General features: G+C 45.4%; 3 protein-coding genes across 4 annotated transcripts in view; all 3 read left to right on the top strand.

Moving 5' to 3' along the window:
- The window catches only part of HAUS1 (HAUS augmin like complex subunit 1), a 15,839-nt gene extending 3,319 nt beyond the window's left edge, over positions 1-12,520 (top strand). The window contains exons 3-9 of the mRNA XM_065889942.1: positions 6,903-7,038; positions 8,431-8,565; positions 9,405-9,528; positions 9,921-9,986; positions 10,771-10,842; positions 11,294-11,341; positions 12,344-12,520. Of these exons, the coding sequence (XP_065746014.1) occupies positions 6,903-7,038; positions 8,431-8,565; positions 9,405-9,528; positions 9,921-9,986; positions 10,771-10,842; positions 11,294-11,341; positions 12,344-12,394 (632 nt within the window). The 3' untranslated portion in view covers positions 12,395-12,520. The remainder of the gene's footprint in view (positions 1-6,902; positions 7,039-8,430; positions 8,566-9,404; positions 9,529-9,920; positions 9,987-10,770; positions 10,843-11,293; positions 11,342-12,343) is intronic.
- A 33,056-nt stretch (positions 12,521-45,576) lies between these two features.
- ARK2N (arkadia (RNF111) N-terminal like PKA signaling regulator 2N) lies at positions 45,577-119,398 on the top strand. Of its 2 annotated transcripts, none has more exons than XM_065890169.1 (4): positions 45,577-45,884; positions 77,735-78,519; positions 109,787-109,913; positions 119,020-119,398. In XM_065890169.1, the coding sequence occupies exons 2-4, from the start codon at positions 77,805-77,807 to the stop codon at positions 119,207-119,209; spliced, it is 1,032 nt and encodes a 343-aa protein (XP_065746241.1). In that variant the 5' UTR covers positions 45,577-45,884; positions 77,735-77,804; the 3' UTR covers positions 119,210-119,398. The 2 variants fall into 2 exon arrangements, with proteins under 2 accessions (XP_065746241.1, XP_065746240.1); XM_065890168.1 differs by lacking the exon at positions 45,577-45,884 and adding an exon at positions 98,372-98,554 and having other exon boundaries at positions 77,805-78,519; positions 119,020-119,209.
- Positions 119,399-181,951: 62,553 nt separating this feature from the next.
- Positions 181,952-284,708, top strand: ARK2C (arkadia (RNF111) C-terminal like ring finger ubiquitin ligase 2C). The gene is made up of 8 exons (XM_065890354.1): positions 181,952-182,055; positions 269,014-269,329; positions 270,967-271,077; positions 276,061-276,190; positions 277,836-277,940; positions 278,250-278,345; positions 283,349-283,455; positions 283,964-284,708. Exons 1-8 carry the CDS (start codon positions 181,995-181,997, stop codon positions 284,079-284,081), a joined length of 1,044 nt encoding a protein of 347 aa, XP_065746426.1. The 5' UTR covers positions 181,952-181,994; the 3' UTR covers positions 284,082-284,708.
- Positions 284,709-288,358: the final 3,650 nt, after the last annotated feature.

The raw sequence follows: 288,358 nt of genomic DNA, 5'->3' as shown, positions 1-288,358 counted from the left end.
TTTCTTTGATTTAGTTTTTATTTCTGCACAGTACAGTTCTTTGCAGCACGTAAGATTGGAACATTTTGGAAGTATTTTCAGGAATTGGGAAAGGATGTAAAAGTTTTGTATGAAGACTTTTTTTTTTTTTTTCCCGTTACGCGGGCCTCTCACTGTTGTGGCCTCTCCCGTTGCGGAGCACAGGCTCCGGACGCACAGGCTCAGCGGCCATGGCTCACGGGCCCAGCCGCTCCGCGGCATGTGGGATCTTCCCGGACCGGGTCACAAACCCGTGTCCCCTGCATCGGCAGGCGGACTCTCAACCACTGCGCCACCAGGGAAGCCCTATATGAAGACTTTTTAATCGTGACAAATACAGATGAAACTATTGAAAACATTCATTCTTTATACTGCCAATTCTTCAGTTGAGGAGGAAAATTAAAAGAAATTTCCCTAGCTAGAACCTCCAATAAAATGTTGAATAGATGTACACATCTATTAGAGTAGACATCCTTATCTTGTTCCTCATCTTAGAGGGAAAGCATCTAGTCTTTACTGTTGAGCGCAATGTGAGTTGTGGGTTTTTTGTAGATGCCCTTTTTACGGTTGAGGAAGTTTCTTTCTATTCCTACTTTGTTGAGTGTCCATATCATGAAAGGGTGCTGGATTTTGTCAGATGCTTTTTCTGTCTATTGAGATGATCATATGACTTTAGTTTTTTATTCTGTCGATATGATGTGTTACATGAATTGGCTTTCAGACATTAGTCCAACATTTATCCATAAGATAAATCCACGTCCTCATGGTGTATAATTTTTTAATAGGTTGCTGGATTCAATTGCTAGTATTTTGTTGAGAATTTTTGCATCCATATTTATAAGAGATAGTGGTCTGTAGTTTTCTTTCCTTTTAATATGTCTTTTTCTGGTTTTAGTGTCAGGATAATATTGGCCTCACAGAAACAGTTGAGAAGTATTCCCTCCTTCCTAGTTTTTGGAATAGTTGATGAAGAATTGGTATTAATTCTTTATGTAATCTATAGAACTCAATGGTAAAACCATCTGGACCTGAGCTTTTCTTTGTGGGTAAATTTTGATTACTAATTCAGTCTCTTTGCTTACTGTAGGTCTATTAGATTATCTACTTGTTCTTGAATTAGATTCAGTAGTTAGTGTCCTTTTTGGAATTTGTCCATTTCATCTAAGTTATCTAAATTTCTGGGTACAATTGTTCATAGTATTCCTTTATAATCCTTTTTATTAAGTAGGTAGATCAGTGGAATGTACTGTCTTCTGATGCTAGTAATTTGAGTCTTTTTTCTTCTTAGTCAATCTAGGTGAAGGTTATAGCACAGGAAAGTCTGCTCAATATATATATATATATTTAAGGAAATGACAGTCACCTGATATTCATAGTGGTGTGCTTTATAGTTTATTTTATTGCCATTGTTTTATTTTTTTTTAATATTTATTTATTTATTTGGTCATGTTGAGTCTTAGTTGCAGCAGGCAGGCTCCTTAGTTGCAGCTTGTGGGCTCCTTAGTTGCGACTTGCCGGCTCCTTAGTTGTGGCATGCAAACTCTTAGTTGCAGCATGCATGTAGGATGTAGTTCCCCAGTCAGGGATCGAACCCCGGCCCCCTCATTGGGAGCGTGGAGTCTTAACCACTGTGCCATCAGGGAAGTCCCTCTGCTCAATATTCTGTAATAACCTAAATGGGAAAAGAATTTGAAAAAGAATAGGTACTCTACATATATAACTGAATCACTTTGCTGTACATCTGAAACTAACACAACATTGTTAATCAACTATATTCCAATACAAAAAACAATTTTGTTTTTAAATCTAGGTGAAGGTTTTTCAATTATGTTGAGCTTTTTAAAGAACTAGCCTTTGGTTTTAATGATTTTTTTCTTCTTTTTTAATCTATATTATTAACTTTCACTCTGTTCTTTATTATTTCTTTCATTTGGCTTGCTTTAGGTTTAGTCTGCTCTTCTTTTTTAAATGTTTTAAGCTTAGGCTATTGATTTGAAATCTTTCTTCTTTTTTAACATAGGAATTTACAAGTATAAATTTCCCTCTAAGCACTGGTTTAGGTGCATCCCCTAAGTTTTGGTATGTTATGTCTTCATTTTCATTCACCTCAAAGGAGTTGATTTCTTTTTGACCCATTGGTTATTGGGAGTATGTTGTTTAATTCCACATATTTATGAGTTTCCCAAATTTCTTTCTAATTTCTAATTTCATTCCATTGTAATGGGGGAATACTTTGTATTATATGACGGTATTATCATTATAAAATGTCCCTGTTTATCTCTAGTAACATTTTTTGTTAAAAAGTCTATTTTATCTGATATTAGTATAGCCACTTCAGCTTTCTTGTGGTTGCTGTTCGCATTATATATCTTTTTCCATCCTTTATTTTCATTGCACGTTGCTCTATTGCACTTCACAGATATTGAGGGGTCTTTTTTTACAAATTGAAGTTTTGTGGCAGCCCTGTGTTGAGCAAATCTATCATTTTTCCAATAGCATTTGCTCACTTCATATCTCTTACATTTTGGTAATTCTCACAATATTTCAGACTTTTTCATTACTCTCTCCCTCTCCTTGGGCCTCCATATTCCCTGAAACATAACAAATTGAAAATATTCCTATTAATAACGCTACAGTGGCCTCTAAGTGTTCAGGTGAAAGGAAGTCACATGCCTCTCACTTTAAATCAAAAGCTAGAAATGATGAAGCTTAGTGAGGAAGGCATGTTGGAAACTAAGACAAGGCTGAAAGCTAGGGCTCTTATGCCAGACAGTTAGCCAAGTTGTGAATGCAAAAGAAAAGTTCTTGAAGGATATTAAAAGTGCTACTCCAGTGAGTCATTTCCACTTTCAAGTCATTCTTTAATAAATACATTTCATAAGGCTATAGCTGGCATAGATAGTGATTCCTCTAATGGATCTGGGCAAAGTAAATTGAAAACCTCTGGAAAGAATTCACCATTCTAGATGCCACTGAAAACATTCGTGATTCGTGAGAAGAGGTGAAAATATCAGCATTAGCAGGAGTTTGGAAGAAGTTGATTCCAGCCCTCGTGGATGACTTTGAGGGGTTCAAGACTCCAGTGGAGGAAGTAACTGCAGGTGTGGTGGAAATAGCAAGAGAACTAGACTTAGAAGTGCAGCCTAAAGATGTGACTGAGTTGCTGCCATCTCATGATAAGACTTTCATGGGTGAGGAGTTGCTTCTGATGGATGAGCTAAGAAAGTGGTTTCTTGAGAAGGAATCTACTCTGGTGAAGATGCTGTGACGATCGTTGAAATGACAACAAAGGATTTAGTATATTACATAACTTACTTGATTAAAGCAGTGGCAGGGTTTCAGAGGATTGAGTCCAGTTTTGAAAGAAGTTCTTGGGTAGAATGCTGTCAAACAGCATTGCATGCTACAGGGAAATCATCTGTGAAAGGAAAAGTCAAATCAATGTGGCAAACTCTGTTGTCCTATTTTAAGAAATTGCCACAGAATTGCCCAGCCTTCAGCAACCATCACCTTGATCAGTCAGCAGCCATCAACATCGAGGCAAGACCCTCCACCAGCAAAAAGATTATGACTCACTGAAGATTCAGATGTGGTTATCATTTTTTAGCAATAAGGTATTTTTAAATTAAGGTATGTGCATTGTTTTTTTAGGCATAATGCTATTGCACACTTAATAGACTACAGTATAATATGAACATAACTTCTATATGTTCTGGGAAACCAAAAAATTCACATGACCCTCTTTATTGCAATATTTGCTTTATTGCAGTGTTCTGGAACCCCAGTATCTCTGAGTTATGCCTGAATTTGTATCTTTGAATGTGAAGTGTGTCTCCTATAGACAGCATGTAGTGGGATCCTGTTGTTTTTTTCAGTCTTATAATCTCTGCCTTTGGGTTGGATTGTTTAATGCATTCCCATTTAATGTTATTATTGATATAGTTGTATTTATATCTGCCAATTTACTTTTCATTTTCTATATATTACATCTTTTTTTGTTTCGCTGTTTTTCCCTTATCGCTTTCTTTTGCATTAAGTTAATATTTTCTAATGTAACATTTAAATTTCTAAAGTGATTTTTTAGTTCTTTCTTTTCAGTTCTTTTTAGTGTTGTTCTGAGGTTTGCAAATAAATCTTACCAGCTCAGCTTCATATTTGTACTAGCTTAATTCCAGTGAGATAGAGAAATGTTGCTCCTATGTAGCTCTGTTCCTCTTTTCCCCACTTTTGTGGTATTATTGTTACACATATTACATCTAATAATATTATGGACTTAACAGTGTGCTGTTATATTATTACTTAACCATCTGTAGTCATTTCCTTAGCCCTTTACACCTTTACTACCACCACATCCTTTGTGCTGATACATTTCTATAACCCAACAATACCTTATATAAATATTATTTTATCCAATTGCTTTTTAAGTCAGTTAAGAGAAAAACGAAGAAAAAAATGCATTTATGCTCTTTATAATTCTGCATTTACCTTTACTGATAATTCATTGATTTTTGTGCGCATTTGAATTACTGTTTGGGGTCACTTGCTTTAAGCCTGCAGAACTTCCTTTAATATTTCTTATAAGTTGGGTCCAGTGACAATGAAATTCTCTCAGTTTTTGTCTATCTGGGAGTCTTCATTTTACATTTATTTTTGAAAGAAAGCTTTGCTACCTGTAGGATTCTTGCTTGACAGTTTGCTCTTTGAGCACTTTGAATATGTTATCCTGTTGCCGTTTAGTCTCCGTTGTTTCTGTCAAGAAGTTGACTGTTAATCTTACTGAAGTTTCCTAGTATGTCATTTTTCTTTTGCTGTTTTCAAGATTTTCTCCTTGTCTTTTTTTTAATAAATTTATTTATTTATTTATTTTTGGCTGTGTTGGGTCTTTGTTGCTGCTCACGGACTTTCTCTAGTTGCGGTGAGCAGGGGCTAGTCTTCGTTGCAGTGCACGGGCTTCTCATTGCGGTGGCTTCTCTTGTTGCGGAGCATGGGCACTACGCGTGCAGGCTTCAGTAGTTGTGGCACACGGGCTCAGTAGTTGTGGCTCGCAGGCTCTAGAGTGCAGGCTCAGTAGTTGTGGCACACGAGCTTAGTTGCTCCGTGGCATGTGGGATCTTCCTGGACCAGGGCTCGAACCTGTGTCCCCTGCATTTGCAGGCAAATTCTTAACCACTATGCCACCAGGGAAGCCCCCTCACTGAATTTTAATAGATTTTCTTGAACAGATGTGTCTTCATTTGCTGTTTGTCCTTAGGAGCATTTCCAGAAGCTTTAAATGGTTGTGTTTTGTTTTGGGGGGCATCTTTGTTTTGCTTTTTGGGTTTTTGTTTACAATTTTCACCAGTTTCACTGGAGGGTAGGTGAGCAGACCTCCTCACACTGTTATGTTGGAAGTCAGACTCCTGGTGGATTGATTTTTGGCAAAGATGACAAGACAATTTAATGGAGGAAAGAATAGCCTTTTCAGTGAACAGTGCTGGGATAGGTGGATATCCACATGTACAAGAATGAAATTGGACCCTGCCTCATAACATATATAAGAATTAACTCAAAATAATGAAAAACCTAAAAGTAAGAGCTGAATCTAAAACTCAGAAGACAGCATATGTGTATATCTTCATAACTTTGGATTTGGCAATGGTTTCTTAGCTATGATACCAAAAACACAAGCAACAAAAGAAAAGTAGGTAAATTGGACATCATCAGAATTAAAAACTTTTGTCCTCAAAGGATACCGTCAAGTAGATGAAAAGACAGCCCACAGAGTGGGCTGCAAATATTTGCAAATTGTATATCTGATAAGGGACTTATATCTACAATAAATGAAGAATTCTTACAACTGAATAATAAAGAACCAACCCAGTTAAAAATGGATAAGGGAGGGAATTCCCTGACAGTCCAGTGGTTAGGACCCCACGCTTCCACTGCAGGGGCCCAGGTTCTATCCCTGGTCAAGGAACTAGGATCCCATAAGCTGCGGCCAAAAAGAAAGGTTAAGGGATATGAATATACATTTCTCCCAAGAAGATATACAAATGGCCAGAAAGCACAGCATCATTAGCCATCAGGGAAATGCAAATCAAAACCACATTCCACTTCACACCTACAAGGATGGCTATAATCAAAAAGACAAGGTCTTGGATTATCATTTTATCAATCATTATTCAGTTCTATGAATGATCACTGTGCAAAAAAAATAAATAATACAGCTGTTGAAGAAGACATTGTGGAGAAATTGGAACCTTCATACATTTCTGGCAGGAATGTAAAAATCAGTAGCTTTGGAAAACAGTCTAGTAGTTCTTCAAATAGTTAAACATAGAGTTACCATATGACCAGCAGTTCCACTTCTAGTTATATACCCAAGAGAAATGGAAACATATGTTTATGTAAAAACCCGTACGTGAGTGTTTATAGCAGCATTATTCATAATAGCCAAAATGTGGGAGCAATCCAAATGTTCATCAATGGATGAATGGATAAATAAAACATGGTAAATCTATACAATGGAATATTATTCTTCCATAAAAAGGGATGAAGTACTGACTGATACCTGATACAGAACGGATGAACCTTGAAGCCGTTATGCTAAGTGAGAGAAACCAGTCACAGAGGATCACATATTATATGATACCATTTATATGAAATGTCCAAATTAGGCAAATGAATAGAGACAGAATGTAGGTTAGTGGTTGCTAGGGCTTCATGGGTTGGGTAGCTGGAAAATAATGACTGAGGATTGTGGGATTTCTTTTTGGGGTGATGAAAATGTTCTAAAATACTTTAGGTGAGTGGATTGTATGTTATGTGAAAGATTACAATAAAGCTGTTAAAAATTAAAGCAAAACAAAGATCTTAGTCACCATAAAACTCTTATATCTTTTCAGCTAAGCATCTTCAAGACCTTCTCCTGGAGAGTGTGAATTTTTCCCCTGCCAGTCTCTCTAGCACTGGTTCCAGGTATCTGAATGCTTTGGTTGACAGTGCTGTGGCCCTTGAAACAAAGGATACCTCACTAGCTAGGTAACTCTTGTGACAATTTTAATTTCTGCAGTCATATACACTGTAAGGTCTTGACCTAAGGAGCTTTTGTTTCTCAGGGTAATTCTGTATAGGAAATTAGCAGTGTATGCAGAAATAACTGAATTTAGTTAACTCCTTATCATTGCTAGTGAGTATGTATAATTACTTCAGATAAACTTGGTATTGGTTAAATTTTAGTGTTTTCTTCTTTCAGGATTAGGTTTGTGAAGGCTGGTTCTCTTGTATATTTGAAAAGGGATTAGGTATCACATCATTCCCTATAAACAGTACAAAGAGCAGTAGGCTACATCATCTGTTGAGCATAGAGTAGTGATTTTTGGTTATGTCCCTACCCTATTGGATAGAGTAGGTTAAAGACCTTCAGTTCTTTGTGACAGGCATTTCACCTATATAATGACATTATCCTTCTAACAACCTTAAGAGGAAACTGAAGCTCAGGAGAGGTGAGTTAAATAATTTCTCTGAGCTAGTAAATGGCAGGGTTGGGATTCAAACCTGGTCTGACTCAAAAGTCCATAGGACTATCACTGTTGGCTGCCTCTTAGCTAGGACTACTACTACAACTTATAATCAGAGAATTGTATGGCCATTCTGCTTAACTGCTAATATAAGAGCTTGGAATATATACAAATAAATATATATATAAATAGATATAAATATATAAATAAATATATATATACACACACTTAAATAGTAGAGTTTTAGATATAAGATCATGTGGGCCGTATGGCAGCAGAAATCTAGACTTGAATTAAGTCAATTCAGCAGTCAATTAAGTCAATTCACCAAATACTAATTATATCCTAGGCATATAATCTATGTAACTCTTTATGTAACTACCTGTCTCCCTCTCCCTTCCTCCCTCCCTATATATGTGTGTGTGTGTGTGTGTGTGTGTGTGTGTGTGTGTATATATGTTTGTGTGTGTGTGTGTGTGTGTGTATATATATATATATATATGTATAGCTATACATATAGGCACTGGGGAAGCAGAAATGAATAGAAAAATGAGTGCCAGCAAGTACAGTCTCTGCTCATGGTAAATTAACGGAGATGGACATGTAAAATTATAACAGAGTATGACAGCTGCAATACTACAGTAATGTAAAGCTGTAGCTAGGAAGCACAGAGGAAGGAGTAGTGAATTCCAGAATGGCAGTAAATCTTATTTGAGTTTTGAAGGACAAATGGAAATTTGCCAGCTGAAGAAGGTTATTCCAGACAGTGAGAACAGCGTGTAAAATAGTATAGAGGTATGAAACAGCATGGTTAAAGAAGAATCCACATAGAAATAAAATCAGTTTTAGAAATGAGGAATAATTGTAATTATTGTCCTTAATGTCCATTTACGTGACTAGATTCTTCTTTTAGTTTTATCCCTGCAGTGAATGATTTGACCTCTGATCTTTTTTGCACCAAATCCAAAAACGAAGAAATCAAGCTTGAATTGGCAAAACTTGAGAAAAATCTAACTGCAACTTTAGTATTAGAAAAATGTCTACAAGAGTAAGTAATTGAGTTGGAAGTGGTGACAATTTTTATTATAAAGGCAGTAACAGGACATTAGTTTGGGCCATAGATATGATTTAAAACAACACATTAGGAAATGGGAAGATAAAATGTTTTTTTAAGTAGAAAATGACTTGGGTGAAGGTAGGAGTGGTTGAGTACATATTTTTACCTTTTACTTTATATAGTTTCTTTTTTCTCTCTGTTTTACAAATAACCTGTTAATAATTTTCAAAATGTATGTGAATTTTTTTTTTTACTTATAAACTATGGTGCAACTTAAAGTCATGTTATATTTTGTTGCCCTTTCTTAATAGAGCTCTGGTATCCCTCTTGATGCTTTGGACCTTCTTTAGGTCCCTGTAGCCCCAGAGATTAGATGCTGGGGATCAGGAGTATGTGTATGCACAAGTAATTTACTGGTGTGTAAATTTATCCAACAAATATTGACTATGTATATGCAAAGCACTGTGTCATGTCACATTTAGGAGAGAGGCCTTTGGGACCTCCATAATTCAAATTAACTTTAGGATCTGTTAAGTCACTTTTTTGAGCAGCAGATCTACTTTCTCCAAGAATAATTGGCATAAATTAATCTTAAAATTATTTAGTATTCCTTGAGGAAAATCCCAGATGGCAACATGGAGGGAAAGATGACCTAGAAGGGTGCTTGGTAGCCAGTCTGGGATATAAAATTTATGGTAGAAAATCCAGCAAGTTTGTTATCTCCTCTTGATACTCTTGACTAATCCAGAGTTGAATCGAAAAAGTGGTAGAGCTTCCTTTTTATAATAATTTCACTGAGAAGAAAATGTTCTCAACTTCATTTTTTAAAGGGATCTTAAGAAGGCAGAGTTGCATCTGTCTACGGAAAGGGCCAAAGTTGACAGTCGTCTTCAGAACATGGACTTCCTAAAAGCCAAGTCAGAGGAGTTCAGGTCTGGAATTAGAGCTGCAGAGGTTTGTATGAAGGACTGAATATATTTAGCTCGCTTCAGACTTATTTTCAACTTTCATCCTCAGAAATAGGCAGTATTGTTATTCCCTTTTTACGACCAGGGAACTGCGTTGAAGGCGGGTAACTTACCCAAGGTTACACAGCTACTTAACAGCAGATCCAATTCAGATGCAGGCTGCCAGGCCCAGAAGCTCAGGCTCTTAAGCACTGCCCCCATCTCGTCACAAATCTGTCTGAAATGCCTCTCATGCAACATAAAAGTGCTTAGGAGCAGGTGTAGTCCTTCATCTATGATTTATAACTTCTCTTTACTGTGTTATATATTGAAAATATTTCATGAGGGTCACTTGCAAAATAATTTTTTAAACTGAACTCCCTTTTTTTGTAATTGTAGGAGCAACTTTCAGCCAGAGGAATGGATGCTTCTCTGTCTCATCAGTCACTGGTAGCACTTTCAGAGGTACGCTTACTTTAACCCAACTTAACTTTCTTTAAAATGTTAGTGCACAATCTACTTTTCCATTTGTTTCTTTTTATAGAGCTTTATTCACTATTGACCTGATTTATTTTCCTTTACCGCTGTACTTTATGTTCACCAGTATTTATATCTTTATTACTTGTTTATATATCTTCTTCCATTTGTTTGGTTTCCTTTATTTATTACTATATGCTAGAAACTCTTTGCTGGAGTCAGTTATATGTTATTGATTTATTTATTGAATGAATGTATCGAGGGACTATGTGCTAACCACCTAGGTCCTCCTCTTTATTCTCTTTCAGTAAAACACAGGTCCCATACTCCTGTAGAATGCAATTCTGGGGTTTTAGATTGTATAAGGGTTTTATCTTTCATGGGAAGAGGGAGAAATGAAAGGTTTTGTTTTACTTTTTTTTCTTAAGACTTTTTTGTAGTTTGATTTTTGGAATTTAAAATTGGCAATTCATAAGTATGTATTTGAGACTCTTAATTATTCCCTGATGTTCTGATTCCTCTTAATTACATTGTTTTGTATTCCTAGGCAGCATACTTAAATCTTATTCTTAATAAATGGGAGTATAACTTTCCTATTATAGCATCTTCTAAGGATTGTTTCCATTTGTTATCCATTTGTCTTTGAAGCTCTTTATTTGATACATTATTTAAACTATGCTAATGTTAATGCTTTGTCATGTTTTATTTCAGAAATAGACAGTGGTTAGTTGCATTGTGAATATCTCTTACTCTGTGTTTTTTTCACCCCCAGAAATTGGCAGAACTAAAACGACAGACTATACCTTTGAAGAAAAAATTGGAGTCCTATTTAGATTTAATGCCGGTAATTATTTTTATGAAACAAACAAAAAAAAAATGTTCCTCTTCTCTACCTTTCCCCAAGGGCACTAAATGATCATGAAAATACTGGGTCCATGTTTAAGGATTTAAAATCTATGCTGAGGGACTTCCCTGGTGGTCCAGTGGCTAAGACTCCATGCTCCCAATGCAGGGGGCCCGGGTTCGATCCCTGGTCAGAGAACTAGATCCCACAAGCCTCAACTAAGAGTTCGCATTCTGCAACTAAAGATCCCACATGCCACAACTAAGACCCGGTGCAGCCAAATAAATATTTAAAAAATAAATAAAGTCTGTGCTGAATTTTAGTATTGTATGTACATTGGATATACTTTCTACAACATTTTTTGCCTTTAGAAAAGGATTGTTACATTCTTTTTCCCCTTGCATCCTAGCTGAGGCAACATAACCTCCCTTATTTTATTTTCCTTTAAAAGAATCCATCTCTTGCTCAGGTGAAAATTGAAGAAGCAAAGCGAGAATTAGTAAGTAGTTCCATTTTTTCCTTCCGATTTTTAAAAAATAAATGCTGACATAGCTAAAGCTCCCTTTCTCCTCCTTCTTTCCTTTCTACTCAGAGGTGAGCCACAGTCCCAGACTTGCTGTGTATCATTACCATGCATCTTTTAATACTTTTTTGGCATATACGTATCTTTTTTCTTCATAAAAAATACATAGTGGTCTTTTAAAATTTTGTATAGATTTTCCTGTATGGAAAAGGAGGGTTGAGAGACATAGAATATTCTAGGCAGAAGGAATTAACAAAAGCATAAGAGCTGAAAAATGGAGGACTTTTTCAAGCTTTGGCAAGTGAAGCAGTCCAGCTGCTTAGGAGTATGCAGTGGAAGATAGGGCTGAAGAAGGTCAATTGGTTTATGAGATGAAGGACCTTAAATATAAAGAAGGTTGTTCTTGGAGGCTGTAGGGGACCACTGAAAGTTGTTCTGTGTTACCTTGTTTTTTAAGCTAAAGAAAATGTGATAAAGGTTATGCTTTTTGATCAGGCCAGTTGTTTAAGAAGATTTTTCTGGAATCAGTGTATAGGGTGGATTGGAGGAGGGAAAAAGAAAATTGCAGAAACTAGTTGGCCTGCTTAGGCCAGATGAGAAGTAATGAGAACAGTGGCAATGAGATTGGAAAAGAGTGATGTGAGAGACATTGCAGAAGTATGTTGCTTAAGGAGTAAAAGTCAGAAAAATCTATTCAAGTATCACTGCAGTCATTCACCTCTCTAAAGGTCCCCCCCCCCACCTTTTAATGTTTAATAGCATCAGGAGTCTGAAAACTTTTGGGGTGTGGGAAGTGGGGAGATATAAAAGCAAGGGGAATATCTCAAAGAATATTTAATATTTTGTAATGGTATTTTTTAAAATTTCTGTTTCAGTGTTTTCCCTTTTTGCTTCCCCTATTTTAAATAACATTAGAAGTTAGAGCACCTTCTTTATGTCCTTATTTATAATATTTATGCTGTTTCTTTCTTCCTTTAGGATACTGTTGAAGCTGAACTTACAAAGAAAGTAAACATGATGGAACTGTGACCAGAGCCAAATAAATTTCATCTTAACACAGTAAACTGAATAGGACTTTAAAGAATTATTTGCTCATGGCATTCCTTACACCTTAATTTCTGTGTTCTTAGATGAGGTAATAATGTCATTATTGATAGAATAGTGGTTTCTGATTGTGTATTAAATTTTTATGCTCAAATACAGTTTTCATATGAAAAAACATTGGTTTTCTATGCTGTTGGTGGTTAAATGTCCTTCAGTAGTTCTCTTAGGTGAACTGTGACTGTTGTCCTGCAGTCGCTTACTAGGTCAGCTAAGTGAAAGGGAAAGGTTCTGCAACTTCAGTTATGTTTCTCCCACACCCCCGATCAGCTTACCTGCCTACCTCCAAATGTTCATATATGCAGGAATTTGGTTTATGAAAAAGATGACCTTTTAAATCAGTAGTAGAGAGATAGGTAATTCAACACATGGTGCTAGATCTGTACTTCACCCCTTATATCAGGGTAATTTCAAGGGATCAAAGATTTAAATATTTTTTTAAAAACTTAGTAAAAGAAATCATGGAGGAGTTTTAATGTTTTGATTTTTAAATAATCACAGAGTCAGAAACTTATGACAAATCCAGGAGCCATAAAAAAACGATTGAAATGTTTGAAAATTTTGAAATACCAAAACTTCCTGTATGGCAAAGTCTTTCATAAATAAAATCAAACCATGACAAATGTAGTGTAGAGAAGAAGAGAGATTTTTCACTATGTAGCTTTTTGGACTTCAAAAAATTTTGTACCATGGAATCAAGAAGCAATTAGTTTTTTAAAGATTATCTAATTGACCTTAAAAATTTCCCTCCTCTCCTTTTCCACAAATATATGGCTAAAGACATTTGTATTTCCTTTTTTGGAGACTGTCCATTTCCTTTAGCCATTTAGGTATGGTGGTTTGATCTTTTTCTTAACAGTTTAAGACAGCTCCTGATGTGTTAGCTATATTTGAATTGTAAATATTTTCCAAGTTTGTCGTTTGTCTTTTAACTTAATTGCAGTGCTTTTGGTAAGGTAACTTGGTAGGTTGACTGTGGAAATAACCACCATAATTCTTCCCATGCCTGTGCACTCACCCTTTGTATTGTGACCTTGCTACTTCTCCCGTTGAGAGGTGGAGTCTATATCTAGCAAATATTAGAAAAACAGAGGATTAAAAACTGGTTGTGTGGGACTTCCCTGGTAGTCCAGTGTTTAAGAACCACCTTCCAAATTAGGGGATGCGGATTTGGACCCTGGTCGGGCAACTAAGATCCCACATGCCATAGGGCAATTAAGCCTGTGCACCACAACTAGAGAGGAGCCCACACACCACAGCAAAGAGCCTGTGCACCACAACTAAGACCCGATGCAGCCAAATAAATAAAATAAAAAACAAAACAAAACTGGTTTTGCATTGGATCTTGCCCTCTCTTACTGCTCTAGAATTCTGAGACTATCATGTGAAGAAGCCTGGACTATTGGAGGATGAGCTGAGACAAGTAATTCCAGCTGAGCCCTGTTCCCACCCCAAGACCAAACAGGCTGCCAACTGCCAAATATGTGAATGAGTCCTTCTTATACTGTCCAGCCCCACTTGAGCCACTAGCAGACTGCAGAGATCAACCACACTGACGCAGGCTAGAAGCCAACAGAGTCAACCCTTAGAATCATGAGAAATACATGATTGTTGTTTGAAGCTTATTTTAAGTTTGGGGCTGGTTGTTAGCTGCAGTAGCTAGTTGATAAAATAGCTTTTGAAACTTATGTTCAAAGAAAAAGGAGAGCAAAAAATGTACAATATAAGAATCAAAAAAGAGGGACTTCTCTGGTGGTCCAATAGGTAAGGCTCCATGCCAGTGCAGGGGGTCTGGGTTTGATCCCTGGTTGGCGAACTAGATCCTGCATGCGTGCCGCAACTAAGAGTCTGCTTGCCACAAGTAAGAAGTCTACATGCTGCAACTAAGACCCGGCACAGCTTAAATAAATAAATAATCAAAGACAGAGGCAAGCCAGATTTGGCTCACAGACTGTATTTGTCAACTCCTGCCCTACAACAATAGCTATAAAATGAAAACAAAGAGGTATAGCTAATACATCAATTGTGGAGTTAGCATGGAATCATAAAAAATGCTCAGTCCAAAAGAAGTCAGGAAATGAAAAAAAAGGAAAAGATGAGACAAATAGAAAACAAGATGGTAGATTTACACACAACCATATCAATAATCGCATTAACTGCAAATGATTTAAATACTCCATTTAAGAAGCAGAGATTGTCAGCTTGAATAAAAAAATCAAGACAGTTAAATGCTGTCCCCAAGCAACCCACTTTAAAGATACAGGTAGACTGGGCTTCCCTGGTAGCGCAGTGGTTGAGAGTATGCCTGCCGATGCAGGGGACACGGTTTCGTGCCCCGGTCCGGGAAGATCCCATATGCCACGGAGCGGCTGGCCCTGTGAGTCATGGCAGCTGAGCCTGCGCGTCCAGAGCCTGTGCTCCGCAACGGGAGAGGCCACAACAGTGAGAGGCCCGTGTACCACAAAAAAAAAAAAAAAAAAAAATACAGGTAGATTAAAAGTAAAATCGTGGAAAATATATACAGTGTAAATAGTAACTAAAAGTTTACAGTAATGTCAAAATAGATGTTAGAACAGGAAATAAAGTTGTACATTTCATAGTGATAAAGAAGCCAAAATCATCCAATGGGGAAAGAATAGTCTTATGGTGCTGGGACAATTAGATGTCCAAATGCAAAAAATAAAGTTGGACCCTTAGCTCCCAGTGTATATAGAAACTAAAAATGAGTCAAAACCTTCAGTATGAGCTAAAACTATAAAACTCTTAGAAGAAAAGTTAGAGACAAGTCACGATCTTGGATATGACAAAGGATTCTTAGATATGAAGCCAAAAGCGCAAGCAACAAAAGGAAAAAATAGTTAAATTGGACTTTATGAAAATTGAAAACATTTGTGTTTCAAAGGACACCATTAAGAAAGTGAGTAGGCAATCTACAGAATGTGGGGAAATATTTGCAAATCATATGTCTGATAAGGGACTGGTACCAGAATCTATAAAAACTCACAACTCAATAATAAAAGACAAATAACCCCATTAAAAATGGGTAAGGGATTTGAATAGACATTTCTCCAGTCTAGATATATATGAATGCTTAATTAGCACATGAAAAGATGCTTGACATTAATTATCAGGGAAATAAAAATCAAAACCTCAGTGAGACACCATTTCATACCCACTAAGATGGATAGAATAAAAGAGACATAATGACAAGTGTTGGTGAGGATGTGGACAAATTGGAACCCTCATACACTATTTGTAGGATGGTAATATGGTACAGTCATTTTGGAAAACAGTTTGGAAGGGTCTCAAATTACTAAATATCGAGTTACTTTCTGACCCAGCAACTCAACTCCCAGCTGTATACCCAAGAGAAGTGAAAACACATGTGCATACAAAAATTTATGCATGAATGTTTGCAGCAACATTATTCATAACAATGCGAATGCCCATCAATGGGCAAACAATGTGGTATAGCCATACAATGGAATATTATTTAGTCATAAAAAGGAATGAAGTACCCAGACATGATACAACATGGATGAAACTTGAAACCATATGCTAAGGGAAAGAAGCCAGTCACAAAAAAATCACATATTGTAGGATTCCATTCATATGAAATGTCCTGAAATATATAGAGATAGAAAGCAAATTGATGACTGAAGGATGAGGGATAGGGGGTAATAGCTAAAGGGTACAGAGTTCCTTTTGAAGTAATGGTTGCAAATGTCTGTGAATACATTGAAAACCATTGAATTATATACACTTAATTTTTTTAAAGATAGCTATTATTATTGGCTGCATTTGGTCTTTGTTGCTGTGTGGGGACTTTCTCTAGTTGCAGCAAGCAAGGGCTACTGTTCGTTGCAGTGCACGGGTTTCTTATTGCAGTGGCTTCTCTTGTGGAGCATGGGCTCTAGGCACGTGGGCTTCAGTAGTTGCAGCACACGGGCTCAGTAGTTGTGGCTCACAGGCTCTAGGGTGCATGGGCTTCAGTAGTTGTGGCACGCAGCCTCTAGGGTACGCAGGCTTCAGTAGTTGTGGCATACAGGCTTAGTTGCTCCGTGGCATGTGGGATCTTCCCAGACCAGGGCTCGAACCCGTGTTCCCTGCATTGGCAGGTGGATTCTTAACCACTGTGCCACCAGGGAAGTTCTATATACACTTTAAGTGGGTGACTTGTAGGGTAAGTGAATTATATCTCAATAAAGCTGCTGAAGAGAAGGTATACAGATTAAAAAGGAAGAAGTAAAACCATTTTTATTCACAAATGGAGTTAGTAAAGTGAGCATCCATGCCAGAAAGGTAGGAAAATAAGAGCAAAATAAACCCAAAGAAACTAGCAGGAAATAATGAAGATATGAGCAAAAATTAATAAAACAAAAGAAATACAATAGAGAGGATCAACAAAGCGAAGAGTTCTGTAAAAAAAATAAATAAGCTAGAAATCTGCCGCGTCATCTACATTTTTTTTTTTTTTTTTTTTTTTTTTTTGGCGGCACCACGCAGAATGTGGGATCTTAGTTCCCGACCAGGGATCAAACCCGCATCCCCTGCATTGGAAGCATGGAGTCTTAACCACTGGACCACTAGGGAAGTCACTCATCTAAATTTTTAAGTGTACAGATATAGCATTGTTTATATCCTCTATTTCCATTATCTGAAGTGAATCCCCTTTGGTTACTTGTTCCAGTAGGATTGGGGGTTTTAAAAAAGAGCTGGTCTAGGAAGCCAGGAAACCTGGATACAGAGGGCAAAGAGAAATAGACTAGGTCATGGAGGAGTCAGGGGCATGGCTCAGGCTGACAGTCTGCCCATTTGTAGATGTGCCAGGAGGGATGTGAGGTGTGGGCAAGCAAGCATCTAAAGCAGCCCCTAATTAAACTTTCTTGCTCTAATTCCATTTCTAGGTTTCTAACCTGCATATTTCTTGGAAATATCAAATATACCCATATGTATGGGTGTGTGTGTGTGAAAGGGACCTCTGTTCTTTTGTCTCTAGTTCTGACTGCATGTCTTGTCTATGAGAACCACACCCCTACCCCTACATACTTCTGCATTTATCTCTAATGAACAAAGACACTCTTGGATAATCACAGCAAAATGATAAAATTTAGGAAATTTAACATTGATAAAATTTTATTATCTAATATATAGTCCATACTCAAATTCCTCTAATTGTCTCAATGTGCTTCATAACAATTGTTTTTCCAATCCAAGATCATACATTGTATGTAGTTGTGTCTGTCTTAATCCAGTTTTTCATATCTGATTCTGACCATTTTGCCTTTACTGTTTCATTAGACCCGCATTTCTAGGTCTATGAAACTCCCCCCACTCCAATTCTGCTGTCTGAGCGAGTCCAGTCAGGGTGGCACATACCTAGAGACCATTGCATATATAGGTCCAAGCCCTGCAGAGTCACTATCCTTTGCCCAAAGTTCTGCCCTGTGGGCGAGGGAGGGGGAGGTGCTGTACTGTCAATAGATTTGCCTTTATCTATACTAAATTAAGAACTCATTGGGCTTCCCTGGTGGCGCAGTGGTTGAGAGTCCACCTGCCGATGGAGGGGACACAGGTTCGTGCCCCGATCCGGGAAGATCCCACATGCAGAGGAGCGACTGGGCCCGTGAGCCATGGCCCGCAGAGCCTGCACGTCCAGAGCCTGTGCTCCGCAACGGGAGAGGCCACAACAGTGAGAGACCTGCGTACAGCAAAAAAAAAGAAAAAAAAAAAAAGAACTCATGACCTTGGCAGGGGCTTGAGTTACCAGCAGAATGGGATTAGCTATTACAGCTTCTGCTCCTTGGGAAGCATGTGAAACTGAATATTGAGTAAGAAGTGCAGCTTGAATGAAAAGATGCTCCTCATCAAATGTGTCTGAAGCTATTTTAAGAGAAGACTGAGGATTGTGTGTGGATGTCCTTGGAGCCTGTTTGGTTGCCAGGGGAACTTTTTCTTGTGAGTTATCACAGGGATACGTGACAGCTGGCTCACCATAGTCTGGCTCTGACCCTGTTCCAGGACAGCTGATGCCCGGGCTTTGATGACACACCACTCAAAAAGGCTGCTCTGCCAGCTTTATTTAGTACTATGATGCATGGATGTCCTCTTATTAGAACAGCTTCCTCTCACACTGTGCAGGTTTATGTTTTCAGGTTTATCTTACAGTGCTCAGATCTCATATTTACAGTTTTCTTTCAGTTCTGCAGCAACAGTTGTGGGCTGACAGCCTGCCTCCACTGCGTTGGGAGGGAGAATTGCTGTATTTTCCACAGCATGTTCAGACACTGAGCATAAAACCTGGCTCTTATACTACCTAGCAATGTGACCTTAAAGACATCGTGTAAACTTAGGTATCGAATGGATATAATAGTAGCCCTACCTGCCCTGCTACTTTTTCTTTCACTTATTTATTAACAAATTTTATTAAATACTGTGTGTTGGGTACTGAGGCCACAAAGATAAATAAGAATTTCCCCTCAATCTCAGAGAGACAGCTTATACATTTACAGAATATCAGACTGGAAGTGATTGTTCAGTCCAAATTTTAGTCTTATAGACAAGGATATTGAGGCCCAAAGAAATAAAATGACTGCCCAGTTGTCACACCCAGTCACTGACCAAGTTGGGATGGGAACCCAGATTGCTTATTTCCCAACCCAAAGATCTTTCCTCTGTATCACCTACTTTTGGCTAAACTGTAATAAGTCTCAATATCCTTGCTTAGCTTTTTTTAAAAAATAAATTTATTTATTTATTCATTGCTCCACGCAGATTTTCTTTAGTTGCATCAAGTGGGGGCTATTCTTCATTGGGTACATGGGTTTCAGTAGTTGTGGCACGCAGGCTCAGTAGTTGTGGTGCACGGGCTTAGTTGCTCCACAGCATGTGGGATATTCCCGGACCAGGGCTCGAACCCATCTTGCATTGGCATTGGCAATGGCAGGCAGATTCTTAACCACTGCGCCACCAGCGAAGCCCTCCCTGCTTAGCTTTTAACTACTTTAGAAATGTAGACTGGGGATGCCCAAGCTCCTCAAATGTTAGAAAAAAAAATTTCCTTAAGAAAATAACAAAAAACTCCAAACTACTTGTAACCACAAAAGTAATATCTGTTTATTACAAATAATTCCAACAATTCAAAAGTATATAAAATTTGAAGTCTAAGCTCTTTCCTACTCCTAGCCCCAATTCGACTTCCCAAGAGTAACTGACCACTTATTCTCTACTATCATTAGAGTGAATCATTCTAGACTTATCTATGCAAATCCAACATGTACACATATATATTTTTAAAATATTTATTTATTTATTTGGCTGCGTCGGGTCTTAGTTGGGGCATGTGGGATATTTATTTGTGGCATGCAAACTCTTAGTTGCAGCATGGGGGATCTAGTTCCCTGGCCAGGGATTGAACCCGGGCCCCCAGCATTGGGAGCACAGAGTCTTAGCCACTGGACCACGAGGGAAGTCCCCACATATTTTTATATTCTTCGTAACACTGTAGTATTTCAACGTACAGATATATTATACTTTATGACTTTCAGATAGCTCCAATTCAAAATACTTTATAAACATCAAAAATTATCAGATATTCCCTCCCCCTTTAGTGTTGTAAAATTAGTAACCAATGATTGAGAAAGTATACAATAACAAAAAGCTAATATTATTCAGAAATTAAGACTTTTTATATCAATTTGAACTTATTCATCAAACAGCAGCTCTAGATATTTGAAAAATAGTTGTCATATATGTGTGTGAGATATGGTATATATTCAGCCTGAAGGTTTTTCTGTGTGTATGTATAGATTCTGGGTCCTTTTGATAACTTTGTTGCCCCTGTCCCATCCCCTGTTCCTTTGTTAGGGGCCACTGCTCTAATGCTGCCAAGGATCATTAGCACAAGTTTATACTGTAGTACCAAATGCTCTCTATTGGCCAGCAGGTCCCTCTGAGCCATTGTGTCGGTTTTGAATTGCATTTAGCTGCATATAACAAAAAGTGCAAAGAAATGGCTTGTCTCTTTCTTGTAAAATGCCAGAAGCAGGCAGTTCAAGGTAGAGATGGGGACTTCTGTAGTCATCAGGGAAATCGGCTCCTTCTTTGTGGTTCACATGGTTTTAGCACTGGTTTCTATCCTCAAGGTCACCTCACAGTCATATGATGGCTGCTGTAGCACCAACTTTCATGTCTACATCACTTTGGACAATCCTACCTGCAAAGGGTAGGGGGCTGAAAAATGTAGTATTTTTATGGGCACATTGTTGCACAGAATAAATTTGGGTTTCTATTAGTTAAGAAAGAGTGAGAATGAGGATTAACAAGTAGGGACTTCTAGTTACCCACCCTAATTACAGACAAAATTCTTTTACCTACCAGTCCTGGGTTGAATTTTCTTTTAGCTCCCATTCTCTTTTTTGTGGAAATAAGATTTCCTTTCTTTTTATTCAGCTTTGTCACTTCTCTTTCTGACATTTTTTGTTCTAACAAAGCTCAATTATTCTTTCTCTTCCAATTTGAGACATTGAGCTCCCTTCTGTTTGTATGTATGTATGTATGTATTTATTTATGGCTGCATTGGGTCTTCGTTGCGGTGCATGGGTTTCTCATTGCTGTGCGTGGGTTTCTCATTGCTGTGGCTTCTCTTGTTGTGGAGCACGGGCTCTAGGCATGTGGGCTTCAGTATTTGTGGGCTCAGTAGTTGTGGCACGCAGGCTCAGTATTCGTGGCTTGCAGGCTCTAGAGTACAGGCTCAGTAGTTGTGGTGCACGGGCTTAGTTGCTCTACAGCATGTGGGATCTTCCCGGACCAGGACTCAAACCCATGTCCCTTGTATTGGCGGGTGGATTCTTAACCACTGTGCCACCAGGGAAGCCCCTGTTTGTATTTTTAAAGTAAATCTTTTAGAGATAAATGTGAAATGGATGAGTAAGCAAGTCACAGAACTGTGGATGATTAGTAATGATGAAATTATTAGAGGGGAGATTACAAGAAAAAAAGCGCGTAAGTTTGGAATTTTGTAAATGTGAAAACATCATTAATGAAAGGTATAGACCATAGATAATAGTAGATACAAACTCATGTAAATTTAATTCAAAGTTTTTGGTGCAATATAATCTAGAATACTGGGTGAACAATAAATTAGGGCATTACATGTGACCTAAAAATAAATAAGTAAGTAAGTAAAGTAACTCTTTTAAAGAATAATTTCTCTCTTCAACTCTAGGTTTACAAATATGTATTATTCTTAAGTAACTTGTTTTTAGAGTTAATTAATTTATTTATTTTTGGCTGAGTTGGGTCTTTGTTGCTGTGCGCAGGCTTTCTCTAGTTTCAGCAAGTGGGGGCTACTCTTCATTGCAGTGCACGGGCTTCTCATTGCGGTGGCTTCTCTTGTTGTGGAGTACGGGCTCTAGGCGTGCAGGCTTCAGTAGTTGAGGCTCACGGGCTCTAGATCGCAGGCTCAGTAGTTGTGACGCAAGGGTTTAGTTGATCCGTGGCATGCGGGATCTTCCCGGACCAGGGCTCGAACCCGTGTTCCCTGCATCGGCAGGCAGATTCTTAACCTCTGCGCCACCAGGGAAACCCTAAGTAACTTTTTTTGAAGCAGAGTACATATAGCAAAATCATAAGGGTATATAGCTTGATGAATTTTCACAAGGTGAACACACCCATGTGCACATCACCCAGATTAGGTTGTGTATAGAATATCACCAAGGGGCCACTTCCATATGCCCCGTCCCAGTCATTACTCTCACAAAGGTAATGAAAATCCCAACTTCTGTCAGGCAGATTAATTCACTCTGTCTTAGAACTTTAAGTGAAATCATACCGCACGTACTCTTGTGTCTAGCTGTTTTCACACATTATATATTTGACCTTTGTCTACAATGTCGCATATTGCAGAAGTTTGCCTATTTTGATTGCTTTAGAGCAGTGATTCTCAATCGGGGGGGTGGTAATAATCCCCCCAGGAGACATTTGGCAATAGTTGTAGACATTTTTGGTTGTCACAACTAGGAGAGTGCTACTGTCATCTAGTGGGCAAAGGCCAGGGGTGCTGTTAAATATACTACAGTCTTCACAACAAAGAATTATCTGGTCCAAAAGAATTATCCGTGCCCTACTTTAGAATACTTCATTGTTTTATTTATCCATTCTACTGTGGATGGACGTTTGTGTTGCTTCCATTTGGGGTTATTATGAATAAAGTTGCTATGTATGTTCTCATACATGTCTTTTGGTGCACATATGTTTGCATGTATGTGAAGAATACACCTTGAACATGTGAAGAATATGTTCAAATTTAGAAAATACCGCGAAAACAATCCCAAAATGAGTGTATTAATTTGCATTCTCACCAGCTGTGTGTGAGTTCCAGTTGTTCCACATCTTCATAAATCCTTGGTATTATCATTAAAAAAATTTAAACCATTTTTTGGGTGGTATTATCCCCCTTGTAGTGTTAATTTGCAATTTCTTGGTGACTAATGAGGGTGGAACGTTTTCACATGCTTGTTGGCTATTTGGGTACTTTATTTTGTGAATTGCCTGTTTAGTCTTTTGCCCATTTTTCTGTTAGGCTGTTTGCCTTTTTCTTATTGGTATGTAAGAGTTATGTATATCTTCTGGATATGAGTTTTTTAATCAGCTATAAGTATTGCAAATATCTCCTCTCATTCTGGGACTTGTCGCTTTACTCGTTTAATAGCAGCTTTTGATGAACAGAATTAATGTTAATATCCAATTTATCAATCTTTCTCTTTTCATTAGTGCTTTTCACCTTCATTTTAAAACCTGTTTTCACTGGGTTTATAGTTATAGGTTGGCAGTTATTTTCTTTTAACACTTTATTTTTTGTTTGTTTTTTTAAAAATATTTATTTATTTTTGGCTGCATCGAGGGATCTTTCGTTGCGGTGCATGGGCTCTTTGTTGTGGCACACGGGTTTCTTTTTCTCTCTAGCTGTAGCGCACAGGCTCCAGGGCGCGTGGGCTCTGTAGCTAGCTCACTAAGCCGCTTCGTTGCCCCAGGCATGTGGGATCTTAGTTCCCCAACCAGAGATCGAACCCGCATCCCCTGCATTGGAAGGCAGATTCTTAACCACTGGACCACCAGGGAAGTCCCTTAACTCTTTAAATATATAATTCAAGTATTTCCTTACTTCCATCATGTATTAGTTTTCTATTGCTGTGTAACAATATTACAGCTAACTTGGCATCTTAAAACAAAACACATTTATTATCTCACAGTTTCTGGGGGTCAGGCATCTGGACACAGCTTATTCGGGTCCTCGACAGTGCTACAATTAAGATGTTGGTCAGGACTGGTTCTCTTCTGGGGCTTGACTAGGAAAAGGATCCACTTCTCTGTTCATTTAGTCTGTTAGCCGAATTCAGCTCTTGAGGTTGTAGGCATACAGGCAGCAGTTTCTTGCTAGCTACTAGCTGAGGCCACCCGAAGTCCCTTGCCAAATGAGATTCTCCAGCATGGCCACTTACTTCTCAAAGCCAGCAAGGGTGATAAGACCTCAGTAAGAGGGGCACCATGATCTAATGTAATATAATCATGCAACCTCATAATTAACATAATGTACTCACACACGTAATCATGTATATCTTGTCACCTTTGCCTTATTCTGTTGGTTAGAAGCAAGTCACAGGCCCTGCCCATGCTCAAGGGTGGATGAGACAAGGATGTGAACACCAGGAGGCAAGGATCACGGGGGACCCCCTGAGTCTATACACACATTTCTGCTAAGAAGTCACCTGTGTTAACATGGTTCATTTGAAAGTAATGTGTGTATTTTTTCTGTGACTGCTTTTGGTTCTCAGCAATCCTATGATGTTCTAAGTGTGTTTTTCTTTGAACTTCTCTTAATTAAGAATCATAGAACTTCTTGTACTAGTGGCTTAATGTTTTTCATCTATTTGGGAAAATTCAGCCCTTGTGTCTTCAAGTACTGCTTCTGCTTCATTTTCTCTCCCCTTTCTGGTACTCCCAATTACCTAGATGTTAGACTGTCTCACTGTAGCTCATATATCTTACATGCTTTTCTGTATTTTCCATTCTTTTTTTTCTTTCAATTTTTTTCCATCTTTTTTCTCTCCTTCAGTATGGATATTTTTACTAACCAATCTTACATACTACTAATCTTGTTCTTAATCTGCTGTTAGACACATATATTTCATTAAGTTCAGTTATTGTATTTTTCAGTTTATAATTTCCATTTTGTTCTTTTTAAAAAACATGTAACTTCCAGTTCTCTGGTGAAGTTCTCCATCTTGTCTTTTCTTGAACACATCAGTCACATTTACCACCTCAGTTCAAATCCTTTTATAGGAAGCAAACATCATCTCACAATCCTGATATCAATTGGGCTGTGAGGTAATACATCCATCAGTACATATATTTATAACTTACAGACCTCAGCAACACTTTGAACATATAAAGTGCAAACACTGTAATTCATCTTTCATCTTCCATTTTATTATTCACATAGGACGCCAGTGATAACACACCCATTCACTTCAACACTGGCTAGATGAAAACCTAGTGGGAAAACCTCTAAGCCCTTGGTTCATCTAATAAAATCATTGCCCAGGGAAGAAATTCTGGAGGGGAGGTACCCAGGCTTGCTCTCTGAGCAACAGTGTCTATTTGGAATAAAATGGATTTCTCAGGAAAATTTATGAATGAGAGTATGACAGCGGCCTCTGGATGGCCCCAACGACCCCTGCCTTCTGGGATCCTCTGTGTTGTCTACACCCCTCCCTTTGAGTGTGGGCTGAGCTTAATGACTTCATTCTAACAAATAGGACTCATGAGGCACAGTTATGCTAAAACTTTCTTTGTTGTTTAGCTGATATTCAAAGTTAACGGGGTGTCTTGTATTTTGTTTTATTTGCTAAACTGGCAACCAGTGTGTATTCTCCACTGATAATGTCTCTAAATTAGAATTCCAATTGTGAGTAGCCAATGGAAGTAGCCAATTCCAATTGTGAGTAGCCAACTTTGGTCATTGATGCAAGTAAAAGTAGAAAGAAATTAGGTTTTGGACTTCCCTGGTTGTCCAGTGGTTAAGACTCCACGCTTCCACTGCAGGGGGCATGGGTTCAGTGCCTGGCTGGGGAAGTTCTGCATGTCATGTGGTGAGGCCAAAAAAAAAAAAAAAAGAAAGCAAGTTTTGAACCTAGTCCCTTATTGAATTCTCTCATTGTTCTAATACTTTTTCAGTTGAATCTCTTGGCTTTTCCAGATATGTAATTATTTCACATGCAAATAATGATAAATTTACTTCCTCCTTATCAATTTTGGTTCTTCTTATTTTTTTCTCAGGTAGTACTATCATACCAACGTGGTAACGGTAGTAACAGCAAAAGTTTTAGTAATTGTTAATGTGTAATGAACTATCCCAAATGGCATAAAACAATCATGGATTCTGTGGGTGAGAAATCTGGGCGAGGCACCGTGAGCATTTTTCATCTTTGCTCCTTACTATGTGGAGCCTCAAGTTGGGCAGATTTAAAGGCTGGGGATGGTTAAAGAGCTGAGGGGCAGAATCACCAGAGGTGTCTTCAGTCACTGGCCTGGCAGTTTTTGCTGACTTTGGGCTGGGTCTCAAGCTGTCAGCCTCTGGCTAAAACACTTACACATGACCTCTCTGTGTGGTCTCTTCATGATGGCTGGTTTGGGCTTCTTTCTAATATGATAGCTGGCTTTTAAGAGAACATTTTGGGCTTCCCTTGTGGTGCAGTGGTTGGGAATCCGCCTGCCAATGCAGGGGACACGGGTTCGATCCCTGGTCTGGGAAGATCCCACATGCTGTGGAGCAACTAAGCCTGAGCTCTAGAGCCTGCGAGCCACAACCACTGAAGCCCGCGTGCCTACAGCCTGTGCTCCGCAGCAAGAGAAGCCACCGCAATGAGAAGCCCGCGCACCGCAACGAAGAGTAGCCCCCGCTACCGCAGCTAGAGAAAGCCCATGTGCAGCAATGAAGACCCAATGCAGCCAAAAAAAAAAAAAAGAGTGAACATTTTAACAGAGCAAGCAGAAGTGTAATAGCATTCTTATGATCAACTTTGAATGTCACAAAGCCTCACTTCCATCATTACTGTATCAAAGTCCACCCACAGAGTCAAGAGAAAGGGACATAGACTCCCTAGCCAGTGGGTGGATTGTCAAGATTACATTCTAAGAGGAGCATGTGGGATGGAAGATATCACTGTGGTTGTCTTTGGAAAATACAACCTGCTAAAAGGAACAGCTTTGCTGTGTTGCTGAGTTGAGTGGAGATTCTTCTACTAAAGGGGCTTTACCTTTAAGCCTGGGTTCAGATTTATTTATTAACATGTCAAGGAAGTCCCTCTATTCTGAAATTATTGAGTTTTTAAAAAATAAATAATAGATGGTGAATTTTTTCAAATGCTTTTTCAGCATCTATGAAGAGGCAGTGAAATAAGGTAAAAATGAGTGAGGTTGTGGTTGCTCCGTTTGAGGCAGGTCTGCAGTTCATCCATTCATTCAGTATGTTCCTGAGCACTTACTGTGTGCCAGACACTTTGCTAGACTCTAGGATGAAACACTGAACTCAGAGGTGGTTCCCAGCCCTCATGAAGTTTATAGCCGAAACGATCCAGATCCAATTAACTGCCTGATCTGGTTTTTGTGCCAGCAAGCACAGAAAAAGTTGTCCCCTTCTGCTCTCCTACCCTAATCCCAAACAAACTCAGTAACTGGATCAGCAATTCTCTCATTCCTGTGACAGGAATCTCTTGTCTGGATTGTGTTCGAAGGACATTGGGTATTTACATATATAATTTTGGCCACCAGGGGGCAGTCATATTTTAAAAATACGTTCAAAGGCGAAGAAAACGGACAAACCCATTCCTTGAAAGGCTAGCCCTGGGGTTCTGGGGCCAGAGTCAAAAATCACGTGGTGGGATTCACTCCAATGGGGACACAGCACAGCACTATCCCACTTCAGGCCTGCAGATTGCACCAATTTGTCATGAGGCCCTGGCGCCTTGAGTGGAGGATGATGTAATGAAACCTGACCCAGGTTGTAATGAAGTAGATCAGAGGGTCTCCCAAACCAAACACTTCAGAGGAAGTTAACTGCACAGGAACTCCTGGAGGGAGAGGCCTAGAGCACCTCCCACCCCCATCACCTTTCAAGTCCTCCCTGAAGAGTGAGCATTTACTAAGCATTATCTATTCAGCTGCCTGGTCTGTATCGGGCGGGAGAAAAGCAGACGTTCTGGCTACAAAGCAAGGCCTCGCTTGCACAACATTATGAGAGAGCAGTAAGGACAGCCGGAGCCAAACAGAGTCCAGTCAGGAGTCCCCCACCACGCCCCCCGGAGAAGCACACAGAGCAACCAGGCCCCCAGCTTCTCCAGGGGCAGCATGAGCCCTTACCCTTGGGGTCCTGCCAGCATAGCTGTGCTTCCAGGAGCTCCAACGCTTCTCTGTTCTCTCTGTAGCCTAGGGTGAGGCATCTATTTCCAGTGTATTGATTTGTCTTATTTTGGTTTTTGCTTGTGTCCAAAGTGGTTTATCAAAGCCCCACATCCCCTCCCCATCTGGGGCTGGAGCAGCTTTGGGAACAGAGAAGCAGGAGAGACTCTCAGGCTGCTTCCCCACCCAGCCTCCCCCTGTTAGCAAGGGTGTTGTCCCAGAATCATAGCCCTGCCCCTCCCTCGAATAGAAACCAATTGCCCTTACCGAAGTTTTAGGAAAAAGCTTTGAAGAGAAAAAAACAGTTCGAACAAACTAGGCCCAAAATGGCGGAATAACTATAGCTCTTCGTAATGCGTTAGCAACTAAATGACACACCCACAGGCGCCATGACAATTGACAGTTGCCATGACAACTACTGGAAAAGCCCATACCAGGGCTGAAAAGGAGAGTTGTATCAGTACCAGGTCCAAATCACACCCTTATTCTCAGATAATTCATTAATACTCCTCCCACTCTTTCCAAATCCCTCCCTTTTACTTGATCCTGCTATACTGTATATTTGGTGTCTCTGTCCTAACTGGGTTGAGAAGTTGATTTCTGAACTAGGTTCCTGCCTCTCCATTCTTTGGCCATTGAATAAAGCTTGCGCTATTCCAGTCTTAGCGTCAGTTTTGTTATCGGCTGCACAAATTCGATTGGAAAAAGAACCTCCCTGGTTGAGACAAGGGGTCTCAGCCTGGGCTGGGACCCCAGAGCAGGTCCAGTCAACCAATTTGGTAACACCCCCACCCCCAAGTCAATGAGTGCAGAGCCCACTTGAATGAGAAGAAGGAAAAAGGAGGAAAATAGTTAATATCTTAAAAATATTCTCCATCCACAGGGTTGTGAGAATGCACAAATCTTAGCCCAAATCTGGTGTGAGCAGGAACTCAATGAGTATTAGTTATTAGATGTCTACAATCCCTTACTGGAATTTCCGAAGCCCCAAAGCTCTAAAAACCTAAAACTCTTTCATAATTCATTTGGCAAAACCCAATCTGACCTGTACTTATTTTGTGGCAAAACTGCACCTGAAGCACCATGCAGCTAATTTTGGTCTACATGTACCACTTGGTGTGAGTAATCATGTTTCACTGCAGAAATCTACAGTGCTTGATTGGAGTCCTGTCCCAGACTGCACCGTGGGTGTTGTGAGTCTAAGGTGTGGCTGATTGTCTTTTTAAAATCTGGAACAATCTGAATCCTGAAACATAACTGGTCCCTGAAACCTGTTTCTGTATGAAACCTAGGTTCTATATCTTATTTCTGCTTTTATCTAGCTATGTGACATGTCATGTAGTGAACCTAAGCTCCACATCTCCTGCATTTATTCCTGCCCTGTAAGATCCATGCCCTTTGAGTGTGGGCTGGACCTGTGACTTGCTTCTAACTAATAGAATATGACAAAGGTGAAGATTTTGAGGATGTAATTAAGATCCCAAATCAGTTGGTTTTTATTTAATCAAAGAGGAAATGATCCTAAGTGGGCCTGACTTAATCAGGTAAAAGCTTTAAAAGAGGGACTGGGCCCTCCCTGGGGCCAAGACTCTCTCACGTGTTGGCTTTGAAGAACTTTCCATGCTGTGAAAGGGCCTATGGAGAGGCCATTGGCGAAGAACTGTGGGCAGATTTTAGTTGCTGAGAGCACTTGGCTGACTACCAGCAAGAAAAAAAAAGACCTCAGTTCTGCAGCAGCAGGCAGAGGAAGTCTGTCAATAGCCTGAGGGAGCTTGGAAACATCTTTCCCCGCTTGAGACTCTGATGAGATGGCAGCCCAGTTGATACCTTGATTGCAACATATCAAAACTCTGAAGCAGAGGACCCAGCTAAGTCAAGCTCAGACTCCTGACCTATGGAAACTGAGCTAGTAAGTGTGTGTTGTCTTCATCCACCAGATCGTGGTCGTTGGTTATGCAACACAGAGAACTAGCACATTAGAGACAGTCCTTAACCTCCATGAGCCCCAGCTGCTCATCTGCAAACTGGGGAAATGGGTAGACTAAGGTCACATCTAGTAGTCTTTCTGGCTGTAGCTCTTGGAGACTCTCTGAGATGCTGGGTGCTTTGGTTTGGGCAGAAGAGATAATGGTCCTTTAGTGGGTGAGCAGATGTGAGGTAGGGGGCTGTGGGTTCCAAAACAATGCACAGGCAGAGAAAATGCAGACAGCTGAGGACTCCCCCTGAGTCCCTGGTGACCCACCTCCTAGGCTGGACACTGCCCACAGCTGGCACCACTCCCGGCTGCAGAGGCAATAGTCTTTCAAAAGCAGGAAAAACAAACATCCTCTTTTCCCTGCTCTGTAAGGGAAGCTCCAACACACTGGACACTGCCCCATCTCTATCAGTTTAGTAAGGGCAAAAGTCCATTCCCAGCATTCCTAAAGCTCTTGAGCTGGTGGTCTCAGGATGGGGAACTCGCAGGGAGCTGAGTCAGGGAGGGCATCAGGCTTCCTGTGAGTTCTTGGCAAACCTCTGAAGAGGGTAAGCTTTTACTTCTGTGTTTTCCCACTGAGCCCACTGGCCATGTGTCCCTGCTTTCTACACTCCTGCCTCCTGTCACAGGGGCCCCAGACTACCAATGTGCCCCAGAGGTAGAGCAGCCTTCCCTCCTGCAAAGACTCACTCAGACACAGCTGACAATCTCATTTCACTGGCTGAAGCGATGGTCCCTTATTAAATTCCTTGGGGGATGACCTCATTAAGCCTTGTTATGGGTCACTTCTATTTTAGGGAGAATAAATTTCCTGGAATCTTTCTATGGACATCTAGTTAATTGAAACCTGAAGTAGGGGTTGGGGGAAGGGTGGGCACGAGTGAGGAGGTGGAGGAAGCCTGAAAGGGTGAGGAGTGGGGAGCTGGTTGGAAGGAGGACGCAGGGGGTACATATGAGGGGAAACGATAAGGAGGAAGACACAGGCCGAGGAGAGGGAGGGAACACAAAACAAGCGTCCACTGCAGCCTGATCTGCTGAGATAGCCTCCTAGCTGCCTCGCAGGCCTCCGCGCTCAACCCTGCCCAGACACGTGAGTCCAGACCAGCGTGATACGATAAGGGCCTAGGCCAGGATATGGCAACAGAGATGGAAAAGAAGGAGATATGAGAGAACTTGGAAACAAATTTGATATAGGGCTGGAGGAGAGGAAAGAACCCAAGATGACCTTGAAAGATCCTTGCAGAATGGGGAGAGGTGCCAGAGTACAAGCCCAGTAGAGACCTCAGGTCAATGCCAAGTCCAGGGCTCTATTGTTTGAAGAATCCCTCTTCACGCACTTCTGAAAAAGAGACATTTCCTGTCTCCAGTCTTCTGGCTCTTCAGCCATTCACATATGCACGCAGCTAACGTGAATTCAGTACTTACCAGATTGGACCCAGGCTGAGGACTGGGCAATGCAAATGTAAACACACTTCTTAGGCCAAGTGACTTGAGTCCATTCAGAGCAGTTAGCGACTCAGAATCTCTTTTACTTCAATTCCCTCTTCAAACAGTTGTGCTGATCCTTAGGATAGGTGCCACAGAGAAGCGGATATAAAGAGGGAAGAAAGTTTTGTGTTGGGGACCTTAAAGTCAAGTGAACTTGTGGCATGTGACAGTGCTGGAAGACAGGTGACCACGAATTAATTGTGTGGCTCTTGGCTGGACTCCAACCAGGCCTGGGTTCTTTCATCTGTAAAAGGAGGGAGTATGGTTAGATGATTTCTGAAAACTCTCCTACCTTTGTTTCATGCTTTGTTTTTGATGTGAAAGTGTTATGAAAAGTTTGGTTTCTACATAGATGTGATGTAGTCCTTTATTTCAGAAAACAATAATAATGTGAGCGCCCACAGAGGGATGTGGGGTGTGACCTGGAACTCTGTTCCTCACTCTGATGTGTCCATATGGAGGGGGCTTCATTTGAGCCACAGTCCCGGTGTCGCTCTTCGGAAGAAAGACATCTGACAGCAAAGTTTGAGGGAAGGACCAGAGCATGCTCTGCTAAAACCAGCTGTGAATCTGTGATGGGCTGAATTGTGTTCCCCCCAAATCCATATGTTGAAGCTCTAACTCCCAGGACTTCAGAATGTGACTGTTTTTGGAAATAGGACCTTTAAAGAGATAATTAAGTTAAAACGGGGTTGTTGGGTTGGGCCCTAATGTACTTTGATTGGTGTCCTTGTAAGAGGAGATTAGGACACAGACAATACTGACTGAGGGGTGACCATGTGAAGACACAGCAGGGAGGACGCCAACTGTAAGCCTCAGAAGAAACTGAACCAACTGACACCTTGATCGTGGAATTCTAGACTCTAGACTCTAGAACTATGAGGAAATACATTTCTGTTAAGTCACCAATCTATGGCACTTCATTATGGCAGTCCCAGTGAATTAACATATCACTCTAGGGCCTGCCCCACTGCAGAGAGGGTATATTCTGGGCTGCTCACCAAGCAGTAAATCCACTACTTGGGAGAAGGGCTGAGGTTGTCCAGTCTGTCGACAGGGGCCGTGACATATCATGAAGTCTGTGGGGCCTGCACATTTAAACCGTGTCCTCCAATCTAGCTTTTATTTATCATAAAGTTGACACTTAAATGTTCACCTGTTGCCTGTGTCTTATTTCTCAACTGGTTCCAAACTTTTATGGTTTTTTTGGTTCCAAACTTGAGGAGAGGGAGAGAGAGGGTTATTTATTGCACCTCCATCCCCGAACCTAGCAAGAAAAAAGGAAAGAAAAAAACCATCTCAGACCATGTTACAGATAAGTCTTCCCTGGGGATTTTGTTCTTTTTTCTAAACTCCTTGTTCACTGTTGCCCTTATCACTCCTAAATGAGCATTCTGACTCCGGCCGGGCCCACACATTCCCAGAATGGCTTGGCTCCTTTTTTTTTTTTTGCGGTACACGGGCCTCTCACTGTTGCAGCCTCTCCCGTTGCAGAGCACAGGCTCCAGACGTGCAGGCTCAGCGGCCATGGCTCACGGGCCCAGCCGCTCTGCAGCATGTGGGATCCTCCCGGACCGGGGCACGAACCCGTGTCCCCTGCATCGGCAGGCGGACTCTCAACCACAGCGCCACCAGGGAAACCCTTAGCTTTTTTGATTCCATTGTGACATCTGCCTAGAAGCCTTTCCTCCTCTTTTCTATGCTGCAAATTCTCTTCATTCTCAGAGTCTTGGTTCAGAGTTCTCCTCCCAGGTGTGTCCTTCCTGGGCACAGGCCAAGTTTGCAGCTTCCTGGTCTCCTATTATGACTCTGTGTGCACATTCCCATTATGTTGTCCCATGCTCCTAATGTTAGGTGACATTGGAAGGGCTGTACCTGGAAGGGCTTTTGTGTCTTGTGTCCTCAGTGCTAGCACGGTGCTTGGCTGCAAAGCATGTGTGCATAAAGTGCTGGAGAATGAATGAGTGGCAGGATTTTTTTTTTTAAATAAATTTATTTATTTATTTTTGGCTTTGCTGGGTCTTCACTGCTACGTGCGGGCTTTCTCTAGTTGCAGTGAGCGGGGGCTACTCTTCGTTGCAGTGCACGTGCTTCTTATTGCAGTGGCTTCTCTTGTTGCAGAGTACGGGCTCTAGGCTCACGGGCTTCAGTAGTTGTGGCACGTGGGCTCAGTCTTTGTGGCTCACGGGCTCTAGAGTGCAGGCTCAGTAGTTGTGGCACACGGGGTTAGTTGCTCCACGGCATGTGGGATCTTCCCAGACCAGGGGTCAAACCTGTGTCCCCTGCATTGGCAGACGGATTCTTAACCACTGCATCACCAGGGAAGTCCCAGGATGCTGGGTTTTTGGTTTTGTTTTGCGGTACGTGGGCCTCTCACTGCCGCGGCCTCTCCCGTTGTGGAGCACAGGCTCCGGACGCGCAGCCCCAGCGGCCACGGCTCACGGGCCCAGCCGCCCCGCGGCACACGGGATCCTCCCGGACCGGGGCACGAAACTGTGCCCCCCGCATCGGCAGGCGGACTCTCAACCCCTGCGCTACCAGGGAAGCCCCCAGGATGCTGTTTTGACATACTAATTTGTGTGTTTCTTATAGTATTCTGCCTGCCCCTTCCATTTCAAGTAGACAGCAAGGTTGGTAATTTCTTGTTTCTGTGATTCAGGTTGGGTGCAAAGCAGGAGGTTGAGGTCAGTGACTCTTGTCCTCTGAAAAAAATCTAAGCTCACTGGGTTTCATGTGTTTTGTAGGGGGATGGGAGACGGCCTTTGAGAGAGAAGAAATCATGGGGGCCTGGAAGGTAAGAGAGGTGTGGGTGATCTCATCCCTGCACAGCCGTCCATGATGGAGGTGGCCCATCCTCCTTCGTGGAGTGGGAGGCCTTTGAGGATCCAGCCTTGGCAAAGATTTCTCCCCATGCATAACATGGAAAGAGACCCCAGCTACTGCCCACCACTGGGCTTTGGCAAATGACAGATCTGTGTGGATGGGAGACTAGACCCTATCCTAACTTTACAGGCACTTGTGGGTCCTGAGTGGGGAAGGGAAATGAAGCTTCAGCAATGACTGACATGGTCTTTCCTGCCAGGAGGGGGACTTAGAGTAGAAATTAAATTGGTTTATAGGACATAAAGAAAGTGAGCTGGGGGCTTCCCTGGTGGCACAGTGGTTGAGAGTCTGCCTGCCGATGCAGGGGACACGGGTTCGTGCCCCGGTCCGGGAGGATCCCACATGCTGCGGAGCGGCTAGGCCCGTGAGCCATGGCCGCTGAACCTGTGCGTCTGGAGCCTGTGCTCCACAATGGGAGAGGCCACAACAGTCAGAGGCCCGCATACCGCAAAAAAAGAAAAAAAAAAAGAAAGTGAGCTGGCTTCAGATGGCCAACAGGCCCATGAAAAGATGCTCAACATTGCTAATTATTAGAGAAATACAAATCAAAACTGCAATGAGGTATCACCTCATACTGGTCAGAACTGCTGTCATTAAAAAGGCTACAAATAATAAATGCTGGAGAGAGTGTGGAGAAAGGGAACCCTCCCTCACTGTTGGTGGGAATGTAAGTTTATGCAGCCAATATGGAAAACAGTATGGAGATTCCTCAAAAAACTAAAAATAGAGTTGCCATATGATCCAGCAATCCTACTCCTGTGCATATATCTGGACAAAGCTATAATTCAAAAAGATACATGCACCCCTATGTTCATAGCAGCACTATTCATAATAGCCAAGACATGGAAACAACCTAAATGTCCATCAACAGATGAATGGATAAAGAAAATGTGGTACATATATACAGTGGAATACTACTCAGCCATAAAAATGAAATAATGCCACTTGCAGCAACATGGATGGACTTAGAGATTATCATTCTAAGTGAAGTAAGTCAGAAAGAGAAAGACAAATACCATATGATATCACTTATATGTAGAATTTAAAATATGGTACAAATGAACCTATCCAGGAAATAGAAACAGACTCACAGACATAGAGAACAGACTTGTGGTTGCCTAGGGGGAGAGGGGTGGGGGAGGGATGGAGTGGGAGTTTGGGGTTAGCAGATGCAAACAATTATATAGAGAATGAATAAACAACAAGGTCCTACTGTATAGCACAGGGAACTATGTTCAATAACCTGTGATAAACCATAATGGAAAAGAATATAAAAAGAATGTATATATATATATGTATACCTAAATCACTGCTGTACAGCAGAAATTAACACAACATTGTAAATCAACTATACTTCAATTAAAAAAAAATGACTCAAAAAAGAAAAGAAAAGGAAAGAAATTGAGTTGGAGGACTAGATTATCATCCACTAGAGGGAGTTCCCTGGTGGTCCAGCAGTTAAGACTCCATGCTCCCAATGCAGGGGGCCCAGTTTCAATCCATGGTCAGGGAACTAGATCCCGCATACATGCCACAACTAAAGATCCCGTGTGCTGCAACTAAGACCTGGAGCAGCCAAAATAAATAAATAAATAAGTAAATAAACATTTTTTAAAAAAAGAAAAAGAAAGAAATGAATTCTGGATCCTTTGTTTAGGTCCTGATATGTTGCTTCCCCTTCCCCATCTTCTGCTCCAGAATTTTTTTTTCTTTCGGCCTAACCGCATGCTTGCGGGATCTCAGTTCTCTGACCAGGGATTGAACCCTGGCCACGGCAACGAAAGCCCAGGGTCCTAACCATTAGGCCACCGGGGAACTCCCAGGAAATTTTGCTAAGGGCTGAACTGGCCCATAATTTACTTCATCGTCACCTTACCTGTTGCCTGGAATGTGGCAGTTTGGGGAGTGTGTTATCATTCTTGAGACTGTACAAGTGCCCTCACAGTAGCCTGGGGCAGCCCCAGAAGGAGAATCCTTCAGCCAATGGATGTTTCCTGCCGGAGACTAAAGGCCCCAGTGGGGAAGGTTCTTCTATTTTCCCCTCAATGAGGTGGAGAGTGGAGCAGCTGGAGGAGAAGCTCCCCCCGGGGTGTGTGGGGGGACTGAGGCCGGTGGGGTGGGGGGTGAGGGGGAGGCTGTGCAGGATGGGAAGATCCCTCCAGGGCGCACGGTGCTGGGGACCATGAGACACACAGATCTCTCTCCATGCTGAGCCACCTCCAGCCCAGTTAAGACTCCTTAGAAACAGCCAGCACCTCTCTTCTCTCTTTAGCCCCACCTTGTCCCCTCTGCTCTCCCCTCCCTCCATGCAGCGAGCAGGCTCCCCAGGAACAGTGTGGTGAGGGAATCTCTACCTGCTCCCTGGTGGTCAGCCTTGGGGACATACCGTCTGGTGGTGGGGAGGGGAGGGTAGTACAAACAGGAACAGTCCCTGTTTCGGGGAGAGATAGGAGCTGGGCAGAGGCAGCGCAAGAGCAGCTGAACAGGCGCTGGCTGGGGCGAGCCCTCTATGTCAGTCTCTTCTGCCCCTATATTCTGGCAGGCCCTCTGGCAGGAACAGGGTCACCTTGGCAGTGACTGTGCATCCCACACCCTTGTAGACAGGGGCAATGTCTTTTGGGCCTCCCAGGAAGATAAGCTCTCTCCTAGCTGTTCCTGGCTTTTGCGGTTCAACAACGTCAGTTTAGGGTTTTGGCTGAGAACACATGTCTCCAAAGGGGCAGTTGAAGGCACATGATCATCCAGAAGGATGTGGCCAGCTGCCTGGAAGCAAGCTTCCTGCAGTCCTTGTGGCGATGGGAAATCCAGTTTGCATGATATGAGGAGAGAGGCTCTTGAAACTTCTGAAGTTTAAAAAGCCTGGAACATTCCATATTTGTATTCTACCTACACTTTAGACCCAGTCTCATCCCACCATAGAGTGGGACTCTTCCCACACAACATCAATCTTTTCCTTCTCTGAGTTATTTGAGCACTAATAACCAATAACACAGACTTAGTTCTCAGCTCTCCTCCTATTGTTCTTTCTCTTTGAGTTATTTTTGACCTTTTGGATTGTAAATTCTAGAGCTTCTTGGTATTTCCCAGGTTCCCGGTATAACGGGAATGCAGAAACAGTTGGCTTTGGGGCTCAGTGAGAACGCACAGATGACTGTTGGATTGGCTCTCCCAGGTCATCAGCATGTTGTGATTTGAGAATGTTGAAAAACCTGGTGAACCAAAAATATCCTCCTCTCCCCAACTCACCTGCCTTCCTTTTATGTCACTTCCTGACAGCTTCTAGAGAAGTGCTTATTTTATTTTTATTTTTTTTAAACATTCACCTTTTTCTAATAAATTTATTTATTTATTTTTGGCTGCATTGGGTCTTCATTGCCGTGCGTGGACTTTCTCTAGTTGCGGTGAGCAGGGGCTACTCTTCTTTGCAGTGCGCGGCCTTCTCATTGCGGTGGCTTCTCTTGTTGCAGAGCACGGGCTCTAGGTGCACAGGCTTCAGTAGTTGTGGCAGGTGGGCTCAGTAGCTGTGGCTCGCGGGCTCTAGAGCGCAGGCTCAGTAGTTGTGGCGAACGGACTTAGTTGCTCTGTGGCACATGGGATCTTCCCGGACCAGGGCTTGAAGCTGTGTCCCCTGAATTGGCAGGCAGATTCTTAACCACTGCGCCACCAGGGAAGCCCAAGAAGTGTTTATTTTATTTGGACAAAGTATTCTGTCACCTGGGAGGGGTAATATGTTAGTCAGCTACCACTCTAGCAAGAATTAGGTTCCTTAATTAATTGTTTTTAAGACAAAAAAAGTAGAAGCCTTAGAGACTGAGTCCTAGACCAGGAAGTTTTGGGTGTCAGAAGGTGGGGGAGAGAGGCAAGGAGGGCTAAAGTCCTAAGGCCTTGAGTGGTGGGAGGTAAAGGCACTGACTGGGTCAGGGAGGGTCCTGGACACGAGTAAACACACACCAAAGACAAACTGATTTTATTGTTTCGCCTTCTGTAAGACTGCCTGTATAGCAGAGGTAACTCATTCAGGAGACACTGTCTTATCCATTAGTTCTCTGAGGGCAGGGATGGCCAGTATACATGCCTCAGTCTGATCCACAGTACATGAGTGCATGTTCTCTTGGGTGACAAGAATGGAGCCAGCTTTGCACTTGCTCTCCAACTTTGTAAACATACTGGACTTGTGGTGGGCCTGGCTTCATTCAGTGAGGCCTCCCCATTGCCCCAGAAAGGGATCTTGAGATGCCTCCCTGCAGAGCTGGACTCGTACCCTTCTAGTGACTCTGAAGTACTCGTGGCAGAAACCACAAGCAGAATTAAAAAGCCAGAACAGCTCTACTAAGTGCTTTAAGGAACACATTTTTTCAAAAAAGTATAATTAGTAAAAATATACTAGTTTTCTGCAAAACAAGAGGATGATCTCTAAGCCTCCTTCTTAGGCCTGGTGGTTACTCGTGGTTCCCATTGAATCACAGTTGCTCAAGACGGGGGAGGCCTTTGGAAGCTGTCTGGTGTCCTGTGCTCCCGGGAACTTGTACGCCTGGCTGGTGGGGCTCTCCCAGACTGCTGACACCCCTGTAATTTCTGTAAATCTCTGCTTTGTCTTTCTCCTCGGGGACCCTATCCTGTTTTCCCAAAGCCTGGTTCCTTTGCACTGACTCCTCAAGAGAGGAGTCACATGAGATACTCTGCTTCATTTAATTTTAGGTTATTGTTGCTGCTGTCAGTCTATTGAAGTCCTGTAATGAATGCCTGTATTGTTCTCAGTCCCCAAGCCTTTTTCAAATGATCAGCACATTATAAAACACAATAATGAGTCTAATTCCCCACCCCCCAATACACACACGTACACACACACACACACATACACAAAATGACACTGCTAAGTCCTCCAGACATGAACGGTAGTGGAAAGAGTCTGGGATTTGGAGGCAACAGAGCAAGGTCACCAGCACTAAATGGTCATCCATTTAGTGCTGGTGACCTTGGGCAAGTCGTTCATTCATTCATTCATTCATTCAGAATAAGCATTTATTCAGAATCTCCTTGTGTCAGTCTGCTATATAATCTCTGCAAAATGTTAACAACACCCGCCCCACTACCTTCCAGGACAGTTTGGAGGAGCTAATGAACTCATACTTATGAAGCGGTCAAGGTAAACACTAAACAAGAGTACGTTGACGGTATTAATCAGCAAAAAGATAAAAACAAAATTGGAGCGTGGGGGACAAGGGCCCAAACCACAACACCTGATATATCACTTGTGTGAGAAATACACCTATTTTGCTGTCCGGTGGTACTTGCGCTTTTGGAGCCCAGCCTTTCCTCAAGCTGGACCTGCTTTGCCCGGGATACCTTTCTCTACATTTCTGTCTTTGGAAGCCCTGCTCTTTCTCCAAGGCCCTGGTCAAAACTTCCTCTTCGAAGAGGAATTAATTTCTCCCTCCCTCATGCCCCTCCTCTGCGTCTGCGATTTGTTTCTAGATGGAGCCCTGTTACCACACTGACCAATGGTCTTGAGGGAGGTGACATGTTCTTCTCCAGGAATCCTGGCTCTGCCCTTTAGCTCATGTGACCCTGGTCAGGTGCATTGTCTTCTCTGGGCCTCTGTGTCCTCTTCTGTAAAACCTCCCTCCCCTTGCTGACTGTGTGCCTTGTGCTTAGTGGGCAGGCCTCTGATGGATGTCTTCTGAACGAGACTGAATGGCACGCATACTTTGCTGTTCTAAGAATGTAGAGGAGGTTCCACTTAACTGTGTGCAAGTGCAAATGAGGACCGCTAGGATCATACCCACCCAGCATTTGCTTCCTGCACTGTCACCAGGAACGAGGAATTCCTCTTCAGAGGCACTCCTTTATGTTTCCATACCCCTGTGCGAGGTAAGCATTAAATTACTCAGCCTTTCAGAGGCTTGGGTGTGGGCAGCACTGACTGCCAGCAAAGAGTTGGACGTGGTCACAGGGAAAGGAGGTGAGGAGTCTGAAGAGAGATTTGGCCTAGGACTGGTCTTGCTTAATGTCACATGTTTATTTGAAGCCAAATGTAACGTACTTATTTAAAGTCAAAGTTTAGGATCCTGTGTGGTTTCTTCTCTGACACCAATTCAACAACTGGGTGTGCAACCATTCAGTTCAGTTGTGACACTAACTGCCCAGAATTAGTGCAGATCCCACAGGTTCAGGGCTCAGTCCCATGAGACTGTCCCACTTCAGACGCCAGCCACAAGCAGGGGCCCTGGGCTACCCACACTTATATTACGCAGACTATAAATTCAGGGGTTCCCATGGCTCCTCCTTAAGTTTGATAACTTGCTAGAATGACTCACAGAACTCAGGAAAGCACTTTCCTTACTATTGCTCGTTTATTATAAAGGAAACAAGCCAGGAACAGCCTGTGGAAGAGGAATGTGGGAGTGGGACTGCCAACCTGGCAGCTCTCTCAACTCCATCACGTAGGGGTTATTATCCAGGTTTTATTATGTAGGCATTGTTAATTAAATCATTAGCCATTGGTGATTGAAGTCAATCTCCTTCCCGGAGGTGGGGGAGGGGCTGAAAGTTCCAACCCTTTCTCTCTTCAAAGGTTAGTTCCTCTGAGAAGCTGCCCCCCTCCTGAAGCTACCCCAGGGGCCAATCAAGAATCACCTCCTTAGCAAATCAACTATACTTCAATTAAAAAAAAAAAAAGAATCACCTCCTTAGCATAAACTCAGGTCTCTTGCATATAACAAAAGGCACTCCTATCACCCAGGAAATTCCAAGCATTTTAAATGAGCTCTGTGCCAGAGACCTGGGACAAAGACCAGATACGTGTTTTTAATTATACACAGATCCCCTGATGTTGTTCTTAAATACTGCAGTGTTTGGAGCTGCAGGGTAGGTGCAGGACTGGAGATGTTCTCCTCAAAGCTGATGTTGATCAGAAGCTTTTACAAGTCCTTTCTTCCAGATCATTCTGTGTCTTTGGAAGGCATCCTACCTGCCACCCACAGGGAAGGTCCCTAGGGCTACAGGCCCTTCCCTTCTTAACTAACACCTTCTTTCACACTTGCAGACTGCAGTTCTTGGCAGTTCTCGCTTCTCCCCTCCCTCCCCTCCCGGAGGTCCACATGTCCCCTGCGGTGGTCAGCCTGGGGTCAGTGCTCTCCTTCCTCTCCAAGTTGTTAGTGGGCCACGACAATATGCTTTCTGCTGGCTTTGACCGGAACATTCCCTAGAAGTCTGGTGAGAACTTCGGACCCTGCTTGCCCCATTAGTGCTTAAAAATGAAGCCCCTAACCACTCACATTAAGCCCCAGACATGCCTGCTAGCCGTCTCCCGCTTCATCCCTCGCTGTCCAGTCACAGGCAGCCGGGCCCTTGGATTGTTGTCCTTCAAACATCCCAGGGACTTTTCCATCTCTTGTTCCTTTTCCCTGTTGACTTAAAAAAAACGCACAACATAGGGAGTGGCTGCAGTCTGATGGCTGCTAGATGGCAGGTATTCTTTTCCTTCCTGAGTTCCCTCAGGACTCACCAGCTCATCAGTTGGCAGTGGCTGTAATTGCGGATGACTGTGACATCCTTTGTTTACAGGAAAGATTCTATTTCTCCTCCCCCAAATGTCAGCTTCTCTGCACAGCTGTCCTTCAGTCACAGACATTTATTTCCATGCTCTGTCTGCCATTCCCTGTGCTGGACACCAAGGGAGCTGTGAGGGAGGACTGCCTAAGCTTTGCCCTTGAGGCACTGACTCTTCTTCCTTTTCAACAACCGTCTGTCAGGCCTTCTACCCTCCTCACAGCCTCTCACCCACTTGGCATCTGGTGCCACTTCCTTGTTTTGACATCTTTTCAGTTTCCTGTGTCTCCCCAGCTAGATGCTTAGATGGATTTCCTCCATCCACACCTGTGCTGAGTGTGTCCACTACAGAGCAGGACAACATGACCCGGCTCCCTTGCTACTCTTTGGTGTGTCAGATGGATGAGAAAGAATATGCATGACAGGTGCAAAGGAGGGTAAATGTTATGAGGGGAACAAGCAGGTGTGGTGACGGGTGGTGGGTGCTAGTTTAGATGGGGTGTCAGAGGAACTCCTCACCCCTCCCACCCCAGAGGTCCCACAAAGCTATTCTTTTATTAAAAAAGAGGCCAATACATACTTGTTGAAGAATTTAATACTGTCCTTTGCATTTATTTCCATTTTTTAATAGACTTACAGACTTTCCATATAGAAGGGGTGTCACCTGATTGGAAAGAGGAACTTGGAGCCCAAGACAGAGGCACCTCCACCATCCACCCCAGAGAACTGTATGGGGGCTGCGGGTGGTGCCGCTCCCAGACACCCCTGGCCACTGCGTGACTCCACCTTCATGGCATCCCTCTGCCCTCTTTCATTCTGGTTCCACGTGAACTCGTTGCTCTGGAAATATGAGTCCCTAGACACCGTACTTGACCAGTGTGAGTCTGTGCTTGTAGGAGGTGCTGGCCTGGAGTGTTGCCATCAGAACAACGGCCTTGTTGAGAGTGTTCTCTCTGAGCCAAGAGTTCTGCTGAGAGCTTTACACAAGCTCATTTCGCCCTCACCCCTCGCAAGAACCTGCAAAGTAGTATCAGGTTTCGCTGTGTTTGACAGGTGAGGACGCTGAGGCACAGCGAGGTTGCAGAAGTGCCCAGAGGTCACTCTGCTGAGGGAGGCAGAACCCGGTCCAAATCCAAATCTGTCAGGCTCCAGAGCTCTCGGTCCTGGAGACCATGTCACCTTCCACTACTTGGAATTCTCAGGCTGCTTCCGGATGGCCTTCCATATGGAGGGCATAATTTAATTCTGTGGAATAATGCTGTGGGGCAGAACAGGTGATGCTAACTCTGGACATGGTGACTTGTCCGCAATTATGTGGCCACCAGGGTCAAGAGGTTCAACATCACCCCTCCTCCCCATTCAACTGTTCAACTGTCTTATAGCAGGTGCTGGGGGATTGTAGTGGATGCCGGTTTTGCGGGTGGGAGGGGGGAGGTAATGGTGGTTACACTGAGGGAGGGGTAGCCTAGAGCTGAGGTGAGGGTTCCATCCCTTGGATCCCCCGTTTTCCTTATCTAACAAGTGGTTCTAAAAACAGCATCCACCTTACAGGGGCAAATTTTGGAAGCTGCCTGCTCAGTCAGAGAGAACAGACTATAGTCAAAGCAAGGCCAGCCACATTGTGATGCTACTGCTTAGGCTACGGTTCCTAATAGGCACCTGCTGCAAGCCCAGCCCCAGTCCCAGTGGTACATCAGGTGCAAGCAATGAAGCTGAAGGGTGATTCAGATGGGCTTGGCCTTGGCCTCCAGGGTTTATAAAAGAAATTGAGCATAGAACCACTGATATGATCCAGTAGTAATACTACAGATAGGCCAAGGGGTGGACATGTTGGTAGGACAGTGTCTGTGAGCAGAGGAATCTTGAGAGAAATTTCCATAGAGGCAACAGGATGGAGGGTGGGTGATGGTGTGATTTGGACTGGGCTGGTTTTATGGGGATGGGATTTCAGGGGCTGGGAGAGCTGAGTATGTAGTGCAAAGGAGATTCTAGGAGACAATTCCAAGGCAGAAGTAGGATCAACTGCCCAGCCCTTCCTGCTCCTACAGAAGGGGAAGAAGAAAGCAAGTGCCCTATTTAGCAATCTAAATATGGCAGTAATAGGGATGTTAGTAATTAGTATATCAAACATCCCAGACTCTGAAAAAAAGCAGTCCGTTCACTGTAGGGAATTGACTTGTTGGTATCAAACAGAAGGAGCCAAGATGGTACCTCAGTAGTCAGGGGCCTACCTCAGCATCTCTACAGCATTGAAGAGATAAGACCATTGAGGGGCCATTTTAAAACTGAATGTATTTGTCCATATTCATTCATTCATTTCCAGACTGACAGCTGTGATTTTAATAGTTAGTTCTTTTCTTTTCTCTTTTTCTCCTGAAAGAGACTGGGCTCTTGTCATTACCCCACAAACTCTCAAATTCCTTGAGGACTAAGGAAGCAGGGAAATAAATAAATGAGTGAAATAACATACAGAGACAAAATGTTTATCTGGCACACAGTATGTTCTCAGTGAATTTCAAGGAGGCAGTGGGTAGTGGTGGTTGAGAATGCAGGCTCCTGACACTTACTGATGTGTGACCTTGGACAGGTCACTTTATCACTGTCTGGTTCCACTTTTGTCATCTGGGGCCAGGAATACCACCAAACCCACAGACTTGTGAGGATTAAATGAATGAATCCACTTAGATGCATAGTATAGTGCCTTGCACATAATAGGCATTCAGAGAAGTTAGCTATTAATTGTAAAACTATTTTATCAATTTACTCATTGAGGGATGGAAAATTCCCATGCTTGTGGGCAGTTAGCATAAATGAGAGAAATGGGGGAGCTGGGGGGCCTGATCTAAACGGGAGACTGATGTTAAGGGGAGCGTGGAGCCGGCGCTGTGATTTTCAGAATCTCCTCTAGCGGAGTGTCACCCCAGGTCCCAGCATGGCTCCTGAAAAGGTAAATGCCTTTTACATGTTCTCTTCAAGCCCTTATGTATTCATTTATTTCTCAAAACCCTGCTTTTAGCGAGCGCAAAGCCTTGGCCAAATCTTGAGTTGTGAGGTTTGTTAGCCCACCTTACCTTTCTTCCGGGTAAGCGTCCAGCACGTTTCCTTCACGATCTCAGACCTCAACGAAGGGCGTCGAAAACTCAGGGCTCGCTGGTGCAAATCAGGAGTGACTGCAGAGGTGGAATTTGGGGCGTCTGCATCGCGCGTAGGGGCGGAGCGGGGTCTCCCTGCGGGACCCTGACTCACCAGCAGGTGGCGATCTGTCTGCGAGGCGTGCAAGGTTCATCCAGAAACTTGAACGGGATGTTGATGCCACTGCATGAGAGGAGCACAGCCAAATCTCGCCGAGCCGAGCTGTCGGCATCGCGAAAAGGTGGGGAGAGAGCGGAGCGCACTCCCTCCTGGAGTGACACCACAAGTTTCATTCGGGAAGGCTTCAGGAGGGGTGAGTACTGAGCCGCGAACGGAAAATGGAGCGACGTCCTTTTCTTAGGGCATTGTCCGTGGCTTGTATTGACTGGCTTTCCGACCCTTTGGGAAATTTCTGGAAGGGAGCTGCCTGAGCAGATGAAGGGAGAGCGGGAAAGAAGCCCAGGAAGCCTGTGCTCCCACGCCGGGCGCTCTGCAGCTGTAGGAGCGCGGGTCAGCCCAGCCAGATGGCGCTGTCTGGCTTTCCCTGGGCCTCCCGTTCGAGTCCCTAGAGGTCCCAGCCGCAGCGGCCCCTCTAGCCGACCGGCTCAGGCTCTGTGGTTCCGGGCGGAAGTGAGGCGCCGAGCGGAACGGCCTCTGGTGACATTTTCTCCGGGCGGCTCGGACGAGTGAAGGGACTTGGCGGTGGAGGCTGCGGAGGCGGGGAGACTCGCTTTGGCCCTGGTGGGGCTCTGACCGCGACCCCCTGCTTGCCGCCGGGGCTTGTGCCGAGAAAGAGAAGGCGGCGGTGGCCGTGACGTTCAGAGTCGCCGCGGCCCGGAGAGACCTGGCCCGGGGGGGGGGGGGGTCGGTGTGTGCCCCGACGGGGCGCGCGGAGCGAGCGAGGAGGTGCGGGGCCGCCGCGGAGCGCAGGTGAGGTAGGAAGGGGCGCAGGGCCGCGGCCGGCTACCGGTCGAGCCGCGGGACCCGGACTACTTCCCGGGAAGGGTCGGGTTGAGTCGGAGGGGTGCGGGCCGCGGGCCGCGGGCGAGGCTCTGCGGCGTCTGGGCGTCCGGGTCGTGACGGGCAGGGCTGTCGGACGCCGGGTATTTGAGCCCGGGCGTGGCGGGAGGCGCGGCCCGGGTGGGGGCCAGCGAGAGGGGCGGAACAGCCCGACCCTTGGCTTGCTCGCTCGCTGGTAACCCTCGCGCCCTCCGGTCGCGGCCGAGTTGGCGGGCCGAGCCCCCCTCCTCTTCCCTGGCCCGGCGGGTTCCTTTACCAGGCGGCGGAGAGGAGGCTGGAGGTGCCGCAGCCCGTGGGCCGCGCGGGGGAGCGGCTTCGCCGCACTGGAGTTGTCTTCACGCAACTTTCTGGGGCCCCAGGTCGCTGGGGGAGCGGCGGCGGCGGCTTTGCCAGCTGTGCTGGCCCCGCGAGCCGGGATCTGGCGCCGACACCTGCCCCGACTCTCGAGAGCCCGGGCGGCCGCCCCAGCACCGCGGCTGCCGAGGCCTAGGAGGAGGGAGGAAGGCTTTCTCCGGCGTGGCGCCGCCTGCGTTTCGGCAGTGCTTCCACTACCTTCGGCCTCCGGTCAATGGGAGGGATGTGTCAGTCTCCAAAATTGATCTCTTCTGGCCAGTTTGTCAACTTTATTTAGAAACCTGGCGAGGATGTAAACTGACGAGCCTCAGCTTAAAGATCATCGTCTTCTCTGACTCTTTTCAGAGAGAATTATCCTCTTTTCCGCAATAGTACTTCGTACTTTGTACTTTATTAATTGTAGCACCGGTCTCAGTGGATTGTTGGGGCAGCAACCCCCAACAGAACTTCACGTCATTCATTCTCCCTTTTAAATCGTCCTCTCCGCTGTCACAGAATAGATGCTCACAGGTTGAAGGAATGAACGTCTGTACTTGTTCCAGATTGAACCGCTTGAACAGTTTGTGCTGGATGTGCTTTTCGTTTCTCGCCTGAGCTTCTGCTTTCTGAATCCTTCCACCCAGTAGGATGAAAAACCCACTGATGATGATGCTTTGTCAAGGTTGGACCTTTTAATTACAAATACATCTGGCAGTTTTGCTTAGGCTGTTATTGTGTAGTGTCGTTGGGCACAAGTTAACAGTTTGAATTACTCCTTTTCTTCTCCTGGGATAGTTTAAGGATGGAGGCTATTAACTTTATAATGCGGTGTTGCTGATTCTAGCAATCAAGATTCCTTCAGTAAGAGCATTGCCTTTTGATTTAACAAGCATTTTTAGAGGCCTACAATTATTACCTGATGTCCTGAGGAGTCACAATGCTGATCTTTTTTAGTAGGAAGTGTAATATTTTGGCCAAATAATCTGGCTAATAAAATGCCTAATTGAGTGCTTTATGCATAGTAGGTGCTGAATAAATAAAATTAAGAATTAAATTTGAAATCAGGAAACTAAGATGGTATTTACTGTGATGACCTGTATGCTACTTTATGAAGAACCTTAATGAAATTTCATGCAGTTCCATAAAATGAGAAATAAAAATATTTTTAGATATTTCTAAATCAGATTCTTTCAGAGTGCTTTTCAGTAATCTTAAAACTTCAAACCATATCTTTTTCATAATGTTAACAAAGTTTCCAAATAGGTGATAAAATATGAAAGGAAGGGAGAAACTTCAAGGTAATTATACTTGAGGTATCAGCTAAATATGATTTTCTAATGGAAAATTTTTTTTTCTGAATCATTTTGTGAAAAATGAGATGGACTAAACTGGAAACTTTCCCTACTGTTAGCTTCATATTAAGTTCACAGTGTAGTTGTTACATTGCTCACTAATTCAGTTTATATTACTCTTAATTGCATTTATGAAAGTGTCATAAATGCTTTTTGTTTTATAGTCTTCATGATTAAAGATAGGTTTAGCTTTAGATTCTAATTTAATGCAGTTCTGAGAGAACTGAGTGCTCAATGTTTGTCCTTCAAAGATTTCTGTTTCATATATGACATTGGTACCTTAAGTGTCCTTAGTGTATGACTAGTAATTTCTGGGAGGTGGTGTAGTTACTCATTCGAGGGATTGTTTTGCCGGGATCTTCAGTCTTATGGGGTTTTTTTTTATGGTTTTATTTTAATGTGTGCATGAATAAAGCTGATATATGGGCGATTAGAATGTTTTTGTTTTTTCTTTTTAAAGCTTGGAACTGGTGTGTGTGTGTATGTGTCACACACACACACAGTAGAAACCGAGACCGTATGTTTATAACTTCGGTAAATCATCTTAATTTTCCTCCAGGTAACTAGCAACATGAAAACAGGGTATATTCTTGTCTACTGAATTGACAATACTTAAGAAAATCTGTAAAAGGTGGAAAATGTTGTACTATTAATGTGTTTTCTTTTGAACCACACTGATTTCGGTATTCTGTATTATTTTAGAAAAGAATTTAGGGCCAAATAAAGTTTCTTGTGTAATTGAGAAGTAAAAATGAAATAGATGTATTGATAACTGGGTAAAAAGCTATGAGACTATAGAAGAGGGGAAGAGCTATTGAGGAAACAACAAAACATTCAGGTGGAACTTCTTTATTCTCACAACACTAGTTTATTGATTGCTTACTGTGTGCCAGTAGTGCTCTAGTTACTGGTACTCTAGTGGTGAATATGACTGTCAGGTCTTGATGCTAAAGAAACTTACACTTTTTTTAAAATTTTAGGTTTACATTACTGTTTATGCTTTGTGTTGGACATTCTGTAGGTTTGGATAAATGTGTAATGACATGTATCCATCATTATGGCATCATACAGAGTATCTTCACTGCCCTAAAAATGCTCTGCCTGTCCTTCGCTCCTCCACCCCACCCTACCCCCAACAGCCTCTGGCAACCACTGATCTTTTCATTGTTGCCACTGTTTTGCCTTTTCTGTGATGTCATATAGTTGGAATCATACAGTATGTAGCCTTTTCAGATTGGCTTCTTTCACTTAGTAATGCATATCTAAGCTGCTTCTGTGTTTTTTCATGGCCTGGTAGATCATTTCTTTATAGTGTCGAATAATATTCCATTGTCCGGATCTACCACTGTTTATTTATTTATTCACCTCCTGAAGCATATCTTGGTTGAAGGAACTTACACATTTAAACCTGGAGTTTGAGATGGATTTACACGTGGGCATTCCAGGCTAGGGAACAGCCTAAGCAAAGTTGTGAGTATCAGTGATCTTGGATGGTGTGGCCAGTGCCTTGAGTTTACAGAGGGATAGATGTAAACTCTGTGGGGTAGAGGAAGGTAGGGCCAGGATTATAAAAGTACCTTAGTCTGCTAGTGGGTTATTAATTTTTTTCTTTAAGGGGAATATGAAGGGTGAGGTAGACATTCATTGAAAGATTTTTCTGTATCCTTAAGTTCACTGAGTAGAAGTTTTGTTGGTATTATTTCTTTATTATGGGTTGATTCTTGACAGCCAGACTAAAGTAATTTGATAGTTATTTTTCTTTAGTTGTCAAATTCCAGTCTTAAGTTTAAATTTGATTGGTGTCATGAAACTTTTCTCAATCCTGTTTTAGCCTTTATCTTTATTTATTTTTCTTTAAATATTTATTTATTTAGGCTGCTCTGGGTCTCAGTTGCGGCGTGCAGACTTCTTAGTTGCAGCATGTGAACTCTTAGTTGCGGCATGCATGTGGGATCTAGTTCCTTGACCAGGGATCGAACCTGGGTCCCCTGCATTGGAAGCTCAGAGTCTTACCCATTGAACCATCAGGGAAGTCCGAGCCTTTATCTTTAACTGAAACTAACTTACCTTACTCTTTCAGAACTAATGATTGAACTTAGGGAAGTATATGTTTTCTGCTTCTGTGTGGACACCTTCTCTTAGCAGAAGTGGGACTGATGTTCAGTCAGTTTTCACACATAGCCTACCGGCCCTTGTGATGAAAGGAAGGAGCAGGGTGAAACTAAAATTATCTTGCTTGTTTTACTCTCTTATATTCCTAAACTGCTAGGAGAGAAAATGTGTATTATATATATTGTACATATTTATCATAACATATTAGTAGAAGCCAATAATAGTAACTGTGATTTAAAAATACTGTGAAGTGACCAGTATGACTCAGGTTTGGTGGTTGTCTTATTTAAAATTTGTGGCGTTAATTTACAGTGAGTGTTTTTTATTGAAGTATAGTTGATTTACAATGTTGTGTTAATGTCTGCTGTACAGCAAAGTGATTCAGCTGTACATGTATATACATTCTTTTTTACGTTCTTTTCCACTGTGGCTTATCACAGGTTATTGAATGTAGTTCCCTGTGCTATACAGCAGGACCCCATTGTCCGTCCATTCCACATAATACTAGCAGGCATCTGATAACCCCAATCTCACTCCATCCCCATCTCCCACCTTGCCCTGGCAACCATAAGTCTGTTTTCTATGTTACAGTGTTTGTTTTAAGTTTTGTTTCTATTCTCTTTTATGTCTTTATTCCAGATAGATACCTCATACCTCTTTGCTCAGATTCTGTCACTTAAAATGGCCAATAGATGGTGTAAGTCTTAAGTTACTAATTTGACTTTAATTTAAAAACTACCTGAATGAGTATTTTCTAGTTAAGATTAATCAAAAGTAGAAATTGGGGCTTCCCTGGTGGCACAGTGGTGGGGAGTCTGCCTACCGATACAGGCCGGTCCGGGAAGATCCCACATGCCGCGGAGTGGCTGGGCCCATGAGCCATGGCCACTGGGCCTGCGCATCCGGAGCCTGTGCTCTGCAGCAGGAGAGGCCACAACAGTGAGAGGCCCGCGTACCGCAAAAAAAAAAAAAAAAAAAGTAGAAGTATATTCGAAGAACTTAATTTGTATGTGGGGGCAGTTATACCTGGTTAAATTAAAAACCCATTTACTGAGCACTCAGGTGCCCAGGTGGAGACGGGTACAAAGATAAAAGAAATTTCTGCTCAAGGAGCTCAAATCTAGGGAACCAGATGATTTCTAAGTTTCTTTCTGGCTCTGAAATGTGGAGAAGAAAAGTAGGCTGTAGGACAAAAAGTACTGTACAAAATAACTAGAGTATGGAGTTAGTTTTTTTCTTTATAAAATAATTTAAAATTAGGTATTGGAAAATAGCATTTTTTTCTTAAATGGGTCTCTAAGATTAAAAGAAAATGATTGGAGACTTGAATGTTCATTTTTGTACTGCCAGTTCATGTACAAAATAACTTTTTCCTATGCCTGGAATACAAGTCCATGTATTAGTAAATTAGTTCTGATTGTTGTCCAAAGAGCAACAAAATTAAATGTTAGAACTTATTATAGCAGACATTCCCAAGAATGTGGATAAACTAGGATTGTGTTTAGATAATCTAGAAATTCAAGTTTTCATCAGCATGGTTAACATTAGGGAAACCAGATACTGACGAAAGGGATCAGTAGAAGTTATTTTTTACTGAGTTGTCTGGCTTAAAAAAAATTAACTTCTGTGATGTTCAGAGTCAGCATTTTGTTAGGTGCCTTATAATTAGAGAAAGGTATTTTTGGGGATAGGGAAGTTGGGTATGGACTAAAACTCTAGGAAAACAGGACTGTTTTCCTTTCTGTACTAAGAACAAAAACCTCATGTGGTTAGAATTTTAAGCAGTACCTTGTCTGCCTTAGTTTTGACCTAACATAGAAGCATAGTTTAGTCTTAAATCAGCATTATATCATCAAGGGTTTCCCATTATTTATGTCCACTGCGATCCACTAAACAATTTGCTCTGAGCCTGAGGGCATGTATAGTAGATAGGATTTTGGCAGTATTTATTTTGGGGACCTCAGATCCCAGCATATGGTGACCCCTCTTTATTTGTACTGTCTTCTGAGGGAGATAGAAAATGGCCAGAGGGAAATCTAGAAACCTGTGTTTTAAATTATTCTTGATTTTCGCTGATGGTGCTTTTGAGTCTCTCATTAGCAACGGTGCATTCTTTGCATTTGGTAACTTCCTTGGCTTCTTACTTGATGCTAGTTTATTCACAGCCCTGGTGCTAGGCCAGATACTCGTCAGTCGTAACTCGTCAGTCGTAGAATCCGCAACATGAAGTGATTTGAGCAGCCATTATCACTTGTGGCCTATTTATAGAGCTTATATCAGTGGAGAAAAGGTTGGCTGGCAAGCAAGCAAAGCTGCTCCCTTCCCGTGGTTGCAGTCTTGCAATTTATATTTCAGTTCCAGGTAGGCCACATCTATTCATCTGCATTAAGTTTTAGTGTTCCCTTTCTGTACTCCAAACCTTTTGCACTCCAATTTCTTTCTTTTTTTTAAAAAATTATTTATTTATTTATTTTATTTTTGGCTGCGTTGGGTCTTCGTTGATGCGCGCAGTCTTTCTCTAGTTGCGGCGAGCGGGAGCTACTCTTAATTGGGGTGCGTGGGCTTCTCATTGCTGTGGCTTCTCTTGCTGGGGACACAGGCTCTAGGCCCGCGGGCTCAGTAATTGTGGCCCACGGGCTTAGTTGCTCCGCACGGGCTTAGTTACTCTGTGGCATGTGGGATCTTCCCGGACCAGGGCTTGAACCCGTGTCCCCTGCATTGGCAGGCTGATTCTTAACCATTGCGCCACCAGAGAAGCCCTGTAGATGTTTTTATTTCAGTTTCAATTTTTGATTCCTGTACTGTCCACATTATCCATGCTACAACTTCTCAGTGGGAAAACTTACCCTGAATCCTGACAAATAATTGAAAGAAGACCTTCGAAAGCAGAATTTGTTTTGAGATGGTGCTTATTTAAGATAAGAATACTGTTGTCATTAAAGTATCTTAGTATTTATGTATACAAATTAGAAAAGAGGTTAATTTTTCTATTTCAAACAGTTTGAGAGCATCACTGTTAAAGATGCATAGAATCTCTTCCTAAAACTGAATATCTGGGGAGAGGGGGCTTCATTTTGAGTTTTGATACAATACTGCTTTTTACATTATTTGTGTTATGTGGCTTAAGATAGTTTCTGGTTTTGCATCTTTATAAATATGCAATCACTTTATATAATGTTCTCAATGTAAGGAGGCAGCTTTACTAGGCTGTTAGCAGTTGTCTGTTTTGTCTTATGTTTTTTTTTAAAATAAATTTATTTATTTAATTAATTTATTTTTGGCTGTGTTGAGTCTTCGTTGCTGCGTACGGGCTTTCTCTAATTGTGGCAAGCTAGGGCTACTCTTTGTTGCAGTGTGCAGGCTTCTCATTGTGGTGGCTTCTCTTGCTGTGGAGCACGGGCTCTAGGCACGTAGGCTTCAGTAGTTGCAGCACGTGGGCTCAGTAGTTGTGGCTTGCGGGCTCTAGAGTACAGGCTCAGTAGTTGTGACACATGGGCTTAGTTGCTTCGTGGCATGTGGGATCTTCCCAGACCAGGGCTCGAACCCATGTCCCCTGCATTGACAGGTGAATTCTCACCCACTGTGCCACCAGGGAAGCCCTTGTCTTATGTTTTTATCTGGAAAGATAAAATAAAAGGGGAGTTACTATATCAGAAATCATGCTGATTCTATGTAATGGAATATATATATATTTTAAACTTCCCTATTTTAATTAATTAATGTATTTATTTATTGGCTGCCATGTAGCATGCAGGATCTTTAGTTCCCTGACCAGGGATCGAACCCATGCCCCCTGCAGTGGAAGCACGGAGTCTTAACCATTGGACCACCAGAGAAGTCTCTGTAATATCTATTTTTATATACAAGTCACTAGTACTATTAAGCAAACAAGGTATGTATTTCATTAGTGGTCTTGGTGATATTTAGAAATGATTCGGTTCATCAACCAATATTTGTTAAATATTATGTGTTAGGAACTGAGAGCGAACGGAAGATGATTAACATAATCTCTGTTTTCAAAGAAGATTGTGATATAATGGGGCTGAGGAGGGTGAGTAAAACATTTATACCAATAAGTTGTATCTTTTTTTGTTGTTGTTGTTTTTTGTTTTTGTTTTTTTTTTGCGTTACGTGGGTCTCTCACTGTTGTGGCCTCTCCCGTTGTGGAGCACAGGCTCGGAACGCGCAGGCTCAGCGGCCATGGCTCACGAGCCCAGCCGCTCCATGGCATGTGGGATCTTCCCGGACCGGGGCACGAACCCGTGTCCCCTGCCTCGGCAGGCGGACTCTCAACCGTTGCGCCACCAGGGAAGCCCTTTGTTTTTTTTTTTCTTTCTCGGTACGCGGGCCTCTCACTGTTGAGGCGTCTCCCGTTGCAGTGCACAGGCTCCGGGATGCGCAGGCTCAGCGGCCATGGCTCACGGGCCCAGCCACTCCGCGGCATGTGGGATCCTCCCAGACCGGGGCACGAACCCGTGTCCCCTGCATCGGCAGGCGAACTCTCAACCACTGCACCACCAGAGAAGCCCCAGTTGTATCTTTTTAATTGCTTTCCTCATGGTGTGTTATTTCCCTTCTCCCTCATGTATAAGGTTAGCTCTTAATTTCTTGGGGTTAAATGTTCTCAGTGCTTTGTGTGTGTGTGTGGTTTGCTTTAAAAATCACCCTCTTACAGCAGTGTATTTGTGTGCCACAAGTAGAAAATTCAGGTAATAATTGTTAGGTGCTAATTTTTTTGATGATTACTGGTATTGTGATTCTCTCCCACCATTAGAATTAGATTGTCACAATATCTATTTTGATATTGAACTTGTCTAACACTGTAGAATCATATTATAATCTTTCTGTGACAGTTGCCCACACCAGCAGGGAGTAGGCACACAATACTTTTTGAAAGCCCTGCTTCATTCTAGTTTTATCTTCACGGGTTGCAGTTTGTCTCTGGTGCTGGTCTCCTGTTCTTGTTTATATTTGAAAAACAAAACCAAGCAAAACTTCAGAACTCTTTAGGCCTTTTTTAAAATTTTCTGGGTGTAGAGTAGGCAAATTTTGACAAAAACCTAAGAGAGTGGTTTTAAAAACCCATGACTGATTGTCATGGATTTTTTTTTTTTAAACCTTGGTCCCAATTACATATTAGGGAAGTTACTACTGCTTAAAAAAATGAGTTAGCAGTAGACGCAAGCTATAATCTATTTCATATCATAACTGTCACGAAAGCAGAAACTTCTGTTATCTTAGAGTTAGCTACATTCTTATTGGTGGTCTCATGACTTTTTTTTTTTAAGTCTCATCCATGTAAGAAGTAAATATTTTAACAAAAGTATAGAAACAGTCCAATTGATTTGATTTTTACTGCTGGGAGAGTGCATCATTTTTGAATCATAAGTTCAGTGATAAACACGCATAGTTGAATATTTGAACTGTAAGGCAGCTAACAATTTTTATATTTTGAAGCTAAGCCTATTTAAAAAAGAAAAAAATAGAAAACTTGTTTAGGGACTTCCCCTGGCGATTCAGTGGTTAGGACTTGGTGATTTCACTGCTGTGACCCTGGGTTCAGTCCCTGGTAGGAGACCTAAGGTCCCGCAAGCTGTGTGGTGTGGCCAAATAAAAAGTAAAAAATAAAAGTAGGGACTTCCCTGGTGACGCAGTGGTTAAGAATCCGCCTGCCAATGCAGGGGACACGGGTTCGATCCCTGGTCCAGGAAGATCCCACATACTGTGGAGCAGCTAAGCCCGTGCCCCACAACAACTGAAGCCCGCGTGCCTAAAGCCGGTGCTCCGCAAGAAGGGAAGCCACCGCAATGAGTAGCCTGTGCACCGCAATGAAGAGTAGCCCCCCCTCTCCGCAACGAGAGGAAGCCAGCGCTCAGCAATGAAGATGCAACGCAGCCAAAAATAAATAAATAGAAAATAAGTAAATTTTAAAAATAAATAAATAAAAAATTCGTTTAGACTAGATTGCTGTGAGGCTATTTAAACTGCAGCTCCTTTGCTTAATAATTCCTCTTTTTCCTCCTTACATGGCATAGTTTTTACTTTCATTGATTAACCATTTCACATCATTGGGCATAACGTTAAGTCAATGCGTATGGAAAACTATACCATTTTCTTCAAATATAAAGATACTGAAGAAATGGTGGTTTTGTGGTTTCTATAAGATGAATTAAAACAAAGGATGTTTTGTTTTTAGGGAGAACTATCAAAGGAGCAGTCTTGTGTACCTTCTTGAGTGTAAAATGTAGATATACCTTGATTTACACAAAAGATGTGTATTTGTGGGCAAAGCCAAATTATGAAGTGGCTTGGGTTTTTTAGTTTTTGGCTACGCCGCAGGGCATGTGGGATCCTAGTTCCCTGACCAGGGATGGAACTTGTGCTCCCTGCAGTGGAAGTTCCTCAGAGTCCTAACCACTGGACTGCCAGGGAATTCCTGGTATTTGTTATTTAAATATTACTAGCTTGTACTAATTGAGCCATAGATCTAAGCAAAGATATGGCATGCATTTGCATATCTGGTAGCTGCTGTTTTGAAAAAATAAATAAATCATTTCTAAAGCCTTGTATCATTATTATGCATATCTGAAAGGACTCATGCTATGCTAATGATGCATTTGTAGTTAAAATCAGTGCTGAAGTAACTGCACTGTAGCAGAGTTTGTACTTAAAATTTTTAAATGGTTTGGACGTTATTAACAAATATGTGAGATTTTAAAATGTCCACTTAAAAAAAAAATCAAGATGTCCTTAAGATTCTATTTTAGTAAAACATTTAATTTTTAAGTGATATGGGCCTTATCCACAGGGCCTAGCAAAATGTCTTTTGCTTAATAAATTCTGACTGTAAGTATATGTTCAAGAACGGGACTGCACTGGTGGTCCAGTGCTTAAGACTCTGCGCATCCACCCCACGGGGCACAGGTTTGATCCCTGGTTAGGGAACTAAGATCCTGCATGCTGTGTGGCGCAGCCCAAAAAAAAAAAAGTATATGTTCAAGAAATATTAAGTGTCTCCTGTGTGTTGAGTATTTTTCTAGTGGTGCTGGTATAGTAATCAAGGAGACAAAATCCTTGCCCTCTTGTGTCTTACGTTCTATGAAGCAGATAGGCAATAACCTAGACACATAAATAAGCAAGATAATTTTAGACACTTTAAAAAAAGAGAATAATGGGGTATGGGTGAGAGGATGCATTTAATGCATTCAGGGAAGGCCTTTGTAATGTAAATTTGAATTGATGCCTGAAATATGAGAGCCAGCCTGAAAAAGAGCTAGGGGAGTGCTTTCCTGGCAGTGTGAACAGCAAGTGCAAAATGCCCTGAATCAGAAAAATTGAAGATTTTGGAGCCTAAAGAGACAAAATGATGCTGAAATGAGGATTGAGCAAGACATACCTTGTAAGCCTCAAAAAAAAATTCAAATTTTATTCTAATCGTCAGGAAATATATATAAAGAAACTGTGGGTCTAAGCAAGGAGCAGTCTTATTTACCCTCTCCAGGGTAAAATGTAGATGTGCCTTGATTTACACAGGAGATATATTCTTGTATATTTGTGGGCAAAACCAAATTTTAGCACCAGGTTCCCCACAAATGTGTGTGTGTGATGGGTGGCCTTTCTGGCTGCCCAGGGACAGGTTATCTGTAAATGGTTTAGCAACAAAAAATGAATTTTAAATATCAGACTTCAAATATATTACAGACACTTGTTTTAAAGGAATCTGTATTAAAACCTTATCTTTTAAATATATAACCTACTTTATCTTTTGTAAAGATCTATGTGTTCAGAACTTTTATTTTGGTTACAGGAGGCTACTTTTGTAGCATGATCTAGTCTTAGGTTAAGAAGCAGGTTGGAAATTTGGAAACAGTTCTAAATATATCTGTCTAAATATATCTAAATATAACTTGGCCATTGACCTACATATTCTTTTCTTAGAAATGAGGATTATACATTTCAGGTTAACTATGAGCAATAATTAATAAAAATAATTAAAATGCTCTGAAAACCTAAATAGAATTGTTTAGATATGTTGTCAGTGTGGGTAGACCACTTTATTCTGTGTATCTTTTTAAATTACAGCTTTTATAAAGGCCTACAAATAAGCAATAAAACATTTATTAATTTCTTTTTAAAAATTGTTAGTGACTGAAAGAAACATTCTTTTAGTGGGTTTTAAAAATGTAATTGACTCTATCTTTTTAAAATAATCCTTGAAACTTTTTGAAAACATTGAGGTCTTGGCTAATTCATGGTTGAGTATTTTATGCTGTGGCTAAAATTGACCAGCAGCACCCGTAGTGCCACTTGGAGGCACTAGTTTTCTGATGCTGAGAAGTAAAGGCCAGGGTAATGCAGATTGCGCTCATGTTACCTTTTCCATGAAGTCTACAAGGAGAGCCGCTAACTACAGGGTTTTCTATATGCTGTGACCCTAGTTCCTATGAAGCTGTTTATTCAGGAGATGACTAAAACGTGTGTGTGATCATACACATTTTTTAAAAAGCAAAAATGAGATTTAATAGGTTAATTTAACTGTGGTAACTCCAGTGTGCATCTGGCCTAGCTGAATCTAGGAGTTCATTTGATATAATCTGAGCACTATTTTTCTCTCTTGTATACTGGCTCTTTATTGCTTTTACTTCTGGGCTTAATTTCTAGCCAGGCTTTCCTCATGAGGACAGAGTTGGCCCCCCCAGCAGCTCCAAGCCAACAAGTTTCCTCAGCATTAAAATAAACCTAATAGACTTTATTTTTTAGATCAGTTTTAGGTTTGCAGAAAAATTTAACAAAGTACAGAGAGTTACTTTAACCCCCCTCCCCAGTTTCTCCTGTTATTAACATCTTGCATTAGTTTGGTACATTTGTTACAATTGATGAGCTAATATTGATACATTATTAAAGTTCAAGTTTATATTAGGGGTCACTCTTTGTGTTGAAAAAGAGATACTCTGTTGAATAGCGTGAAATAACAGTTCTGTGGGTTTTGACCAATGCCTATCCATCATTATAGTATCTAACAATAGTTTCACTTCCCTGAAGATCTCATCTTATTAATTCCTCCCTCTTCTCCACCACCCTCTGGCAACTTCTGATTTTTTTTTAACAGACTATTTAGTTATTTATTTTAATTGACTTAATTTTTTAAGAGCAGTTTTAGGTTCACAGCAAAATTGAATGTAAATTCAGAGATCTCCCATGTACTCCTTGCCCCATACATGCATAGTCTCCTCTATTATCAACGGTCTCCCCCCCCACGCCCCCCCAGTGGTACATTTGTTACAACTGAGGAACCTACATTAACACGTTATCACCCAGAGTCCATAGTTGACTTTAGGGATCACTCTTGGTGGTGTTTATGGATTTGGATAAATTTATAATGACATGTTTCCACAATTACAGTTTCACTGCCCTGAAAATCTTCTGTGCTCTGCCTATCCATCTCTCCCTACCCCAAATCCCTGGCAACCACTGGTGGTTTTACTATCTCTCCATAGTTTTGCCCTTTCCAGAATGTCATACAGTTGGAATTATACACTATGTAGCCTTTTCAGGTGGGCTTCTTTCACTTAGTAATATGCATTTAAGTTTCTCCAGTGTCTTTTCATGGCTTGAGAGGTCATTTATTTTTAGTGCTGAATAATATTCCATTGCCCCGATGTAACAGTTTATTCATTCACCTACTAAAGCAGCCGTCTCCAACCTTTTTGGCACCAGGGACTGGTTGGTGGAAGACAGTTTTTCCATTGATGGGGTTGGGGGGAGATGGTTCAGTAATGTGAGCGATGGGGAGCGGCAGATGAAGCTTTGCTCGCTTACCTGCCGCTCACCGCTTGCTGTGTGGCCCAGTTCCTAACAGGCCATGGACCAGTACTGGGGGTTGGGGACCCCTGTACTAAAGGATGTCTTCTTGGTTGCTTCCAGTTTTTGGCAGTATATTCTTAAGCATTTTTGGCTGAAAATCAGTGTTAAAAGTAGAATTATAGCAGAAGCACACTTTCTTTTTGATTATTACTATCACCAATAGTAAATATTTATTGAACACATTATTTTAAGGTATGGTGCTAGGTGGGTTATACTTTGGAGTGATGAGTAGGGAAGAACTTGGACTCTGGAGTTGCTTTAGTTAAAATTCTGACTCCAGTATTGGCTCTGTGAGTTTGTGCAAATTGCCTAACTTTGTACCTATCTTTAAAATGGGTTAATAGTACAGTTGATCCTTGAACAACATGAGTTTGGACTGTGTGGGTCCACTTATGGGTATTTTTTGTTCCAGTAGTAAATATTACAGTACTACATGAGCCAAGGATACGGAGATCCCGAGGATATGGAAGAAAGGAGTATAGGGAAGGCTGACTATATTATACTGGATTTTTGACTGTGAGTAGGGTTGGGGTTGGGGGTGGGTTATGCATTTAAATGCTTAGCTGATTTTCTAGAGAGTAGAGAGTGCTTGATTTTAATAGTTACTGAGCATATATGCACACATCCACCCCCCACCCCCCACAGATAGATTGTATCCTTGGCCATCAAACAATCGATCCAGTCATGCCAAAGGCTGAATTATTTGCAGTTATTTTTACAAGAATGTAAGATTAGTACTAAAATACTACTTAAACAACTGTTCTGCTTTCCTACATCCATACAGGGTATATATATTGAGAGGTGTCTGAGCTGTGTAGTGCTTTAGACATTTTAAAGCATTCTGTAAACATTGTCATGTGTACATGTTTGTTGCCCTTAATAACCATTAGAGCCTGTATCCTTACTCCCTACTTCTTCTTATCTTTTTTTTTCTTTTAAGGCTTGTATATTAGGAACTAAAGAAAAAAGATACTCATCCTTATTTATATAGTTAATGGTAGACCTAAGATTAGAATTCAAATTTCTTAAATTATTTTTTTTCTCTACTTTGCTGCCTTTATTTTTCATCTGTCATTACTTTTAAGTATGATGAGAGTCAGCTGCAGAGAAATAGAAGAAAATGGTACTGATTCTCAAAGATTTGAATTTTTCCAGTTCATGATTTTATTTCATGTTTTCTTAGGAATGCCAAGGATATTTTAGTATTATTGGCAGGAGAATCCATCCTCACCTCTCCCAAGCATTAGATCTAAATATTAAATATCTTAGTGCTTCCTCAACATTTCTTTACATGTCTCAAAGGTACTTTTTTAAAAAATTGAAGTATAGTTGATTACAATGTCTTGTTAGTTTCAGGTGTACAGCACAGTGATTCAGTTATATATATATGTGTGTGTATATATATATATACACACACACACACACACACACATATCTATTCTTTTTCAGATTCTTTTCCCTTATATGTTATTACAAAATATTGAGTATAGTTCCCTGTGCTCTACAGCAGGTTCTTGTTGGTTATCTACTTTATATATAGTAGTGTGTATATGTTAATCCCATCCTCCTAATTTATCCCTTCCCTCACCTTCCCTGTTGGACCATAAGTTTGTTTTCTGTGTCTGTGGCTCTATTTCTGTTTAGTAAATAAGTTTATTTGTATCTTTTTTTTTCAGATTTCACATATAAGTGATACCGTATGATATTTATCTTTGTCTGGTTTACTTCACTTAGTATGATAATCTCTAGGTCCATCCATGTTGCTGCAAATGGCATTATTTCATTCTTTTTTATGGCTGAGTAATATTCCATTGTGTGTGTGTGTGTGTGTGTGCGCGCGCGTGTGTGCGTGTGTGTGCATGTGTACCATGTTTTCTTTATCCATTCATCTGTCGATGGACATTTAGGTTTCTTTCATGTCTTGGCTATTGTAAATAGTGCTGCAGTGAACATTGGGGTGCATGTATCTTTTCGAATTAGTTTTCTCCAGATATATGCCCAGGAGTGGGATTACTGGATCATATGGTAACTCTCTTTTTAGTTTTTTAAAGAACCTCCATATCAAAGGAACTTTAAACTCCCTATGCCTGATACTAAAGTCTTGATGTCCCTTTCCCCTCTCCATTCACTACACAGGTCTTTCATGTTCCCTTAGTGATTGGTTCTTCCATCAGTCTAGTTGCAGAATCTAGAAACCAAGAACTTGTCGTTGATACCTGTCTTGATTTATTGATTGATTGATTGTATTGGGTCTTCATTGCTCTGAGGAGGCTTTCTCTAGTTGCGGCAAGTGAAGGCTACTCTTTGTTGCGGTGCGCGGGCTTTTCATTGCAGTGGCTTCTCTTGCTGCGGAGCACAGGCTCTAGGCGTGTGGGCTTCAGTAGCTGTGGCTCGCAGGCTCTAGAGCACAGGCTCAGTAGTTGTGGCGCACGGGCTTAGTCGCTCCACGGCATGTGGGATCTTCCCAGACCAGGGCTCAAACCCGTGTCCCCTGAATTAGCAGGCGGATTCTTAACCACTGTGCCACCAGGCAAGTCCCGATACCTGCCTTTTTCACCTCCCGTATTTGCTCTATGATCTCTCATATTCACCCATATCTCTCTGTTGCCACTACAGTCAGTCTAGAGTTACTGAAATTTTTAGCCTTGCCTTTGAATTGTTCAGCTGACATTTACTCTTACCTTCCTTTTCCATCCATTCTCCACTGTGCAGCCAGAGTGGTCTTTTTATATTTATTTATTTGTTTATTTATTTGGCTGCGTTGGGTCTTTGTTGCTGCTTGTGGGCTTTCTCTAATTGTGGCGAGCGGGAGCTACTCTTCTTTGTGGTGTGTGGGCTTCTCATTGTGGTGACTTGTCTTGTTGCGGAGCACCGACTCTAGGTGCGCGGGCTTCAGTAGTTGCAGCACGTGGGCTTCCGTAGTTGTGGTGCACAGGCTTAGTTGCTCCGTGGCATGTGGGATCTTCCTGGACCAGGGATTTGAACCCGTGTCCCCTGCACTGGCAGGCGGATTCTTAACCCAGAATGGTCTTTTTAAAGTACAAATCAGCTTAAATCTATGTCTGCCTTCCCTATTTGAAACAGTGGGTTCCTATTTATTCCTCAGGAAGCCGTCCTAGATCTCCCAGACTATGTTACATTCCTCTTCTTTTTCTCCTTTCATGGTGCCAACATACCTTTTCTCTGCTGGACTTACCGCAGAAGTAAATTTAATATTTGCGTGATTATTCACTTGTGTGATTATTTGATTGTCTCTCCCTTAGACTCTTAAGTTCCATTAGGAATGTACCATATATTTCCCAGTGCCTGGCGTAGTAGCTAACACTAGGTACTCAATAAATATGTGTTGAAAGCCTGAATGAATCCTCATGACTTTGGTTGTAGAGAAGTGACTTGTTTGTTCTGTGATGGACTTGAAGTGAAGAGGAAGAAGAGAGAATAAAAATAATAAAAAACACTATTTCTTGAAATTTGTGCTTGTTATGTACTAGGTGCTTTAAGTGTCATTTATTTCATCCTACCAAGAACTGAAGTTTTACAAACAAGGAAAACCAATGTTAGAGAATATCAGTTTGCCAGTGGACACAGCATTTCCCTTTTCTCACCTTAAGACTGGTGTTTTTATGAACTTTTATTTTCATATTTGAAAGACGTTGGATTACCATATCTCATGGCTATTACCATATTGTGTTAGTGCTTAGAGTGACATTGATAAAAACTGGCAGCAGTTTTGTTTCTGTAGGATTATTGTCTTTGCCAGAATAGACCTGTCATCTAAATGTAATCAGCTTTTAAAGTAACTCAAATGAAACTTTGAAGTTCCTTCTTGGGTTTTAAGTCAAGTACCTTTGACCTTTCTTGTTTCCTTTGATTTTTTTCCCTCATGTCTCTCATTATGGAATATAGGTTTTTTGTAGTAGCCCTGTTACTCTTGTTTTTATTTTTTATATTTTTAATAAATTTATTTATTTATTTTTGGCTGTGTTGGGTCTTCATTGCTGTGCGTGGGCTTTATCTAGTTGCGGTGAGTGGGGGCTACTCTGTTGCAGTGCGCAGGCTTCTCATTGTGGTGGCTTCTCTCATTGCAGAGCATGGGCTCTAGGCACGCGGGCTTCAGTAGTTGTGGCTCGCGGGCCCTAGAGCACAGACTCAGTAGTTGTTGCGTACAGGTTTAGTTGCTCCGTGGCATGCGGGATCTTCCCAGACCAGGGCTCGAACCCGTGTCCCCTGCATTGACAGGCGGATTCTTAACCACTGCACCACCAGGGAAACCTTCTTGTTTTTATTTATTGAAATCATTCTTATCTTTCCAACCCAGTTAAATTATTATCCTCTTTGTAGACACTTTTTCTAGTTCTGATCTTATGAATGTCCAGAGTTCTTTATACTTTCCTGTAGTACTTACCTAATTCTGTCCTACTTGTACTCAACCAGTTCATTTGTGTGAACTACTTACTGTCTTTAATTGCCCTGAAACATTTGAATAGTAGGTTTTCAACAGATCTTTATTTTTGATTACACTTGAGTGTGAGTACCGTGACTTTTTCATTTTGTAGTCCCAAAGCTAGCATGTTGCCTGACACAATAAGTACTTAATACATATTAGCTGAATTAAATAACGTCTGTCCTAGTCTTTTAAAAATGGTTTTAGGGCTTCTCTGGTGGCGCAGGCTTCCCTGCACCTGCCGGTGCAGGGGACATGGGTTCGTGCCGCGGTCCGGGAAGATCCCACATGCCGCAGAGCGGCTGGGCCCGTGAGCCATGGCCGCTGAGCCTGCGCGTTCGGAGCCTGTGCTCCGCAACGGGAGAGGCCACAACAGTGAGAGGGCCGCGTACTGCAAAAACAAAACGAAACAAAACAAAAACCCCCAAAACTTAGAGTGTGACTGCTTTGAATTAAAGAGCGGAGAACCCAGTACCCAAATTTGTTTTTTAGTGGTCTGATGCCTATGTACTAGTTTTGAAAATTTGTGGGTATAGATTTTTTAGGGGGAAGAGAAGTGACTAAAAAATTTAAACATTGAAATTAAGAGCAGACTCACATGAAGATTGATCTTTATTGTGTTTCTTGTAGACTGTTTTTATGTTGGGTGGTTTTGGGTCACAGATATAGATAGCTTTTTAGTATCAATTTTAAATAAAATGAATGGCTGCAGTAGACTAAATCTTGGAAAAAAACATGTTATAAATTCTATTTGGAGCATAGTGATCTCTCAAGGGAGGTTGGTATAAGCCCTATCACTTGGTACTTGAAGCTAGATTAGATAAAACAGTAGAAGGTCACCTGTTTGGACCAATCCTGCATTGCAAGGGAATAGACAGGATCAGTTGTAAGACTTTTTGTTTTAAACTTAAATTTCTGTGACAGGGAAAATGTTATAGCCTCTACTCAAACAGGCAGAAAAGAATTCTTATTTTGTCAGTAAAACATTGACAAACTTTAAACAACCCTCTTTAAAGTTGCTTTTTTGTCTAAATAGGAAGCTGTTTGTTTTGTGCAAGAGAGCAAAGTGGGAATTCATGAATTATCTAATGCTATGGCTTGTACATGTCAGGAAGCAGTGTAAGTTAACTGGTTCATCTAGCTCATGTTTGAGGCATTACCTGCTTGTGTTTCTTACAGTTCTAGGGTGGTGATATGAAATAAAGATGCAGGAGTTCCCCATTTTGTAGACTGTGGAGCAAAATCTTGCCTAGAAGCAGTTTCACTTAGTGGGCTGTGCTTGTGTCAATTTGTGGTTTCAACGGAAAAAGTGCCTGTAGTAACAGTAAACTTGTAACAGCAAATAACTTGTTTGCATTTGCCGCATCAGGAAGGACAATACAGTGTCAGTTTATTCGTTCATTTTTGTGTCATTTCATGCAGTGGTGTTAAAGAATGGTTAACGATGGTTGTTCAAGGGCTTAAAATGAGAAGTGTGAACGGCAAGACTTTCTTATGTTAGGTGCTTAATGATTTTATACATAGCTATGTCAAAATCCTCAGGAATGTTCCCTATAGTGGTCTCATCTTAGATAAGACCTCACTTACCATGGCCCTTTCTCACAACTCTAAGCGTACTGGAAGTTGTTAAACATCCAAGAATATACTACAAGAAGGAAGACTTTCTTCTCTGGGTGTGTTTTATGGATGTCTTTGTGGTTTTTCTTCTTCCAAAGATAATTTCTTACCTGCCAGTTTATAGACTAAAGCAGCTGGTTCACAGTTGTTTTTTTTTTAAATTATAAATTTATTTATTTATTTTAGTTTTGGCTATGTTGGGTCTTTGCTGCACACGGGCTTTCTTTAATTGTGGCAAGCGGGAGCTACTCTTCATTGCAGTGGCTTCTCTTGTTGAGGAGCACTGGCTCTAGGCGCAATGGCTTCGGTAGTTGTGGCACGCGGGCTCAGTAGCTGTGGCTCACAGGCTCTAGAGCGCAGGCTCAGTAGCTGTGGCGCATGGGCTTAGCCGCTTCGCGGCGTGTGGGATCTTTCTGGACCAGGGCTTGAACCCGTGTACCCTGCCTTGGCAGGAGGATTCTTAACCACTGCGCCACCAGGGAAGCCCCTGGTTCACAGTTTTTAAAAAAGACTGTCAACAGTCTCTTCTCTGTTCACTCTGTTTTCTCCTTGGATGAGCTGATATATTCAGCTATCACCTCTGCTTATATTGATAATGTCCAAGTTTGTATTTCTGTTTTTTTTTTTCTTTGAGACCGGTATTCCTATGAGCATTATCTAATTCAAATCAAAGTTGATTACTTCTCTTTTTACTCTTCCTATAGACCACATCTTAGTTGGGGGGTTACCCTGTACCCAGCTGTATATGCCAGTAACCACCCAAGGAGTGGAGTATTATATGTGTCTTATGGGTTGAGTTTGTGAATAATGTTCAAAACTTCTATATTTTTGCTGATTTTCCGTCTAGTTTTATACATTTAGAATGAGGAATTGAAATCTGCAGCTGTTAGTGTTGAATTATCTTCTTTCTATTCTGTCAGTTTTTGCTTCATGTATTTTGGACCTTTGTTAAGTGCATATATATTTATAAGTAATGTATACATTTATAATTTTTATATTTTCCTGGTGTCATTTCCTTTGTATCGTTATGAAATGTCCCTCTTTGTCTCTAGCAACATTTCTTAAAGTCAGTTTTGTCTGATGATGTTGTGTTTTAGCTTTCCTATGTTTACTCTTTGCATAGTGTAGCTTTTTCCATTCTTTTCTTTCAACCTATTATATCTTTGAATCTAAGATATGTCTTTTGCAAACTGCATAAAATTAGATATTTTTTATCCAGTTTGACAATCTCTGCATTTTTTTTTTTTTTTTTGTGGTACGTGGGCCTCTCACTGTTGTGGCCTCTCCCGTTGGCGGAGCACAGGCTCCGGATGCGCAGGCTCAGCGGCCATGGCTCACGGGCCTAGCCGCTCCGCGGCATGTGGGATCTTCCCGGACCGGGGCATGAACCCACGTCCCCTGCATCGGCAGGCGGACTCTCAACCACTGCGCCACCAGGGAAGCCCCAATCTCTGCCTTTTGATTGGAGTGTTTAGGACATTTATATTTAACGTAACTATTAATATGGTTGGATTTACTTTTGCCATTTTATTATTTTCTAATGTCTCCTTTTTGTGTTGTTGTTCCTCTGTACCACTTTCAGGGCTTTTTTTTGGGGGGGGGAGGTGTTTTTTAACTGTATTTTTGGAGTTATTTTCTTAGTGGTTGCTTTGAGAATTACATCTGTATCTTCATTTACTGTATTCTTCTTCAGATTAATACTTAATTCCAACAATATACAGAAACAGTACCTCTGTATAGGAGAGCTCCATCTCCTCCTTCCTTTTTATGCTATTATTTTTATACATGTAACATCTGTGTATATTATAAATGTAGCAGTACAGTGTTATAATCATTGCTTTGTACAATCTTGTATTTTTTAAAAGAAGGTAAGAGAGAAGTAAAAATTATTTATATCAATAGAATCTTTTATGTTAACTTACATAGTTATCGCTTTTCATTGTCCGAATTTATTTTTGTGGATTTAAGTCACAGTATGGTGTCATTTCTTTTCAGCCTAAAGACTTTCCTTTATTATTTCTTGTAAAGCAGGTCTGCTACCAATGAAGTCTCTTAGTCACTGTTTATCTGTGAATTTTCTTTGTTCCCTCCCTCCCTCCCCCGCTCCACCTTCATTCTGAAAGAACAGTTCTGCTGGATATAGAATTCTTCCCCCACTTCCCCCCAGCCCTTTGAATATTATTCTACTACCTTCTGGCCTCCAGAGCTTTGGATGAAAAATCAACTGTTAATCTAATTGTGGTTTCCTTGTATGTAATGAGTTATTTTTCTTGTACTCCTTTCAGTATTTTTCTCTTTCACTTGTTTGATTATGATGTGTCTGTGTGGACCTCTGTTTATTTTACTTGAGATTCGTTGAGCTTCTTTGATGTGTGGAATAATGTTTTTCATCAAATTTAGAGGTTTTGAGCTATTATGTTTTAATACATCTTTTCTTTTTCTTAATCTCTTTATGGGATTCCTGTTGCACACATGTTGGTATTCTTGATGTCTCATAAGTTTCTGAGGTCTGTTCATTTTTCTTTAATCTTTTTTATTCTTCAGATTGTGTAATTCCTATTGAGCTCTCATCATATTCACTGAATTTTTAAAAAATTTACTTTATTTTTATTTTTGGTTGTATTAGGTCTTTGTTGCTGTGTGTGGGCTTTGTAGTTGTGGCGAGCAGGCTCTAGAGCGCAGGCTCAGTAGTTGTGGCGCATGGGCTTAGTTGCTCTGTGGCATGTGGGATCTTCCTGGACCAGCGCTCGAACCCGTGTCCCCTGCATTGGAAGGTGGATTCTTAACCACTGCACCACCAGGGAAGCCCCTCACTGATTCTTTATTCTTCCATCTTGAATCTGCTATTGAGCCTTTCTAGTGAATTTTTCCTTTCAAATGGAGAAAATGTCCATTTGGTTCTCTTTCAATGATTTGTCTTATTGAGGTTCTCTGTTTGTGGAATCATTGTCATCATACCTTCCTGTAATATTTTTAATAAATTTATTTATTTTATTTATTTATTTTTGGCTGCATTGGGTCTTCATTGCTGTGCATGGGCTTTCTCTGGTTGCAGCGAACGGGGGCTACTTTTTGTTGTGCGCGGGCTTCTCATTGCGGTGGTTTCTCTTGTTGTGGAGCATGGGCTCTAGGAGCATGGGCTTCAGTAGTTGCGGCACGCGGGCTCAGTTGCTCTGCGGCATGTGGGATCTTCCCGGACCAGGGCTCGAACCCATGTCCCCTGCATTGGCAGGTAGATTCTTAACCAATGTGCCACCAGGGAAGCCCCTTCCCTGTAATTTTTAAATCATATTTTTCTTTAGTTCTTTGAACATATTTGAAATAACTTTTGAAGCCTTTGTCTGCTAAGTCCAACATCTGGGGATACTCATTTTGCTAGTGACTTTTTTGTTTGTTTGTTTTTTAAGGCTGCACCACGCGGCTTGCAGGATCTCAGTGCCCCAACCAGGGATCAAATCCGGCCGGCAGTGAAAGCACTGAGTCCTAACCACTGGACCGCCAGGGAATTCCCTCTGTTGACTTTTTATCTCCAGTGTATGGGGCACATTTCCTGTTTCTTTGAAAGTCTCTTAATTTTTTGTTGAAAACTGGACATTTTAGATAATATTGTAGCAACTTTGGATTCTGATTGTTTTTCCCTTTGAAAATGTTGCTATTTCTTCGTTTAGATAACTGGGGTAAATTTGGGAAATCTGTCTCTCCTGCAGTGTGTTGTTGCTTATGTCTCTGCTTTTTTGTTTTTTCCTGTTTAAAATTTTAAGCCTGGCCTTCTAGTGGTTGCTCTTGTCCTTTCTAGCATAGCTTATTGGCCAGCTAATGCTTGGGCAGAGTTGTGCTCAAACACCTAATTCCAGGAAGGATTTTTATTCTCTGCTGATGGATCTGTATGTGGTTGGGGGAGTGCATTTTAAAGTTCAGGCCATTTTTTTTTTTTTGCGGTACCCAGGCCTCTCACTGTTGTGGCCTCTCCCATTGCGGAGCACAGGCTCCAGACGCACAGGCTCCGCGGCCATGGCTCACGGGCCTAGCTGCTCCGCGGCATGTGGGATCTTCCCAGACCAGGGCATGAACCTGTGTCCCCTGCATCGGCAGGCGGACTCTCAACCACTGCGCCACCAGGGAAGCCCTGTAGTGGTCTTTTATTTGTTTCACTGCTATATATGCTCCTTCATTGTAGGAATTTACCACAATTAATTTTACCGTTCTGTTGTTAATAGATGTTTGGGTTTTGTTTTGTCTATCACAAAACAGTGCTTTCATGACACATATGTTTCTCTAGACAGTGTTTTTCAAGCTTCAGGTTGCCAACTATTAGTTGTGAAATCATTTTACTGAGTCATGAACAGCACCAAATTTTTTAACTATGTAGAATGGAAAAGAAAATATCTGAGTGCTTTACATAAGTTTTTTGTTTCATGAGTATCACAAGAAGCTCCAGACTCCTTAGTCACCCCGTTTCCTGCACTCTAATCTCCAGAAAGCACTGCACATTCCCTGTTCTGTTTCTTCCCCTCCGTCTTCAGCTTCCTTCCACTTTGGTTTTATCATCAGCAAAGTCACCAATATTCTCAATCTCCTCTCTGAATTTTCCCTTTATCTTCTGATACTAATAACAGTTTGGCTTTCCCCTGAGGGCACTGCTTCACCTTGCAAGGGGTGGCTGTGCTTTGTTTTTGTTTTTTAAAAAATATATTTTATTTATTTATTTTGGCTGTGTCAGGTCTTTGTTGTGGCATGCCGGATCATTAGTTGGCGGCATGTGAGCTGGGCACATGGACTTCTTAGTTGCAGCATGCATGTGGGGTCTAGTTCCCTGACCAGGGATTGAACCTGGGGCCCCTGCATTTGGAGAGTGGAGTCTTAACCACTGTGCCACCAGGGAAGTCCTGCCATTGACCCCTTTATATTGTGATGATTTTTGTTCCTTGCTTAGTGTCATTTTGTCCATTATTACTTTTGTCTTAATTCTTGGTCATTTCAATATACGCATCGATGCTTCCTCTGACACTGCCCACTCAGTTCCCGTAATGGTTTTGTTCTCTTCCCTACCTCAGCCACGTATTTCCATAGTCATACTCTAACCTATGTTTCTTGAACTGTCTGTTGTAAAGGGCCATTATATTTTTATTTACAATCCATCGTTGGTGGATTTTTTGGGTAAAATACAGTCAAAATCAGATACTAGGAAATCGAAATGCTCTTTGGTTGTCATGACAATATCAAATTGCTGTAAATTTCTAATCAGTTACTCTTAATTTCTACACTTCCCTCATTGCAGACAGTCATTCAAGGACAGCACTTTGAGTGCTATTTTAGATCTTGTTAGTTACCAGTAACTGCAACCCTTCTGTAATCTCAGTTTCATTCACAGTGCTCTTAGACTACCACCTTCTATCTTTCCAGTTCAGTGTATACCCTTACTGTGCTGGGATGTCCATTCTGTTGGTCCTAGCACATTTTCACTACCCCATACCTTCTTAATGTGATCATTTAAATCATATTCTTGTACACACTTGCTTTTTCTTGCTTTGTTCTAGTTGCTTGGTGAAACTACAGTTCAGGTTAAATCCAGTGTCTACCTCCTCTGCACTTGGACTTATACAGCTGAACTTGAAAGGAGGAGACACATCCATGTATACCAGTTTCACTTTACGTTCATGGCTATAGCCCTTAGAGTGGGCCCTTATTATTGTCTGGAAATCATATACTGTACTTGCCTAGTTTCTTCACTTTCTCACTATTGTTTCACACCTGGTCCTCTGATCAGCCTCACCACCATCTTACTCATCCTCACTCTTAACTGATGACCTTGCTTTCTACTTTCTTGAGAAACTTGTAGCCAGAAGAAAACTTCCACAGATTCCCATCATGTTTATCTTTGGGCCATGCAAGATTAGAATGACACCTTTTGTTTTCATGATAATTTTTGCGTTAAGGTCTCTTTTGCCTGTTAATCATACAGATAAATCAGCTGGGGGGAGTGGTTATATAATTTTCAGTTATTTTCCTTTAAACCTTTGTATGTCCTTACGTATGGGGGATGGACAGTAAACAATGACACAATTACTTAACTACAGTTATGCAAAGTGTCCTGAAGGAAAATAGGTGTGTAATATGTAGATAACAAGGATCTTATTAGTCTGTAAGGTACCCACGCTACCCCCAAGGAAGCAGTGTTTATTCTGATAACCTGCAAAGAGTAGCCAGCAAGAGGTCCGGCACAAAATGAGTGTGAAAGGCCAGAGATCTGAAAAAATTGTTTTTGTGACAGTTTTTGTAGCTAAAGAGAGCTGGGGTGTGAGTGGCCCAAGATGAAACTAGAGATGTGGACAGAGGTTTTGAGCAGGGAAGAACAATCACATTTTACCTCAAGTTTCTGTTAATGGTTTCTACATAGTTTAGAAATTGAGTATTGCGAATTCTTTTTCACCCTGTTTAAGTCATTGTATTTAGCAGTTTTATTCTTTGTCAGATTTTCTGTAACGTATGTTAAACCCTTTTCCATTTTTCACAAACCCCCAAACCTGCCTTATTTTTCACCTTGTGTTATGCTTTGCTGACCAAGAAGGAGGTCTGATATGATACAAACTCCCTCCAGATTTTCCTAGTAGCCTAATTTACTCTTATACTTACCACTTCCTTATCTCCTCAGAGCAGGCAGTGTACTGCTTCCTTACCATGGTTTAACTTTTCTTCCTGTCCCCAAATTCTTTTGTGTTACTTTCTTAATTATTACAGGACTAATAAAACAGTGCATTTTCATTGTCCAGAATTGACAGCCAGGTTTTGAAAATTATTGCATATGATTCTTTTTTTCTCTTTTTCCCTGTGTTGGGTCTTCGTTGCTGTGGCGGGCTTTCTCTAGTTGCGGCTAGTGGGGGCTACTCTTCATTGCGGAGCATGGGTTCTAGTCATGCAGGCTTCAGTAGTTGAGGCAAGCGGGCCCTGGAGTGTGTGGGCTTCAGCAGTTGTGGTGCGTGGGCTCAGTAGTTGTGGTGCATGGACTTTGGGGGGGCGCAGGCTTCAGTAGTTGTGCCTTGTGGGCTCTAGAGCTCAGACTCAGTAGTTGTGGCTCACGGGCTCTAGAGAGCAGGCTCAGTAGTTGTGGTGCATGGGCTTAGTTGCTCCGCGGCCTGTGGGATCTTCCCGGACCAGGGATCGAACCCGTGTCCCCTGCATTGGCAGGCGGATTCATAACCACTGCGCCACCAGGGAAGTCTGCATATAATTCTTTTAAAGGGAGAGAGAAAAACATCAGATAAAGCTCAAGTTGCCTTTTTTTAAAAAAAATTATTTATTTTTGGCTGCATTGGGTCTTAGTTACCGCACGCAGGCTTTTCTCTAATTATGGCGAGCAGGGTACTACTCTTTGTTGTGGCACGCAGGCTTCTCACTGAGGTGGCTTCTCTTGCTGCGGAGCACAGGCTCTAGGTGCATGGGCTTCAGTAGTTGCGGCATGCGGGCTCAGTAGTTGTGGCTCGCGGGCTCCAGAGCGCAGACTCGGTAGCTGTGGCGCACGGGCCCGGTTGCTCCGCGGCATGTGGGATCTTCCCGGACCAGGGCTCGAACCCATGTACCCTGCATTGGCAGGCAGATTCTCAACCACTGCGCCACCAGGGAAGCCCTCAAGTTGCCTTTAACTACTCTCTCCTCTTGGTCAACCCCCACCCCCAACCTTATAGGACATTTTAAAAATACTTACAGAAAGTATGTGAAATCTTAAAAGAAATACTTTCTCATATAAACATGTCATATTTGCCTTGTAAAGGTATTGTTCTGCCTGTTCTATGGAGAATAGGTTGGTGGGTAGGAGCAAGACTGAATATAGAGAGACAGGAGTTGACTCTCAGTCATTCCATTGAAAAATAAGTGATGGAGGTTGTGTTTAGAGTGGTTGACAGTGGAGATAGAGAATAGTGGACAAGCTAGAAATCTAAGGATGTAGGATTGATAGGAATTAGTGATTGGTTGGATGCAATGAGTAAAGGAGAAAGCATTGTCAAGGATAACCCTCAGGTTTTTGGCATGAACAACTGAGATAATAGTGCTATTAACTGAGCTAGGGAAAGCTAGAGAAGGAGCAGAGTGGGGTAGTTCAAAGATTGGTGTAGTGAATTGATTGTCTTTGTGAATCTAAATGACGTCAAGTGGATATTTGAGTGGACTAGTATAGAACTCAGAGAAAGTCTAAGTTGGAGAAACAAAATCAGTAGTATAGGGATGGTAGTGGAAACTGTGAGTGGAGAATAGATCACTTCGGTGGGTGGGAAGAAGACTTTGCCCAAGGACTAAACTACTGAGGGGTTTGGTAGAGCGTTAAGCCTACAAAGTAGGCTGAGAAAGAGCAGCCAGAAGAATAGGGTAACCTGGAAGCCGAAGAAAGACTGTTTAAGGAGGAGAAAGTGTGGTTAGGCATAGAATGCTGCTTATACATTCAGTAAGATGAAGGCCAGACTTTTGTCTGTTGGATTTAGAGATATGGGAGTCATCAATGACCCTGGTAAGAACTGTGTTACTGGTTTGATAGAAGCAGATATCAGGTGGGATTTGGTTGGAGAGGGAGTGTGAGAGGTAAGAAAATAGAGGAAGGGAGGTTAGACAACTCTCTTAGTAAGGTTGGCTGTGAAAGAAGAGAATAGTACCCGGAGGAGGAGATGTGAGGTTGAAGTAGTAGATAAAAATTTTTTAATGAATGAGTGAATGAATGAATGGATGGTCTAGATGAATGTGAGAGGTTGATGAGTGCCAAGGAATAATCAGTAATGTAAGGTTCTAGGGAGATGAGGGGATGAGTTGTACTAACATTACATGTACACATATATACACAGAAGGGGATTGCCTTTAGATTGGAGGGAAGAACAGCATGGGAGGAAATGCTGTTCTAATAGGATAAATGCTATCTTGTATATTTCATACTCGAATGTAAATTCACTGTGAACATTAAATCAGAGGGTTGAGAGACTTTATCTCAAGGATGCAACTCCCATTTGATAGTTTTATCTTTTCTACTGCCAACTACATTTGACTACCTCTACCAGGAACATCCCACTTTTCCCCCGATCAAAAACAATATATGCAGTAAATAATCTGATTGTTTGGGAAGATTAATCTGTACTTCATTTTTATTCCGTTGCAGGGAGTTTTGTCAGAGCTTGTATTTCTATTTCCTGTGATTTTTTTTTTTCTTGTGTTTTATGAATTACAACAAAATTCCACTATGGGGGGAAATTCTAATAGAATTCACTGACTAAATTTGACCCCAATAGTAGTTGGTGTCCTGAGCAGAAAAAAGTACAACTCCTTCTTTCTTCAGAAGACTTTTCAGTAGATTTTATGTTAGAAGGGAGTTTTGAATAGGTAATAACTTACACGGGATACAGAATTCAAGAGGTACAAAACTATATACAGTAAAAAGTCTTTGACTCCTGTTCCTTCATTCACTCTCTTTCCTTGCCAAGGCAGCTGGTGTTACCATTTTCTTAAGTATCCTCCTAGAGATTTCTGTGCATCTATAGACAAACTGATATATAATTTTGTTCTTTATTTACACAAATGGTATAATGTATCTTTCTTGTTCATTTAACATTATGTGTTGGAAATTGCTCCATATTAGTATATGGAGAACCTTTTCATTCTTTTTTGCCACATAGTATGGGCATACCATGATGAGCTAACTGATGTCCTATTTATGGTTGATGCCAGTGTTTGTGATTGATATGGGCATATTTAATTGGTTTTGACTGCAATACTGGTTTCTTTTTTAGGCAGCAGAAGTCACTGTAAATCTCAACACTTAAATTTAAGGAAGTTGAAAGATAATTGATTGATGTGTCATATTGAAAGACATTGATAATTGTCATGTTTTCTTAAAGGAAAAACAGACTAGATGCGTTTGTGCTACCCACATTATTTAGTTGAAGAAATGAGTTTTAAGGATCATTTTAACAAATTTTTCATTCGAGTACATTTCTCAGATATTTCAGCTTTAAGAAAAATTTTATTCCAGAATATAACTTCATTCTCTACAAAAGAATCAACTCTTACGTTTATTCAGTTAGAAAATCTGTTTTATTCCTCATACCTGGGGATATTGCATATCTATTAATATTTTATTTCCTGTTTTTTTTTTTTTGTCAACATGCTTTATTTAAGACACTGGCAGTTTGTTGGTTTAACTTTTACTCCGTCTGTTGGCTTTCAGTGGTGTTGCATTCCTTTTGGAATGGTGTTTGGAATGACGTTTATGCTTATTTTCTTTCAGTTCAAAAATTAGTAATGGTACAAATATGGTTATGAAATAGACTACACATGGGATTAGGTTTTTTTTCTCCCTTAATTTTATTTATTTGTTTATTTATTTATTGCTGCTTGGGTCTTCGTTGCTGCTCGCCGGCTTTCTCTAGTTGCGGCGATTGGGGGCTACTCTTCGTTGTGGTGCGCAGGCTTCTCACTGCGATGGCTTCTCTTGTTGCGGAGCACGGGCTCTAGGTGCACAGGCTTCAGTAGTTGTGGCTCGCGGGCTCTAGAGCGCAGGCTCAGTAGTTGTGGCACATGGGCTTAGTTGCTCCGCGGCATGTGGGATCTTCCCGGAGCAGGGCTCGAACCCGTGTCCCCTGCATTGGCATGCGGATTCTTAACCACTGAGCCACCAGGGAAGCTCCATGAGATTGTTTTTAACTTATAAATGTTTCCAGTGGCCATGAATGTTCTGGTTTTCATGAATGTGTTAAGGAAAATTCATCAGAATGCCTGTTTTATCAGCAGCTGAGAACAGGACCTGAAAAAAACCCCAGATATATAGAACATTTATGTTTATAGTAAGCAAAAAAGTAGGCTTGTCATGTTAGATCAATAAATAACTCCATTTTTCAGATATCTTCTAGTTGCTGTCTACCATATAGTGGACTATCAAGTAACTTGATGGAATGAAGTGACGGAGATGTCTTATTGTGCCTCACTGACATACCATCTAGCTTAATGTTTGTGTCTGTTTGTGACTTATGGCACATGATCATTGCCTTCTTTAACATCAGTTGTTCAGGGTGAGGTATTTACTTGCTTTGCACATTGTTAGCATCCTCTTAAAAAACCACTAGTTAATGAAGTTTGCACTGTATAGGTCACAACTCTTGTGGCTAAAGATTATGTCCTGTTTCTCTGTGATTAAGTGGAGTTGTAGGACACACAGTGGTGGAAAGATATTAGGTTCTAAAGTTAGCATAGGAGATGGAGAATGTGTGTAGGGGGTTTTCTTTTAACCCCCTTAAGTCATTCATAGAATAGAGAGTTTAGGTTTTTTGGGTTCACAAAGTAATTAATCTGTATTTAGTGGCTATTGTTTATGAAACAAAACATATGTTTAAACATTAGACTCATCATATTCAGCCATGAGGAGAGGTTTGTGGGAACTAGGAAGAACTGAGGAAACAGCAGATTCAGGTTTTTCATCTTAATGCCCCTCTAGAGCAACTCCTGTTGAGAGGAATGACAACTTTGATGCATGTAATTACTTTTGTTGCCCACTTGCCAAATGCACTTAATTGATGGTTTTTTTTCCCTTTAACATAAGTGTACATTTGATGTCACTCCACTGTAACTCACTCCCTTGCTTCCTTTCTTTGAGGATTTGAATGTAAAAGTAATCATTCCAGTTCACTTGTTGTAGACCAGTTTTTTTGGAGCATTCCTTTTCATTTAAAGTTTACATACTTGCTAACTATATCAAAGCTTTGAGGATCCTTTTCTTGAACAGTTTAAATAAAGTTTTAAAGTTGAAAATCCTTGTTTGGTTGCTTGCTGGTCTTGCAAGTTCAGTAATAGAAGATTAATATTGTGCCATTTTTAGTAGCTGTGTATGCCAGTATTTTGGTCGTATTAAGTCCTTTGAATCTGACTGTTGTTCAAGCAAATAATAGATACATGTATTTTAAAGGCCTATATGATGGTAACTTTTGCTGCCCACTTAGAAAGGTAGGAATGTTGTGTTGATTAAATTATCTGCCATTTCCGTTTATTGATTTTTGTGTGTTTTTGTACAGGTTGCTTTCCCGTTGCATCTTTGACATAGTTTCCTAGACTCTGCTCCATGATTTAACTTGAAAGTCTGAAATGAAGATGGAGGAGGCAGTGGGAAAAGTTGAAGAACTCATTGAGTCTGAAGTCCCACCAAAAACATCTGAACAAGAGACAGCTAAGGAGGAAGATGGATCTGTAGAACTGGAATCTCAAGTTCCGAAAGATGGTGTGGTGGATTCTACAGTTCTTTCTTCAATGCCCTGCTTGTTGATGGAACTGAGAAGGGACTCTTCTGAGTCTCAGTTGGCATCCACGGAGAGTGACAAGCCGACAACTGGTCGAGTTTATGAGAGTGACTCCTCTAACCACTGCATGCTTTCCCCTTCCTCTAGTGGTCACCTGGCCGATTCAGATACACTGTCTTCTGCAGAGGAGAATGAACCCTCCCAGGCAGAAACAGCGGTAGAAGGAGACCCTTCCGGAGTGTCTGGTGCCACAGTTGGGCGCAAGTCTCGCCGGTCCCGATCTGAAAGTGAAACATCCACCATGGCTGCCAAGAAAAACCGGCAATCCAGTGATAAACAGAATGGCCGAGTCGCCAAGGTTAAAGGTCATCGGAGCCAAAAGCACAAGGAGAGAATCAGGCTACTGAGGCAGAAACGGGAGGCTGCTGCACGAAAGAAATATAACTTGTTGCAGGACAGTAGTACCAGTGATAGTGACCTGACTTGTGACTCAAGCACGAGCTCATCAGATGATGATGAAGAAGTTTCAGGGAGCAGCAAGACAATCACTGCAGAGATACCAGGTAGAGGATGTTTTTTAAACTGACTGTAGAGCACCTGATGGCATTTCTCAGCTCTCAGGCTCAGTTAGATGAGTGACACTTGAAAAAATCCAGGAGACCTGCAGCTCTGTGTAAATTTGAAGACTGCAGTGTATTAACAAGACATGGCCAATTTAAAAACCTGTTCTGAGGTTTCCAGTGCACTTTAGCACAACAGCCAAAAAAAATACTTAATGATAGGGACAGGATTATTTTTAAGTAATGGAATTTCTCACAAGTCTCTTTCTCTGTAACACATTACCTGAATTCCCATCATTGCCTTTCTAGCACTACTTAGATTTAATACTCACTGTTCAGCATTATTACTAAGTACGTTTTCCTCAGGAATAGGCACCTTGCTTTATTATATAGCCACCGCACTCGAGCTTATGGTGTCTGAAATAACATGTTCTACCTTTCGTTAAAGGTTTCTAATAACTATTCCTCCTAAAACAGTAGTTTTATGTGTCCCCCGCCATTCAGTGCATGTTTAGCTAGTTGTCACTTGCATTGAAAGGAATGTTTTTTGCAAAATTTCCCCCTTAACGCCCCCAAGTTTAAAAAGTACAGAAAAATCTGCTGTTCCAGCTCTTATTGGTATAAGAGTCTGTAATTTATTACATGTTTGACACATCTGCTTTCTCCATATTACTACGTCTGGTACTGTGTATGTACTACAAAGGCAGTCTTGAGATTTCATAGTGGAAGAAAGGTGAGGTCTGAATGGTTCTTGGGTGAATTCTCATTATTGAAGAGACTCGGATTAGGAACATTCTGTAAAGTACATGGCATTTAATAGATCATGACAGCATTATTTGTTGCTACGTTAAAGGGGGAAGTTTTGGTTTTCAAAGTTTTATGGGTGACTGTTTTTTCCTCCTAGTTTTCTGAAATGTTTCTGTTTCTATATGTCAGCATATTGCTGCTATACAAAGAATATTTCAAGATAAATCATATTGGGTTAATTAAACCTATAGCTAACCAAACTTACAGAAACTCAGTAATAATGATTTTTTAGGTGTTCAACTTAAAATAAAAGCATCATCCATATAGTGTATTAAATATGAGTTTTTAACCATCGTTGGAAATGCTTACTGTTTTAATATCTATTGAATTCCTTTGGTAGTTCTTTATGTTAAAATTACTGGGGGAGGGGATTTAATTGAAGCTTATCAGATGACTGCATGAGAGAAGCAAACTTTGGGGTTGTTCTAGGCAGGTTCTAGGTGTATTTCAGATTTACATTTAATATTTTAAAGAAAGCTATATTAACACCTATACAATTGTTTATGCATTCTTATGTCCTGTTCTAAGCTATTAATCAGGATCATGATGGATCTCTTGATATAGTGCTTACTTAATTCCACTCACTAAATAGATTTTTATGTAACTGCTCAATACTTTGTCTTTTTATGGAAAGGGAGAAGGTGGGTGAACAAAGTGCTCTTTGAAGATAGACCCCATTGTAGAGGTGGCATGAAAAATATCTTCGTGGGCATTCTCCCTATTTGGCTTAAATAGGTTAGGTGTGCTTTGTTCATATTTTCCAAACCTCTTTGCTAATTGACTACCTTGACCAGTGTCTAAAACTTCTAAAACATCAGTCTTCTGTTTCTTGTCTATTCTGAATTGTATACTAACCAAAACACCAAATTATCTGAATCTGTAATTTAGTTTCTATTGTGCACACCACTTAATAAGTTGGTGGATTTTGAAAATATGAAGAGTTTTCTAAGGTAATCATGGAGAATCAAATGGGAGGTAAGCTGTAGGGCCACTGTATATGACTGCCTAAGCTGTGCACCACAGAGTTACAGAAGGTGCTGTACACATAAGCAGCTGTGAGTGGTCTTTCCTGGAATTATGCAAAGCAAAGGTAGAACATCCTAAGTTTAAATATTAGGAAGTTCATTTCAATTATCCACATTGTTACACCCGAAAAATTTTGACATTTTTCATTGCTGATGTCATAATTATGTATACCTCAGTTTCTTGAATCAGATTATAACTTTGGGGCAGGGGGGATATACTCTACCTTATAGCAGGGCAGTTGTTGAAAAGTTGTATAGATTGTAAAGATAGGATAAATTGTGAACTGACTTATAAGATGAGTGCAACACCATGGACATTCAGGTGAACTTAAACTGGATGTACCTAACAGCAAATCTCTTGGAATTTGAAATTTGAATCCAGCTGTTTATACAGAATGGAAACCAAGAGGAAAAGTAAAAACTGAGATTCTTGCTATATGCTTTCATCAAGGTACAACTAATTTAGTAATTCAGAATTGCTGTATTTATAAACTATTTTTGGCAGCAGCTTAAACATTGAAGGAATTATGCTAAATATTCACTTATGCCAAACAGTTGAACAATTAATGCATTTTCTTTAAAAGAGTGGAAATAATTAATGCTGCAGACTTATATAGTGCATGGTGATGATTAATAATTGAGTTTGATATTTGGACAGTAGATGTTTATGAAGTGGTTTTGTTGTTGTTGCTTTAGTTAACAGTTAACTGACAGGCAGCTTAGTATCCACACTAGATCATTCTTTCCTTGAAGTTTTTGAAACTATATTGCTCTTTTATGAATCTGGAGGTATCATATCAAGATAATTCTGGCACTTCTTTCATTTGGGGGACTTAATGAGCAAAAATAGAGTATTTTGTAGTGCATATTAATGTGAAAATACTATGTGGTAGTCTTGAGTATTCAAGGCTTTTGTTGAGTGTCTCATTTATAGGTGATATTTTTGTATTATTAATCTTTGTACTTTATTATTAGAGCATTATTTCTTCGGGGGTTGGGGGGGTCAGTTTTTCTGTAAAATCACTTTGAGACTAGAGCTGTAAAGTCTGCTCTTTGCAGGGATTTTTTTTTTTTTTGGGCCATGACACACGGCTTGTGGGATCTTGGTTCCCTGACCAGGGATTGAACCTGAGCCCTCAGCATTGAAAACTCAGAGCCTTAACAATTGGACTGCCAGGGAATTCCCTGCAGGGAATTTTGATTTTAGTGAATGTGAATAAGTCTGTGACATCAGACTTCAATTCAAAAATTCTCTGAACAGACCAGCTTACATGCATCATTGTAGGTGGGCAGCAGGGAAGAGTCTTTCCAGTGACCGTTGTTTTTCATAATATTTAGTATAGAATAAACCTCAGGGTAGCTTCATCTTGTCTTGGCTATAATGACCTGCTTTTGTGTGGTTTAATAGTCCACCATGCAAGTGCCCACTCAGACTGAGGTTCCAAAAATAGTATCCACCTTGGTAGGTAAGGGTCAGTTGTCTTGGCTGTTTTGCATTTTAGAAAATCTAATCGGTCTTTGTTGGAGAATGTCAGGGAGGCTGTTGAGGACACCTGTTTAAGATCATCTGAATCCTCAATCCATGTGGCCAGGCGCAGCTCAGTCCTACTGAAGCTAGGATCTCAGCACTCACTACTCACCACACACAATTATACAGTGAAATTCCTCATGATAAGCTATCATTTTACCTTACAGTTTTTCTGAGGTAGAGACTTATTATGCTTGATCAATTAACTCTTACTTGAAAAAAATTTCTTTAGTAAATCCTTTGTAGGAAATTTTGAAAATAGAAAAATGTGATGTATAAGATTAAAATCCTGCTTTTGTTAACATTTAAGTATATTGCCTTCCATAATATGTAACAAAATTTATCATACTATGTATACTTCTTTCTTTCCCTCTAACATTGCATTTTGAGCCTTTAACCAAAACACAATAGTCTCCCTAAAACCATGTATGGATTTTGAATAATTTAGCTAACTATAAAATAACTTCCCTACTCCTGGCCCTTTGGGCTGTTTTTAGTTTTTCCTATTATGAGGAAGGGTATGAACACTTGAAGGCTCTTGACACATACTGCCAAACTACTTTTTAATACTTTATTAAGTTTATTCCATCCAGGAGCTTGAGTATTTGTTGCATTATATTCTTTCTATTGAGTGTTTATAAAAATGTTGCTGGTTTGATGGATGAACTGTATCTTTAATTTGCATTTCTTTGATTACTAATGAAGTTGAAAAATCATATTGGCCATTTGTATTCTTTTGGTAAACAGTCTATTCATGTTCTTTGCACATTTTCCTCTTGCTACACTTGTTTTTTTTTTTTAATTGATTTGTGAGGATTCTTAACCTACTGGGGATTGAATTACTTGAAAAATATTATTATTAATTTAAGCGGTAGCAACTCATGGTAGAAGATAAGACCCCCAAACCCATGTTAGGAATTCCATGACCTTTTTCCTATATTGAATATGAAGTGACTAAAAGCCCCATGTCCCCAATTTAAGCCTCTGTAATCTGATTGTATTTTGGTAGCTATTTAGGAGACTCACTAAATACATTGATAACAAGACACTGAGACTGAGTAATCAGTTGAAGACTGCCTGAAAAGTGATTAGTAAATGCAAACAAAGCAGGTAATATCTGTGCAGTTTTCAGTCTGGCTATATGTTAGAATCACTTGTTGGGGGTTGGGAGCATTTAAAACTTATGATGTCCAGACCCCACCGCAGACCAATTAAATCAGAATCTCTGGATCTGACCCAGGCATCAGCATTTTTCTCCCAGCTTTTTTGAGATACAGTTGACATATAACATTGTGTAAGTTTAAGTAAGGTATACAACGTGTTGATTTGATAAATGTATATACTGCGAAATGATTAGCACAGTAGGGTTAGTTAACACGCCTCTCACTTCACGTAGTTATAATTTGTGTGTTGGGAAGTTTTAAGATCTGCTCTCTTAGCAACTCTCAAATATACAATACAGTATTGTTAACTATAGCCACCATGCTGTATTACATCCCCAGAACTTACTCATCTTATAACTGGAAGTTTGTCCTATTTGATCACCTTCACTCATCCTTGCTGCACCCCGTACTCTCCACCAAACTACTCTGTTTTTTTGAATTTGTTTTTTTTTAAGATTCCACATGCAAGTGAGATCATACAGTGTTTGTCTTTCTCGGACTTATTTCACTTAGCATAAAGGCACCAGCATTTTTAAGCTCCCAGGTGATGACAGTGGGCAGCCAGGCTGAGAACTACTCAGTTAAGCAAAGTGATATGTTAAGTCTCCCATAGCTAAAAATCATTGTAAAACTGGTAGTCTGCTTCTGTTAAGTTCTGAACAGTGTCATCTAGTTTTTAAATATGTTATTAGTGATTAATAAACATAAGCACCTTTAAATTTTACTCCATTTAAGTGATTATTTTAAAAGCATGCATTGTTTAAATGTGGTTTTCTCTATGCTACAGTGTCTAGATAATGTTACCTTAAATTTAGAAGCTTTGAAATCTTACTGGTGGGTATCCTTTGGCAATCTCTAATGTTAAAGCACCAAGGTATTATTTTCAGCCTGCTTTTCCTAGCTTATTTCCTAAAGTGAGTGCCTTTAAAAACTTTGTGTATGCAAAAGCATAAGCTTTGCTTTTGATGTCTTTCTCAAAGTAGGATATATTTTAGTGTTAATAAAAGGACATATGTGTGTTTAAGGTGAGAATATGGTCCCTGGTTGTTGTTTGTTTTTTTTAATGTATTTTTTAGAGCAGTTGTAGGTTCACAGCAAAATTAAGCAGAAGATACAGAGATTTCCCACTTATTCCTGTCCTCACATGCGTACAGCCTCTTGCACTATCAACACCCCCACAGAATGGTACATTTCTTATAATTGATGAACGTAGATTGACATATTATCACTCAGAGTCCACAGTTTACATTAGAGTTCACACTTGGTGTTGTGCATTCTGTGGGTTTTGTTTGACACGTATCATTGGGTCCTCTTTTTAAGACTTCAAAATGTCTTGTTTTCAGTATTTATTGCTGGTAGTCATCTTTATGAGGCTGCAACTTATCTCACTGTCCTTAGCATAAGTATTCTCACACCAGTTTTTTGAATTCAGCTTTTAAATACTCATTTTCCAGTGTTTGTTGAAAAATAAGCAGTGCCAGAATCTGAAACATCAAAGTAGCCATATCATTTCCTGTCCTGTACACTTCAGTTTACCCAGCACTTATAATGGGGATAAACTGTTTAAAGAAAGTTTAGTATTCTTTAAATTCCATTTAGACTTTCCATAAGCTAAATATGTTACACTTCAGGGAAAGGTATGCCCTTCTTGAGGAAGTTTACTTATAAATAAGGTGTTTTTAAAAAAAATAAATTAATTTTATTTATTTTTGGCTGCGTTGGGTCTTCGTTGCCGCGGGCAGGCTCTCTAGCTGCGGCTAGCGGGGAGGCTACTCTTTGTTGCGGTGCGCGAGTTTCTCACTGCGGTGGCTTCTCTTGTTGCGGAGCACGGGCTCTAGGCACGTGGGCTTCAGTAGTTGTGGCTCATGGGCTCTAGAGTGCGGGCTCAGTAGTTGTGGCGCATGGGCTTAGTTGCTCCGTGGCATGTGGGATCTTCCCGGACCAGGGCTTGAACCCATGTCCCCTGCATTGGCAGGTGGATTCGTAACCACTGTGCCACCAAGGAAGCCCTTTTTTTTTTTTTAATGTGAAGAAAGGGGATGGAATGCAGTAATCAGGGGAGGAGGAATGAAATGAAGTTAGAGGGAAAGTTGATAACAATAAACTTTATGAGGTTTTTGTTTGCTAGGTAGAATTGGGCTAAAAATTTGTCCCATAGGCTTTTAGGCATTGAAAAGAGGTGGCATGACATAAGCAGTTCTCATTTTCTAGGAGAAACACTTCTTTTCTTGATACTGGAAACTGAGACCTGGGAAATTTTTCTTTTGTCTATTCATAAAAAATCACTATGAGATAAAGTAAACCATATTTTCAGAAATACCCTGAGATAAATGCAACAGAGCATTTCATAGGGTAGTTCTTTATAAGACTTCTTGGTATAGGTAGATGGTATAAGGCCAAGATTGATTGATTCCATCAGTCATTCATTCAGCAAATATTTGGGCACCTACTATGCGGCATTGGGAATGCAGTAGTGAATGAAAAGTCCTTGCCCTCATGAAACTTAAATCTTTTCTGAGGAGACAGATAATAAATGAATTCATCATATGCTATCAGGTAGGGATATACACTATGATAATAAAGCAGGATATAAGAGATGAGATAAAGATGGACTAAGGATGGGGTAGAAAAGCTTTTTTTTTTTTTTTTTTTTTTTTTTTTTTTTTTTTTCCCTGTACATAGGCCTCTCACTGCTGTGGCCTCTCCCATTGCGGAGCACAGGCTCCGGACGCGCAGGCTCAGCGGCCGTGGCTCACAGGCCCAGCCGCTCTGCGGCATGTGGGATCAGCCTGGACCGGGGCACAAACCCGTGTCCCCTGCATTGGCAGGCGGACTCTCAACCACTGCGCCACCAGAGAAGCCCAGAAAAGCTATTTTAGATATTGTAGTCAAGAGTGGTCTGAGGAGGTAACATTTTTAATAGCTCCCTGAAGAAATGAAGAGTTCAGTATAATTAGTTTTATTAGAAACCCAAAGTATATGGGACCCAAACCAAAGCTGATCTGGCCTAGTTCGAGGATAAAACACTGTATGTAGAGGAGCATATCCTAAAACTAGAATCCTGTGAAACCACTGTTCTACTTGCTATTAATAGCTGTACACTGTTCACACGTTTGGGAAGTGCTGGATCATGTGGAAGCAGATTTCTTTACTGCAGGACAACTCGGAGACGTTAATGTGCTCTCCAATGTGGGGAGGATATGATTTGTAGCATATCCCAAACTTAACCACAAAACTTTTTGTTTTTTGAGGCATACCTTTTAGCACCTTGCACAGACCAGGGTTTATAAAAAACTGACCCAGAGGTATACATGGATTATGCATATCCTCTGTGGGGTTTTTTGTTTTTTTTTAAAATTTGGCTAAGTCAGGTCTTAGTTGCGGCACGTGGGATCTTTATTGTGGCATGTGGGAGTTTTCCTTTTGGCACTCAGGCTCTAGAGTGCGCAACCTCAGTAGTTGCAGCATGTGGGCTCTCTACTTGTGGCATGTGGGCTCTAGAGCGCGTAGGCTTAGTTGCCCTGCGGCATGTGGGATCTTAGTTCCCCAACCAGGGATCGAACCCATGTCCCTGCATTGGAAGGCAGATTCTTAACCACTGGACCACCAGGGAAGTCCCCTCTATGTGGTTTTTCCATAAGGAAAAAAAAAATTTTAACTTAAAACAAGAGCATTTGATAAAAATCAATTAGCTGACAGTTATTGTATACTGATTTATTATGGGTCAGCTGTCAAAACAACTTTTAGAATTTTAAAGTCATAGTGTGAAAATATTCAGGGATGCAGTGGTTTTCAATCAAGGCTGTACATTAGAATCACCTGGGGAGCTTAAAACAAAAAGGACCTGTAATGTCTGGGAGCCACCTAGGTTTTGGTATTTGTTAAACCATTCCAGGTCTTTATGTTCAGCAAAGGTTGAAAAACACTGTTACAGATTAATAGTTGTATAGTAACAGAATACACAATCCTCCACAGATTCAGTGAAGCTATGAAAAATGGTAGTATCATGTTGTGTTTCTCAGAATTACCAACTTTTGTTTGGTTAATTAATTAAAGTGCCCCTTATGAGTGCTATACCTATATGGCTGTTCTTAGTAATGCTTATGCCATTTTCCTGAATAAGCTTGTCTTAATAAAAATACAGTTTTCTCATTTAACCATGTTTTATCAAATGGCCTCAATGTCTTTAAAGCTGACTTCAGTTGTGCTGGGGGATCTGAAGGAGCGCCCAGGGAAATTCCAGGATTACTTGACAGGGGTGCTGTGTGTGATAGGTGCTACATAGGCAGTGTCCTAGAAGAGGCCATGAGCTGTTTTTCCAAGATGCAGATGCAGAAAGAGGAGAAGTTCCTGGTGTGGATGGAAAAGCTAACTCTACTTGACACTGGTGAAGAGAACAAGCAGCTACTGGAACCCAGGGAACTTAAAATGCAACTAGTTGGCCAAAGAATTTCCCCTGTCGCCCAGTCAGGTGCTTACATGCAGATGCCTGATTCCCAAGAACTGCCACAGCAGCCCTTTGTGACTTGTCACAATGTTGACAGTACATTAGCGTTCTCAAAGACATTACAGTTTTCCAATTAACTTTGCTGAAAATGGGAATATTACAGAACAACCTTTATCTGCTTTTTGAATTGTGTAAGAAAGAATATGCTTTTGCCCATTGTAAGTTTCTTTTGATGATGTTTAAAAAATGATAATAGTAAACAGTTTCTTTTTAAAAAATTAGATATTCAGAACAGAGTTTGATAAATTCTAGCTTGAGTTTTGTTACATGTGGTTGGAACCTAGAACCATATTTATACGATGGTAGGGGTGATCCTCATATTTATGCTTTTTTCATGCAAAAATATAAATAAAATATAAAATAGGGAATCTTAGTGAATCCAAGGTGGGTAAGTAGTTAATTCCCTGAGAGTCTCTTAGCATTATTCTCTACAAATACTGTTGACTCCCTTCTGATTCCAATAGGAGGAATGATGTAATTAATCCCGCTCTGGAGGTCATGAGTGAATATATTGCATGAACACTTTTCTGTCATTCTTTCGTATGTCATTTAATGAACTAATTTGTTGCTAGTCTTTAATGAATTATATTAAATAGCCTTTGTATGCAGGAAGAATGAATTATTTTTGAGCAAATTAATGCTCTGTACCTACTATGCAAGATACTGTAGGGAAAGCGGATTAGAAAGGAGTTTGATTTCATGCATGAGAAAAATAGTTTTCATTGTTACATAGATAAATTTTTATTTTGAGCTTTAACTTAAAGCTCAGTGCCTGAGCCAATAACCTGGCAGACATCATCCAGAGGAATTGTTTGGTACTCTGATGTAAAGGGTACCTCTAGAGGATACAGATGAAATGGTCACTCTATTAAGGGTGTGTTTTGAATCGGTGTTTAAATTACTAGTGACTAAGTGTATTGGCTAATGTACTACCAATTTAATTTTGTTTTCAATCCCTGGACTGAAAATAAATGGCATGTTAAAGAGCCCATGGAGTGTGTCAAAGGGGAGAAAATAGCACAGCATTGAAAGGTTTTGCAACATGATAGATTTTTAATGTGTGGCCTAGGGCTGGGAGATACTGGTATTTTATCTTTTCTGGGTTGGTAGGAATATTGTGAGAAAAAGCTAAATTAGGAAGAAAATTTTCAGTAGGAATATATAACTTTGCTAACATTACCTGTTTTTTTAAAATTGTACTTTCTACTGGGTTTACTTACAATAAAAATTTAGGAGTCTTTCCCTTCAAATTTATAACCTAATAACTTCTCAATATGAATAAGGTTAATTATTTTAATATTTAATGTAGTTGCAACTTTGGAAAAGATCTAATTCTGTGTTTTGCAAGAGGAAAGATAGGTGGCATATTTGGAGTTTCATGTATAGTTAACACAAGAACAACAGGAGTTTGAACTGCATAGGTCCACTTATATGCAGATTTTTTTCACTAAATATGTGCTGTAGTTCTATACGATCTGAGCTTGATTGAATTCGTGGATGCAGAACCAGAGACTGTAACATTTTATGTGGATTTTCTTCAACTGTGCAGTGGGTGGGAGCCCCAACCCTTGTGTTGTTCAAGGGTCGACTGTATAAACAATAAAGACCTCTGTTTTATTTTAGTAATTTACCGGTAACCACTCAGAAAAATTGTCACCACTTTTTCTAATTAGTTCTATATTCAGACATTTATACCTTGTAAATTAACTGTAATAGACTGAGTCAATTTATTTTGCTCTTCCAGTTTTGAAGTGAAAAATGACTATTGTGGTTTTTTTCTTTTTAAAACTTGATATATGAGAATTGGGAGTTTCTCTGAAATGATAGTGCAACACTTGTAAACTACTTCAGCCAATTTTTTTAAATTAAGTTTTATGTCAACAGGAAGAGCAGATTGGTTTTGGGTGACTGACAGGTTTTTAACTAATCTGTAATCTTTACTTGTAGTTGCGATGTTTTCAGGGAAGTTTGTTCTGTCTTCAAATTCTCCCTGGCATCACAGATTTTACTAGGCATGGATTCTTAGATATAAGAAAATGTTAATTTAATTTCAGCATGTTAACATGACTGCTTTTCTATGCATGTATAAACTGCTTCAGGCACTTAACAGATTTCTTTTTTGTTTCATGATTTAATATTTCATATATTAAGCATATAGTGGAATGCCTTTTAATTTTAAAATAATTAATGAATCCTTTAAGAATAACATATAGACATATTCCTAGTATTGACTGGGATATATTCTAATTCTTGTTGTTACTAGATAACAGAGTAGGAGATCTACAGATTTCTTTTTGCCTTTTAGAGAAAAATGTCAATTTAATGGAATTATCAGGCATAGGTTTTAATAATTGATACTCAAGGTAAAAATATTTTGAATATTTGAGAAGGTGTTAATAATTTTGGGAAGCCTTTTCTACATAATTTTGGATAAAGATGTGGACAGAGAGGTTTTGATAGAAAGAAAAGGAACACCAGAATATATTGATTTAATTCATAGAATATATGCCAAAATATTAAAATTTATTCTGAAGTAAAAATTGACATTTTGTGGTTTTGAGAGTTTAACCTTAAGAATAATTTTATAGCAGAAACATATATACAGATTTCCCCCTGATTTTCAGTTTCTCACAGTGCCTTGAAAATGTGTTGCTGTCTTAAAGAGTATTGTTTTGAAAAACAGTAGTTTTTTTTTAATATGAGTTGTGCTTTAAAGTGATTATACCTTTTCCAGATTGCACAATTTAAAAACTCTTCTTTCAGAAAAATTTGTTTTTGTATTATGGACAAAGAAGTATTAAGTATTTGAAGTAGTTTTAAAAAAACTCAACTGCTGTTGTGGATTGTTGAATTCTCTTTCACTGAGGCAAAGTCTGTATTCCTAAGATTATAGTACTTATATGTACTAATACAAAGAAGTGGGAATTATTTTTGGATTATGTGGTGGCATTTTTATGTAGGTATTGTTTTAGAAGTGCCTAGTGGTCTTCCCTTAACTTCCCTTTAATTCCCTTAATTTTCCTAGAATTTTAAGAAGGTTAAGAAATATATCCTGTTTGGACTTTTTGTAGTGTATAAAGGGCTAATGCTGGACAGAAACTTCTTTCAAGTTATAGCATTAATCTAGACATGGTCCAAATGCTTTTTATTTAAGAATATAATCCCGTATCTGGATTATGTCATCTCTAATGGGTACATATGGAATTTAGTTGCTGGTATTTAAAAGGGGGGGCAGTGAAGATAAATGTTTTCTAATAATCTGTCTATAGACTGTTTTCTGCCTAGTTTATACTAGTTCAGTGTTCTAGGACATTAGATTTCTAATCATTTTAAGAGAATTTAATCAGCAGGTTAGAATTACCAGGTTTTCGAGCCACTCATTAGATGATAACTTTTAATTATATTGATGTGTACTTTGTGTGCTTATTAAAACTTGAGTGTAATAAGAGCTCAAATAAAATTTTAATTTAGAACACAGTTCAGTAAAATTAAAATCTTAAAACTTAATATTTTGCATGAAGTGTTTTTTTTTTTTAATTTAGAATAAAGTTTCTGTCATTTTGGGGCTCCAAGAGAAAGCCTGTTTTTTGTTAGCAAGTCAAAGGAATAAGCCTAGTCTCAAGGGGGTATGTTGGTGCACGTGCTCGTGTATGTGTACCCACCTTCAGAATTTTGAAATAATTAATTCTGTATTTTTATTAATGTTATAGTTGGCAGGTTGCTGGAGACATAACTATGCAATAGTCTACAGGGATTTTAATGGATTCAGGTCATTAATATATCCATTTATTGCTTCCTAAATGTGTGTTGAAAAAAAGTTGCCCACATACTAGTTAGGGTGATTAGTTAAAGGGAAAAATTTATTTCTTAGGTTATCAAGTAAAGATTTGGACCACTTGTTTGTTTCATTAGCCGACTGAGTAAAAGAATATACATGAACTAGTTTATTTTGCATCATTGCTTTTGTCATTCCTTAGTGTTAGGTATATTTAACAGCAGAGACTCTAGTCTCTGGGTCAAGGTATAGCTCAATTTAATTAGATTTATTACTTAAAATTTGTATGCAAGTCAGAATATTAGAAATGAAGTCATTTTAAATGTATTAAATCGGCTGTTAATGAAAGAAATGCTATAGTGATTTCTTTTGTTGAGCAAAACAAAGCACCCAGATTGATATTACTGATAATTTTCATTTTTAATATACAGCTAAATTTGCCTGATGGTACAGTTATATGAAAATTATAGGAAAGATGGTGAATAGACTTCATGCTATGTATCATCATTTGTTTAGAGTAACATATTATAGGCAAGTTATTTTACAGAAGGTGACTTTTAAAAATAATTACCTGTTATATTTTGTTTAACTTGTATTGATTTCCTCTCTTCTGTTGGTATTATTTAAGTGGTACAGTGAGGGCACAATGAAAAAGATTTTGTGGCGTTCCACATGTCAGAAAATACAGTATCAAAACAATTTCAGCAAATTTATTAAACTGAAAATTTATTAATTTATTATTAAATTTGTTCTAATAAAAATTGTTCTCAAAGAATAATTCTCAAAATCTTCTCTAAAAATGGTGTATGTGCCCTTAATCATTGTACAGATAAGAAACTTGTCTTTTTAATTTGTCTAGAACAGTTGTATGAGTACATTAATTGTAATCAACGTGAATGACTTCCGAGTTCTATACTTTTCATTTTTTTCTTGATTTCTGTTTTTAATTTCTCTGAAGTTTAGGAAAGTTAGTGGGGATTGAAACCAAACTGTTAGTTTACTAGTAATGAGTAGATCTTTTCATAGTATCTTAAATTACTACATCTTAAAGTAGAAGACATCCTAAGAAATGAAGGAATAATAATCCACGAGGAAATGTATTCTTTGGTAATGAAGGTATTCATATTATAACTTTAAGATTTGGGAAGAATGTTATCAAATTACTGTGATTTTAATTTTTATTGCATTTTCTTTATATCTTTTACCTAACTCTGCATTTGAAGTGTATCAACTAACCTAGATAAATAAAAATTTTAAAAAAGAAATGTTTCTTGTTACTCTATTTAGGATCATATTGCATTAGTTATAGTGATTCCCTGCCAGTTAATTCACATTAGGTGTTCCTGAGTCAGGAAACCTGCTTTTCCATAATGGAATGAATGGCATTAGTTTGTAGGTATCACTAATAATAGATTTTACATGATGTTTTTCGGATAATTTTCAGGTTTTTTTGTAGTTGGTATATCAAAAAAGAAAATAACAAAATACCAGTGTTAACATAAAAGGTGGAGATTCTTCTCTTTTGTATGTCCTTCTAAGTTATCCTATTAAAAATTTAGGAATATTTAGAAAATATCAAAATTTAGACTACATTGAGGAATAATCAAAAAGCCAGAATGGATGTGTCTTTTGCAGGGTACATAGACATGAGGATGTAGCTAAAGTCATATCTAATTTTCATCTTCTTCCTTCGTGTATGTAGTGCAGATATTTTAGTTTTGTTCTTTATAGATCTGAATCCTCAAAGCAGTAGGTTGTGGATTTGTCCCTGAGATACAAAGATAAATTGAAAGATGGTGGTGACCTCTTCAAGTGCCCTGTTTTCTGTATTTAATCTTGAATATTTCCTTTTACTTCCTCTTTGATACTTTCAAAGTTAACTCTTCATCAGTATCGTAGGTAACTTTTCTGGGTGGGCAAAATGACCTGTTTTTTGTCAGTATGATGTAAGAACAGATGTAATCCTTAAAACTTTATTCCTCCCTTGGAAACTATAACATCTAAATTTTTAATAATTGAGATGAGTATAATGCGAAAAGTACAAAATAGTTATTGACTCAATTTTATTTTAAAAATGTTTTTTTAACTCTTAAACATAAAATTTCAGTGCATATTGCTGCATTTCATTTTCATTTAGCACTGTCTTATTTTTCTTTTTTCTAAAAGAGCTTTATGCTACTATTATAAAGAAAAGATACACAGTTTTTGGTATTTAAAGTTGTTTTTCTAGAGATGGCCCTTTTCTATATAGATTTTTTGTCTTTTCTGGTTGATGTAGTTCATCTTTTCCAAGAGATGCTTTGAAAATGACTGTTTTCTTTTTATTCAAATTGTTCTCTCTCCATGTGTGTATATATATTGATTGATAGTAATAAAATACAGCATATGTATTCTCAAGTAATTTTTCTCATTTGCAAAATAATCAATTTTCATCTTGGTAAATATTTAGATGTCTAATGAAAAAGCTGTTTTCTTATTGGGTAGGTTCTACCAAAATGCAAATTCCCTTCTGCAACTCTTGAGGTTTTTCCTTTTTCTCAGTCCCTCAGGCCCATACCTTATTCCCCCTACACTTCTTTTCCTTACTTAGTCACCACACACATGCTCCTCCTCCTTAGACTCCTTGCCTAGGTAATTTCTAAGAACTCTTCTTTTAGATGTAACTTTTTGAATCTCACTATCTGGATTGAGACTGAGTGTGATTTCCACCCCCTCCCACTCTCTCTAGATGTTGTAGATAATGGCACTGGGTTTATTAGGCCCTTTAATGACTGGGGCAACAGAACCTCTGTGGGGTCCTTTGCAGCAAGGTGGATTTTTTTTCTCTCCTAGTGAGGGGTTTGGGGAGATTGGCTGTAGTAAAGAGGAGAGAAGGGATTTATTCTGGGGTTTATTGTATATTACTATAGCCATTGAAATGGGAATTGAATGAGCAAACACTGTATTTGTCCATTTGCCCCACATTTTCTTGGGCCTAAGACTTAGCAATAGAGAGAGAAGGAGGAGTGGTGTTTCCAGATGTCTCTGGGATACAAGAGGAATTCCTGTTTCCTAGATTTGATTAGATTTCATATTGGGAGACTGACAAAACTTGTGTTAGTGCAAGGGCTCTCTCTGTAGGCAAGAATGATGCCAAATATGAAATAATCCCAAATGATCTCTGTTTGGCTTTGAAACACTTTCATATGAATACATCCAAGCTGGCATTTCACTTCAAACAAAAATAAAAATACGAAAGCCACATGTGTGATGACCTCATTAATCCCAGCAAAGCATTTACTTAACAAGTGGGTTAATCTATGACCAATAGAAGGCACCATCCCAGTCAGTGATGATTTCTCAAAGCTTCTTGCTTGCAGGCTGTGTACAGCAGAGTTTACATACAAAGATAAGCAAGCAAATAATGAAGTAGGGTAGGTGCTAATTATAATGGAAAGGTGGGGCATTGGACCAGTGTTTGAACTATTGTGTTCTGTGTTATGTCTTTAACCTTAACCATAACCCTGTGAACAAACAGTCATACAGTTAAGAAGTAGGCAGGACTTTAACCTACGTATTTGCTGCCAAAAATCTGTGTACTTCCTATGCTGCTCCCAGTCTCATTCTGTATATTTCCCATTCCCTCATCACTGATAACAACTGTAAACTATTCTGGTTTCACCTACCGAGGACTCAAATTTCTCATCTGTAAAATGAGCCTGGTAAATTATGTATTCTGTAGTTCTAAAATTCTGTGCTTTTTGTTGTTAACTTTGAAAAGAGGGATTTGTCAGAGATAAACGTAGTAGAGGATGTTAGGCTTTGTTTTGCTTTGGTTTTTTGTTTCTGTGATTCAGATTTTTTCCATGAGATTTAGAAGAGAACATCTTTGAATAAAAGGAAACTAATTCATAAAATTAAACATTTGTCGATAATAATACAGAAGGTTTAAAGTCACACGGGGTAAACTTCACTGTATCAGGAATGTGTGATGAACAGATACATCTGTATTTTGGTATTTGAAAAGTTAGAACCTGTTTATAGACTAGGAAGTCAGAGAGAGGACACAAACCTATCTAGCATAATATAGACAAGTTGATGTTCTGAAATAAAACATAGTCGGTGGATTGCTTGACCTTTTATTTTTCTTCCCTTGTAATGAGCAGCAAAAAGTTCAAGATATTTCAATCAGGAGAAGAAACAGCATTTGGATTAACTACAGACCAAGTAGTTATTAAATAATTGTGTTAAATTTACCTTTATAGAGAGATGCTCTTAATGACTATAGAAAAACTAGTTAAGTTCATCATTATAAATTGATGTTGTAAGATTGACAGATACCAAATGGGAGAATGTACGGTTTGGATAACCTTTTATGTTGTAAACATGGACTGCTTAGTGACTACATTTTAAATTGGAAATGTTTCCATGTGTAATTTTACTTGAAGTGACTATTTTGATGTTTTTGAAAGTCAAAATAATCTTAGTAGCCGTGCAATTGTTTTAACAATCAGCGAGAGGAAGGACAGTAGCTTCATGTTTATTCCATCCTGTAATGAATTGGTGGAGTCAAACTGGAAGTGTAGCTAGCTGCTTCTGTTATTAGTATGCTGAGTTTTTCTAGCTCCTCCTCAGTGGTTTGATTTTATTTTTTCCTTCAATAGATACTTATTTTAAAAGGATCTTACCTGTCTCTTAATTCTGCTGTGTAGCAAGAATCGTGTTTTTAAAGAATATCACAGATTGTCCCCATCAGTTAGCTAATATTTCACACTTAGCGGTTCAAAGTCCAAGCCCTGAGGCTAAGTGCTTTGAACATATCTTATTTAATTTTGGTTTGCTAATAAGTATAAGATGACTTTGGAACACAAGATCCTTAATTGTGGTTTCTTGTTGGAAGGCAGAGTTGGAAAGGCAACCTTTTCTTTACTTTATTAAAGTTGATATAGTACTGACTTGTCATTGTTTGAATATACTAGATATAAAAATTGACAGTGATAATTTATTTTAATTTTTAAGTATAATTAAAATGTGAAAATATTACTGTCTTTGTTTATGATGAATACTAAATTTAAGCTAAGCTATAAGGTGTGCTGTTTGGAAATATGGAAGATACAAGAATGAAGCCAGATAACAAGTTTATGCTTGTATATCCTACTGATGAAGACTTTCAGACAAGTTATTTCCATGGGTAGGTGATGTTACTCTGCATGTACATATACACTTATACTTTTTGCATGATTTCACATGTAGGAGTGGTACAATTTTGACTTGACTGTTGACCTGTTGCCTCAATTTGGTTGTGGTGGGGGGAATGTGAGGGCAAGAGGTTGTGAATGGTATATGTGATATAAATTTTAAAATAAATCACTTTTTTTTTTCAAACACAAAACACTTAATAAAGCCCTTTTAAAAATAGAACATTTGGTCAAATAGTCAATATTGTACTTGACCCTCATATTTTCTGCAACCAACTATTTGGACATCACACAGTATCTTGATTCCATAATAATCATTTTGAACTCTGACGAGAACTCCATAAATGTTACAGCTTTCTTTTCTTTTTTAGAAAAGAAAAACCTCAGACATGAACCAGTTTTTTGCTATTTGATCTAAAATCCATTACTAACTGATACTGAGGCCACACTCTTGAATTTTATGAACATGATTTACCCTTTTGGGAATTGGAAATTATTAAGTAGTCAACTGAAAATTGTCATGATCGTCAGAATTTCATATTGTGACATGTCTGTTCCTTATACGGTGGCACTTAACAACTCATTTGCATTTATGTTTGGTCATTTTTTATTTTAAAAATGTTGCTACATAAACCTATGGCTTGGGAACTTAGTCTTAAAGGATAAGTACCCCAAGTGTGTTCCATATTTTGTTTAGTGACAGTTTACACAATGGATGTTTGTATTAAAACAGTAATCCTTCATTGTGTTCTATTTTAATGATTCATTGGCATATGTATTCCTTCATAGTCGAAGAGTTTCATAAAATAGGTCTGTTTAATGTTAATTTGTTGGATTATATTAAGAAATCTTTATGGAAATAAGTGATTTGCTTGCACTTCATAAATAGCTCTTGGGGGAGGAAAAGCATTTTATTTTAAAATGGCAGTAGTAAGGGATGTGTTTCATAGTTGACTGAAAACTTTATTTTTGCTTTCTGCTTTTATATTAGAAAAGGGTAGCATTTTAAAGCATGTATCTATTCTACAAGCATGAATATTGAATTATTTTAGCATGAATCACTGCAGTATAATTACTTCAGAGCTCAGGTACCATTTTCAGCTAGTTAGGGTGATTTGGAGGTAGAAGGGATCTCTTTTTTCTAAGAATTTTAATATCTTCCTCTCAAATAACCCATAAGGTTGTGTATCATTTCCTTGGAGTGTGAGCTGGTTGTTTTTCTCAGGGAAAATAAAATAGAAATATCCCTCATAAGACATCCAAAGCAAAATCCTGAAGATGGATTTCATGAGCGTTGTCTTTTTGTAGAGTATTGTAAGATGCATAACATCCCTAATATTATAAAAGAGCTTTACTGGAAATAGATGTCAGTCAAGTAGAGCTCTTAAAGTAGAAAAATATATATTTGATTTTCTTCTCTGAATCTATTAGGGACTTCTAGTATTAGCTACTAAGAGGAAGAAACTAGATTCATTCTCTTAAAATATAAATAGAGATTAATAGTTTGCATCAGTGTTTTTCTTTAAAAAATCAGTTTCACTTTCACTGTAGAGTCTTCCCCTTTTTCTTAATCTTTTGCTCTTTAGGAGAATGACAGGAATTCAGTGTAACTTTTGTTCAGTATATTCTTGTCTTTGTTCTTCATAATAACACCCTTTTTCCTCCTTCCCAAATGTGTCCCTCATCTTTGTAAGCTCGGGTTATCTCTTTCACTTTCATATTATGTACAAAATATTAGATTGTATAAAGTGCAGCTTTTCTGACCATGTAGAATCATAAGATAAAGACAACTGGCATTTAGGGGGCTCTTAGTTGCAGAAGTATTTTTCACCCCACAAGTTAGATACAAGTATACATTTTCTTTCCTCCCTAGATGGACCTCCAGTTGTAGCTCATTATGATATGTCTGACACCAGCTCTGAGCCAGAAGTGGTAAATGTGGACAATTTATTGGCGGCTGCAGTAGTTCAAGAGCACAGTAATTCTGTAGGAGGCCAGGACACAGGAGCTACCTGGAGGACCAGCGGGCTTCTAGAGGAGCTGAATGCAGAGGCAGGTTGGTCTCCCTCCCCCGCTCCCCCCTTTCTCTGATGGTATAGTATGCATGTGTCCTGGCAGCTATTTTTCTTGCTGAGGAGAGCAGGCCAACTAAGAGACATCTGGCATTAGATGATTGTGGCTTCTAGGGTGCCCTTTATAACAGAAAAGATTTGGGTAGCATGTCATTCGTCTTTCCCAATCACAAGAAAGCAAAAATGAGAATATCTAAGACAGTAATTGTAGGCATCGGTAGATTTCAGTATATGTACTTCTTGAGTTAAAAATGCCTAACATGTAAAAATTACCCAGATGACCTGATACTACCTCCCACCCCCACCCGCAATCCCATCCCCACTTCTTAGTGGTTTCACTCACTTATGGACCTTATAGTTTGGGGAGGGAGCTGTTACAATTTGCCCTGTGGGGCTGTTGCAGTGCAGTGCTGCACTGTTTCTTCTGCCTCTCAGTGTGCAGTGTCCCTGTTAATTCCTTTACAGTTGTTCTCATTTTGTCTTTTCCAACTCCTTTCCATTGCTGTCTCTGTTATCTCAGGAAAATCTCTCTACCTGTCTTGCATTGTTTATCTTGGTTCTGTGATGATTCTTAAGAGTGATATTTTATTCTCTGAGAAACCTATTGCTGTTACCTTTGAAAACCTTGCACAGTGCCTCCAAGTCTCCTTCATTATGTTCCTCAAAACTCTTTCTTCCAACATTCTTTCTAATTTAAACCTTTTTCTAAAAGTACTAGTGCTTTTAGAAAAGTTTAAGAAAAGAGGTAGAGGGGATTGACAGACAGACTGCTTATGTAGTGTGTATTTTCTTTAGTGCCATAGAAGGATTATAGTTTTCTAGTTAAATTATAAATTGCGTTGGCTTAATAACTACCTAAAATATTATTTTTATTGGAAAAGAGTTTTTATTACAAAAATAACAGTGGGTTATAATTTAGAATTTTTTATATTTAAATTGTTAGGAAGTAAAAGGGGAGACAGAACTCCACAGATCATTGTCATTAATTGTTCATTTCATAATCTTTGATTGAAACTGAATAAAAAAGTTTCTCTTATTTGTTGAGCTTCTGATTAATTTATTGTGACTAATTTTGGAACAGGACCTGGATTTAGTTTTAACTGTGTTGTGACTGCTAACTGCCTATTTAACCTTGGACAAGGTGATTCTCCTCTGGACTTCAGTTTTTATATGTATAAATGCTTTGCCCAACAAGGATCTTTTAAGTATTTATTAATGTGTATAAGTACTTTGAAAAGAATTAAGTAGTAATACTTTATATCAAAGGGGAGTAGTTTATCTTAATTTTCATCCATTGACAGTTAAGTGATCCTTTCTACTTCAGTTTTACTACCCTGTTTCCTTAGTCTTGCCATGAAATGTAGACCACTTTATAGTAAATTCTTAGGAAAAATATGAACAATTACTTTTTGTTATTTTGCTTTTCATACAGAGAATTTTAATATTAGTTTGAACTATATGGAATTGTTAATATTTGACTTTCTCATCTACAACAAATTTAGCAGTTTAATATGAGTTAACCTACAAGTGCAAGGCTTGGGGTCTTACAGTATCATTAAAGTCACTAGCATTGGGTGGGGGGGGGGAGCATCACATTTTCAGGTTCAAGTAATTGTTAGCTTGATTATTTAAAAATACCACTAGCCTTTGGTGCTTAGCTCTAAGAAATAAAACATGGCAAAAATATTTGAGGAGGGAAACAGCCCCTCTCTACTCCAAAGCTCCCCTGAATTTGGTATTTAATGTCTGGTATTCCTGTGTATTCCTCCATACTTCTGCTGCATTTGTTTTGTATCTGTAAACAAGAATGTTTTAATACTAATTAGTATTACATAGAAGGCAATCATTTGCAACTTGCTTTTTTAGTTCAATGTGTTGTGAAGTTTGTTCTTGTTGATGTGTTGCTATAGTTCATTTACTTTTCACTGCTATTTAGTATTCCAGTGTATGACTATATCATAATAGACTTACCCATTGTCTTCTTGGACATTTAGGGTACTATTCCAAATGATGCTGCCATTGACATTTCCTGTACATGTCTCTTGGTACATGTGTAGAGAAAGCACATGTGTGTGCTTTCTCTATATATTACAAATCATGTGTAGATCTTTGTATATTGTAGGACATGGACATCACTGTTCAAGAGATCCCCATGATATTTTCTTATGAAGCCATTTATTGTCTCATTCAAAGTTTTGGGTTTTTTTTAATATCTAACATGCAGGTCTGTGAGTAATAAATAAAACTTAATAATACACTGTAGTCTTGATGTAATTATCATAGTGGGAACCCATCTTGTGAATTTGAATATACTTACCATATCATAACAAAATGTTCATAGAATTTATTCTCAATTGCCAGTTTATAGTTTTGATACTTGGGAGTATTAGTATCAATTAGATGGTCATTCTTGAGTTTGGAGTTTAAGATAAATGTTGTAATGGTTAATCTGAGTCTTCCTTCTCTCCCTCCCAGTAAAATAAAAACCCAGTCACTGAACTAATTAATTAATAGCAGCAGTGGCTAACTGATAGCAGCATCTCAGACCAGGTCTGCAGTCCCACTCCATTTAGAATCACATAAGCAATCATTAGGGATAGAGTAGCTTATCTCTGTTTCTAAGCAATTAGATGTTGTTCTTGTATGCAAAATAGTTTTTACTGTTTAGTTTTAGTTTCAACCAAGGAAAAAGAGTTGAAATTAGGAAAGCCATTGGTCAAGAAAACTTTCTGAACTTTCCATTTCAGCTCTTGCCATATGTTTACTCCTTCTCACTTGATGCTAGAAGTGGACAGTATAGTGGGTGGCAGCCTGCTGCCAGCAAACAGCCTGATTTTGAACCAGCAGAGCCACTTGCATACTGTGTGACTTCAGGTAAATTATGTAAAGCCTCAGTTTTCCCTGTCTACAAAACTTGGATAAAACTAGTATCCACCCCTATAATAACCAAGAGGTTATTATACTGTTATGTGGAATAACATATAATGTGATTCATATAGGATGAAGTACACAGCAGGGCCTCAGGAATGCTAACTGGCATTATGTTAATATATTTATGCTGAAGTAGACTAAGGAAGTGATTTATGTTAATATATTTATGCTGAAGTAGACTAAGGAAGTGATTTATGGACCCAGTCAGTGGATTTCTAATTTATTCTCCTGCCCTGGAATGAGTTGCTCTTGCTGCAGTATTTCCTAAACTTTACCTGAGCATAGAAATTACCTGGAGTGCTTATAAATATTCAAACTCCTAGATTTCTCCCTGAAAATCTTGTAAATAGATCTGAAATGGTGTCTGGGAATCTGTTTTTAATAACTTTTGCATCGGACATGTTTAGGAAACTGTACCAGTATATCTGAAAATAGCTTGATTTTTTTTTTTTTGATTTTTGCTTATTGCTAATAACAGCTCACTGTAAACATAAATGTAGATGAGGCTAAAAGAAGCAGAAGTCTGAAGTACTCTTGGTGTGGAAGGCTTATAATTATTACACTAAATTTATTTATGTATTTATGCCCCCGGAAATTAAAAATTCTAAACAAATGATCTCATTTTTTCCATCAGCCTTCTTATTAAGAAGGTAGACTATGAGCATTTTCCCCATCCTTAAAATAGGTCTGGTAATCTTGATTTGTCCATAATACAAGCTTAGTTGTAGTGAAGAGAAAAAAATCTTGGGTTTCCTGTTCTTAGAGTAGGGCTTTTTATGATCAGACCAGAATGACCATGTTTCTATTGTTAGCACTATTATTTTTTAATATGTTTGTTTATTTACTTATGGCTGTGTTAGGTCTACATTGCTGCGCGCGGGCTTTCTCTAGTTGCAGTGAGTGGGGGCTACTCTTCGTTGCTGTGCGTGGGTTTCTCATTGTGGTGGCTTCTCTTGCTGCGGAGCACGGGCTCTAGGTGCGCAGGTTTCAGTAGTTGTGGCGTGGGGGCTCAGTAGTGGTGGCTTGGAGGCTCTAGAGCGCAGGCTTCGTAGTTGTGGTGCACGGGCTTAGTTGCTCCGCGGCATGTGAGATCTTCCTGGATCAGGGCTCAAACCTGTGTCCCCTGCATTGGCAGGCGGATTCTTAACCACTGCGCCACCAGGGAAGCCCTCTATTGTTAGCACTTTAAAATCATTGTATCAAGTCTTGTGAAGGAGATCAAGTTTCCTCTTGTTCAGCTGGTACATGTGGACTGTAAGATTTTAGATTTCTGATCTCCTTTTCTCCCACTTTTTAAAGTTTTTAATATTTTTGTTGAAAAAATTTAACACACGGTAATAATTTGTTTGCTTTAAAGCTAAATGAGTAGTGATTTAAGATAGTAATCTTTTTTATGCCTAGCATGCCACTGTCATCCAGTATGTAATAATTTTATATACTTCAAATAGTCTTAGGACTAGTTCTTAGTAGATATATGATTTAAAAAGAAAATGTTTGCCGTGATAATTTAATTACTACCTTTTCTACTTTCTGATTTATTTATGTGTTGACAAGATCTGTAGTGGGAGGACAAAAATTTAGAATTTTCTTATAGAGTGAAAGCAGTTATCTTTCCAAAGAGCTACACAGGAAAAGACCTACACAGAGACAGCCAGCTGCCACAATAACTAAATATAAATCCTCTGCTTTATTTTCAGTTTAATATATGGCAATTGTGGTACTTACACTTTTTCTACAGAGCTTATTCTTGTTCTAGAATAGGAGTAGATTACTACCACTGACAGTATTTGAAGAACCTTATAACATCTTTGACTCACTTTTGTGTATGCTTTAGGCACTGCTTTGCCATTGGATTCCTTTGAGGTCAAGGGGGGCTGGTGCAGTGTGCGTATGGCCCAAAGGCCAGAAGAGTGTTGGGCTCTGCACTAGAGCTTCCAAAAGAATGTGTGACTTGCTGAAGAGGGTTGCATTGAGAGAAAAGGACTAATTGTCCTGGCTCTGAAATAGAGGAGGGGATGCATTCCTGGCTGTTGGAGAACGCCATGGTGTCTCTTACAGAGCATGGGATCCCACAGATTTTGGTGTGGATCCCAGCTGACTTGTTACCTGAGTGGCACATTTTATTTAATGGCTCTGAGAGGAAATGTGGTAGAACACTCACACCATTAGTCTAGAGTTGTTAACACTCACCAGGAAATTTGTTTGTACCCTCCCACTCCACCTCACCCCCCGCCCTGCCTGCCTCCCCTGTTTTATCTTGCACTGACTTTTAGACCAAGCAATAAAGATAATGGCTACAAGAGCAGACCCTGATTTTAAGTGATCAGTTTTAGAGCATCATACAGGTTCTTTAACAATACTAAATGCCAGCAAGTTTGGATTATAAATTTTATGGCCAAAAGTGCACCGCCAGAATGGTTTGGATTGATCTGATAATGTAAAAGCAATATGTAAATTATTAGTTTCTGAATACATAATGGATGAATAAAGTTAGAAGAATCTTAAATTTTGGTGATAGTTAACTTGCTTTTTTTTTAAGATTTTTAAAAAAATATTTATTTATTATTATTTATTTTTTGGCTGTGTTGGGTCTTCGTTGCTGCGTGCGGGCAGGGGCTACTCTACATTGTGGTGCACAGGCTTCTCATTGTAGTGGCTTCTCTTATTGCAGACCACAGGCTCTAGGCACGTGGGCTTCACTAGTTGTGGCACGCGGGCTCAGTAGTTGTGGCTCGCGGGCTCTAGAGCACAGGCTCAGTAGTTGTGGTGCACAGGCTTAGTTGCTCCGAGGCATGTGGGATCTTCCTGGACCAGGGCTCGAACCCGTGTCCCCTGCATTGGCAGGCAAATTCTTAACCACTGCACCACCATGGAAGCCCCTGCTTTTCTTAAGATATAAAATTATGAGCAAAAGTTAGCATAGTAATTTTTCATTTCGTCCCTCTTTAAAAAAGAAAAAGGCAGAGTGATGATATTTCCTGATCTGAATTGAGGCTATGTAGGTGATAGGGTCAGGATGAGGTGCCTAATCAATGAAGACTCGTTATTTGGAAATATTGATGACTGTGACATTTCACAGAACATTCCACAAATTTGAATTATAAATTAGAACTGTGGAAATAGAGCTGGACACAGAGCTACTAAGAATTAACTAATTCTGTCATGTTCTTGTTGTGTTTTCTTAATTTCTGTTGTTTAAAAGCATTGAGTAATCAAGGAAGAAGAGTTAGGTTATAGCAACCATGACTTCTTACAATTTGCCTTTTCAGTTTGGTTTAATTCAATTAGCTTCTTTATTTTTAGTATGGTTAGGGCTGAGCCCCTTGCTGTGAGTCTGCCACAGGGGGTTTTAAGTATCTCTTGGGGCTCTCTACTCTTTGCTTCTTAGTGAGTAGGCATGGAGAGCTTGGGGGTGGCTGTCCATACAAATAATGAGCATTCATATAGTAATGAGTAATAGTTATAGCAGGACTTAAAGTGGAGAGGGGAAGGAGAGAGGGGGAAGAAAGAAAGAAACTAAGTGCCAATAATGTTTCACATTGAGTGAAACTTCTAGAGTGAAAGGAAAACTTGGAAGATAAGGACTGCTGGTGTTGGTACTTGAGGATGGAGGACAGTAGTTTGTAAGGGATCCTGATTCCCAGCCTGAGGTGTAGGAGTCAGAGGCCTGCAGGGGAGGCAGCATTTTCAGGAAAGTCAGGTTTCCACAAGGAGGTGAAGAGAAGGTTCAGTGCCGTTTTCCATAGAGCTAGCACTCCAGAGGGCAGTGGAGTGGAAGAGTTGTAGGAAGGGGAGTAATAGGTGGCTGGGGCAAAGGAGAATAACAGCTGAGTAGGGGACAAGACAGACAAATGGATGGTCCCAGAGGGTTGTATATTTTGTGAGTGGCGAGGAGGGTGGAAGTACATTTTACTTCTCATAACCATTGGTTTTCCTCCTACCTCTTCCTGATGCTTTCTCATTTCGCACTGGCAGCATTTTTGGACTCATACTGTTACTTCCACTGCACTATTCCTCTACCTCATTGAACCTATCACCCAGTCCTTTTTCACCTCCCCCTAGCTGCATTTCTTTCCCTATCTAGCATATATTAAGCCCAACTCTCCTTTACCGATATCCTCAGCTCCTCGTATAGTTGGCTTTCCTGTTGTACCCAGCTGGCCAAGTCTGATCTCTGGATGCACACTCACAGCCTTTATCCACACTGGAGATGATTTTTCATGTAGTTGCACAGTTGTGGGTCATATTAACTTCCTAATCTGCAATCTCATCCTGGCTCTCAGTGCTGCCCAGCATCTTCCCCCTTTCCTTAGGCAGCATTCTTCACAGTGGCTACTTCACTTTTCTAAGCCGACTCTGCTGCCCTACCCACACCTGTGCTCTGCAGATGGTCTTTCTGCATTCCTTTTTTTTTCTTTCTTTTTGCGGTACGTGGGCCTCTCACTGTTGTGGCCTCTCCCGTTGCGGAGCACAGTCTCCGGACGCACAGGCTCAGCGGCCATGGCTCACGGGCCCAGCCGCTCCGTGGCATGTGGGATCTTCCCAGACCGGGGCACGAACCTGTGTCCCCTGCATCGACAGGTGGACTCCCAACCACTGCACCACTAGGGAAGCCCCTTTCTGCATTCTTTACAGATCAAGATTACCTCAGCTTTCTGCCATCAAAGCTATTCTCTGCCTTTTTTTCTAAATATGGCCAGTAAAAATACTACATGCACATACGCATCCCCCTCCCTCAAACCCATATTCCTCTCAGTACCGTCTATTGCCTTTTCCTCCATAGCCAGACTTCTTAAAATGTGTCTGCTCTTCCTTCCCTTCCATTCTTCTTCGGCTTGCTTTGCTACATTAGCTTCAGCCCCATCATTCCTCTGAGGTTCCCCTGGCCAAGGTCATGTATGGTCATCCTTATCACCAATTCTAGTGGCCTCTACTTAGTTCCTCCTCTTACTGGGCCTCTGTATTGGGCATTGTTAAGCACTTCTTCCTAGAAATGCTCTTTTTATGGTGCCCTGGCTTCATATCTTCAGGTTTTCTTTCTCTGTCTCTTGCTGAACCTTGGTGAGCTCCTCTTCCTCTGCCCGTCCCTTAATTATTGGTGTTTATCAAGGTTCTCTTCTAAGCCCCCTTCACTCCTCTGGATGACCTTTATCTCCCCACCTGTTGGGAGGACTTATCAAATCTGTTATTTCCTCTCTAGACCTCTGACCTGAGCTTTAGAACAGTAGTACCTTCAACTGCCTATTGGACATCTCAAAAGCACATTATCATCCTAAGCAACCACCCTCACATGTTCATTGGTGCACTGAATGGCACTGTATCCAGTTACCTAAATCAGAAACCTAGGCATCGTTTTTACTTTGCCTGATTCCCGACATTACTCACCCTTTGTACTTAGAGAAACACAATATTTCTCCTTTTGTTTCTTTCCTAGTTCAGCCATAGTTGTTTCTCACCCAGGAAACTATAGCAGTCTAGCTGGTTTCCTTGCCTCTAGTATTTCTTGCCCTGCTACTGGTTCCATTTCCATAGTCCAAAAGGAAAAATTTCAAAATACAAAATCAGATCATGTCATTCCTCTGCTGAAATCCTTCATTGGCTTCCTACTTCTTAAGGTCAAGTCCAGACTCCTTACCTGTGATCTGACCTCTGCTGACTTTGCCAGCTCATTTCTCATTACTTTGTTTCTTTACTACCATTATCCCAAATCTCACCAAACTTTTATACCCTCAAGGGCACACAGTGTTCCTTATGGTACTTCCCTTCACCTGTGCCTACTCTTCCCCGAGAGCTCAGTGTCCTTGATTATCCTCAAGTCCAGGAAACATTCCTTTTCTCTGTGCATCCAGGGCATTATTATTTACCTTCTTATCAGACTAGTTTTCAAGCCATAATGCAATGGACTGCTTTTTATTATCCCTGACTATATTGTAAGCTCGTTGAGGGTGGAAACTGCCTCCCTTGTTTATACCCTGTAGTATTCCTGGCACTGAGCACAGTGCACAGCATATCATAAACAAATATTTATTTTAGAAACAAATAGATAAAGTAGACTGTTATAGCTGCGCAAAGCAAGGCTGCTCAAAATACTGAATATGGGCAAGTTGAAGGTTTGGGAAAAAGGGAGACTCAATTTGTATTCCTCCGTAGCAGTGCCGTAGGAACCGTGTTCATGACGACAGTCTTAACTACAACATTTAAGTAGAAATTGGATAAAAGACTTGGCCGCAAGCAAAGTATTGGGGTCAGAGCAAGAATCTAGGTATACCAAATCCAGACTTAACCAATTGCACTTAAGTAACCACCCTAGCGTTAACAAAACTGGGTTTTGTCTGGTGGATGCCACCTTTTGTATGCTTGTAGGGTTCAGTACCACTGCCCACACCACGTAGAATCCTATCTAAATTATTTTTTAATACAGAAGGTTAACAAGCCTATGCAGACTGTAATACAATCTCAATCACCAGTTGTATCTAGAAGCCTTTTTAATCTTCTGTTTTCTCATATGTGCATCATTTTCAATGGAAGAAAAAGAGTAAAAATAATACTAGAGAATTGTAAAAAGAGACCCACAATCATATTCAAATTTGATTACTTTTCATAGCTTTTAACTAGCCCATACATATTTTTATCTTGTTATATGTAACTCTTTGTATGCTATACATACACTTTTCCCAAATTTCTACATAGCACTCCAGTGACTGTTGTTTGACATCATGACACTTTGCTTATTTAAAGTTTTTGCTGTTAGGCTAAATTCTCAGAGATGGGATTATAGGGTCAGAGAGTGTAAAAATTGTAAGGCTTTTGCTTTGGGATTGTCCATGATTTTCCAAAAGGGTTATACTAGAAGTTGGCAGGAGTATGAAAGTACAAGGTGTCTTAATGACCTTGAAGCATTGAAGTGAGTGAGGTGAGAGGGGGAAGAGAAAGCTGTGTACATAAAATCTTATTTATATTGGTTTAGCTTTTATGATGTGTCACAAGGATTTTTTTTAAGTAGGGAGAAATAATTTTGTATCAGATGACAATATATTCAATTAAAAATACCCTTTAAAGAGTAAATGAAAATTTGTACCTGTTGCGACTCTATTTATTCCATGTTAACTCCTAGATATTCTAAAATTCATCCTTTTAAGTCAGAACATTCAAGAGCTGAGTACATAGGTTGAATTTTAACCCTTTTTTTTTTTTTGGCCCCAACTGGGGATTGAACCCACACCCTCAGCAGTGAAAGCTTGGAGTCCTAACCATTGGACTGCCAGGGAACTCCCTTGGGTCCGATTTTGTCAAATCTACATTCCTTAGGAGAAAATTGTTAAAATTGTTTAAAATTGAGATAAGATTGTTAAATCTTTCATAAGGCATCCCAGTATAAATATGATATTAATGATTCTATTATTTACTCCATTTGTGCCGTTGAACTTGCTTGCTTGCTTGCTTGCTTGCTGCATTGGGTCTTCGTTGCTGCGTGTGGGCTTTTCTCTAGTTGTGGCGAGTGGGGGCTACTCTTCGTTGCAGTGCACGGGCTTCTCATTGCAGTAGCTTCTCTTGTTGCGGAGCATGGGCTCTAGGTACGCAGGCTTCAGTAGTTGTGGCACACGGGCTCAGTAGTTGTGGCTTGCAGGCTCCAGAGCACAGGCTCAGCAGTTGTGGCGCATGGGCTTAGTTGCTCCACAGCATGTGGGATCTTCCTGGACCAGGGCTTGAACCCATATCCCCTGCATTGGCAGGCGGATTCCTAACCACTGCGCCACCAGGGAAGTCCCCTTTTGAGCTTTTCTGGTTTAGAATTTTGTTCTATTAAAATGATAAGCAGTAGAGAACCCCATTGACCTCTAAGTGGTGACAAACCTGTCATATGCAGGTCATTTAAAAGCAGACTAGATTTGAATGCAAAAAGCATTATAGAATGAAGTAGAGTATAATTACAGTTTATATATACCTATAGTTAGATATACATATTTGTCAGAGTACTCCAAAGTTTTTTCTCCTAAGGGATGCGAGTAGAAAGTGAGAGACTTGAAGTTCTTACTTTTATATACGTCCATGTTGTTTTCAGCATTCATTTAACAATGTGCATGTATTCTGTTTAATAATTTTTTTTTTTTTAACAGAACACTGCCCAGTTTCCTTGACATGGGTAACAATTTCGCTGAGGCAAGCTTTCATGAGGGGATTCTGTTTCAGTGATTAAACTGGGAGGAGAAATCTGTCAGTGAGTTGTTTCTGCCGCTTATAAGGAGTCAAAATGTAGTGCTTATTTTTTTCCCTTTCTCTCTCAGGTCATTTGGATCCAGGATTCCTAGCAAGTGACAAAACACCTGCTGGCAATGCACCACTCAACGAAGAAATTAATATTGCTTCTTCAGATAGTGAAGTGGAGATTGTGGGAGTTCAGGAACATGCAAGGTAGGATATTAATTGGAGAGAAGAAAATGGTATGGCATGCCATGGCATGGCTGGCATGAATGGTGGGGCTATTTCTCAAATTCCTGTGGTTTAAGAAATACATTTTGATTATAGACACGTATGAGCTTCAGAATGTGTTGCATATTGTCTTATATCAAGAACATCTCGGTCATACATGTATGTGAAACAGAACTAATGTTTGTCTCATATTTTTAACAAATGTCTAGGTGACTTGACTGAGTTTTCTGGTATGGCATAAGTATCACCGTACTCCCCCCCACCCCCAATCCATATTTTCTTGCCTTTCACTTTATCTTGAAATATTTTGGAAGCAAATAATTGAGAAATCTGTATTTGACATTATACTATACCTCTTCCTAGAGCACCTCTTCTTTTTTTTTAACATCTTTATTGGAGTATAATTGCTTTACGTTATTGTGTTAGTTTCTGCTGTATAACAAAGTGAATCGGCTATATGTATACATATATCCCCATATCCCCTCCCTCTTGCGTCTCCCTCCCACCCTCCCTATCCCACCCATCTAGGTGGTCACAAAGCATGAGCTGATCTCCCTGTGCTATGCGGCTGCTTCCCACTAGCTATCTATTTTACATTTGGTAGTGTATATATGTCCATGCCACTCTCACTTCTTCCCAGCTTACCCTTCCCCCTCCCTGTGTCCTCAGGTCCATTCTCTACGTCTGCGTCTTTATTCCTGTTCTGCCCCTAGGTTCTACAGAACTATTTTCTGTTTTAGATTCCATATATATGTGTTAGCATACGGTATTTGTTTTTCTCTTTCTGACTTACTTCACTCTGTGTGACAGACTCTAGGTCCATCCACCTCACTACAAATAACTCAATTTCATTTCTTTTTATGGCTGAGTAATATTCCATTGTATATATGTGTCACATCCTCTTCATCCATTCATCTGTTGATGGACACTTAGGTTGCTTCCATGTCCTGGTAGAGCACCTCTCCTTATCTTTCATGAAAGGTTGCAAGTTACTTTGGTCAGTTCCTGATAGTGTATTTCTAGTGATGTTTGTGTGATTTAGGGAATCTTGTTTCTTAGGAATTAAAAAAAAAAAGCCACAAGACATCAAATTAGTGTACAGTATTATGGAAATAATTTTATAAGGTTTGTCATTCTTTAAGGTAGTGGTGAGCAGATTACAGCCCATGGGCCAGATCTGGCCTGCTGCCTGTTTTTATATGGACCTCAAGCTAAGAATGGTTTTTACATTTTTAAATGGTTGGAAAAAAAATCGAAAGAAGACATGTTTTGTGACATGAAAATTGTATGAAATTCAAATAGAATTTATTTATCCATAAATAAAGTTTTGTTGGAATAGAGCCATGTTTGTTCACTTACATATTGTCTATGGCTGTTTTGCACTCCAGTGGCAGAATTGAGACGTTTCATCAGACACCCTAGGGCCTGCCGAGCCAAAGATATTTACTGTTTAGCTCTTTGCAGAAAAACTTTACTGACTCTTGCTTTAAGATACAGTCCTAAGAATTAGTTGCAGCCCTCTCAGAGGTATACCTGAGGAACATTTAACACACACACATACATACACAACAAAATCTAGTCTTTGGAAAAATCTGTATTCTATGTAGAATTTTTCTCCTATGCCACAAGAGTTAAGTTGTGATTTCCTCAAGTAGGTATATAACATAGTATCTTACCTTATTTTTAGATCTGATTTTAATCTTTGGTTAGGAAGGTAATAAAACATTCACCAGCATTCTTCTGTTACTTATTTAAAAGGTGACTTTAGGAGTGGAGGGTGGGGGCAAAATAGACATGCACATAAATTGAGGATCCTTCTTCTAATGAGAACTGATTATACTTTCTGAAAGCATTTTTTAGTTAAACAATTGGGACTTTAAGTATGTAGGTTTAAGTCATAATTTAACATGTCATCTCCCCAGAAGTGGCTAATTCTCTGTCAGAACTAGTATTGTCCCAGCACTTCATCCTGTGTCCTATATTTATGCTCTAAGTATGCCTGTATAGCTGCTTCCTTTTTTCTTTCTAAATGGTTATTTCCCCTATTCTGGTGGGAAAGAATTTTCATTCTTTAATCTTTCCTTTACCTCATTCTTTTTTCTCCTTTTTTCTGCCTTAGTCAAAAACTTTTTCCTATGAAGTTCTCTTTCATTTCCCCATCTGTTTCCTTCAAGCTGACTTATCCATGAGATGAAGAAGATAGAACTCTTGTTTTCTTCCTTTACTTCAGTATATGTTTGTCATTATTTTATTTCAGCATTATATAAGTATAGAAGACATTATTATATTTTTAAGCCCCATGCCAAGATCTTTGTAGAATATTACAGTATTTTTCATTTCAGACTTTGTACTATAAAACTTATTCTGCATATTGACTGATAGATTGATGTAGGTAAATTATTGTCAGTTGTGCCAGGAGCACATTATCCAGTTACCAACTTCCTCTTGACTTACTTTCCAAATTTTAATTCAGTGTTACTCATGTGTTCCTACTCAAGTAGGAAAAATAGGTTATAACCTGTGCTGTCTTGTCTAATCTCTTACTCTGTTCTGAGACATATCAGTGATATGGTCCAGTTCTCTATTAACTCCTACCGACTCTCCCTTCTTTATTGTCTCCTTGTGCCTAGAAATGTTACAGAGTGAGCTACCCTTCTTTTCAGATTCTTCGTTAAACTTTCCTTCCATAATGATATCTTGAGCTTCTTTTTCTACAAATATTTTTGTTATCTGGAGTTGAAATTACTATATTTCTATTAAAACTTGGAAATTTAAATTCCAAGTTTCTCTCACCTCCAGCACACACACATGCACACAGATTATCTCTAGTACACCCTTCTCTGAACTTGTTAAAGTCTTTTATCCAGATTGTCATTTTACCCTATAAACATCTTTGTTTCACTCTTAACTAAGTCAAGTGACTTTGGGTACATTTTAAATAACATGTTATAACATTATTTTCAAGGACTTTTTCATGCAGGTTCTGAAGCATAAAGATGTGTTTTTTTGGTTTTTTAAATTCTGATCCTTTAACTTGAATCCTGGAGAAATCATATCTTGGAGGTGACAGATCTATCTTGAAATCTCAGTGGTGGTTAATAACTGTCCATAAAATGGAATGTAGAGTTGACAAATTCTGTTGGAGTACTTTGAATGGACTCTTGTATCATTTTGAGGGGATCTTTTATTTTGGCCCTTGGGTCTAGGACTGAATAGGATCTCACTGACTCTGCTGTGTCTTTCTGAAAGATTTTTCAGCAGTTTCTTTAGAAGAAGCATGATAATCTTTCAAACATTGAGATTAAAAAGCTGAGAAGTGGGACTTCCCTGGTGGCGCAGTGGTTGGGAATCCGCCTGCCAATGCAGGGGACACGGGTTCGAGCCCTGGTCTGGGAAGATCCCGCGTGCTGCGGGGCAGCTAAGCCCGTGTGCCACAACTACTGAGTCTGTGTGCCACAGCTACTGAGGCCTGCATGCCTAGAGCCCGTGCTCCGCAACAAGAGAGGCCACTGCAATGAGAAGTGCACCGCAACAAAGAGTAGCCCCTGCTCACTGCAGCTAGAGGGCCCTCACGCAGCAACAAAGACCCAAAGAATAAAAAATAAAAAAAAAATTAAAAAAAAGCTGAGAAGCAGGTGGGGGGGAGAGCCTTTCTTGTTGGTTGCTTCAGAATTGCCCCTTTAGCTGCCTGTATCTCATCTGGAATTTATTTCTTTTACAGGTCTAGGGTTGCAGTTATGAAGTATTGATGGGCTTCTGGCAGGGTTATCGCTTGGAAGAAGGTTTTAGGTTTTGATCCACATCTTTTTGTTCTAATTCGATTTGCATGCATAGATGTTTTGTTTGGATTTAGTTGTCCTGTTCTTATTTTTCCTTTTGGTATTCTACCTTGTGGGCTTTCTGAGAGCTTTAAAAAACTCAGACTTGGTTCTTGAGTTGTTCTCTTTGGGACTGTGGTTGCTCTGACTTGAGTTTGGGTGCCATTTTTCCATATTGGAAGCATTCCGGTTTGTTGACCTTTATATCAGTAATTCTAGTTGTGATGTGCCTCTTTTTTCTTTTCTTTTTTTTTTTTGTTAAACAGTTGTTCTTCTTTTCTTGCATGCTAACATCTTCCCCTGCTCTTTTCTTTTAGATTTTGATATGTTCACTTAGCTTCTGTGTTTCTTCTAGTCATAGACTAGAAGGCGTGCCTGCCTAACTAATGGTTGAATGCATCTTTTATGGCTGCCTTGGATTGCTGTGATGAACTCCTGTCATTACCTAGATGTCATTTCTAGGTGTTAATTTTTGGACAGTCCAGTTTCACAAGATGCTCTTTGCCAGTGAGATGGAGACTTTTCCATCATCTCTAGTTCTTCTGTGCCCGCTTAATTTTGCCATAAGTTTTAACTTATGACCCTGTTGCTAATATTTTTCTTTATCCTTGTTTCCTTTTCCTTCTTTTCTTCTGCAAGCTTCATTGGTAATTGCCCTAGGAAGATGAATGCATGTATCTTTATGTTATGGAACTGTGCTGAAACAGTTCTTTCAGTACCTGTTCTCTGAAGCTTTTATGAATAATCAGACCCTTACCTCCTTTCACGTGGTCCTATGGTCCATTGGTTAATGTTGGTTCACCCCTCTGCAGAAGAATTGCTGTGGGGAGTCTTTAGCATTTAAGACTGATTGCTGCTTAGAACCAATTGCTAACATTAACCCTAAAAAAAGCAAGGGAGGCAGATTAGCATTTCCCTGAAGCTACAAGGATTCACTCTACCTTCAGTTAGGAAAAATAAGTAGGAATGTTATCTAAGAGGTCACCTTCAGAATCTGTAAATGAGAGCAAAACTGATTAATTTTTAATGTTGTTTTCTTAGAATAGTAGGTTAACTGTATCAACAGCTGATCATCAGAGCCTGCCCTCTTTTTGTGTTTTTCTTCCTTTCTACTCTGAAGTCTCCTTTTTTTGGTTTTAATATATGAAGAGCAGGAAATTATTCTATCAAAACTTATTGTTTATAAATAGTGGATTGCGGGGGGCGGTCTGTGGAAGTGAGGCCTAAGCAGTTTTTCTTGGTTATAATACTCAAAATGGGACTCTAGTTGTGCACACCTATTTATTGCCAGTCATATGCAGATTAAATGCTTTGTGAGAAAAAAGCTTGTGTCTGCACTAGAATCTGATTGGACCAATTATAAAACAGCTGAGTATGTTCCCACCCCATATCTTTCATAATAGAAAAAGGATATGTGATAATACATGAAACTGTGCTTTGTTAGTTGCCTTAACAAAATTTTGAGCCTCTCACATCCTTCTTTAGAGGGCATCTCTGTAGGGCTTATAACAATTGTTGTAGTCGCATTTCCTCCTGAAATTTTTTCCCCCTCTGCATCTGGTATAAGTTATTCTGTAATGTACCATCTTATAGAATAGGGCTCAACCTTTTTTCCCCTGTACTTAAAAAAAAATGTGTTAAAAGCCTTGTTCTGTCCTCATCCATCTCCTAGCTACCATTTTATTCAAGGTGGCTGAAGTCATTAAATCATAAAAAAATTTTTGAATGTTTTATTGGCTTATAACACACACAGAAAAGTAATAAGTGTATGCTTTAGCTTTTGTACCCATACCCAAGTAACCAGCTCTCAGATTAAGAAACAGAAGTCCCTCTTGGCTCCACCTTGCCCTCTGTAACCATTATCCTGACTTCTAACAGGATAGCTTTGCCTGTATTCAGAATCTTATTAACATTCCTGACAGATAGATGCCCCAGCAACTGCTTGAATGTTTAAAAGGCAGATTTTCTATTTTGTAGTGGCTGTAATTGTTGTGTAGTAATGATCATCCAAAAGTTGCCTTCTAGAAACTGATTCATGGTTGTTATTCTACTCTCAAGATCTCTGTACTGGTGAAGGAGCTGCCTTCCATGATGATTCTCACTTCTTTGGCAATTGCCCTTCCAGTTGCAGTTAATAGGAGACAGGAAAGCTTTTGACCAAAGATAGGATCATCACATTCTCCAGAGAATCTAAAATTTTGAAGAGAAACAGACTAAGGATTGGGGCTTGAGTCAAATGAGTGAGGCCAAGTTGTTCCAGCATCGTTAGGTTCTTTGAGGTACTCAAGTAAAGGTGCTTTTCCAGTAAATTTTCTTTTTTGCTTAAAGTAGCCCAATTTGGTTTCCAGTAACTGGAACTATTTGTAACCTCTTTCAACCATTCCTCATTAGTAAATACCATCTCTAAACCTCTTACTCTCCTACTCTGGACACTTTCTAGAATCTGCTTTGCTCTTTATTGTATTACCCCCAGGGGCTAGGCAGTTCCCCTTACAATCAAACATAGTGTATAGTAAGTACTTCGGGAGCAGTCTGAGAAAGACATAGTTGGAAATAAACTCCCCAGTGGAGACCTGATTTTGTTCTGGTTCCATGCTTTACTTTCTTAAGACCCTGGGCAGTTGTCTTTTGGTTTTGGTTTTCTCTTCTGTAAAATGGGAAGATTGGATTAGATCCCTTTTAAAGCCACTACCTGATGTCCTGATGTTACATTGTATGATTACTTAAGGAGCAGTGCAGAGTAACAATTGGGACTAAATACTGCTTTTATTTCAGAGTTACTTCTAGGAATTCTGTCAATGATTACATTGACTTTTTTTGGTAGTCATTCATTCCCTGGTTTTTCTAAGTTTCTAACCAACTTTACTTCAGTTACTACTTGACAGATGAGCTTTTGAACTGTTGAAGAGCTTTATATTTTTAAATTGGTGGTCTGGGCCTGTCTTTGCACTCTGCTGACTCTTGCCTTGTTTTGCCTTACTGAATTTAATACACACATTTGTAAAGCAACAACATGATGTGGAAAGCATTGGACCAGAAATCAGACTTGGCCTGAAGTTCCTTTGCCTATACTTTCAAAGAGTATGACCCTGGGCAAGTCATGTAACCTCTTTAACCCTCAGTTTCCCTGTCAGAGTATGGATAAGAACTTCCACATCTACCTCATAGGTCTGTCGGGCGTGTCAGATGAGGAGAAACTGCTTAATAATCTTAGTATTCTGTTGTCATCAGTCATCAGAACCGTTCCTTTAAAATGTTGGATGGGGCTTCCCTGGTGGCGCAGTGGTTGAGAGTCCGCCTGCCGATGCAGGGGACACGGGTTCGTGCCCCGGTCTGGGAAGATCCCACTTGCCGCAGAGCGGCTAGGCCCGTGAGCCATGGCCGCTGAGCCTGCGCGTCCGGAGCCTGTGTTCCGCAACGGGAGAGGCCACAACAGTGAGAGGCCCGCGTACCACAAAAAAAATAAAAATAAAAAAAATAAAATGTTGGATGGACTCCTTTGGCTGACGTTTTGCCGTGACTACTCGGTCATTTAATCTGAGTGTATTTAAGGGGTGGACAGATTTGGATTAGACTTTGGACTTGTTTTTCTTTTTTTTTTTTTAAAGGTTTAATTTTATTTATTTTTGGCTGCGTTGGGTCTTTGTTGCTGCGCTCGGGCTTTCTTTAGTTGAGGCGAGCGGGGGCTACTCTTCGTTGTGGTGCACAGGCTTCTCATTGCAGTGGCTTTTCTTGTTGCAGAGCATGGGCTCTAGGCACATGGGCTTCAGTAGTTGCAGCACACGGGCTCAGTAATCGTGGCACACAGGCTCTAGAGTGCAGGCTCAGTAGTTGTGGTACACTGGCTTAGTTGCTCCGTGGCATGTGGGATCTTCCTAGACCAGGGATCGAACCTGTGTCCCTTGCATTGGCAGGCGGATTCTTATCCACTGCACCACCGGGGAAGTCCCTGTGTATCTTATTTTAATGCTTTTTACTAGCTAATCTTTGAAAATATGGTCGCCTCTGGGTTAGTAGCTACTCTTAGCCCATTTCTGAAAAGATGATGGCCCTCTGGTACTGTAACAAATCTGCAGTCTACCCCTACTCTGGCCTCAAGGGATCTGTTTTTCGGCACCTCTCTTGGTAAGGGAGTCATTTTCAGGTTAGCCTTTGTAGGAGCAGGGCCTCTTTCCATAAGCCTAAGGGTCCTTAAGGGCAGTTCTGCAGCTAAACCTTGTCTGTTGTTACTCTAATGTTTTCTTTTGAACCTATAGGTTCAGGTAGCGTGGGGTCGAAGCTGGAGTTCTTAAGTGATTCAGCATCACTCATCGTATACATGTTGTCAGAACAGCTGCTCACGATCCATTGTAGTAGTTTGTGTGATTAGAATCATGCCACTTGTCACCTCTCACATATGCTGCAGGGAGACAGGTCTATAATTTACATGTGTGGACCTCAGGAGCAGTGATAGCTTGAGCTGCCTGCCTTCCTCTCATATAAATCAAAACTTATTCAGTGGTTCATCCTGGAGGTTCACAGTTCTATCATTTGACTGGAATGTGGAATTCAATATGTAGGTATTTCTGAAACAGTTCTCTCCCGAACAGTGAACTCATGAGATTTGTCAGCAAGGCAGTTCTGTCCCTCTTATAGGATACTTCTAGAGAATCTAAACTGAGTACTTCACACTTGTTATTTTCACTGAAGCGTAAGTGGTTGTGATGAACTAGCCAGGTGTTTCTCTTGTCACCTTCAGGTTGAGGGAAATTGATCTTTAACTCATGACCTAGTACTTAAAGATGTTTAGACATCTAATCTGTAAAAGGGGTATTACTACTTCTGTTTTTGTAAGTACTATTAACAAATATGGCACAGAACTTATTTTAAGAACAAGTTTCACTTGTATTTCTTACTGTTTCATTAGCTCAGACTAAGATTGTCTGGGCATCTTAATTTTGCTCAGGATTTATATGCTGCCCTATCCTGAAGACCCCAGGGGCTTAAATGAATTCAGAGAAGCATCATCTTATCCATTTTCAGTACAGATCTAGACGTAACTCAGAACTTTGTGGCTGAGACAAAAATCTTGGCATTTTTAAGGCTAAACTGAGAGAGGTGGGGAGACAGACAGACATGGAGGGAAGGAGGAAAAGGGGGAGGGATATTGGTTATGGGTTTGATGAACTTGCATAGTAGGTTTATCTTAGTAAAAGTATTGGTCAGTACAACTGAAGCCATTTTGCCTTCTGTAGGATTAACCATGCTTTTGCTCTTCATTTCAATTTCAGGTGTGTTCATCCTCGAGGAGGTGTGATTCAGAGTGTTTCTTCATGGAAGCACGGCTCTGGCACGCAGTATGTTAGCACCCGGCAAACACAGTCATGGACTGCTGTGACTCCCCAGCAGACTTGGGCGTCACCTGCAGAAGTTGTTGACCTTACATTGGATGAGGATAGCAGACGTAAATACCTACTGTAATGCAATGTCACTGTGTTTCCTCTGCACTGTTCCCTTCCACTTACTCCTCCTCCTCCTTGTGACATGGAAGTTCATTGTCATAGCTTCAGCTTCAGAAGCTGTTTGTGGCATTTGTATAATTGAAACTCATGGAAAATTGCCCCCTTCCCTTTTTTTTTTTTTTTAAATTAAAAGAAGTCACTTAGGAAAGTAACTTATCACAGAGAAAAGAATTTCTTCTTTCCCTCAGTAGGAATCTGAGAATGATGAATTTTATTAGACAACTTCATTTTACTTGGTGACTTTCAATCTTAGGAAACTGCCTTTTAGAATGATATTTTAATTACCAGGTGAAATGGATTTCAGTTTTTGAATCTTGTATTTATTTTTCTGTGTAATAAAATTAATATGTAGACTTGACCACTGTCAGCCCACCCATTGGCACTCCTACCTTAGGGCATTTGCACACATATTAGTCAGTTCCTTTTTGGCACCTAGTAGGGCATGTGCATTGAAAACCTGTCCTTAAAAATAGAAGACAGAAGTGTTACTTTTCTTTTAGCTTAAATCTTCTGCCTTCTTTCCTGACTTTGCTCCTGGCTGAATTCCCACAACACAAATAATTGACATGACCCTTTGTGTTTATAAATACTGCTAAGGTGACTTAGTTGATCTCCTTGTTGCAATAATTCATAACTCTGGAAAATATCTCCTTGTGAGGCAGAGGCATTTCAGATAGATACCCCACCATGAGGTTTGGGCATCTGAGGAGAGTATTGAGAGATCCCTTTTATCCCCCTGGTTTGTTCAAATAATGGGAGAAACATAGAACCTGTTACTTAGGTAGAATATGAAAAGTTGTGTGACTTCTAAGGCTTTGGGCACTTGAAAAATCTGAGAGGGCAGTGCCTTCTTCTGTAGCTGGTCTCTCTGTAAAGGATGTAATGACAACTGTTTGATACTTGAGCTGAAGTTGACCTGTTGCTATATTTGAGTATTTTTCTCCTCTACCTTCTAAAAGTGGAAAATTCAAAATACATCATAAGAAGCCAGATGCAAAACACATTAATGGCCCTGTAGGTTTTATAGTATCTAACAGGAATAACAAAGGGTAGTAGGAGCGTCAGGGAATTCAGGAAATGCCGGTGTTGGAGTTTTGTGGCATTAGTTACTACCTTTTTTACTATAACATTGTAGTTACTAGTGAATTATTTTACAAGCAATACCTAGAATTAGAACACTATGTACTGTGCACAGGGAGGAGTGAAGTAATGCTGGCTTAGAAGACCTCACCTTTTGTTTTTCCACAGTTTTTGTCTGCTTTTTTGTTTGCTTTTGTTTCCATTTTTACCATATAATGGGGCTCTAGCCCTTTGCCTCCCTTCCCAAATGCCTTGGCGGCTCTTCCTTATCATACGAGCATGAGAACTACCATTTTCAGTTTCCACTCAGCGGACACACATTTATACCAAGTGCCTGTTCTGCCTAAGGCGCTGTGGTGGTGCTGTGGGGCTGCTGCGGAGAACAGGACACCCACCGCATGTGCGTGCGTCCGGCTGCCTGGCTCCAGCTGCCTGGCCGTGTCTCCTGTGTGTGTAAAGACTCGCTTATTTCTTTACCCTTCTTCCTGCTGCTTTAGTTCGTCCATATACCTCTTCCATGGGAGTGTATTTAAGCATGTGTTCTTTCACCTTCTCTGATAACATCGCACTTGATCTGGCCTCTGTTCTTCATCAACTTTTTATTTTCCTATCATTCTACTTTTAATAGATCAGGCTTTTAAAGAGTTCTTGAATCTCCAGTTTTAGCACCTCATGTCTCAAGTCTCTCATGTGGCCACAATTCTAGACAAAAACCAAAGACCCAGAGGCCAGAGCGAAATAGGACCTTCTGCAGATTCACTACTGGTGTATCCTTGGACCTTCACATTTTACTTTAGAATTAATTTATTGAATTTTACTGTTACACGTTGTTTTTGACTTGAATTAAAATGCTAGACAGAGCAGAAATGTACAATTTCTGGTCTATATTTTCCAGGAAAATCATTGGGGAAAGAATAGAGTGGATTCTATGACTTGAAGTTTTTGCAGCTTATTTTCCCCCCACTATCAGGGCAGAGCCCCATTTTAAAGAACATTTTTGCATTACCTGTTCTTACGTTAGCAGTATGTTTTGTCCAATTCAGTATAGCAGGGGATTTCCCAGGGCATATTTTCTTTAGTCCCTAACAGTCATCCTCTAACGAGAATTCTTTGGGTGTGCTGTGTGCACTGTGGGTTGGGAGTGGAGAGCGGAGTTGTAACCAAGCTCTTTTCTGGCCTTTTGCTTTTATATTGGGTTACACTTTGCCCTCACCTGTCCCTTTTCCAGCACCCTATCTGGCTTGATGCACCAGAACAAAAATTAATATGCAAAAAGCGGGGAGGGGAAGGGATGGTAGAGATAGCTTTTCTCCCTACTAGGTTGGGACTTTTCCACCTACTAACTAACTATAGAGAGACTATGTTTCAACTCTTCTTTCATTGCCAGATCCAGGAGAGTAGGGATGTGGTTTCTGGCAAGGTATTAATGATAAAATTCTGTGGTAACAGTGAGAGGCCCACGTACCGCAAAAAAAAAAAATTCTGTGGTAAATTTAAAATTCTGACATTTAAAATTTCTTTTAAGGGGGTCTTTTTTAACCAAAGTTTTGCATTTGGTACCATAGACACTTTATGCTTCACCGTCTCTTCAAAGTAATATCTCCACTAAAATGGTATACTTGGGTCGCAGATTGGTTTTTGGCACTAACTTGGTTAAGTGCCCCCCTTCCCCCAATTGGAAACCACAGAGCGGTAACTTAGCTATTGCATCAGTACAGCAATATTGATACGTAGCTATTGCTCGCCAGTAGTTGTCTCTTCATTTTGATGGAAGGGACCGGACTGAATGGACTCCATTATTCGTAACAATTGAGCATCCCATAAATTCTGCTTTTATTATTATCAATTGTGAATATGAACCATCTGATTTGCTAATTTAGTCAATTGTTCATTGTTACTTTTAGCAGATTAGCACCATAGGCAATTTAAAAATGAATTTGTTGCCTGCTTTTTATACTGTGTCACAAGGTTTTTGAAAAAGCTGGGGACACAGTATTGTCTTTCAGTTTAAAGGTTTTTTTTTTTTTTTTAAAGGCAAAGAGCTCCCTCCCTCCCTGTTTTTCAGTATGTGTATGATGCGACTTCCATGTATATATAAAAATGATTGCGCCCTAACCAAACTTCCTCAGATTGTGCACTGTTTGTTTAAAATAATCACGTATTTTAGTCCAATGCTGTTGTATTTTTTCATTTTATTTAAAACACTACGTACTTCTTATTCTTTTAACAAGTTTTAAAGGGTAGTGATCTTAAAAAAAAATCACTGGATAACTAGGAAATATTTTTGTTGTTTAAAGAGTACAAAGGTCATTGAAGCCTTTTGCTCCTCTTACCGTGAAAATGAAATGTTAGCCATTGTATGGCTAGGAACCAATGCACTTGGTGGTTAACAGATCTGCTGTTGCTGGAGTGTGAGCGTGGACTTGATGCAGTGACGACAAATCATTGCTTAGAATTAATGTTTTAAAATGTGTGACTCTAGTTTTAAAACAAAATTTGGTTCTTCTTTTCATTATTTAGTTTTTGTTTCCATTTAGTATTTAATGGTCTTTGGAGAAAAAAAATAATAAAACAGAGTGTTATATATATATTTTTTGGTGCAAGATAAGATTTTCTGTTTTTTGAAATAAGTCTGTAGCATAAAGGTTAAACTATTTTAAGACAAAATAAAATAGAGTGTATTTAAACAAAGATAATTTCTGAGGATTTTTTTTTCCATCTGCTTCAGTTAATTAGATGGTGCCTGGAGCAGCTCCCAAGTTAGCTTTTGGATGTGAAAGTGAATTATATTTTGTTATCAGATCTTATTGTTAAAGTTGCCTGATTTTTTCCAAGCAACAGCTGTATCCTACTCCTAGAATGTTTTGCAGGTGGCCTTTGGTGTGTTAGATTTAGATAAAAATAGTTTTGCCTTAGCTTTCCTGTAGCCCCCACTTCCCTTTCCAGTTAGAACCAGTGAGATTTCAAAGCTGGTGAAAGGCTCCCTAGTGCTAGGCCCCTTTGCTCCTGGGAACAAAACTCAGCTGACAGTTACTTCCCAGAGACCAACGTGCCAGGGTAAGATGCTGTGACTGTGTGCACTTTGCTCGTGGTTGAAGCAAATACAGGGTGTTTCAAAAATAGCCCGAAGAACTTTCCTCCTAATTTGGTTCTATTTTCAGGGTTTTTATTTGGTTATCAAAATGAAAGGAACTACTTACTGCGTTAACATCTCATGACTTTTGTAACTTACTTCATGTAAAGGAGAATGAGGAACCAGACAGAGTAAAGCCTGTGTTTATTAAAATATTCACTCCTGGATCTCTTTATGTTCATCAAATTTTTAGTCCTACCTGCACTGGAAAAAGATCTGTTAACAATTAGGAAGTACACTGTTAACAGTTAGGAAGTGTTTTTAGTTTTGGGAAATGGTTCTTTTATACTACTTTGTATCTGAGACCTAGACATGTTAATGCCTATGAGAAACTTCTTTTCTTGGGCTCTAGAAGAAAATTTTTTGCTTAGTGTCTTGTTTTTGAATGCTTTTGCCCTTGGACGCTGCTTTTGAAGAATAGACAAAGCATGAGTAAGTAAAATAATCTGTGGCTAGTACTTAATCTCATTCTGGCTTCCTCTTTCTATTCTTTGCTGGCTTTTGGCCTTGCCTTCCCTTGTTTGTATGTTTTTCACAGTAGATGACAGCTATTTATAACTTTAGTCCAAACAGAAAAATTACATAAATCTTTACAAAATACATAAACATCTCTTCAGCTCCAATTTTGCAATTGAAGTAAGGTGAATTTCTTCTAGGTTTAGGTTTTGTTTTAATTTTGCTGATCTACGGAGTGATCCTGCTAGGTCACTGGTAGGTATGATTTTCTTTACTTTCTTGACTCCGTGTTTGAGAGCAGTGATTTACAGAATTAGAGAAGTTCCTGGGCTATACAGTGGAGCTTTGTCTGGGAGAATATGCCTGGAGCAAAAGAAGGCAGTGTCAAATATTGGAAGGAGCAATGCGCTCAGAAAAAGATGCAGGTGATGGTCATGAACATGATAGTGATGTGGCAAGAGCATCCATTAGCCCAACACTGCTGGCTCAATTCAACTGCCGTTGTGCTACTTTGCGGGTAGCATGCCTTCTAGATGGAGATGGCTTTAGGCAAGGATCCCTTTGTGTGATGAGGATTCACCATTTCTTTCTTTCCTTTCTGCCAAGCCTTGAGATCCCATTTGGTAGGTGGATGTTAGTAAAGGATGAGAGCGAGTGCTGGCAGTGAAGTCAACCCTCAGAAAGAAGGTGGTGGCAGCAGCTTGTGTGATCTGCTCATAGATCCTGACCTTCAGGGTGGAACACCTCTTGGTTGTAAATTCTGTTGATCTAACTTCTTATTCTTTGGTAAAGGAAACTATTTGGTACCAGTTTTTTCCTTTGTGCTTTGATAATTGACACCTCGAAGGAGTCATTTCTGTTTCCTTCCCGTGGCTGCTCTGTCCTAAGAGTGGGAGGGTGAAGTGTTGTGCACCATTGAGCCCTCACTCTTGTGCTTGAGTCTAAAGCAAGCAAGTGTGACTATAGGATGGATCTTGGCACCTGCAACAGGAGGGAAATCAGACCAGAGGGTAGAGGGACTGATGTTTAAAAAGCCTGAACCAGAGAGCAGGAGACTCCAGAGAAAGACTGTCTGACAGCTAAGGGATTTGATTTCTACGCCTTAAAATGGAGAATTTCTAAGATTTATTTTCTGAGACTGAAAGACAGGACTGTGTTATTTAAGGGAATAATGCATTGTTCTGCAGAGCCGTCGCTTTTCAGGCAGGAATTGAGGAGAGTGGCTTACTCCAGAAAGCTGTTTAAAGGACTACAGTTCTATCATCTCACTTAAGTTTTGGAAGGCGTTGGATGACTAACGCCCACAAAACCTTGAATTTCTACAAATTCTTTATTTTCAAAGTTTTAAAAGAATATGTATTTCAAAATTTTCACATGGGGGTAAGAAGTGGTACAGATTGTTATCCTGATTTTGCAGATTGGAAGACTGAGAACAGAAGAATAACATATCCAGATTTACATAGCTCGACTTAGCAAGAGTAGATTTTTTCTGTGGTCCAAATTAGGACTTTTTAGCTTTAAGAAAAACAAAGCCTCTTTTTTCCACCTGGTTTTTCCTTCATTGTTATTGCTGCTGATTCTGCTTTGTTCTGGCCTGAGAAGAATTGGAAGAAGTCTTCCTGAGAAGGTAATGTTGGATTGGTTCCCTTTTTTCTTGGGCAAGTGGTCACAGATTTAAACATCAGAACCACACACCTGCATATGCCTCTCAACTCAAGCTCAGGAATGGCCTTGGAAACTTTTCCCGTAGATAGATTCCCTGTCTCATAGTTTATGGAACAGGAAAATGTGGATGGTCAGTAAACATAAAAAAGATGCTCAGGCTCACTACTAATTATGGAAATACAAACTTACATTACAGGACACCATTTCACATAGGCAGAATCAGATAAGAATACATTTAAATCCAGTAAGGAGGCAGGACATTGGCAATTCACTTGTCTTCTTGTATGAGCATAATTTGCTACAATTATTTTGGAAAACAGTGGAATTGTCTAGTAAAAAGCTGAATATGTGCATACCTCAAGCTACGGACTGAAGGTTTGGGTTTCCCCTCCCTCCCATTCATATATTGAAACTCTGCTCCCCAGTGTGATGTTATGTGGAGGTAAGGCCCTTGGGAGGTAATTAAGTTTATATGAGATCCTAAGGGCAGAGCCCCCATGATGGGATTAGCGCTCTTATTAGAAGAGGAGGAGACTTGTAAGACACAGTAAGAAGGCAGCTGTCTGCTAGCCAGAAAGAGGGCTCTCATCCAAATCAGACCATGCTGGCGCCCTGATCTTGGACTTGCAGCCTCCAGAACTGTGAGAAAAAAAAAAAAAAAAGCCTGTTGTTTAAGCCACCTACTCTGTAGTATTTTGTTGTGGCAGCCGGAGCTGACTAAGACACCCATGACCCAGTAGTTACACTATCTGGGATGATACCCGTGAGCAACTTTTAAATTGTTGTGGTAGCCTAGGTAGGGAAGTCATGAAATCAGTTCAGTGTCTGTAAACCATCTTTTGTTTATTTAAGGAAATATTAACAACATAGAAATAACAGGAGACAATATTGTTACATGATACTTTTGTTATATACTGATAAACATCTACACACAGACATGTATGTGTACGTAGGGTCAAGATATAAAATGTATTTTATTTATTTTTACTGTGGGTTGCAGTAAAAAGAAATGGAAAGCCCTGGTTCTAGAGAAACTGGTTTACATGCTCAGAAATGTTTAGTGTCATTTTCCCCCAGTTTTTGGCTATTTCAACATGGATGTTCATCTATAGGATGGATAAACATTGTGTTTATAGAAGGTGTAGCCACTGTGAAAATTAATGAACTAGAGCAATATTTATACACTTATATTAGTTATATCAACATGGATAAACCTCAACACTGGAGTGGAAAAAAAGCAAGTTGCAGAATCTGTACTACATGATGCCATTTATATGGAGTTCAAAAAGACAAAACAATACTACATATTGGTAAAAAATTGATACACACATAATAAGAGTATAAAGAAATGCATGAGAACAATAAACACCAAATTCAGACTAATGGTTGCCTCTGGAGAGGGAGGTAAGGAGGGGTCACGGGGACTTCAACTTCACTGGCAAAATTTCTTAAGCTGGGTAGTGGGGACACAGATGTATGTTATTATTTGTACCTTTATGTATATCTTAAATATTTCATAATAAAAATTGTTCTCTGTCTCAAGCAGAAGGAATAAAAGCTCTTTATGACGTTCCAGATGGTATTAGTGGAAATAAGTAAGATCTGAAGCTGATTCCTTTTAGATGCCCTCAGTACTTTTTGGATATGTCACCATAAGCAACAACAAAAAATAAATTTGATAAATTGGGCTTCAACAAAATTAATTTTGTGCTTCAAATGATACCATCAAGAAAGTAAAATGACAGCCTGTGGAATTGGGACAAAATATTTGTAAATCCTATATCTGATAAGAGACTTGCATCTAGAATATATAAAAGCTCTTTCAATTCAATAATAAAAGACAAAAAGCCCAATTAAAAAAATCTGAATAGACGTGTCTCCAAGGAAGATATACAGCTGGTCAATAACACATGAGAAGATGCTCAACATCGTTAGTCATCAGGGAAATGCAAATCCAAACCACAATGAGATATCACTTCACACCTACCGGGATAACTAGAATCAAAAAGTCAAATAACAGCAACTGTTGGTAAGAAAGTAGAGAAATCAGAAGCTTCAGACATTGCTGATGGGAATGGTCCAGCCGCTTCAGAAAACAATTTGTTTCTCAAATGGTTAAACATAGAGTTTCCATGTGACTCAGCCATTCTATCCCTAGGTATACACCCAAAAGAAATGAAAACATATGTCCACACAAAAACTTGTACACAAATGTTTATAGCAGCATTATTCATAATACCAAAAGGAGGCAACAACCCAGATGTCTATCAGCTGATGATGCTTTATGCTACAGCATGGATGAACCTTGAAAACATATGGAAAAAGCCAGTTACAAAAGACCCCACCACATATTCTTTCGTTTATAGAAAATGTCCAGAATAAACAAATCTATAGGAACAAATAATAATGATTGCCAGGGGCTGGGGGGAGATGAAAGGAGGGAGTGATTGCTAATGGGTAAGAGGTTTCTTCTTGCGGGGGTGAAGAAAATATTCTGAAATTCCATAGTGGTGATGGCGCAGCACTCTGAATTACACATTTTAAAAGGGTGAATTTTATGGTATGTGAATTACATCTAACTAAAGCTGTTACTAAAAAAAATTCCCAATTACCTGAGGTTACCATGCTTTAAGCTGCTAAGACCTTGGCATGAATGGGTGCAGGCACACTGCAGAAAATGGATTTAGATAGTTGGGGCATAATGAGGAAGTTTCAACCCAGCTTTGAAAAGGGACTCAGGAGACCAACATGACAGTAATTGAAGCCAGGCATGACCAACTTTCTCACTGGGTGTGGCCTGCCCTGACCCTGAGATGCAATTTTAGGAGGGGATCTACCCTCTGTGGAGAGAGGTGTGGCTTGCTGAGGGTGAAGATTTTTCAGAAAGAAACCAACCCTTCCCCACTGAAATGTAAGTGATTGCCCTCAAGGCAAGGTCAGGACCATTTCCTGTGAGCTCCTGGGACCTGCCCCTGGTTTTTGCCCAGAAAATTTACAGCCACCCTGAGAGACCATTCCTGATAGCTGACATCCTGCTAGAGTGGCCCTGACTGCACCGTTTGGGCAGTGAGTCACGTGGGGTTAGAGTGGGGGCAGCGTCTCGCTAGGTGCGCCCCTGCCGCCTGGGAGATTCTGCTTTAACTACTCACACGCTCTCTCGGTTGCCAGCCCCTGAGAGTCGGTGTCACTGCTGAGAGTTTGTGGTGTCCTTCAGGGGTGCTCAGGCAGAAAACACGTTAGGACCTTAGTTTTATGCAGTGCTGGGTAGTACCTCTCCTCTTTCATCCAGTTGGTAATTTTCCACTTCCCAAAGTAGACGGCTGGATTCTACTGATTAGCTCTTTGGGCTCTTGGCAGAGTACATTCGTTTGTTGTGACGTTAAAACTGTATACCATCAAAAATGTGAACCTTTCACTCAGCGATGAAATATGCAAAACCTTCAGCACAGGCACCAACCAATCAGAATTAGCACTGGAAGTAGGGCTGGCACAACCTCCTGTGGCAGGTATGGGATTTACCCTCTCATCGCTAGACTGCAGATCCTGGGGAGCGACCAGGGCGGTGGGAAGGGCACTCCAGGCAGCTCCGGGAAGGGGCTCTTTGCCAACTGCGATTGAAATGTGGCATTATTTTAACAACTGATAGAACCAAAGTAGTGTATACTGTCAGAGAGTCAGTCTTGCATTCACCTAACCTGTCTGTGCCTCTAGTTCCTAACTCATAAAATGGGGATGAGAGTACCCGCTTTATGGGATTGTCATAAGGAGTAAATGAATGGGGGCCATCAGTCGACGCCATCAGTCTCACCAGCTTTGCACCAGTCAACATTGTTTGGCTAGCTCAGCCGGAAAGCGTGTAGACCAAATAAAACTTGTCTGTAGGCTACTAACAGTCTTACAGCAGCAAAGTTAAACCCTCACAGCATTTTTTTCAGAAGTGAAATACTTCAGAGAAAGCAATCAACAGTTTGTTTATGTGATAACTGGCATGGGGTGGTGAAAAATAAAATGTCCCAAGGTCTGCCTTAACTGCTAACAAGCTGTGTGACCTACCAAGGTCATCCTCCTCTCTGGATCTCAACTTCTTCATTTCTGAAGGGCCTGCCACTTGCAGGCCTACCACTGTGGTGGCGTGGGGCAATCAAATAAGGTAATAGAATAGTATAGGATGATTCAAAGCACTTTAGAAGTTTGAGACCCAACTGACTGTGGAAGCAAGGCTGTAATGGAAGTTAACACATTGGGCCAGACAAGTGGGGGACTGTGGCACACTGGAGAGAGCATATATATGCTTTGTCCAAAGGGGAGAACTGTGACTTGTCATGAGAGAATACAGGCTTGATGTTGCCAGATCTGTGGATTTTTCTAGAAAAGACATCTGGATTTTAAAAACGTATATGTGAAATTTCTGATTTGTAGACACTCTTGTGTGGCCATGGTCGGACCTCCTGAGTATACAGCTTGAATAGAACTATTGGTACAGGAGTACTCCCTTCAGTCCTTCAGGAATGGGATAAAAAGCGACGAGCCCGGGGTGGCCCAGTGAACTGACCCTTATTTTGTAGAGGCTGCTGAGACTACCAAGCTCCAGGTGCATCTCTGTTGTAAGGGACAGAGGATGCCTCAGGGAGCTGTGATCAGTTCCCATCCTTGGTCTCGTGTATTGCCTGAGTACATCTCGCTGGTTGGCTAGACAGTCAACTGAAGAGAATAGAGGCCAATTTCGTGTCATCAGTCTCACCAGCCCTGTAACCTAAATCAATCCTATTTGATCTAGCTCAGCCAGGGACTGTGTGGGCCAAATAAAACTTGTCTGCAGGCCTGATTTAGCCTGCAGGCTGCTAGTTTGCTGCCTGTGTAGGATGCAGATTTCACTGGTTCAGCAAATACTAAATACTTGCTATGTGCTAGGCACTGGGCCAGACTCCAGGGACATAAAGGTGACTGGAAGTCAGTCTTCCCCCTCAAGTAACTTTGGTGTAACAAACCATTGTCACAAAGCCTGACAAGTGCTGAGACAGAGCTCAATGCAGTGGGAACAAAAAGAAGGCTCCCTGAGCCAGCTTTGGGGTGGAGTGAGCAAATGGAGGAAGAGCTCCTGCAGAAGGTGATGGTGAGCTAAGTTTGCAGGATGGGTAGGAACTATGAGGGCAGAGGAGGTAGAAGGTGGAGGGTGTGGGTGGTGCTGTTCCGAAGCTCAGGCAAAGCATGGAAGTGAGAAAGAAAGCATGGCTCATAGAGGAACTGCATTTTGGGGGAAAGGGGGTGAATGGTGGGGAGTAAGCTGGAGATATAGTTGGGAGCCATGAGGCAAAGGGCCTTGAATGCCTCACTAACATCTCACAGATGCTCTAGCTGTTGGTCTCCACTAATAGAACATGTATATTACTCTCTAAAAGCCTGCACTTTGAGGCAGAAAATGAACTTCTAAACACATACATGCAGTGGAGCTGTACCTCTGAAATGACGGGAACACTAAAGTATTGTACGGAGGGGAGGAATAAGAGCAGCTCCTCCTGGCAGTAAAATGGGGAGTGAATTAGAGGAGAATGGAATTGGAAGTGGGGAATATGATTAGGAAGCTTCTGCAGGAATTGAACAGATAAGAGAACAAGGCTGTATCAGGTGGTGGGAAGGAGAAAAGGGAGGAGAGGTCAGAATGAAAAAATTTTAAGAGATTGACTCTGGAGGACTTGGTTATGGAGTGTTGGGGGTACTCAGCATGTGAGTGAGGGAGGAGGAGTCAGGAAGAGAGGCTCCCAGGTTATTACATCCACTGAGTAGGAAATGCAGAAAAGGGATCAGGTGTGGAGAATGTAGCAGAGGTTTTTGGGTGTCCCATGTCATAGACCTCTAAGACAAGGACAGGTTATTGCACTTTGTACTCTCTCCCTTAAGAAGGAGACGTAGCACTTGGTGGACCTCTTTGGCTTTGGGACACAATACATACCATATTTGGAAGTACCGTTCCCGCCCATTCATTGAGCGACTTAGAGCAAGGAAGGGCTCTGCAGCAAACCCAGGCTACAATGCAAGCTGCGTTGCTGCTTGGACCATTATGATACGGCAAATCCAGTGGTGCTAGAAGCATTCCTGGTGGATTACAGTACAGTGTGGAGTCTCTGGCAAGCCCCAACAGGAGGGGTGTGTTATGGATCCTACAGGCTTTGGAGCAAGGCTATGCCTTCTGCAGCAGCGAGCTATTCACCATTTGTAAAGCAGCTCCCAGCTTGCTCTTGGGCCCTGACCATGCAACACCAAGTGACCAAAACATCAGCTGCTCATCATGAGCTGGGTTTTGTACCATTCACATTATGAATCCAGGCAGGCCCAATGACGGTCCAGTCTAAGATGAAAGTCGTACATCTAGGACTGGGCAAAAGGCCAGGGGGCACAAGGAAGCCGCACAAATAGGCTAGCTGCACAGGCTTCTCCCTCAGACCTCCACGGCAACCCCCCTGTTGTATAGATGACTCTCGCACAGTTCACACCAATCATTTTCTTGTGACCGGCTGCTAGAGGAAGAAAGATCCCAGGCCTGGTTCAATGTGTTGGTGTTAGCCAAAAACAGGCTGCTGGTTTCACGAAAGCCCCAGTCAGGGTAGCCCTGAAGGACAGTGGTTAATGGAACCTCTCCCAGTGGGCAGAACTTCTAGAAGTATACCTGTCCATCAGTGTGGTCTAGAGGGAGAAGTCTGTATTCCATAAGGATATGTATTTTGAGCAGTGACAATGGGCTTGGTTGGTCGGTCAGACCTGAAAGGAAAAAGAGAAGAGAGACAAGGAGGTCTGGGGAAGCGGCATGTGAGTGATCCTATGGGAGTGGGCACAAAGCGTGTGGGTCTTTATTACGTTTCTGCTAATGTTTGTCAGAGAGCACCCAGCACAGAGGAGGTGCTGAACAGCGTGATGCCCTGTGGAGGTCAGCCTTGACCTCAGCCATCCGGGGCTTGCACGATGAGCCCACGAATAGGGTAGCATGGAGGCTAGGCATGGGCCCAACAGTGTGAGCTCCCTCTCAAGGTGGCTCTGGTCACTGCCATTGCTGACTGGTCTGTCAGCACAGAGACAGGCCCTGAGTCCATGACCAGCCAGCTACCTGATGACAGTTCATTACATTTGGCCCCTTCCACCTTGGAAAGAGCAGCGAATCCACCTTCCTGGGATTGATACCTATTCTAGCGTTCATCTGAGGGTTCACAAAGTACCTGATTTATTTACATATGCTGCCTCATAACATCACATCTGACTAAGAGGCCCATCTGACAGCAAAGGAAGTGTGACAACGGGTATGTGATCACAGAATCCACAGGTCTGGTATATACCAAATCGCTGGAAGCCGTGGACCTAACAGGATGATGGAATGGTTTGTAAGAAACTCAGCTAATGTTTTGGAGGCTGTCTTTTTTCATAACCAGTTGAGGAAAGAAATCATGATGCTGTGTACATCCTGAGCACCCAGATGCCAAGGATCTTATGGTGTCTTTGGAACTTCTCTATCAGTGGGAAAGGCTGTATTTTACAGATGGCGACAAGGTCATGAAGAAGAGATGTGAGGAGTTACGACAACTCACCAGGCTGCAGCCCATTCATTAGTGGATCCAGACTTAGGGCTTGAGAAGATTCTCTGCGTTTGCCCTGAGTCTCTGACATGTCAGCCCCGTGTAATAAACCTTGACTCTCCCTAACACCAGCAGGGATAGGTATAAGAGTTTGTCTCCCTTGTCGCTGAGCTGGATTTCCTGGTCACAGATGCCTCATTTAGAAGCCATAAAATGCAAGTCATTGTGCAGTAAGATAAATACATCTAGAAAGAGCTAACTTGCTACCTTGTGGTTAAACTTGGAAAGTAGTTTGTGCAGATTTCATGTCAGATAAGATTCAGCTTGGAAGGTGACCAACCCTCACTACTTACAACAGTGGAGAAAGGAACCATCTGTAAGATGAAGACATCTATTGACCCTGCACTGAAACACATTCACATCAATTAAAAACCTCATTTAGTTTATGCATAAAATTTTAATTTTGGTATAAAGTTACACATTAAAGTAGCAGTTTATTGGGGAAAATTGTGTTTTTTAACATTAAGAAATCTTTATTGCTAATTTTCAATAATTTTTTTAATGTTTTCCATGAAAACAACAACAACAAAAAACCTCAGCTATTGTCCCAGCTCAAGGATGACACTAGGGTTAGGTGCTGTCATCCAGAATAGAGCTGATCTATGGCACTGTGTCCCCAGTTGCCAGAATACACAGGTCCAGGAATCAAAGGTGGATGTAGAATTGGTCCCTCTCCCCATCACTCTTAGTGGTCCACTTGTACCAGGTGAGAGGATGTCTGGAACTCAGGAGATTCACTCAGGAATATGTCTAGAACTCAGGGCTTCCATGCCTGGTGACATCAGAAGAACAGGCCCTTGCAACAACTATGGCCTGACAAGGCCAAGTCCATTGAGGTCTCAGCCGTCAGGGATGTAGATCTGTGTCACCCCATCAGGCAAGCAACCTAGACCAGCTGACAATGAGGAAAATCTGGAATAGGTAGTGGAGAAGGAAGACCATGATCAGCAGTGTCAGCCTCTAGACCTGCTGCAGCTGTGAGTTGGGTTGTAACTTGTCCCACTAACTCTCCGGTACAAAGCATTTTCATTGGAACAATTACGGCTGGCCACTACCTTGAGGCCTCAGTGACTGAATAGACTTAATGTGGGGGCATAAGTGGATCCGAGTGGTGCAGAGGGCAGATTGAATAGACTATTGGGGGTGCCCTGCCTTGCATCCCCTTCATCAGTCTCTGATTTTAGCTGCAGCCGTGATAGTTCTTTGTGAGCTTAGACTCATGCTGACAGCACCCCGAATTTAAGCACATGTGCGCACCATTCTGATATCTATTCTAGAGCCTTCTTCAAAGCCACAGGGGTCTGTTTGGCTTGCATAGCACAAACACAGGCCAGAAGTTGGGGGAGCTAATGGCCCTGGAACAACCCTCTGTCATGGAGGATGGGAGCCAGTGGGTGGATGTGCCTGCCTCACCTGTCCTAGCTGGGGGGTAAATGCCCAGCCTCACATTTTTTGCGGTGGTGGTTAGACAATTCTGGGAGGCATTCTGCATGCTTCTTAGGAGAGCCCAGTGGAACTGAGCCCCCACTGCTCACAGCAGTGACTTTGATGTTGGACCTTTGATACTGGCTTTTCCTCCTTTGCTCTCCCTCCTCCATTCCTCCCTCCTGTTTCATGAGACCACCTCCTAATTAAACTACCTGCACCTGAGTGCTTGTCTCAGGCTCTGCTTCTGGGAGAATCTAAACTAAGACAGGGAGGAAGAGGCTGAGTTCACTCTGAACTTGACATGCTGTAGAGACATCCAGTGGAAATAGGCATCAGGCAGCGGCCGTATGACTTTTGGAGGTGTAGACTTACATGTTAGCATAAGGTGGCAGATAAAAACCACAGCCACCCCTCCCCTCCTCCAAAAAATAAAAAGAGGCCAGTGGAAGAAAGGCACCCTTCTAGGGCAGTGGTTCTCATCCAGGGGCCATTTGACAACGCCTGAGGTCACTTTTAGTTGTCTGCAATGTCGAGGTCGGGGATGGGAGATGGATGCTACTACTGGCATCTAGTGAGTAGAGGTCAGGGATGCTGCTAAACATCCTGCAATGCATAGGTCAGATCTCCATAACAAAGAATTGTCCAACCCCAAATGTCAATAGTGCTGAGGTTAAGAAACTGTTCTGAGAAGATTGCAAAGGAGCTGTGGTAGGAAGAAAACCAGGAGAGAACAGTGCTGTGAAAGCCAGAGTTTCCTAGAGCCAGAAGGGCCAGCAGGTCAGTGCTACAGAGGGGCAGGAGAGATAGGAACTGATAATCGTCCATTTAGTTTAGCAACAAGGACATTTACTAATGTAGTTTCATCAGCAATATGGGGGCAGAAGTCAGTTTGGAGTCAGGAAAGGAGGACTGGAAGGCAGTTAGTGAAGACAAGGACAGACTCTTTCCAGGAGCTTTGAGATGAACAAAAAGGAAGGGGTGTTGGGATGAGCTACAAGGAGCTATAGAGTGGAGGAAGAGCTTAAGAAGATATTGGAAAGACAAACACCCTGTAGATGCTGATGATAAAGAACAAGTAGGGATTTGGAAAGGGCCATCTGCAGGGGAGAGGTAGTGGGGTTACAGGCTATGAATAACTACTTGTTGATTGATGATATACGGTCGTTTAGTGCATTGCGATTTGTATTGCTCTGCTCTCCCGAAGGAGTCTCCTTGGGGAATTCCCTGGCAGTCCAGTGGTTAGGACTCCGTGCTTCCACTGCAGGGGGCACAGGTTTGATCCCTGCTAGGGAACTAAGATCCCGTACACTGCATGGTGCAGCCAAAAAAAAAAAAGTCTCCTTGGGGAGTTTGTCTGTTTTCTTGCCTGGTAGTTTACAGAGGTGAGCACAAGGCTATTGAGGGTACTCAGGTCCCCCCAGGATGTCAGCTGAGCCCGTCCTCTGTGGAATGCCTGTGGAAATCCCAAGTTCCCTTCAAGATGTTTACGGACTTGGGTTTTAGGTTTTGGGGGGTCACCTCTGTCTCTTGGTTCCTGTGTCTGTATGTGCACGCCCTGTTCTGCCGTGGATTTAAGCTTGAACATGAACTCCTTCTCTCATTCTGCAGAAATCACCCCACACCAAGCATTTGGGCGTGTGGCTGCGTCTGGGTTCTTGCAGTGCCCACACCTGCGCCATTTGGTAAGCGCCTTACTCCTCCTCTTGCCTTCCCTGTTCCTCATCTGTCTCCTGCAAACTGCCCTCATCTCCAAATCCTTCTCTGCCCATATACTCAGCCCTCCTGAGCTCCCAAACAGGCGTAGCCCAAATCATCCTGGTGCACAGTAGACAAGAATGCTTCTCTTAGGCAGATTCATCCTCCAGCAGAAAATGGTTATGGCTTAAAATTGTGAAAATGTGCTTTCTGTAAGACTGCAAATTCAGTCTTAGAGGGTTTGGGGACCTCTAAGATTTATGCCCAAACCCACGACAGTGACTCACTCTAAACCAGGAAAGCCCCATGCTTCAAGACTATTGTGTCACCTTGTAAGGTATCAGCTCCTCCAGCGACAGTGCAGGGAGAAGCTGGGAGCAAAGCTAGAGGCGAAGAAGAGGCCCGGCTGGGAAAAGGGTCCAATTACCTCGACTTCCTCCTCTGTCTCCAGGTGTGCTGGCCTAGAATTCAGCAGGCCCAGCTTCTGGAACTTGTTCCTCATCAGCCTCGTGATCTTAAGCCCCGGTGTTCTCGTCTGTAAAGTGAGGATAATAAGGGAGGAACAAAGACTTGATGAAATAGGATCTATGAATATCTGCCTCATAGTAGCTACGTAATATGTAATATGTTCTAGATGCCACGTCTCCCTCTGCTTTTGCAACCCATTTCTTGCCTGGGTGCTCAGAATTATTAGCTAAGTGTTTGGTGACCCTAGACAACTTCCTTCTTCAGTACTGGCCGATCAGTCAGCACGTGGGAGTGGAGCACCGCAGCTCACCAGTGTCTCGGGTGGGACGCAAGGTCCCAGCGTGCCCCCAGGAGCTTCCGCTCTCCCTGGGGAGATGAGAGCAGTCAGAGCACAGGGAAGACACTGTGGAACTGATAACATTTCATTACAATTTTTATTGAAAATTTGTTTTTGTATTTTGAACTCCCATGAGGCAATTGACGCTGCTTTCCACACCTACTCACCAAGTCAGGGCCAGGCCACCCCCAAGCTCACGGCGGGGAGGCTCCTGGTGCAATACTGGCAGTGCCCAGCAGGGGCCGGCCTAGCTCTTCTCGGGCTGAGAGCCGCAGATGGAGATTTGATGGAGACTCTGCCTCTAAGAAAGGGATTTGCAGACTTTTTGGACCATGATCCACAGTAAGACATGCATTTTACCTCACGACCCAGTATAGGTCTGCGCGCACGTGTATTTTGCTAAACAATACTTACTCTTACTACCTGGGTGCATTCTGATCTAGTTTGTTCAGTTCTGTCCTGGATTAGATCATTTGAAAAATACCGCTCACACCTACCAATAGATGGAGACCTATACTCCGAAACTCACTGGGAATCTAAGATGGGGGAGTGGGGACAGCGGGGGGTGGGGAGATTAGGGGTCACCTAGGAAAGGACCCCTCGGTACAGCCGTTGAAAGTGTGGGCCTGGGGCTGCCACGTGTGATCCCAGCTCTGCCCTTTTCTCCGTCTGTGGCCTGAATGACTTACTCCACCCCTCTGTGCTCAGTAAAAGACAGCACTGGTTATAATAACAGCTCCTTTCCCACTCAGAAGCAAGGATGGCTGCAGAGTGCCAGTCAAAGCTTGCCTGGTGTGTCGTGGGTTCATTGATTTAACAAGTGTTGACACCTGTCACTGAAGATAATGGAGTAGAAAGCTCCTGGCCTGGCCAAGGTGGCCAAGAAGCACACAGACGGTGACAACAGATGTGATGGGTGCAGAGGTGGTGATGATCACTGAGCACTCTGGGAACACGTGGGTATCTGGAGGACTCCTTAGCTTAGGGCCTCTCCAAGCATGATCCCGGGGCAGCAGCAGAGCTCAGGAACTTGTTAGAAATGCACGTTCTCAGGTCTTAACCCAGGTATATGGAATCAGAAACTGGGGGTGGGACTGGCTATCTGTTTAATAAGCCCTCCTGCCAATGCTGATGCATATTCCAATTCGAGAGCGACTGCCGGCAGTTACCTGACTTTGCCGTACCTTAGAGTCATCTTGGGGGCACCCAGAACCGATCTGATCACATCTGGGAGTGGGAGTCAGGCATCAGTAGTTTGAAAAAAGATTCCCAGGTGACTCCAATGTGTAGCAAAGTAGGGCAACCACTGCCCCCAGCCAAACCTATGGGGTGGGGCATCTGAGAAAGCTTCCTGGAGGAGGTGCCATGTAGGCAGAAACCTTAAATGCAGTGGGGACTTGTGTGTAAACTTGGGATGGAGGGCTGATGGGGGTTCCTGGTGCCCATAGAAGTTTCCAAAGGGACCGTAATCTAGTTTGAAGAAGCTGGGCTCTGGAGACAAGCCATCTGGGTGTGAATCACACTGCACACTTACTGGCTAGTGTGACCTCAGGCAAGTCATCCCAACAGTAAGAAGTGAGGTTTCTTGGATGTGCTTAATCCTCACAGCGACCCCATATCTTGGGAGCTTAGTGTGACAAGACGTGACACTGGAGAGATGGGGGAACAAAGCCGCAGAAGGCGTTATCGCCATGCTCTTGACCTGAAGGCCCTGGGAAGCCACTGGAGAGTGTCAGTGCAGGGGAGGCGTGTGGAGATGTGTGTGGAGAATGTGCTAGAGAACAACATGCCTGGAGGAGAGTAGTCAAGGAGGGGGCCCGTCGCCACCACACAGGTCATATGTGACGGTGGCCCGCCTGCCAGAGGGATGATAGAAGACCTGTCAAGATGGTGAAATAGGCAGGACTTGGAGGTGAGGAAAGGGCCCGTTTCTGGGCTCGACGAACTGGGTGGTCTGTGTCCAGAGTTGGGGAACCCCCTACACCTAGCCCTACCAGTAGGTTTCCTCTTTGTTCTGTAGACAGAGGGCTGGAGATAGGCATGGTCAGAGCGGGCTTTTGACACCGTGGCGCCCCGCCTCTGCACCCCACCACACACATACTTCCTGATAACGGTTTGGGCATCTTAGAGTCATTCCTTGGCTGAAGGCCGTGAAGGCCCGTCCAGGCGGGTTGACTTCTTGTCTCTGAATGTGTCATGCATGTTCCCACCCCCAGGCCTTGGCCCATGCCTCCCTCTCCTCCCTATCAGAATCCTGCCTTCAGTCCATCCTCCTCCACAGACACACTCCAGGGCTTGTGTCCTTGAAGCCCTCCTAAGCACAGTGACTGTCCTGCAAAGGACAGCGTCCCAGATGTGCCACTCAGTCCTGTTGTCAGGCCTGCACCTGTGGCACCTGGAACAGAAGCACCTGGAGTCTGAGGAGGGTCTGCACGCCTCTGCCTGTCCCACCAAGACTGGCCCAGTGTTTTGCTGAGCAGATGTGCGGGTAAGGCCCCCTGATTGGGTTGGGAGGAAAACACAGGATTCAATTACTGGCCAGGAAGGCCTTGTTGAGAATTAGATTATCAGAATTGTCAGCTGAGGCCTCAGGCCCTTAGAGGCTCAGTGGAAGAGAACAGAAGGTGGAAACTTGAGAGTGTCATCCTCCTAGGGTCTTAGGGGGCTGGGCACATCCCTCTGGTTTCTGTGATGTGGTCCCTTCTTCATCCTGAAGTGAGAGGTGGAGACAGCTGGGCCCTTGGTGCCTCCCTGCCCAGCCCCCTCCAAGGCAGCTTCTCCCAGCGGCTGGCCATGGAGGTGACGGATGCTGCCAGCTCCCAGCAGGGGACAGAACCAGGGGCAGTGTTCAAGAAAGACCAGTTAGCTGCTAAGGACCCACTGACTGTGCCTAAGGCCATGTTAGGTGCTGCCCAGGAGGTGCCAGAAATATTAAGACCAAAGTTCCAGAAAACTATAAGAGAATGGTACAACGTGAAGGGCTAAATTGTGTAACACAGGTGCTAATACCTGGGGGATAGGAAGTGAGAGCTCAGACTTTGGACCCAGACAAACCTGAGCTTGTTCACCAGCTAAGGGACACTGAGCAACACAGGAACCTAAACTTCTCTAAATTTCAGTTTCCTCATCTGCTAAATGGGGGTGATAATAGCACCTGTTATTCAGGTGTTTAAAAGTTTATATATATTCAAAAGTATGATATAGTGATTAATTGCTACGCATGATAAAGGATGTAAAGTCTTTTAGCCAAGTGTGTGGCACGGGACAAGCTCTAAAAGTGGTAGCTATTGCTATTGCTGCTGCTTGCTTCTGGTTATGAGTCATTATAGGAGTTCAGGAAAGGGTGAAGCCACTGAATGATCCTGATTGGCCTGAAGAGACAGGACTTGTAGGATGGGTTAGAGAAGAGAAGAAGGACTAACCAGCCAGAGGGAGCAAAATGTCCTGATTTTCAAAGGGAGAATAATATGGTTCTTGGGACATAAGCTTAATGTCACTCAACAGCATTCTAGAATTATTAAACAGATGGTCTGGGAGCACTTTACAGAGGACCATACTCATTCCAGAATTAATTCATTAAATCATGTCAAACCCAAATCCCCATTACCAAAGGATTTTTTTTCAATCATTCAACATATTTATTGTTAGCATGTTAGGAAAAGCAAAGGTTATCTTGGCAAGCACTGAAGGAAGCTTCCCTTGCTGTCCGTGTGGACATGAGAGAGGCATGTGAGCAAGGTGAGGCAGAGTGAGGTGAGGTCTGTAACAGTATGAACAGTTTTGCCCCAAGAGCTGGACCAGTGGATGGCTGTCAACCTGGAGCTCTATCCCTGGCGGCAGCCACGGGACTCTGGTCCAGCCACTGAACAGCCAGCGGAACACGTGGTGGGAGGGAGGACACAGTAGAGTCATTGTGACACTTCAGGATTCAGCTAATTAGGAGCAAAAAATAACAACAGAAGAGCAGAGAAATGACATTTTATGTTAAATGTTTTTTTCCAGTGAGATAATATAAGCTCATGGTAGAGAATCCGAAAATTATAGAAGATCAGGAAGATGTACCTAAAAGATACCTGTAATTTTCCCTGAATGGCATAGTTTAATAGTATGACTGAGAAGAATGATGGTGAGAATGGGAATTCAGGGGATACCTAAGATGAAGGGAGTTCAGGATTGTTGAACCTAGAAAAGGGTTCATGCTGTATCAGTCTTTGAAGAGTGGACAGGCTAACAGGAGGAACGTGTAGGCTCTCCTGTAGTGTTCCAGAGAGCAGAACTAGAACACAGAGCCTCCCAGAGGCCCGTCTCTGCTCACCAAGAATGAAAGCACTGTCGAAGAAGCGCCCCCCAGTGGACAGGCTGCCTTGGGAGGGAGAGGTTCCCACTCATCAGGGGTATTTAAATGCAGAAGCTGGTTCTTAGGCACTCTCTTCTCTGCATGTTAACGAAGACCCCTTGCCCTGCTCTGGTCCCTTTCACCTCTCAGATTTGTGTATCTATAGGCGAAGACATGGAGGCAGAAGGCAATGTGTTATCACCGAGAGAAGAGAGCGTGTTGCAAAATGCTGTGCTCTCCATTTCGCTGAAAGCGGAAAGTTAAGCGTGTGTCCGTTGAAAAGAGATGGCAAGAAAATGAACATTAATGTTTGTACTGTGCTTTGGTTCGTTTTGGTTTTCCCAACTTTTCTACAATCGACCTGTTTAAAATACAGTCAACGTCATGTTAAAGTAAAGTAAATGTGTCTCTTACATGTGTGAGGCTACTTTTTCTTAATTTTTTGGCCGCACCGTGCAGCATGTGAGATCTTAGTTCCCCAACCAGCGATCAAACCTGTACCCATCACTTTGGTAGCACGGAGTCGTAACCGTTGGACTGCCAGGGAAGTCCGAGGCTACTTTCTTTGCTGAAACAGTAAACTAGGGAGGGGGTAAGAGGGAAGAGTCTAGATAAATATTTAGGGCGGGGTTGATTGTAGAAGGCCTTGAAAGTCAGGTAGACTGTTTAGGTTTGATGGTCACTACAATGGCAATGACAAGGTCAGCAAATGACTATTTGCTGGGCCAAACTAGGACTGATAATTGGACAGATAACAGCCTATTTGTGGGGATGAGAGGACAGAATACAGTATCTGAAACTGCAAAACTCACAGAAAAGCATTATCACAGTAGGAAGCCTTATGGAGTCCTTAAGGGAGTGATACTCATTTGCTGATTCATTCATTCAGTCGAGTATCATTTATTAAGCCCTATCTGTATGCCAGACACTGTGCTATGTATCTGATGCAGTTAGGTCCTTTGAGAGCTGAGTGCAGGACACACTAGAAGATAACGTGGGGATAAAATGTCCTATTAGATGGTCCCTGCAAATCTAGGTGAGATGTTCTGAGTCTCAGGAGTTGGGGTGGTGAGAATCGAAATTCTAGTGATACTTAGAGGTGGTCTTTGCTTGCCTTGCAGTTGCACTAAGGGTCTTTTTCAGCACTTTGACCAGGGTGGAGTGCACAGAAGGCACTCAACAAACATGTGGCAAGTAAATCAGAATGTGGTGGAAGAAGGGCTTGCAGTCACTTCATGTATACAGTCATCCCTCTGTATCCGTGGGGATGCTCAAATCTCTTACATAAAATGGTGTAGTAATTGCATATAACCTACAAACATCCTCCCATATATTTTAAATCATCTCCAGATCACTTATAATACCTAATACAATTTAAATGCTATGTAAATAGCTGTAAATAAAATATATTTAAATAGTTGCTGGGTGTGTGGCAAATTCAAGTTTTGCGTTTTGGAACTTTCTGGAAATTTTTTTTCAAATATTTTAATCAGCAGTTGCTTGAATTTGAGGATGTGGAGCCTGAGAATATGGAGGACTGACTGTCGTTAGCTCATTGCTGGTCATGCTGGTGTAGAAATGGCTACTGGGAACATTCCTGTGGCTCACTGTGAAAGGTGCAGGGCTAGAGATTGTATCACACTAAGTGTGTCCCCCTGAGGCTGGGCTGTGAACACGTGGGCACTGTAGGAGAATAAACTTTGAAATGATGAAGCCGGAAGCTAGTCGGGGGAGCATTCTTCTGATCTTCAAATGCATAAAATCAAAAACTTTTGTTCTTATCAATTCCTATTCAAAATGGAAGTGCAATCCTAGAACTGATAAAGATTCTCTCCTTGACCAAACCCTAGTCAGGCTCCTCTGAATTCCCTTATCAACTGGGCCCTCACTATTGGGCTTCTGTGTTTGTCTCTGCATTGCCCAGTTTTAACAAGAATCCTACTACATCAGTCAGTTTAGCCAGAATCTGCCCCTCCTTATCTGATCACCCTCGTCCTCCAGCATCCCCCACTGATGTCTGATCACCCTGTCCTGCCTTCTGCAAGAAAGCCCTCCCCCTGATGCTTCCACTTAGTAATTTTCCATCCACTGACCAACACCCTGTTCCTTGGCTATAAATCCCACTTTCCTTGCTGTATTCAGAGTTGAGCCTGATCTCTCTCCCTTCTACAAACCCCATTGTAGTAGCCAGCCCCCCTTGAATAAAGTCTTCCTGACCATCTTTAACAAGTTTCAGGAATAATGATTTTTTTTAACATAATACACACTCTTTTTCAAAATGGGAATCACGTGAAATAGAATTTATCAGATTTTTGGTGTTTAATTTTTTGGCTGATTTGAACAAGAAAACTTGAAATGCCCTGAATTCCTATAGTTTACATACAAAAGAAACTGATAGAGGTTTTCCCCAAATTTAGCAACAATCCCAAACATTTACATGCCAATACCAATAATAATTTGTGAATGTGAACATTTTCTAAACTATCCATAATCAAAACACAAGTTTGGATCAGCCACATTAGAGGAAAGACTAGGCTATCTTTCCATTTTCTCTGTGGAGAACAAAACAGTTACAGAATTGTCTCAGGAAGAGGTATTCAAAGAGTATACAGCCAAAAAAAAGATAGAAATACAGTAGAGGGACTTTCCTGGTGGTCCAGTGGTTAAGACTCTTCGCTCCTAATGCAGGGGGGCCCGGGTTCGATCCCTGGTCAGGGAACTAGATCCTACATACATGCTGCAACTAAAGATCCCGTGTGCCGCAACTAAGACCCGGCACAGCCAAATAAATTAAAAAAAAAAAAAAAGAAGTACAATAGAGGTAGATTGGGCTGGAAATTAATTAAAATGTTATGTTATTTTTCTGGATTTTGTGATGTTTGTGGTACTTCTCGGCTTTTTTTCCCTTTTTCTTTTTTGGCTGCACTGTGTGGCATGCAGGATCTTAGTTCCCCAACCAGGGATCGAACCCATGTCCCCTGCAGTGGAAGCACGGAGTCTTAACCACTGGACTGCCAGGGAAGTCCCCTCTTGGCTTTTTTTTTTTTTTTTTTTTCCGGTACACGGGCCTCTCACTGCTGTGGCCTCTCCCGTTGAGGAGCACAGGCTCTGGACACGCAGGCCTAGCGGCCATAGCTCACGGGCCCAGCCGCTCCGCGGCGTGTGGGATCTTCCCGGACTGGGGCACGAACCCGCGTCCCCTGCATCGGCAGACAGACCCTCAACCACTGTGCCACCAGGGAAGCCCCGGCTTTTTAATATTTGTAATTTAGTATGCTTTTTTCCTCATTCTAGATAAATTTTCAGGTTTGTACTCATTTTAATTGTGTTTTTGTTATTTTGTATTCTTTTTCTTACAGAACCCCCCCTTCAACCAAAACAAACGTACAAACAAACAAAATAACCACCCTGTGTAAACTTCAGGCCCCTCTGTCCCTGCCCCACAGATGCATGACTTTGTGACTCTCGTTGGGCCTCCGTGTCTTTCCTCCCAGTAAGGGCTGTTGCCCTGAGCTTCCACCAGACACTCTTCCAGGGAGAATTAAGAGATGAGCCAGATAATCCGGCTGTCAGGCCTCACGCCTGCACAGGCAAAGCACATGACATCCAGTATTTCATCTGATCCTTACTGCAAACCATTCGGAATAAAACCCAATTTTTAATTATGGAAACGTTCACATTTACGCACAAGTAGGTGGAATAACTCCAGTCCATGCTATGGGCTGGGCTTGGTGAGGTGAGGGGAGCACTGGGCTAGGCATGGGGGCCAGAAGTTAAATCTCTGTGGGCTGAATCCTCTATCTCTGCACCCCCTGCCCCATGCTTTTTGGTGCTGGGTGTGTGTGATTATGTGGTCACATCTGCACACTTCTGCCCGGCTTGCAAATGGGCAGAACCTCTGGTCTATGGGAAAGGTGCAAGAAGCCGCAGCAGCCTTGGGGCTCCTTCAAAACATGAGATGGGATTGAGGCTGCTTCTCCCAGGGGCCTGATGGGCACGGGTCCCCGGGTGGCAGGCCTGGAGACCGGCAGGGACAGCACTGGAATCAATGGGGGAGCTTTTGCCACTTATGTGCTGTGCGCCTCACGCAAGCCTATCCTGATACAAGCCTGAGAAGGGAGAGGACAGGGACATTTTGGAAAAGTTCTCAGGCAAATCTGATACCCACCCACTTTCCGCATGAGAACCATGGCCTGAGAGGCTCATGGGAGTAAATGGGAGCCTGCGGAGGGGCGGGGTGGGGGGGGCCAGACCTGCTCACCACTGAATGGAGCCACCCGCCCCTAGAGGAGCATGGAGTAGAGCTGAAAGCCAGGCCACCTGGGGTGAACGGCTGACCCACCTCCTCGCAAGCCATTTGACCCTGGCAAGTCGCTTGACCTTGGAATCTGCCTACTTATCTAAACAATGGAAGCAGTGGAAGCACCTTACCTTAAATGTGATAATGCACATAATGCACTTAGCACCTAAAGAATGAGACGCTTACGGCTCAAAAATGTTAGCCACGCCAGGAAATTTCCTTCGTTGACATCAGCCACGGGTGAAGAGAAAGGTGTAAGTGGCGGGCTTTCCTCGCTCCTTCATATTGAGGAGGCAGGAGGCAAGATGAAGGCCAGAGGCCAGAGGCTCATCCTGAAAATCCAGTCCAGCTTGAATCTCCTTCCAGCTCTGCTGGGACCACCCTCTTTTGTCTGAAGCTGGGGAGACGGGTTTGGGGGATGAGTCTCTGTGTCATCCATTCCCATCCCTTCTGTGGGCAGCTGGGGGCTGTCCCAGGAGTGGGGAGAGCCCACAGACAGTCTTCCCTTGTCAGCTGGAACAGGTGGGAAGACTAGAACCAGAGGAGGGACTTGGGCTGGGGGGTGAGGGGCGGTGGGAACGGTGAAGGAGGCAGTTCTTCACAAGCGTCCCCTTCTCCCCTTTTCCCTCTTGTCTGGCAGCCCTGACCCCCCAGGTGCTCAGGTCTGCACACTACCAAAGTGCCCACTCAGGAGGAAAGGGGCTTAAACTCATTTCATGAAGGTGTCAAGGACCAGATGCAGTTCATCTAAGACCAGGCGATGCCTTGGAGTGATTTTCAAATGGCAGCAGAACCCTTTCTTCAAATGCTCTCACTCAAGTGCTCAGACTGGGGAGGGACTGGGGGATTGGCACCCTCCCCGTAGTGCCTCTGGGGGCCCCTAGGGCTGAGGAAGCGTGTTCTACAAGGGAAGGTCTCCTCAGCCATGAGGCCACCTCGGCGCCCTCCCCTCCTGAAGCCAGAGCAGAGTCAGCATTTGATCAGTACTCTGTTTTCTACTCCTGTTGGGCCCTTGGCAGGTGGGCAGTAGGGACTGAGGCATGGCCTTCTTCAATACCCACCCTGCCAGGCAGCTTCTGGCCTGTGAGGCCCTCCTGGATGCTTGGACGTGGACCCAGTGCCAGGCCTTCTCTGCCCCACACTCTGGGGTCAGAAGGCCAACACCTCTGAAATTAATCCAAGCTTAATTAGATGGACTGGGACACATGGCAGCCACAGCAGCCATTTGGTAATGCGGCTAAGGAGCTGCACCCTCCTGGAGATGAGACAAATCTAATGTCCAAGGGCCTCCGGGCTGCGCCCTTTCAGATAACTTACCGCGCCCACCCCACCGCTGGGCGCTCACAGGTCCTGTGTGCTGGCCACCAGGCTCCCTGTTCTATCCTCAGATGTGTGTGACGCCTCCCTGCACGCGGCAGTCACAAGTAACAGATTTGATGTACAGACAGCCAAATGGAGGAGCTTAAAACAGAGCCGAGAGAAAGAAGTCAGAGAGAGAGATCCGTAACACAACCCATTTGCATTCATTAAAACTATATGGGGCCCAAACAAGAAGGTACATGTGTAAAAAATTCGAAATCTGCTAGAAAGGTGCCCTATGCAGAGGAGACAGAGGGAAAAGGCAGTGGGACCAAGAGGAGATGAGAGACAGAGGGAGAAATGGATTTCTATTGTGTTCAAGCCCCTCCACATCTCAGGTCAGTTTATAACCGCAGTCCACCTGCCCTCCCAGCATAAGCAGCTTGCACCTGCTGGTGTCTGTCTCACCTTCCATCTCCACAGCTCCCACAGACCTTCCTTACTGTGCAGTCTGTGCTGAGTGCTGGATCCATGTCTTTTCCTCGGGTTGTTCACACTCCCCACTGCCTCTCCAGCTTCTCTAAATCCCACTTGACTTTCACAGTCTAGTTCAGACCCCATGTCTGCCTGCAAGCCTTCCCTGACCATTTCAGGTCAAGCCTCTGATAGACTGTCCCTCCCTGCCCAGCGAATCCATGAGAACCCTCCCTTTCCTGGGTGGAGAGGCGGGGGTGACAGGAATGTGAACCTCCCCAGCTTGGGATGGTGGGAGTCTCAGGTGGCAGAGGGAAGGCGAGTCCTAATTTTAGCTACAAACCCACAGGTTTGTAGGCATGTGGAGGAAACATGACCTCTCGGTAATAGATTACACTCGTCGTGGATGTTCTTGGGCATATGCCCCCCTCCTCACACACACACACACACACACACACACACACATGTCTTCAGGCCCACAAACAAGGCAGCAAGCCCAATTGTGCCTGAAACAGCTGAGCAGTTGGGTCTAAAGAGATAAAGAACAAAATTCCACCCTCCCCCCCACTACTAGTGTAACCATCTTGGGTACACGAGAGTAGCTGTGGCAGCTGGCAGAACTATGACTCATGGAAGGACACTGGAATGGCCCAGGAAGAGGGCTAGGTGGGAGGGGTCTGAGCTCACCCTCCAAGCCTAGGGGGTAAGAAGGTGCTGGAAAGGGCCCTGGAGCCTGGGCCATGCCTTCCTCTTCCCCAGTCTTTCCCCACTTGTGTCTGTTTGCCCTTCTACGCTTTGGAATTTTGATAGTTTTCTAAAGTTCACCTCCTCTGTGAAGCCTTCCTGGATTCCATCAGGCACAGAAGTTCCTCCTACCCTTTTCATGTCTCTATTATAACTTTTAGGACATTGTGTCAAATTCTTCTCTCATTCTAAACTATGACCATCCAGGTGTAGGATTCCTAGTCCCTAGTATGGTGCCTGGCACAGAGGAGGTAGAGGCTACACAGCAATAATAACATGAGATATCCCTAATATATAAAGAATAAAAACAGAAAGAAAAAAATATTAAAATTTTGTTTTAATCTTAAAAGAATTCTTGAAGATTTTTCTTTGTAGAAAAATGTGCCAAAGATATAACAGACAATTCACACACACAACACACAAAATGATATAACAATAGCCCTTAAACAAGTGAAAGTATGAAGAGAAATGCGAATTAAAACTACACTGAGATATGGATATCATCTCTCATTCATCAGATAGGCAAAAATCCAGTCTTTTGATAATCTGTTCTGTTGGCGAGGCTGTGGGGAAATAGGTGGTCTTAGACATTGCTGGTGGGATTGCAGGATGCAAGACCCCATGAAGGAGAATTTGTCACACTGAAGAAAACTACGTACACTTTTACGCTCTACCCAGTAACCAAACTGCGGGAGCTTACCCTGAACATACACCTCAACCACATGGAAATACTTAAGTACACGTGGTTCACAGCAGCATGATTTGTGATGCAAAATATAGGAAAGTACCTAGCTGTCAAAGCACGAGAGATTGGTTGAATAAACTGGGAAACATCCATCCAGTGGATCCACATCCACGCAACTGTGAAATGAGTGAGGAAGATCTCTTAGAACTGATATGAAGTGATTTTCAGGATGCACTAAGTGACAAAAGCAAAATGCAAAAAAGAGCATACAGTATACTACCTTTTATGTAAGAAAGGAGGGAAAAGAAAACATAACGATATCTGCTTATTTTTTTTCAAAAGACACAAAGGAAAGATAAACTAGAAACTACTGAAATTGGTTATCTACAAAGGGGTGGTGGGGGGGAGGGAGGCCAGAGGGAAGTTTAGGAGAGTGATGCCTCGCTGAGTGTACCTTTTATGTCGTTTGACTTTGGGAATTATGTTAATATTCTATATATTAAAAAAAAAAAGACTAGTATTAAATCAACCAGGATGGAGGGAGCTGTAAAACTGAGTTCAAATGGAAGTAAATGAATCCAACTGTATTTCAAATAAATAAACACACTGAAAGAAGAAAAGTAATCCATGTAATTTTTGAACACAGTGGTTTGTCCCTCAATCTACAGACAGAAAGAACCATAAATGTCTTAATCTCTTGCTAAACTTACTTTTTGTAGTGGTGTAAAGAACACTGGGGCCTGCCCAGCTGCACTGCAAAGAACACCAGCACCAAGAAGAGGAAGAGCAACGACACCGATGCCAAGGCGACCACCAGAGGGCTATCAGTTACCAGGGTGTAGTAATTCTCTACAGATGGCTTCAGGACAAAGGGGAGATTGTCTTGGATGGAGCACACCATCTTTGCATTGTTCCCTGAATCTGTCGCGAATCCTAAAAACAGCTATGACTATCTCAGATATATAAATATTTTTCCTTTTTCTCTTTTTTTTTTTAAAGAAGATGTTGGGGGTAGGAGTTTATTAATTAATTTATGGCTGTGTTGGGTCTTCGTTTCTGTGCAAGGGCTTTCTCTAGTTGTGGCAAGCAGGGGCCACTCTTCATCGCGGTGTGCGGGCCTCTCACTATTGCGGCCTCTCTTTGTGCAGAGCACGGGCTCCAGACGTGTAGGCTCAGTAGTTGTGGCTCATGGGCCTACTTGCTCCGCGGCATGTGGGATCCTCCCAGACCAGGGCTCAAACCCGTGTCCCCTGCATTAGCAGGCAGATTCTCAACCACTGCGCCACCAGGGAAGCCCTCCTTTTTCTCTTTTTGTGAGTGTGTATGTGTATGCTTCTTTGTGTGATTTTGTCTCTATAGCTTTGCTTTTACCATTTGTCCTAGGTCTCTGTCTGTCCTTTTTCTTTTTTAGTATAGTTTTTTTTTTTTTTTTTTTGCGGTACGCGGGCCTCTCACTGTTGTGGCCTCTCCCGTTGCGGAGCACAGGCTCCGGACACACAGGCTCAGCGGCCATGGCTCATGGGCCCAGCTGCTCCGCGGCACATGGGATCCTCCCAGACCGGGGCACAAACCTGTGTCCCCTGCATCGGCAGGTGGACTCTCAACCGCCGTGATGCTTGTTATCATTGGTGGATTTGTTTATTGGTTTGGTTGCTCTCTTCTTTCTTTCTTTGTTTATGAATTTTTAAATTTTTAATAATATATTTTTGGGCTTCCCTGGTGGCGCAGTGGTTGAGAGTCCACCTGCCGATGCAGGGGACACGGGTTCGTGCCCCGGTCTGGGAGGATCCCACATGCCGCAGAGCGGCTGGGCCCGTGAGCCATGGCCGCTGAGCCTGCGTGTCCGGAGCCTGTGCTCCGCAACGGGAGAGGCCACAACAGTGAGAGGCCCGCGTACCACAAAAAAAAAAAAAAAAAAAAAAAAAATAATATATTTTTTATTTTAATAACTTTATTTTATTATTTTTTTCTTTCTTTCTTTTTTTTCTCCCTTTTCTTCTGAGCCATGTGGCTGACAGGGTCTTGGTGCTTTGGCTGGTGTCAGCCTGTGCCTCTGAGGTGGGAGAGCCGAGTTCAGGACATTGGTCCACCAGAGACCTTCTGGGTCCACATAATATCAAAAGGCGAAAGCTGTCCCAGAGATCCCCATCTCAACGCTAGGACCCAGCTCCACTCAACAACCAGCAAGCTACAGTTCTAGACACGCTATGCCAAACAACTAGCAAGATAGGAACACAACCCCACTCATTAGCAGAGAGGCTGCGTAAAATCATAATAAGGTCACAGACACCTCAAAACACACTGGACGCAGTTCTGCTCACCAGAAAGACAAGATCCAGCCTCATCCTCCAGAACACAGGCACCAGTCCCCTCCACCAGGAAGCCTACGCAACCCACTGAATCAATCTTAGCAACTGGGGGCAGACACCAAAAACAATGGGAACTACAAACCTGTAGCCTGTGAAAAGGAGACCCCAAACACAGTAAGTGAAGGAAAATGAGAAGACAGAGAAACACACAGCAGATCAAACCATCAAAAATTAAATACAAAGAAAAAATATTAAAAGCAGCAAGGGAAAAACAACCAATAACACACAAGGGAATCCCCATAAGGTTAACAGCTGATGTTTCAGCAGAAACTCTGCAAGCCAGAAGGGAGTGGCAGGACATATTTAAAGTGATGAAAGGGAAAAACCTACAACCAAGATTACTCTACCCAGCAAGGATTTCATTCTGATTTGACGGAGAAATTAAAACCTTTACAGACAAGCAAAAGCTAAGAGAATTCAGCACCACCAAACCAGCTTTACAACAAATGCTAAAGGAACTTCTCTAGGCAGGAAACAAAAGAGAACGAAAAGACCTACAATAACAAACCCAAATCAATTAAGAAACTGGTAATATGAACATACATATCGATAGCTACCTCAAATGTAAATGGATTAAATGCTCCAACCAAAAGACATAGACTGGCTGAATGGATACAAAAACAAGACCTGTATATATGCTGTCTACAAGAGACCCACTTCAGATCTAGGGACACATACAGACTGAAAGTGAGGGGATGGAAAAAGATATTTCATGCAAATGGAAATCAAAAGAAAGCTGGAGTAGCAATTCTCGTATCAGACAAAATAGACTTTAAAATAAAGTCCATTACAAGAGACAAAGAAGGACACTACATAATGATCAAAGGATCGATCCAAGAAGAAGACATAACAATTGTAAATATTTATGCACCCAACATAGGAGCACCTCAATACATAAGGCAAATGCTAACAGCCATAAAAGGGGAAATTGACAGTAACACAATCATAGTAGGGGACTTTAACACCCAACTTTCAGCAATTGACAGATCATCCAAAATGAAAATAAATAAGGAAACACAAGCTTTAAATGATACATTAAACAAGATGGACTTAATGGATATTTATAGGACATTGCATCCAAAAACAACAGAATGCACTTTCTTCTCAAGTGCTCATGGAACATTCTCCAGGATAGACCATATCTTGAGTCACAACTCAAGCCTTGGTAAATTTAAGAAAATTGAAATCATATCAAGTATCTCTTCCAACCACAACGCTATTAGACTAGATATCAGTTACAGGAAAAAATCTGTAAAAAATACAAACACATGGAGGCTAACCAATACACTACTAAATAACCAAGAGATCACTGAAGAAATCAAAGAGGAAATCAAAAAATACCTAGAAACGAATGACAATGAAAACACGATTACCCAAAACCTATGGGAAGCAGCAAAAGCAGTTCAAAGAGGGAAGTTTATAGCAATACAATCCTACCTCAAGAACCAAGAAACATCTCAAATAAACAACCTAACCTTACACCTAAGGCAATTAGAAACAGAAGAACAAAAAAAGTTAGCAGAAGGAAAGAAATCATACAGATCAGGGGCTTCCCTGGTGGCGCAGTGGTTGAGAGCCCGCCTGCCGATGCAGGGGACATGGGTTCGTGCCCCGGTCCGGGAAGATCCCACATGCCGCGGAGCGGCTAGGCCCACGAGCTATGGCCGCTGAGCCTGCGTGTCCGGAGCCTGTGCCCCGCAACGGGAGAGGCCACAACAGTGAGAGGCCCGCATACCACAAAAAAAAAAAAAAAAAAAAAAAAAAAAAAGAAATCATACAGATCAGATCAGAAATAAGTGAAAAAGAAATGAAGGAAATAATAGCAAAGATCAATGAAACTAAAAGTTGGTTCTTTGAGAAGATAAACAAAATTGATAAACCATTTTATCAATTTTCTTGATGAGACAGACTCATCAAGAAAAAAAGAGAGAAGACTCAAATCAATAGAATTAGAAATGAAAGAGGAGAAGTAACAACTGACACTGCAGAAATACAAAGGATCATGAGAGACTACTACAAGCAACTACAGGCCAATAAAATGGACAACCTGGAAGAAATGGACAAATTCTTAGACTGAACCAGGAAGAAATAGAAAATATAAATAGACCAGTCACAAGCACTAAAAGTGAGACTGTGATTAAAAATCCTCCAACAAACAAAAGCCCAGGACTCGTTGGCTTCACAGGGGAATTCTATCAAACATTTAGAGAAGAGCTAACACCTATCCTTCTCAAACTCTTTCAAAATATAGCAGAGGGAGGAACACTCCCAAACTCATTCTACAAGGCCACCATCACCCTGATACCAAAATCAGACAAAGATGTCACAAAGAAAGAAAGCTACAGGCCAATATCACTGATGAACATAGATGCAAAAATCCTCAACAAAATAATAGCAAACAGAATCCAACAGCACTTTAAAAGGATCATACACCATGATCAAGTGGGGTTTATCCCAGGAATGCAAGGATTCTTCAATATATGCAAATCAATCAATGTGATACACCATATTAACAAATTGAAGGATAAAAACCATATAATAATCCCAATAGATGCAGGAAAAGCTTTTGACAAAATTCAACACGCATTTATGATACAAACCCTCCAGAAAGTAGGCATAGAGGAAACTTACCTCAACATAATAAAGTCATATACAACAAATCCACAGCCAACATCATTCTCAATAGCGAAAAACTGAAACCATTTCCTCTAAGATCAGGAACAAGACAAGACTGTCCACTCTCACCACTATTATTCAACATAGTTTTGGAAGTTTTAGCTACAGCAATCAGAGAAGAAAAAGAAATAAAAGAAATCCAAATCGGAAAAGAAGTAAAGCTGTCACTGTTTGCAGATGACATGATACTATACATAGAGAATCCTAAAGATGCTACCAGAAAGCTACTAGAGCTAATCAATGAATTTGGTAAAGTAGCAGGATACAAAATTAATGCGCAGAAATCTCTTGCATTCCTATACACTAATGATGAAAAATCTGAAAGAGAAATTAAGGAAACACTCCCATTTACTACTGCAACAAAAAGAACAAAATACCTGGGAATAAACCTACCTAAGGAGACAAAAGACTGGTATGCAGAAAGCTATAAGATGCTGATGAAAGAAATTAAAGATGATACAAAGAGATGGAGAGATATACCATGTTCTTGGATTGGAAGAATCAACATTGTGAAAATGACTCTACTACCCAAAGCAATCTACAGATTCAATGCAATCCCTATCAAACTACCAATGACATTTTTCACAGAACTGGAACAAAAAATTTCACAATTTGTATGGAAACACAAAAGACCCTGAATAGCCAAAGCAATCTTGAGAAAGAAAAACGGAGCTGGAGGAATCATGCTCCTGGACTTCAGACTATACTACGAAGCTACAGTAATGAAGACAGTATGGTACTGGCACAAAAACAGAAACATAGATCAATGGAACAGGATAGAAAGCCCAGGGATATACCCACGCACATAGGGTAAACTTATTTTTGATAAAGGAGGCAAGAATATACAATGGAGAAAAATCAGCCTCTTCAATAAGTGGTGCTGGGAAAACTGGACAGATACATGTAAAAGAATGAAATTAGAACACTTCCTAATACCATACACAAAAATAAACTCAAAATGGATTAAATACCTAAATGTAAGGCCAGACACTATAAAACTCTTAAAGGAAAACATAGGCAGAACACTTTATGACAAGAATTACAGCAAGATCCTTTTTGACCCACCTCCTAGAGAAATGGAAATAAAAACAAAAATAAATGAATGGAACCTAATGAAACTTAAAAGTTTTTGCACAACAAAGAAAAACATAAACAAGATGAAAAGACAACCCTCAGAATGGAGAAAATATTTGCAAATGAAGCAACTGACAAAGGATTAATCTCTAAAGTTTACAAATAGCTCATGCAGCTCAATATCAAAAAACAAACAACCCAGTCCAAAAATGGGCAGAAGACCTAAATAGACATTTCTCCAAAGAAGCTATACAGATTGCCAACAAACACAGGAAAGGATGCTCAACATCACTAATCATTAGAGAAATGCAAATCAAAACTACAATGAGGTATCACGTCACACCAGTCAGAATGGCCATTATCAAAAAAATCTATGAACAATAAATGCTGGAGAGGGTGTGGAGGAAAGGGAACCCTCTTGCACTGTTGGTGGGAATGTAAGTTCATACAGCCACTATGGAGAACAGTATGGAGGTTCCTTAAAAAACTACAAATAGAACTACCATATGACCCAGCAATCCCACTACTGGGCATATACCCTGAGAAACCCATAATTCAAAAAGAGTCATGTACCAAAATGTTCATTGCAGCTCTGTTTACAATAGCTAGGACATGGAAGCAACCTAAGTGTCCATCAACAGATGAATGGATAAAGAAGATGTGGCACATATATACAATGGAATATTACTCAGCCATAAAAAGAAACGAAATTGAGTTATTTGTAGTGAGGTGGATGGACCTAGAGTCTGTCATACAGAGTGAAGTAAGTCACAAAGAGAAAAACAAATACTGTATGCTAACACATATATATGGAATATAAGAAAAAAAAAAGGTCATGAAGAACATAGGGGAAAGACGGGAATAAAGACAGAGACCTACTAGAGCATGGACTTGAGGATATGGGGAGGGGGAAGGGTAAGCTGTGACACAGTGAGAGAGTGGCATGGGCATATATACACTACCAAACGTAAAATAGATAGCTAGTAGGAAGCAGCTGCATAGCACAGGCAGATCAGCTCGGTGCTTTGTGACCACCTAGAGGAGTGGGATAGGGAGGGTGGGAGGGAGGGAGATGCAAGAGGAAAGAGATATGGGAACATATGTATATGTATAACTGATTCACTTTGTTATACAGCAGAAACTAAACACCATTGTAAAGCAATTATATCCAATAAAGATGTTAAAAAAGAAAAAAAGGAGTAATGTACCACAATGTTCATGGCAGCTCTATTTACAATAGCCAGGACATGGAAGCAACCTAAGTGTCCATCGACAGATGAATGGATAAAGATGTGACACATATATACAATGGAATATTAGCCATAAAAAGAAATAAAATTGAGTTATTTGTAGTGAGGTGGATGGACTTAGAGTCTGTCATACAGAGTGAAGTAAGTCAGAAAGAGAAAAACAAATACCGTATGCTAACACATATATATGGACTCTAAAAAAAAAAAGGTTCTGAAGAACCTAGGGGCAGGACAGGAATAAAGACGTAGATGTAGAGAATGGACTTGAGGACACGAGGAGTGGGAAGGGTAAGCTGGGACAAAGTGAGAGAGTGGCATGGACATATATACACTACCAAATGTAAAATAGATAGCTAGTGGGAAGCAGCTGCATAGCACAGGGAGATCAGCTCCGTGCTTTGTGACCACCTAGAGGGGTGGGATAGGGAGGGTGAGAGGGAGACGCAAGAGGGAGGAGATATGGGGATATATGTATACGTATAGCTGCTTCACTTTGTTATAAAACAGAAACTAACACATTAATGTAAAGCAATTATACTCCAATAAAGATGTTTTAAAAAAAAAAGAGCACTGGGGCAATTTACAAAATTGGAACATAGATTTTAGATAAAAAAAGCGTTGCATTCATGTTACAAATGTAAATAGTGTTTACAATGTATCAAGTCCTCCAAATTTGGTAGCAATAAAATATTTAAATAATAACTGGAGATGGGAATTGGAAAATAAAAGGCTTAGACACAGACTAGAAGGTCGCACAGGAAGCTGAGACCACTGGCAGTTCGAGTGGGCGGGCAAGGCTGCACAAATGAAGCGTGCTTTATACATGACACAGCAGAGGCTGAAGACTGCCTGGCCCATATCCATCCCACCCTTCTTCCCTAGTGACAGAACCCTAGCGCAGTGCCCAGTGGGAAAGACTACACTTCTCAGCCTCCCTTGTGGTTAGACGTGGCCAGGAGCCTAGCTTCTATCAGTGAGATACAGCCGCTGTGGTGCCTGGGACTTCTGGGAAAGCTTCTTAAGGAAAACTTGAGGGAGGTGTGCCTTTATTGTTCTTCCTGCCTTCCTTCTTTCTGCTTTCAGATAGATGTCTTGGTCCCTGAGGCAACACTGCACACTGAGGATGGCAGAGCAAAAAAGGCAGGAGGAGCCTGGCTTCCTGACAACTTTATGGAATTACCCTACCAGCCCTGGATCGCTCACCTCTAGATTTTACCCAGATAGAATATACCCTTGAGTGTTTGAGCCACTCTTATTGGGGGAGGATGGGGGTCACTTACATGCAGCTGAAGCCAACCTTGATACTGATGAAGAGGATTTGGAAGGTAGGGAGCAGAAAGGGCATTGAACAGAAGGGTGGAGAGCAATGGCTGGCAAAAGCCTGGAGAAGGCCAAGTGTGCTGAGTGGAGGCCAAAAATGGGAGAAAAACCTGGGAAGGTTAGTGGGGGTCAGACTGTAGACAACCTTAAAGGAATCTGAATGCCACTAGCCTGCTGGCAACATTCAGTAAGTTGCTTTCTCTCTCCTGGCTTGAACTTTACTTGGATCAGAAGCTTTTTAAAAAAAATAATTAATTAATTTGGCTGCATTGGGTCTTTGTTGCTACGCGCCAGCTTTCTCTAGTTGCAGCGAGCGGGGGCTACTCTTCATTGCGGTGCATGGGCTTCTCATTGTGGTAGCTTCTCTTGCTGTGGAGCACGGGCTCTAGGCACGCAGGCTTCAGTAGTTGGAGCACGCAGGCCCAGTAGTTGCGGCACATGGGCTTAGTTGCTCCGCGGCATGTGGGATCTTCCCAGACCAGTGATTGAACTCGTGTGTCTTGCATTGGCAGGCAGATTCTTAACCACTGAGCCACCAGGGAAGTCTTAGATCAGAAGCTTTTAACCTGAAGTTCATGGACAGACTTCATGGAGTCCAAGAATCTCCTGCCAAATCACATAAGGTTTGCATCTGTATATTTTTGTGGAGAGAGGCCCATAACTTCCATCTGATTCTCTAAGAGGTGGGTGGATCCCAAAGAGTTAGACATCACAGTCTCAGATGCTTCCAGCAAGGAAGGTCTCTCACTAACTTAATTATGTGGTCTGGAAGGAGCCTTTGGTGTTTTGGGGAGCAGGGGAGCGAACACGGCAAAATTAAAGTTTTAGGTACCTGAATTTTTTTTTTCAATCTGGTAATGAATACCTGTAGAAAATGTACTTTACAAAGCTGAAAAGCACAAAAGAGAAAATTAAAACTTCCTGATAATTATTCCACCCTGTTAGCATTATGGTATATATATCTCTCCAAGTTTATGTATCTATATATCTGTATGTAGTTATCTCCAAGTTTTATATTTGTTTATATGTCATATCTAGATTAATGAAACTTGGATCATATGAACCTACTGCCTTGTAACCTGTCATTTTCATTCAACAATATACAGTATCCGTTTCTGCATAATATGGAGTGTTTTTCTTGGCTACAGAATGTCATGCACAAAAATCTCTGCTCTTTTGCTACAGTGACAAAGGGTTTAAGGGTGGGTGTTGTGGGGCCGCCAGGTCAGTAAGAATCTGACATCGTGTGAAATCCCAGGAGACTTAGACTGAGGGAAGGAAGCCCATTTAGTAGATGAGAAAAACGAGACCCCCAAATGCTAGTGTGCCTTCTAAGCTGTTTTTCAGTCATTGACAGAGGAGTTTGGAATCCAAGTGTTCTGAGCTTCTCCACTACCACCTGTGTGAGGAGTCCTTTCTGGGAGGCAGCTCCCCTGGGGGTCTCCATCTCTGATCCTCAGGCTGTGGCTTAGGGTACCTCCCATCCTGGGACAGTGGGACCCACACTCTCTGGTCTCTCCGCCATGGGAGCTGTGGGTCTCATCCAGGCTGCGGGGATTAGGGGTGGGGCAATGGGGGTGGAAGGAGTACCTCTCAACCTCCTGGTGAACTTGGGCTGGAGGATTTGCTGCAAGCCCAACAGAAAAGCCCATTAGGGCTGGTTGGCCTCCCCTCCCCTGCCTCAGGGCCTCTTCACTGTGAGGGGCCAGAGGGGCCTTCAGGCACAGCTGCTCAGAGATGCTTAGGCGACAGGTGGCTGACTGGGGAGCCTCGGCAGGGGACTGGGGTGAGGAGGGCTCAGAGCCCCTGATCCACATGAATGCTGCTCTCTCCCCGCCCTGAAGGGGGGCACCCCGGTGGAGTCAGGAGCTCGAGTCTTCATGCTCCCTCCCCTCTCCGCCTTACCCCCCAATATAAGGGGCTGGGATGGCTCTACAAAGAAAGAAGTGCCAAGGACTGAGGGCCTCCTGTTGTCCAGCTGGGCAGTATGGCTCAGTGATTAACTCCTGGCTCTACACCAGGGTTTGGGATGTAGCCTAGCTCTACCACGACCTGGTTCTGTGACCTTGGGCAAGTGACTTAACCTCAGTGCCTCAGCATCCCTCTCTGTAAAGTACAGCATAATAGAACTCAGTCATAAGGTGGAAGAGGGTTAACTGAGTTAATAGCATCAAGTTCTCAGAACAATGCTGGCACATAGTAAATGCTCAGTAAATGGGAGAGATTATTACAGTTTGCCCATTATCCATGTGCAGTGCCTTAAGCCTCAGCCTCGCTGCTCTAATGGTGGAATTGCTGATGTTCTGCCAATAGGGAATATTTTAGGGACAAAGAGTTCTCAGGGCCTCTCTCAAGCTTGTGCATTTGCAGGTAGATCCAGCTCTAGTCTTTTGTTCCCATTGTGCCTCCAACTAGAGCAAGTGTTTCCCGGAGCATTAAGTTTTTTCCCCTCCTGTTATCCTGTGACCCTTGGGACACAAGGATCAGTTTAGAGCAGGGGGATTGGCCTGGACTTTTGCCTCAGTAAGACCGAGCTCAGCGTACAGCTTAATACCTGCAGATTGGCCGGGAATCTACCTGCCAGGAGCTGACTTGCATTGTGTGTGTGTGTGTGTGTGTGCGTGTGTGTGTGTGTGTGTGTGTGTGTGTGTACTAGGTAAAAGATAAGCTGATGTCCATCAAAACTTTGCAGTTCTGCTCCCTTGGTCTGCATTTCTCACTAGAAACGCCTGTCTAGCTATGGAGGACACTACCTTCATCTGGGTGGAGCCATGTGATGAACTCTTGCCAATGGCACTGAGTAGAAATGATGGCTCACTTCCAAGGCAAGAAGTGAAGTTAAAAAACAGGTGTGCCTTCTCCCTGCTTTCCTTCCCACCTACTGAGGGGAAGTTGGCAGGTTGGTAGGAGCCTGGGACCCTAAATCACCAAATGGGAAATTCTGCCTGCCTGCCAGCCAGGAGCACCCACTGCTATGGATTGAATGTCTATGCCTCCACCCGCCCCCGCCAAGTTCATATGTTGAAGCCCTAATCTCCAATGTGATAGTATGTGAAGATGGGGCCTTTGGAAGTTAATTAGGTTGTGAGGGTGGAACCCTCACAAGTGGGATTAGTGCCCTTACTAGAAGAGGCATCAGAGAGGCAATCTCTCTCTACCATATGAGCAGACAGTGAGAAGACAGCTGGGTATGAACCAGGAAGCAGGTTCTCAGCAGCCACCAAATCTGCCAGCACTAGATCATTGGACTTCCACGAACTAACCTCCAGAACTGTGAGAGAGAAATGTTTGTTGTTTAAGCTGCCAATCTATGGTATTTTGTTATAGCAGCCTGAGCTAAGACACCCACTTTTTGATAAGTAGAGATATATTCTGAAACGTTTGAGGTTTATTTGTTACAGCAGCTAGTATTACTCTAACACGGAGGTGGGTGGGGTTAGGGAAGGTTTCATAGAGAAGTTAAAACTCAAGCAAGGTTTGAAGGATGAGTAGAAATTGCAGGGGTAGAATCAGGGTGGGAGGAAGTGGAGGGCAGATTTCAGCTCAATGTAGGAAAGAATTGTTGAGCAGTGACAGTTGGCCCTATAAAATCTCTGTGAAGCAATGAGCTCCTTGCTCTTGCGAGCATATAAGCAAAGGCTGTCAGGAGTGTTACCCTGGGGAGCGTGCCGGACTAGGTGTCCTGTGCTCTCCCCATCAGCTCTGGGGTCCCCATCAGCTTCCAGAAGGAAGGGATGAGCTGCCCCACAAGGTTGCCCAGAGTATCCCACACCTTTCTTCAGGGCTCTCTGAGCCTGGAGCAAGAGCCCACTATTAACTACCCACAGTGACCATGTTAACTGGGTATACTGAGAAGCCACCTACAGTTCCCAACGTTGTGACGAGGCTGTGTTCCAGAAATCTCTGTGTGAGCCAGTTGTTTGGAACTCAGAATGCATTTTCCCATAGAAACCAAGTTATAAATGGTGGTTGGTTTTTCAGGCCAGTCCACAAATTTCTATTTAATTCATAATGTTCCTAAAGTTTATTATTAACAGTGCAGTGTTAACTGAACTTGGTCACCATTTATAGTGTGGTTTATGTGAGAAAATGCATTTTAGTTTCCAACTTGGAGTGCAGGCGTGCATCTCACTTCTAGGTGGCATCAGGGGGCTGGGGTCTCCTTAGGGAGACCGGGGGATGGGGTGAGTATTTTGGGTACCAGAAACTCCTTACTTCTGTCCTATAGTGGACAGAGGGCTCCATGCCCCAGAGGTTCTGAATCAGGAAACAATGGGCCAAGTTCCCACGGTGAGATTGGGCAGGGACAGGAATTCAGACACAAATGCCTCTCCCACCTTGTTGCAGCAGATCAGTCGTGGTGCCTGCACACACTCAGTGGTCCTGCTCAAAGAAGTAACTGAACCCTGGCTGGTCTAGGTAGGCCCCTGATTGCAGGCAGCCCATGTTCAGGCCACTTGGTGGCCACGAGGAGGGAAGAGCTCTGCTCGTTTGGGGTGATGGAGGTGTGCAGAGTTGATCCACTTGGCTGCCTCCAGAATTTGGACTGTGGAATAGAGAGGGAGCAGGTCAGCTGGCAGCGGGAAGGACTGGACTAGAGGCACACACTCATCAGTCAGGGGCCCAGGATGTGGGCAACAGGCATAGACTCTAGTTGATCAAACAGAAAAGAAGTTTCTGAAAAGCACGCTGGTTTACACGCTGTAGCGAGCTCTGTCAGTGCCCTTCCCAGACCCCCCCACACACTGAAGACTGCTTAGTGCCACAGCAGACAGATCTCTGGCCACAGGGAACATGCTTGGCCTGTTTGCAGGGCAAAGGAAAGTGCTGGAGAGTTCGTGCCCTTGGAAGCAGCTTTCAACCGATGACAGATGGGAAGCTGGCAAATAAATATCCCAGCTACACCTTCCCTCGATTGAGATGACTCTGAGGCATGTTCCATACTGTCTCCCAGGCTCCCCAGCAGGGTTGAGCTCCAGTTGCCCTTAGTGGTAACTGGCTTGATGTAAGAGTTATCTATTGCTGTGAAATAGACCATCCTAAAATTGTGTGGTGTAAAACAATAATGGTTCTTTATTTCTCATGATTCTGTGGGTTGGCTGGTGGTCTGCTGGTCTCACCTAGGTCCCCTCCTGCAGCTGCATTCAGCTGGGCGCTCGTCAGGATAGAAGGTCTAAGACAGCCTCACTCACATGCCCGGTAGCTGGCTGGGTGCCTCAGTTCCCTCCCTGTGATCTCTCATCCTCCTGTAGGATAAACCAGACTCCTGTGAGGCGGTCCAGTCAGTGTTCCCAGAGGGCACAGGCAGAGCTGCAGGACTTCTTTAGGCTTAGGCTGTGGAACTCACTCAATGCCACTTCTACCATATTCTATTGGTCAAAACAACTCCCAAGGCTGGTCAGATCCACGGGACAGATTGCTCCACCCCTGGATGGGAAGAGTGGTGAAGTCACATTAAGGCATTATCAATTGATTCCTTTTTTTTTTTCTTGTGATGAGTACCTTTAAGATCTACTGTCTTAATAGCTTTCAAATGTACAATGCAATGTTTTTAACTATAGTCACCATTCTGTACATTACAGCCCCTTGACTTATTTATTTTATAATTGGAAGTTGGTACCTTTTGACCCCGTTCACTCATTTTGCCCACCCTCCACTCCCCGCCTCTGGCAACCACCAATCTGTTCTCTATGTCTATGAGCTTGGCTTTTTGTTTCGTTTTGTTTTTGTTTTTAGATTCTACATATAAGTGAGATCATATGGTATTTGTCTTTCTCTGTCTTGGCTTATTTCACTTAGCATAATGCCCTCAAGGTCCACCCATGTGGAATCTTGCAAATGGCAAGATTTCATTCTTTTTTATGGCTGAGTAGTATTCCATTGTGTGTGTGTGTGTGTGTGTGTGTGTGTGTGTGTGTGTGTGTGTGTGTACACGCACCACATCTTCTTTATCAATTCATCTATCAATGAACATTTAGGTCATTTCCATATCTTGGCTATTGTGAATAATGCTCAATGAACATGAGGTGCATGTATCTTTTGCTAGCGTTCTTGTTTTCTTTGGATGAGTACCCAGGAGTGGAATTGCTGGATCATGTGATAGTTCTATTTTTAATTTTTTGAGGAACCTCTGTATACCATTTTCTTTTTTATTTTTTTGGCCGTGATGCACAGCTTGCGGGATCTTAGTTCCCCAACCAGGGATTGAACCTGGACCACCGCAGTGAAAGCTCTGAATCCTAACCACTGGACCCACAGGGAATTCCCTATACTGTTTTCCATAGTGGCTGTACCAGTTTACATTCCCATCAACAGTGCAGGAGGATTCCCTTTTCTTTACAACTTCGTCAACGTGTGTTATTTTTTTGTCTTTTTTGAGAATAGCCATTCGAACACGTGTGAGGTGATATCTCGTTGTGGTTTTGATTTGCATTTCCCAGTGATTAGTGAAGTTGAGCATATTTTTGTGTACCTGTTGGTCATCTGTATGTCTTCTTTGTAAAAATGTCTGTTTATATCTTCTGCCCATGTACAGTAAGTCCCCTACATAGGAATGAGTTCTGTTCTGAGAGTGCGTTTGTAAGTCCAATTTGTTTGTAAAAACAACCAGAAAAGAATGAACAAAATGGCAATAAGCACATACCTATCAATAACTACTTTATTATTTTTTTAATTATTTATTTATTTGGCTGTATTGGGTCTTCACTGCTGTGTGTGGGCTTTCTCTAGTTGCGGCAAGCGGGAGATAACTCTTCCTTGTGGTGTGCGGGCTTCTCATTGCGGTGGCTTCTCTTGTTGCAGAGCATGGGCTTCAGTAGTTGTGGCATGCGGGCTCAGTAGTTGTGGCTCGTGGGCTCTAAAGCACGGGCTCAGTAGTTGTGGCACACAGGCTTAGTTGCTCCGCAGCATGTGGGATCTTCCCGGACCAGGGCTTGAACCCGTGTCCCCTACATTGGCAGGCGGATTCTTAACCACTGCGCCACCAGGGAAGTCCCTCAATAACTACTTTAAATGTGAATGGATTAAATTCTCTGATCAAAAGACATAGAGTAGATGAAAAACAAGTCCTACCTGTATGATGCCTCAGGAGACTCACTTTAGCTATAAAGACACACACAGACTGAACATAAAAGGATGGAAAAAATATTCCATACAAATGGAAAATGAAAGAAAGCGGAGGTAGCTATACTTATGTCAGACAAAATCAACTTTAAAACAAAGATTGTAATAAGAGACAAAGAAGGGCATTATATAATGATACAAGGTTCAATTCAACAAAAGGATATAACATTTGTAAATATTTATGCAACTGATTTCTGTTTTTTTTTAACATCTTTATTGGAGTATAATTGCTTTACAATGGTGTGTTAGTTTCTGCTTTATAACAAAGTGAATCAGCTATACATACACATGTATCCCCATATCTCCTCCCTCTTGCGTCTCCCTCCCTCCCACCCTCCCTATCCCACTCCTCTAGGTGGTTACAAAGCACTGAGCTGATCTCCCTCTGCTATGCGGCTGCTTCTGACTATATGCAACTGATTTCTTATCATGACAGATGAGGGTTAGTGCTCTTACAGCAGTATCCTCTCTCCTTCCCTTCTCCATCCTCCCAATATGGTTATTTTACATTTTTTCTTGAAACAACATTCAGAGACTCTGTTATTACGCCTATGTAAAAATTATTCACAGCTGAGCGTTATAATGCATGTTATTGTTTCTTTCTTATTTTTTTGCTTTTGTTTTCCCCCAAAATTAATAATTGCTTTGTTGCTTTTATTTGCTTAACTTTTTTTATACCCATTGCGTATTCCTCCAATGTACACTTTTCCATAAGGTCAATCGTAGGGGAGGTAATCTATCATTTCCATTTTTTTTTTTTCCTGGAGTTATCCCTCCTGGAGACTTTCATTTTTCTGCAGGCTAGACTTGCTGTCCTCTAGGCCTGTCATCCAGTTGTCATCTGGGACTCTCTTTTGCTGTCATCCTTAAAATTTCCTTTGCTTTCCTCTTGAGTTAGGGAGTGTGTATGCTTATATGTCCTACATCTCACAGCTTTCTCTTCTTTGGTTTACTCCCTTGCTTTCATAAAGCACATCGTCAGGGGAACCATGTGGTATAGCAGCAAAGGGCTTGATAACTACTGCTCCAGTCTGGACTGACTGCTCTCCAGGGCCTCCCTCCACTATCCTCCAGGAAATTCCTTTGGCTTTTGGTTGGATCTTCTGTTTCCTGTGTCCCTCTTTCTTGGTTGTAGTGGTGAACAAGTTCTAGTAGCTTCTTGAGAAAGAGTTTGGAGTGGTGCTTTCTGGAGACTGTATGGCTGAAAATTGTCACTCTCCCACCTGCTTAATAATTTGTCTAGTTATAGAATTCTGGGGTGGAAATCATGTTCCTTTAGAATGTTGAAGGGCTTGCTTCATTGTCTTCTCTGCCAGTTTGGATGCTGGGAGGTTCAAACCCTTTGAGATCACTGACCCCTCCTATGTGACCAGTGCTTTTCTTCTTGGATGTTTGCAGGACTTCTCCTTATCCTCAGTGTTCTGAAAATTCCTATTGTCATGCATTAGAGTGGGACTGTTTTCAGCTTATGCTGGCAGCTCAGTGGGCTATTCAGTCTTCATGGTGCAGAATGATTTAAAAGACCCTGGAACTTACTCTGGGTTGCCTAGACATAAGCCACCTTGGCTCCAGGATCCCTATCTCCTCGTAGGAGGAGCTATGTCTAAGCATAGCTGTAACTACACAGGACCCTAGGGACCTTCCTGGGACAGAAACCCACACTCCACTCCCATGCCTTCCACCTGCTTCTTGTCTGTAGAAAAACTTTAGCATCCTAAACCTTCCCCAAGTTCCAAAGAATAAATTTAATCAGAAAAGTGAGAAAATGCAGAAACAAAGGAAAAGTCGGGCAAGACAAAATAATAATAGTTTAGCCATTAGACAAAGTCAAGGACCTTTAGTTCCTCCTCAAAGGCTATAGCTAATATGCTGATCCACGTCCTTTGATCTGTTTTGTAGATACTGAAACCCCCACCAGGTAGAAGAAGTTAACCAAGTGTTGACCACAAGCACATAAACCCCAGACAAGATGGAACCAGAAGGTTGATGATGTTGACTCCTGGTTACCTCACCACCAACCACTCAGAAGAATATCCACAGCTGATCACACACCTCACTACCCTTTCTGTCACCCTTTTTTAAAAAACCTTTCCCTAAAAGCTTTTCCACTTTGGGTCTCCCTTTTGTAGGCAACTTTAGGAAAGCAGTCTTGTCAAGGGAGACCCACAGTGAGGATGGTGGGGTCCCTCCACTGGAACCAGACCCACACTGCATCCAAGCAGCACCATGGCCCCAACAAACCTCCCTGTGAAATAATGGGAGATTCAGGGATTGCCACCCCTTGTCTTCCTGTCTCTCCTTACAGACCCTGGGCTTGTGGCTTTCTCTTTCCCCAGTAAAGACTATTCCTTACCACTTACTGAGAAATGCTGTGAAATTCTCCTTGAAGCCTGGCACAGGTCAGAGGTGAAGACCCTGAAGGACCCATGTTTACAATAGCTCTGTAACTCATGTTCTTCTGGACGGGAAAATACTCTTGAATTATTTTGAGAATGATTTCATTATCTCTATTTTCTCTGTGTTCTCTGTCTCTTTGTCTCCATCTCTTTCTCTCTCTCCCTCCACTATTATACTGACGCTGGAGTTCCAGGGTATTTTTGTGTCTCTGTTCTCCTTTCTGGGAGAGTTCCTCAAGTTGATCTTCCACACTTTCTATTGAGTTTCACGTGTCTGCTCTCATGTTTTTGATTTCCAAGAACTCATTTTTTGTTCTCTAACTATTCTTTAAAAAATAGCATTCTGTTCTTGGTATGCAGCATCTTCTCTGGGGATATTAATGATCTTTAAAAATCTTTTTTTCTTCTTCCTGCATACTTTCTGCTGCCTCCAGTTTGTTTGGTCTCTATATTCCTTCCTGGAGGTTTTAATGGGAAGTTCAGTAACCTTTGGTTGTCTGCTTATGATTAAATGCAGTGGTGGGCAGGGAGGAACCAAAATACTGATTGGAAACTCTGAGCGGTGGATGGGGCTCTTTGACTTTGAGCTTCACTGTAGGGTGATCTTGGTTAGCCCTTTGTTGGGGGAAGATCTTTCCTCTTGGATGCCCGGAGACGTCTCTTCTGATCTCCTGTCTGGGGGGTAATGGTCTGCTGCCAGTGTTGTGGATGCTGATTTGGGGAGGAGAACCTGAGGGGAGGAGGTGTGGGAACATTAATTAACTCCCCTAAAGCAGAGATAAAGACTCTGCTTTATCTTCTTCAGAGAATAAACATCCAGACCCCCTGTCACGATGGAGAAGGGGGTGGATCCCCAGCCCTGTAGAGTGGGGAAGGGGACCTGGGGAATTTGGCCACTTCTCAAATCTCCTAATTTTTGTCAGTCCCTTATTCCCAATTCCAAGGGTACCACTGAGGTCAGCTCTTGAGCCCTTTGAGAATTCTTCAGTGGAATTGGATCCTTTCTCAGTTTTTTCCCCATTTGTTTTGTATTCAGCTCCCTTAGGCCTGCCCATTCCAGTTACCATTTGTCCGTTTGCTTTCCAGCCTCTCAAATTTTTTGCTGAAATCTCTTTTTCTGTCTTCCCTGTCCTTGTAGGTTTATGTCTTTAAACAAATCTTTTTATTAGTTTTAGTGAATTTTGGAAGGGAGTGAATTTCAGGGTATGTGTTCAATCTGCTTTTTTTGCCTTCTCTCTCACTATGTTCTAATTATCCTACCAAGTGATCAGATCCCTTTAGAAGCCTCAGTCCTGCTGACTTCATCTGTCTGTCACCTGGCAGTTAGGTCAGGTCCCCATGGGCTGCTTCTCAAATTGCTGCAGCTGGGAGGCGGAGACAAGTTCCCTAGAGACAGAGCCCCAACCTGTCCAGGCCTCTCAGAGCCCCACAGACCAGCAGCTCCTTCACAGAGAGCTGGGAGGGAGGGAGGCCCTGGCAATTGGTGACTACTTTTGTGAGTGGGGTAGAGTCCAGCCAGGCGTGACCAAAGACAACCCAACCCAATAGTGTGGGTGGGCAGCACAGTTGCCTTCAGGTCCACATGGCTGGATGCTGTGGATGGCAGAGAGGATGGACCGCACACTGGAAAGACACTGGCATTGCTCTTTCCGGTCTTCATTCAAATGCTTGCCTTCTGAAGCCTGATCATTTTGGGGGTCCAGGCTCCTTCTGTTCAGAACTGGGGCCGACTCTTGCTTGTTAGGATAACTCCTTCCTGGTGATGATAGCCTCCCATGTATTGGCAGCTCTTGCTCTGGAGTCTGCAGTGTAATTCATGGGACACTGTTGTTGCCCACCCAACAGCTGCAGCCTCTCTTCCTGCCTAACAGAATATTCATTGGTACGGCTGGGGTCATGCCAAGGGTGGATCATGAGGGGTCAATGCAATCCCATTTCCCTGTGTCTTGACTTCCAGGGGTGGGTGTGCCACCCAGTTCTGGCCAATGAGGTATGTGTCTGGGCTAGGCTAGGGGATGGTGTAGTGTGTGGTATAATTTCTGAGAAAATTTTTCCTTTTTGATAAAAAAGAGTTACCCAGAGATGAAGCCTTTCTCCCCTTCCTTTCCTTCTTGTTTTGAACTCTATCATGTGAGGATATGATGCCTGAGCTAGGCAGCCATTTTACAACCATGAGGCAATGAACCCAGAAAAGTAAATCCTGTACACTGTGGTTAGTGGACTCACAGGTAGAAAGAGTATGGGAACTTGATTACATTGTTGAGCCTCTGAACCCATCCTGATACCACATTTACTCCCACCAGGGGACTTGCCAAGTCAGCAATAAATGGGGACTTCCCTGGTGGCACAGTGGTTAAGAACCCGCCTGCCAATGCAGGGGACATGGGTTCGAGCCCTGGTCCGGGAAGATCCCACATGCCACGGAGCAACTAAGCCTGTGCGCCACAACTATTGAACCTGCGCTCGAGAGCCTCCTAGCCACAGCTACTGAGCCCGCAAGCCTAGAGCCCGTGCTCTGCAACAAGAGAAGCCACTGCAATGAGAAGCCCGTGCACTGCAACTAAGAGTAGCCCCCGTTCACCGCAACTAGAGAAAGCCTGCAGGCAGCAATGAAGACCAAACTCAGCCACAAATAAATACATAAGTTTATTTAAAAAACAAACAAAAACAATAAATGAACTCATGGTTTGAGCCTCCATTAAACAAGGTTATCTGCTCATTACTGTTAAAAGAAGCCTGACCATTAACACTCATAGACCATGTTTCTGGTCTTAGATTCTTCTGGTGCCTGGAAAAAAACTTAGTCAATTTGGTCTGCTATAACATAGTACCATAGACCAGGTGGCTTGTAAACAACAGAAATTTATTCCTCAGAGTCCTGGAAGCTAGAAGTCTGAGGTCAGGATGCCGGCATAGTCAAGTTCTGGTGAGGCCTTCTTCCAGGTTGCACACTGTCATCTTCTCCTTGTATCCTCATGGTGGTAGAGAGCAAAAGCAAGCTCTCTAGCAACTCTTCTAAAGGGCACAAATCCCATTCACAAGGGCCCCATCTTCATAACCTCATCTAATCATAATTACATTTTAAAGGCTCCACTTCCTAGTACCATCACACTAAGCGGGGGAGTTGGGTTTCCACATATGAATTTTAGGGGGACACAAACTGTGAGTTTGTAACAAAAGCCATGCCTCATGGTGACTGAAGATAAACTAGCAATTTATTCATTCAATATTTATTGAGTGCCTACTATGTGCCAGGCACTGATTTATGTAGAGAAATAAAAATGATACAGAGAGGCCTAGGCCTGGAGGAAGCAGGGCAGGGAAGGGATTCAAGAACACATGCAAAATAATAACCCAAGGTGGGCTTAGCCTCATGCTGGGGGCAGGGGAGGGCCAGCTGTGGGAGGTGTTTATCTAGGAGGTTATCCTGGCAGAGATGGACCAGGAAGGGAAAATTCAAGTGCCTTCGGTGGGGGCAGGTAATGAAATGAGACGTGTGAGGCCGGGTAGGGAGTAAGACCATAGGGAGTGAGGTTATGTGGTGGAGTGAGGAGGTTTGCAATAAAAACCAAACACAGCCAAGGCTCTGCTGGCTAAACAATCAGCCACCAAAGCCCCCACATCTGCTGCCCTGAACATTGTGTGGCTGCCAGATTGTGACCTGCCAGGAAATGGCTGAGGGTCCCTTGTGCTGTCACCTCGGGTAGTGTCCAGGTGTCTCACGGTCAGTCGGAAGCATCTAGGATGAGTATGCTGCAGACCCTGGCTCCACACTGCAGATTCTCCCTTCAGCCACGACTGCTATAAGCTGGCATAGGGGCAAGTCCTTTGGGTCAGAAACCCAAAAGGGGTTAAGAATCTGAGGGCCAGAGAGCGCTGGAGGAGGCAGGGACTCTGCAGAGCATCTGAATGAACCCCTCGATGTACAGATGTGAAGATGGGACCCAGAAGGACAGAAATGTGAAGTGGGAGTCCCTTGTCACTAGAAGTATTCTTGCAAAGGCTGAGTGACTGCTCGTGGGTGATGCTACAATGAGGAGTCTCCTTCTGAGTTGGTGGATGGATTGGACTTTGTAAATCATCCCTTCTGGTTCTGAGAGTTCCTGATCCCAGGCCCCCCACGAAGCCCTTCTCCCTGCGGATGGCAGCTCATTTCCTTGTTCATTCAATTTGAACACTCCCCATCTGGCTTTGCTTTGGAGCAGTTATTATTGGTAATCAACCATCAATTTAGCCCTAATGATGCAACCTGAACACATATGGGGCGAAGCCTGGACCACAACTGCCTTGCAGGAGGACAGCCCCGGGAGGTCTGGATGGCCTCTGACCTCTTCCCACCTCCCTCCAGGCCCAGTTAGAGGGTAGAGGCTGGGCCCCTGCCCTAAACCTTTCCCTCTGCCTTCCACATCCCCAGGATCAGCCTCTAAGGCCTCGAAATCCACCCCTCTCTGCCAGGCCAAAAGGAAAGTCCATCTGTGGAATCTGAGGGTATGACTACCTAGAGAAGCAGGGACAGGAGCCCTAGGAGAGGAGACAGGGAGGCAAAGGCTCTGGAGGGAAATTCAGCTCCCATGGTAGATATGCTGAGGAGGGTTGAGCAGTGCTTCCTGAGCCGTGGGAAGACTCAACTTCTAGAAGGCTGAAGGTCAGAGGGGGCTGGTGCATATATTTACTTGAACATTTACTGCTTTTTTCCAAGGCAGGAAAGGTTTTCAGCAGGCATGATGCCTTAAGCCAAAGCAATGAGGGATGGTGGCATTTTAAGGCCCTGTGCCAGATGTGGGGAGAAGTGTTGAGGGGATGGGTGGGAATTCTGGGCTTCTCAAGTCCCTCTGAAAAGTGAGGCCAATACCTCTAGTCAGGTGTAGGGCCAGCCTGGCTTTTTGGGGTTGGGACCAAGAGTGACATGATGACAACTAGAGCAGAATCCCATGGTGGAGGGGAGCGCCAGGGGTAGGCGGCACACCTGGGTGTGAATACTGCGCCCTTGACCTGGATAAAGCAACCTGGCCTCTGGGAGCCTGTGTCCTCATCCGTGAAATGAGGACAAGCTGAGCCACCCCATCCTTTGCAGGGAGGGAAGAGGAGCGAGTGTGAGAAGTTGTGAGGACAGAGAAGGCAGGCTGTGCAAGTGGGAGGCCTCAGGCCCCAAGCTCCGCCTCGCCTCCGCAGCCCTGCTTCCAGTCTCTCAAAGGCTGGATCACCTCATTCCAACCAGAGTTCCTCGTGGGCCGATCACACAACGGCTGCAAAGTCAGAAAGTAGGTTGAAGATCAAAATGTTGGCCTGAGAGTCTGATTCTTTTAAAAAAGAAAATCCTCAATTCCGGTTGGCTTAAACATTTCTTTTGTTTCCCCCGAAGCAGGCTCAGAGAGGCAGATTCAGGAGAAGTGGAAGTGATTTTAAAGTCACTCTCTTGCCCAAGATCACTTCGTGGTTCCCCATTGTCAACAGCATGGAGCAGCCCCTGGTGCCAGCAGAGCGCTTGTTGCTGGGCACACGGAGGAGAGCAAAGCAGACACAGCGCAGGCCAGCCCTCGGGGGCAGGTGGTCTAGGTCTCGCATATGGATTTTTCCCAAATGCCCCCTCACCATCTGCAGGAGATTCACCAGGGAAGGCGGGTAGGGCTGGCTAAAATGCAGTTTCCTGGGCCTGGCCCTGGGGCCTCCTGAGAAGCTCAGGGACTGGGACCTGGGTATCTACCTTGTAAGACATCTCCATATGATTCTTACTCACACTGAAGTGTAAGAAGCAGCCCCTATGGATGGCGACTCTAGGGACTGGCCTCCACCCCCTACATGGATTTCCACCCTTCGTCCACCCCACCAACCAAGGTGGACACTGCGGAGGGAGAATGAGGAAACCAAGGAACTAAGAAAAGTCCTAACACCCCCGTTGCCTCAAGGGCAGGCTAACTCTTTCATCCCCTCACACTCAATTTGTTCCATCTGCCCTAATGTTTGTTGACTATGTTGGATATTTCCTTCTCTTCTTCTCTGCCTCTTGACGTGCATGGAAGTAGTGCCTCTACTTAGGAACTTAGAGCTTACACGTGTCCAGAAGCCTGAACAGATTCTTGCATCCCAGGAGAAACATCTCACCTCTGTCTGTACCCATGTAGACAGGAATCACTGGTCACGTGGTGATTTTACACCTGGCTGCATGTGGGAGAAAGTGAGGGAAAGTTGCAAAATAACAATGGCTTCAATGATATAGAAATTTAATTCTTTCCTATTTTAAAGAAGTCACAGAGAGGCCATCTGGGACTGGTTTTATGAAAGCATCTAGTGTCCAGGCTCTTTCAAACTTACTTCTACACCATCTGCATGAGATTCACTATGTACTTTCCACTTTATGGTCTTACATGGCTGCTCCAGCTCCTGCCCTTACATCATCTTCCAGTTAGTGCAAATAATAAAGGAGAGGAGAAAGGCACACCTCCTCACCTTAACACTTTCTGAAAATCATACATGAACTTCTGCTTATATCTCACTGGTCAGAACATAGTCACACAGACAATGGGGGCACCTAGCACTCTGCAACACCGTTGTAGTCCTCAATCTGAGGCATGTTTGCTGTGGTCGTCCTTACATTTGAGTTGATTTATGAATATATATGACTGCCTCATGCAAATAAGAGCAAACCTGGAGAAAATGTGGAACAGTTAGTAAGAGTTAGAATCAGATAATTACAAAGGGAATGAGAGTAAAGCGGAACTTTTCAGAGATGAGTATATGAGATTCCTTGAATGGCATCACTTTGGATTTAGGAACAATTGGGCTTGGGAACCACCTTTGGAATCTTATATCCTCATAAAGGAGGGAGTGCCTATAGAACATTCTTTTTCCTGGTTAAAAATTTCAGGCGTGTCCCCTGTTCCTCCTTTACACTTCTGGATCAATGTGCCATTCTGAAGTCTGACTTTCGACCCCACCCATGATTTATCTCCCTAACTGATTTCCCAGTCCCAGTCTACCCACACCTCTTCATTTTGTGCACAGATTACTCTTCCTGATTAGCTCACACCTCTGCTCAGAAACCTCCAGTGTTCCCCACTGCCTACCACATAAACTCCTAATTTCTTCACCAGGTGTGCACACACACACACCCCCTCCACCACTCCGTGATTCTATTCCCATCAAATAAACCCTCTGGCTGTTTCCTTAACTAACCCAGTGTCTTGGCTTCTCTGGCCTCCATGTAAACTGCTCTCATAGCTGGTATACCTTAAGAGGCTTTGTGTTTGCCTCTGCCACTGCAGCAGAAGACCAGGTCCTGGCTGGCTGAGGCAGGATGAGACACACGTGGAGCAGAAGCTCCCAGCAACCCACAGACTAGCAGCATCACCGCAGCTGCCTCGTCGCACAGGCAGAGCTGGCCAGTGAGGCCCATCCCCAGCCAGCCCGCACGTATGTGAGAATAATGCTTATTGTTGTCCGCCACTGCAATTTTATAAGTATTTATCATGTAATATTATCGTAGCAATAGCTAGCCCATCCACCTGACTAGATACCCCTCTCCTCATCAGAACCCCTGCAGTATTTTCGATGCCTCTTGTATGAATCACTTCTACCTTCAGCAAGAATTAGGTTTGGATGTGAACACAACCCAGAGAAACAGTGGTTTAAACAAGACAGGAGTTTATTTCTCTCTCATACGATGGTTGTGAAGTACGTAAACTGGCCACAGCTGCCATAGGTGTGTGAACTACAATTCAGCCCGAGCTCCTGGCCTAGGGCTGTGAGGCATATGAGGAAGAAGCACCGCTTTCTACTTTGCCCAACCCGAAGAAACATCTGTTTGTGTGCCTGCAGAGTGAAGGATGTGTGCCTGCTGTCTTTTTGTGTATTTCTTACTTAAAAAAAATTCAGGTATAAACTGTATTTGTCAGGGTTCTCCAGAGAAATGGAACAAATAGGATGTAGATATATAGAAGGAGATTTTTCAATAAGGGATTGGCTCAGACATCATGGAGACTGAAAAGTCCCAGAGTCTGCTGTCCGCAAGCTGGAGGCCCAGGAAAGCCAGTGGATGTAGTTCCTGTCCAAACCCCAAGGCCTGAGGACCAGGGGAGCCAGTGGTGTGGCTCCCAGCCTGAGTCCACAGGCCGGAGAAACAGGAGCACGATGTCTGATGTCCCAGGACAGGAGAAGATGAATGTCCCAGCTAAGCAGAGAGCAAATTCGCCCTTCATCTGTCTTCTTGTTCTATGGAGGCCCTCTGGGGATTGGGTGATGCCCACCTACATTGGTGAGGGTGATCTCCTTTACTCAGTCTACCCATTCAAATGCTAATCTCTTCCAGAGACACCCTCACAGATACATCCAGAAATAATGTCCAGCTATCTGGACATCCCTTAGCCCAGTCAAGATGTCACATAAAATTAACCATCACATAAACAAAAGTAGAGAGAATAATATAACGAACCCTCATGTATCCTTCATCTAATTCCAACAATTATCAACTCAATGCCAATGTAGTTTCATCTATACCCCTCTCCCTGGGATATATCATTTAATATATCTGTAGAGCATCTGAAAATAAGGATTCGTTGTGTAAACACAACCACAATACCATTATTCCCTCTAAAAACCCAGTAATTCCCTGATATCATTAGTATCTAGTGTTTGCATTTCCCCAATTATTTTTATAGCTTATTTGTTCATCACATCTCATGAAAGTCTAAAGGTTGCATTTGGTTGATATATCCCTTATGCCTCTATAGGACCCCCTCCATCTCCTTTTTTCCCTTTATAATTTTTTTTGAACACAATGTTTGTCCCATAAAGTTTCCATGATCTGGATTTTGCTAAGTGCACACTTATAGTATCTTTTAATATGTTTCTCTGTTTCCGGTGCTTCATATCAATTGGAAATTAGACCTAGAGGTTTGGTTAGGCTCAGGTTCCATTTTCTGGAAGGACTACTTTATGAGTGGTGGTCTGTTCTTTTATCAGGAGGCAAATCATGTCCCATGTCTCTCTTTTGGTGATTTTAACAGCTGTTGACGGTCATTGTTTAGAACTATTGTTTCATTAAGATGGTACTCTCATTATATCACTTCTTCGTTTATTAGTCAATACTTCTATAAAGAGAAGCTTGCCTCATCCAGTTTTTCATTATCCTGAAATGGAGTTCATAGAAGAAAAGGTAGGATAGATGCTTGATTCTTTCTATTTATCAGTTATCTATTTATTTATTTTAATGGTTTCCTAGCATCCTCAAAATCAGCTCTGTTTTCTAAGAAAGCCATCCCTGCTTCCATCCCTTTCCCCAGGGTAGAGTCACAGGACCCCACCTCCCTGCCAGGTGGTCTGGGATCTTCAGCATTTAACCTGGACAGCCAGGCGCTCAGAAAATTTCCCTGTTACAATGGAGAGGGGGGGTTGTGGACCCTGGGTACCTGGCTGTGTTTCCTGTTGGCTCCACCTGTGTGAGGGCTGAGACATGCTCTTGGCACTTAGTGAGTACGCAAGGAGCACAGGAGTGACAGGTTCAGTTTCCGCTAGTCCTGTCTGTCCCACCGCCCTATTTCCATTCAGCCAGGTCCTGAGCCGTCTTCTATGGCCTCACTCATCCCAAGCTTCTCCTGCTGCTGCTGTTCCTTTCCCTTTCCTTCCCCTCCCTCTCTTCTTCTTCTTCCTTCCCTCCCCCTCTCCTCCTCCTCCTTTTTCTCCCCTTCTCTTTCCCTCCCCTTCCCCCATCTCCAGCTCCTTCTTCTGCATTTACTTCTGGCTTTTGTTCCTGTTTTGCCTCCTTGACTCAATGCCTCCCCAGTTTTCTCAGCCTGTCGGAAATGGACCCAGCCTTTAGGGTCCTCTCCTTCCCTGCTCTATCATGAAGGATTCCTTGAGTACTCAAGCCCACCCTGACTTCCATCTGACTCACCGTCATGCCTGGTTAAGCCCCTCTTATATCCCTTTCTTTTCTTGTGTTTATGCCCAGACCCCCCCAAGTGATTGTCAGTGCCTGGGGCCATGCCTCTGTCCCCAGCAGGCTGCATCTAGCTAGACCTCCCGCCTTGTTGCACAGGAGCTGTTGTGACACCAATCATGGGGGTGCATTGATTGACGCACTGCTGTTGTGCACAGATCTTGAAAGCTGTGTCTACCTGTTGCCAACACAACCTGGAGAAGAGCAAGAATCTGGTCATCAGTCTTGGAACATTTCTGATGTCTACGTGACTGAAGAGGTGGATTTGTTTTCATCTGTTGACTAAACGGCAGTGGTGGTCATAACCCAGATCTGATATTGGGCTTCAAAGGAGCAGTTCTTGAAACAGATGCTTCTGGGCTCCAGAAACACGATGCTCTATAGAACCCTTTCTGCAGGTGGCCAGAGTGGAAACAAGAGAGTGAGGAATCAAAGTGTGGGTCAAGGTTCAAAGTGACAGTGTTATTTCTACTTTATAGAGTCAAGTGTCTCCACTTTGGATCAGGAATTATAGACTGACCTTCACCTTTCATTTTTAATGTTTCTTCTTGAGTCTTACATGCTAAGCCTGCAAACATGCTCTAGGTATTGATTTTGGCAGTGGGTGGGAAGAACATAGAAAGAAAAACCACGATGAATGAAATATTTCTATAAATCTTTCTATTCTTAGGAACCTGCTTTATTGTATTTCTGTGGACTTTATGTAATGGAAGGGGGAGTGAAAACAGTCATCCCAGCATAATGGGAAGAAAATGGGAAGTAGGACAGTACTAGGCTGTATGCTGGGAAAAATGGATTCTGGTTGTAACTCAGCCTTGAATTGTTCTGACCTTGTTCATAAGCCCACTTCTGAGCCTCAGTTTCCTCATCTGTGTAACAAGGAGATGGGCAAGGCAATAATCAAGTTTCATTCTTGGAGACACTACTTTATCTATGCTTCTAGAATTCTCTGTATTATTTACAGAATCCATACCTATCTTCTCATATGATCCTCACAATAAACCTTTAATGCAGGTTATTATTACCCATATTAGACAGATGGGTGCATTGAGGCTGAGAGATGGTAGGTTTCATACAAATGAAGCTTGTCTTCCTGACGCACAGTGATTCCTTCTTAGCAGGAGGCGTAGGCCTGTGAGGGAATGTTGGTATATTGGTGAATGTCGGCATCTGCCTGTTATGTTTCTCTGATGTGTGAATGTGCAGGTATGAAGGGTATGGTTAGTAGGTGGATTTCCCTAGTTATAGTGATGGTCTGTTCCTTGATGACTGCTTTCGTCTGATGGATGTTCCATGTTATGGTACAATGTCCACTGAACACATTAACTAGGCACTCATAAATAACAACGGGAGGGCAAGAGGTAGTGGGCAAGGAGAGATGGACAAGTAAAGGGGAAAGAACTAGGGCTGAAGAGCTAGGCACCGTTCTATGTTCTCTACAAACATTAACTTACTTGGTCCTCACATCAGTCCTATGAGGAAGGTTGCTATAGTCATGCTCATTTTACAGCTATTGAAACTAAGGCCTGGAGAAGTTAAATAACTCATCCAAGCTAGTAAGCGGCAGAGCCAGAATGTGAAGCCAGGCAAGCTGATTTTGGAGTGTGTACCCAAACTACTCTGCTGTCAAGGTCAGATTGGGCAGTCATAGCCTTTGTGAGCTACTCTGGTATAAAGTAAGCTAAAGAATGCCCACCCAGGGAGATGGGGATTGACATATATACGCTAATATGTATAAAATAGATAACTAATAAGGACCTGCTGTATAAAAAATAAATAAAATAAAATTCAAAAAAAAAAAAAAAAAGAATGTCCACCCAGGGACTTCCCTGGTGGTCCAGTGGTAGAGAATCCGCCTTCCAATGCAGGGGACACAGGTTCAATCCCTGGTCAGGGAACTAAGATCCCACATGCCGCGGGGCAACTAAGCCCACGCACATCAACTAGAGAGAGAAAACCTGCACTCCACAACTAGAGAGACAGAGAAGGCTGCGCTCTGCAAGGAAAGATCCTGCGTGTTACAGTGAAGATCCTGCATGTCACAACTAAGACCCTACGCAGCCAAAAATAAATAAAATTTAAAAAATAATTAATTAGATAAATGTTGATAAAAAAAGAATGCCCACCCAAAGCTAGCCAGGTTGCAGAGGAGTTGGCACACTATATATTGCTGGTGGCATTGACAATGAGTTTTATAAAGCTTTTAAAATGTGTGGCAGGCGACATAAAGTTTTCCATGCTTGTCTATTTAAGAATGCCAGCCAATCCTAGAGGTTTATTTGAAGTTATAGTTCAACAAAAGCAACAAGCTAGAGGCATGAGAAAGTTCATTGTATGATTTGCAGTAAGGGAAAACTGGGAGCAAATTAAGTGCCCAAGAACAGAGTATGAGTAAGTAATTTCACAGTACATTCACTTGCTGGAATACTATGAAAACATTTTTTTTTTTTTTTTTTGCGGTACGCGGGCCTCTCACTGTCGCGGCCTCTCCCGTTGCGGAGCACGGGCTCCGGACGCGCAGGTTCAGCGGCCATGGCTCACGGGCGCAGCCGCTCCACGGCATGTGGGATCTTCCCGGACTGGGGCACGAACCCGTGTCCCCTGCATCGGCAGGCGGACTCTCAACCACTGTGCTACCAGGGAAGCCCTATGAAAACATTTAAAATGAAAATTAGGAAGATAATTATGTAGAAGGATGGGAAAATGTTTCTGATGAAATGTTAAGTTTAAAAAGCAGGGTAAAAATACGCAGATTATGATGACAAAACCCATATATAAGCGTACTGGCAAAGCCTGAAACAGAACAGGAAAAAACTCTAGTAGTTAGGTGTTTCTTAAGTTCTTTTCATTAAAAAATTTTTTCATTAGTGGTGGCATTATGTTTATTCGATAGATAATGAAGAAAGGAAAGAGCTGGGCAGGAGTGGGTTGACAGGATTGTCAAAAGAGGGGCCTGGAACTGTTGGTGTGTTCCTCCAGTTGCCTTCATTCTTGAGTTCTCTGAGGGCAGCCAGAGGTGTTCGGGGTGGAGAAGAGGTCTGAGGGATAGGCGTGCACTGGGATCCTGCCCTGTTGTGCTCACTGGGAATGTGGCAGGTGTCTTGGCAAAGCCAATCTGCTGTGTTCCCTTTGCTGTCTTCTTCTTCCCCTGACCTCACTTCTCCCGTTCTTCATTCAAGTTGCACTTAAAAGTCACTTTTCTGGAATCAACTCCTACTGCCCTCCCTACCTCCCGCCTACTCAGCTAGGTGCTTCTCCTAGCTGTACCCTTTCCCAGCACCCTATGCTGATACCCATGTCTTCCATTTCTGAGGCCCCTCTGGGCTGCAAGTGTTGGGGCCTCAAACACAACACAAGGTGTATTCACTGAATAGGCCTCCTTTTCCTTATCTCAAAAATGGAGGCAGGTTTGGTTGATTAGGTTTTTTCCAGCTCCACATACTGCAATTTTACCATCTAGTTTTCTCAGACTCATTAAATAAAGGAGCCACTGAAGACAAGTCTCGGTGTAGGAAATGTCCTCTGTCTTTCTGCATGTGGATGCCAAGCAGACTCTGGTCTTGCTGAGGACTGTGAGCCTGGTCTGAGGGTTGTGCTGGGATTTCCACAGCAGGTGGGCTAAGTGTGTAGGAACTGGGTCTTAGCAGTCCACCTGACAACTAGGCTGCGGGGTGAAGGCTCTTTGCTTCTGTCTTGCTTGTGCTTGGCAGGCCAGTCACAGGCCACGCGAGACACTGTGGCTGCGCCTCCACGTGTGAATCTGAGGAGCCTCCTAGCCCTGATGTCATATATGTGCCTCTGGGCTGTGGAAGTGGGCGTGTCTGTGCACATGGCTGGTTGTGCCTGTGTCCGAGTGGGGAGAATGGTGGTCGAATGGCTTTCTGGGTGAGCGTGCCTCTATAGAACGTGTGCACACACCTCAGTGTACGAGCGGTTTTCAATTTGGCAAATAAATGTTGTGAGCTTTGTGCTCTGCAGAAGCAACAAAGCGGTGCGAAGGCAAGGAGCCTGGGAGTGTACATATCTGCATTGTGTGTCCTCTCTGGGTGTCTCTGGGAATGCGTCTTGGCACGTGTTTGGTTAACAAGGCTTTCGGTGTGTGCAGGTCTGTGTGGCAGTGCCTGGGTCCCGTGTGCCGCGCTTGCTCTCTTTCCAGCTCCACTTGTGCCCGCAGTCGGGCTCTGCACGTGGGCCAGCCTCCATGCGCACGTCCCCGAGTGACCCGGGAGCGCTGTGCAAGGACCTCCGGGTCGTGTGCACTTGGAGCGCTCGAGCCTGTGTCTCCTGACGCACGAAGGCACCTTCACATGTCTGGGTGCACGTCGCTCTCGGTGTGTGCACGGTCCGTGTGCACACCGCCCGTGTCTGTGTGCTGGGCGCTCCACGCGCGCGCGTTCCGGCCTGCGGGCGACCAGGGACCCGCGCGGGGCTCCACGAGCCCCGCAGGGCTGACCCCCTTCCCGCGCCCGGCCACGGGCCACCGCGATTGGCCGCCCGCTCCCTCTCAGCCGTCACCCCTCCCGCCCCCCACCCCCCCCCCCCCACCCGCCACCCGCGCTCCCGCGGTCCCCGCTGTCCCCCGCGGTTCCGGCGAGGCCGCGCCGCGCTGCGCTCCGCTCCCATTGGCTGCGCGCGCCTTTGTGTGGCGGCAGCTGCGGCCCCAGCGCCTTTGAATGTCGAGAGGGGCCGGGAAGGGAGCCTTTCCATGGGCCATCTGTCTCCCCGCCAGCCGCCGCCCCACCGCCGCCCGCGCCCCGCGCTCCGCCTCCCGCCCCGGCGGCTCCCGCAGCCCCGCCGCCGCCCGCGCCCGCGCCCCGGAGCCGCGCCACAAAGGGCCCGCGCGCAGCCGCCGCCGCCGCCGCCGCCGCGCGAGGAGCCAGGATGGTCCTGGTCCACGTCGGCTATTTCGTGCTTCCAGTGTTTGGCTCTGTGCGAAACAGAGGTATCGCTTTTTCCTTTCGGGGTCCGCTTCGGAGCGTGGATCGCCGCGGGCACCGGGGTGGGGGCGGGCGCCGAGGGCGGCGGAGGGCTCAGGGCACACCCGCGAGGACGCGGGGCGAGCGGTGGCTTCTCCCCTCTCCCTTTTGGGGGGACCCCCAGTGTGGAGGTGGCTGCCCTCGTGGGAGCTTTTGCAGTGAAGTTAGGATTTGGCGATTTGAGTCCATCCCTCCCTCCCTCCCCAGCCCCACTATTTATTCTTTGCGGCGGACGCGGTTCCCCCAAATCATAGCCCCTTCCCCCAATACCTAGCCCTGTGTGATCGAAGGACGGAGAGAGATACAGGACTGCGTGTGTGCGCGCGCGCGTGTGTTTGTGTGTGTAAGCGTACTTGGCTTCCTGTGATTTTTTTTTTTTGAGGTGTGTGTGTGTTTCGTGTCATTTTTGTTTGTGTTTTCTCCATCATTTGGTCGTTGATACCGATGGCTGGTTAGCTGGGACCTGGCATCTGCATCTCCCATCTGCCCTATGCCATGCCCCAGCCCCCGCATTCTCGTGGGCACTTGCACGATTTCCCGTCCCATCTCTTCCTCCCCTTTAACCCTTTTTGTGTATCGCCCTTGTGCTACCCCTCCCACCCCATGGTCTTTGTATGACAGTTGCATTTATGGGTTCAAGATGCTTGTGTGTGTGTGTGTGTGTGTGTGTGTATGCGAGTGTGTGCAAGTGTGTGCGCGCCTCGAAGAGTCAGACGTGCACTGCTGTGCACCCCTGGGCCGGGCCGAAGCGGGGTGCCGGCCCTTGGCTGTTGCGCTGTGTGTGAGGATGAGGTGAGGTGGGACGCTGCCCCCAAGCCAGGCCTTTGCCCCGGGCAGGCGTTGACAAAGCAGCAGGCCGGCGCCGGCTTTGTTTTTAACTGTGATATATGGGGTGTGTTTGCACGGTCCCCTGCCCCACATCCCCTTTCCCTTACATTCTGCTACAACAATAGCTTGATTTTCCCCTCTTCTCCTCTTCACATTTCTTCCATTTTCTTTTAATCAGAAACTCCCACCTCCCAAAGCAAATCCGAGATGCATTTAGATTCATTATTATTATTTTTTCTTTTTGTACTCTGCCTCTGGACTCACATTTCTCTTCTTGGAAATGTTTCTGCTATCCTCTCCCACTCCACGTCTGCTTAAATCCCTGCTGGCTGAGGCCCTCCCCCACTCCCCCTCCCTCAAGCTCAGAATGATGTCTTCCCTTTGCGGCCCCGGCTGCTCCACCAAGTCAGAGTGGGGGGTGGCGTCGCAAGCCGGCGCTTTAGTGCGCCCCAGGGGCCCGACTGGGCAGGAGAATGAAAGCCCAGCCCTCCTTCTTTCAGCCCAGCTGTCCCCAGACCCAGCCTGTCCCCAGAACCTAAAAGGCAAGGTTGGCCCCCTTAGGCCTGTTTGAACCACAGTTTTTTCGTGTGATGATAGAATGATGACATTCTGCATTTATCAAATCTTTTTTTTTCTTCATTGTGTAGCTCAGTGAATGGTCAACTCGCTGCTGTGTGCGCTGTGACCCTTCTGCCTCCGCATTTAGCTGTATTGTGACACCCCTCTTAACCATCTCCTGTCTCCATCTGAGGAAGGCATTGCTATTTAAGCGGCAGTATCCCCTATCTCAGGCCAGCCTAGCAGTGGGGGGCGGTGGTGGAGTGGGTGTGTGAAGAATAGGAGTGGGGGGGCTGGGTGAGATCTCCCTTGAAATGCCAACCCCTCCCCCAATACACAATTATATCTTATTACTTGGCATTTCCTCTTAAAACGGGTGTGGAACATTACACTAGGCAGAAATTCAAAAATGATTAAGAAGGATGTGGAGCCTGAAAGTATAATTATCCTGATTAAATCATTATCATCCTCATTAATACCACCAATCTCTAAATACCATTGCAGGATGCTGACTCCATGTTTTGAAATTCAAATTGCTCAGCTGCCTTTAAATTTTATTTTTAATACATGCCCCCCCCCAAAAAAACCACCCAAGAAAACAAATTCTGCCAGTCAAAGTTTACTTTCATGGCAAACACGCCCATAGGAAATTCAAGGGCTGAGGGTTAATTGGGCTGTGAGTAAAATTTAGCACAATGTGATAAGAATTCATGACCTTCCGATAGAGGATACTAATGCTTAACTCAACAAGGTCCTAAACCACAATCTTCTTGTAAAACTATTAGATAGCTTGCCAGCTTAAATCTGTTCCTTTTAGTTTCCATTGTAGTAGTATAGGATGTAGGCCATTTCAGAATAGATGTAGAGAAATAACCATTTTTGTATCTCATCTTGTTTAGCCGAGTACATTGCACTGTAAATCCCTGTTAAGTGGATTCCTTTTGCCTTGGCTTGGAGGCTGTAGCACCCCATATCCCACTTATCTGGGTGGCCATCAGCTAGCTTCCTGGTAGCACCCAGGCATAAGTGAAGAGATTACATTTAGTCAGAGGCAAAAAATAATAAATATAGATATGAAAAATTTTGATGAAATGACAGTTGCTGCTACTCTGAAAATTTGGTGTAGCAAGGTCCTTGACTTAATGGGGAGCCATAGCCATGGTGTCTTAATTGTTTAATTGTACAATGTCAAGAGCATCTTTGGACATCCGCCCTGGCCCTCAGAGCTGCCCCTTTAACAGCCGGCTCCCTTCTGCTGCCTCGCTGGCCAGACCTGCTTGAAAACTGAAACAAAACAGCAGCAATAAAGAATAAGGCCCCTACTTCAAGGGCCCTTCCAAAATAAAGTCCCAAGTGGCCTCCCCAGATTGCCATTTGGCAATCTGAAAAGAAAGAGAAGAGAAAAAAGAAAAGAAAAGAAAAAGGATCCCCAGCAAAATGGTTTTCCATTAAACAGGGATAGCGTGTTCTGCTGTGCTGAATTACTTCCTGTTCTTATTTTGTGGGTAATTTTTTCTGTATCAAATATCCTTTCGGTTGTGTATCTTTTTCACCTTTTCTTGTACTAAAACTAAAGCATGATCTGTATTTTTTTCCATCCCCCAGTTGACAATGTACAGCGCTCGGGTAGAGATGTTACCCTGCTGAAACGCACTGTGCTCGTGTAGCCGGGCCATCTGCTCGTTGTACGCTGCTTTTGTTCTGTTGCCCTTCCGAAGCATGGTGGGCCCAGCCTTTTTTTTTTTTTGTATCGTGTGCATGACGACATTGTTACACACAGAATCCACTAATACTAATATACAATCTCTCAATAAAGAACTAGTTTCCTATATTAACCTAGTGTGCTTTTTCTCTTGCTGTTTTCCCATTTATTGTTGTATCCTGCTGTAGATTTTCCCCCTTGCTTTTCTATCCCCACCCTCACCCACCCACCCACCACTCCCACCTCCCATTGTAAGATTTGAGTGAATGCCTTCTGGTTTTTTTTTTTTTTTAACTTTTGTTTTGTTTTGTTTTGTGGTACAGATATGGTGACTTTAATCTCATCTAGTCCATATCTTTCTACGGTAGATGTCTGGGGCAATGCGGGGGGTGGGTCAGTTGTCCTGTCACACCAAAATAGCTCTACTGCATAGAAGGAACTCCTATCTTTGGCTACCTGTGTACCCACCCAATAGCCTCCACATTTCATCTCAGTTTCCAAGTTACATGGGCACTCAGTTTATGATGCTGGTGAAAAGATGGGGCTGTAACACTTAGGTTGAGAAAAGGGATACTGTTCTTAACTAGCAATCTTGTAGCATTTCAGACTCGCCTGAAAAACCCATTTTCAGTTGTGTTTTAACTTTTCTTTTTACTGTTTTATTGATTTACTGTCCTTATAAGTCATGTTGGGGGTGACATGTTACATGCAGTTGAAGCCATGATCTGGAATTTTAAAGTACCCTCTTCTGTGTGCATATTTAAATTGTTGGGACCTGTGATGTACGTTTTGCATTGAGATCCTGCATGAGGAAGATGTTTGAAACAGAAACCAACTCAGACCACTCCCACATTCATCCCAGGGCCAGCAGCCTGACCTGTTACTGTAGGAATAAGAGGGTCTGTGCCCTCTGCAGGCTGTGAGCCATTTAAAGCTGATTACAGCCTAGTTTCCTGACAGCTGCCTCATCTGTGGCCGTAGTGCCCCTCTTGAGAAAGAAAGCCAGATCTCTGCCATTGTCAGAGTGTGTTGGAGGGATCAGGAAGGAAATCATGACCTTACCCCAAATTGAATTGGAAGAAGAGCCCTTAAAATATGTCTTTTTCCCATAATTACATTTGAGGAGCCAGTGGAGAGGTATTTTTTCCCCAGAGTGGAACCCAAATTCAAGCATTTGTCAATTACACCTCTTCAATTTCAGCCCAGAACAAGCCTTGACAAATGAGGAGCTTTAGTCACAGCGGAAATTGGTTGATTAAAGAAATTCATGGTTCCTTCAAAGGGTCATCGTTCTGGAGCCGCTCTTCCTTGGGCCAACGTGCTTCCTCCTCGCTCCTGTGGGCTGTCTCCTGGCCTGCCTCTGCCCCCGGCCAGCGTCCCTTTCCCGGGCAGGCGCACCCCTGCCTGACCACAGCGCTTCCTAGCCTTCTTTGTGGCTTGGTGCGGCTCTCCTCTCCCCCCATGGCTGCCCTTTCTGCTCTGGCCCTTTGTTCTCATGCTCTCTCCAGCCCAGAAGGGAAAGCTGAGCTGATTTACTGTGACACATGGACACACATGCAAGTTCCCAGCAGAGGCTCATGCTGTAGTTTTTCTAAGAAGGGATATGCAGGTCTTCAAGGATTTTGTTTCTCCCTCTCCTTCTTCTCCTCTCCTTCTCATTTTATTTTGGTTTTCATGAAGTGTTTAATTTTGTTCCTAGTTTGAGAAAGCAAAATAAACCATCTTCCAGCCAACCTCAACAGTAAGGAAAACTACCCCAACTCAGGTGATTGCCGTCATTTCTGTCCTAGAGAGCAGTAGTTCATTAGATTGCTATTAAGCAACTCTAAGATTTTATTTCTTTAAGTGAATGTTATGTATGTTGGAATTATTGGTCAATATGTTTTGAGGATGGTTTAGTAACCTAGTAATATCAAAGAAAGTTAGTGGGTTAATGGGAAGTCATGTTTTAGCAATTTATCAAATGCATACTATGTTTGCATCCAGATTGTCAGAATAAACATTTATCTGAAGGAGCCTTTTCCTCTGACTGGATGATCCAGTCATTAGAAAGCCATTGTACTTTATATCTACTCTCTCAGCCAACAGATGTGTACCTGTTTTAATAAAGTTTAACTCTAAAAGATTTTGGAAAAGCCTTCTGCTCCACAGATCCTACACTGAACTTTGTGACAAGATGGGACATAGTTCTTGTTTATGGCTTTTCCTTTTGAATAAGAGAACTTCTTTCCTGAAACTAGCATCAGATAAGGTCCACCTAATTGAGGAGCTGACTTGAATAATAGTTCTCATAAATCAGCAAATACTATTAATCACTCAAAGTTAGGGGAAAAGACCACCAAGAGTCTCCATGCCCTAATACGCTGATAACAGGGACTGGCCCACCTCTCACCTCTCTTCCTTTCGTAGTTTGCTCACTTCCTGCCCTACCCACTATGTCCTTCCCATCTTTAAATAAGCAGCCTGCTGTGTCCATTGGAAACCTTAATGCTTTTCTGGGCTAGGGAAGCAACAGCTCTGTGCTGGATCCAAGTGCAATGTGAAACCCCTTTCCTGGCCAGGAGACACAGGCCCTTGACTCCGACTCAGGGAGTGACTTTGGATGTCTCAGTGCTAGCTGACCACGGTTGCTCAAATGTGCAAGACACTTGTGCCTTGGTTTCTCTTTGAATCTAAATAGCTCTTTAAAAATTCCTGGCTTGACATAATATGAAAGTGAATTCGTTTTTATTAGTATGGTATGGTTTGGCCACAGATGAACCAATATATTTCTAAGAGAATCAGAGGGGAAACTTACCTTAGAGAGGTTCAGATTTTCTGGATGATTTGAAAACTAAAAGCAAACGTTCAGAACCCCACAGCCGAACCACTTGCAATGCCTGTATTTTCATGTATTCAGTCATTCATTCATTCACTGACTCACTTGTTTGTTCATTAGTTAATGAGTGTTCATTGAATTCCTACTTGGGGCCAAGTGAAGCAGTGTAGGACCTGGGTGCCTGCCCTCCTGAGGCTTATGCTGAGGCTGGAAGATGAATGCTTAGGGAACCAGACGCTGAGATGTTCTGTGCCACAGCACCCAAACGGATGGCAAGAGCATCCTGACTTGAGGTGGGAAGAGCTTGGAGCAGTCCAGTGGTTGAGTCCTACTCCAGTCTTGACTGGGAAGGGCGAACTTAGGCCACTGCTCTGAGCATCATCTAAACAATGACTATCAGTATACCTACCTGATAGGGTGTGTGGTGTGCAGACTTTTCAAAGGCACCCGGCCCAGAGCATGTGCCTCGGGCATGCTAGGTGGCTTCCCCCATCCCCCACACCTGTAGGAATTTACTGGCCAAGGGATCAAATAAAGTCAGGGATGACTTGCTGAAGAAGTGGGGTTGAGATGTGCCTCAAAGGTTGGTATGTATACAGGAGGAAGAGAAGTGAGAGCTCCAGGTGGGGACCGAATGGAGTGAGACTTTGGCCAAGGGCAAGTGGCTCTGCTGATTTGCCAAGAACAGAGAGTGCTTATGAGGAGGGGTGTGTGTGTGTGTGTGTGTGTGTGTGTGTGTGTGTGTGTGTGTGTGTCTGGGTGTGTCTCGGGGTATGTGTGCAGACCTGTTGCCTTGCACATCTTCGGGAGGCACTGGGACCATTGTCCTCTCTTTGAATGGTTCTCCTGAGAGCACAACTCCAGGGGATAAGCAGCCTGAGGTGGGGAGAATAAGGGAGAAAAGGCCGGAAGATATTTTGAAGTCAGTTTCCGAAGACCTTTGGAAGCTCCGGCAGAGTTTGGACTTGCTCCTTTAGCCCCTGGGGGCTGTCTGGGGAGAGTGGTGCTTCAACAACTTCTTATTCTGGCAACTGATGACAGTGGGTGAGCCCAGGGGGCTGAGCCGGGGAGGAGGCCGTGGTGGCCATCCAGGGCTGTTGGAAGCCCAAACCAGGGCTCCGGGGGAGGAGGGCTTGCAAGAGGGGCCTTCCCATAGGAGGAGGTGAGCAGAACTGAGTCAACGGGGAGGGGCTCAGGGGCGGGAGGTCTGGGGGTGCCTGGGAAAATGTAAGACCCTGAAGACAAACAGGGAAGATGGGAGGAACAGTCAATTTGGGGGATAGGTTAGTTCAGCGTGCGGATAAATAGAATTTGAGGTGTAGAAAGTGGCAGAGGGAAGGGGACCACGACAATGTCCTGGGATTTGAGACTTCTAGTACCCGGATGGAGTAGAAAATTAATTTTGATGATAAAAATGTATCATATTTACATGACACACCCTCAAAAAACTCTCCCTCCGTGCCTTACTTGGCTATACAGATGCATCTTTAGTTATGCAGGTCACACTTTCAGCAACCTCTCTGCCTACACTGACCCCCTCAGGGAGCTGTGCCCCCATATCTCAGTTTGAACAACTTTTATCAAACTTCACCCTTCTTGAGAAGAGAGAACCCCAAGGCCGGCTGGTGGCAGGATCACTGCCTCCACAGGTTTGCAGAAAAGGTCGGCCCTCCCCACGTGAGGAGGATAGCAGAGTCGGGGAGAAGGATGGGGCAGGGGTTTGGCAGCTGGGGACGAGGGCGGGGCGTGAGAGGGGGGGCCCGGGCTCCGACTTCAGCATTCGTCCTGTCTGCAGAGAGTGGCTTTTTCCTAACTCAAAGCTCTTTCTCTTCTGTTATATTATTTCCTCCCCAACACAGCCTGGGAGGAGGTAATTGGGGGCCAGAGGAGGCAACTGAGGCCAATGGTGGGGAAAGTCCATCCCTGCCCGCCCCCAGCTAGGAAATGGCTGAGCCAGAAGTGGATGCCAGGTGACTAGCTGGCCGGCTGTGGTTCCCTGCACTGCCTCCATGGCCTGTACACTGTTAGGAGCCCTCTTGAAACCAAGACAAGCATTGGAAAGGAATCCCTGCTTTTCCTCCATGTCTGGGGGCATCAGTTTGTCCGCATTGGGAGAGGCCTCTGTCCAGCTTGCGGACAGCCATGCTGTGAGGCAGGTCAAGTCCCCAACCTCGAGCTCTCCTCTTGGAAGGGGAGGCTGAGAGCCAGGGAAGGTGCATAGTGGACCAGAGAGACCCCTGGGTAGGAAATGAGCAGAGGCTGGAACCCCATGGTGAGTCCTTCAGCCTGCAGACTGGCTCGGAGGAGGCCTGGCCGGCTTAACTGGGGGACACTCTGCTCTGATCGCCACCTAAATAACCAGGTGTCGCCCTTTGAGGACTTTGGCTCCCAAGTCATGAGCACGTTTCCCAAGCTTCCTTAGGTCATTGTGATGCCTTCGCAGATTCTATGTTACATCATCAAGTAGTAGAATCACATTTTGGAAAGTTTAGAAAATAGACCAAAAGGAAAAAAATCTCTTAGGAGTCCACCCCTCTGTGATCACTTTAATGAAAGGCCTTCCACATTTTTGTTCATGCTCATATATGTCTTTTTTGTAGCGCTGTAAACAGTGATAGACACTTCTGCGTTCTCCAGTTTTTCAAATTTAACATATCGAAAGCCTTTTCATGTTTTGCTAAGCTGTTTTCACCAGCGTCACTTTGAATGGCTTCACCACATTCCACTTGAATCGTGGCCCTGCATTCGGGCTTGGTGGTTTATGAGGCACCCAACGGCTGTGGGTCACGGGCCACTCCTTCTGGTCTACCTGTGACCTCCCGCGGGCTGCTGTTTGGCCACTGGAGGGTAGGGGGTTAGTGGAATCTGACAGCTTCCAGGCCTCTCTGCTCACCATCAGCCCCTTCCATCAATGGGCCCAAAGAGGGGGAAGGAAGGGCAGGAAGGCGGGTGTGGGGAAGGAAGATTTGGATAAATCCTTCTGAGATCTGGGTTCTGGTCTTTGTTCTGCTACAAACCTCCACTGTGATCTTAAGCAAGTCAGCTTCCTTCATGGGGTCTCAGTTCCCCCATCGGTCAAATGGGGACGATGGGTCCATTGTTTCTGCCTTACAGGACTTGTCACGTGAAGTACGTGAAGTAATACACATGAAAAGAAGTAAGAAGCCAGCCAGAGACAACAGTAACAATAATGGCCCATTATTCAGGAGGTAGCTCTCAAACAGGCTGTGCAGGACGGTGGGCGCAGCCCTGCTTTGAGGCTGCTCTGCCAATAACCCCTCTGCTCTGGGTCTGTACCTCCTATCTGCCAAAGGAGATAATTGCCCCTCATTGCCCCTTCCTGCTCTAGAAAACTGTGATTTCCTCTTGATGAGAATAACTTACATTTCCATTGTCTTTTGGCCTTTTCACTGGGCAGCAGCCATACACTTTGGTGCTCAGTACATAGGCACCTGCTCTTCCACCGGCGCCCTCGGAGGGATGGGGGCGGGGGGGGGGCAGCAGTGACTCCTGGCGGCTCTGCCACGCGGTGAGCGCTCCCCATGGGAGTCCTGAGCCTGGGGTCCCTCCTGCTTCCTGCTGCTGCCACTCTGGTTTGGCCTCCGAGCAAGAACTTCCCTGGGGCATCATTGCTCCCTCTTGCCGTCCTTTCCTTTAAACCTCCCCCTGAGGTGTGCCACTTCAGGGCAGCAGGGGAGTCGGCCCTCCAGGAAGTCTCCCACGTGGAAGGGCTCAGCTGCTCCTCCTGGGAGGTGGGGATGCAGTGGGGTGGAGGAGAGGAAGTGGCGGCTGCTGACTCAGCACCGGCCTGCGGGTGGAGGGGGGGTGGAGGAGCTCTCTGAGGCTGGGAGGAAGTGAGGATTCAGCCAACACCTGTCTCAAGGAAGGGCAGGAAGCTTTGGAACAGCTGCTGCTCCTTCTGTGGGGCTGCGAGTGGGAGAGAAGGGGGTGGAGGCCCGCTCAAGGCTCCCCCTCCCCCCACAGCCTGTTTGCATGGCCCCAGTGCTCCTCCCCGCATCTGCCAGGGCTTCCAGGCCGCCCCCTCCCCATTGCTCAGGGGCCCCACCATGCTGCCTGCCCCCAGCACCATCGTGCCGCCTCCTAGAACACTTACTCTGAGGGTGCTCATGGGTGAATGCGTCCAGCCGCCCAGGGCTGGGGGCACCGGGCTTCCCTAAGCCAAGGGGTGGCCCTTCCCGCGGGGCCCTCAGTCTCCCTGGCACTCCCTGGAAGGGCAGCTGGCCTGGGCAGGCCTACTGCTCAGCCAACACGGCCCTGCCGACCAGCGCTGAGGGGTCCAATTCTGGGGATGGTGAGGCGGTGATGGAAAGACCTGGGTCCATGGGCCGGTTCCCTCCTTCGAGGCTCCCTGAACTGCTGGTCACCCCTGGCCCAGCGGTATGTGTGCCTCACTTGGTACTGAGGGAGGGAGCCAGAAGAGGTAGCCGCACGGGGCTTTGGCCCTGGTTCAGTTGGTGGTGGCCGGAGCCCCTCTCGGACACCAGGGTGAGTAGGCCCAACCTTGGCTTCACCTTTGGTGGACTCATGTCCCTCGGGGCATAGGAGGGAGTCAGGCGTGAAGAGGAGTTCAGTCAGCTGGTCCACAGGGAACCTGGGCCTTGGAGGCGGCTCCTGCCTGACTGCTTTTGGGCGAGGAGAAACTGAGGCTCCCAGGCAGTGGTGCCAGGAAGCAGCGTGGCCACAGAGCCACAGCCGGAGTTGGAGAGGGAGGGGAAGGGAGGTAGTAAGAGGCCCTGAGAGGGAGCTTGGGCCCTCTGGCACCTGAGGAATGCAGCCTTCTCCACACTGGGAGGAATGGGGCTGCAGGAGGCGTGAGGGGAAGAGAGGCCATGTGGGCGTAAAGAGAGCAACAGCCATCAGCCCCCACCTGAGCAGGTGAGCTGGGAGTGTGATGACGTAGGCCGAGGAGGAACCCAGACATGAACGTGGGACAGTGTTTGCCCAGCCCATCGCCAGCCCATCCTGAAGGGTCCCCACCAGCCCAAGCTTCCCGTAGGAGAGAGGTGGAGGAAAGAAGGAGTGAGAAGGTTAGAGTGTAGGAGGAGGAAATTAGAGACGCACTGTTTCATCACTGAGCCTCATTTCTCAGCAGGAAGCACCCATCTCTTGGGTACTTACTAAGTCTGTGCCGGTGCCTGCCTTGTGTTTGCCTGGGTGGGTGGGCCTGGCCTGGCTTGCCTACCAGACTAGATGGGAGACTGGACAGGTGTGCAACAGACAAAGGGCAGAACCCTTGACTTGGGTCAAAAAAAGGGCCTTGCCACGCCACAGAATAAACACATCGTGGTTTTCAGTTTTCTTACTAAATTTGGAAAAAAGGAGATTTTTATATTAAACTAAGCAAGGAACTCTTATGCCACCAGTTACAAATTTTGCATGGACTTTTGAGTGAAAACATAGGGCTTTAATGACATATTTCATTCACACACTCCAGGCCAGTCCGTACCCCTACGACTGGGGGGCTGGGGTCGTTTCACACCCCTCTGACATTTGGGCCCTCCTGGGGAAGAGTGTGAGGGGCGCTCCTGGGTAATCCAAGGCTTTCTCTTTGCAGAAGTGGGAACCCAAGCCTGTCCAGAGGCTGGAGTAGCTAAGCCAGCTCCCAAGGGGCCTGGTCAGGACTGCGACCGGGGCCGCTTGGCCCCGAGGGCCAGCGCTCTTCTCAGGTCTTGACTCTAGGCCAGCTGGAGGTGGCCCAAGCTCCAGTAACTCCAGCAGGATGGTCAAGGGGCATTTTGTGGGGGACAGGACTGGGCAAGGCTGAAGACAGCATGGGGTTTAACTGGGCAGAGGGAGAAGGGTGGCATTTCAACATGGTGGCCGATTCACATATATTCCTAGTCTGCAGAGCCAAGGCCAGGACTGGAAGCCACGGTCTGAGAGGAGAGGGCAGCAGGCGAGACAACCCCATGAACTGGCGTGGGAGGAGGGCCTTCCTGTGGGGGGCACTCAACAGAGGGCTGTCCATGGTACTGTAAGGACTCTTTTTTTTTTTTTTTTTTTTACAGTGATAAAATATACATAACATAAAATTTGCCATTTTAACCATTTTCTAGTGTACACTTCAATGACATTGAGTACATCCGTCATGTTGTGCCACCATTACCACTCTCTACTTCCAAAACTTTTTCATTACCCCCAACAGAAACTCAGGGCCCCCTTGACCTTGAGGCCTGTTCCCAGGCAGGGCCAAGCTGTGCTTGCTGGGACCCCTCCAGGACGGTGGGGGAGATTAAGTGGTAGCAAGGAAAGCACAGGTTTTGGCCTCAGGGAGGGTTCAGGCCTGGTCTTGCCACCTACTTTGGGTGACTCTGGACCTCTCTGAGCCTCGGTCTCTTCATCAGAAAAAAATGGAGATAATTGCTATTAATACTAGTGTCACGGGGAGGTGAGGGTGGAAGAGAGTTATGATGCATTTAAGGTACAAGCACACGAACCTCTGGGAAGTGCTTAGCAAAAGATGGTCATTCTCAGCTCCTCACTCCACCCCATCCCCTCTGAACACACATCCCTGTTTGTTTGGACCTGGAACAGTCTAAGGGGTCCAAAGGGAGTGCAAAGGGAACAGACAAGAACTGGCATGTTTCAGCTTCACTGGCTAAGCAGTTACTGAGAATCTACTTTGGGCTGTGAACAACCGAGGCACAGATAGCGTCTGGCCCACAGCCTAGCTGGGGAGACCCCCGAGCACCCCTGGAGTGGGGTGGAGAATGCAGACTGGGCTACGCTGAGGGCCAGGCCGATGGTCATGCTGGCTGGAAAGCGTGGCCCAGCCTGGAGCAGCTGGCCAGGATTGGTGCCCGGGATGGGAAGTCACTGAGGGCTGGTAAGTCAGGAGGGCCTCCTGGAGAAGACAGAACTGGAGCTGCCCCCCACGGAGGGAGTGATCTGCAGCTTGCTGAATGGGGGAGCTATCAGGTCTGCCTGCCCCCTTGCCCCTCTCCCACACAGGCCCAGATCTGATCCAAGAGGTGAATGCTCAGAGTCCTGTGGCTATTACCTTGTCTGATTTTTCTTTTTCTTTTCTGGAGCATCGGGCCCTCTCATTTCATTGTCATCCCACCCCCGCTAGTCCCCTTCTTCCCTGCTATCCCTCAGCCCCAGCCATTTCCCCTGTAATCCCCTGCCTCCTCCCACCCCTCTGCCTTGCTGGACTGCCTGAGTGCTCCCATGGGTCAACGTGCCACCCCTTGGGATGGCCACACAGAGTGGGATGCTGCCTGGGAGGAGCTGGGGGTTTGTGAACTCCTCTGAAGCGGGCAACCCTCTCAGGCACTGGTTCTTCTCCCTGCAGAATTGGGTACTATTCTTACCTGCCAGGCTGAGTGAGAGTCAAATGAGATGGTGGATAGAAAGCACCCACCATGACACCTGGCACAGAGCACGGGGCTCTGCTTACTGTTATACGTGGCTACCTGCTAGGTAGTTGCCACGTACATGATCCCCTGACTGCTCCTAGGAGGCACTTTGGATTTGGTAAGGGGAACAAAGCGTAGGGGAAAAACTTCTCTAGGCCTCAGTGTTCTCATCTGTAAAATTGGGACATTCCTAGTAACCGCTGCAACAGGGTCATAATGAGGCTCAGATTTGATCTCGGATTCGTTCAGCTGACCACACAGATGTGTACCTTGTGTCGGCATTCGACCAGGTGCCCCGCCAGGCACTGGAGGCGTGAGGAAATAACAACAACATGAGCATCAGCAAATGCTCACATAGCACTTGCTCTGTGCCAGGCGCTGTCCTAAGCACTTTAACTGCCCTAGGGGTGTCGTCCCATGGGAAACAGACACTTGAGCGATCAAGAAAGTATGGTTCAAGGTACATGCTGTGTGCTCTCTCAGGAGAAGCTCAGGCTGAGCTGAGTCTTAAAAGATGCGTGGGGCTGACCAGGAGGAGAGGCGGGGGCAGGGTGTTGCAGGCAGAGGGGCTGCAGGGCACAGGGACTGCCAGGCGTAGGGCGGGTTGAGGAGCAGAGTACTGCAGAGGGTCCGTGGGAGGAGGCTAATGTCCTGTGGGGCAGCTGGGCCCTTGTCACTCCTGATTGTCAACATATCAGTGTTGCCCGCTAATCAGCATTGCTGGTGGCTGATTGGCCTTTGTCAAAAATGAAGTGCACACAGTCTACGCGGAGCTCTGGTATGTCCGGTATGAAATAAGGGCTGAGGGTGAGACCTGGGCGATGCCTTTGAAGGTCTAGAAAACAAGCTGGAATCCTGACAGACCCCCAGAATAATAATAATGGGGCATTAATAATAATAATGTTATCATGTTCTACTGCTGAGATGGAGCAGTTCAGAGGAGGGGAAGGGGAGGGTAATGTGGTATCTGGGAGACCTGGAAAATGTGGGGATTGAGCTGACCCTTGAAGCAGGGGGTCTGGGGCAGCATTTCCCAACACACTGTCCAACCAAATGCTGGGACCCCTTGAGCTGTTAAAAGCTGTTTGTGCAAAAGGGTTATGTATGCCAACAATTTGAAAAAATGCTACACACTATACCCCTGTCTTATGTCTATTAGCTTATTAAAGGTTCTGATAAGTCCTGTAATAAAGAAACCCCTTTTGGTTCTGCTTCAGTAGGATTTACCCAAACTACCTGAACACAGAACTCTGTGTGTATGTGTGTGTGTGTGTGTGTGTGTGTGTGTGTGTGTGTGTGTGTGTGTGACTCCTAGAAATATGTCTTGAACATGGAGCACAGTTTGGCAAATGCCGGCCTGGGAGCCAGGTCATCTAGCTCAAGACTGGCTAAAAAGCCACTCCTTATACTGAGGGGAAATGGAGACTGAGAAAAAGGCTGCAAAAGATGGTTCATCATTAGGTGACTGCTTGTCTCAGAGTACCCATCCCCTCCAGCGCAGTCTTCCTCCCAGGAGTGCCATCCTTACCTACTCGAGAGAATTCTCTAAGATCAGAAGGTCGGTGGGGAGCCGGTCACTCACTCCCAGTGCCACCCTTGCAGACTAGCCGGGGAAGCTCTGCCAGCAGCCGGGGAGCCGAGGTGGCCCTGGAGGGAACTCCTGGCCACTGGAGGGACTTGTACCCCACTCTGCTCAGGACTTCCTCCCACCTTCTTATATTTATGATCTTGCCCAGGTTCGTCGGGTTGGGCTTTCTCCCTACCCACCTGTGAGCCCCTGTTCCCCTGAACCCACAGCTGCGTTTGACACACTGCACATGACCCATCTAGCACGTGACGTGCCCATAATAGTGCACCTGGATGCTCAGCCTGACATATGCCCATCTGTACACAGTCCCCGAGTCATACACACTTACACACTCGCACACAGGCCACACACCTGCGTGACGTCACAGTCCACTCATCGACACTCATAAATATCTGTACACACAGAACATTACACAGTCACATGCACAGGTGACAATAGATGCACACAGCCACTTGCTACTGACACACGTGAGTATACACAGCGACACTGTGATACCCACACACGTTATCTCTGGAGATACAACTTAAATGTCCGCTTCCCCTTCTTTCCACTGACATGTCTCCTGAACCCCGTGAGGTGGACGCCATCACTGGATTCACACAATTAATATTCCAACAAGCCTTGAGCCAGGATGACGCCACCGGGCTTGCGCATGGCCACGTGCCCCAGCAGAGCCTGTGGCCCCCAGTTGTCACCGTCCTCAGGGCTCCACTGTCTCCATGAGCCCTTGTTGCGGCCTGGGAGCGGCAGTGGCCTGTGTGGGCTACTGAGGGGGGCATCCCTGATTTACCGTGGTCTCTGCTATAGCTGCCTGGTGATGGATGAGACAAACATCGCCCAGCTCCTTTGGGAGGCTATGTGGCCTGGCGGGCTTTGTGGAGGAGGTGGGCCTAGAGCTGGTGTTGAAGGCTGAGGTCCCTGTCAGTAAGAGGTGAGAAAGCGGGGGGCACCCAGGTGGGAGGCCACAAGAGGGGCGCGGGGAGGGCTGAGCACGGCTGGTGGCCCCTCAACCCTGAGAACCCTGGCAGCGGTTATGAGGACAGTTTGGGCAGAGGTGGAAGAAGCAGCAGTGGGGCCAGGAAACGGCCAGCAGCCCTGCTCGGCTGGGGTTTCCACCCGCCACCCTGGGTGCTGGTCCTGACACCTGGGAGACTCCTCAGCCGGTGCTCAGCCTCTGCGCGTGTGGCTGGCGGAATTAAACAGACGGTGCAGTATGAATGGCGCTGCCCTGTTTTATAAAGTGCCCTAACAAGCTGGCGAGCCGGGCACACTCAGTCTTATTTACGGCTGCTATTATTTCTCTGACATTGAGATTAATTTGACGACAGCTGATTATAAGCTCTTCTATCATCAGATGGGCCCACTACCTGGGAGGAGAGGAGGGCTGAATTTAATTTGTGAATAGTGTGCTGGGTTCTCCTGTTCCTGGAGTGTGTGTGGGAGTCTCAGCCATAAATCACGGACGGCACCAGCAGCGCTGAGCCCAGAGGCCCGGGAGCTGCCCGATCCGGCCACGTGCTGGAGAGGGATGTCCCGGCAGGTGGGCGGGTCTGTAGACCCATGGAGCCTGGCGGGATGCACACCATCCGTGCTGCGAGAGAGATCTGGGGCATCACCTGGCCAAGGAGCCTTCAAACTCTAGAGTCTACACCAAGTAAGAATCATCTGGAACTTTGTTAAAACACGGATTTTTCCAGCCCTACAGAGTCACCACCTCTGGGGGGTGGGGCTTTTGACTTCCCCAAGTCTGGTGTTTTCTCGGAGGAGACCTGCCTGGTACAGTCCTGCCTTGGGAGGCCTTGGTCTGTGGACAGGCTAAGTGGCCCCTCCAGTTTCCCCCTGCTCCAGGCGTGGCTTCCCTTCCCTGGGTGTCTGAAGAGAAAGACACAGGAGAAGGGCTGGCAAAAAACAGGCCCTGAGTGGAAAGCTAAGACGTTGGGTCTTGGGCAGAATGGTAAAATCGGCAAAGGCTGTCTCCCTCCTCCCATGGAGCCCCCAGCGCTGCCATGCCTCAGCTGTGAGGCCCTCCTGCCGGGCAGGAGAGAAGCATCAGCTCATGACCGTCATGCTGGGGCTTACGGGCACCATCTCTCTGTCTCCTTATGTTGATCTTTGAGTTACCTTTTATTAAACCCCGTTGAGAGATGAGAAAAGCGAGGCAAGGTAAGAGGTGGTTTTAAATTTCATGGCCGAGAAACTGAGGCTGGGGTTTCAGTGCAGCTGGGATACCTGGTCCCTTCTATGACCCAAGGCGGTATTCCTACCCCGGGGGCAGGGCTGCACACACCAGACTTTGCATCCCTCGGCAGACAGTGAATCTACGGGGTGTGTGGGGACAGGGCCCATGAGAACTCGAGGGGTTAAAGAGGTGCCCCCGCTCCTGAGCAGTCTTCCTCCCTGATGCGGGCTACATTCCTTGGGGCCCCTGGGCCCAATGCAACAGATCTTTCTCCACTCGTGGCCTGGCAGACCCTGTCACTGCAGGTCGGTGGGGGACATGGTCGTGGGGCAGGAGGGCCTGACTCACACACATGGCCCCTGACTGGCCTTGATGGAAGTGAGTGGCCCATGGGCAGCGACCTTGCCCCTTGCCTTTCCTTGCATTTCCTCGGCCTGTGCCAGGAGGCCAGCCTATGTCCTCTGCCTCCCAGGCCCTGGCCTTTCCTTCCCACCACTGACTCTCCTCTTGGCAGCCTTTGCAGGGCTCTGCTAGGCACTTTTGAGAATCCTTCAGGCCAAGCATCCCTCGTTCCTCCAGTGCCTTTGGTTCCATCCAGATGCTGACTTTGACGAACTCCAGCTGGTCAAAGTCCATAAAATGAGAAGGAAGCCAGTATGGACTCCATCAGATACCCTCCCTTCGTTGAAAAATCTGCTTCCATTAACGTAGCCTAAGTTTGCATCAGGTGTTTTGAGTACATGTCACCCTATTATTGAGCTTAACTCATGCAGACCTGAACTCTTGCATCTGATAATACCTGTTTGGAGACACTTATGTCTTCACCTAGTGGAGTCGGTTTATTGGGTAGGGTTTAGTTTGGCTCTGGTGCCAGAGACTCAAAATAAAGGTGGCTTAAAGGGGATACCAACTATCTCAATCAGCCTGGAGTTAGTGGTCCTGGGCAGGTGCTGATGTCAGGGACGCAGGCATCTCTTTTCTTCTTGCTCCACCCTCCCTGGGGTATGGCCCTTTTCTGCGTGTCCAGGACAGTTCACCCCATGTCCACTTTCTAAGCAGCAGGATGGAGGAAGAAGAGAAAGCGTAGGAAGAGCATGATATGTTGCTGCCTGGCACCTCCACTTGTATCCCATTGGCCAGAACTTGGTCTCATGACCACATGTGGCTGCAAAGGAGGCTGGGAAATGTAGTTTTTATTCTGGAAGGCCATGTGCCCAGCCAAATTTGAGGGTTCTATTACCATAAAAGGAGAAAACAGATATTGGGAGATAGCTCATCACCTCTGCCTCAGTTGGTTCTTAGTACCCACAGGTGAAGCCTTACACTGATCCTATTTAAAGACTGTCCTATGAGAAACTTATGGTCTCACAAGCAAACTCCTTGCCTATGGAAATTAAAAAGAGACTGTCTGTGTCCACTCCTCTCAGTTTAGTGTCGTGGTGGATGGGGCTAACATGCCCGCCATGGCTTCACCTAACAGGCAAGGACCAGACACCAAGGCAGGAAGTGAGAAGCCACTGTCCAGGTTGGTGTCAAACAACTGACCTGTGTTGATAGGATGTGCTCATTCATTTATTTACAAATTCTCCTCATTGTCCTGGTGACTAGGTTGCATTTTCCATCTTGTCCACAAGAATACAGTAGAATGTGTGAGCTAAGAAGGAGATCATAACTGTGAGTGCCCAGCCAGGGTGTGGTGTATAGACCCTCAACAGAAGCTGTGTGTCCTCAGGCAAGGTATGTAACCTCTTGGAACTTTGTTTTCTCATCTGAGAAATGGGGATGTAATCATGACCCACCCCTTGTTGTGGGCGAGATTCTGCAAGAGTCCACAGGCAGCACCTGTGCAATGTCTGGAGCAGGAATGGAAGCTGCCACAGCAGCGGGGTGGCCTGGGGGTCAAGAGCATAGGCTCCAGGTCAGGCTGCCAGGAGCGCGTGAGGCTTAGTACTCTCTGGAGAGGTTGTTTTTGTGAGGATTATGTGGGGTACAGACAGCGTTAGCACAGCACCTGGCAAGGGGTGGGCACTCCGTGAATGCTAGTTTGCTCCCTGCCCTCTTCCCTGCTGCCATGGGCAAGGGGTGTCACCCCATCCCTCCCCAGATGGTGGGTGGAGGTAGGGGGAGGACTCTGAGAATCAGAGCAGAAGTGACCCGGCCAAGGAGACACGAGCTGCTGGCAGGCAGAGACCCAGGACTCTGGCCCCTCAGGCCAGGGTGGTGCCTACCGCCCCAGGCTCCTACCTCAGGTCCTCCATGAGGGAGGGTGAGGGAAAGGAGGTTTGCTCTCCAGAGGCAGCAACCAGACATGGATATCCCATGTCGAGGGCCCACAGACCTGGGGGCATGGCTGGACCCTGTCCACTAAGACCCAGCTCTCAGGGTGTTTACTGGAAGCCTGGAAAGGCAGGGCTGGAAGGGACCCCAGAGATATCCACCCCTTTCAACCAGCCCCATTTTGCAAAAACAGATACCCAGAGAGAGGAGGGTACGTGGCCAAGGGCACTCAGCCAGGGTGGAGACCCATGCCCCACCCCCCACCCCCCACTCCTGGACCAGGAGGGCAGGGGCCACAAAGCTCCATGTTTCCCACTTTCTTTCTCTTCTCTTCCTTCTGCTCCCAGTTATGAATCATGTCATTTCTTCCCAGTGCAGTCCTCCTGTCCAGTCTGTGGGGGGCCAGGGAGGCTCAGGCGTGTTAGCAGAGGTACCTTCAGGGGCCAGGGACGACCTCTTAAGGGAGCAGCTGCGATGTGGAGGGAGCTTCGCAGGGTCAAGTTTGGGGCTTGGGCTCTGATGTCAGTCCCGAGGCTCACTGGTGTGTGCTGAAGGTGAGAGTGGGCAAATGGGACCCGCTCCCAAGGTTAGGGTGGAGATTAACCCACATAAGTCTGTAGACTATGCGGGGCCATTCAGATGCGAGGTTCTGTTCACTCAGGCTGAAAAGATGAGGTTCTCATACACAAAGCACAGGACAGGAAGGGCTGATGAGGGAGTGTAGGTGTCCAAATCCAACAGTGCTATTGACAATACAGGGTCTACTTATATCTTAGAGGCCAAACAGGAGAAACCTTTACAAGCATCTCAATAATTGGTTATGATATTTCCAGGGCGTTTGCCTGGTGCTTCAGGGTTTCACAGAACACACCACTACAATCAGTCAGTAAGCTCTAATGTGCGTTTGTACATTTCCCGTCTCTGAAATTGGGATGTGATTTTTCTAGATACCCGTGCGACCCAGTTTAATTGCCTTTTAAAAATCTTTTGGGGGTTCATAAAGTGATGGTGCACTGTGCAATTGATGGCCTCTTAGAATTGAAATTTAGCATTCTTTTTAATGCTTCCCATTCACAAAGCTTTGGGGGCCACAGCTAAGTCTGTAAAACCCTCAAAGGCAAACTTCAGTGCCAAGTCTGTGATTCATGAGATCTCGGTTTCATTCTCACCACAAACATCCCCCTTTATCTTGTTTTTAACATTTCACGACCCGTCACATCCAAGGACTCAGGAGGAAAAACACATCCCGGAGGACCAGAAAGCAGCGAATCTGGAGATAGGAATCCTGGGACCTCTCTGAGATTTGTTAAGCTCTCTGGGGCCCTTGGGCTCCTTGCTGGTCCCAGGGGAAGAGCATCCTTTCTGCTTCACTCTTCAGGGGCTGGTGAGGACCTTAGGGAAACTTGCTGTCTAAAAAGCTTTGCAAAGGACACACGTGCCCTAGAGTTAATATTCTAGAAAAAATACTAACTTCCTTAACCTTCCTTCTCTCCCCAAACCAGCTGTCCAAGCCCTCTTCCTGTGCCTATCCGAGGACCACCAATCTTTTTTTTTTTTTGGGTACGCGGGCCTCTCACTGTCGTGGCCTCTCCCATTGCGGAGCACAGGCTCCGGACGCGCAGGCTCAGCGGCCATGGCTCATGGGCCCAGCCGCTCCATGGCATGTGGAATCTTCCCGGACCGGGGCACGAACCCGTGTCCCCTGCATCGGCAGGTGGACTCTCAACCACTGCGCCACCAGGGAAGCCCTACCACCAATCTTCTAGACACACAGGTGACCCTTCTGGAATGCTGACCCCTCCTCCTCCCACTCCAGCAGCTGCAGTCTCCCAGTACCCTGAGATGTCCCTTCCTAGGGCCTCTGCCGCCCTTGCATTTGGTGCCTGCCTGGGCTCCCCCCTCCCTCTCTCCTCCCCGCCCCCACCCTGTGTACTCAGCTGCCCCCTCAAGACCTTCCCTAAGCCCAGCTTTGTACACATGATCCAAAGCCTTGCATGGCCCCACTCTTCCTGCAGGACCCCTGTACCTAAATGCCCAGTACAGCCCCACCGCATGGGGGTATCTGACCGCCATGGATGATAAGGACGTGACGAGGATGACACAGAAGGACCTCTGTGTTGGTGGAGGCATGGCCAGGTGATGGCGGCTGCTGAGTCAAGGCCATGGGCTGGTCCTTGGCAGCGTTTTCATGGCCCTTGGCTCTAGGCCAGGATGAGGTTGGCTCAATGCAGGTCCAAATCTTTACCATTCCTCTCTCATTCTCTCCTTTATCTATTAGCTAAATATTTAATAAGACCCTACTCTGTGCCAGGGACTGTTGAGCCAGGATTCAGACCCAGGCAGGGGACCGCAGAATCTGTGCCGAAGTTGAAAAAAATTGCATTATCTTCCTTCCTTTCATTTGTTTGTTTATTCATTCACTCATCCCACAAATGTTGATTGAATGGCCCACCCTGTTCCAGGTATGTTCCAGGCACTGAGGACACAACAGTGAACAAGACAGTCAGGACCCCTCCTCTGGATTTAGGGAGCTTACATTCTTGTGGGGGACGACGGCAGACAGCAAATACGTAAGCAGGTAAACAGACAGCATGTAGGAGGTGACAGGGGCTAGGGTGCAAAATAGCACAGGGTAAGGGGGCCAGTAATGCTGGGGCGGGGGTGGGGGAGAGGCAGGAGGTGCTCACTTTATGTCCACACTCAGAAAGAACCCTGTTGACAGTGCCATGCTTACCAGAGCCCGAAACTTGAGGGCAGTGAGAGAGGGAACCCAGAGGATGTAATGGGGTGAATCTTGCCTCCCTTGTTGTGGGTGGGGCTGGCTGCTTCCTGCCTCCTGATCAGGACAGGGTGCCCACACTGCTGGTACCTGCTCTGTACCAGGCACCCTAGCAGCACAGTCCTCACACCTGGGAGGTAGAGACTGCCATTACCCCCACTTTACAGATGGGGAAGCTGAGGCAAAGAGAGGTCACCCAAGGTAACACAGCTGGTAGGGGTGGAGCCAGGATTCAGACCCAGGCAGGGAACCCCAGAGTCTGAGCTATGACTACTCTGCTACACTGACCTCTGTATGTCTGTGTGGTTCTCTGAGCTCTGGGGCCAGATGGCTGCCTCCCCCACCCTCACCCCTCGGTAGGGGTGCTGACTGGTGGGTGTGGCACCCGGCATGGTGTTCCAAACCCTTCTCAGTGCACGTCTTGCTGTGGCTCTACATATGAGGAAACTGAGGCCCAGAGAGGGGAACTGACTTGATCAAACCATATACTAATTAATGACCAAAGAGGTTCAAGGACTCTCCTCTCCCACGTTCTCCTCCCTTTGTCTGATATCTTTGCCCGGAAGCTTCAGGGCTCGTGGCAGGGCCATGGTTGGGGGTGGAAGGGGGTGGAAGCACGGTGGGTCTGTCCATATTCTGGGGACCACCTCTGAGGACAGGTGTGTGCGTGGATGTGCGTGCACGTGTCTTTGTGTGCATGTGTGGGCACATGTGTGTATTGGTGCGTGCACATTCTGTGTATGAAGGTGTGTGCACATGCGTGCACATGTGTGTATATTCAGATTCCACCAAGGACTCCCATGAATCAAATCCGAGACACGGGAAGTTGAGGGTTGAGAGGGCACCCGGGGCCTCAGCAGCCCCTTCCAGGGCTCTGCCACACCCCAGGCATTGCCACACTCAATGGCATTGCCATCTGCTCTTCTCACTGTGTCAGCTCTCCGCCCTCTGACTCCCTGCCTCTGTTCTACACCTTGGTCACATCCAGTCATGGTGCAGGTGTCCGAGGTTTTACACTCAGGGAAAACTGAGGCCCCCAAAGATTAGAGGGTTCCTTCGGAGTCAGATGGAGCCCGTTGGAAAGGCAACATTCTTTGCCTTTGAGCTGCAGTGTTGACTCTGAGTAGCTCTCTTATCCGTCATTAGGGTTACCTGGGGAGCTTGCAAAGATCCATATTCCCAGATCTCAAGGCAGAGCTAACTTTCTGAAATAGGAATCTACATCTATAAAAATACGGATTTGTGCATTTTAAATACAAGCTAAATACAAGCTGGTGGTTTTGCCATTAAAGAGGAAAGACGCGGGGCTTCCCTGGTGGCGCAGTGGTTGAGAGTCCGCCTGCCGATGCAGGGGACGCGGGTTCGTGCCCCGGTGTGGGAAGATCCCACATGCCGCGGAGTGGCTGGGCCCGTGAGCCATGGCCGCTGAGCCTGCGCGTCCGGAGCCTGTGCTCCGCAACGGGAGAAGCCGCAACGGTGAGAGGCCCGCGTACCGAGAAAGAAAAAAAAAAAGAGGAAAGATGCGCATGTGGGGGAAGTGTAAGCAGCATGGAAGACTCATCGCCGAACACCTTCTCCCCGACCTCGCCTTTGCCCCCAGGCCCCTCCCCAGAGGCAATGACTGTAATGCTCACCTTTGATATAGTAGCAAGCGCTGCACTAGACGTCACATACGCACATGTGTATTGTGTTGGACAGAACCCGTATGTCCCTGCCTTCATGGAGCTTTACGGTCTAGTGGAGGCGACTGGGAATAAACAGATGACCCACAAATACATGCATAATCATGAAGTGTGACAAGGACCAGGCATGATCAGAATGGGGTGTTGGGGGCAGAATAGCAGGAACAACCTCATTTTGGTGGTTGTGCTGGAGGAGGTGGTGGGATGGATTGAGGCTTCCCGATCTCCTGTCCAGAATCTCAGCTGATTCTGAAGGAGCCCTCGGTAGGGCTGGCCAGGGCGGGGCCGGGGGAGGTGGGGAGGCTCTCAGGACCCTCTCCACTCACTTCTCACTCGATGTCTGGGGTACAGAGAGGAGCAAGACCCCTCCCGACATTTGGGAGTCACCATCCAGTTAGGGAGACAGGACATCACCCATAATAAGGATTGTATTGGTTTCCTAAGGCGGTCGTGACACATAAGTGGGGGGCTTGAAACAATAGAGATTTATTGCCTCACAGTTCTGGAGGCTGAGAGACTGGAATCAAGGTTTTGGCAGGGCCGTGCTTCCTCTGAAGGCTCTGGGGAAGGATCTTTCCTTTCCAGCTTCCTGTGGTTGCTTGCAATCCTTGCCTTGCAGACCCATCACTCCAATCTCTGCCTCTGTCATCACATGGTGCTCTTCCTGTGTGTCTCTCTGTCTCCACGTGGCCTTTTTATAAGGACATCAGTCATCGGATTAGGACCCACACTAATCCAGGATGACCTCATCTTAACTGGGTCACATCTGCAAAGACCATATTTCCAAATAAGGTGCAGGGGGTTGGGACTTCAACGTATTTTTTTGCGGGACACAACTCAATCCGCAAGGATGAGACGCGTAGGCCCAGGGAGCGGGACAGCCTATGAGGGCTGCAAGGATTCAGGGAAGATCTCCAGGGTTTGAGGGTCCAGGTACATGGGGAGGAGGACTGAGAATGAGCAAATGAATGGGTAAAAGACTGCAGAGGCAGGAATGCACAAAGCACACACAGCGGTAGGGAAGAGGCTCCCAGGATCTGCTCAGAGCTGCCTTCTGGAACTGTGAGTGCAGTAAAACGAGGCTTCAGCGCATCCTAAAGGGAACCCATTTGTTTCTCCCCTACAGGAAGTGATGGGGGCCCTGGGTGTTCTCAGCCTTCGCCTGTGACCTTCCTTCCCCCTGGCTCTGGCTTTCAGGTGTGGTGGCTGCAGAAAGAGAAGTGACTGCCACCTGGTCTCCTGGGATGAGCTAACACATGTCCGCAAAGCTCATAGCCTCTGGCTCTTGATGACATGCTCCAAACACCCAAGACTGTCCATTCCTCCTATTCTTATGCCCACACCAACCAGCTTCTTTTTCCATCCCTTTTCTTTTTCTTTTTAAATTAATTTTATTTATTTATTTATTTATTTATGGCTGCATTGGGTCTTCGTTGCTGTGTGCGGGCTTTCTCTAGTTGCGGCGAGCAGGGGTTACTCTCTGTTGCAGTACGTGGGCTTCTCATTGCGGTGGCTTCTCTTGCTGCGGAGCAGGGGCTCTAGGCGCGCAGGATTCAGTAGCTGTGGCACACAGGCTCAGTAGTTGTGGCACACGGGCTGAGTTGCTTCACGGCATGTGGGATCTTCCCGGACCAGGGATCGAACCCGTGTCCCCTGCTTTGGCAGGTGGATTCTTAGCCACTGCGCCATGAGGGAAGTCCTCCATCCCTTTTATTCTCACACTGAGGGAGAAGCCTGTGTGTGGGATGACCCCCACCCTGTTGTCATTGTATCCCCAGTGTCTAGAGAGGGTCTGCTCGGGGCACATATGCAAAGAGATATTCTTTGACTTGAAGAAAAGCCAAAATGAGATGAGAACATCCTGATAGTCACACGCTTAGATCTTGTCCCTGCAGAGACCCATCTCCCCCGGCCCTTCACACACACTGCTGTGTCAGGAGGACTGCACCCAGGTCCTACCACTGCCACTGAGCTGAGTTGATGCTTGGGAGAGGCACCTCCCCTTCCTGGGCCTCAGTAACGCTCTTTGTAGCATGGAGGTGGTAGTACCCACTTCGCAGGGCTTACATGTGAATAGCTGTCACGAAGCTAGAATTGAGCAAATTATTTCAGCCCGACCATCTGCACTCCTGCTTTGTAATCTGAGCCCTACGCCAGGCTAGATAATGCAGGGTGGACCAGGCAGGCTGCACCCTGCCTGAGGAGGGGATGGATCATGTGTAAGGAGTTCACAAAATGAGAAACACTACAAGGGGGTGTGGTGCAGGGAGCTCTGAGAAGGCATGGCTAGGATTTCAGTCGGCTCCAGGGTCAGTGGAGTCCTCCTGAGGAGGTGGCCTATGAAGAGGAGTTAGCCAGGCAGAGAGTGGGAGAAGAATTCTCAGCAGAGGGAATAGCGTCTTGGAAGCCAGAGCTCACGGCCTGTCCTAGAAATAGAGAGCAATCTGGTGTGGTTGGAACAAAGAGAGCAAAGGGTATGTGAGAACTGAGGCCAGAGAGACCAGATGGACTCCAGTGGAAGGGCCATTGTATTAGTTAGCATTCTATTTGGTTTAGTATATACAGTTTATTTCTCTAACTTGTCTAGAAGAAGTCTGGCAGGAATAATCCAGGGCTGGTGTGGTGCCCCATAGTGTCAGGGACCCAGGTTCTTCCTAATTCCTCTGCCATTCTTGACTTCCATTCCCAAAGTCACTCATAGCCCAAGACAGCTGCTAAAGCTCCAGCCTTTGTGTCTGCATTCCAGCAAATACTAAGGAGGAAGGGACGGGGATGCTTCCCAAATTAAGACACTTCCTAGAAGTTGCACACGCCATTTCCATTTAAATCCTATTGGACAGATTTTAGTCACGTAGTCACACTTAGCCTCAAGGGAAACTGGGGAAGTGTCTTTATTCCAGACAGACGTGGGCCAGCTAAGAATGAGGGACTCTGTTGTTACGGAAAGAGAGGAAGTTGGATATTGGGGATAACTCATGGCCTCCACCATAGTCACCATGTTTAGTATTTCAGTTGATGAGGGCACTCTAGGTCCAGAATATCACAAGATGCATCACGAATCCATGTGCTGGCTCCACTGAGGGGCTTCCACCTCACTCGTCCATATAGAGCCTTCCTCCCTCCCGCCAACATGGTTCATCAGAGCGATCCTTCTCTCCTCCATGGGCCGCGCTCTCCACCGCGGATGCTGAGGCTGTGGGCAGTCTTCACTGCTGCAAGAATGGGAGGAGGAGGGATCGTGTGTTTATGACTAGCCCTGGAGGAACAGAAGCTGTTCTACAGACAGTGGACTAGGTTGGTGGTCAGGCCCAACTGGAAAAATGGTCTTCCTGCTTCGGTGGGAGCCCGGGGTTCCTTGGGAAAATACAGGTGGAGTTCCAAACAACTTGTTTACAAACTCTTGAGACCAGGTGGCTTGTGTCCTTTTCTCGAAGACATTTCCATGGCAATCCCTGCTTTCCAGCCTGGCCTTCCTCCTCTCTTTTGGGACCAAAGCGCCAGGCAGCAGCTGGCGAAAGGTCCCTGCGTTAGGACAGTTGTCAGGGCTCCCCTGGGGGACAGGAGGCGGGGGTGTGGTGGGAGAAGACCATCTTGCCCGCTGGGCTGCCTCTCCCAGACACACGAGGCGGGGTGTGGAATTCCGCATGGGGTGGAGCCAGGCAGGGTCAGGCATGGGAGCGCTCAGGCTGGGAGGGAGCTGAATGCTGTCCAGCCTTGGGGTGTTCAAGCTGTGCTTGGGGACCCCTGGGGGCTGTGGAGCTGTAGAGGAGGGCTGTGGAGGAGCTCAGGGGCTGGGCTTCGGCCCCGCAGCAGGCGACTTCCCATCAGCTTTCAAAGTGGGCTCCCACAGACATTTCGTTTGAAGGAAGGTCTCTGTAACTAGAGAACGTTGGACTCTGGCCGGCCGCGCAGTGAGCAGCTGATGGGAACAGGGCAGGAAGAGGACAGAGACTCGCCTGAGATCCACGTCACTCGCTGATGCCCCACGGTAGAGCGGCGGCCTGGGTGCCAGGCCTGAGCCTCTGCTGGTGCGAGCTGGGAGGCTTTGGAGGCCGCTGTTCTCCGCCCCAGCTGGCTCGTGGGGGAACCAATTTCTGACCTTCCCCAGACCTCAGTCTTGTGCACCGGTGAATGAGGGGGTTGGGTGAGATGCTCTTGAAGATCCTTTTTAGCTCAAATTTCCACGATCCTATTATCTACTTCATGCCCCGTTTCCCCACTTAAAGAAATTAAGAAATAGGGCAGCATTGAAGATAATAGCTCATTTATGGCCCCGAAGGATTTCAAAGGGGTTTACAGTGTGCGAACAAAATGCCGCTCAAGTTCAGCTGTGGTTGGCCTGCCCTCGGCCCTGCTCCCACCCTCTCCCCGCTTGGAAATGGGGGTGTGGAGGGGAGGCCCCAGGCTCTCGGTCCAAGGTGACAGGGGGGTCAGGGGGCAGTGGCTTTGCCTCCAAGGCCATTCTTTTCTCCACCAGGCCGTGCAGTGCACCCTGTAAGCCCTTGGGATGGATTCTTGAGGAGGCCAGGTTTTCCCATCAAGTTTTTGTGAAAAAATTTCACAAAATTTGTGGGTTTCTACCCACAATTTTTTAGGCCTGGGTTTTCTTAACTTAGAGCCAGTTGGGCGAGTCCCTTAGGGCGCTCCTAAAAGGAATAAGAGAATTTTCCCACGAAGCTTGCCTTCCAGGAGTGGGTGGGGGCTGGTGCGAGTGGAGGGTTGCTCTGGCTCCAGGGGCTTGGCCCACTCACTAGGACTGCCTGCGGCTCCGTCCTCTGTCTCTTCCTTGTGACTCGTGTCCTGTTCTTGAAAACTGAACGCAGCCCAGAAGCAGCCCAAGTAGTGGTGGTACAGCCACGCCTCACTCACGTGAACCAGGGAGAGCCTCAAAGCTTTGCGACTTACAGACACAGGGTCACGTGGCCTTGGCCAATGAAACTTTGGGAACTTGCTTCGGTGAACAAATAAGAGGGATCTGTGATAACCACACCAAGTTCAATGGTACGTAAGTCGGTGTGTTCGAAGTGCTTGACAAGTTCTTCTTTCCGATAGTCCCCCTCTGGTCCTTTTCCTTAAATTACCGAAGCTCAGCACATCAGAGCCCAAAGGACTTCAGAGAGGTTTTTGCCCAGCTCCTGCATTTCACAGAGGTGGAGGTTGAGTCTCGAAGGGGAAAATCACAGGATGAGATAAGTAGCAAAGGGCAAGCCAGACCCCAGGGCTCTTATGCAGAGCCCACAGAGATCTTTCCACACCTGCAGAAAGAGCACAGAGTTAAACCGAGGTCGGCCTCTCCTGCACCCAGGATGGGGTTCACGAGGACCTGGGCTTTTTGCCCAATTGTTCACTGTATCCCCAGTGCCTGGCCCAGGGCTGACATAGAGCTAGTGCTCAATAAGTATTCGTTGACCAAATAAATAGGAATTACAAAACATTCTACATCAGAAGGGTTTAAATAGATGTGGCTTTGCTGTGCTGTCAGCCAAGAAAATCCCTCATCCTCTGGGCTTTGAATGTGGCCCCGAAGATGAACACTTAATTCTTCTATCTCCTTTGGCCACAGAGGAAGCAAAGGCCAAGTCTTCTATCCTAGCAGAAAAGGTGGCTTTTTTCTAGGTGTTAAAAAGATTGAAAGGAACACACTGCAGTCCCCCAGCCAGATTGTCTCTTTGCAAAGTTTTCATGGGAACCGTGCCAGCCCTGAAGTGGTACTTTTGCCTGGCTTCTCTCAGCGCCTTAGCTGCTCCCCGACTTGAGGCACCCATGAATCAGGGTTCACCTTTGCTCTCTGGACCCCTGATTCATGTGGGGAGACCAGGTGGTCAAGTTGAAGCCCAGCCCTCTTTGGGGGGGGGTCAAGGAGTTATGCCTTTCATTGCCACAATGAGCTGACCTTGAGGGCAGGGAACATGCCTCTGTGTCTTGTGTCTCCTTGGACTTTCTGGGCGGAGTTGAAGAGGTCACATGAAGTAGCTGAGGCCACCAGTGAGAGGGTGACCTCTAGACTCACCTCTCAGAGGGCCTGAAGCCCAGGCTCTTCTCCGTGAACTGCTTCCCTAAGACAAGAGATCTTCCAGGACCTTCTTGTGCTCTCCACCCTGTACCCATGAACTTCTTCCCTAACCAGAAGTCTGTTTGGTCAAAAATCCTCAAGAATTACTGAAAGTGTGTTTTGGCATGGTCTAGCAAAGCTTCAGAGAAAAAGCTGTGAGGACATAGAATACACACTCTAACGTGACCTCAGGGAAGCTCACTTTTTGGGGTCCCTAGAGGGCCCTTGGGGATGCCCCCTCACACATAGGTGAGGTGACCACCCAGGCCTGTGATTTCAGGTCATCTCCACCCCTCATTGTAAGATGTCCTCCTCCATCTACTGCTCGGTGCCTAGATTTTAGGATTGGGTTACAATTGGATTTTGTTTTCTTCAGAACAGGCCAAAGGAGAGGCTGGAGGTACCATGGAGTCTCCTTTGGTGGTTTCAAAAGGTTGCACTTGGCTGCCTCTGACAACCTGAGCTGGCTGGGGGGTCCCCAGAGCATAGAAACACCAGAAGAACCAAGGCCAGTGGATCCCTCTTTGCACCTCCTCATTGGGCTGCAGGCTGGAGGCTCAGGAGGCTCATTGGTGTCCTGGGCGTTCGGGGTGCTTCAGGAGGTGAGAAAGAGCCCTGGTCCAGGATTCGGGAGAGCTGGGCTCTCTGGTCCCTGCTACGTTCCTCCCGGGCTCTTGGGGGTCTGTTTCTGTCTCTGACAAGAGAAAAGTGGCTGGGTTGAGGGTCTCTGGGGCTCCCCTTGCTTCTAATGCCCTGCAAGTCTCTAGTTCTTCCAGGTACTCCTGCTTTATCACCTTCCCCTGCTTCTCCTGCCATGTTCTCTCCAGGCAGTTTCCTGCCTTCTCGTCAGAGGAGAGGGAGGGGAATTTCTCTTTGCAACCAGACCTGGGTGAGAGCGGAAGGGGCTTGGATAACAGGTGGGCTGAGCCTAGGCCTTGAGGCTCCAATGTGGACTCTTCCAGAACCCGTCTCCTGTCTGTGTTACCCACCCCGTACCCCTGACTCAGGGTCACGTAGGGTCAAGGGTCCAGGAGTTCTGTTTTGGGATGACCGATGTCTGTCTCCAGAAGTCTCTGGAGGAGACTTTACTATGCTAAGTGAACGCATGTACTTGTCTCTTCACAAGGATGTGGGCCCTTGATATGCAGGGCTCCAAGCTTAAAATCTGGCTGGATAACTTGTCTTTTGTGACCTCGGACATCTCACTGCACCCTGGGCTTCCGCAACCTCATTCAGTAATGGGGAGGTCTAACTCCGTGGCTAGATTGTCCTGAGAGTGCAGGGTGTGGGCAAGGGATAGAAACAATGGCCAAAGAGGTATAAAGCAAGGGGGTCGCCCTGAAGGAAGTCAAAATTATTTGCAAAGGAAATGTCATACCTTGTGACCAAACAAAGGGGGATCAGTACACACTGGGGTCTAACTAAGAGATAACTCTTGTGACAAAGACTTAAGCCCTCTGGAAGTTTAGGGGGGATGAGCTGGGAACAACTGACAGTGTTACCACCTCCTTGCTCCCCAGGCCCAGCCCAGCCCGGAGGACATCTGGTTCTTCCCAAGTGACCCTCAGACGCTGTAGTTCATTTTATGAGAAGCCCCTGAGAGCTTGGTGAGGGTGATGGAGAGTTGCTCCCTGGTTTCCTTACGTTCTGAGTAAATGGACTACCCAGCAATGCCTTCTGGGGGAGAACTTGATAGCACAGTGATATCATTGATATCAATGATATGTTGACAGCACAATGGTTATTAAACCCTGGAGTCCTGACTGAGAAGAAGCGTCAGATTTCTGAAAAGCTTCTAGACTGGGAGGACGGTATTTCTTTCCGCAAGGGCTAAAGTGCAGCTCTGCCTTGAGACCGTTCTCTACCTTTCCTTGTCCTGAGATTAGGTCAGATTCATTCATTCACTCACGTATTCATTTACTTACACACACATGGATTGTCCACTATCTGTCAGGCGCTGTGCTAAGGGCTAGGGAAACAAGAGCAAACAAAGCCGTCTTGGAGGGTGAAAATGCAAGTCTAGCAGAAGGCTTTCTGTGTCCTGCTGGAGAGAATGGATTTGCTGGAACTGGCTTAGGGCCCAGTCCTCCTGTTGGGCTTCTGGGATTCACACCAAGAGGAAATTCATCATATACTTAATTTCCAAGAAAAAGGAAATAAATCACCAAGCAAAACAACACTGTGGGCCTTATAAAGCAAACACAACAGGAAGACACTGGGGTTGGGTGGATGAAAGACTCCTTCCAGGCTGCCCTGCTGGGGGATGAAGAATCTCTCCTTACAGATGCCGAGTTTTGGGGATTTTCCAAGGACCTTTTGGGATTTAGCTTCCTATTCAACTGATTCAACCCTCTCCAGATGTACGGTAGGCCAGATGACCCCTGACGTCTCCATCTGCTTTAAAATTCAGCAGTTTGGGGATTTTCAGGATCTGAGCTCAAATTGGAGGATTGTATTAATGTTCAGCTTGGGTGGTGGGGAACAACTTGTCCAGAGTAGGACCTGGAAAGGAAGTGGGCTCCTGCTTGGAAGAAAAGTGGCTCTCTGTTCCATGCATCTGAGCCAAAGCCTTATGCTGACCCTTTCTGAGGCAGAGTAGACTTGGTTCTTGAATGACAGATGGGTCTACTGGACCCATAATTCGGCAATTTCAATGAAAATGTGGGCCTTAAAACTTACATTGCATAAACCTTCCAGCATGGAGCAAGATGTGTTTGTACAACCTTTGGCAGCACACTCTACCCAACTGGGCTAGGTTTTTCCCCCACCAGCAGCCTGTGACTTTGTGCTTCAGTCATTACCAGACCCCAGCTCCACTGAATAGCAGATTAGAGGTAGGCTTCTCAAGCCTTCTTGAGCATCAGCTTGTCTTCAGTGCTTTAAACAAAGCAGACTGCTGGGCTCTCTTGGTATCTATTGCAGCTGGTCTGGGCAGGGCAGGCATCTGTATATTTTAACCAACTCCCTGCTTGATTTTGATGCCTGGGTTGAGAACTTGCGGCCAGCAAGTCTCCAATTGTGGTCCCCTCAGCAGTGATCTCACCAGGGGAGCACGTTGAACATGCAGGTTCCTGGGCCCCCTCCCCAGAGCTACTGAACGAGAATCTACATGGTAATTTGGATGCACACAAATGGTGGAGAACCACTGCACCAGGCCCTGTCTTCTCCCCTGGACCTCTACACACCCTTGTGCTGGTGCAAAGAAATCCTTCCCAGTTGAAGTTTATTGGAAGTTCACTGAGGGTTCATCCCTGGAGATGTAGGTTATGCCTGTCTGGTGTTGGCTGAGACTGATTTGGGGCATGAGGTCCTGAACGGAGAATAGATAATGTTGGTTAGATCATTCACTCTCCCCAATCTGCCTCCTTTCTCCCCCATATCCTGCCCAAATCACCACCTAAACCCCAGGGCCCCTGGGTGGGAAAGTGAGACTTTGGGGACAGGACCTCGTCATGGGATAGAGGAGCAGGGAGAAGCCCATGAGTGTCCCCAGCTTCCTTGGGGGCCAGGGGGACCCGGGTCACCTTGGTCACAGTTTGGCGCGAGCTTTGTCCCTGGTGCCCTCGGCTGTCCAGGAGAAGACAGCTGACCTTCTCCTGAGGTGACTTGGGTCTGCAGTCCTGTTCCCTTCAGGGCAACTCCACGGAGCTGAGTCTTTTCAGGCACACAGGGGTCATGAAGCGCTAATCATGGACCAAGGCCTGGCTATGAATAAAGAAGCAGTCAGCCTCTGCTGAGAGTCTAGTACAGTCTGGAGAGAGAATGCTTGGGTTCAAACCCCAGCTCTGCCGTTCACCAGCCGAATGACCTTGGGCAAGTCACTGAACCTCTTTGAATCTCCATGTCCTCATGTTTGTTTACTCATATCCATTCAGCCAATAGCTGTTTATTAAATACCTACTCACAGTGAGCTGGACTTGGCCACATGTCATTTCTGAGAACTGGATACGGAGCCCTGGGCAGGCCATGTCAGGAGGTGTCCTGGGGAATAGATAGAGTTTTTTTAGGGCAGAACAAGGGAGTGTCTACACAGGAGTGCGCCATGGGGGCAGTGCTGGTGGGCTGGACTGTCTGCCATGTCCAGGGGTACTCTAGAACCTACCAGGTCTTGCATGGGGTCCTTCAGAGCACGCTGGTCAGGGTGACAGCATAGTTTTCTGGAGGGAGCCTGGCTGGAGAATGGGGAGCTAAGTTTAATGCTGACCCCACTACTCACTTGCTGTGTATCCCTAGGCAAATCACTTCATTCCTTCACGCCTCAGTGCTGGGAGCCATAAGCCTGCCACTGTCCCTCCCAGAAGCCCATGTGGGGACCCAGAAAAATAATGCACAGGACACTATACTAGAAAGCATGCTCTTTGACATCGAGAGTGTCGTTGTCATCTCCACCATCCCTGTGTGGGCCACTTGTGTGAGCTCACTCTCACTCACTCCCCATTCTAGCTTGTTTTGTCCTGGAGGAGAGGGCCACCAGCTACTGAACGAGCCCATGTCACCATGGCAACAGGAAGACAGAGCCTTGGGAGGGGCCGGCTTGAGGGGTTAGGGGTCTCCTGTTAGGACTTGGTGGAGGGGAGACAGGGCTGGGGAGCAAGCCATCTCTTGCTCTGGCTATAGGAATCAAGGGCTCTGCTGCCTCTGGCTGAGCTGTTTTATCCATACTTGTTAAAACCTGAAAGGGACAAAATCTGTGTGTTTCCTTTATTCTAACCACACTGCAGTGCTGTTATGTAAGGACTGCGTGGTGTCCAGGAAGCCTTGGGGCACAGAGAAAAGGAGATTTCTCACCTCTGCACCCTCCACCTCTCCCTTCTTTTCCCATAGCCTCCCAACTGCACCACCGGCTCTCCTGTGTGTGTGTGTGTGTGTGTGTGTGTGTAGGAGCATATGCCTTCTCATCACAAACACTAGACTGAGCAGAAGAGCCCTCTGCCACTCCCTTGGGTCCTGCAAGGCTGTGGTCTCCTCTAGGGGCCTCCAGGGCCATGAGCTTGATGCCAAGGCTCTGGGTCTGGTGTGGCTCGTGCTCAGTCTTGGGGGATGGGGGAGCCAGCCAGAGCCTGGGGATAATAACAGCTCACATTTCCGCAGAGCTTCAACGGAGCTTTCTAAGCTTCCATTATTACTTTCATCCTGACAAGCACCTGTGAAGACGGCTGGCCCACTAGGCAGGTGAGGAAAGTGAGGCCCAGGGGGGCTGAGGGACCGTGGGGAGTGGCCAGTGGAGGGCTCTGTCCAGGCCTCCTGACTCCCCAGCGGCCCATCGTGTCGTGGCTGGGAGGACGGGCCGAACTGGTTGCATGCCACAGAGCTTGTCACAGCAGTGTTGTTTCTTTCTGTTGATGACTCAGTTGACAGTGACGTGACAAAAGAGAGCACAGTGCCGGGGACACGGAGGGCTTAATAAACCGCTGCTGATGCCGAAGATGGGGCTGAGCACTGCTGCAGTGGCTCCTGGGCTCCAGGACCGCCTGCAGTGACTGCCCAAGCAGCCACCTGTGTACCCAGCCCTCTGGGTTGCTCCCCGGACTCGACCCTCCTAGGGATTCGGGCCATGTGGAGGAGCTGTTATCTGCATCGCGCATGTGGGAAGCTGGGCCCAGAGCGGCCTCAGCCCCCAGCCCCGTGGCCTTGAGCACCCCTGGCAGCTCCTGCTTTCCTGAAGCAGACGGACAGTTGCTCCCACAAAAGGGATGTGTGGTGCCCATGCTGCGTTTCCCATGGCAAACTCAGGCCCCTCATGTTTCTAATTACTCCTGGTGTGCTTTTCTCCCCTCCGCGTGAGCATGGCCGGGCTGAGGCACTCTTGCCATCCTGGTCCCCCTCCTCCCCTCCCCACCAAGTGTCCCCGGATGGAGCCCTTCTCACGAACAAGAAAACTGGGGCCCAGGCAGCTTGTGCACCAGCCAGGCAGCTTTTAAAAAATTGTTGTATTTTAGGGCTTCCCTGGTGGCACAGCGGTTGAGAGTCCACCTGCCGATGCAGGGGACACGGGTTCATGCCCCGGTCTGGGAGGATCACACATGCCACGGAGCGGCTGTACCCGTGAGCCATGGCGTCCGGAGCCTGTGCTCCGCAACGGGAGAGGCCACAGCGGTGAGAGGCCCGCGTACCGCAAAAAAAGAAAAAAAAATGTTGTATTTTAATTAATTAATTAGCTAATTAATTTTTATTGTGGCAAAATACACATAATATAAAATTTACCATCTTAACCATTTTAAGAGCACAGTTCAGTGGCATTAAGTATTCATGTTGCTGTGCAACCATCACCACATCCGTCTCCAGAAGTTTTTCATCTTCCCAAACCGAAACTGTTCCCAATAAACAGTAACTCCCAGCCCCTTCTCCCCCAGCCCTAGCTACCTCTATTCTACTTTCTCTCTCTATGAGTCTGTCTACCGAGAAACCCCGCATAAGTGGAATCATACAGTATTTGTCTTTTTGTGACTGGCTTCTTTCACTTAATGTCTTCAAGTTTCTTCCAGGTTTTACCATGTGTCAGAATTTCCTTTCCCAGACAGGAAAAGGAAGTTTTATGCCTTTTCTTTTGCTCTAATTCTTTGGTTTTTAAACAAACAAAGAAACAAAGCAATGGAATCTTCCTCCAGCTATTTTCTTTCCCAAATAAAATCTTACCTGGAGACCTAGTAAATAAGGTACACAAAGCAGAGGTGCTCTTGCTGAACAAAGGAGAGAACAGGGGACCCTACAGCCTGACCTTGGCACCCCTGGAGATCCTTTCCAGGAGCTCCCGGGCCCACCACAGGGCTTCTGCCCCTGCTGGACCTGCATGTCCCAGACAGGGGGTGACAATTTGTTTGACGGTGGGCCTGCATGCTGGCACTGGGGACCTGGGCTCCCTCCTGCCTCCTCTGCTTTCCTCCTAACTGCCTCTTCATGTCTCTGGGCCCCAGCCAGGACCCCAGGACTCTTCCAACACAAGTGAAGAACCAGAGAAAGTTAAAGACCTCGTTTGCCTGGGGGATTTGGAGTTCCTTCTTGCAAACCTCCCCAGGCTGGGTTTATCTGCATCTGTTTGTCTGAGTCTCTTCCAGGACCTGGTGGAAGCCCCCTGCCTCCCCTCCCCTCCGACCCCCACTCACCTCTCGTATCTTCCCATTTCTCCCTGCCCTCAGAGTCTTCGAGCTCCTTCCAGGCTGCCCGTGGCCCCATTCTGTTCTGCTCCCACTGGCCTCATCTATATATTGGCTCTAGACAGTTCCTTTCCTTTTCCCCAAATACTATGTGTCCTGAGTTCCATTTCCTTAGCATCTTGTGAGTATTAATTAGCTGCAGTATTAACTGCAATGTTAGTTGCTGCGTGAGTTGAAGCACTCTGGGGAGTTCTACATTTGTCAGATGACTCTTGGTTCCCTGCAGTTTTATGTGAGGTCCAGAGCACACAGAATTTCAGACCCCATGAGAGGCAAGGTGGCGGCAATATTTTGGGATAGGAGCAGCACATGGAATAGAATGAATACATTTTGAACATCCCGAAATCCATCACGGCAACCAGTGATTCTGCTACATCATACGGCTGTGTACGGATCACCTACAACACTCTAGGTCCTGGGGTGCAGGGCTAACAAGCAAACAGGCTTAGACTCTGCGCTCAATGAGAGTGTGGTTTGGGGCAAGTAATTCCATTTCCTTTTGCTTCTGTTTCCTTATCTGCGAAATGGGGTGGTAATCTCTCCTAGGGCTGTACGGGGATTAAGTGAGACGCAGCACGTGGAGTGCTTTGGAGGGACGGGCACAGTCTGTCACAGCCATGGTCACTCTGAGTATCGCCCTCACCTGTGGCTGAGGGGACTACAGGCTCCTGTATGTACTGCTGTTAGGCCCCTGGCTTCAAACAGCAAAGCTGTCCCCTGTGCTTCCTATCCACTTTGTCCTTTCTAAAATGAACATACAATAGGGGTGGAACTGATATTAGCTGGGTACCTTCTCTGTGTCGGAATCTCTGTGAGGCAAGCATTAGCATGCCGACTGTAGCGACAAGGATACTGAGGTTCAGGGTGGCTCAGAGCATACCCAGGACAGCGTGGTCAGGACGTGGTAGAGGCCACAGTCAGGCCCAGCCTGCCCAGTATTGAACTTTGTTCCTGGCAGGTGAAGAGGAGGAGCACAGGCATGAAGGAAACAGTAGATGCAGGCCCTTGGTGGGGGGGGGGGGCGTCTTTTGAAGCTTCCTATTTGGGGGACCTCACCTGTGCACTGGAATATTAGACCAGAATTTGTGGAATGTTGCAAAATCATGGCCCTGTGACTTGAAAAGGAATTTCTTTTGAGGCTTCAATCCAGTTCATCTGAAATAATTCAGCAAGCACCAGTTAAGAATCTTTTAAGTGCGGGGATTGGGAGAGACTCAAAGATGTGCAACCTACTCCTGCCCCTATGAGCATCTAGGCTACTGGGAGGAGGCGGCAGGACACTGGATATGCACTAAGAGAAGTTCAAGTGTGGCCATTGCATCCGAAGTTCAAGTCAGCATGTGATCTGACAATGGATTATTTTAAACTGTGAATACATTTATAGGGACGATCTTAAGAAGATATAGACTGTATCACATTTTATTACATCTTTAGTAGATAACTTTTAATGAAAAGAAGAATGTTGCATAAAACTGAGACTGGAAATTTGACTTATAGTTAATGTCATCCCTCCCTCCCTCCTTCCCTCTTTCCTTCCCTCTCTCTTTCCCTCCCTCCCTCCCTTCAACAGGTATTTATTGGAACTTGCTATATGCTAGACACACAATGAATGGTATATTTAGGTTGTGACGTTCAGGACACCATGTCTAGGGCAAAAGGTACAAGAAGGTGTGACTTGGCATGATCAGGCCTCTGTGAGGAAGATCTGGGGCGGGAGGACAGCTAGTAGGTGATGGTGAGCTGCATTAGGGAGGTGGCACGGGAATGGAGAGGCAGAGTGGGTTCAAGAGGCTTTTGGGAAGAGGGTGGTGGGTCTTGGCAGCTGATGAATCTCAGTAGTTGAGAGATGAGGCCAGTGGAAGATGGCCTTGGGGTTTCATTTTAGCTAACTGCTTTCCCAGATCCCAGTGCAGACTTCATTAATGCTCCAAGGGGCCCCCAGCCATTTATTAATTAGTATTGAGGGAGCAAGTTTGAGGGTGCGGTGTTTGAAAGTGAGATAAGGACTCCACACATTCCCTTGGGCCACCTAGCTCTAGTCTACACAGTACCACACAATAGCTTCTCCCTTTGCCCATACTACAGATGAGAAAACTGAGGCTGGGTGTCTGCAGAAGGCCACAGAGCAGTTAGGGTCGGCGCCAGGCCTAGCAGTCAGACTCCTGGGGCACAGCCTGTAGAACATTTGTCCCTCTGAACACGTTCTGTGGGAGCGGTAGGGTGAAAATTGTGGCCTTTTGCACCTCTTTCTCTAAATCACCACCCAGACTGGAAAGGCTTCAGGGAACCTGGGGGCAAGCTCTGAGGTGACTTTGCTGCCGGGTGTCTAACTTCCCTCCCCATCCCCTTCCCCTAGCACTGCTCAGGTGGATAAACAGTTGAAACTAACCATATGTCAAGTGGAGGTGACACCATGCACCTCAGATTGGGACTTGAACCCATGTGCTGGGACTCGAACCCAGCCTAAACCCACGGTCTTCCAACTGAGTTCACACACCTGGTTTCAGGACTTAATGAAGCTCAGGTTCTTGATGTCTCACTGCAGAAAGAATTCAGTGAGAGACAAAGTGATGGGTAAGAAGTGGATTTATTTAGAGAGAAACACACTCCACAGACAGTGTGGGCCATCTCAGAAGGTGAGAAAGGTACCAGGGTATGGGGTTGTCAGTTTTTATAGGAGTGGGTAATTTCATAGGCTAACGAGTGGGAGGAGTATTCCAGCTATTTCGGGAAGGGGCAGGGATTTCCAGGAATTGGGCCACCGCCCACTTTTTGATCATTATGGTTGGCCTTGAAACTGTCGTGGTGCCTGTGGGTGTGTCATTTACTTTGCTGATGTGATATACTGAGGCTCAAGGTCTAGTGGAAGTCAACTTTCCGCCATCTTGGACCCATTTGGTTCTAATCAATTTATGTCATGTCCTCGGGCTACATCATTCTTTCAAAGGTTGTGCCCTGCCTCCTGCTGTCTTGTTTCAGAGGGACCCTGGTGCCTGTACGAGGCTCACTTGCTCCTCATTAGGACTGGAGTGGGGAGGGGAGTGGGGCACCAAAGGGCAGCAGCAGCATCTGGTCCCCAGGACCCATGGGTGTGGCAGAGGCAGTGAAGGAAAGAAGAGGCTTTGGGGCCTCACATCCCTGCTGGAAGCCTAGTCCCCCTGCCCTACACTGTGATAAGGGGGACCTGGAAATGCAAAGTCCCTGGCGAGTCACTCGGCCAAGGAAAACCCTCTTATCTTCCTTTTGGGGGGCATCTACTCCAGACGATTTTAAGCTTGTTGACCCCGCTTGTCCCCACTTTGACAAACACGATACCCTCTCCTCTAAACTTAACTTGAAATTTGAGAGAACAAATCAGTTTCATAGGACAAAGTGCTGGTTTCTTTTCAGGGCTGATAACTCATCCCTCCAGATTCTGAGACGCCTCTTCCTATTTATCTCCCATAACACCCCTCCCCCGTCACCCACAATAATCCATTTCACATGTAAGGGAATGAAACTAGACAGGTTGAGTGACCTGCCTGAGGTCACACAGTAATTTGGCCTCTGGGCCTGGACAACAGCACTGGTCTTCATCTCCTGAGCTGTCTCTTTTCACCAGGCCCCCAGGGAAAGGTTCCTCCTTTAGGCCACCTTCCAGATTCTTCTCCTTGCCCAGTGTCCTCCCTGTTAACTGCAAAGGTCTGGCCTTTCTAGGGGTGGCCACAGTTTGAGCAGCCACCCTGGGGAGCTGAGCTTTCTCAACCTACAGGATATAACTCAGGACACAGAAGGGGAGGAGGAGCTTGATGCAAAGCATCTGTTTCAGGGTTGCTTCGAGATGGTGCCCTGTGAGTAGCTACTGAGCAAACTGCAGAAGGGGCTATTCCGCCCCAGGGGTCCTTGGCCCACGGGGAAGTTCCTGCCACTGATGCCAAAAACCTCAGTTTCTGAGCACTAATGCCACATCGAATATTGGAGACAGAGTTTTGGGTGAAGTAGAAAAAGGTAGCTTTATTGCTTTTTGCCAGGCAAAGGGGGACACAGTGGACCCCTGCCCGCGAAAACTGTGTCCCAGCCCAGGAAGATTTGGTGAGGAGTTTTATAACAAGAGTTCAAGGGTGGGCCTGCTGATAAAATCAGGGTGTGTGCAGGGCCTGCACTCCTTTAATCTGGTAATCTTTTGACGAGGTTCTCTGGTTCCTTTAATCTGGCCTCAGGTGGTCTTCTCTGGAATGAAGAATGCTGACATCTTCCATTTGTTGGGGGTTTTAGTTCTGTAAAGAGCTTAAAGATATTGTTATGTGTATCTCTTTAGGGGGAACGAGGACCCTGCTCCAAGGCTGCACTATTGTTTCTTGGCTGTTCCTGCCTTGTCTCTGCATCTCCTCCCTTCCCTGATCAGCAACTGTTTGAATCTGCCCTTTGGAACTCAGGGAAGATCATGGAGGCTGGAGTCTGTTCCCTACAAACAAGAAACGGGGGACAGAATGGCTTCCATGCCCAGGAACCCCACAGGGTCCTGCTTGGTTTTACCTCTAAGTCTGCTTGCTGACCTCATCTCAAATGGAACTGGAATGTGAGGGAAGAAGAGATAAGGGTCCAAAGGCAAAGGCCACCCCCACCCTGAAATTCCTCCTGACCACTGATCTCAAATTCTCTTCAACCAGAATCTGTGCTTGCTACAGCTTTTTAAAAATAGCTCACTCCCAGCCACCCCTTCCCTGCAGGGGGCAGAGTGGAAGAACCTTGAACCTCGCCTCTCTCTCTACCCCACACCTCTGGGCCTCAGTTTCCTCCCCTGTAAAATAGAAGAGTGGGGCTGGAGGGTGTCTCCACTGCCTTCAGCTCTACCAGTCCCTCACTCAGTGACTCCCAAGGAGATGAAGAGGCCATCATCAGAAGTATGGGGAACGCTCAAGAGACCTGTGTGCATGCGCACCTGCCCTTGGGCAGGGCTGCCCTTGGGCGGGGCTGCAGCCTCAGGGCTGCCCTTGGGCAGGGCTCTGGTCTCAGGGTTCCCCTCCTCACCAACCTGTGGCCAATCTGGTGCTGCCAGGGATGGGACTGAAGGTGGGCCCCGGAGAAGCATGTCGCCTGGGCAGCCTTCCTTCTTCCCCTGCTGACCAGGGTAGGGGTGAGCAGGGACATCCACTGGGTGAGGCCCAAAAGACCTTGCCTCAGGTTTCACTGAGAGGGAAGTAAAGGTAGTGATGACGGTGACAGCCACACATCACGACCAGTAGCAGTGTCATGCTGATAATGGGCGCTGCGTGGAGTGTACGCCTGCCGTGTGCTGTTCTCAGAGCTTTACCATTGTGAACTCGGGCCCCAGGGGACTGTCATTCCTCAGGCCGGATGCTTCTGAACGTGCTGCCCATTGCTGGGTGCTGGCGAATCTCCTGTGGGTGGGAGCTGGGAGTTGGTGACTTCTGCGGTCCCCCACTCCAAGTACCTGGGGTCCTGGAGCTCTGAACCCCACCTGGTACCTGGAGCTAGTGCTTGTGAGTGGCGCCCACTAGCTAAGGGGAAACTGGGGAGGAGGGCTGTGTGATGGGAACCTGACCCAGGAGGCAGCTCTGCCTTCCAGCCTCTGTTCAGAGAAAGCCCAGAGCCAGGCCCTTGGTGGAGAAGGAAGGAAAGGGACAGAGTGAGATTTACACAGGACGTAACCCAGCCAGCTTGGATTTCTTTCTCTCTGAAACAACTCGTAGAGAACATCTTTGACTCCTGGGTTTCTCTGGCCATGTGTGGGAGTGTGGTGAAGCCTTGGGCTTGACACGTCACTGGGTCTCAGTCTCCCCATCTGTAAAAAGGGGACAGTACTATCACTCTGCCCTCCCCATAGAATGCGGGAAGGGAGGCCAAGCTGGTCAGAAGTCACTGCCAGGCCAGGCACGTGCTCTGCCGTCCACTGCTGCCGCCGGGTTTCCATCCACACTTGGCCGCTCTGGCTCTTGTCTCTGGGGAGCCTGGCTCTCCCATCTCAGGCTACAAGGGCAGGGCCAGCCCTGGGAACCAGTGACCTGTGTCAGGCAATGCTGTGCTTCTCTGCCCCGCCCTCCTTCCCCAGGCTGCCCCTCGCCCAGAGCTCCCTGGGCTCTGACTGCATCAAGGTTTGGCCCCTCTCAGGGTCCTCCCAGTTCCAGAGAGGCCTCCTGGAGGGGAAAATATCCTTTAAGACTCTCAGGAGCAAAACTCTTGTGGTGGAATTTCGGGTGCCACCGGTGAGAAGGAGTTTTTGGAGAAATGCACTTTTCTCTGGCTCAGCCGCAGGGTTCAGCTCAGGCTCCGGCAGTGCCTCGCCTTCCCTCAGGCCTCGTGGCTGAGGTGCTCCCGAAGGGCCCTGTAGCTCAGCTTCAGAGGCCCTGGAAAACAGCTGCAGGGACTGTGCAGGCCTCAGCGCAGCCTCAGTCTGTGCAGCCGGCCGGCTCTGGGAGGGCTGGTTTTGAAATAAGAGGCTGCAAGGATTTCAAAGGCAAGTTTTGGCATCTGAGCAGTGGGGTCCCTGGCATCACGGATCCTTCCTGGACCGCTATCTTCCCCTCCTGGGAGGGGCAGGCCCCAGGGAGGCAGAGGTCCCTCAGGCCGCAGCTGGAGAGGAAGACAGACGCTGCAGTCAGGGCCTCACCCCGCAGGCTCTGTCTGACTTCAGATTTACTGCACAGCTCAGAGCCCTGGGCTGGGCCCCTGCTGGGGCTGGGTGTCTGCAAAGCTGTGGCTTTTCAAGATGAGATGAGAATTTTTTTTTTTTTTCAAAGAGGAATTCCACCCCTTGTATGTCATTTAATGTTTTAAAATTAATACATTCACCTAGCGTCAGTCTCTTGTTTCCCCATTGTTTATTTTGCCTACTGCTGAAGGTAAGATCCTACCCACCCATGAATCCCAGCAGGCTCTGTGGACAGTTGCATATCTTAAGTTTCCAGCGTTTCCAACCACCCTCCATCTATAGTCCATCTCCTCTGATGCCACCACAGCCCTGGGAGGTATGATTTCCTCTGTGTGCAGGGAAAGGAAGAGGCTCGTGGAGCTTCGGTGCTGGCCGGCAGACCCGGGAGAGCCTGACATATCTCACTCTCCCCGCCCCAGGTCTGGAAACTCACGCACACTCCTACCTGCTGGGCCAGCTTGGCCGGGGCAGGGGACACAACCCGTGACCTCCTTCCTCTCACCGTGCTGGGCCAGGATCAGGCCAGGCTGGGATAGGAGCGGTGGGTGAGACAGACTCGGGCCGGATGATGGCTGCCCAAGAGGGAGACACGGTCAGACGCCGTCCAGCTTTGGGAGGCAGTTGGTGTTGGGGGCTGAGGACAGAGGGTCGGCCCGAGATAGTGTCGAAATCAAATATCCAAAATGTTAAAAACATAATTCTCCTACAAATACATAGTGAGATTTATTCAAGTCATTAATGAGGGAACCAGCAGGATGATATACATACACACATAACATATACACACACATGTTAATGGGAGAAAAAAGAAGGCCGAAATAATATCTCTAAATTAGAGATAAAACTGGTATTCTCCATGGGACGAAAGTCATTTGCACCCATATCAGGTTCCTAATGATAATGTCCAACTTTACAGCGATTAGACTACCCATAGTAAGTAGTTAAGTCAAATAAAGTTATATTTCCCTAGAAAGTCACATGACTCTTAGGCAGACCTATTAGACAGCGTTCTAGTATGACTCTGAAAGGATGCACAGTCTTCTTTTTGCTGTATTTCAAAATTTTAGATATTTTTCCTTTACGGCAGACAGAAACAGAAGGTGAAACTGAGGGATTGCAGCCGGAGAAAGCCCGAGACGGAGATGGCATGGCAGGTTTTTACCGTCCAGGGCTTTTACCCTTTCTTTGGACCCAGCCCCACTCTCCCACCATCTAGAACCCCACTCTGGTTATTAGAACAACCTAGGCATTTTATGATGGACATGAGTCTCGGGAGACTGGGGATGCCAAGAGCTCACCTGGGGCTCCCATAGGTGCCCAGTCTCCCCAGGGACCTGCAGGCTGGTGTGTATGTGCGTATGCATGGGATCCTACTTCCTTTCATCACAGAGACTTTCTCCTTCAGGGCTGTGCCCAGAACTGGGGCTTGAGGACCTCTTCTTTCTTGGTCCCTATTTTCCATCCTCTCCCCAATCTTTCTTTGAATTTTTCCCACGGACATATTACCCTTCCTTCCCCAGCCCCACCACAGAGACCCACACACAACACCTCCTATATAAGTAGACACAGTCACTTAGGTGCCCTGTGAGGCAGCACAACCCCCAGCAGAGAGGCGGCCCACCTCTGCCTTCTACTACTTTCCACTTGGGACCAAGGCTAGCCCATTCTGCACCTTTGCATGAATTAGAAAATGGCTCCCCCACTGCTGACAGTCGCAGCGGGTGCCAGGGCACACATGGCTGCTTCAGCCCCACTCACCCCCTCGCAGGATATCTCTGTGCCTGGTACAGATGGCACGTCTACATATAGTGACCCCACTCCCTCCTCCTCGGAGACTTCCAGAGTAGTCTCCAGGACTCCCTGCACCTTCTTTGTTGGTGCACCTTTTGAAGTCCCAACGGGGAGACAGTCCAACCCACACTGGCATATGTTCCCTGAGATCCTACTCACCACACTGGTGCCAGCTCTGTTCTCTTAGGCTGGAGACTATGGTTGCCCGGGTGATGTGATGTCAGGGACCAGGAGAACTCATCCTACCCCACCAATTACAGCTTCTTCCTGAACTCTAAATTAAATTGCAGAGAAATGAGAGTAACATGGTGTGTTTTCTTGGGAGATGAAAGAAGTGACGTATCTTCGCAATTGGGTGTCAATGACTGCTGACAGACTGTCTGGTCTGGAGGGCTCTAAGAAGATTCTGTGCGTGTGCGTGTGTGCGTGCGCGCGCGCGCAGGGAGGGGTCTGCAGAGGAAGTGCTGTACAAGGACGTTGAGACTGAGACTGGGATTTTTCCAGGTTGGCTCTGCTGAACCTACTGGACCCTACTGCCCCTAGATCCCCAGATTTAGAGAACTGCTCCTCTCTGATGATGGCTGGAAGGAAGACGAGACTTGTTTTAAAATGCACAGAGAGAAAATCGGAATACAAGTCCCACAGCCCCTCAGGGGAACGCGTCAGCTCTCACCCTCTGGCGTGTGAGCCGAGCACCCACCACCTCCTCCTAGAGCTTCTGCGCTGCCACCCAGCCTCCAGTCTCTTGCTCCACTCCTGCAGTTTCGGCAGGACCTCCTGGAAGTAGTTAATTAATAAATCAGTGTTTGCTTTCCTCTTGGAAAAGTGATTTTTCCCCCTCTCTGTAAGTAAGAAGTGTTTCAGCTGATCCCAGCGAGGCGTCTGGGGCTGGAGGAGTTGCTGTTATTAACACGTGCCAAGAAGACTGTAATATTGTCTCTATAACATGAGCGGATGGGGCTAGATTGACCTCATGGTGGTGTCTGCCAGCTCCGACACTCTGGCTCACTGGACCCCCCTCCCTCACAGGAGGAGCTTCCCTGCCATCTGGGCCTGCCTCTCAGTTGTTTTGCCAAAAAGAGGTGTTGGGGTCTACCCACAGCCTTGTGGGGCCTTGGCAGCAAATGCCTTGGCCCATCAGTTCAGGGGGAAAGTTCTCATGGGTGAGAAGGAAACGGATAACCATGGTGCCAGGGTTTTTCCTTCTTCTCCTGGCTGCCTCAGTGCCCACACTGGCGAAACAACTGAAGTAAAAGGCTTTCCCATCCTTGTATGAGGATCTGGAGACTCTGACCCCCCAGCTGCTCTCTAAAGCCCCGATGAGCCTTATCATCATAATCACCGTCACCTCTGGCATTTGTGTCATCTGATAGTCTAGCACCACATGGTAGTCATCCTATTAGAGGCACAAACTCCCACTAGGATGGGGGTGTGGCAGATGTAACCATCCTTGTTTAATAGGAAGCAGTAGCTCAGAGAGGTTAATATCAGTTTTCTTCTAGGGCCAGCAAGTACTGGGGCCTGCACTAGAATTCAGGTCTCTTTCTATGGTATCTTTTTTTTTTTTTTTTAACATCTTTATTGGAGTATACTTGCTTTACAATGGTGTGTTGGTTTCTGCTTTATAACAAAGTGAATCAGTTATACATATGTTCCCATATCTCTTCCCTCTTGCATCTCCCTCCCTCCCACCCTCCCTATCCCACCCCTCTAGGTGGACACAAAGCACCGAGCTGATCTCCCTGTGCTATGCGGCTGCTTCCCACTAGCTATCTATTTTACGTTTGGTGGTGTATATATGTCCATGCCACTCTCTCACTTTGTCACAGCTTACCCTTCCCCCTCCCCATATCGTCAAATCCATTCTCTAGTAGGTCTGTGTCTTTATTACCGTCTTACCCCTCGGTTCTTCATGACTTTTTTTTTTTTCTTAGATTCCATATATATGTGTTAGCATCTTTCTATGGTATCTTTTATCTTGATGTCAGATCCATCCATCTTCCATTCATCCATCTATCCATCCATCCATCCATCTATCCAACCACCTAACCATCCATCCATCCATCCATCCACTCAATAGATAATTACAAAAAACCCATTTCATGCCAAGCATGTAGTACTGGTAGAGTAGTAAACAAAAACAGACCTGCTCCCTGCCCTTAGTTGCTGCCAGTTAAGTGCAGATTCTCTTCTCTGTAGATAGAAAGATCCAGGGTGTGGAGTGGGAGTCTGGACATGAAGCTCTCAGGGGAAGATCTTGTTTCCCTTCCTACATTTCATCCTTCCTTCTATCCACAGCAGATTGGATTTAGGTCATTTTGGGAGCCCTCCAGCTTCTGATTTCTAGAACCTTTGGCAGGTGAGCAGGCTTCGGGTGGTAGAGGAGCAGCTAAACGCTAACAGAGAGGAAGAAAGACAGATGTTTATGGGCACCACTGGGCGCTGGCACGGACCAGGCACTCTGCAAACACAGCTTATTTCTCACCACCTCCTTGAGAGTGGACCAGTCAGGGAGACAGTGGTACCTGGTGGTCTCCTGCAGTGATATCCTGCCTTGTTAGCATAGGGTCCCCGTCTGGCCAGCTCAGCAGACAAATTTCCTGTTGCCCTATGGTTCTCACCTTCAGTGTCCAGCCGAGGCACATGTGAAAAAAGACAGATAACCAGGCGCCATCTCTAGAGAGTCCCATGGTGGGCGTGAGAGGTTAACACAAGGCCCTGTGTTAAAATAAGCCGCTCCCCTGATGCCATGCTTCTAGTGCAGCGTTCCCGGGCCACCTGGGGACAGGAAGACAGCTTTCCTCAGGACAGTCGACATCTTTGGAAGTGAATCCAGTATGAAAACAGCAGTTAGCTCTGGGACAGGGAATCTGTACAGAACTTGCAGGATTCCAGGACTTGTAGGGGAGAAATTTGTCCAAATTTCAGTGCCAAAGTCCCCTTGAGTCTGTACAAAACGTGGAAACTCCTTGCTTCCAATTCCACTTGAGTGTAGGTCTAGAAGGTGGGCAGTGAGGACAGCATCACAGAAGCGGGGGTGATCCGGAGCCAAGCAAGAGGGTGGATGGACCATGCAAGGGCCCACCAGTGGGAGCAGACAGAAATCCAGTCAACTTCCACTGAGGCAGCCAAGGCTGAGTGAGAGCCTTCCACTCTCCAGTCCTCCTATCGAGGACTTCTGAAACCCCAGGCTCAGGGCCCCAAAAGCAGACTCTTGAAGCCAAAGGTGACCTTAGGTGTTGTCTAGTTACAGGGACAGCCAATGTGGGGCACGCAGGATGCCAGCCTGTCTCCGGCACAGGGGGCAGATATCTTAATTGACCATGGCAGCTTTCCCCCCAAGCCTGGAGGCAGCGTCACAATTCTTCTTAGCCCAGCACTGCAGGCCAGGACGTTCTAAGATCCTAGCTGGCACGTGAGTTCCATACAAGCATCTTTGCCGTTCTCCATCTAGATTAAGTCCCCCACTTGACACATGAAGAACATGCGGCCGGGGGAGGGAGAAAGGCTTGCTCAGTGGTCAATAGAATTATTGCTGGGAGGTGAAAGGAGGTAGCCGTGTAGCAAGGTGGCCTTGTTGAGGGGTGCTTGGGTCCTGGCTTGGTAAGTTTGACATATCCTGTGTGTATCCCATCACAATTTACCACTCACTGTTATGTTACAGGCTTAGACCTTTTTAAACCCACTGCTTTCTGGATGCCTAGTCCTGGGACCCTTTTGTGCCATAGAAACCGCTCAATCCTGCAGAACAGTTTGTTTCTGAAACACACTTTGGGACCTGCAGGATGAGCAGAAAGAGATGAGGCGGCAAGATGCCCGCACGCGGCTTTCAGGGTCTGTCTCAGCCGTGATGGTGGGCATGGGAAGCAGGGGTTGGGTGCTGCGCAAACCTGCCCTTGGTCGGGGTCTGTGTGGTCCTTGGCCTTTATGGCTTCTTTTCACTCTGGTGATTTAGGCTTCTCAGGTGGGGACTGTGTGTGGGGGGGGGCATGAATGAGCCTATCAAATCCTAGCCAACAAGAAAAAGCAGCTCTTTTGGAAGGTGGTTTTAAGGAAAAAAAAGAAAGTTCCATTTCCCAGAGTGAGGAGTAAACCTAGAGAACTCCAAGAGACATGTTTGTGTGGAGAGGTAGGTATGAGTGAAAATTTAACACCCCACGCAGGGTGGTCAAAAACAGATCTAAGAACACAGGGGCAAAAAAAAAGAAAAGAAAAAAAAGACACAGGACACTGAAACAGCTATCATGGAGCTCATGTACTTAACTCTGGGGCTCAGTTTCTTGGATTTCTTTTGTAGTTTATATAGTTTATAGTCCACAATGGATTGGAAACAACCAATGGGAAGAGGGAAGACAGGTTCGGGGAAGGAATGGGGACAGAGTCATCCCATCCCATTACTCACCGTTAGGTGATTCTGATCCCAAGGAAGTAGGGAGGGGTGCAATGTATTTAGTCACTGTTTAAGGAGCTGGGAAAGCTAAGTGTGTGAGCATTTAGGAAAGGTTTCCATACTAAATGACGGGGATTAAATGGATAAGTTTCTGTTACGGGGAAAATTCACTTATATGAATCTTTCTCAACAAGGCTGATAAATGAAACATCACTGAAAGTTCTAAACACTCTAGATAAATTCCTATGGGTCACATTAAGAGACAGACACATCGTATGTTATAAGAAACAAAGCATGTCGGAGTCATCGGGATCAAGCCCTTTGTTTTGTAGGCACAGAAGCAGGGAGCAGGGAGCCCCCCAGTCAGAGGTGCTCAGTTGCTGGAGGCAGGAATAGTCTGAGGCTCCCCTGTCTCCCTCAGCCAAGGAGGCCCTCAGCCTTCCCTCGCATCTCCAGACCCTGTGACTCACTTTCCTTTTCCTGCCCCACCCTCACCTCCCCAGAGTGGAGCTGGCACAGGGATGGGGCCTTGTGGGGCTGCGGGGGTCTCTCCGGGAAACGACTGCATCAGCCGTCACTCGTCTGACAGCAGATGACAGCGGTTGGAGGTGGGTCACTGCCTCTGTGTCCTCAGGAGGTGTGGCTGGTTCCATAGAAGCTCTGGCACGTATATTCTATTTTCAGTGGAACTTGAATGTAAAGCATGTGGACCTCAAGCTTTCTGTGAAACGAACACTAACCCTTCTCTGAGTGATGGAAATAGGCCAGTTTCTTCTCTTCTTCCCCCCACCCCACCCCCGGAACAGGACAACAAGTCCATCTGCACCATCCACCAGCGCTGATGGCGTGTGGAATTGAAGATTAAGGAGGAACAAAGGGAACACGGGGAGAGTGGAGCTCGGAATTGCAGACTGGCCTGTTGCTCCACTTCTGAGCTGGGAGCCCTGGGGCTTGGTAGTTAATTTCCCTCACCTCTAGGAGGGGGGACATGGAGCCTCACAGGAATCAACCGAGACAGTGAATGTAAATCATTTAGGAAGCCTTCAGTGAACGGGAGGGATTTTTCTACTAAAGGGAATCTTCATTGACTTGAACCACCACCATTTATGAAAGCGTCACTGAAACTCTTGAAAGCAATGAGCACAGTGGAAATACTTCACGTTTCATAATGGTCTGAAAGTGTGCTGGACTGGGTTTGAATCGAGCTCAGCTTTCACCAGCTGGTGGCTGCCCATGGGGGCTCCTAGCTCACAGGGCTGAGGACAAAACAGTGCCAGTCAAGGCTCCCTAGATGGGGGCCACCACTTCTCTGTTCATTTTTTCCAGTTTACTCTTCACAAGTGCTTCCTCGGGGGTTGTATTCACACAAATTGTCTTGTTTAGTCTTGAGGCAGCGCCGTCAGGAACTTGCAGCGTGTCTGCGGTCCATCAGTGGGAAGGACGTCGCGGCTCAAGGGGGAGCACAGAGCCTGGCTCCTGCACTCTCTCGCTTCAAGGTGGACGTGGCACCAAGAAAGGGCACTGGGTTAGGGATTCTGGTATTTGTCTAGAGGGTATGCCCATGGTATCATGCTGACAACATCTGGTTAAGTTTGAGAGAGCTTCTCTGTATGAATCCTCCCAGCTCTTATTCTGGGTGGCGGAGGGCAGGGCTGGGCCGTGGCCTGGGAAGTTGCCCAGGCTGCATCTGACCAGGTGACATCCTCCTCCTTGTCAACAGCTGCCTAAACGGGGTCTTCCAGAGGGTGGACCCCAGGCTGTACTGTTATCCCTCCCTTTCTCCCTCCCTCCCAGGGTTTTAGAAACCCAGTCTTCAGGGCTGGGAGGCCTTCTCCTCTTTCCTCTGCAGCCTCGTGCTCTGCCTGGGCCGGGGCCCCCTCCTCTGCCCGCCAGGCAGGACTAGACCTGGACCCTAGGGTTTAACTCATCAAAGCGTGAGGTCTCAGACCTGTTGTCTCTTCACTCCCAATGCTTCTTAAACCTTGATGTATCCTCCAGGTTCTAGAACCTTCTACCCAGGGAAGGCATGTCCCTATCCCCAGGGGCATTAGCTACTGTGCAGAGGTCAGTAGGGAGACAGATGGTCCAGTAAGTAGAAAGGACCGTGGAGTCACGGTGTGGGGAGCCTGGAAGTCACGAGAACTCATCTTGCCCACACGGGCTCTGGAGTCTGCAGACCAGGGTTCAAAGCCTGTCTTTGCTTCTTACTAGCTGTGTAGTTACTTAACCCCTCTGAGTCTTGGTTGATATGAGGCTTGGAAGAGATCAGGTGCCCACTGCCTGGCAGGGATCCAGGTGGCTCCAGTGGGGCTGGCTGCTGGGAAGCAGGGAGAGCTTGTCTCAGGAGCCCCAACCTTCCTCTTTGGCTCCCCGGGGAGGCGGGGTACACTCCCTGCTACAAACCAGACCCTCACTGATTTCCTTCCTCCAGAAAGGTGCAAATGACTAGGGGTGGTGAGACAGATGGGGGCCCCCCTACAGAGAACAGAATTTAAGCACGGTGAAAACATGAACCTAAAGTGATCAAGTTCGTTCCTGCTTTCACTGTGGAAGCACAATCTGTCTGGGGCACCTGCGAGAGCCCCGGCCTGGCTATCGAAGTTGTGTCCCAGCCCCTGCGTTAGCTCACAACCCAAGACTGAGACAGCTCTCCTCCCAGCCTGCCAGGTGTTCCTGACATTGGATTGTTCACTCCTGGGAAGGCCATGCCTCTCCCCCTCCCTCCCAAATAGTCTGCTGACCGATACCCAAGTGATCCTCCAAGACCTTTGATCCTGTGGGTAGTGGAGGAGGTTTCTGCGAGACTCATTGATCAAATGGAAGGCAGTTTCAGCTGGTTTGAAGTGTATTTATAACAAGCTAACTACCTTGGTGGTTTTTTCCTACTCACTTCTAATTTGGGTTTAATAGGCCTCTCCACAAGCTACCCTAAATCCAAACAAACAGGAATCCAAGGAGGCAGAGCTGTCCCTTCACGTCCCCGGTACTGCACACGGACAGCCATGGGTCTTAATAAATGGCCCCATGGTTGTTTCTGCAGGACCAAAGGCCTCTGAATCAACAATGGAAGATTCCAGTGTATTTTATTATAGGCTAGTTCCTTGAAAACAAGCCCCTAGTAGAGGATGCAGGGTAACTTTGTGAACTTGCAACATTCAATTAACATGAACTTTCATATATGTGTGGCTTTGTGCCAAATGTGCTACAAATCCCATGCAAAGCCTCCCTTACCTTGTGGAGAGGGCTACCTTCGGGCCATAGTATCTTAACTGCCAGAAACTCAGAAATGTCATTTCCCCTGTTGGAACTCAAGCTGACACTTAATATTGGTCAAGACTAGCTAGACTCGCATTTTACAGACCTTTAGGGCAGATGGGCTCAGAGATGGAAGGTGGACCAGCTACTATCAACGCCCAGTTTGCTATTGCTTTTACCTGCACCTCCCAGGAAGGGTGCAGGGGTCCTGGAGCCCCGCTTCTCCAGAGGTCTGTGTGACGATCTCCACTGCTGCCGGCTTGCCCTGTGCCCGGGGTTTCTCCACTTTGGCACTCTTGACATTTGGGTCTGGATAATTCTTTACTGTGGGGGCCATCCTGGCCTCTGTCCACTAGATGTCAGTAGCAGCACCTGTCCGCCCCACGCCCCCTCCCCGCCCCGCCCCACTTTGTGACAATCAAAACTACCTTAGCCTTACTACCTTAGCTAAGTCGCCCCACTTGAGAACTGCTGCTTTACACGGGTCATCTCATGTAATCCTTAGAGGAGCCAACTTTATCATCATCTCCACCCTACAGATGAGCTCTCTGAGGCTGAGTGAGTTAAGTAACTTATCTGCAGTTAGTAAATGGCAGAGCCGGGTCTCAAACCCAAGTCTGTCTGACACCAAAGTCCATGATTTTACCCTGATTCCTGCCGCAGAGGAGGACATCTAGGTCACACACTGAAGCTCCAAGGAGCCCTGGATCTCACGTGGTGCTCACCTGGGGACATGCCCAAGCCGGGCTTTTCAGAGAAGTGAGCTAGTAGGCAGCACTCAACGCAAGGGTCCCAGCCCTGAATTCTCTGACGTCAGAGGCTGTCCGGGGCCAGGTGGGGATGGGAAGTAGCTGGGAGGTAAACCTGCTTTCCATCTGCAACAGGTTGGCTGGAGGGGTTTGTACTGATATCTATAGTCACGGTCTGTTGCATACTGTCACCCGACACCCAGTGGCTGAGAACATAATCATTTATTGTAGCTCACGATCCTCCGGGACACCTGAATAGTTCGCCTGGCCTCGTGGCAGCTCAGCAGGTCTCATGCATGTGTGGTTTCCTGCTCTTGGGTTGGGTTGTCTCGGCTTTGTTCTATGCTGTCTCATCATCCAGCAGGTTAGCTCAGGCTTGCAAGCATCTGAGAGAGAGAGACAGACAGAGGAAATGTGCAAGGTTCTCTGAGGCCCAAGCTTGGAACTGGAACAGCCACTTTTGCTGCCTTCTGTTGGCCAAAACAAGTCACAAAGCCAGCCCAGATTCTAGAATGAGGAAATCTAGAATTTCCTCTTATTGGGAGTGGCCTCAATGTCACACTGTGAGGGAGTGGAGATGCGGAGGGGCAGCTGAGGCCGTCTTTGTCTTCCTCCTCTCCTGGTGCTCAGCTGGTATGTGGCTGGCTTCCGGCTGGCATCCGGCTCAGTGTCTGCAGCCCCAGGCCCGTTAGTGAGAGAGGGAGGGGAATGCTAGCAGGTTCAGGCTTCTGCAGCGATTCTAGCTGCCTGGATGCACTTCTCAGGATGGTGAGCTCCTTGGGGATATGGACTTTGTTCACCCCTGAGTTCTAAGAATCTAGCATGTACCTGGCACACAGTAGGTTCTCAGCAAATAGTTGTTACATATGAAATTAATTCAGTGACTTTTCCTCAACTCAAGTCAACATAACTTGATGTCACTGGTCTTTGTTAAGTACCTACTACCTGTTGAGCTCAACCCTACTTAATCCAAGAGAGTCAGAAGGCTGTCCAGTTCTCAGCCTGGCCGTTAGGACCATGACCAAAGGTCGGCATGATTGATGGGGGATCCAGAGAAAGCATCCAGACAGCCTTAGAAGTGCTGCCTTTGCAAACCGCACCCTTGTGACGGCCTGGGCCATCCAAGGAAGGGCGTGGTGGCTGCCAGGGGCTCTGGAAGCTCTTCCCAGCCTTGGCACCATGTGGATTGGGTGGATTTTCTGCTGCTTTTCCAAAAGGCTCAGTTTAGTCAAATCCAACAGGTGTCTCAGCAGCCTGCTGGCTTCCCTTTTCCTTTCAAAGCCTGAGAGCTCTGGGAGGGAAATCTGAGACTGTAATTGAGATTCCCTGCAATGCTGTCTGTGTACGGCTGGCTGGGAGAGGAGAAGCCTTTCAAAACACCAGGTTATTAGAAACAGGAAGCTGCCTTCTGCCAGGAGTCACGGAGGTTCGCCTCAGAGGTGTCCTTCCTTCCTGCCCTCCAGCTTGGAAGAGGAAGGAACGGACATTAATTAGAGGTCACACCTCTCCCTCATCTCTACCTGCAGCCTTTCCCAAGGTCAGGAGTGGGGCCTGTGGGTGGGAGATCAAGTGGGACTTCTTCCAGATCAGAGAATAGTCAGACCAGTGTGTGTGGTTTCTCAGTGGTGACCAAGAGCAGAGATCACCATGACAGACTTAGGGAGGGGTGTGTGTGTGTGTGTGTGTGTGTGTGTGTGTCATGGGGAGGAGGCAGTGTGTGCAGTGTGTCTGTGTGTGTGTGTGTGGTCATGGGGAGGAGGGAGTGTTTGTGTGTCTGTGGGGGGTCATGGTGATGAGGCAGTTTTGTGTGTGTGTGTGTGTGTGTGTGTGTGTTTGTGTGGTCATGGGAAGGTGGCAGTGTGTGTGGAGTGTGTGTGTGTGTGTGTCAACGGGAGGAGGGTGTGTGTGTGTGTGTGTATGCATGTGTGTCTGTGGTCATGGAGAGGAGTCAGTGTGTGAGTGTGTGTGTGTGTCGCCATGGGGATGAGGCAGTGTTTGTGTGTGTGTGTCTGTGTGGACATGGGTTGGAGACAGTGTGTTTGGAGTGTGTGTGTGTGTGTGTGTGTGTGTTTGGTCATGGGTGGAAGCATTGTGTGTATGTATGGTTACAGGGCAGTGGCAGTGTTTGTATGTGTGTGTGTGTGTGTCATGGGGAGGAGGCCCTGGGTGTGGTGTGGGTTTGTTTGTGTGGTTATGGGGAGGAGGCAGTGTGTGTGGAGTGTGTGTGTGTGTCATCATGGGGGGGGCAGTGTGTGTATGTGTGTGTGGTCATGGGGAGTACGATGTGTGAGTGTGTGTGTCTGTGTGGTCATGGGGAGGATGCAGTGTGTGCGTGTGTTTGTGTAGTCATGGGGAGGAGGAAGTGTGTGTGGAGTGTTTGTGTGTCTGGTCATGGGAGGAGGCAGTGTGTGTGTCTGTGTGTGTGTGGTCATGCGGTGGAGGCAGTGTGTGTGGTCATGGGGAGTAGGGTGCATGTGTGTGTGTGTCTAGTCCTGGGGAGGATGCGATATGTGTGGAGTGTGTGTGTGTGTGTGTGTGTGTGTGTGTGTGTGTTGTCACGGGGATGAGGCAGTGTGTGTGTGTGTTTGTGTGGGTCATGGGGAGGAGTGTGTTTGTGTGTGTGGTAATGGGGAGGAGGAAGTGTGTGTGGAGTGTGTGTGTGTGTGTGTGTGTGTGTGTGTGTGTGTCATAGGGAGGAGGTCGGGCGGGGAGGAAGGAGGCAGGTAGAGGGAAGAACAAAATGCCTATCTGGTGGCCTGAGCCTTTGCTAGAAGCTGTGGATGGTCCAGCAGAATACACCCAGCCGCCTGCCCCCAAGGTGCCCATCACTGTTGAGGCCATGAATCTGGCACAGGGGAGACCACTGGCCAGCCATGATGGACAGTGTCCTATGAAGTGTCAGATGGTGTGGCCGGGACTTCAGGGTAGCAGGGACACAGAGGAGGGATGTCAGGGAAAGTTCGAGGAAGAGGATGGTTTGGGCTGGATTGGCACTGTGCGCTTGGTGGGCCTTGAATTGCAGGGGGTCCACTTGCTGTTGAACTGAGAGCCCACAGTCCAGCCCCCAGGGTCTCTGTAGACTAGTGGCCTTAGAGCTGCTACCATCAAGGGGTCTGCTGCCTGAGACAGGAGAGGCCGAATATCCCGAATGCTGTGACTCCTCCCTCGTCCACTCAGCGCTCCTGGGCGTGTGGCTGCTTGCTGTCCTTTCTGTCCTTCCTCCTTGGATCCCCATCTCACACGAGACAGACATGTCACCAACATCTAGTAGCTGCACAGGACACACGTGTAGGGCAGTGGTCCTGAAATGGCACGTGCTTAAGCAGCTCCAGGGAGTTCTTGTTGAGGTGTGGGCTCCTGGGAATGGCTCCAGAGATGCTGGCTCAGCAAACCTACCACAGGGCCTGGGAACCTGCCTTTAACAAAGTCCCCAGGAGGACCTGAGAAACTGCTTTGGTGTTTTATGATTGCGCAATACCTTCAACTACAGGGTTTTCCTTGAATTCTCTTCTGCCCTATGGGGTTGGTTGAGTAGGGATACCTGTGCCCATTTTCTGGATGAGAACAATGGAGCCCGAGAGGAGAAGCACTGCCCAGTGTCACACAGGCAGTAAGTAGGTAGTGGAACTCGGGTGCACTTTTCCATCAAACACCCCCCACTAGACTGGATCAGGCAGTGAGGCCTCCTGGGAATGTGTACACTTGAACGGGGGTTGGGGGGGGCGGTGGGCAGGGAAGGGAAGGCATGTGACTCCCTGGGGAGACCTATTTTATCTGATTAACTAATGTGGATGGGTAGGCGTTGATAGGAAGGAAGAGAAGGGGGCAGCAATGAAAGGCAGGGTCAGTTGACAATGACAGTGTCCAGTGTGGCCTGCGGCCTGTCCTGGAGGCAGGTATTGGCTTCTTCCTCTCTTACTTCCAGGAAGGCCACCAGAGTCCCTGGAGTCGTAGACTGTTCAAAAGGAAGGCATCTCATTTTATAGGTGAGGATGTGGAGATGCAGAGCAGGGAATTAACTCACCCGAGGCCACTCCCTGGTTAACGACATCTCAGGACACATGATCAGATTCTGTGTTTCAGATTCAAGAGCTGCTCATCCAGCGTCGGGGTGCTTTCCTCCTTCCTGTCCAGGCCCCACTCTTATTCTTCTTACCGGTCTCTGACCGTTACTCTCATTTTGTCTCGAATTCCCTGATACTGACCCCTCCCATTCTACACTGTGTTTGGCTTTTCCAAAGCACTGTTGGGTACACCTTCTTGGAAGGTTATCGGGACAAGCGACCTCACTCCGTTTTACATATAAAGAAACTGAGGCTTTTGGGTTAGTGAGGAGCAGATATAGGCCCAGATTCAGTGTTCTGGTCTTCAGGCCCCTGGAATGCTGGGCACTATGGCTCTTAGACAGGGCACCCCCAAGCTCAGGCGGGACCCTCATCCCACTGCCTACCCTCAGTGGGCTTCATTTCTTGTGGTTGCACGTCCTGGCCTTGCTCTTTCGCTCCAGCCCTGACTTTTGAGGATGGGCCGCGTATTCCTCCCCTCTCATCAGCTTCTCTCCTCTGAGCCTTTTACTCTGACCACGTCTTTGTACTTGGACTTGGCCAGTGTCTGCACGGAGGGCAGAGACGTGATTTCTCGCTTCTCTGGGTCCCTCAGAAGAGGGATGGGCCACCCAGCAGGTTCCTGGCTCTGACTTTATTAAGGACTCTGCCAGCTTCTTCCTGGCCTGCTAGAGGAGTGCTTGTACGGCCTCCAACCCTCTCTGACTCAGATCAAATGGGGACCTTCCGTCTCTTCATGGGCAATTTGTTAGATTGTGTGACCCACAGATATAGGGAAAAACATGGCCTGTATAGTGTTGTTTCTAGGCAGTTGGAACACCGCCCCTATACGTGTGGTCCCCAGCTGTACGGAACATCCCTGTGTCTGTTAGTGTGGTGGCCTGAGTCTGCCAGGGCTGCTCTGTCATCTCCCTAGGTCTGAGGACAGTCTAGATTGTGCCAGCTTGTCAGCAGCCCTGTCACTATGCTTGTGCGGCCCCTCCACCATTTGCATTTTTCCCTCCTTGGTCTTCTGTTGAATAAAATATGCTGGTTAGGGGCTCAGGATTAGGCTTGGAGGCATTTATGATCCCCACCCCACCCCGGGATTATTGGGGAGAGCAGGTTTTGGGTGGGCAGGTGGAAGGTGTGTGTGTGGGGGGATGGGCTACAGGGAGGCTGAAGCCATTAGAGGCAAAGATTGTCACCATCAAAGCTAAGCCTTGTCCTGGAAATACTGGAAGGTCAGACATCCCCACAAGGCAAGGAGGGGCGTACTGTGTAGGCTGAGAGTCCCAGTACCATGTCCCAGGGACATGAGCCTAGAACCCAGGGGAAGACAAGGGCGCAGGAAGACTGGGCCTAGGCCCCCAGGGGCCTGCTCGGTCCTGCTCAGAGGTGAGGGCAAAGCCTGCTACCAAGCCCTGTCTGAGAGCGAGGACCTGGGAAGTGGGTCCATTTCCCAGGGAGCCACTTCAGCTGCCACAGCAGCCCAGGCCTGGCCTGGGGCCTCCCAGTTGCTCTATAGGCCACACAAAGCTCAGCAGATCAGCAGATTCCAGCCGAGGTGGTCCAAGGTCACCGCGAAGCAGCGTTCCTCCCCCGCCGCCACTTCTCCAACCACCGGGGGTCACTCAAGGACATTTTTTCCTTATTGTGGAATTTTCCAGATCTCAGTGTCACTTAATTAGGAATGAAGATTCTTTGTATTTAAATTCTATAATGGATCCAGGAGCACGAGAGCAAAAAGGACCTAAGCACGTGCCTCATCCCCTTCTGAACGGGAAAGTGACTGGCCTGGGGTCACCGTGTTACTCAGTGCAGCAGGGCCTGGCCCACACCTGGGTCAGACGACAGTGAAGGTGCACGTGAAGGGAGCTGGGTCTCACCCCGTCCCCTGATCTTCCCACTAAACCCTCTTTAACAAATGTCAGCCACCAGCAGGGCTGCCCTTTAAGTGACAAATCATGGCATCAGCCTAGTGGAGCTTCCTGACACCTGGGACCTTAGAGTTGAGGAGGCCGTGGAGGTGTTGCCTCCTACAGTCCTCAGATAGGGCAGGAAGACCCATGCAGGGTCCAGGAGTCCAGCTGATGACAAGCATCTCCTGCCAAAGTAGGGGGCTTTACACTGTGGGAACAGCCATCTGCTTTTATTTACTCTATGCTGGGCGGGGGTGGGGGAGGCTCTCAGTAAGATCTATTTACACAGAAGAGAAATCGGAAACCATAAATCTGATGCAAACTCAGAAAACCTCTTCTTGCTACCCAACAAGAGGCTTTGGGCTGAACTTTTTCTCAGAAAGTTCTCCCACATCATGTGTGAGGCAATCCAGTCTTCCTTCTTCCATTAAAAAAAAAAACCAATACACTGAACATATTTAAACTGTACAATCTGATGGGTTTGGACATATGTATATACCTGTGAAATCATCTCTTCCCTGTTGGTTAGCTCTTCTTGATCACTTATTAATTCATTTATTAGATCAGGTACTTATTGAGCATGTACTATATGCTATGGGCTGTTAAACAATTTTACATTCAGTTAGAACCTGCCTTCCTCTAAATTCTACTCTCCAACCCCAGCTTCACTAGGGTTGCCAGATAAAATACAGGATGTTCAGTTAAATTAGAATCACAGACAAACAACGAATGGATTTTTAAATAAATATGTCCCCAATATTGCATTCTTATACTAAAAAATCATTCATTGTTTATCTGAAATTCTGATTTAACTGAGTAGCCTGTATTTTTGTTTGCTAACTGGCAATCCTAAGCTCTACCCACTTGAGCTGTATGGAATTCACGTGTGTTCTCTGTCCTGAGACGGCCCTTCTGGTGTTTGAAGATGGGTCCCAGTGCTCCCATGTGCTTTGAACCTTCCTGGTGTTCAGAGCGCTGGAGAGCGCTTGCCCTGGTCTCAGTGCAGTGAGTCTAATTATCGATATTAAGATTATGTGACCCTTTTCCAGTCAAGTCCCATGACACCTGTTGAGCTCGTCACACTCAGAAACTCACGGCTCACGTTCACTTTGGTGCCATCAGGCAGGCCTCCCCTCCAGCCCTCAGGCAGAGGTTTTGAACAAAGCCTTGGCTTCTCCATCTATGCCAATGAGATTTCACCTTGTTGGTTTATTCATGCTTCTAGGCCATTGGAATCTCACGGAAGCCAGAGTCTGTCACCTAGCAAAAAGGTCCATCCCTCCCAGGTTAGAATATATTCAAACCTGATAAATCTGACAGTAGATCTTCAGTCAAGTAACTGGTGGAAATGTGGACAGGCCATGCCTAAGCGCAGATGCCCAAAGAGTGCCCTGGAGAGAGCCCCCCCGCCCCCTCCGCCTCCCATCTTCCCTTCCTGTAGGTTGACAATAACGCTCATTGGACCAGCTCATCTGAGTGTAGTATCTATTACCCACGTGACATTTCCTATTTTTATCTACAAACATTTCATAACAGTCTAATTCAGTTTTCTCACTCATTCATTTCAGTGGATACTTATTGCATGCTTCCTTGTGCAACCTGTCAGATGCCTGGTGAAAATCAGATCCATTACACCCTGGGGTTCTTCATCTCCCAGCCCAGGTGACCCCATCACAAAAGCTCATTCTTTAGGGAACTTGCTGGTCCCTGGTGATTATCAGTCCCCTCTTGTTCCCCCTTCCCTTTTTAAGTCATCACAAACCATTTTAAAATCCATTAAAAATTTGTCAAGATGTTTTATATTCTAATTTAAAATTTCTGGATTTCATCTTTTTTCCTTGTGGGAAAATTTAAACACAATTTACAGTCTGAAACGTCTGTAAATTGTGGGGTCCCACAGTAGTTCCTTGTTTGTGCTGTAATTTAATGTAGTTGGAAGATGTAGTTCAGTGAATGGGCTGAGTGGCTCCCTTACTCTTTTGAACTTAATCCAATGAATTCTCACTAATTTGATGGACATAGGTCAAGGACGGGAGAAAGGGTGGTGGAAGGAGAGTAACAGATATTAAACACTTATTTTGTGTCAGACATGCAATGCATTCAGTATTCATTACATCATTTCACTCTCACCAAACTTGATGAAGTAGAGCCCCATTTTTGAGTTGGAGAAACTGAGGCTGAGAAGTTCAGAGACGTTAAGGGAGGTGCTCAAGGTCACACAGCTGAAATGGCTATGTGATACATGCAGAATTCACATCTGGCTTTGTTTAGCTTTGAAGTCTGTGTTCTTTTTACTGTCCTGCAGAGCTAAGCTTTACTTTAAGTCTAATATGGCAAAACCCATTTTTTTGTGTGGGGGGATGAGGTTCATCACAGAATTCCTTCTGATGTAAGAGCTGATTCAGCAAATGAGTTTGTTGTTTTGGAACCCATCTACTGTGTATAGTATGGCGGACTGGGTTGCTGCTCTCTGGGACACAGAAATTGAGAGACTTGTTGAGTGTCCCATGACGGAATTTTTAGCTGAGAGGTGAGCTAGCCTTCAGCTCTGAGGCTCCCCAGCAGTAGGAGTGCCTGTGGCCAGGGACGTAGTCGGAGCAGCTGCTGGGAGGCACGGAGCTCTGCGAGCTGATGCGCCGACTCCTGGAAGGCAGCCTGGCTGGAGTGTGCATGGCAGTGGAGGCCCGACAGGCAGAGGGGCCAGCGAGGGCCAGAATGGTGGTCCAGGCGGGGACAATGGGGACAACGAGAGCAGCAGACACAGCTGAGGCAGTGGGAGGGGGCCAGTAGTTGTAGAGGAATTGGGTGAGGGAGTGGACAGAAAGGGTGGAGGAGAGAGAGTCAGGGAGAAACCATTGGAAGATTCCCAGGACCCAGCCATGGGTCCCGGTGAGTTCTGTACTCCCCCAGGGTGGAGGAACAGGTGGGAAGGAAGGGAAAACGATTTGGATGAATTGAGTCTGAAGTGTACATGGGACACCCAGACAAAGAGCTTCTTACGGTCTGGGCTGGCGGGAGAGATTCTGGGTTTACTGTTGTGAGGGCGGATGTGTCATACAGTTCTTTGTGTGCACGACCTCCCCTGCAATAAACTTCCCTGCAGAACCGATGTTCCCTTCCCCCCTCCCAGGTGAGCTGCTCCCTGGGGCTGTGCACATGTGTGCACCCTTGTACACGCATCCACACTCAGAACACATGCGCTCACATATGTGTACATAGCCATACACCCTTACACACTCACACATTTGTGCCTCTTTACACACTCAGCCCACACTTTTCTCACACATTCACACACACAGTATACACCCTCGTGCACATCCACACCCACTTTCCTCTCAGACACACTTACACGCTCCCATTGTACACACGCTCACACACAAGCACACACACATATCGTGTACACCCTCACCCACTCACGCACTCCTGCAATCCATTTACACACCCATCATCTTGACACACTCACCCTCATGCATTCACTTGCCCACATTCGTACACTCACTCGCACACGGCTGCCCTTACTCGTCCCACCCCCACCCACGAGCTGCTCCTGCTGCGTTAAGCCGGCCCCTCCTCGTCCTCCGGGGGCTGGTGCCATCAGGACACTGAGCGCCGCGCTCCACAGTCAGGGGGCCCCACTTGGGGTGGCTCCCAGCCCCTAACTGCCACCAACCCCGCGGGCTCTTGGCTAGGGTGCTGGCTGGGGCTGGCTGACTGAGGCCGATCCCCTGGGGGACTTGCAGCCCTTCTGTCCTTCCTAATTCCAGGCTTCCAGGAAACACGAGACAGGGTGCCCTTGGAGTGGAATGAAGGGTCGGAATGAGAGTTCGTCGTGAGCCTCTTGTCTGGCTCGTTGGACATGAGATGCCTGACTTGCCTGGGTCACCCTGCCCTTGGTGGCAGGTTAGGGACTAGAGCACCAACATCTGGGGCAGGGGGCTCTCAGTGCGCCCTGGCTGACAAGGGTGACCAGAGAAGGATCAGAGGTGAGCCCAAGTTCTGAGGTTGGCCACAGGGCGCCCCCCCGGCAATGAGGTCACATGTCGGGGCCCTTATGCTCCCGTCCTGTCCCACGGGAGTTGCCTCCCTGGGCAGGGCGTGGCTGGCACCCGGGCCTGGACAGCTCCAGGCGCTGGCTTGCCCAGCCCGGAATCCTGATGCTGATGGGGACACCCAGGGGTACGGTAGGCAGAGCGGGGCTGTCTTTCCTGACATCATCCTCGTTCTGTCCCCGAACAGCCTAGTTTCCCTTTAAAAATGACTATTTATGGAGCTCTTATTTAAGAGTTATCTAAAACCTTCTAGCACTCTTGTTTTGCCCCTGCCTCTACCACCTCTTGGGGGGACATGAGGACTATAAATCGCATCCTGCCGCATACAGCTGGGCTTCCTTTGATTTGCTCGAATTCCCCTGTGTTTGAGATCCATTTGAAGTACGGGGATCGGTGACAAGGGCTGCTGCCTCCCTTTCCAGGGCACATGCGACCTTCACCCCACAGGGTGGGAGACCAGCTCTGGCCCAGGCATCAGCGGCAGACCCACCCAGCCCTTTGGAGGTACAAGCCCCCGCCCCCCCCAAGCCAGTCTCCGGACATCCCCCCCAAGCTCTGCGGCCGACAGCTGGCGTGGGGATTAGCTCTTTCTTTCTTGCTCACCTGTGCTTCCTCTTTAGTACATATTTGTCTTTATTATTATTATATGGCTTTATTTCTTCATTATAAAATCATGTAACAATAAATTTGGAAAATACCATTCCTAATCCCATTATTCAACAAGACCATGCCTAACCTGTTGGCACTTCCCTCTAGATATTCTCTCTGGGCAGATGAGGTCTTGTTTAGTTTAGTTTAGTTTTTTAAGTTGAAGGTTAATCCCTTATATTGCAGCCATTTCCAGACCTGCGGCTCTAGCCATGGCTTACATGGGGAAAAAAAATGAATCACAGCTGCTATTCATAGCTGGATTTTTAAAATGAAGAGCAGGGAAGCACTTGCTGGGAGCTGGCACTGGGCTTGATGCCTTGAGGCATGTCAGGTAATTTCTGCCTAGAAGGAGCATACATTCCTCTTGAAGTGATAAGATCCCTGCGGTGGGGGCGGGTGGGGGGGCGGGGGGGGGAAGTTGGGTGACATCACAGGTATTGTGTCATCACAAATGTCACAGGCTGCTTGGGAGAGCCTTGCCTACTGAGAACCACAGAGATTGATGGTGTCTTCAGGAATCCAGGGTGTTGAAGGCCCAGTGGGGTGGGCAGAGAAGCCCTTCTGGAAGAGGTGGGGTTGTGGCTGAGGTTTGAAGTCTTTGCAGATGGCTGTTCGGGGAGGGGCTGTATTTCAGATTGGGGAAACAGCCTGGGGAGATGTTTGGAGGTGAGAAAGCTCCAGCATGTCTGGAGGCCTGGAAGTAGTTGGGCAGGCAGAGGTAGTAGGCTGGAGGCAGATGTGAAGGGTAACATCTGCCCCGGAAGGAGTAGGGAACCATGGAGGTGCCTGACAAAGATGCTACCACAGAGGCTGCTGATTCAGGGAAAGGTGGGCAGGAGGAATCTCAGGTCTGCTTTAAGGAGCAGTGAAGAGGCCGCAGGAGATGGAGGGGGGATCTGCCAAGGAGCAGCCTTGCCTTGCCATCCCCGGCCCAACCTCCCTTCCACCCAGAGCCAGAGCTGATCTCGGGCCAATGTGACTGGCATCTATAATGACAGCCTGGAGCGTAGAACGCATGTAGAAGTGGAACACTCGGCACACAGAGCGACTTCCTAGGTCCAAATTCCAGGTCTATCCCATTAAAGCCCACCAGCCAAGACCACCAAGAATATACCCGTGGCCACACAAAGTTAGGTGTACTAGCCTGATGCGGCAAGGGAGGGCACACGCCATGGGAAACTGCGGGGCCCCTCAAAGGGGGGCATTAAAGAAGGGGCGCTTGTGGAGTTAATTATAGCACGGTCTTGGTCAGAGTTGCTAAACTAGGGCCTTGCTGGAACAGTCAGAAGTCATATCCTTAGAACACACAAGCCTATTTGGAACTGCTGTCAGATCAGTCTGTCTGTGGTCTTATCTTGGAACATATGGGTGTGAATGAGCTGCTGTCAAAAGAATTTGAGCTTAGATAGTCTGTGCTGTGCCATTTAACTGTTTTATGAGTCACTGCACAGGCCTTTTTGCAAATTGTGGTTTCTGTTTCAAGTCTCAGTTCTCTACTTACTGCCTAGATGCCCTCAGGGCCATTTCCTACTTCAAGTTTGTCTGTGGGCATGCTATGTGTCCTTGCTCTACCTAGGTTTCCTCCCTGAGTAAGAGGGGATAATAACAGTAGCTACACCACGGAGTCCTGAGGATTACAGGAGTCAATATGTGTAAAGCATCTGATAGCGCCTGGCGCACAGTGGGTCCAATATAAATGTGAGCCATCATTATAACCACAAGCCTTTGAGATTGAGAAAAAGAATGTTGATGGCTCCACTGCTCCCAAAGAAAAGATAGCCTGCAAGGTTTTTTTCCACTTAAGGGGGGAAAAAAGGACACATTGATATGAGATACTTTGACCGAACAGGATGGTATTCTAGGAAGCAGCCACCACAATCTAGAATAAACAAGCTTCTTTGACTGGTGTCATCTTCTGAGAAGGCGGGAAGGCAGGGGATCAAAGGATGCTTTGAGGTTTGGGGCACATCTACAGGGAAAAGTGGTGACACACTCTTCCTTGCTTTAGTCAAGGACAGAACAGGAGGGAAGGTACTAAAGCACTGACACTACAAGTTTGGATTTCATAGAGAAAGACTAGTTTGACTCTGGGTCGTTAAGTATTGGGGTGGGGCCGCTAAGAGGCTGTGGACTCCTGGCCACATCTGAGTAGGGTGGAAATTGCGGTGCAGTGGTGGGACTTCTGTACTGGGCATCAGGTGGCCTGGGTCCCAGCACAGAACTGCTTCTAGTAGCCCAGGGGTGGCTTTCTGCAACTCATCCCTCACCCTGCGTCTTAGCCTTCCCAACTATAAATGAAGGATTTGGAGGACTTTTCAGAGTCTTTGCTTTCTTCACTGCAAGGCATCCTGGAGATCATGGTCATTCTTTCTCATGACTGTACAATGTTCCCTGAACACACGATTCACTATTGATGGGCATTTGGGTGTTTCAGTCTTTTGCACTTCTTATGAGAAATGGTGCACATATCTTTATATGTATGTGTTTACCTGCAGGATACCAGGTGGAGTTGCCTGCTGACAGGGGGTGTGCATTTGTGATTTTCATGGCCAGTGCCAGATAGCTCTCCATAGAGGTTGCACCAAGTTGTGGGCCCTGCCATTTCACTGATTTAGCGAGGGTGGGGGTGGGAGGTCTTGAGGATCTCTCCAATACACCTTCCACCTCTAAGATTACATGTCAGGGTCCTGCTCTGCCTCTGCTCCACTTCTTAAGGCACCAAATGCTTAGCTGGGCTTGGCTTCATGCTCCTCTCCTTGCACCATGCTTTTCTGCTCTCCAGCTGGTCCCAGTGAAAGAGAGAGAATGAGAATGACTGAATGAGAGCGAGTTCTAGGTGCTCAATGTCTCACCTGTGACATGCCAGCAACTGTCATCATGCCAACTTCTGTGTCCACACACCTGGCTCCCCACAGCCAGGGTGGAGGCTGGCGAGGAGGCAGCCAGCCAGCTGTGTGTGTTATAGTGAAGGTCAGAGCCCCTTAGGCCGCGAGGCTGAAGGGCAAACTCACAGTCCAGTGTTCTGCATACCGCCTTCAGGATCGACACCATTGTTCATGAGCTTCACGAGACTCCTGATTCTTGGTGGAATTTTACCCTAGGGAGGTGCTGGGGCCTAGATCTTGCTTGTGACCTGGAGCCCTGCCTGGAAACACTCAAAGCTGTCACTAATAACCGTCCACGGGCTTAGCTCGAGGGAGGGCCTCCCTGACAGACAAACAAGTGGAAATCCATCACAGAGGAAGTGTAAACAGACCCAGAGAGTGGAAGTGCCACTGTCCCCCAGTTTTCATCATTGACGTGGCACATGGTGAACTCGCTTTCTGCATCCTTTCTTCAATTGTCCAGGCTAATAAAAGTGGTCAGCAAGTAATCCCTTGATTTTCTACATGTGTCTTTGTAATGTTTACAGGACCGCCCCTCCGTACACACTCATTAATTAAACATCTCCTGGGCACCACTGTGTGCCAGGTGCTGGCTGTGTGTAGGTGGCAGCTGACCAAGACCCTGCCTCTACCCTGGGGAAGTTGCTAAGACAAGGCTCCTTGTGACAAACGTGGGGTGGAAGGTGACAAGTGTCATAGACAGGACATGCAACACATGCCTGATGGTTTCAGGCACCCTCCTCTCCTACCTAGTGGCAGCTTTCTTACTTTGCCTTCCCCAAGCATCCAATAATTTTGAGAGTTTAAGGAAGGGAGAGAACCAGAATAGAAAGGAGAGGACCGCTCCATGGAGAAGGTGGGGTGAGGCCTGGCAGGAGAGAGCCACCGCTCGAGCATTTGCTGGTTTAACACGGTCACTGGCAAGTTGCTTTGGGCTGGGTGAGTTTGAAAGATGTAGTGACATTGGCTGGAGAAAGGAAAGAGACACATTTCCTAGAGGCCCTTGTATTAGGCCTTGGCTGATGAGGTGATGCCATGCGGCCATGATTAATAGGACATGTATTTCTGGGTCAGTTGATTATTTCTCACCCTTGCAGTAAGAGGGGTTGCATGGAGTCATTTGCATTTTCCTACCAAATCCCCTTTGCTACTGATCCATTCATTTCAACACACATTTGTTAAGTACCGACTGTGTGCCAGAAATGGACTAGACCGTGGAAGTCTTGCCTCACGGAGTTGACATTCTATGTGTGTCTTCAACGCTGAGCAAGTACCTATCCCGGGGAGGGTCACTTGTATCTTCGTGAGGGATTCTGAAGGGGTGGAGCTCTACTGGTGGAATCTCAGGCATGGGTCAGATATTTAGGACTGTTCACCCACTATGAACAAAAGTTGGAGGGTGTTCAAGGAAACCAGATTCAATCAAGTAACTGGATGTGCCCTAATGATGACCTTGGGCTGGGCCATGTGTGTATGTGACCTTTGCCTCTCCTTGGTCCCTTTCTCCTGGACCCTTGGATGCCCCTTGGGAGGGGAGGGTCTAGGGCACCATGGTGTCCAGCACCCTGGAGTGGCATCCAGGATGCCAGGCTCCCTGGGCTAAAAGCCTCTTGTCAGCAGAGTAATTGAATCTGACTCGCAGCAGGCAGGAAGCAGAGGTTTTCAAGTCAGTTATGCTATTTTTAAACGCCCTCCCTTCCCCAAGTGCAGATCTCAAGCTCAGCAGGAGAGAACGGCTCATCTCATCTCAGAACCTTGGGAATCAAAGCGCAGTCCCTGCCCCCAAGCTTGAGTCTCCCCACCCCCGTTCTTCAAAATCAGATCTCACACTGGGCAGCTGTCCATGAACCCTGCCACGCCCGTGTGTCCTGGGTGGGGAAAGTGTGGACTCCAGGGGCCTCAGGGCTGTGGAGACACATCCTGGTCTGGGCTGACTGTTCAGCTGGCGGGAGACAAGCCAGCAGCCCTGGTCTCTTGGTTGCCTGGTAGCCTCAGGGACTCACCACTAGGCTTGCTGGCAAACATGTCCCTGCCTGTCTGCCACTGTCTTTGACTCTCAGAGCAGCTCATAGCTGCCTGTCAGGCTCTGAAGACAGCGGGAGTCAGAGCAGAGAGCAGTCACCCTCCTGCCAAACCTCCCTCTGGGAGCCGAGCCCTGTCCTGCATGCAGCTCAGGGTGTGGAGAGGGCTCCCGGGAGGCCGGCGCTCAGTCCTGCTGCCCAGGAGGCTGCCTCGTTTGTCTGCGGCTTCTCGCTCGCCACGCTCCTCTCCCCAGCTCCCCCATCTGCGGGGTCTCTGAGACACATGTTGGCTGTGAAATGTTCCCCCTCCAGGGCATGCAGGGCAGACAGGAATGGCAATTGCCAAAGGGCCTGACCACCCCACACTCTCGGAGGAGGACAGGCCACCTCTGCAGGAGCTGTCATGGAAGTGGAGACACTGCCAGCAACCAACATGGAGTGCACGCCTTCCATGCTCCAGACATCACACCTGCGGGCTAGGTGTCACTGTGCCCTGTTACAGATGAAGCCACAGAAGCCCAAAGTGTAGCCCCTGGCCAAGGTCACTGGCAGGTCCTCCCTGTGTCTCTGACAAGTATTCTCAGCTCCCCCACTCCCTGCAGAATTCCTGAGGCCTTGGGCTGCTTCAAACGAGGGATGCCTCACGTTCAATACCTCCTTCTCTTTCAGAAGCTGAAGGTGTTCCTGGCCTTCCCACCTTAGCCAGGGGGAGCTAGGCTCCTTGGCACTCTGCTAAAGCTTGCGGCTTCGGGTGACAGGTCTTGAACTCAGTTTTCAAAATTGTTTGGTTAAAACGTTGCAAGCTGGGAAGACTGCCAAGGCCTCTTCTCTCCCGAGTGGAATTAGAATAAGGCAGCTGCCTGACCCTGTCCAACGGCCCTGATTCCCAAGTTCACACCGCAAGCACCTTTTGTAAAGCAGCGTCACAGGAACCCAGCCTTATCCTGAAGTAGATATGTGATGACATCCGAGGGGTCCTAGAAAGACCCTTTCCACCGCAGAGTACACCTGCTGTGGGTGTCAGACAGGCCTGAACTCACCGCTATGGGGCCTCCCCACGCTTTCTCAGCAGATCTGAGTTATAGTTTCAGATTGGGGGTGGTGGACACTCTGGAGCAGAGAAGCTCTACAGAACTGAGCCCAAATCTACCTTGAGTTAGCCCTGCCACCTGGGAGGTGTGACAGCAAGGTGTTTACTTTCTTTGCACTTCAGCCTGCTTGTCTTTTAAGTGGGGAGAGACAAAGAGTTGAAATTTGGGGAGAGGAGTGGGAGACAGTTGTGGGAGGTCCTGGGAACCTGGGATGACGGAGCGGGGAGGATGAGAAAGGGGGGCAGAACAACCTTGAAGATCGACCACCTTTCCTATTTTGCTATATGGACATTTTTTATTATTTTATTTTTAAAACTACTCTGTATTTTAACAACCACAAAATATATACACGTGGTACAAAGGTCAAATGGCACAAAATGATGTATACAAACAGATAAAACCCCATTCCCCTACCTCTTCTGCCCCCAGCCACCCAAGGTTTCTCCTCGTGGGGAACCACCGTTGCCAGGCCTCATGGATCTTTCCAGAAATCATCTGAGTATTTGCTTTTGCTACACATGTGCTGAAATCTAAACCACACAATGTAATTCAAACTGTTACAGCATCCTCAGGTTCTTCCCACCTATGTGCTTGTTGTAACATCTTTGATACTAGGCCTCATTGTGTGTAAGTCACTTTATACAATTTTCAAGGTGTTTTACCCCAGCGTATCTCAAATGAATCCAGGACAATCCTGGAGGTAGAGATGGCAATATCCTTATGCCCATTTTGCAGGTTGGGAAGTGGAGATTCAGAGAGGCTAGGCTACTTGCCTAAGGCCACACAGCGAGTGAGTGATTAAGACCCATTTAAATGCAACTTGCCTTTCCCTTGAGGGAAAATACTTCACTCCTCCATATTGTGTTGGGTATAGAGCAGGTATATTGACCTGGTAAACCTGGACTGTGTGTAGGCACAGCCAACAGGCAGGCCTGAGTAATCCCAGCAGGCCATGGGGCAGGTTGTGGATACATGTGTACACTCACATACACTCAACACCCACACGTCCCCCACCCCACACCGCCAGACTCGGGAAGGGCACACGGCATGTGGAGTCCCTTGCCCTGGCGGAGAGGGAGAGGTACATTGGTAGCTGGGGAGGGTCTCTTGAGAGGCCATGTTAGGTTTGGTGGGGGCCAGCTTGCCTCCAATAAACATCTTCATTTCATCCACCACAGCCTTACAAACGGGGACTGTGGATGGGATCAGGGCTTGACTGGAGCTACAAGTCCCATGAGGCCTCTGAAGAACCTGGCAACTGGCCTTTATTCTTGGCTCTGAGATATCCCGCTAGCTTCGGAGGACAGCTTCAGAGGACTGGAGCCCCAGAGATGCAGGCTGGTGCAGTTTCAGGGCCTGGGAGAGTCCCCGTGTCTCTTCAAAGTGCCTCCACCCCAGGCCTGGATGACCTCGGCCAGAGATTGACATTGGTTAAATGCCCATGGGAGACCTAACCTAAAATTACCAGCAATTTGCCTAAGGAGCCCCCCTGCCCCACTCCTCAGTGTATTTGGACCTTTATTGAGAACATACTTTGATGGTGCTGACAGTGAAAGAAAGCCAGGTTTGGAATCAGAAAACCAGGCTCCAAACTCCCAGCGCTGAGCCAAATGATGTGGGGTGAGTCTGCCTAACTCTCTGAGCCTCAATTCCTTCATCTCTAAAATGTGGGGCTGGCTGCATTTGGGAAATGCTTTGTAAGAGGTGACATGCTGCACTGACATTACACGGAGCATCACAGAGGCACCCGTGTGGGGTTCCTGAGGGACCTGGAGCACCTGGGGTGGAGGAAAGACAAGCGGGGAAGCAGAAAACAGTGCCTGAAGCCCTGGAAAAGGGCACCAGCCCTGGGTGGAAAGTCAGGACGCCCAGTGCTGTACCAGCTGGCTACTCAGGGCTGGGGATTGTCCTCAGCCCTTTTGACTTTGCTGTTGGCATTTCCCCTGCTAATTAACATGTCATGGGGGTGGAGAGAAAGAAGAACTCAAAGCAATTGATTTGTTATTTGCTAGCGCATCTGGGAAAAGGCTGGGTGTGGGAGGTCAAAACAGGCTAAAAATCAGTGCTTCACGTTCTCAAGGAAACGCATGGCTCTGTGGGTTTCAATTCTCTGTTGCTAGCGCTGATGAAAGCTCTAGGAAATCGAGGTTCAACTGCAAACTCTGGACAGAGTAGAAGGTGGGTGGTGGGGAGGAGGAGAGGCATTTAAAGGTCTTCTGGCTTTGTCAGGAGAAGGGTAAATCGGGGACCTGGCTGGTGCTTAGGGAGCCGATCAATAAGTCATCTATCGAATGAATCCATCCATCCATCCATTCATCCATTCATTCACCAAGTGTGCACCGAGCACCCAGATTCCATCTAGCCCTTTCCTGAGGGTGCTCTAAGTGTTGCAGGGAGAGAAGACAAGGCTTTTGCCCTGTAAGTATCCAGACTCACATTCAAAACAATCACAGGATAATAAAAAATTGAGTCTCCACCTCAATAAATGGCAACAGCATCTGTATCAGTTTGCATTTTTTCTGCATGATAGCCATTCCAAAGCTTGGCTTTAAGACAATAACCATCTATTCAGCTCACAGTTTAGTGGGTTGATAATTTGGGATGGGCTCAGCTGGGAGTTCTTTTGGTCTTACAGGGTTCACTTATATTTTTACAATCAGCTGGGACAGACTGATCTGAGATAGTCTCAGCTGGGAACTTATCTCAGCTTCACATGGTCGCTCATCCTCCAGTGGGTTAGCCTGGGCTTGGTCATATGGAGTCTGAATGAAAGTGGAAACGGCAAGGTCTTTTGAGGCCCAGGCTCAGAACTGGCATGATGCCACTTCCACTACGTTGGTCAAAATCAGTCCAGTCATATGGTGAAGCCCAGATTCAAGAGGTGGGGAAATAGATTCCGCCTCTTGGTGGGAGGGGCTACAAAGTCACCTTGCAAGGGACGTGCATACCAGGAGGGAAGGATTGGGGCCACTTTTGCAAACTGTTAACACACCATCCTTCTAGTTGCTCAGGACAAAAGATCTGGAGACCTTGTCCTCTGTCTCTCATGTTCCATGTCCAATCCATCCAAATCTGGTCACCTCTACCCTTGACATATGTTTTGCATCCGACTGCCTCTTTTTCTCTCTGCCCCATTCCCACCCTTGTCCAAGGAACAATCATTTCTTTCTTGGTCTCTGCTTCTGCCCTTTTGTCCCTGTAGCCTGTTCTCAATATGGTGGCCAGAGGGAGTCAAATTTTTTCACTTCTCTGCTCAGACACCCTCCTTTGGCTTCTAATCTCACTCAGAGTAAAAGCCAACATCCTATAATGGCCAGTGAGGTCCTGCATGATCTCAATATTTATTGAGCCCCCAATATTTATCTCACCTAAACTCCTACCACTCTCCCCTATCTCACTCTGCTTCAACCACACTGGCCTCCTGATGTTCCTCAAAATGCCAGGCACACTGTCACCACAGGACCTTTGCACTTGCAGTTCTGTCTGCCTGGAAAACTCTTCTCTTGATATCTTCATGCTCCTTCAGCTCTTTATGGAAAAGTCACCTTCTCAGTGAAGGCTCATCTGGCCATCCTATCTAAAAATTAACCCCCCGCCTACTCATCCTCCTTCCCTGTTGGTTTTCTCCTTAGCTCTTATCATCATCAATAAATGACATATTTTCTTATATAGCTACTTACTATCTAGACCAGCACTGTCCAATGGAAATACAATGTAAGAAATATAAAATTTAAAATTTTCTAACAGTTACATTTTTAAAAGTATGGAATTTATTTTAATAATATACATTATTTAATTCAACATATCCAAAACTTACCATTTCAACATATAAGTAATTTGCAAAGTTTTTAGTATTTTTTACATGTTTTTGTTGGTACTAAACCTTTGAAGGTCTGGTGCTTATTTTACACTGACAGCCTTTATCAATTTGGACTAGCCACATTTCACATGGTGACCACACAGGGCAGTGCAGGACTAGATCACAGTCCCATGAGGGCACACGTTTTTGACTGTTATTCACGGCTCATCCCAGCATTAGAACAGTGCCTGGCAAGTAATAGGCATGCAGTAAATATTTGGTGAGTGGATAAGTCAAGTTTAAAGTCAAATGCAATTGGCCCATCAAATGCATGTGGCCAGACAGCATTAGATCCAGAAAAGGCCTGTTATCTGGCTGTCTTCATCCTTAGGGCTGCAGGGGCAGAGCTGTGAAGGAGATAAAGTCAGTCTTTCTCTCCCAGCCATGCCACCTTACTCAGCATCTCCATGATTTTTCCATTCTTTCTGGACAGAGAGAAAGCCTTGCAAGTTCATCCACACCCAACATTAAGGACTTAATGTGCTACCCTCTTGGGGACGTTTGTATCTTAAAAGCAGGAGTGAGAGAGAGTAACGCTTAATCCAAAGCAATGACTCCCTCCTGGAGAATTTTTGCCTCCAGTGGGAATGTTATTACTGGCCCATGACTATCTCTCGTGTCCTAAGTTCACCCCAGGAGCAGGAGGCCAGCCAGGGTGCTTCCGTTGACAGGGAGGTCTTGGGTGGTGGTTGGCTGCTGGGTGCCCTGGCCACTGTCCTCTGCCTACCATTTCACTGTAGACTGTGTTTGGGGCTTGAGGGGGAGAGGGGGGACTTGGAAGAAGTAGGTCTTCCCTGAGCCTGTTCTCTGCAGCCAGCCCAGTGCAGGGTGAGAAGCGCTTGTCCTCTGTAAGGCACTTTCATAGCTGGCATCTTATAGTCGCCCTGTCAGGTGGCCAGGTGAGCCACTATGCACTCATTTTGCATATCAGAAAGCTCAGTGAAGAGCTAGGAAGTGAAGTGCCTCAGCTGCTCTCCTGAGGCACAGTCTTGGCCTGTGGGGACTCTTGGTCCAACTGGGGGGACCTGGCCAAAGGGACATTGGCCTGGGGTGATACCTACGCAGGACACCAGGCGATGAGCCGAGTGGACATGGGCACAGCCAGACATGGCCTGCCTGGGGTGGGGGGAGGTCATGCTGGTGGAAGCAGATGCCATCACAGGCCAAGCCAGGGCCAACAGAGTGCCCTGAGGTGACCCGAGAAGGGCCTTTGCTGTTTTAGGCATCTGGGGCCTGCTAGTTCTGGGATGGTGACAGCGCGGTCTTTTCCAGGCATCGTCTCCCTCCCGCACTCCTCTCTCTTCCTTCTCTCCCTTTAGACGTCCCCCTTCCTGTTCTCTCCTACAGCCACCCTCCTGCCTTCCTTTCTCTCTCATATATTTCAACCAACATCCTCCCTCACTCCCTCCTCCCCCCTGCCCCTGTCACACACACAAACACACACACACACACACCACATCCCAGGGTGCCAGACCGAGGTGCCCATGGGCAGTAACAGTTGGGAATCTAATTTAATTGCCTCTGGCTCCCTCTGAAAGCAGGTACACCCCACCCGCTGGCGGAATTTAATTTCAGGGCATGGGGAGGCCAGGAGCTCCCCACACCCTGTGCCTAGACTCACTGGCTGCCATCTGAAATCCCACCATCAGGACTTCATGATGTGACCTTGCTAAAACATAACTGCTCCTGGGGAAAGCCATCGTTGCACGTCTGTCATTGCCCATCACAGTGAGCGGGCCCTGAGAGCCAGGCTGGCAGCAGGGCGGAGGAGGCATAGGAGAGCACGGAGTCAGAGGAACAGAGCTCTCCTTGGGGAAGCGGGAGGCCGAGGAATGATGTTACCCTCAGTCCTGCCCACAGTATTCCTAGGACTGGGCCTGTGTGTGGGTGTAACCTGTGTGCTGCAAATCTCAACAGTCCTAGTCGAAGTGGCTTTCTGAACTTGGTCTGCCTGTTTTGGACACCAGGCAATGCTAACGTGAGATGGGCCCAGGTAGCCGCCCTGACACTTCTTGAAAGTTGTTGAGGCTTGTTTTTTTGTTTTTTTTTTAAATTTACTTGAGTCGTTATCAAGAATATTAGAAGATTATCTAAACTCATGACCTAGGATGAAGTACATATGGTTTACAAGAAAGCTAACCAGTGCCGTCAACAGTGCAGACCCCTCCTTCCTTGGCCAGGAATGGCAGGAGGCTTTCTGTTCTGGGTTTGAAAGCACTTCTTCTTCTGGGTTCGTTGGTTGTAATTCACACTGACCACCTGGTATGCTGGGCCACCCCAGTCCACGTTGGATTTGCAACTGGATCCCTAGACTCGTTGAAAGAATTCCCAGTCTTTCTGTCTGCAGCGTCTCCCACATCAGTCTTTCTACTTACACTTTACTTCCTTGAGTCACATTTGTTCCTCTGCTACCACGAAACCCCCCAGTGCTGAAATGCTGGGAGCCGGCTGTTTTGCACACTCCCAAGGCTTTTAGCAAGATGCTACTTCCTACATGTTCAACAGTTCATCTCCCTCCTTCTCTCCCGCCCTCCCTCCCTCCCCGCTTCCTTCCTTCCTTCCTTCCTTCCATGAGTTCTTACTACGTATTAAGATCTGTGCCAAGCACTAGGAATACAGGTGCATGAGATAGAGCCAGGTCCTGCCCTCATGGGGTGAGGTCTTCTGACCATAGATACCTTCTACAAAATGCCCGTTTATGACTATAGTGGAAATGTTTTCATTGAGCTCCTTGGCGTTAGATAGAAAAAAAGGATTTTCTGGGATGGAATATGCACAGAAGATGGTCCCATTACCTACAGGCGCTTTCCTCTTCTGTAATTGCATCCTGTCTCTAGCTGACCTCCCGCTCCTGGGCTCCCTTCCCTTATCCCTGGTTTACAACCAAAACTGGAGAACTGGTCCTTCGCTGCTTGCTGGAAGTTTGCTGTTTAATTGTCTCATGCCCATGAGCAAGTAGGCTTCCTTAGGATGGCAAGTTCCCTCCCAACAGTGCTTTGAGAGCCAGGAATTCAGTTCCTCGGAAGAAGCTGAGCTTTTCATTAGAGATCAAAGGCTGGCCCTGGGGAAGCATTCACAAAGTGGCTGTAAAGAATCCCTCTGGTCATATCACTACCTTTCTAGGCCGTTTGTTCCCATTGGTCAGGGAACCAAACTATGCAGAGGGAGGAAAGCAGACCTCTGGCAGCCAAGAAACTGAGCCAGGGAATAGGCTTCTTTGGGAGGTTAATTCGATTTACCTGGAGTGAGGAAAAGAGCCAGAAAGAGCAGTCTAGGAAGCGGGGGTCTGGGCGGATGACCCACTTTCCACATTCTTCGTCTCTGATTCCTCTGGGTCGCACTCAAGTAGTTAGCTCACGAGGTACACCCCAGCCCTGGTCCTGCCATTCAGACATCCCACAATTTGCCCCCTCCTCCTTCTCTCCTGTATCACCTCTCCAACCGTCCTGCATCTGAGTGGTTCACAAAGGATGCATTACCTAGCAACATGAAACCTGAACGTGTCCCAAGCTGGAGAAGTTGGTGGGGGCTACTGGGAGGCTCAGAATATGCGGGAAGTAAAGTTCTGAGCTGTATCAGTGCAGACAGAGGCTCCTGGGGCCATGTGGAGTAGAAGAGGGAGTCTGTCTTTGGACACCTGCCTGTGGGTTGCTTCTCCTCCTTGCATCTGCTGGCTTGGGCCCTGAGTACTCGGGTGTGCTCTCTGCTTGCCGCCATGTTCCTTCCTCCTTTCTCCATCACCCAGACAAGCCTTTCTGTGCTTTCAAAGACCAGTTTGGCCTAACTATGCTCAGGCAGGGGGTAGATGTTGCAGTGAATTTGCATCATCTCATGGTGGGCACAGAAGGGACCCTGGAGGTGCTCCAGGCCATCTCCCCTCCAGTGTTCACACTTCTCTGCTGGCAGCTAGCCAGCCTCTGCATGGACACGACCAGGGATGAGGAACTTTGGAGGACAAAGTGAATTCTAAGAAATGTCTTCCTTATGTTGACTCAGATCTACTAGAAAGAGCTAATCCCTTTGCCTGCAGCTATTACCTGACCCCGAGTCTCCTCTTTGCTACTCAACACCCAGATTCTTCAGCTGTTCCTCCTCTTAGACAACTCAAGTCCCCTCCCAACCCTGGTCTCCTCACCAGACTCCACTCTATCCCTGTCCATGTTAACACAAGGTGCCCAGAATTTGTGCCAAGACCCCAGAATTCTCCTCCATCCCTCTTTATCAGTTAAACCCTATGAATTGTAGGACCTGAAGCTTTTCACAGGATTTCCAGGGACCCTGCAGGAGTTGCCTGTGACAGGAGCACCCAATTGTGCTGGAAAGACCTTGGTCTACTCCATTAAAGTTGGGGCTTGTCCTTGGCATTTTCTTAGGCCAGGGAAGAGGCCTGGGGCTGCTGGTCAATGTGGACTGGGCTGAACCTACGCGATGTCAGCCACCACGGCCATTTCCCAGCATCTCTCACAGCAGAGATTCAGACTGCTTCCCCATGGGCACCAGCAGCTGGTCCCTCGTTATCTCATGGTTACTACGAAGGAAAGGCTTCCTCCTGGGGGAGCTTGGGATGGGGATGGGCATGGGGAGGGGGGGTGGGACCACCAGGGCCCAGGCAGGCAGGTTCCTCTCTGGGGTAGCATGTGTGGATGGGTGTGGGCATATGAGGAGCTGGGCGCTGGGCAGGGGGACTCTGAAATGCAGCGCAGGGTGGAGCACGCTGCACTGGAACTCAGGAGGCCTGGACTCCAGTCCCAACTCGGCCATAACGACCTGGAAGCCCTTGGACAAGCCACCCCCCATTTTCCAGCCACCTCGGGGTTCTCATCCTGTAGATCAAAGGCTGTATGATCTCTTAGCCTCATTTAGCTTGAATATTCGATGATTCCGTGAAGAACTGCATTTCCTTGCTAGCTAATAATCTAATACTTAACTTTTCTAAGATAACGAAGGTCTTTTTTCCTTCCTTCTTCCTTTCCTCCCTCTCTTCTTCGCGCCTCCCCGCCTCTTTCTCTTTCCTTCTCTCTTCCATTCTCTCACTTTCTTGCATTCTCTCTCCCTCCATTCTTGGAAGTTTCCTTAATCCTTCTAAGAACAAAGGATATTTACTGCATGGTATTTGTCCTGAAATCACTCACTTTACAGCTGATTATTGGAGATAAAATTTGTCCAGAAATAAAATGCCAAGTATAATAGGCAAATGCCACAAATCTGATGAAGAGAAGAGTTTCATCCACTGGGAGATTCCATCCCAGAGTTAACACCTGCCCTGGGTGGTCGAGGGTGGACAGAATGCAGCAGCCCTGGGAGGTAGGGTATGGGGCCAGGGGGCAGGTAAGACCCCTGGGGGTCCAGGAGAGGTGAGAGGGAAGGTCACAGGGAGCAGTGAGAGAGAGAGAGGCCAGAGGGGGTGTTTGCAAGGGACGGAACACTCAGAACTGGCTTTAGGATGATGTGGCAGCCATTGGAAGATGGATTTAGGAGTTCAGCACCGGTCTACTCTGCCTCTCCCTGCTTTGGGCTCAGTTCCGGTGCTGGACATGGGACAGAACACACAGGCTTGTCCCAACAGGAGGTGGGGCAGGAGACCTGGGTCTGGCCTGGCCTGCTGGGGGACTCCGGGGGCAGTCACAACACTCAGTGCGCAAGGTCTTCCTGTGCTTCTTACTTGGCTTTCCCGCGAGCAAGAGGAGAGGCCAGGCCAGAAGATGCCTGTGGCCCCTTCGGCGGAGAGATGTTAGCAGGTGTGTAGCATCAGCTGCATCATTGTGGGTCACGGTCTCGGAAACTGAGGCCCAGAGAAGTCCAGTGTCCCGCCTGGTCTGACAGCGAGGGGAAGCACCCAGGCCTCTAAGACGGAGCCCTTATACCGGGTGACTCTGCCTGGCTCTGAAAGCCTCTTTGGTAGCAGAGGCCTTCCTCCCTGGCCTCTTGTGGGCAGAAATCTGCTTTCAAAAAACTGGTTTTCTTTGCTGCTTGAGAGCTGGCTTTTCAGAGAGGAGTAGACTCTGACTCCAGCCCAGCTTCAAGGAAGTGCTCAACAGAGACAAGTATCAGCCTCCTGTCCCTGCTGGCTGGCTGCCCTCCACCCCGGGGGGCCTTTGGGAGGGACTCTCTTTGGCCCTCCTCTCCTTTGTGACACTGCTGTGGGCCCCACCCTCCTGTTCTGCCCCCACCTCTAAGGGAGAGTGATGCGGGTCAGTGACCTGAGGACAGTGGGAATCTAACGCCTGAGAACTGGCCTGGGGAGGACGGGACCTGCCAGCTTCCCTGGAGACGTGGGAAGGTTTGGTTCCCATCCTATTCTCCCAGTGTCCTGCATCCCTGGGAGGAGTGGGGGACGTTCGGCCTGGTTGGCCCGTGGGTCTGCAACCTTGTCCCTGAGGCCCCCACTGGGGGTGGCACTGGGGTGGGAGGCAGGCCCCCCCTGGTCCTTGCCCCCGGCACTGCCTGCTCTTCTCCTTCCCTCTTCACCTGAGGGTCTGAAGGCAGTGCCTCTCAGCCCTGGAGTCTGAAGGATGAAAGCCGCGTTACCCTGAGGTGGCCAAGTTGGTGCAGACTGGAATGCAGCTACAACATTCCTCCAGCTCAGAATGCTGCCTCCTTCCGAGAAGCCTATCAGGCCACGTGGATCCGCTGTCTCCACCGACATTTCTGGCTTGTTGGCCTGGCTCTTCTCAGCTCCCACCCAGGCCCCCAGCTCTGAGGCTCCTCTGGCCCCCTTGTCTCCATCCCCATTGTCCCCAGGAAACCTGGACCGGCCCAGCGTGTCCTCTGGGTGTCCAGGCCCCGTTTCTGCCCTGCTCTCCTCCTCAGCAGGGCCCCTCACTTTATCAAGCCTTCTAGTTCCCTGGCTCTGCCCCTCCCTCTCATTGACAATTGGCTTTCAGGAAAGACCTCAGTTCAAATCTCTGCTCTGTCATTTACCAGATGAGTGTCCATGAACCTTCCAGACACTCGAGACCTCTGTCACTGTCCTCTCCACCCACCTTGCCCACAGCCTTTGGCCCCCACGTCTCCGCTTCTCTTTTACCTTCCCTTCCTCATGGGGCTGTGTGGTTTCTGCTGTTCCGCCCCCTCTCCAGCTGCCAGCCGCTTTGGCTCCCTGCCCATGAGGCACGAATCAGCCACCAGCTCTTGTGGAGCGCCTGCGTGTGCCAGGTGGCCATCAGGCAAGCTCCAGCACAGTGGCCTCCCCCTGCCCCAGCCCTGCCTTGCTTAGGCCCCAGGGGAGCACCCCTGCTTGAAGGTGCTGCCAGCTAGCTCTCAGGGGGTCCTCCCAGCTAGCTCTCAGGGGGGTCCTATAGCATCAATCTCCAGAATTCTAAGGTGCACGTGTTTTTCTACACATTTCTGAAACTAATTTGTGTCTTACACTTGCTGTGTTTCTTTAATGTGGTGTTTTTTTTAAAAAAAAATGTAACCCCTCTTTCTCCTCACTCCCTAAAAATGTTACTTAGTTCATGATGAATCCTCCAATTGATGGCATTTCAGTCCTGGGGAAATAAGATAAATGGATAATATATTCAAGGACACCTGGAGATTATCTTTTTAACCCAAAGGAGTAACTCTAATGGGAAAAATTGTAGGTTGTTTGTTGATGAGGGCATTTTGGGCTGTGTTACTCAGCTGTCACTGGTCACTGGCTTGTCATGGGCCCGACTAGTCTACCCTAAGAACTTCACTCCTCTGGTCTTAGAGACCGAATACAGCAGCTGCTACTTTCACAGACCCTATAGCACACAGGGTTGGGGTGAGTCAGGGGCCCCAGAATGGATGTCTCCTGCCTTTAATCCTTCTGAGCAGAGCTGATGAGACTGAGAACCCTCTGGGGATGGAGATGGCAGGGGAGAGGGGGCACAAAGTCCCAGAACAGAAGTCAAAGGACTTTTGCAGGTAGAAATTGTCTGAAATATTATGAGACATATAGATACTTTTGTTCACTTTTCTCTTGCTGCCCATCCAGGAGAGAGGGCTGCTGCTCTCACTGCCCAGTGCATCAGTTGGAGGGCACAGGTTACGGGAGAGTGGAAACCTCTCCAGGGTGGTGGTCGGTCCTCTCCCTAATGGGCCTCCATAGAAACCGGAAGGGCCTCCCTCACAGGGTGGGCACCCTCCTGGCAGGAGGGGCTTGTGGGAGGGAGGCAGCTGCGGTTCCTGGTGGTGGGAGAGGCTCCACCAGCCCCCGAGCGGGAGGACGCTGGCCTGCTCTGCCTGCTCAGTCCCTGTGCACTGCAGCTTTAAAACCTTGAGCTCACCTGGGCCTACTTGCCACTCTCTTTCCCTCTCGATTTCAAATCAGTTGGCCTTCAACCAGCCCCAGTGCGTCAGTCGCCTGGAGCCACTGCTTTTCGCTCAGTCCCTCCAGCAGTCAGCCAACCAGGTATTTACTGAGTGCCAGCTCCAGAGAGGTGCGTGGGGATCCAGAAACAGCAAGACAGGAAGCTCAGCCAGCTGGGGGCGGTGAGTGTGAAGAAGCAGCTCAAGGTAGCTACTGCCAGGTGCCAAATGAGTGGTAGTGACAGGGCCTTCTACAGGAATGCAGAGGAGGAAGGCGTCCCTGGGGGCTGGCAGGCAGGGGAGGCATTTTTTGAGTTGCTGAGAGATGACCTTTAAAGACAGGGAAGGCAGCAACCAGCATGAGCAATGGCCCCGGGGTGGGAATGTGCGTGGAGTGTCTGGGGATCTGATGTGGGGGAGGGCGTGGGCGGTGGGGATCAGGGGGACGGAGCTTGAGGATCAGGCTAAGGGGTGTGCATCTCACCAGTAAGCAGTGGGGACTCCCCCTCTGAAGGCAGACCAGTTAGCAAACTTGGCTAAGATTCTTTGCTCTATGTACGGAGTTGGTCTTTTTCTTTTGGAGCTGCATTGTCCAACACGGAAGCCGCTAACCACAAGTGGCTATCCGAACTAAGGTGTGTTGTAAGTGCCAGATGTACACTGGATTTTGAAGACTTAATATGAAAAAAAAGCCCAATGTAAAATATCTCGATAATTTTTTTATATTGAGTACATGTTGAAACAATATTTTGGATATATTGAGTTATATAACATATACTATTAAAATTAAATTCACCTGTCTCTTTTTACTTCTTTAAAGGTGGCTACTAGAAAATTTACAATTACATATGTGGCTCACATTGTAATTTAATAGACAGTGCTGGATTGGAGTCTTTACAATATCCTTTTTTGTTAAACCCCATTCCCTTCTTCTGCAGTCATGCCTGTCTTTCACTTCGTTAGCTTTCGACAGCTCTCCTTTCCTTTCTTGCTTCCTTTCGTCATGTAGATGTGGACCTTCTCCTCCTTTTTTATGGTATGATAGATGGTGGTGAGGGAGAAGGGGGAATCCAGAGCCTGCTTGCTCAGGCTACAGCCCCTGGACTCATGGAAGCCAGAATTCACCAGGCAGAGGAGGCCCTACTGATCTAGAATGCTGGTGGGAATTAAGGTTCTAGATCATTCTTTTCTGGCTCACTTGCAGTGAGCCAGAAATGCATTTTATTTCCATTTTGTTTTGCAAATATTTATTTTTAAAAGATTAAAAAAAATCTATCAATGGCCTGCATGTCATTTACAAAGTCAGATAGCTCCAATATAAGACACATTTAGTAAAACAGCAATTGTCTGCCCCTTGCCCTCCCCACCCTAGTCCCACCACTATAAGCTCAACATTTCCAACTCTTCTTCGAGTATTTACTTCCTGAAATATATAAATTACTAAGTAATTTCTAAATAAATTCTTTTACTGCTCTTTGTTGATTTTTCAATTTTGACATTGTCTATTTTCTTCTTATTATGGGAGAAATGTCCTTTTCTGTTCTAAAATAGTTTATTAATGCTTGTTGTGTTATTAATATATAAATATTGTTCACTGCTGAACCAAGTAATATGTAATAATTACACTTTCTGAACAATTTTTTCTCTTCCTAGAGGTAATAATTGCTTGCTTTCTGTGACATTTTTACAAATTCTTACCAAATGCTCTACGAAATTGGAAAATTCCTTCAAATACTATTTTCACGTGGCCAAATCTGATGGTAATGTTATATTTTTGATCCACCCCCAGCTACCCCTCAGAGCGCCCTCCCTCCTCCCTGCCTTGAAATGATTGCTGGAGGCCCTGTACAACCATGTGCTTGGGAAAGCCCCCTCTTCCAGGTGTCACCCCCTATTTCTTTGCTTCTTTCTTTTGGTTTGCATCAGTAGTTCTTTGAGAAAGGGCGTGAGAAGATTAATTATTTTGAGACCCTCCATGGTTGAAAATGGCGTTATTCTACTCTCACGCTTGATTAATAGTTTGGCTGGGCACGGAATTCTAGATTGAACATCTTCCCCCGACACCCCTTTGGCACCTTGAGAGCAGTTGCTCTACTGTTTTCAAGTTTCCGGTGTTGCTCTTGAAAAATCTGGTGCTATCCTGCTCCCAGACCCTTCGAATGGGACCAGTTTGCTTTCTCTCTGGAAGGTGTCAGGATCATCTCTCTGCCCCACTGCTTGGACATTTCCCAGGGAGATGCCTTGGTGTGTGGTTCTTCTCCCCCCTCCCCCCATTTTGCTGGGCGCTCAGAGGGCCTTTTCTATCTAGAAGCTGACCGTCAGTTCTGGGAAATACTTTAAATAATTTTTTCCCACAATTTTCTCCATTCTTTCTCTCTTACTAGAAAACTGCGGAATCTTCTGACTGCATCCTTCAACGCTGGTATCTTTTTCCTCAACTCCTTGTTTTCTTGTTCTGCTTCCTGGGAAATCTCCCCAGCGTTATCTTCCAGCCCTTCTGCTGAATTTCAGATTTCACCTCTTATATTTTTAATTTCCAAGAGCTCTCTTGTTTTTTCATTGCTCCTTTTAAGGGAGCTTGTTGTTGTCTCATGGACCCGACATCATTTTTCTGAGGATATTAATTCAAGTGTTTTGAAGTTTATTTTTTTCGGATCCTTGCATTACTTCTATTTCTCTGAGTTTATTTTATCTTATTTTATTTTAATTTAGTATATTCTTTCTCTCTTTTCACTTTGTAATATTCCTCAAGGGACTGGTCATCCTTGGCTGTCTGTTCATATTGAAGAGTAGATCACTAATAACTTTCAGAATCTGTGTGTGTGTGTGTATGGATATGGACCTTTCAACTTATGGGCTTTATTATGGAGTCGCCAGTTGGGGACTCAACCATTTTACGGGGTACTCCCAACCAGAAGGAACTGTAGAGCTATTTCTGGGGCCAGTTTCCAACCTGGGGCTGTGGGGCGTGCAGGGGAGGGGCACCTGAGTGGCAGCACCCTCTGAACCAAGAGGCAGAAGGAAGCAGGGGTTTCCAAAGTTCCACGTATAAGACTTTCGCTTAAGCCCCCCGTTTGAGCACGGTGCTGCACCCCTGTACTCCTCTACTGGAGCCTTTCTGGCTCAGTTTCCCTGCAAAATGCCAGGGTGAGGGAGTGGCAGTCACTGCCCTGCATGGGAGAGGGGAGATGCCCTGGGCAGAATTGCTCCTCATAGAGACTGGCCACCAGCCTCCCTGTTCTCAGCGCCGCCATCTCTCCTGCCACCACAGGAGTTGTCCTGACCCTTCCAGCATGTGTGGCAAGATCTGTCCGCTTCTCGTTGACTGCGCCTTCATTAGGTGCTTGGTTTCCAATTCCTCAGCTCTGCTAATTGCTCCATCTGCTTTCCACCTTCCAAAAATCTGTTGACATTTGTTGCCTGCTGATGTCACCTCTCCTGTTCTCTCTTGTCCTTGTCTGTTTATTTTCTCTTTATACCTTTGCTCTCATTTCAGTGGGGTTTGGGAAGGAGCAGATATATGTTGAACCTGTCATGTTTAGCAGGAAGCCTCTGTAAAGCTTCCTGAGGTGCCAAGTTCACTCCTTCCTTGTTAAAGGACTCCAACGCTGAGAGCTGGATCTTTGCTTACGGAAAATTTGTAAGGCTTTGTCATCATCAAGGTCAATGTTATTTAGAAGGTAGTAGAGACTAGATTAAATGCAGCGTTGAGCCCAGCTTATTGCTGGAAATCTTTGCTTTTAAATAAATTATAATATAATAACAAATTATTTCATTATTACTTAAAAACTTTGTGGGATTAGATTTTTTATTTTTCTTAAAATTGCATGGAAAACAACTTCTGGTTATTTTCTCTTTGGAAATTTGGGCTCCCTGTCGGCTGGGTCCTGGCTAGCCAAGTCTTCAGTAGAGTTCAGAGCTTGACTAGGCTGGACTGAATTTTCTCTAGGCATCTATTTAAAAAGGTAGTAGGGTCAATAAGTTTGCATGGGAGAAATTTAAGAAAGCCAAACTGCCTCCAGGGACCTTAAAGTTCCTTTAACAAGTGTGCTAATTTAAAAGAAGATGCTTATCTATTTATTAAACAAGATACTCCCCCCACTCTCCAACACATACTGCACAGAGACTTTACTAGAGAGCACCGATGACAATTTGTATACAAAAGTGATGACACTGTTGTGTTCTAATGAAGGTCTTGAGTTTCACCAGCTGCAGGTTGGGGGTAGGGGGAGATGGGGTCTGTGGGAGAGGGGAGCAGGGCTGGTCCTCATGGAGTCTTTGTCATTGCTTCTCCAGGTGCCCCATTTCAAAGGTCTCAGCATCCTCACGCTACCTCCTGCCGCCACTTCCATCTGGGCCCCCCCCAGCCGCAGCAGCTCGCTCCCGACTTCCCCCTGGCCCACCCGGTGCAGTCGCAGCCGGGCCTCAGCGCCCACATGGCCCCGGCCCACCAGCACAGCGGCGCCCTGCATCAGTCGCTGACCCCGCTGCCCACCCTGCAGTTCCAGGACGTCACAGGTCCCTCCTTCCTACCTCAGGCCCTGCACCAGCAATACCTCCTGCAGCAGCAGCTCCTGGAAGCTCAGCACCGCAGGCTCCTCTCGCACCCCAGGTGTGTGTGCTACCTGGGCAGGGGTTGGGCGGGGCGGGGCGGGGGCAGGGCCCAGCGCTGGACCCCTGGCTTCTACCCTGCCAGGCTTGGCCAGCAGTCAGTCACCAAATGAGTCTCTGCGTAGGAGGCAGCTTTTGCTCCACTTTGAGGCATTTGTTTCGGGCAGTGAGCGCTGCCTTAACCTGATACGGGTTCCCTCTGTTGTTAGTGTGTGTCCCTGTCATATCGTCCAGGTAACTGGCCAGGAGCTGGGTAAGTGGTAGGCTAGGATGCTCACAGTGGACTTTTCAACGCTGTGGGAGACTAGACTAGGGGACCCCTCACATCCCCTCAAACTTCATGGTCACCAGATTCTAACATTGGCAGTCCCTAAGGGATACCTCAGGACAGGGCTGGGTCAGCCCTGCCCTCAGAGAGCCCACCGTCTGGTTGGAGAGACCAGCTATGAAACAAGTGCAGAGTAAAATGAGACAATACTAATCAAATGGGGCTGAAGTAGCTGTGGGATCCTGGGCAAGTCACTTCACCTCTCTGAGCCTCAATTGTTAAGAGAAGGAGCTGTACAAGTTAAGTTGTTCTCAAACATTTTTGTCTCAGGACCCTTTTTACACTCTTAAAACTTATTGAGGATTACAGCAAGCTCCTGTTTATGTGGGTTATGACTATTGATACTTACCCTATTAGAAATTAAAACAGAAATTTAAAAATACTTATTAATTCATTTAAAAATAACAATAACAAAGGTATATGTTAACACCAATAATATGTTTTTCAAAAAATAACCGTATTTTTTGCATCTAAATCAGTGAAAAGAGTGACTTTTTAAAAATACATATTTACAAATCTTTTTCATGCCTGGCTTAATAGAAGATGGCTGTGTTCTCAAGTCTTCTTCTGCACTCAAATGTGGCCGAATCACATGTCATGTAGTTTCTAGAAAATTCCACTGTTCACTTGTGAGAGAATGAGAGTGAAAAAGCAAATAACATGATAGTATTATTATGAAATTCATTTTGACCTCGTAAACCCCATGAAGGGGTCTCAGGGACTGCCAGGGTTGCTTGGAGCACACTTTGAGCACCTCTGGACTTGATGATCTTTAAGGCCCCAAGCGTCCATGTCTGTAGAGGTTGGGGTGCCTGCGACAGAAGGTGAGTGCTGTAGGAGGTCAGAGGAAAGAGAGGTCACCATGATCTGGAGTGTTCAGGGAGGCCTTCCTGGAGGAGGTGGCTTTGCCCTGGGCCATGAAAGCTGGGAAGAGTGTGGAGAGGGTGGAGGAGAGGAGAAGAGCATGGTGGGAGAGCCTACAGGGGGCCGGTCTGTGTGTCCTGAATACATCCCACCAAGGACAGAGGGGAGCAGTAGGAGAAGGAGTAGAGAAGCTAGAGAGACCGGGTGAGACAGCTGACCTGCAGTAGTCACACCCAGGGAGAGGCTCAGTATAGTGGCAGGCCAGAGACAGCGGGAATTTCTGAGTTATTGGCTGCTGCCCAGGAAGCTTCCTTGGAGTTTGGGAAGAGGGCTGAAGGCCACTGCTCCACACGCAGGCTGTGGGCTGGGGCTGCTGAGCACTCCTGGGAGCTGGGCTGGCCCTGGGCAGCCCTGACGCCTGGATTCCTCCTTCCCTTCCGGGGCAGGCGGAGTCAGGAGCGAGTGTCTGTCCACCCTCACCGCCTCCACCCCAGCTTCGACTTCGGCCACCAACTACAGACACCTCAGCCCAGGTATTTGGCTGAGGGTACTGACTGGTGAGTGGGGTCCCTGGGGGAGGGAGGGAGGAGGGTCTTGTCTGATCCATAGAGCTCCTGTTTCCTTCACTTCAATGATGCCGGAGTCCTAGTCTTCAAGCCCCAGCTTTTGCCCTGTCCACCCTCAGGGCCAGATGGCCCCCCAAGGTCCTGGTTCCAGCAATGAGCTCAGATGTGGCTAGGTGCCATCATGTGCCCAGCCTTGGGTTCAGTGTTCATGGTACTGCAGGGGAGGATGGGACAGGAATGCAAAGCATCTCCCAAGCTCAGGGAGTGCTGTGAACCAGTGGTCCCTGGGAGGGGGGCGGAAAGGAGAATCTCAGGAGCTAGCATGGTCAGGGAAGGCTTCCTGGAGGGGGTGGGCCTTGAGGAGTCCAGAGAGAAGTGCCAGGGCACGCCAGCCAGGCAAAACAGGGTCATGGAGATAGAGCCAGCTGGGTTGGAGGCAAGGACTGGGGAGATTGGCTGGGGAGAGGTTGAGGGCTTGGTTGTGGTGTCTTTGTAGGCAGCGGGCCCCTGTGACGTCTTCCCACAGTCTCCTGCACTCAGGGCAGAGGACTTTGTTGCCCTGGGATGCATCATTGCTTTGTTTTGGATACTTGGTCCCACCCTACTCACAGGTTCTAGCTCAGGGGAGGGCTGACCTAAACTAGGGCTGGATCTAAACACCTGAACACTTGAAAAAGATGTGTAGTTCACTAAAGTATTTAGAGGTAAAGAGCATCATGCCTTCAACTTATTTTTAAATAGTTTAGGGAAAAAAATCCACGGAGAACTCTGTGTGTATGTTCGTATGTATGGATGTATACGTGGAGAGAGAGGAGGAAATAGAAATGCAGTAAGGTAGTAAAATTTTAACACTTGGGGAATCTGAGTGAAGAGTATCCAGGAATTTTTTGCAACTTTGAGGTAAAAAAGTGTGTGTGTGTGTGTGTGTGTGTCTGTTTTAAAGAATGTAAAAACAAACAAAAAACCTCAACGGAAAGAGATGGGCTATTTAAAAAACAGACGTGCATTAGTGTCATTACTTAGCCATTTAGTCAGGCAAACTGGTGTGGGCAAGGGTTGCTTTGGAAGCAGCCTAGGACCAGACACCCAGGAATGGTTCAAAAGGGTAGTTCTGGTTGACTGGACGCTAAAGGTGCTTCTAGGTGCAGGAAATGGTTGATTTGACAGATTCCGTGTCTCCAGCTCTTAGTAGTTCTCAGGTTTTCTCTGTTAGATTTAACGCTCTCCTAAAACATAGATTGCACCACGGCCAGCTTCAGCCCAGACTTTTTCTAATTAGCAGATTCAAATTAGGAAGATTTAATTGTTGTTTGGATGAAATTCTGTCCCTCAGCAGGCAAGTCAATCCAGTTTAATTCTCTTCAGCACACAGAGCACCTGGGGTCCTTGTGTACGGCTGAGGGATCTGAACAAGGTCCAGCGTGGCAAGTGGGAGGGGATAGGAGACGCGGTGAGGCGGGTGCTGCTGAGATGCGGGAGGTGCGGTGCGGGTTAGGCCGCCGACTTGCTCCTGTGCTCCTCGCTCATTTCTGTCGCTCTGCATTCCTGACCCCTGCTTGCCTGGAGAAACAGAGAGGCGGGGGCCCTGAGAGGCTGGCCTGTGCCCCAGCAGGGGACGCTGGGAGGCCCCTGGGCTGAGTCCCGCCCCGGGTCCACCCGGGGCCATTTCTGCCTGTCCTGTCCCCACTTCCCAAGTAGGAGGTCCTTTCTCCTCCCTGTAATTAGCTCTGCTCCAGCAAGGGTCATCCAAGTGGTGACGAGGGGCTTTTCATCCCACCCCTCTTTTCCAGGGAGGCCTCTTCTGCCAGGAGATGTGAGGTCTGGAGATTAGATGACAGGAAATGCATTGTAGGAGGGGCTTCGCGCACCCTCTGCAAGGATCCCTGGGAGGGAGGAGGTGGGGAGTGTGTCTGCGCACCCCCCCTTTCCTTTAGAGAATCATCAGAAACCACTGATTTCTGCCCTAGTCATTCCAGGAATTGGCATGCCCCAATAGCTCTTGTCCAGCCCCAGGCCTGAGGCTGCCTGGCCCTCCCCCCCTTATTTTAGGAGATTCTAGCCCTACCCAAGCAGCTGTGCGCACTGAGCATCCTGGCCTGGGAGTGTGTGGGAGCAGCAGGCCTTGGAGGATAAATCCTCCCCAATCTCCCCTTTCTGGCCTGGGCCCGATAACTTGACCCTGACCTTGAGCCCTGCTCCAGTGTCCGGAGACATCGTGTTCCTTTGACTCAGTCCTGGGTTCACAGTTCTGACTCTGCCCCCAGTGTAGATGGCAGCCTGCGTGGCCACACAGCCCTAGCCCTGCCTGGGCACCTGGGAGAGGGGGGTAGGGGTGAGAGCTTCCTACCATCTTTCCCCTGCAAGCAGCTCGGCCTCAGCAAAGGAGCCCTGTTCGAGGATCCTGGGTTTGGGAAGGGATTTTTGATGAGATGATAAAAGGGGATCCCAGAGCCCACTCAGGCCCAACCTGGGCAGATCACCTCTCTCATCTGAGGGCTGAGGTGTGTTTTGCCTCTCCACTCAGCATTCCTAGAATTGGAGGGATTCTGTTCCCAGTTCCTTGGGACTTTGCTTTTGGTAGAATTCCCTGAACATCTCTCTGCTACTTTGAATCTGTTGGATTCCCTGGGACTGCTGGGCAGGTGCTAAGAGTCAGAGTTTCTGCCACGTGAGGTGCCCCAGGGAACTCCTTTCCCCGAGGCAGGTCATGGGGTGAGCCCAGGTGAGGATCGGAAACCCTGGAGCCCCTAACTGGCTAGCCTGGGGCCATGGATAAGGCACTGGCCTTCTTCAGGCCTCTGCTGGGCCTGCGAAAGTGAGGGACTGGACTAAGAGAATTTCTAAGTTTGCTTCCAACTGGCTCCAAGAGTTACCTCATGTCCCAAGTGACAGACTCATCAGGAGTTGTTCCAGGGATGTGGGCTAATATATAGAGGAAATGTAGGAATATATATATATATGTCATACTGTATAGACATCACAGCTGGAAGCAGAAATTCCTTTAATGCTCCTCATATTAAAAAAAAAGGTAGGGCTTCCCTGGTGGCGCAGTGGTTGAGAGTCTGCCTGCCGATGCAGGGGACACGGGTTCGTGCCCCGGTCTGGGAAGATCCCACTTGCCGCAGAGCAGCTGGGCCCGTGAGCCATGGCTGCTGAGCCTGCGCGTCCGGAGCAACGGGAGAGGCAGCAACAGTGAGAGGCCCGCGTAACACACACACACACACACACACACACACACACACACAAAGTATTTGTTGAATCAGGCTTTTTTTCCTGTAGTTTCCCCTCATCTGGATTTTGCTGGTTATGCTCTGGAGGTGTCACCTCAGACGCCCCTTGGTTTGCTAAACTCACTATACACTGGCACCCAGGTTGCGACTTGAGCAGATTCAGCTTCAACTTGCATTTTCTGGCAAAAAACACTTCATATGAGGTGCTGTGTTCTTCCAGCAGATAGCTGGTTGACTCTCCTGTGTGATGTTAGTAGCAATTGATAATCTTTGCCCAGATCCTTTATTTCTTTAGCGGATGAAAGAAGGTGACAAATAATTCAATCATTCCTTATTCATTTATTAGCTAGAAAACTTTCATAAAGAGCAATTTTCCTTCATCCTTGATTTGGTTGCCCTGAAGTACAGTTAACAGAGGAAAGGCAGGATAAATGTTTGGTTCTTCCCCTTTATTTTTTATTATTTTTTTTGCGGTGCGCGGGCCTCTCACTATTGTTGCCTCTCCCTTTGCGGAGCACAGGCTCCGGACGCGCAGGCTCAGCGGCCATGGCTCACGGGCTCAGCCGCTCCACAGCATCCTCCCAGACCGGGGCACGAACCCGTGTCCCCTGCATCGGCAGGCGGACTCTCAACCACTGCGCCACCAGGGAAGTCCCTTCCCCTTTATTTATTAGTTTTCAAAATGAAGCATTGGTTCCCTAGCATCTTTCAAAGGCGATCAGTTTTCTTTAGCATCATTTCATTCTCATGGATTTGAACCTATTTGATGTATTTCAGTCTATTGCGGTTACACTCATTGATACAAAATGCCCAAATTCTGCCAGTGGGAGCCTCTCCAGGATGGTTCCCGAATCCTTTTGACTTGACCTTGATAACTTCCTTGCTTTTAGTTATGACAAGATGTTTCAATCTCATGGTGCACAGTTTTTTTTTTTCTGTCTCAGACCAGAACTTAGCCATTTTCCAAGGAACACTGGACTCTTTTCAGTTGATTGATTTTTTTTTTTTTTTTTTTTTTTTTTTTTTGCGGTACGCGGGCCTCTCACTGTTGTGGCCTCTCCCGCTGCGGAGCACAGGCTCCGGACGCGCAGGCTCAGCGGCCATGGCTCACGGGCCCAGCTGCTCCGCGACATGTGGGATCTTCCCAGACCGGGGCACGAACCCGTGTCCCCTGCATCGGCAGGCGGACTCTCAACCGCTGCACCACCAGGGAAGCCCAGTTGATTGATTTTTAAGTGAAATGAGTTTCCTGTATGGTGAGGAGCAGGGGCAGTGGTCCAGGAGAGCTTTCCTGCCTCACAGCTGCAGGTCCCTCTCCTATTATTTTCTCAAAGTGGTTAAAGTATGGCCTCTGCCCCCCTCCACTCTATCTGGAGCTGTCTTTCCTTTGCTCTGTATCCGTGACCGGCTTATTTGGATTCCTCTTTCAGCATTTCTCTCAGGGACGGGCTTTGGTGCACTAGTCTCAAGTAGTATGAGGCCCAGACTATACCGGCCCCTTCGATCTAGCAGAGCCCTTCCTTCTCCGAGTCTCGGCTCCCTTCGCCGTAAAGAGAGGGGCGGGGCTTCTCCGAGTATCGTTCCCCTTCGCCGTAAAGAGAGGGGCGGGGCTGGGCGAGACTGAACCCCTTGCAGCTCCGGCACTTTGTGACTCTGATTCTACTCGACGGGCTTGATGTCTGAGGTCCCTTCTGCAACCCGATGGCCGGATCACCTGTGCTTCACCGTGGCTGTGTCCCTGCAGGGATCTCAGTGTGGACACCGGCTTGAGTCCCGCTCAGTTCCAGGTGCGGCCCATGCCTCAGCATTATCAGCATTACCTAGCGACTCCTCGAATGCACCACTTTCCCCGAAACTCCTCCTCCACGCAGATGGTGAGTGAGAGGCTCTGCCAGGAAACTGACTCCCTTGCTGCCTGTTGGTGCCAATGGTGGGCTGAGGCCTGTGGCTCCCTCGTGTCCTGCCCGGCTGTGTCCTGAGCACAGGCAGGTCAGCCGCTCCCCTCCCCTCCCAGCTCCTATTCCCAACTGGGCTTGAAAGGGAAAGAAAGCAAAGCTGCTGGACCAGAAGCCAGCACTGCTGAAAGGAGGTGGGGCACTGGGGGTGGGGCAAGGGGCCCTGTGGCAGGCCCCTGTCTTGGGGGGGTGGGGGGTAGAGTGAGGGAGGATGGGGGGAAGGCTCAGGGCTAAGAGCAAGCAGCGTAGTCCCTGGACCCCATGTGACCTCATTTAGTTAATTTATTGGGTCAGCTTCTCCCGGGGCTTTGGTTTTACTTATCCGTGAAATGGGATGAAGATGCCTGGTGTGGGGAACACAGGAGACCCCAGAAGTGGCCCCTGGGGCTGCCTGCTGATCTGGTGCTGCCTTGTGCAGAGGGCCGGTCTTCAGCGCTGCAGGGTGTGGCGACTGTGGTGGGGTTTGGGGCCTTTGCATACCTGGCATCCTGAGCTGTGTGGAATGAAGGTGAAGATAGTCCACTAAAGCAGCGAAAGGCCGATTGAAAACCTTATTTCCAGACAGCTTCTTCATGCTGCTGCCCTAGAGCATAATTCGGCCCTTCCAGCCCTTGCCTTTGCCCTTTAACCACTCGGCACCTCAGTCTCCTCGTGTGTAAAATGAGAGGCTTGGATGAATAATCCCAGAAGCCTTGTCAGCTCGGAAGTTCCAAGGTTCGCCTTATGAAGCACCATCTCCTAAGAATAAAAGTGGTTATTGAGCACTTGCATACCAGGCACCGTTCTAATCACTAGCCTCGCAAAAACACCACACGAAAGGTTTTATCCCTGTTTTACAGATTGGCAAACTGAGGCATAGAAAGATTAAGTCCAGGATCGTGCAGGAGTGAGCTGAGGAGCTCTGACTCACAGCTGGAGACAGGGTGAGGGTCAGGGTGAGGTGAGTGAGGCAGGGCCGTGCAAGGAAAGGATCAGATCCTGTTCTGATTTAAAATTTTGATAGTTTGTTCATTATGGATTCTTTGCATTAATTTTGATTTTAAAATACTACATTAAAGTATTATTTATCTTGGTTACTGAGTCATTCGGTACCTCCTTAAATTTTGTGCCCTCACTTGCCCCACCCTGTTCTGGGCAGTACAGAGCAGAGGGGAAGGGAGTGAACTTTGCCATCCGACTGCCTGGGTTTGAAACCATGGTTCTGTCACTTACTTCATCCGCTTGTGTCTCACTTACCCTATCAGCAAAATGGGAATAGTAATTGCACCCAGGTTACAGGTCAGGTGAGATGATTCAATTAATCGTTTGAAGGGCTTAACAGTGCCTGCCATGAAATAAATGCCCAGTCAGGTTAGTTGTTACTTTACTGATTTTGTTATTCTTTCTGGGGCTGGTTCAGCCCAGGCTTGGTTCTTGATGAGGACAGGGGGACACAGGAGGAGGAAAGATAGCGCTTCCGAACACCGCAGCATCTCAGGGGTGCGCTGATTGGCTACAGGAGGGGGAGTCAGAATCTGGGCTCTTGGAGCCTGGAATCCTGTCTGAGGCGTTTTCTCCCCAACAGGTCGTCCATGAAATCCGAAACTACCCTTACCCTCAGCTTCACTTCCTTGCTCTCCAGGGACTGAATGCCAGCAGACACACATCCGCTGTGCGGGACAGCTATGAGGTACGCCCCGCCCCTCTGTCTGGGGACCCTCCAGTCAGCCTGGCTCCCTCTGGCTTGGTGGAGATGCCACTGCCCCCTCTCCCTCCCCTGCGGGTGGGGAGGGCATGGGTGGTAGGCGTAGCCTCAGGGTTGAGAGTAGGAGAGAGAAAAAGAGAGTGAGTAGAGATCTCGCAGTCTTTGAGCACTCGACAATTCTTCCCATCGACGTGAATGCTCTGCAGGTCTCTCAGTGCCCCTCCTCCTTATCATGAGTGCATGCGTGTGTTTGCACGTGCAGAATGCACACATCCACATGTTCTCTCTTTGTAGGAGCTGCTGCAGCTCGAGGACAGGTTAGGAAATGTGACTCGGGGAGCTGTACAGAACACCATTGAGAGGTTCACCTTCCCCCACAAGTACAAGAAGGTGAGCCAACCAGCAGGTCAGCCTGCATAGTTGGGGTTGGGGTGGGTACGATATAGTTGACCCTGGCCCAGCTTTCCACCAAGGGGCACAGTCTGAACTCTAGAAGCTTTTGCTCTGGCTAGATGCTCTGAAGCTCTGCTACCTTCCCAGGGTCTTCTCCCTCGCTTCTGCCAGGTGTGACCAGGAAGGGAGCTGGGTATGTGTGTGTGCATGTGGACTCGTGAGTGGGTGTACAGAGAGATGAATGTTTGTATCTGAATGAGGAGGGCCAAGGGAGCACCTGCACTGCAGGCTAAGATTTACCCTAGAAAAGATTCCAAGTCCAGTCTCACATGTGGACAAACAGGCGGCTAAGGCTTCAGAGCGTAGGTTTCCGGTCCTCGGTGAGCATCAGGTTTGCGTGGGGTGCTTTTAAAGCCACAGATTCACAGGCTCTACCCTAAGCCTGTGGAGGAAGACTCTCCAGGAAGACTCTGGAGTAGGACTGGAGTCCAGGAATTGGAGTTAAATTTTAAAAAAAAATTCAAATAAGAAATTTGGAAGTAACCAATCTGTCTTTCAATAAGTAAATGGGTAAGTAAACTTTGGTAGATCCATACAATGGAATATTATTCTATGATTTAAAAAAATAAGCTATTAAGCCATGAATAGATGTGATGCAGAAAATATGCATATTAGTAAGTGAAAGAAGCTGACTTGAAAAGGCTGCATACTGTATGATTCCAAATACACAGCATTCTAGAAAAGGTAAGAGTAGACAGTAAAAAGATCCATTGTTGCCAGGGGCTTTAGGAGAGGGATAGGCAAATGAATAGGTGGATGATAGGGGACTTTTAGGGCAGTGAAACTATTTTTTATGCTACTGTAATGGTGGACATGACATGACATTATGCATTTGTTAAACCCTTAGAACGCTAATGTCAATTAATGGACTTTATTAATAATGATGTATCACTCTTGGTGCATCAGTTGTAACAAATGTACCACACTAGTGCAAGATATTAATAGGGCAAACTGTGAGTTTTGAGAGGGGAAGGGAGGGAACACACTGTATTTTCTGCTGAGTCTTCAAATAAACTAACACTGCTCTATGAAATAAAGTCTGCCATGAAAACAGGTAAATAAATACTTTTTTTTTTTTTTTTTTGCGGTACGCGGGCCTCTCACTGTTGTGGCCTCTCCCGTTGCAGAGCACAGGCTCCAGACGCGCAGGCTCAGCGGCCATGGCTCACGGGCCCCACTGCTCCGCGGCATGTGGGATCTTCCCGGACCGGGGCACGAACCCGTGTCCCCTGCATTGGCAGGCGGACTCTCAACCACTGTGCCACCAGGGAAGCCCAATACTTTTTAAAATTTAGGAATTAAAAGCTTGAGAAGCACTGAGAAACTTGGAGCAGGAAAATGCTCATGGTGGTCAAGCCAGAGCCCATCTTCACCCCCTCAGAAGGCCACAGGCTGCAGTGGCTGTGAGCACTAGGTGTTGGAAACAGGGCCAGTTTTGAATTTCAGTTTTACTACTGTCTTTGGGCTGCTATAACAAAATGCCTTCTACTTGGTGGCTTAAACAACAGACATTTATTTCTGACAGTTTTGGAGGCTGGGAAGTCCAAGACCAAGGCACTGGCAGATTTGGTTCTTAGTGAGGGCTCTCTTCCAGGCTGGCAGACGGCTGACTTCTTGCTGTGTCCTCACATGGCAGAGAGGAAGCTCTGGTGTCTTTTTCCCTTCTTATAAGGGCACCAATCCCATCATGGGGGACCTACCTTCATGACCTCACCTAGACCTAATTACCCCCCAGAGACCCCATCTCCATCACATTGGGAGGGGTGGTTAGGGCTTCAACATGTGAATTTGGGGGAGGGGTGGTTAGGGCTTCAACATATGAATTTGGGGGGAGGGGGACAAACACTCAGTCCCTAACCACCACTTATAGCTGTGTAACTCCGGACAGCTTACTTGGCTTTTCTGGCCCTTCCCTTGCCCTTTTTCATGCAAAATGGGAAAGATATGTTAGTAGCTGCCATAGGGGGACTCTGGGGATTCAGTGGGACAGTGCGTATACACAGCTTAGCATGGTGCCCAGTACCTGGTGACTGTTCAGAAGTAGGGAGCTGCTCTCACCTTGATTCTAGGCTTGCCCAGGTACCCATGGTGTCAATGTCAAAGACCATGAACCTTGGTCTATGCTCCTCATGGAGGCACTGGATTTACCCATCAGTGATTCCAATCAACATTTACTGACACATCTATTATGTGTCAGTCATGGATAGTATGTTAATAGAGGAAACAACAGTATTTCAGTAATTAAATGTGTCATCTGCATGGAGAAAATGATCATTCTCTGGAGGGAGAGCTTGAAGCTTCTGGAGAAGGATGTGGAAGGGAGTGAGGTACGTTCAGGAGCCCGGGAACAACTTCTACCTTCCTGACCAGGGTGGGCTCACTCCTGCCAGAGATGCACACTTCAGCTGTCATTACTTCAACAGGCAGAGAGGAGATAAGGAAAAGAACTAATGCTAAGAATGAAAAGGGAAAATGGACTGAACCAATGACATAAAGAGTTGAGCTAAAAAAATTATGGGAATAAAAGGAGACTTAGGGGAATAAAATATTATAAAAACAGGAATAAGAAGAATTAAAAATGCAAAATGATAGCATTTAAGATCCCCCAAAATATAAAAAAAAATTAAAAAATTTAAACTGAGAGTAAAATAATACAAAACAAAAAAGGATATTTTAAAATAGCAATGATATGATAAGAATAAATAAAAATATAGTCAAAAATAAAATATAAAAAAACAAGAATTAGGAAAAGATATGAAAATTACATACAAAATTAATGTCAATATCATCAAAGTGAAAACAGAATGTTAATGAAAATGAGAAGGTAAGGGCAAAAGGGGCAGTTCCCACATAAGGTTCTGTGTGGGAACCTTTAAAATACATATTAAATTAAAAATGCTGAAGAAACTTACAGTTAAAATAAAAGTTACATAGATAATGAAAAGAGAAGACAAAAACTGGAAGACCTAAAAGATTAAAAATACAAAGGAAGAAATAGGATAAGATTTGAAAAGAGACAATATAGTTTAAAGAAATATAGATTAGCTATAGTAAAACAAGGTAGGACTATTAAGTTAAAATTGTTAACTATAAAAAGGAAATCCTGAATAATGATGGGAAAAAACAATAGAAAATAGTCTCAATGCTATTTTTTATGGAATTCCCTTTTCTCAAAGGGCCAACTAAAAGAAGGTCACTCCACCAGCAAACACAGCTGGGTTCTTAGGCAGGCAGGTCATCACGACTCCATTCATACTCCAAACCCATGACAATTATATGGGACTACGGATGTAATTCTGACTTTCTGGTTAAGGGTAAACTTATTGCAGTAGGGTGTATAGGGCACAGGGAGGCTGAGAGCAGAAGGTATAGATTTTCTTGTATGTTCTAATAAGGTTACACAATTCCCCAGACTACTTCAGACTCCGGAGCTGAGGACCAGGGACCAGACTGGGGAGACCTGGCATTTAGGCCTGCCCCGAAGGTCATAGTCACTCTCTGGGTGATCTTTATCTTGTGACTCTTCAGATTTCTCTTGGCAAGATGACCTTTAAGTCTGCTTATCCCTGGAGAGGGGGGAAAAGGTTTAGTTTTCTTCCCGTGGGTATTATCAGAATGTTTCACTGCATAGCATGGAGATGGGAACAAGAAAGTGGGCCGATTCCATTCACTGATTAGATTCCTTCCTCCCCAGAATATTTTTTTAAGCACCAGTGATGTGCCTTGTACTTGACCAAGTGTGCGGCAGTATCTAAAGAAGGGTGAGCCGTGGTCCACACCATCCAAGAGCTTGGAACTTTCTACATAGTAGTTAACTATCTTCAAATAATTAGCAAAGAATTTAAAACAGGACAATTAAAGTCAACAAGTATAAACTGAGTGCTTGCATGATGTCTAACATGATATTAGAACTAGTGCTTACCTTTTTAAAAACTTAATACCTTTTTTAAAAAATTGAAGTATAGTTGATTTACAATGTTGTGTTAGTTTCCGGTGTACAGTGGAACTAGTGCCTATTTTAAAGGAAATTTCTGGACAGGCAGAGAGATCAAACAACATAGAATAAGTGTGGTAAAAATTATAGGAGGTAATGCCCAGTTGAGGAAATCTGCCTTCGTCTAGTAATGAAAGAAAAAGTGAATAGACATTAGTTGAGAGAAAGAGAGGAAGGAAGGAAGGAAGGAAGGGAGGGAGGGAGGGAGGGAGGGAGGAAGAGAAAAAAGAGTGAATGGATGGAAGGATGGATGGATGGATAGATGAAGCATGCTGAACCTGAAAGTGGAGGGAGAAGTCTGGAGGCAAGGATATAGGTTGGAAAGGATGTAAGGAGGAGTGGACAGCATGAGGGGACTAGAAAAGAGGAAGCTGTTTATGCACAAGCCATAGTTTTCCAAAGATTGGTTCATTAGGTACTCAATTCCTTTCTAAACTCTACGCCTCTAGGACAGTATAAAGTTTAGACCTGGGACATAAGTTGCCTGGAACAACAAAAACTGCTTGGCCTCTTCCGCTGCTCCACTCCTGCACTCTGTATCCTGAAGCAAGGAGGGGGCATGGGGAGGAGGCGGGGAGAAGGGTCTGGGAAGCGCACAGAAGTCTGGGTGTTACTTCAGAACTTAAAAAGTGACTGACTCAGGCTCCCCTGGTGGCGCAGTGGTTGAGAGTCCGCCTGCCGATGCAGGGGATGCGGGTTCGTGCCCCGGTCCGGGAAGATCCCACATGCCGCGGAGCGGCTGGGCCCGTGAGCCATGGCTGCTGAGCCTGCGCGTCCGGAGCCTGTGCTCCGCACCGGGAGAGGCAACAACAGTGAGAGGTCCGTGTACCGCAAAAAAAAAAAAGTGACTGACTCACAGGGAAAGGAGGCTGAAAGGGAGGGGGCAGCTGTGGATGAAAGACAGGGGCCTCCAGGTGAGTCGGTGCTCTTCCTCTGCTTCACACAGCGAAGACCCCAGGATGGCAAGGGCAAGAAGGAAGAGGGGGAGGAGTCAGACACAGATGAGAAATGCACGATCTGTCTGTCTCTGCTGGAAGATGGAGAAGATGTGAGGTAGGAGCCCCGCCTTTTGAGTCCCCCCTCTTCCTTCATGGGGATTGGTGATCAGTCCTGCACCGTGTGTCAGGGGTGCTTGTTTGCCTGTGCACGTGTGTGAACGTGCCAAGTGTGCACAGTGTGCTCTGTGGTTGTCCTAGGAAGGTGGGGTGTGGAATGTTCTAGATGTGTGGTGCCCATGGTGTGGACTCCCAGACACAAAGCTAGGAGAACAGAGAGACATTTGGCCTGAATGGATCTCACACAAAGTCCTGGCTTCATTTCAGGTTGATCTGGAGGGCCAGGAGGAGGAGGGCCTTGGGGCTTTCCCTCCTGTCATGAATTCCCATCCTAGCCACAGCCTTACTCTGTGGCAGAGCCCCCAAAACCTTCTTTGGCCAGGCCCCCAGTGGTCCTGGGTGTGAGTCTCCTCATTCCCCGAGTAGAGTCAGTGTCCCTTGGCTCCTGGCACAGCCCGGGGCCCTTCTCCTTGACCATTCCTCCGACTTACCCTCCTCTCTTCCAGGCGCCTACCCTGTATGCATCTCTTTCACCAACTGTGTGTGGACCAGTGGCTCGCCATGAGCAAGAAATGCCCCATCTGCCGAGTGGACATTGAGACACAACTGGGAGCTGACAGCTGAGGGAGGAATTAGCCAGTGGACACCCCATTTTCCTTCACCAGGTCCCCCCACGGCCATAGCCCTTGCAGCCAAACTTTGCCTTCTGAGCCATTTGATGTAGAGGAAAAGCCTGCAAGCACATTTTGTGGAAAGAGGAGTTGGTGGTATCCGTGTCTGAGGAAAGGAGGGGGTGGGGGAGGCCCACCTGTCCAGAGTGGTGACTGCCCCCTCCGTCCGTCCATGTCCATCCACCTGCTTTGCGGGAGGGAGGGAGCTGGCAGTGCCCGGAGCAGGGGTGGGAAGGGGGGGCCCATGCTGCTGAGAATCTAGATGTGATCCTGCAGGTCCTAGCTGATAGCCCGGCCCCTCAATCCTGTCCTTTGAAGGATTGTATATATACCTCTTGACCACGTAGAAACCATGTAGGGGTCTCTAGCTAATTCTGTGGATGGCAGCCAGAGCATGTTAGCTTAAGAAAAATGTCGTGTGTGGTGCTCTAGTCATCTGTGGTGGACATGTCGCTGTTACCGAATCCGCACCAAATAGTTCTCATTGAGTTTCTTGTTTTGGTGCCTGACTGAACCAACCAACGACAGCCCGAATCTTCCCGTCTTTACGAGAGAAAAGGAAAAAGGAATCAAAGGTGAAGAAAAAAGCCAAATCCTGTTTACGGTGAAAAAGGATGATTTTCTTTCACCAGGTTGGGAGGCGGGAGGGGTTCTCGTTTTGTTTCTGTTTTCTCTTGGCTTTTGTTTTTCTCATGTTTACAGTGCACGGAGCGTGGAGGGGCGTCCAGGAAAGAGGAGGACTGGAAAAGGAGCAGATGGGGACTTAGATGGGCCTCTGAGGGGCTCAGCCGGGGTTGGGAAGGCAGCATTTGCGTAGGCGAAGGGGAGAGGTCTGTATTGAAGGAGGGCTCCCCACTTCCAGAGCCCATCTACTTAGCTCCAACCATCGCCCCCTCCCCCCAGTTCCACACTGAACCAGGAGGCGTCAGCTTTCAGCCAGAGCTGCCCCAGGTTCCTCGGAGCCAGGATACCCCTGCTCACGCCAGCTTCTTCCTTTTGGCTGTGCTTATGCCCTGTCACAAAGAGGCAATTTGGCCACTGCCTCTCTAATGCAAAAAATTAACCAGATGCTAAAGATAAAGTAGCATAGGTGATGGACACCTGGTCTTGGCCAAAGTGCTCTCAGCTAGCACGCAAGGGCTGAGGTCAAACACCGTGGACCTCGAGGAGGACCTTGAGCTTCCTTTGGAATGTCTCAGATCCTGATGAAGTCCCTCAGAGATGGCCCTGGCCCAGAGACCACCTTGGCTGGGTTTGGGAGGCCCTGTGTTCCTAGCCTCTGGCTCTTTCTCTGACTCTTTGATAACCTTGGGCAAGTCCCTTTCTTTCTCTGTGCCTCAGTTTCCTTCTCCTTACAGTGGGGAGAAACAACAGTGCATCCCCATTTCCACCTCTTCTACCTCACCTAGATGTTGTGAGGATTAACACTCTCTGCCCAACGCATTCTGTGCTCTCTCCTGGGAACCTCCTTGGGGTTTAGGGATGGGGGTGGTGGGAGACAAGACCTGGAAGTTCCAAGTGACACCATACAGTGTGTTTTTCTGAACCACTCCATAATTTTTCTGAATCTCAAAGGGAGCAGAGAGATGGGAGGACAAGAGAATGGAGATGTGAAAGTCCACCAAATTCCAACCCCAACCCAACTTTCTTTGTCCATCTGTGGAAAACACCAGCTCAGCTAGAATTCTGCTCTCTTCCTTTGCCTCTCCTGCTCACTCCTTCTCTCTCGCATTTGCACTGCCCTCAAAGCCTCCCCTCACCCCTTGCCCCAGCCTCAATGCCTTTATATCAGTAAGAGAAGACTAAGGGGAAAAGGATACTTATCACATATATGAAGAAATTCCATAAGGTTAAGAAAATTTGAGTCTGCATTTTTGCTTATAAAGGGTAAAACCAGGACCAATGGGTAAAAACGATGGGGAGGCAGATTTTGGCTTGAGGTAGAACCTTCTAGCACATGTGGAGCTGTCAGGTGGAGGGATGGCTGCTCTGGACACCTGCAGGCAGAGAGTGGGGGTCATGGCTTCTGGAAGGAGGGTTACTCAAGGATCTCACTCAGCCCAAGACCATCCGTACCGAGTACCTGCCAGTGCAGGTTCTGGAGGAGACAACAGCCAGGGAGACGACATCCCTGGCCTCCAGGAGCTTACAGTCCAGTTGAGGAGCTAAGGCAATAGTGCGCAAAGGGTGGCTAGTCTGATCCGAGGTTAATGGCACGAGCATTATACTGTCCCATTCAGTGGTTGCAGTGTGTGTACAGTGTCTCCTGGGCCAACGGCTGGAGAGCCCATGAGTGGGAAAGTACTTGTCGGGATTTTGGAGAGAGCTAGTCACTAGCAGCCCCAGGAAGTTGGCAACTCTCCTTACCCTGCTTTGACCCAGAGGTAGGCAGGGTGGTCCAGGAAAGGTCACTCCCCACTTAGTCTCAGTCCTTTGTTCCCTCCCAGGCTGGCTTGCAAGGCCAGCAGGTGGTGGGCTGGTGGGGAGGCCGGAGCGAATGGGAGCTGGTGTCTGGCCTCCGTCTTGGCTCTTGACTGACAAAGTGGGCAGCTCTAGAACCTCCTTCTCTCTGGGCCTCAGTTTCCTCGGGTGCACACAGAGGCTGGATTGGATGCTTGCTAAATGTCCTTCCAACAATCACAGATCCTCCCTGACATCAACACATCTTTCAAGGTGGGAGAGCTCTGTGCCCACCAAGCTGTTGACAACAACCTTCCCCGAAGGCACTAATGCCTGTATCATAGGCTGAGAGTGGGATGGGTCCCCTCCTCCCTCCAGTTCTCTGCAGGCTCCCTGAGTGCCCCAGGCTAACGTTAGCCAGTGAGTGGGGTGAAGGTCACCCAGAGGGGAGAGGTCAGCTCTGACTTTGTGGGTAGATCCTGGAGCCCCCCATGCCCATCTCTCTGGGGCCCTCCTACCTTGCAGGTGGGCACCTCCCAGCCACCGGCTTCCTCAGCAGGCAGCCAGGCAGGGTGAGAAGAGAGGAGAGGGGTCTGTGCTTCCCTTCCCTCGACGTCCGGGAGCCTGGGAAGACTAGAGAAGAGGCAGGCTTTGGCTTCAGCCCCCTGTCGTCCTTCGACCCCTTCTTGACTGAGACGCATGAGTGCCTTCTGGGGCGAGAGCTGCCCCAGGATTCCAGTTGGGCCTCCAGCCGCATTGCAGCCCTGGCCGCAGCGGGTCGCCAATCTTTGAAACCCACAAACCCAGGCCACCTGGCGCGGCGGGGGCGGAGCCTGGGCTCCTCCTCCAGCTGGGCCCCTGGCCCAGCCCTCGCCCCCTACCCGTGGCGGGACTCAAGCTCCTCTTCTGCAAATGTTTCCAGCCTCCGTGCAAGTATTCTTAACTCTTTACGCCTAATGAACAAGCACAGTTTTTTCAACGGTGAAGAAAAAGCACCAGATTTTTTTTTCCTGAAGAAATCCCCCAAGCCCCCGCCTACCGGCGGGACAGACACTTCCCGCGTGGGGCTGTAGCAACGTCTGTCAGGTCCCCCCCTCGTGTTTCATCTCCTGCGCGCGCGTAGAGCAAATGCTAGAGCGATTTCAGCTGATAGAAAAACAAAAATGAAAAAAAAAAAAAACACAAAAAACAAAAAACATGGCACGTTGCTAGTTTACAGGGTTTTGTGAGTTTAAATGCCTTATATTTAACAATCATAATTTATGACTAACTTGTAGATATCGTGGGTTCTTATTTAATTATTTTTATAGTTGTTTTGCATTTTTAATTATAATTTATTTATTTAGAAAGGATACTAATTTTTTTTATTACTCCTATTACCTCATTTTGGCGTTGTTTCTGGGAGTGGAATGCTTTGCATGCATTGGTACGATGACAAACAACTACGAATACAAAAAAAAAATAAATAAAATTCCGCGAACTTTATTTCGTCCAGACTATCAGGGTGTGTGATTGCAAGCTGTCCTACTGTGGTGCTGGCCTCTTTGGATACATTCCATACGAAATGCAAACCTTTGATTCTGTATGCTGTGATCCTAGTGAAAAACTCCAATATAGTGACTGTATTTAGCACATATATAAATATAATTTGCACTCGTCAGCAGACTGGGGTAAGCCTTTCACTTGCTATCCTTGCCCGTTCTCCTCAACCCCCCATCATTAGCCTGTTTCTTTTCTCCTTCTCCCTGTTTCCACACCTCAGGCCACCCTGCCCCCATCCTCTGAGGAAGGTCCGGGGGCACTCTCTCCACCTGCGCTGCAAATCTCTCT

Source organism: Phocoena phocoena, chromosome 13 (genome assembly GCF_963924675.1).
Source record: "Phocoena phocoena chromosome 13, mPhoPho1.1, whole genome shotgun sequence".
NCBI lineage: Eukaryota > Metazoa > Chordata > Mammalia > Artiodactyla > Phocoenidae > Phocoena > Phocoena phocoena.
This window is presented reverse-complemented; position numbering and strand designations above follow the sequence as displayed.

What these genes read in the sequence shown, in the direction of transcription:
- ARK2C (XM_065890354.1), top strand. Translation starts at nt 181,995, where the DNA reads ATGGTCCTGGTCCACGTCGGCTATTTCGTGCTTCCAGTGTTTGGCTCT. An exon ending in TGGCTCTGTGCGAAACAGAG is followed by an intron (nt 182,056 to 269,013) that starts GTATCGCTTTTT and finishes TTGCTTCTCCAG; the next exon opens with GTGCCCCATTTCAAAGGTCT. An exon ending in AGGCTCCTCTCGCACCCCAG is followed by an intron (nt 269,330 to 270,966) that starts GTGTGTGTGCTA and finishes CTTCCGGGGCAG; the next exon opens with GCGGAGTCAGGAGCGAGTGT.
- ARK2N (XM_065890168.1), top strand. Translation starts at nt 77,805, where the DNA reads ATGAAGATGGAGGAGGCAGTGGGAAAAGTTGAAGAACTCATTGAGTCT. An exon ending in AATCACTGCAGAGATACCAG is followed by an intron (nt 78,520 to 98,371) that starts GTAGAGGATGTT and finishes TTTCCTCCCTAG; the next exon opens with ATGGACCTCCAGTTGTAGCT. An exon ending in GGAGTTCAGGAACATGCAAG is followed by an intron (nt 109,914 to 119,019) that starts GTAGGATATTAA and finishes TTTCAATTTCAG; the next exon opens with GTGTGTTCATCCTCGAGGAG.